Source organism: Clytia hemisphaerica, unplaced genomic scaffold (genome assembly GCF_902728285.1).
Source record: "Clytia hemisphaerica strain Z4C2 unplaced genomic scaffold, Clytia hemisphaerica genome assembly, whole genome shotgun sequence".
In the NCBI taxonomy this organism is placed as follows: domain Eukaryota; kingdom Metazoa; phylum Cnidaria; class Hydrozoa; order Leptothecata; family Clytiidae; genus Clytia; species Clytia hemisphaerica.
In genome coordinates, this window is record NW_027103728.1 from 749,733 (window position 1) to 989,616 (window position 239,884).

Genomic DNA, 239,884 nt, shown 5'->3' on the forward strand with positions numbered 1-239,884 from the left:
TGTCTCACTGCGAAGACTCGGTGAATTTGTAAACCATTTCGGGTGAAAAGAATTCCTCTGTTGGAGTTCAAAAATACACTGGGGAATTTAAAAATCATAGTATCGGGAGTATCTTCCAGTGGGAATGAAAATTTACAGCCTTGCAGGGGCTCTTTCTCCGCGGACCTTCTCGTAAGAAAGATAGTTCGTTGTTTTCTTGCATTTCTGATCTGGAACCCTGGTCTTACTTACTAAACGCCATTCCCAGCTGGCACACAACGTTGTTTCAACGTTTATCTAATGTTCATAACTTCCATGAAACGTTGGATGAACGTTGAAACAACGTGTGTCAGCTGGGTTTCTAATGTTTAATACCGATCGTAACAAAGAGATCTTAAAAAGCGTACTGAAGTGGAACAAAGGGCGGTAGAACAATGGGGTGGAACGCTAGGGTGGGACAATGGAGTGGGGTCGTGAGGACGGTATACTAGAGTGAGACAATCGTTTTTTATAAGGAACGATATGATATATGGTGATCAGTAGAATGAGCGTATCCACAAAAATGCTACCTTATTGGTATATATTTTCGCGTGTTACAAATTTTCGCGAATCGCGAAATTTTTTCGAAAAAACGTGTTTCGCGTGTATTAAATTTCGCGATTGCCGACTTCTGGAAAATTTTCGCGTGTATTAAATTTCGCGATTCACTAAACTAGGTATTTTCAGAAAGTGGGAATATAAAGCATGAAAAAGACTGATTTTGCTTGAAACAAGAAAAAGACTGATTTTGCTTGAAACACAACGTTTTTGATGTAGAAATACTAACAAAATACTAAGAAAAAGTTTTTCGCGTGTATTTAATTTCGCGATTTTGTAATTTTGAAAAATTTAAACAGTATTAAATTTCGCGAAAATTGACCAAAAAACTCGCGAAATTAAGTACCCGCGAAAATTTGTAACACGCGAAAATATATACCAATAAGGTAATTCAATACACGGTTTTTAAATAAAAACATAAACAAAATTTTTTTGAAATTTTTGGGCTTAAATGTTTTTACGATGTTCTTAATACCTTTCTTTAGTTTATTTACTTAAAAACTTAAAATGGGTTTAAGATCCATAAAAATCAGTAATTTTTAAGTAATTTCTGAAATCTGAAGTTTGTCTTTCATTTGTTCTTAGGTTTTGCCCAATTTTCAGCCTCGTGTTCTTATAAAATTGTTCTTATGAAAAAGTGAAACACATACAAACACACACCATTGTCTGTCATGTTGAGCTACTTTTAGATTAAGTTTTTTAGGATTTACGCATTCTTACAATTCGATAAAGGGGCGTCACTAATAATTACATCACAAAATCTCTTAATTAATGAATAGTGTGTAAGATTATTACATACAATACAAACATTTTTAGATAATAATTAATATCTCTCCCTTGCAGAGCCCTATTAAATAATAAAACAATTTTTTTCGTCGACAATAAAATAAATTGTACCAAAGGTAATTTTCTTTAGAAAATACAATTTTATAGGCGCAGTTTTGCTTAAAAAATACAAGATATTTATTTAGTTTGTATACTTTTTTCTTGAGAAAAATAATTTGTTATTTAAAATGATGCCCAAATTCCTCTCAAAGTCATATTATTATAATAAGTGCAAGAGTAAAATATAAAACAACACCATGCACCACCAGCTAGCTATAAAACGGCGTACTGTATAACCAGGACCCAGGACCTAGGACAAAAACACGGATTCTTCGTAGATTTTCGAGAAAACACGGATTTGTCAATTGGAAAAGTCACCGTGGTGTAACATTTTCCAGTCTGTAGTTTGTATGACCATTGATTTCAAAGCCCCGGAGGAGCTGGATCCGAAACTCCTGGATAGGAAATGAAGCCACTTATTTCCCATCCTAAACACGTGATCTGTGTGGTTTTCACACAAAACCTCTAAATACAGGGCAAACATAAGGCTTCGTTTTTCTTGCTTGAAAAAGTTGAAGATTCCTCACTAGTTCCTTTGGGGCTTCAAACGCAATGTGTATGACCTGCATCCTGTTTCATGTGTCCTGCGCCCAGCAACCTGCGCCCTGTGTCCTACGTCCTGTGTTTTGAATCAACCGGTAGATTTGTTAATGTCGTCCACTTTTCGCAAAAACCGAGGGGGGGAGGTCCGTGTGTTGTCAAAAATTTGAAGGGGTCCGTATTTTCGCAAAAATTTATAGGGATCCGTGTTTTCTCGAAAATTTACGAGGGGGTCGGGGTTTTCATAAGGCTCCAGGGTCTGGGTTTTCTGAGGGTGCAGGGTCCGGTCCGAGTCCTTATTAATATAGTACGCCCTATAAAACCAATCTAAGTTAACTATAAAGTGTCTATTGGTTTAGAAATAAAATATAAGGTATTAAAGTCTGTCTTGATATAAAATGTAGCGGTGAAAAAAACGACTGTGACTTTGACAGTTTGAAGAGATTTTCAAGAGCGCAATATTACCAAATAGAAAAAAAAGAAGAGAATTAGATAATAAAGTAAAAAAAGGGTTGGTCTAAAAAGCAGGGTAGCCAATTGGGGTAGCCAATTGGGCTAGGTTGTGGGGTACCTAAATATTTTACAGACCAGAATAGAAATACGAAAATGAATGCATAGAACCACATTTTACTGACCAGGGAGCACGAATCTGATTGATACTTAGATTGATCATGTATGATTACAAAGATAAACAAAGATATAAATTACCACGTGTTAATGCACGAGGAGTAAGAAATAGAGCTTCATTATAATAGAGCTATTTCAAAAGAATTTTTGTATCTATTATAAGCTGCCATATTAAAAAATTTTGAAAGGAATTAATTGTTTGAAACATCTAAACATGATATAAATTAAACAATAGATTCAATAACAAAGATTGTTAAGATATGACAAGATTAGAGATCATATGGCCCAAAGGCGATTTCAAAGCTATTATCATCGAATTACAGCTTCACGGAAATAACAATTAAAAACATAAATAAAATCTAAATCTAAAATATTAAAAACTGTTTTGTATATATTTTTTATTCGGGTCTGTAAATTTTCAAACGAAACCAAGAAGGAAGACAAAATGGCGCCAGGTCTCTTGAGAAGTAACAAAGTTTAGTACCTTTGGAAAAAAGGCTATTGTGGCTGAAGTTCGAAAGGAATCTTAAATTTTATTACATGGAATCATTAACAAGATGTTGTATAGTTATTTCCACATGAAAACAGGTTTCAGATTTCAAAAGTTTAGGCAAAAAGAGGTACCCCATAACCTAGCCCAATTGGCTACCCCATTGGCTACCCTGCTTTTTAGACCAACCCGTAAAAAAATGAACAAGAAAAAAAATCAACTTCTTGAAGAACTATTTTATAGTCAATCAGACAAATATTTAAGCTGCATTTTTTGGCTGAATTTTTTATAACACTTAAGATTAAAGATTTGCTAGTGTGAATAGGAAGATCATAAGACAATTCTACAATTCTTTTTATTCTTCATTTTTCAGCTTCATTTTCTAATTTTTTACAAATCTTTTCTATTTCATAATATCCTTTCAACAACTGTAGAATTCCAAGTTCATTCTAATTCTGTCAAAACTTTTTCTGTCTTTTTTTGTCTCCATGGCAGATAATATTGAGACAGACTCAAATTTGACTCACTGAAATTCTATCAACTTCTGGGTCACCCCAGTGAATTTTGAAACTCTAAAGAGGCACTGGAACAGGTGTGCCGGGGCTCTATTAAAACAGGGGTGTATTCTATCAATTCCCAATGTTCATCAGTTTTTGAATCATCATTTCAATCTCTTTATGATTTTGTTCTGCTACATCAAGTAAATCTTCCATATAATATTTGTACGCTTCTGTATCAAGCTTTAAGTCGGGAAAATTATTTATGGATGTTGCTGTTTTCATTGCATCAAACTCATCGATAATTTCAGCGATTTTCTTGGAATATTCTCCTAGATTTGTCATTTCACTTTTGACTCTTTGGAGCACGTCATTATCATCTTTAGCATTTTTGACAATGTAGCCACCTCCTGCTAGGGATGCGACCGCGACGATTGGAAAATAAACATGCGGCGCGGCAATAGCAGCCAGAACGTTTACAGCAGCACCTACCGCCTTTACCAAGTATCTTTTATCGTCATTCGAGTCAGTTGCTTTCCTTATATCTTCTCGTAGTCCATGTACTTCAGTGTATAATACATTAAACTTTGTCCTCAGCTCTTCAAACTCCTCGTGAATTTCGATGCTTCGGTCGACAGTGTTACGTAAGAATGTCAATATTTCCCTCAACGGAATTTCTTCTCCAGAATGAATTGTTGCTTTAACCGCATTTCTCAGTGTTCCATAAAATCTTCGTGATTTTTTCAATGCATTTTTCAATTCTTTGATTGCGCCATCGAATTTATTGTAAATTCCCGTTGCTTTTTTTTCTAGTTTGGAGTATTTGCGCTCAGCAAGCTGAAAAATAACATTTTCTAATTGTGGTTTTAAGGTTTGCAGCGCTTGAAAACTTTGTTGAGTGTCTTCGCGGCCTACCTTGTCGTAATTAATGCTATCGTGCAAGATATTCTTAAAAGAGTGCATGTTGTCTGTCACCCTTACCATTTGAAATATAAGAGAAAATCTTGTATCTGATTCGATATGAACTTTGCAAACTTTGGATAGCGATTCGATTTTATCTTGGATGATCTGATACTCTTTGCTGTGGCCTGATACTGTTGATACGTACAATACAATTCCAAGGATTACAAGGAATCCAAAAATTCCCGTTAAAATAAATCGAACGGCACCTAATAATCTAATCACTATAGCGATAAGAACCACGCTTCCAATAACCGTGGAAAACACGCTTACAATAATCTTTGGAAAGTATGGTTGCAGCAAGACCTCCCAAATAACATCAATAATTTTCGAAACGGATTTCACCATTACGATTTGAGATTCCTGCTGGCTTGGAATCGTATCTTGTAACATTTCTATAGTCATATTAACTGCTTCGGCAAAACCCTTTCTTTGCTCAAAATGTTGGTTCATATTTCGGATGGCTGGTGCTATTTGAACACATTGAAATTTTTCAACGCAATCTTTGAACATTTGTGTTTTACCTAAGTTTTGAGATTTTTCGACAAGGAATTTTGTTTTTCTGTAGAACTTACAGATTGCACTTTTAGCCGATGTCACTTGTTCTTTAAGTTTATCCATTGTTGCTTCATCAATATCTGGAAGATCATTTTTATCTGAGATGAACGAATCCAGTTTTTTAGCTATTTGACATGGCTCCTCAAAAGCTGTCTTCTCCAAAATTAAAGCATCCTTTACACTGTCGAAAGTGATAACATTGGCCGCTCCAGACAGAACAAATATGACAATTGTTGCCATCATCAATAGAAGAATGTTCACGATTGAGCATTTCATTATTTTCTTAAAATGATAAAACCTAAAATAAAGGAATCAATGCAATTCTATACACCTTTTCGACCGTAACCGCCAATTGCTGCGCAGACATTCTTTTGTCCGTTTTACCACCCTAAAACCGTCCCAGTCTTTTTTTCGCACCTAAAGACAATAGAAAAAAGTGTAAGAAAGGATTGGATCGAGTTTAGGTGGTAAATTAAATAATAACAAAATTGTTATAAAATCCAAATTTGGATATTCTTCCCTATGCACCCTTATGAAGGGGGGGGGGGTTTGCAGGGGTTCGAAATACCGTTTTCCGGTCAAAATTGTTGCTGAATCCCGGAATTCCGAAAATTGAAAACACGGCCAAATACCGTCACCGTCTGATTTTCAAATACCGTTTCCCGTCTTTTTTTTCGTCAAATCCCGTAATCCCGTACTAAAAAAGGGCCAATCCCGTCACACCGTAAAAGTACAAACCCCCCTTATTAGATACAGTATACGCATAGAAAACAGTATTTGTCGTCTAAAGCTGTCCAAACAGGGTAGACCAGGGTCCACAAACAAAGCCTGATTCCATTCCATTTTTTTGAATTTGAATTAGATGGCATCAACGAAAAAATTTGAGGACTTAATTAAGGTTTTGTTTTTACATAAGTGTTCTCGTTTCATTTCAGACATATATTTCATCATGCCTATTGTTATATTATGCTGATATAAGCAAAAAAATGATTTTATTTTCATCTTTCTGACCAATCTTGCTCCACATCCGTGTCAATCCAATGTGAAAAAGCTTGTGAATTAAAACTGATCACTCTTATTTAAAATCAAAACCTTTAATTAAGTTAGTTAATAAGACAATAAGATGGGGTCCCCCGCTCTTCATTAATTATTGAATTTGAAATGGTATCTGACTAAAGAAAGCCCTTTTCAAATTAGTTGTCAACAAATTCAAATGCGAAGACTTTTCGATAAAGTTTGAATTTCGATTCTTTCGCCAAATTGGTAATCGTTAGTGGACTTAATAGAATATTATCATGTGAAATAAAAAAAAAACAATTGTGTAAAATAGCTAAAAGCTGAGTCTGTAATAGCCTGGAGATCCATACTATGATTTCTTATTCTATGTACTGATGATGAAATATATAGCATGGTATGGGCTGACAGTTTGAATTTCCCAGATCCTGATAACAGTTGAAAACACAGCCAATCAGATCATGTTATTCTTTCACTTGTCACACTTTCTTAGAGAAAACGCAACTTCCGAAATTTGGTTTTTATTTTAGTAATTGAGGACAGCGGTAAATTCGAATTTCCCGTACTGTAAATCTGTATACATCAGATTATAAAAATACAGAACGGGTCTCCTGGCTAAGTCTGTAATAACAATTCCACAAAAAAATACAAACGTTTCGTATAACAGAATAGTGAGGTTAAGTAAATCGGTAAAATCACGACGACGAACGAGAAATTTAACAGGCTAGTGAGTTTCAACCAATAAAATTTAGTATTTTCACTAGTCTATTACATTTTTCGTCCGTTGTCGTGATTATCCTTGTATGCTTAAACCTCAGTAATATCACTACTATACACAACTCAACATTCAATAGTATCACAGTAGCTAGCTTACAAAACACTTTTAAAGTGGTACGATGTTTAATGACAAATTTCTCAGAAAAAAACTTAAAAACGAGATAATACCTTTTAGAAAAAAAGTTAAGAGAAAAGGGAGTGAATACACACTTTTTTATAAAAAATGAACTCTATAAGAATATTCATGATGAAATTTGCCAAAAAAATGAAAATACTCTAAGAATATCACCATTTTGGAATTTAACAACTGAACATAGAATGCCAAATTCCCCCAAAAAGTGCAGAATACAGGCTTTTTTTATAAGAATACACTTTATAAGAATGTCCATGATGGAAATGGCCAAAAAATTAAGAATATACTAAGAATATCACCATCATAGAATTTTGCTACTCAAGCTAAGAATGCCATTTTTAGAGCATTTTCAATTATAAATTGTCAATTACCCCTAAGTAAGGCTCACCCCTTTCACAAAAAAAGCAATCTTATGCTTGAGACGTATTACTAAATGTTAAATCTAGTCTGAATTAGGACCCTAACCTAAGAATATGCTGTAAGAATATTTTAGGATGATTTTCCCAAAAAAGTTAAGAATATCCATGATGAAATAGATTTACACCATTCTTATATAAAAAAAGCGTATATCCACGATGAAACGAAAAAACACCACAGTGCATATGAAAAAAAGTTTGTATTTCAAGGAACCAAAATATATTATGCCGTTGCTACGCTACATTGACTCAAACCTGTAGTTCCAAACCTCTGCTTTCTCTTCTAAAGGATACTTTAATCCTTAAGATCTTTTAAGTCAGTTTTTATTGAACAAAATAGTTACAGATAGAACATACTACCTTCGGTTTTGATTAAGAAGATACTTTGACAGTAGATCTTGGTTACCCAAATGGATCCTTAAAGTCTGCGAAAATTAAATCAAGGAACTTGAATAAAATTCTTTCATTTAAATTTCTTGATTAAATTTATCCATCCACCCAGCTAATGTTAAGAAATATATTGGCTACACGAGACTTTCTCCTGCGTAATTTTAAGTTATGCAGCGACTCTTTAGCCCAAGACATTTTACGTATTTTAGGGAACGTTAGTTATAACGAAAGACCACCAATCAGCTAACACCGCCCACCCCTCTCTGTCTCTAGCAATTAGCATCACGTTTCCCACCGAAAGCAGTAAGACAGAATTACCTTGTCAATGCACATGGTATCACTTCGTTAAGAAATTGAAAAAAATGTTCTGATCATATCGTGGTGATAGAGCCGTGTAGATTGATTTTTCACATCCAGAGTCAATGGGTTATCATAGATAATTTCTAAACATGAGTTATCATAGTAAAATCTAGTCCGAATCGCAGACCTCTATCATAAGAAGGTTAGGTAAAATCTAAAGTTAAAACAATTTTAGAAGTTAGAACTCCTAGCTCGGAAAGAGCCGATCGAAAACCAAAAGTTTAAATACAGCAAGAGAACATAACTTTCATTTAAAAATAGATAATTAATATGGGGATTGAATAAAATAGGAATAATAATATTCGGAAAATCAATATAGTGTTTGCTAAGTATCACCATTTTTCAAATGTTTATTTGTGATGAAAAATGTTTCAAGTGGAGTCAGACTTTAAAGTTTCTACTTTTAGTACAATTCAAAAAACTTTTTTACAGCTTGTCAAGCAACCCAGGTCAGTTATTTTGAAGGAAGCGCGTTTTGGAGCTCGCTTACTTGCTTAGCTCAGGTTAATTTTGAGGAAGACAAATTAGCTGAGGTTGGACGCCTTCCTCTGACGATCGTACACCAGGCTGCCCGAAAATAAAACCAAACTTTTGTTGAATAACAGATCCATCTGATTATCATTGCGAACAAGCCTGCTACAATCATCCACAGTTACAGCTGGGCTTGTATGTAACACCTCTCACAGCGGATAAGAATACACCGACATTTGATGGGAATACCTTTGTTTGTTAGAACTGGAAGTAAGTCACTGAAATTTCTTCCACCCTTACCTGACACGGGAAGTAATGGCATCAAAACAGCAACCATACACACCATTGTTACCAATCACCGAGATAAAAAAATGTTTGAACAACTTCAAGATTAGAACCATTTAGAACCATTTTACAATCTAGAAGCAATCGCTCGAATCCTAGTATCACTAGTATTGTACCCCCTTCTCACAGACCCACTGGGAACCCTTTCCTTTTGGAAAAATTAGCCAAAATATCATCTCCGGTGGAAAATTATCCTTCACCTTTTGTCCCCACTGACACCCCTGTCTCACAGCCCCGGTGAAACTTTTTCCCACAGTGGGATAAAAATTTCTATCGAAATCCCAATGGGGATAGAAATTCTATTGTTCCCGAGCTTAAATTATCCAGTGACGATGGTTTTGGATAGCAAATATTTTTATTGAATTTCGAATGGCGATGAAATCAAAGTCAATTTCCTAGTGGGGCTGAAATTTCAGGGTATTTTGTCCACCGGGGACGAAATTTTGGCCAATTTTTTTAGTGGGGCTGGGGTACCAGCGGGTCTATGACACAGTGTCCACTGACAATAATCAAATAAACCATTCCTTACTGCAAATTTACTATTTTTCCTACCCCCACTGAATTTTCTGGCTTGAGAACAAAAGAATTGAAATCCCCATTCATAGAAAATATGATAATATCAATACCCGTCAAGTTTCAATCCGTTATTTTTATCTCCACTGGCTTAAAAAATCTTACCGGGTCTGTGAGAAGGGGGTGTAGTATAAACCTTTTGCAATCACATTATTCCTCAATTTTGTGGTGGTATAGGTGGTGTGCAAATCCACAACCATAGTTTCAAGTTTATAAAGGAAGGTCTAGAAAGCCAGCTCACCAAATCAAGAATTCAATTGGTGTTTGTCCTCCTGACCTTACAATATAATTGCTGGTGTCTATTCTACTCTATTCAACTCTCTCAACCAAGCTTCCGTCAACATAGTTCATGTTGCTGCGTACTCATTCTCTGTGAATTTGCAGCTTTGGCTACAGAAACCATTAAAAAGTAAATCGAGTCTCTGTAAGGGTTCCAAAATTACTAAAATCAAAAATAGACTCCCCGAAATTTGGACTGAAATTCAAAAATTTTGAGGAAATAGTTTCTCTAAGGGTGGCAAAAACGTCAAAATGTCAAAAAATTAAATGCGGACAAAAATTTTCGAAATTCAGTCTCTGTAAGGGTCGATTTTCATACCCGGTCATATATACCCATTATCTCGCAAAACCTTCTAGCACCCACCGAGATGAAACAATAAGAAATATGACATAAATAATTTGAGCTTACATAGATAATTTTCAAGAGCTGAGACCAGGGCTGAAACTAATCCAATAATATCAAAATAAAAACGTCAAGGATGTTTGCCCTCGGATGGAGGGTGATCTATGAATACTGTTTATGTGTAAACGTTGATTTTACTTATGATTTATTTTGTGGTTCGCTAACGAGGCCAAGCCTAAATCCCAAATTGTAGAGAATTTCATGCTCTATCAGATGGTACCAATCATTTTCGTTTATTTTGACTTTTGAAAATAAGCTATTTCTCTACCCCTTATTTTCCCTTGCAGTTTTGTTTATGGCTTCACTATTTTGGTCACAAAAAATTTTCCCGGGCCTTAAAAATGTGACTCTTCTCAAAAACTTATTATATACTTATATACTTTGAAATGGAACAGGTTTTGTTTAGTGTGCTATAAAAGTTGCCACGGGACCTGAGAATTGGCCTTCTACTAACATAAACTTTTTTGAGTTTAGTAACTATTCTCTGAAACTCATCTAATAACATCCAAATAAAAACGTCGATGATGTGTATTCTTTGTATTTTTCAAGGAAACTGAAGAAAAAAACACACATTTTAATCATCATAAATAAACATGAAGTGTATTCTATGTACTTTTTAAGGAAAACGCCAATCAATGAACATATATTGCATTTTTTTTAAGGAAACTTCAGCTATTGTATATATCAAATATTTGCAAATCTGACTTGCGATTCAAGAAAGTGCTCTATACCATCGGTAGAGCGATATATCAGTCAATAATAGAGACTAGTTTATTTTCCGATACTCGGAGTTTCGTGCCGTTTCAGGCAGTAATAGTCTGAACTGAAGACTGCCTGAAACGGCACGAAACTCCGAGTATCGGGAAATAAACTAGTCTCTATTATTGACTGGTATATATCAAATAAATAGATGGTGTTTTCTTATTCGAAACTTCTCCTGCTTTATCAAGTTCTTCTTTTGTAAAAATTAAAAGAAAATAAATAAGAAAACCTAAGCCATGGTAAATAATGAATACAGCTGAGAAAACAGCGAAACCCACCTGACGAAAACAAAACGGATGGCCTGGGAATGTGGAAAGTAATATCCTTTTGCGGCCAGTTTCATGGGAAATTATTATAACACAATGATGGATGGAAGGTGATGATAAAAATATTATATTGTGATTTTGATAGCAACAGTACACTTTATTTATCCCTGAAAAAGATACTGTATTTATACCCCTGTCTCGCAGCCCCGGCCGAACTCTTTTCCTCAATCGGTATAAAAATTCTTATTGAAATCCAAATGGGGATAGAAATCCTATTATTCCAAGGTTGAAAAACCCAGTAGGGATGGTTTTAGAGTGCAATTTTTAAACATTGAATTTCGAGTGGGGATGAAATCAAAGTCAATTTTCCAGTGGGGCTGAAATTCCAGGGTATTTTCCCACCAAGGACGAAATCTTCGCTAAATTTTCCAATGGGGCTGGGGTCTGACACAGGGGTGTGTCCAAACAAAAAGGTTCTGAAACAAAAACCGCAAATAAATCGTATTGTACAAAATATTCTTATATTACAACAGAACAACACAAAATAGAAACGTAAAATTATTCGAACTTATTTACAGACAGTAAAAAAATCAACAAAAATAAATATATATGAGACATCATTATACAGTTGTGATATAAATTCTTTACGAACCTTTATGGTTCAGAAGTGACATTAAAATTTAGTTGATTTGAAAAAAAAAAGATTTCAATTGTGAAAACAGTAAGTAATACAATACTGACTCCTTTTGCACACCCCTGTTTCAATAGTTTGGGACTCACTTTTTGGAGATATTGATAATAGGGGTGCTTTGGCAATGAATTTTTACAAAACCATGGTTGACTTAATTACGTTATGAAAATAGTAGTCAAATCCCAAATAGAGTTATAAAACATATATGATAGTGCATCCATGCTTTATCCCGAAATACGATGTACTATTCCACTATTCAACAAACAAATGTGTGAATCGCTGCAAGACTTCCAGGAAGATTTCATCTGATCCTGGCAAATAAAACAGCTGCCAGTTAACTAAGTGATAAGTGAGTTGTTCGGTCCAACAACCACATTATAAGAAAGCTTCCTTTGAACACGGCTAATGACTTTTTCCCTTTCATTTCTAGGTAACGAATCTCCAGAGAAAATTGATATTCACGAGACGGGAAAGTAGTTCACGACGTCCATGGCAACCATAGAACGTTTGACGAGAGCCAACAATAAGTGCGTGTGCTACGCTGTGAAACCATTTTTTAACGACTTAAATGCATTCAATGGTCACGTGCTCCAGAATCAAGATAATCAGGTTGATTTCCTTTTCTCAAATCCAATGAACCACCGCGTGAATATTCTTCTCTACTTATCATGTGACATCTCTATCAGCAGACAATATGACAAAGGAAATTGCAACCAACAGAAGCGTAACCACGATGCCACCTCTTGATGAATGGAGATTAGAGCTTGAACTTAAAGCAGCAATGGATGGCAATCGAATGTTTGTATTGCATAAGTCTTTATCGTTGCAACATTGTTTCTGTTAAAAAAATATGAAAATTTAATTAAATGGCAAGGATTACAACTTTGGATAGAGAAGCTAACAGGTTCGAGTCCACCCCTGTGGATCATTTTGTTGAATTTTCTTTTTTTAAGTTAAATTGATAAAAAAACTTATCAGAACACAAGAATTTAACCCTTTCATTCCAATTTTCAGCTTTCTCAATTTTCAAAAATTCTCAAAAGTCAGTCATTCAGTCACTTATCTGATCCAAAAAAGAAATCTAAAATCATTGCGAGACTTTGGACGAGGGTGAATTTTGTATGCTTGACGGAATTTTCGTGATATTTTTTCTACAGACGCAGGAATGGTTATGAGTAATAGAAGACGGTCTCGTGATGGCTCCTTTCAAGATTCCATCTTTCAGGGACTGTTTTGGATGATTCATCGGGAATTTCTAATATTATAAAGCATGAATATATTCATACTTAAAGTAAAAGATGTGTTTTCCAATATTTTGATATTTACAGGGCGGCATATATTAGAATTTTCAAAAGTTAAGCGTAGGCTAGTTACTCAAAACTCAAAATGTTACCCTAGAAGCCAAAGTTATTTGTCATGAAAACGAGGCACAAACGATAAAAAGATTTCATTTCAAAACCAATCGTTTCCTTCAAATCTAATTCCATGTTCGTGTTAGGTCATGAGGGGTCAAATTATATTAAAAAATATTAAAAAAATATTAAAAACAAACGACTTTTCTAATTCCACGTAATGTTCTAGATTCTAATTACGTTAAACTCGTTCGTTATTTTTAAAAAGAATCATTTCCTAATACTAAAATTGAATTTACGTTTTTAACACGTACCTTCCAAATCGAGAGTTACTATACAATAAAAACCGTCCATGGATCTATCGAAAATGACTGGTCGTATGTAGCAAAAAAAATACCAAAATACTTTTTAATCAAATTACTAGCGGTAATTTACTATTAGAACGGCCATCTTTCCAAAAGTTTGCTCGACATTCAAGTCGTTTTTTGAATACTAATTGATAAATTTGATATAATTTCGAAAAATCATATTGACTATGGGGGGGGGGGGGGGGGTTATTCCCGATAAAATCAGCGCAAAGGATCCGGATAAAAAGCGTTACGTAAGTTACCTCAGAAATGAGAGTTAATTTTAGGCGTAAAAACTTTCGCGAGCAGAAGCTTTCGCTTCGCTTTGCCTTAAAATCGAAAAATATTCCTTGAATCCGATAAAGACGGTTGCTCTTCGACTTTAAAAAGGCATTAAAAAGTATGACGAAAATTTGATATTTATAATGACTCGAGGTTTTATAGATTTCATAAACTTTCGCGAATTGTTCTGTTAAGAATTTAGACGTTTTTTTACTTTCGCGAAAAAGGCTAAAATTCGCGAAATTCGCGAAAGTTACTGCTCGCAAAAGTTTGTATTGTACGCCTAAAGTATATTAAATTCACAACGAGAAACTTACTTTGCAATCCGTTGAGTTGACATGGTCAGCTAAAGCACAGGCGAATTCACCACCGCAATCATTCTCAAAATTGGGAGCACAATGTCTTTCAAACCAAAACTTCTTTTTCTTCGTTTTCTCTTCAATATATGAAAAGCTGACATTGAAACACTCAAAATGGAGGTATGGACAGGGTTCAATTTCTTGCTGACGTGTGCATGACGTAATGCAATCTGCCATATTGTCACATTCTTCTACCACGCTCGTACATTTGTAACAGTTGTACACCTCTGATGAATTAAAATGATATAACTTGAATTTTGAAGTGAAACCAATTTAGAGTTGAAGACCCTAAATATTCTCAGACTTTGTCTGCGACCCTTGAAATTGGTGACTGGTTTATACGACATTGTTAAGTGAAGGGACCAGTAAACTTATTCGAATTAAGGAGACATCCGAGTAACAGAGGTTCGAATTCTGTAGATTCAACTATACAAGGATTGTCGCTACCATATTTAAGTATTCCTCAAACGGAACCCCTTTTTGAGCCATGGTTTGGTTAATCACGCAAAATAGTGAAAAATAGCCAAAGTGGCGCCATAACGTAAGAAAGAAGCCCCAATTACGCTTATCCGGCACCCAGATGCAGAAATTTTCATCCGACACGCTGAAGCTCGGAAAAATTTTAAAATTGGCCCGATCCCTTCAGAGCTTTAGCGTGGGCGGCCGCCAAACCGCCATTGGAATATCAGACAACAATTGCGCTACAGTATCACGCAAACCAGTGGGCGCACACTTGTCAATAAGAATTCTCATAATATGTATATGCAACAAAAACGTGTAACTGATAGGGAGATTGAAAATTTTGAAATATCAAACAATATCACTTACCACTGGATGAAGGATATGGAAAACGCACCAATAGTAAGAAGCTGATCTTCAACAAGTGATCTAACATTTTCTTTTGATCTAAAAAAAGTATATAAAACGATAAGTTTTTCATAAAAAAAACCAAGAATATATAAAAAGTGCTGAGACATGTATTATGATGATTACGACATATTTGTATTTACTCAAAGTTGCTCTGCAGTTTAATGTTTTTCAAAGCTGTGAGGATTATGTGATAAAAAAGCTAAAGCACCTTCAGATGAGTAAATAAACAAATAAGAAGTAATCAAGATTTTTCTGTCAAGAATGTCTCCACAAAACCTCTCTTGAATTAATCCTTACAAGTGTGAACTAAGTATGCAAGAATTATCTACAAGATGATCAAGTGTATAAAATAGTTCCCTTGACTCAAAAAAATGTAAGATATGATTTATAAAAAAACACAGTTTTAGATTGAATACAAACCATCGAATACAAACCGTAGCTAATAAATAATTCGTTAAAAACATCATATTCATCAAAAATATATATTTTTAAAAGATTCAAGTCTCTGTTACTAACCCTCAAAATCAATCAGAATTAGTTAAAAACTTATATTAATAATAATAAGATGAATTATGAAAATTAATCTACATTCTAAAATATTCTTAAAAATCTTACTCTTCAACGTTTTGTAGCTTTCTCTCGCATAGCTCAGTATACCAAATATTACTAGGCCAAACACTTGGTCTAACTTTACCCCTCTCTAAACTTTATACATATAATCAAGCCATAAGTTCATATGCTTCACTGTATTTAATAAAGTAAATAGAATTTTGAAGAAATGTAGAATTTGGAGAGAGAAAGTTTTGGATAGAAAAAAAGCGCTCGTTGAAAGTTTTTGTCTTGTGTGAACAGTTGTATGTATGTTGAGAAAAACAAAACAAAAAAACTTTTTTTTTCAAAATATAATCAAATACTGAAATCTTATAAAGATTTTGTTAAGAGCCCTTTGATCGCAATTTTAAATACAAACTATTATTTCTTTTGTATAATCAAATATGCGATTTTTTATAAAGAAATCTTTGTGGAGTATTTTTTCTCTTTGTTTGTAATTTCATGCTTTGTTTACATAGCACTCATAGCTTCTCTCACTTTGTGGTACCCAAATGCCGCCTTTTGAAAACAGTCTTCAGGCTTCTATGATAAAGTTTTTGATAAAAGATAAAAAGAAGGCAAGGTTACTAAGCGAAAAGAAAGATATTAAAATAAAAACCGCTGTTAAATTTTTTGGAAAAGAAATTTTTAAAATAAAATATTTTAGCGAACAAACGGGAAAACGAGGCCAAACAGGAGTTACGAAACGTTTCCCCCGTAACACAAGAAAGGTTGAAAAGAAAAAAAAAAATGGATAAAAATAAAATAATGATTAAATCCTGTATTGTCTGGAATATTTAGTGGGGAAAATTTTGATTAAAAAAATACTAAATAATAAATCTTATGATTTTGCACTCGATTGATGCTTCAAATTTATTATTCATTTGTCATCAAGTTAGTTATTTCGTACCTTATATACATATCCCAAAATTATCTTTGCAAATACTATTTACAACCTTTAGCCCAAGAAAAAATAAACCTTGCATCTCTCATTTCTTTCCATAATAAAATAATATTTGTAAATAAGATTAAACTTTCTTAATTTATAAGAAAAATAGAATATTTGATTTAAAAAAATATCCTTATCAACAATTCTTCTCAAAATTATATGGTATAATATATTATAATATACAAATTAGTCATATTGTACAAATTACGGATATTAACAAAAAGCTTTAACCTTGTAAAGTCGTGTAAGAGAAAGTTGACCTTCTGAATGTTTTTTATCGCAAATGTCAGACAATGTCAAGTCTACCACACAGAGTTTGACATTAAATAAAACAAGATATACTGTAAGAGTTGATGATCTACATAAAAGTAAAATTTAATGATCTAAAAGGATTGATGTTTAGATATGAGCGAGCATCGTGTGTGTTTTCATCAACATCGATTTTTCTATGTGATTACATTTCTAACCAAATTATCTCTTAAAAGCCTATTGAGCCCTAATGCATCTTCTTTAAGTTTTCACTTCACCGTAGAATATTCCTACCTTACAAATACCCGACTTTCAAATACCAATAGCCTAAACTAAGACGTCGTGGAGGATTAACAATCATCCTTTCCCCTTTACATTGGCATGCAATTTATTGTCTTTTTCAAGTTTTGAGCATTTCGTGCTAAAATTTCGTGTCGTGTTCACATGGCCTTTTGGTGAGGTGACGGAAGCCAACAACTTATTTCGGTCTTTTTGTGCTCGTTGAATGTGTGGAACTGTCAAATTAAAAATCAAAGGAAATCTAATGAAGAAAATTTCTAAAGGCTTCAAACTTTATATACTAATTGATTTAAATTTTTCATCCCGTGTATCGTGTATTTGTGAACAATGACCTCTTGACCTTAAACTGTCTGTATAACTGTCAGGGTTGGATGTTATAAATGTTATAACTGTGCCTGTGAAGAGGTTGGAATGTCAGAAATTTTAAGAATAAAGTGGCGAAAATAGAGGGGTATAAAAAAATCAGTAAAAACCCCGATCTTGTTACGCCAATCAGAGGAGCTCCGGTTTAAATACGGTTTTAAATTCTGAACGGGGAAGATAGACCGTAGCCTACGCAAACTCTTTATGGTTAAAAACAGCACCGGAGAAACTCAACTAGAGGACAGAAACATGTTTGTGAGCTACGTTTTTGTCCTGTCTTGTCGTTTTACTGCAAAAAATACCTTTTTTTAGAGGAAAGCCTTGCTCCACTTCCAAAACTGCTATGATTTGATTTAGAAGTCGTCGTCGACCCTGGAAAAAAGGAACGAAAGGTTATAAAATTTACTTTACTTCTACAGCGAGTTTATATTAATATCAAATGAATGAATGAATGAATGGATAGCAATATCCTTTTAATTACCTATCTTTCTTGGTGAGATGTTGGAAGAGGTCAAGCTTGATTTTGAAGAAACTAAAAGTAGAAAAAAAAAGGAAACACTAAAAAGACAGTAATTTGAGAAACTCTGAGGTTAAGATATCCCCTGCATTAGTTATATTTTCTAAACAAGCTAAGTCTATAAAGTGCCTCTGAAGTACTTGATAGTCTTTTTGAGGCTTTTCTTGAGGTGACAAGTGGTGACAAGTGGTGACAAGAGGTGACTAATACACTTCAGACTGTAATACTGCCATGAAAAGTCTTGCTTTAAAATGACCACAAAACCGCACCAATGAAGCCGCATTCGAAAGAAACTTCACCTATTTAATAAAGCACACCAAAACTTTGAAAGCCTTAGGATGTTCTCAATTTTTTAGATTTAAAGTCGAAAAATGTTCTTAACTCGTTTGTTTTTTACGACACTATGTCTTTTCAAGAAAAGTTTCGTACTTTACTATGGAGATTCTTCTTTACAAAATGTCCCAATATGAAAATTTCGAATAACTGGAGGGGATTTAGCTCTTAGCCTCTTTGATTAATTGAGCCTGAGTTGAGTAAGCAATCCACATTTTACTTAGAATGGTCTAGTATCTCCCCCTCCTGAGGACCTCCTCTTACAGAGAGTCTTTTTCATGAAAATCATATAATTTGAAAACTTAAGGCGAAGAATAGTTGAAGCCTAGTCTGGGCTATGGATAGGAAGCACAATTTGTTGAAGGGTCATGTGTTTAACAAATTATTTGATTCAGTACCCATTACAATTGCAAAAATATTGACAGAGACGAAAAACGGATGTTTCATGTCTAACAGTTTACGAGGCTTCTCTATGGAAGTGACTTGGTGGTGATACTCTTCAAACAACATTGAAGGTTACTGAGACAGATTACAAATATTTAACTTCCTGATGCCCGCGAAGAAAGTTTGCATAGATGATTAAGTTAGTAAGATTTCTTGCTGGTTTATTAACAGAGAGCGTCCATTGATTAAAATTTATGAGCTGCACTGAGCATCAAGTATTCTAAACATGAAGTTCAATAAGGACACCAAAGATCCTTCAAGCTATCAATTACAATTTCAACTTTATTTATCTGGATTTTAACCGAAATTTAAGAGAACCCTTTAAGTTTTTCCACCATATTCTTAAGATCCCTGGATTTTTCCTTCTTTTTTAATACATACGTTTCTTAGAGGTTTCTCGGGCACTCGCACTTAATGCTCCGCTGAACGAACCAGATTTCCGATTCCTTCCTCCCTTGGTGTGATGCAAGTGATGTGGGTTGATCTTCTCAGCAGTCGCGCGTTCAGCCAGTGACATCGAGCGGCCGTGTTCCTCTTGTCGATTTTGTTGATGGAACAGCTAAAACATTTAAAAAGAGAGACAACCGTTAAAATTTCAGACGCGGATCCATCACAAACGAAAAACCTGGTCAATCGGTTAGGAATAATGCTAATCGTAAAATTAGGCAAATAACAGTCTGGCAGGCAGTTCGTCTTTTTTTGTCCTAGATAAAGCAAGGGAGCTAAGTTCACCCTTAGGCCCAAAAAGTGGCAGTCACAGTCCACAGTTCTTTATGAAATATAAGTTGTATTCGAAATATTTACAGGTTTACATAGGTCCTGAGAAAAACTTCCAAATTACATTTGAGCCAGTTTTTCCCAAGGTTGAGTGAGGCTTTTTAGATTTTCTTGAAAAGAATAGAAATTTAAAGTATAGACTGTGTAAAGACACCATGGTTTCAACAAAAAATTCCGTATTTAAACTTGGCCTATTTTTGAAGTTTTGAAAGGGAAAGAAAGTTTTGAAAGAGTAAATATAGTGAAAACTTTATGCCATCTACAACATACAGTGTGTCTGGAAAAAAAGCGAAACAGAATTTATATTAAGAAAAATCCTCACAAAATGCTAATTTTTACGACTAAATTAATTTTATCAAAAACCTATGAAATCACCTTGAGAATTGTTGGAAGAAAGAATTTCAATATTTTTGTAATTATTCCAAACTTACTGAGATAAAAAGGATATCTATGTATATAAAACCAGTTCCGTATTTCCAGACACACTGCACAATGTTATCTATCATGATTCATTTTTGTTTAAATCTTGTTCTATTCCAAAAGCATTCAATTCAACCTCAAAAAGAAGATCGTTAATCCGCTTTTCAGCAATCATTCGAGTGGCTTTATCAAACGTTGCCAGCTTTTCGCCGACATATTTCGCAAAGTTTGATACACTTTTTTCGACTGGTGCTTGAGTAGCGTTTTTGTAGCCTGAGCTAGCAGTTCTAGTTTCCTCTCAGCGATAGACTTTTTGCTGGTTGAAGATTTCATTTCTTCTTGTTTCTCATTCACTTTCATAGTATCACGACTCTTGGACTTTTCACCAATGAGTAGGATCAAATACTTCATCTCTTTGTAATGTGAGCCCATTGGCTTACGTACTACAAATCTTCGGTTTTTTGCCCAGTCGATGTAGTTCGCTCTAAGTTTACCTCGCGACCAAGTTGGGTTCGTAGAACGTTCATTTTTCGTTTTACACAATCCACGTTCGTAGAATAATGGTCAGCAATCTTTTGCCACGCTAGAGACTTCATATCTCGCTTCGAGTATGCGTCATTATTTACATCCCACAGACAGGGATTTTCCTCAAAAAATGAGATCAACTCTGAAGTTTCTTCCTCACTCCAGTCTTTCTTATCGTCCGATTTCTCCTTTTTAGCTTTCTTTAATAGAGGTGCTACAGGAGCAGATTCCACTTCTTTGTTTTCCATCTCTTCTTTTCTCCAGTTTGTACTTGTGTCTCTTCTCTTTTTGATTTTTGTAGCAATACTTTTCGAATTACGCGTTCGAAATCATATTCGATGTTCGATTAGCAATGCAATGTCTCCCTTCTAGGGAAACCCCGCGAAAATGTTTGAAAAAAATATGAACTTGTTCAAACATTGTTTCAAACATATTTTTGGATTTTTTTGTTGGAAAGCCCGGGGGGGGGGGCACTCAAGGTAAATGACCTACCAGACGTTCGGCCCTTAAGGGTAGGTTTTTCACAGTTCAGCTAGTGCACTGTAAGGGTAGGAAATTACAAAACTGCACTGAACTGCACTGTAAGGGTAGGAAATTGTGATGAAAGGCCAATTTTTTGGTAAAATTGGCACAAAATTGATCAATTTTGGAGGAAAAATTCCACATTTTCTTGGAAAATTGCAAAAATTTTCCCCCTTACGGGCGAGAAATTTTGAGCAAGTGCACTTTCAGGGTATGATTTTTCATGGAAATTCACTGCACTGTAAGGGTCCGATTTTAGAAGCCAAATTTTGGGCCGAACATACGGTCGTTTTCAGATCGAGTGCCCCCCCCCCCGGGTTGGAAAGATACAATTTTGGACTCCGCAAACCTTCAAACATCGATTTCAAACATGAAACGTCACGATGTTTGAAGAATAATGTTTGACGGTTTGCTCCCAGCTTAAGAATAGCCTGATCTAGCACCCGAAGTAAATATTTCGAAATATTGTCTACCAATACTCTGTAGGCCGGGAACTTTTAACATTTAGAGGGTTTGTATTTCGGAATCTCTCCTGACACCACAACGGATTCAGTAGAGAAAGGAACAATAGATCATCCCTTTTTTTGAGCAGATTGATCTGGTTGAAGAGTTTTTTTAGCTCGCCTTAGGGGAGGGGAAATCAGATAACAATAATGACGATTCTTACTTCAGTGATTTTTTCTTCGAGGTCTTCTTTCTCGCGGTCCTCCTCTTCTTCATCAATCTAACGGATCGGAAATAAGAATCAAAGAAAAAATTCAAGATCAATAATCCCAGCGTTCGCGACATCTGAGTATTTTACATGTACATCGAACTAATTGATTCTACAGACTTATTATTATTGGTTATAGTATAAAAAAAATTAAAAGTTCCTTACCCCATCCATTGTTAGCCGCACTGAATCCAATTCGGAAATGACCTAGAATTGAAAATTCAGTATGTAAATAAAATTTGATATAAAGCTTTCTAGTAAAATGACTCCTGAAAGTTGGGTAAAAGCCCATCATCAAAAAGAATAAAACCTGTATCTACACCTTATTACTACAGTTTTGTGACCTTCGAATTAGAGCACACTTGTCTAATCGCACTGGCTCAACTTCAGTATTTTTCAAATTATTTAGACTCAAAGGCCCCATCGTAAATTTTAGTTGTAAATTTTTGACATAAGATTAACTATTCCTCGAGCCCCGAAATATAGAATTGCAAAAACACACCAAAATATGTACGAATAATTCACCCAAGGAACAAGAGCGCGAAGCTTTAGCCAAATCCAACCCTGCCGTGATCTAACAAAAGGAAGTAATACACCGTTTAGGAGTGTCGACTGCGCACGCGTCAATCCAATTTTCCATTGTTTTGATTTTAGCGATCACGGAAAATTCACTCTCCTCCGCAAAAAAACGGTAGGTAAACATCTGGTTCTCATAAGGAAACATAGCAGAAAAACGGTAGGTAAAGAACTCCTTTTAATCATAACTTATTTTCCTCTTGATGAATTTTTGTGAAATTTTCAGGAGAGACTTATAAGATTATCATTGATATCATGTTCAAATATCTAAATCATTCTCTTTAAAGGAGAGAAAAAAATTCACAATGTTTACATTCCTCTAACCTTTCACAGTACTAAAGTGCGCATTTTTACCTACCATTTTTACCGGGCCTCTGCAATGGAGTACCGTGAAATAGCGAGACTCCTAAACGGTGTATTGCATTTTTCTTATTTTGAGATAATTGCATAAACGAGTTGACCTTATCCAAGATCAATGGTATCGTTTTAAGATAAAAACTTTTGCTGATTGTGAAAGACCAAACCCTAGAATAGTATAATATTTTAAAAGGAAGGAGTTTTAAGGAGTTAACATCTTGATTTTGGAAAAATCTACACAAGTTTTACTCTACTCAAGCTCTTTCAAGCTAAAAATTTTTAAGTTTCTTCTTTTTGTCAGAAAATAAACTGCAAAATATTGTAAGCAATTTTCATTTTTCAGGCTATAAAAAAAAGTAAGTGACTTACTTCCTTTTGTCAGAAAATAAAATGAAACTTTAGTAAAAAAAAAATTTATAAAAAGAAGTATTTTACTAGAAAGAAATGAACTACTGGAAAACGCAAGCTGGACTCTTAGGAGTTGATTTTTGCAAAAATATGAATTTTCAAAAATTGATGGTTACTTCCTTTTGTCAGATCACGGCAGAACCAGTTTTGAAGTCTCCAAAATGCCGAAAAGTTTAAGCCTCGTTTCGGAGAAGCTTATCATAGCTCGATTGTTCATAACTTAGAGCACTTTACTTTATTAAACTTCTAAAAAAGTTCGCCAAAATGTCAAGGACTTTTCCTTACATTCCTGATGGTACTGGACACTTCTCCGCTACTTTCCAGTGCCATGATACGCCTGACAGTTTGTTCCAAAAGTTGTAATAACAAGCGATCGCATGGTAATTTCAGTTGCAATTTCATGAGAGGCAGTATTTGACAGAATTTGATGCGAACATTCACCATTGGATCCTATAGAGTTAAGGAATAGAGGTAAGCGAATTCTTTGCAAATTCAGTGTATTTTAAAATAACCATAAATAAAACCCTTCACCGGCGAATGAAATCATTGGAAATTTGTGGCCTTACTTTCATTAGATATTACGATTTATCAACTCGAGGAGAGCCATAATCAGAGATATTCATCGACACAAAACAGAGTTGTATATCATTCACCAAAGCATTAACTGCTTATTCAAATCAAAATGGTAGAAAAGGGATGATAAAACATACCGCTGCAAACGTCATCAGTGTATCGTAAACATTTTCTTTGAAGAAACTCTTTGAGAACAAGTCAGCTACATCGTAACAGATCTGAATGAAAAATATCCGTGATCGACTGCAAGGTGATTGTGCGAACTCTAAACAAACAAGAGAGCAGTATGTAGACATTTTTAACTATCCAGCTGACAAACAATGTTACATCATTGCATGGCATGAACCCCCCCTGCCCGCAGGGGGGGGGGGGGCTACAACCAAAATCTTCCTGAAAAAGGCTGGGGGCTGGATTTTTTTTCAATTTCAGGGGGTACCTATGATTTCTGGGGGTATCTAAATTTTATGCAGTAAGGTCTGGGGTCTTGGGAACTATATTTTATCTTGCTTTTATCTAACTATCATTATTCTTTTTAATTGTAAAAATATACAATTTTTTTCATTTCTTGACATATACTCAAGTCACAGGGGGTACCAATCACAGGGGGTACCTACTAACGTCTCTTGTATGGGGGTACCTAAAATTCAGGGGGTACCTATTTTCTTAGGGGGTACCTAAACCCCTGGTCCATGCCATGCATTGTAACATTGAAATATTGTCATTGTATATTGTCATCATACCTTGGTATGAGTAACCCGGGAAGATTCAAAGTCGAAAAAAAATAATCATAGCGCTAGACATGATATGAATTGATAGGAATGAGTCGGTGGAGATCACCAGTTTGTGTAGGATTTGTGATATTCATGGACACAATGTTCTAGATGGAAGCACACAAAAAGACCGGGTGTTTGCCCCGAATTTTGAGCCACAAGAAACTAGTGTCAAACGCCCGAGATATTTTGGGTGCTTCCGTACTAAACATCATGTCGTGAATATCATGAACAATTGTGACGCAGTAGAGCGCAGTACGCACCTCATTTTATGTTTAGAATATATCAAAATAGCTTACAGCCAAAATCAATTTCTTACATCAACTTATTCGACATATATAATGACAAGGCATATTTAAGTATGAGAAGAATTTTCAATTTAATCAAAGAACATTTTAAGAGCTTTTATAATACCTGTCACCAATCTTTTGCACATCTCTGTCCTTTCTTCGACACTGGTGTTATACTTGATGAAAGTGAGGTAGGTGCGTGCTGCAGCAAGCCTTATGGGTAACACTTTCTAAAACCAAAGTAATAGTATCATCAATGAGCTTTTAAACAGTCTTCAATTTTGTAAGCTATTCTAAATTATAAGGTGCCTTATAAACGATCCCGACCTCGGACTATATTAGGTTGACAAACGTTTGGAGCATTAAAAGCTGTTAAAAGCAGGTTAAAAGAGCTGTCATAAGAAAAGTCCTATTTTTTCTCTAACTGGTCTTTAATTACCTTATTTTAGGGTAAGTTCCAAACCCCGGTTCAATCACCAAAAATATACTTACACTTTCACCTGTTAGTATACTGTAGATAACAGGCACCAGACGATAATAGATGTGGTCGGATGGCAGGTGCTGGTGAAGACAGGCCATAGAACTAAGTAGTTTTTCATGTATCCTCCAACGAAGAGATTTGGAAAGTTCCTGCTCACATTGCAGCATCACTGGAACTAGATCAGGTACAAGAATCTAAACATTGAAAGATAACAAATAATTTATTTGAATGGTCTGATAAAAGCAGTGATTTCCGAGCAGATTTTGAGTGCTTTACGCAAAAACAAAATGTTGTGAAAAATATACAATACGTAGAAGAAGGAGACTTACTTTAGATACTTTGTCGTGTAAGAAACATATCAAAATATCAGCTAAGTGAGTGAGAACGTTGTCCACCACCTAAGAAAAATGTGTACGAAAATATCATTCTATTATCTCATCCTTTTTAACGTGCTAGATTTGCGTATCAACATTCGTAGGAAACAAAACGGTTAGATTGCTTGGCTGACAGAATGTCGGTAGATAATAGTTTCACATAATCCTAACATGATATATATATCATATTATCATATACAAGAATAATATATATCATATATAGGGTATATAAAAAGGTAAAGGGGTAAGTATCTATTCATCTGGTGACTGTCGGCGAAGCCGGGAATGAGGGAGTCTATCCCCTTTTCTATTTGCGCTAGACCTGGAATGCTGAGGTGGAGCCCCACACCTATTCTCAGCTCCCAAGTAACTTAATGCCTAGATCAGATTACCCAATCTAAGCTACTCATCCGCTGAGTTGGCGGTGACCGGAGATCGAACCCATAACCTTTAGATCGTAAGGTGAATGCTCTACCGACTGAGTTATCCGGTCATAAAAGTATATAAGGGAGAAAAATGAGCTAAAGAATCTGTAATAATTTAAAACAAAACATGGAGTTTTGACCTTACCTCGATATCAGCATCCTTTAGAAGTATTTTCAACGAATTGAAAATAAAATGAACATCTTCTCCCAACATACTGGCTACCTAGAAACATAAAAAAATAAGGGTCGATGTTTTCCTCGACTCACTTACCTATGTGAACACACTTAAACAGGAACGGGCCAACAAGTAGAGAAGCCGAGGACAGCTAAGCAAGATCGTGAACTTTAGTGAAAGGGTCGAGGAAAGGGTGAAATTTTTCGACGAATTTAATAAACGCAGTGATAGATGCAGTGGTCAAAGCAAGTTGTTTCGCCTGAGACGGAAAATGGATTTTCCAAGGAAAACTTGCCCCCATTTTTGAAATGTTAGTAGAATATGCATTTCCTAAGACGGAAATCTGTCAAAGACGGAATAGGCGATGAATCTTACATACCACATGTAAAGAAGCGGCGACAGCTTTTCGAACGTTCGCTTGATTATCTTTGACCAGGACAACAAAACATGAATGCAGATGATCTTTGAAAGTTCCTCTCGGCAACATCTGAACCATAGCCTAAATGAAAAAAAAGTATGATGGAGAGTTCCTATTCAATGCCAGAAATGTTTTGAAAAGTAAAATGTAGAACTTATTAGATGTCTTAAATTTGCGGGCGTGTACAAAATACATGAAATAACAGGTAAAGCAGTTATAAATAGAGAAAATCCGGTAGAATCACCGCCATTCAAACTCTACGTATTTAAAACTTTCGGTAAAACAGAAAGACGACTTTCCTCTTGGATCTCTTTACTCCGAACTTCACTGATAGGATATAGTGGAAAGAAAGTTTATAAACCAACTTACTGGTAAATTATAAGCACACCAATAACGACACTCAGCAGTTGACTCGTATATCGATGATGATCCACGACTAGATTGCTAAAAGTAAAACAGAAGATTTTCTAGAGAACCGTGACCCGTCATAAAGGAAAGGTAAGCACACACGATGGCGAGATAGTCTCGCTAAATCTGTTGGCTTCCCAACGGTTCTTCTGGCTACTTTAAGAACAGAAACTTTCGCGAGGTTGCAAAATCGCGAAATTTCGCGAATTTAATTTTACTTTTGGAACGAATTCAGCGGATATAACTTTCGCGAATTTTAGAATGTTATTTCATTTTGCAGGCAAAAAAGCAAAAAAACTGAATGCACAAAAACTGAAAACTGAATATTAAATAGCAAAATAAGTGTACTTTTGGCGGAAAAAACTTTCTCGTGTAATTTCTTACTTAGCAGAAACTTTCGCGGAAAAAGGGTAAAAATCGCAAAGTTCGCAAAATCGCAAAAGTTTCTGTCCGCGAAAATTTCTGCCCTTAACAGATATATCAGAGGGAGTAAATCTACCTTCTTGCATCATGCAACATGAAAAGCTTACCTATAGTGAACAAAGTAATTAATTTGGAGAAAAAGGACTCACCAAGGAGGTACCAGAAAAGGACAAAAAATTGTCGTCGATATTAAAAGAACTTGTTGCTTCCATACTGCCATACGAACACAAAGCTTGAAACTTCTCAAGGAAAAACTCCACATTCTCATTCGATAAGTAGGCTGAAAAGGAGAAAACATGATCAAATTTATAGATTTTTTTTATCCTTTTTAGCTTTATGTATTATAAAATGTAAGTTAACTATTACTCCTTTTCAAGCGACAGAAACTATACACATCTTCACCCGTTGAAGATAACACAGAAACACACAAAAGTACTTTTCCATCACGGCCACTTTCACGAGAGGAATTTTATCGATAAAAGTGGACAGAGCCAAACAACGGCGAACACTCAGGTCAACTCAACTATAATATCCTTATAGTTTTGGGATTGAAGTCAATATCATTTCACGTACTAGCTCGTGTTTCAAATGAACTTTAGATAAACTCATACCTTTTAAGTAAAACAGAAATTTTCCGATGTATTTTGCGGCGATCACCATGTTAAATGATTGCTTTTTGATCAGTGTCCTCCGGTAGAAATTCAAAACACTCTCGACAATGTTGGAATTCTCGATAAAACCTACAGTGGCATTAAATAATGTCGAAATAATTTAAAGACATCGGAAATTTATGTACAACCTGATCAAGTTAGAATTATAGTATAAACAACCAAGTTCCGAATTGATTCCGATGTTCGTTTTCTACCCAATGCATCACTTTTTCATTGTTTTAGTGACGTTTTGACTGACAAAACAGAAAGATCATCTTTGTATTGTAAAACCTGTAAACTTAGGAATGAAAAAATCAAAATGATTATCACTGACAGACTGAAGCTTAAGCGTAGAAAAATAATTTTCACAACTAAAAGGTATATTAGATACGGTTAAAAAAATTATGATGAAAAACAGGACAAAAACATACCTGGACTAAGCTTAGGGACAATATTGATCAGAGAAGCAAAGCCAACTTCACGGACAGTTCGTTCTTCATCTTGAAACAATAACATCAACTCTGGAATGATACTTTCTTCAATTGCTGTTGTACTGAAATAAAAAACTATGCTTTCAAATATTTTATAAGTAAAATTCTTTAGTTTTCACACCCCTACTTTTCTTTTCTCAATGGGGGGGGGCAACTCAACTTAGGAAATCTACATGGAGGATGTTTGAAAAGGAAACAGGTCACGCCCAATTGTATTACACTTTTTTTTCATAAGAACATCCAAAATTTTTGAAGCCTTCGGATGTTTTTAACTTTTTGAGTTTGAAACCTAAAAATGTTCTTAACATGTTCTTAATTTCTTATTTTCTTATTTTTGAGTATTTTTGTCCATTTTCTTAAGAAATTCGGTGTTTTAAAGTCTGTGAAGCCTTAAAATGTTCTTAACTTGTTCTTAACGTTTGTGCCATCGAAGCCTTTTGTTCTTATATAGTTTGTTCTTAAAAAAAACGTATTTTATAGCGTCTCTGAGATTAATGACATGGATCTATCGGTATTGTAATGTACCAGAACCTGGAAGAGAGAGGCTATTGAAAGGCAATATTGTTTACCTTGAATGATCAACCATGAGCTCCAACTCCGAGCACATCGTTGAGCGAATGTCAAGATCGATATCCTGACATAATGCTTTCATCTTTGGCATCAAACACGTTTCAACCCTTAAAAAGATTCAGTTTCACTTTTAATCAATTTAAAATTTCACTTGTATCACTTAACAGGTTACAATTACAAACGCTTACTGAACTCTAAGCGAACAAAAAGTTCCAGACCAGAAAAGTCTAACCAATACTTATGACAATAGATGAATTTGCCATTTCAATACTGAGAAGGAAACAGATTTGAAGAGTGTTTCAAATTTTTTGAAATTGAGAAACAAAAGAGTGGCATGTTGGCAATTCAGTAGCTCTTGATGTTTAAACGTTATGTTTTTCAAATCTTACTTGTCCTGGGGCAGGTAAGGTGTAAGGTGACTGATAATTTGACAGCATGATTTTCTAGTGATGGTACAGCGACTCAGTGAAACACTGTCATCCAGAAAGTTCAGTAGCTAAAACAAAGAGAAATATATTTGAATAACGGGTCAACTCTTTTGAACTTTTTACAATTAACGATCGAAAGGTGTGAAGAGAAAATACAAAATTTATTTAAAACTTAAAATACAATACACGTCTTTTTATAACACCGTTCAAAATTTTTGAAGCATTTGGCTGTTCTCCAATTTTTGAGTTTTAACGCTAAAATGTTCTTAAAACGTCCTTATTTTCACTATTTTGTAAAACTTTTTGTATGTTTTCCTGAGAAATGGGTGTTAGAGTCCACAAAGCCTTAAAATGTTCTCAACTTATTCTTAATATTTTTGCCATCAAAGCCTATGTTCTTTTAAAGTCTTATGAAAAAAGCGTAATATACCTCATCTTTATCATCATCATTGAGATAACGTATGGCAGCAACAGCTGTACTCAACCATGCTTCATTGATTTCTTAAGAAAGAGAATGATAAGGTTAACAAAATTGTTGTTTGTAAGCTGACAATTCTAAGGACAAAACGGATACTACTTTGATATTTAGATAGTAGATATCCTAAACTTGAAATTTTTAAGATACTACTTTTTAAATTTGGTGACAAACTAGTTTTTCTTTCTTGATAACAGCCTGGTTTTGAAATGATCATTCAGCAATCTTGACACAATCCTTTGTATTCTCCAATGGTTACAACTGCTAAACAATCAATGTTTCGTTCTCAGTATTGTAAAGTACAAACCTTTGTCTTTAGTTTTCAGACTTCTAATTGTGAATTCAAAACAAGATGCTACATAGAGACTCCTGTCTATGATGCCAACATCCAACAATCTTTCAATGCATTTTCCACAAGCTATATTGACATCTTTCGGAGGATTGAAAACTAAAACATCTTTGACCAAGCTTAAAATTTCCAGTTTCTTGAGAGCTGACAGTCCAATCAGAGCTTTGTGCAGATTTTCAAATAGATACATAAGCTGAACCTCTTGTCCATTTCTAGTAAAGAAATAGAAAAAAGATCTAAATTAAATCGACCAATCAAACCCATGAATGTGGAAATTAGTTTCACCTAATTCAGCTTCGTTCACGTTCACTATTAGGGTGGGGCGTCAAATGTCAAAGTCAGAAAATTCAAGATGTAGTGTTTTTTTAAGAAAATTTAACCTATTGTGAGGCATTCTGCGCAATTTTTAAGGTCAGAAGTCCAATATCGGCCGAACCCCCCTGGGGGTACTGATTCGCACTACAGGCAAAAATTGGAAAAAATGGCATTTTCTGGCCTTTTCAGGCCTGTAAATATGTCAAAACTATTGCAAATCTTATTTTTTTCATTTGCTGTACTAAACTTTATCAAGAAGCAACAAAATAATCATATTGGGTTGAAAATTGTGCCCATTGGAGCCCTAAACGAGCCGTTTTAAGCCAATTTTGGGTAGCAAAATGCTTTTTAAGGCCAATTTTGCAAGTTCATAAACTTTAAACTGATTAAATCACATGCCTGAAATTTTCAGAGATGGAAGTCTTCAATAAAGTCTTTAAGCGAAATGAATTTCAAGTTTTTCACTTTTTTCAAATTATCATAATGGCGTCTTCAAAAATCGCTTTTTAGCAAAAAAAAATCATATTTTATCAAAAAATAGCATTTTTTAAGGCAAGCTTCTACAAACTGAGTTTAAATGCTGACTGAAATTTTTTATGCAGTGATAGTATTCTGGAGATACTCCAGGGAAATCAAAATCATTTGGGTCTGGGATGTGTCTATGTCCGCCATTATGGAAATAAAATCCCTGCTAAGAGCCATTTTTCAGGCGAGAACCCAAATTTGAACTGGAAAAATCTCTAAAATGACAATAGACATGGGCCCGAATTTTCTTGCAGTGATAGTATTCTGGAAATACTGCAAGAAAATCAAAATCATCTGGGTTTGGGATTTGGGTATATCCACCATTTTGGAATTGAAATTCCTGCTAAAACGCAATATTTCAAGCAAAAATCCCATTTTTGACTGGAAAAATCTTGAAAATGGCAATAAATATGAATCTAAAATCTTTTTGCAGTGATAGCCTTCTGGAAATACTCCAGTGAAATCAAAATCATTTGAGTCTGGGATTTGTTTACATCCACGCCCACCATTGTGGAAATGAAATACCTGCTAAAACTGGCTAAAATGCAACATCTCAAGCAAAAACCCAAATTTTGACTAAAAACCTTTCTAGAATGGCAATAGTTTTTGGCCCATAATCTTTTTGCAGTGATATTGTTCTGTAAATACTCCAGGGGTAAAAACTATTTAGGTATAAGATGTCTCTGGGACAACAATTTTTGAATTGAGGCCAGTTTTAAAATGTATATAATATTTCATGCCAAAATCCAATCTGTTTTTGACGGAACAAGTCTTGAGAATGGAAATGTATGTGGGCTATAAAGAATTGTTGAGTGGAATAGAATTTTTTCTATAATTTGTTTCAACTAGTATTTCTAAATTTAAGGATTGTAAATTCATATTCTTTGTTCAACATACAAAATATTTAGTCAATTATGACGTATTGGATGGAAATATGTAGCATTTTAACAGAGATTTCATTTCCACAATGGTGGATGTAAACAAATCCCAGACTCAAATGATTTTTTTTTCCCAGGGGAATTCACAGAATACTATCACTTCAAAGAAATTTGGGTCCATGTCTATTGTCATTTCAGAGCAGTTTTTAGTCAAAAAATGGGGTTTTTGCTTGAAATGTTGCATTTTAGCCAGTTTTAGCACATATTTCAATTCCATAATGGCGGACATACCCTTATCCTAAACCCAAAGAATTTTGATTTCCCTGGAGTATTTCCAGAAGGCTATCACTGCAAAAAGATTTTAGGTTCATGTTTATTGCCATTTTCAAGATTTTTCCAGTCAAAAATGGGATTTTTGCTTGAAATATTGCGTTTTAGCAGGAATTTCAATTCCAAAATGGTGGATATACCCAAATCCCAAACCCAGATGATTTTGATTTTCTTGCAGTATTTCCAGAATACTATCACTGCAAGAAAATTCGGGCCCATGTCTATTGTCATTTTAGAGATTTTTCCAGTTCAAATTTGGGTTCTCGCCTGAAAAATGGCTCTTAGCAGGGATTTTATTTCCATAATGGCGGACATAGACGCATCCCAGACCCAAATGATTTTGATTTCCCTGGAGTATCTCCAGAATACTATCACTGCATAAAAAATTTCAGTCAGCATTTAAACTCAGTTTGTAGAAGCTTGCCTTAAAAAATGCTATTTTTTGATAAATATGATTTTTTTTTGCTAAAAAGCGATTTTTGAAGACGCCATTATGATAATTTGAAAAAAGTGAAAAACTTGAAATTCATTTCGCTTAAAGACTTTATTGAAGACTTCCATCTCTGAAAATTTCAGGCATGTGATTTAATCAGTTTAAAGTTTATGAACTTGCAAAATTGGCCTTAAAAAGCATTTTGCTACCCAAAATTGGCTTAAAACGGCTTGCTTAGGGCTCCAATGGGCACAATTTTCAACCCAATATGATTATTTTGTTGTTTCTCATAAAGTTTAGTACATCAAATGAAAAAAATAAGATTTGCAATAGTTTTGACGTATTTACAGGCCTGAAAAGGCCAGAAAATGCCATTTTTTCCAATTTTTGCATGTAGTGCGAATCAGTACCCCCAGGGGGGTTCGGCCAATTTTGGACTTCTGGCCTTAAAAATTGCGCAGAATGCCTCACAATAGGTTAAATTTTCATAAAAAAACACTACATCTTGAATTTTTTGACTTTGCCCCAAAAATGACTGTTGACGCCCTACCCTATCACTATTTTATACGTTAAATATTTCAATATTCGAAATTACTTTTTTTGTATTTACTTGACGAAAAAAAGGTATTTTCTTGGCTTAATATAAAACGATTTTATTGATTCCCTTCAATGCTCCATAGAAAATTACCTCCAGCTTTGACGGCTAGACAAAAGCTGATTTTTAAGTCCTAAGGAGCCACATAATATAATGTGAAAATTAAAAAAAAACTACTTAAAAAAAGAAGGTGGATGCAAAAGAGGCTATTTTGTCTTTGGACTACAAGGTTGTTGTGTAATGAAGCGTGATTTTAATGTGATTTTAGAAAATAATGATTATATACTTTAGAATATACTTTGTCTTCCCAAACAAATCTAAATCCTCATCAATTGACAATTTCTGGATCTCCTCAGTTGTCTAAAAAGAAACTTTGGTTTTAAACTTTATGAGCACACACTTTTTTTATAGAAGAAGTCTTTTTGACCCCCTTAAAGGGTTAACCGGTTATTTTTCATTTTCAATATGTCACAAAGCATGTAGTTTTGAGAAGAAGCCTTGCTTGTACCATCTTAAAATTGTCACTGTTATTTTAAGCCTACTTTAAAACGAAGAGCTACAAATAGCAAATGAAAGAGTCCTATACTGTAATGAGTTTAAAATAATATTTATAAAACTTACAACTTTGGAGTGAAGAATAGACCTTTCTCGATGGAAATCTTCAAAATCTTCATTTGAAAGTGACAACTCCAACAATTGTTGAGAAAAGACATTATCGAAGGACATAACGTCTCCTCATTTAGTTTTCATATCATTTCACCATATCTCATCTCTGCATCTACATTTACCACAGCACCTCTATCTTCAGGGATTTTAAAAATAAATTTTCATTTCAATTTTTATAATCAAAACCTCTGAAAGAAAGTTCAACAATAAAATTATTTATTATTATTATATTGTAAAATGTAATAAAATATGAGTGGGACCTCTCTTCTCCCAGTTTCTGCATATTAAAAGGGAAAGAAGTCTTTAAAATAGAAGGGAGCAGATTTACATGTATGTGACTATAAAATATCCTCAAATTACAGGCTATCAGTTTTCCAATACATTTGATGATAAAGAAATACAATGGGCAAGAAAAAGACATGGTTTCATCTTTATCACTTTTTACAAGCTAATATTGATGTAAACAATTTGTAAAGTTGTAATTGAAACTTGAGCAACAACATATCATTTTACATGCTTCTCACCCACCATATACAATACATAGAATCTCACTTATTACCATGGTTACAATATATACATACACAAACAGTTTAAATGGTACATATTAAAATCTTTTAAAATAATCATTTTCTAATTGAGAAATTAAACACTTTAATGATTTTAAAGCAAATAGTTAAGGCTTAAAATATAATGAGGCAGAAATGAGAAGCTCTTCATTAATGTAAAACCTACTTCAAGTGTCCAAAAAGATATCAAGATCTACATCATTTTATAGTCTAACAATACCTAAAAAATCAACCCAATTTCAATCGGTTTCATGTTTCAACTTCAATCTAGAGGTCTGCTTGTTTCTTGTGTAAATACTAATTTTATAATATGGAAAAATATTTTTTAGTGAACTTTACAGGGATAGTACTGTGGAATAAAATTAGCTTGAAAGAAGAAAAAGAAAGAAGTGTGAGTGCAGTGAAATACACATCTACAATTTAGAGGGTATGTTACACAAGTCATGAATTTCTTTCATTAGAAAGAACTCATTTAAATTAGTCTAAAGTAAGTAAAATGTAAGTAAATTTTGCAACTGTAGCAAAAGACAATCCAAAGGACCCTATTTTGTATATAGATAGTTCTCCAAAGATAAGGTGTGCCCAGTGTATTTGATTGGTTTACTTTTGTTTGTAATCTGTTTTGCTTGAACAAACCTGTTGCCTATCAGTAGGGCTCCGTCAAATTTTGGGTACTCTGCCATTTTGCATCATTGTGCAACAATTCAGAAAAAACTAATGAGAAAAGCTGGTAAAAGATAAACGAACGAACATGGGTTGATCTAAAGAACCTCTGGGGTAGGTCAAAAATAGTTCTTTTAGGGTATTTACTGTAAAAAAGTCTAAACAGATCAGAATAAGGAGTTGGTGTCAACCTGCTAATAGTCAACCACACTTGGTACTTTGAGGTACTAAGTGTGAAAAGGGGTTGGTGTTAACCTGTCTATGGCCAAAGCACTTAGTACTTTTGGACCGTGCTAACTGGCTAAGCTGTTGTGGGTGTACTATCAAATTTGCAATTTAATAGTTTAGTTATCCTGATGTCTGGTACCAACTGCTTACCCCCCTGATTTACAAAATAGATATTGGAACCTTAAAATCTAAAGTACTCCTTTTTTATAGTTACTATCTGGCACCATAAATAGGGATATTTTGCTGTTGTTGAGGTAAAAGGTTCAGATTCAAAATTAGTGTCTGAGAAAACTGAGACTAGCTTGCTTTTTCTAACTGAAATTGTAAGATTGGCTCTTTTCTTGTAGTGGAGATAGTGTGGTCGTGTTACAAAAATACAGGCTGTTTGTAGGGAAAAAATAAGATCTAGCTGAAACTTTCTCCAACCTTCTCTATAGGATACTTATACCCCAGGAAAAAATCCCCTAAAATCCCATTGGTGGAACATCCCTTTTTTGGGTAATTTTTATTTTCCCCATGCAAAATCCTAAGGGCGAAATTTTTTGAGAATTTCAAATTTATTTCCAGACAATATAATGTATACCATTTGAAAGCTCTCGAAAAACTATATAGAAGACTTTTAAATTATTTTAAGTTATTGCTGATTTCCTTACCTTTTGCAACAACAAGGATGAGAGTTACTTGAATCAACTTCAAGATTCCAAGACAATTAATTAAAACTTGAAAACTTGAAATGAGACAAAATGACTGCAACCAGAATCAACCAACCAAATTTCATCATTCAATTCCTGAGACAGCGCTTCAATTTGCTAGGCCTTGTTCATACGCTAAAGTATAAGTAATTCTGCACATCTCCAATCATTTAAAACCCTGAGATAGTCTCACAACCTCCTCATCATCATTGCCATCTAACAACCTTAATAAGGATGATGCAATCCACCTATTATGTTTGAAGATCAAAAATTTTTTCCCAGATGTATGCCAGATTTGTCAAGAATCATATTCATGCAAACTCAATGACAAATCACTCATTAGCTGTGGTGCATGTGGGCAGGAAGTGCACCAGCTATGCTATCTTAAACTTCTGATAAGCATGAATCTTTTGAATGAACATGAGAAATTATGTAATCTCATCTTTAAAATCCCTGGATTTTGTTATCTATGCCCAGCATGTCAAGACGAAAACATAAATTTTACTCACAAAAATGAAACAGATGAAGTACAACAAGCTCAAATAACGAATTCACCTACAATTCACTGAAGCTGTTGAAGCCACTGAATTTTCTTAAGATGGAACCCAACCCACTCAAGAAGGACACTCCCTCACATTCCAATCACCCCATATATTATTATCGACAGACCCTCAAATAAGATTGTTGATGGAATATACTTGGGTAGGACTAATTTCCTAAAATCTAAATTTCAACACAATTTACAAAACGACGCAACCTTATCTTCGGATAATACTACAACCATGGACAAAGTCTCTGATGAAACTCCAGTTTGTAACTTTTATAAGAAAGGAAAATGTAAATATGACATCACAGGCAAAGATTGCCGATTCAAGCATCCAAAAATCTGTACCAAGTAACTGAGACATGGTAATAAATCCCCAAAAGGCTGTAATGCTGGCACAAAATGCAACATGTTTCATCCACGTATGCGTTCTTCATCAATCAGAAAACGTGAATGTTTTAACACAAATTGCACTTTTACTCATGTCAAGGGGACTAAAAGGGACCCAGTACTAAAGAACCATACAAACACACAACAATCATTAGATTTTCTGAAAATCTTAGACAATTTTCGGACAGAAATGATATCAATGATCACTACCAATCTGAATGTACAAAATTTTCAGCAACCGTCTCAAACTTTCCATCAGAAATACCCACACCAATTTCACCCCAGTCTTCAGGACTATCCACTCAACCAAAGCAACAACAACGAACAAAGGATACCACATCAATGAATACTTTTTCTTCTATGAATATTCAGGGTTTATGTCCCCAGACCACTCAATCATCAGTTCCTCTACTGGCATCAATTCTTCATTCTGAGAACCACATTTTTATGGGCCTAACAGAGACATGGCTAACATCTTCGCACAAGAAAGCAGAGCATGAAATTGAGGGATATGAGCTTTTTCAAAAGGATAGAAATCGCATCAAATCCAAATATGGCAGACATAGCGGAGGTGTTGCATTTTATCTTCGAAGCGACGTATCTCCAATGTTTGAGCCAATACTTGAATTTTCAAATGGAGTCATTGATGAAGCTCTACTACTTCATCCAAAAAACGTTAACCCTTTCCAATATACTGAGCCACGGAGGTAATGTTTTTAGATTAGAGGCTAATATTTTTATCTAGATCTTTATATGTACATAATAAATTGATTTTTACTATTTATTACTTATTATTTTATTATTTCTATATTTATATATTATAAATTTTGGCTACATTCTTAATATTTTTCATTTTATTAATCATATTTTTTGTTACATTGGCGAGAATAACTTTGTATAAAGTTTTTGCTAATCAAATAATAGAAATAGAAATAGAAATTCTTGGTGTCATTTATAGACAGCCAACAAACATTCTGCACAAATCAGCAGATCTGGAATTCTTGGACCTTATCTCAGCAATGCAGGACATCATCGAAACAATCGAAGGAAATACCCCAGATATTTATCCATGTGGTGATTTCAATATACCCCACACCATAAGAAATGACTCTTACATACCATCAATTAGCTGAAACAAACAACTTCTGGATGTTTTAAACAATTTTACTTCAATTTTAAACTTGAACCAGATGATCCATAAACCTACTCATTCTAATGACAATATATTAGACTTCTTACTGACTAATAACTGATTCAATCTTCAACTACCTATACATACCAACTGCTCTCACTTTATCATCGATGTTACAAGCCATCTGAACTTTTCTATGACTGAAAACAATTATACTGTAATAATAACAATAATAAAAATTTAATCAGTACTTTTGATAGTTTTAACTTGCTATTATGATCAAATTAATTGGGCTATCATCAATGAAAATTTCAAAGACACTGACTGGCACAATATTTTGAACCCACTTGATTTAGACCCTGCGTATTCATTATATCTTCAATTAATGTACCTCCAAAAATATTTTCATCCAAGAAGAAATGCAAGCCAAGAGACAGGCGGATTTTAATGCGAAAAAGAAAGAAACTGAGAAAAAGGTTTCAAAATCCTAAAACTACAGAAAAACTTGTTGAAACTGAAGTGCTACTTTGCTCAAGAGAGGGAACAGAGAAGCTCAAGCAGCTTCTAAAATCAAATCCAACCCAAAATTCTTTTACTTGTACGCTAAGCGCTTCTCGAAATTTAAACCAAAAGTTGGACCCTTAATAATCAATCCAGACACTAACAAATTGACTAATGATCTCATTTTGATGGCCAATATCCTACAAAACCAATACAAGTCTGTCTTCACCCAACCCTTTCAAAACTACGACCTTCATCCGCTTGAGTCACAAATACTGACACTTGAAGATATCAATCTGACTATCGAGGAATTTGTCAAATAAATTGGTATATACACTGTCACCAACTTCAGCAACTGGACCTGATGGTTTTCCAGCTATTCTTCTACTAAAAACTAAAGATAACATTGCTCTACCACTTTCAATCATCTGGAGAAACATACTTAATAACAAAGGAATCACTCCAAAATTTTTAAAAACTGGACATATGTGACTTCCCAAGCGATTTAAAGTACCTGAAAATCAGACCGGTCTTGGTCCGGTATTACAAGCGGTCTAGTAGCGGTCAAATTTTTGTTTTAGATCGGCCTCCAGACCTTCTAGAAATGTGATCTCTAACGGTCCTGGCCGCTTCTAGACGCTCGTGGCCGCTCGTTGGACCGGTACAGGCCGTTCATTAGACCGGTACAGGCCGCTAGTTAGTGATTTTTAATAACAATTACATCAAAAAATGTTGTATAAGGATGTCAACCGGGCGATCGGGGCCGGTCTGGGACCGGACGCTTCGCAGCGGCAGCTAAATCAACTAAACTCGTAGCTGCCTTTTGATAAATTTTTAACGGTCATTTACCGGCCCTTAAAAGACCGTCTAAAGACCGGTCCAATTTTCAGGTACTTTAAATTGCTTGGGGAGTCACATATATCCCCAGTTTACAAGAAAGGGAATCAAAGGACTTGCTGAAAACTATGGACCCGTTGCCCTCACATCCCACGTTTCAAAGGTCTTTGAAAAGATTGTATGAGCCAAGATACAGAACCATCTAGAAGAAAACAATCTGTATAACAATAATCAACATGGCTTTAGGAAAGGCCGCTCATGTCTTAGTCAATTGCTTCAACACACCGAAAGACTGATCCATTACCAAGAGAATGGAAACAACATTGATGTTATCTATTTTAAAGACTTCAGTAAAGCTTTTGATAGAGTAGACCACACCATTTTGTTACTAATCATGATTCAAGATATTGATAACAACATCCTTCATTCTATTTTGGCATCGTTTGCTGACGACACCCGTTTGATGAAAGAAATATCCAAACTGGAGGATGTTTATCATCTGCAAAATGATCTTGGACAGAAGACAACAACATGCAGCTGAATGGTCTTAAATTTGAGCACCTTACCTACGGGAAAAACCACACTGACACATCAATGTTGAGAGTCACCCTAGACACTCAATTGACTTATGAGAGACATATCCAAGAACAAATTAAAAAAGTAAAAAATATAAGTGCATGGATATACCGCACATTCAAATCAAGGAGAATTGAAACCATGTTAACTTTATGGAAAGCACTAGCCATCCCTCATTTGGACTACTGTTCTCAACTCTGGTCTCCCTGGAAACGTGGTCTTATCCAGCAAACTTGAAGAAGTTCAGAAATCATTTTTACATGGAATTTCATCCCCAGACGTCTTAATTATTGAGAAAAACTCAAATCAGTAAAACTGTATAGCCTTTGGCCTTGAAAGACGGAGAGAGCGGTATCAAATAATTCATACCTACTCATATTAAATTTCCAAAAAATATCACTCGAAAAAAAAGGAATCGCTAGCTAGATTTAATCTGTTGTCAAAAATAAGGCGCATATTTTCTAAGGCTTCACTTTTTCTTACCTAAGAAAGGTTAAAGAAATCGATTCTAGAGCTCTTCGAGCTTATACCTAATTTGTGTACGCTATCCAGAATTAAGTCTGTAGCCCCTCTGCTCTGTTGCAATTTTGCCCGAAAAGAAATTCTGGTCTCCCTAAACCTGCTCTAAAAACAACATCTAATCTCTGTAAAGGAGGATAATGGATAAATATTTCCAAATATGGTCGCACTGAAAGGGTACCTAGGTAATCAGATGGAAAAAGCATTTAAGAAAAGCAATAAACGTCCAAGATATCATCAAGCTAAAAAAAACCCATAGGAACACCAGCCACTGACAAATCAACCACCGCGATTACTCTAGCCTTGGCTATGTTACACTCACCACCGGTCGTGTGTAGATTGTAAATGACTCTCCAGGATTTTTTCTACTTTTTCTACTTCCTATCTTCCATTCTATCTCTTCGTCTTTTCTATTTTCTGACTTTCTGAGACTTGTTTTTTGATGATTTCTACTAACTGTTCTATATTTCAAACTTTCTCCAAATATCGTCCCGACCGGGATTCGAACTCACCAAATGAAAGAATCTCTGATCAGAAACCCAGCGCGCTATCCGTTGAGCCACACTCGCATAGCAGAATACAAAATTTGTAAATACTTATAGAATGATAAAAAAGACGGGGGTAATGTTATTGTAATATGGGTAAAAGTACCCCTTTTTTAACCTGACTGAAATTCGAGCCGTTACTAGCAACCCTGCGGGGCCCAAGGCGCCGAGTATGCACCCGGCACAGTGACAAGCCGTTACTAGCAACCCTGACCCTACCTAACTGATAATAACAGAACCCCCGTCTCAATGGAACCACCATACCCCCGTCTAAACGTTTCCGCAGTTTGAAAAAATTTTCGACTTGGTAGTCATTTACATTCTACTCAACACCCTCACCACCCAGCACCAAAGAAAAGCGCAACATTTTGTGTCTTCTCACATGAAATCATATGCGCGGGCAAAATTTTGAAAAAAAACTGAAGCACAGACGACGAACCAGCAGTCCCAAGGCTAGACTAGCAAGCGTCTGTCTTTCCTTGGACACAGGAACGCGGGATAGTGCTCTTAGAGTTCTTATAAAAAATAGAAATTGCCGCGGGAGAGTGGATTGGAAATTTTATTCAGTGCCCAAGGCAAGGACATACAAACTAAATCCTGTTTTATTATTATTAGTATTACACGCATTATAAACGACTCCAGTCTAAACATTTTGTGTCTTCTCACATGAAATCATATGCGCGGGCAAAATTTTGAAAAAAAACTGAAGCACAGACGACGAACCAGCAGTCCCAAGGCAAGGACATAAACTGATAAAGCAATCATTCTGACCCTGACACGTTTTAATCGGTAATTTTATCTTGTTTTGTTTTATTTTATTATAATTCTCGAATGTTTAATCTATCAACCTATTCGCTGTCAAGTGAAGTGGAACCTTGTTTTGCCTTCTCCTTTTTTTAATAGTTGTTTGACATTTGCCAGCCAGTTTTCAGAGTATGACAGAAATCATCCAGATCTCTTCCGGTGCTTCCAGAGTAAGTGATTTTTAACACGTTCTAAAAAAACGTTTAAACATGGTTAAAGATAGCAACTCCAGAAGTCAGGCAACTTTCGTTGACGTCAAACCAAATGTTTCATTTTTCCGTGAACTTTGAACCCTTCTAAAATTTTTCTCTATGTATATATACCAAAAAATACCCAAAAAAATCGTAAATATACACAATTAACAAAAATATTCTAATCTTTTTTTCGTTTTTATCAGTTTGAGTTATTTATATATCAATACTTTTCTTTTTCTAAAATGACAGATATTACATATCTTCACTATATATGCTAAAGCGTTCCAGTATTTACTAAAAGAAAGCCTGTGATCTTAGCTTTCCAGCGGTGGTACACTGTGGACGGCAAATTGGTAAAGTGACGAACGTTTTTGCAACATTTAGAAATGTTTTCAGACGGGAAAAAAATAAGGTGCAACTATATATTGATGAACAAATGTTTCTGGAAATGGAGGAAATTGTAGTCGAAGGCTGAAACTTTGTATGTTTATCAGAAAAAGGGTGAGGAATTCAAAAAATAACAATCGCTAATTTTAGTTCTTTGATTTTCATGTAGTTTTTTTCACTTTTTTGCTTTTTTAGCATTAGGCAAGTACTTTTTTATTTTCTGGTTTACGGACATTTGGAGATGATCTTTTGGAGCGGAGGATGGAAAAAAAATAAAAATAAAATTGTTGTTTTCAAACTTTAATGTTGGAGAAAATAAAATGTGTTTTGAGGAAACTTACATACACAGCAGAAAATAAAAGAAAGTTTTGTAAAAAAATCCATTTCATGGCAGATTAAACAGAATCGGAAGTGCAAAAATAAATAAAATTTCTATGAATTTCAATTTTATTTTTATTTTATTTTTGCAAAAAAAACGTCGGCGATTCCGTAAACCAGAAAATAAAAAAGTAATTGCCTTAGTCCCAAAAAAAAGTTTATATTTCTGCCGAAATGGATTTTCTTTTCATTTGGGGTTTCTCCTTTCAGAAAAACTTATTCTTTACTTTTAACCTTTTGTTCCTCGATTTCCAGAGGCCCCTTGAAAATGGGTCCTATCACCTTTTTTGACTAATTTCAACTTTTTCAAGGCAATTTTCTTCAAAAACAAAAATAAAACAATGCAATGTCCTCTTTTTTCAAAAAAAGATATATCTTTCGTTATTTTCATAAATATACTAAATATTTAAAAAATATTTTTTTATAATAATATTCTAACACCATCAAAGAATTCTCCCTCCAAATTTCAGGTCTCTAGCCCTTTAACTGTCGTTCGTATGTTTTAAGGTTCGACCTATTTGCCACGGGAAAAAAAGAAGGTTCGACCTATTTGCCAGATGTCGACATAGGCCGACATGGGCAAAAGTTAGCGTTTTTGACTTCATTTTCTGAATAATATATGAAGTATCAGCCAAGAGTTGAACATTGTTGAATAGTTATTTCTCAACATAGAAAAGCTTTTAACTATTATCTTTTTTCATTTCAAACCATCTAATACAAAATCTTTGTAGAAGTGTTAAATTTTGCAGCAAAGAAATGGAAAGTGCCCATGTCGGCAAATCTCGACATCGGCAAGGAAATTGAAAGTACCCATGTCGGCATATGCCGACCTAGCTACTTTAGAAAAAGAGATATGCCAAATTAAAGAAGCCTGACTGGGAAATATCTTTTTTTTCTTTTTTGACACATTTTTTGAATTTTTCCAAGCTATTTTCCTAACCTTTTTTTTGACATTTTTAGTCAAATTTTTGACACTAAAATTTGAATATCTTTACAACCACTTATCCTCTGGAGGCCTATGACCCATTTTCTTTCTTTTTCAAAGCTCTACAAGATAGGTTAGGTTTTGAAAACAAAATAGTTGAAAAATCTTTGGGAGTTGCTATAAAAGAAATATGCAGCTATATGTTTTAATAACATACTTACAGTCTTTATTGAGGATGATGGTTCACCCATTAATGAAATTGAATTTGTCACAATATATTCGAAAGCATAGTTGAAATTTCGAAAAAATAAGAAAAACGCGAGGTTTCACTGAGTCACATGAGTCGGCGCTATCGTAATTACATCACAGATATCTTGCTCTGGTAAGTTCCGTAGTTCCAGTGCAGACCAAATGTTGAAAATCATGCTCGGAAGTGCTCCGGAATCTTCCGGTGTTCCTGGAGCACAAAAAAAACGGCGCTTTTTGTTCCAGATGTTTCCGGAGCGCTGGGAGGGTCCTGGCAGAGCTTTGTATTGGAAATTTTCCTTTGGGGGCAACCATGACATGCTCTGAAAACTGGGTCATTTGGGAGGTGTTTGGCAATCTATCTTCTATTCTTCTGTGGGCTTGATATCAGACAAACACTCAGCGCCCTCATCAAAAGACTTGGGTCGTTATACTGTTTGTTCTTTTGTCAAATCTGTTGGTCCTATTCTTTTTATATATTTATTTTTTTACCAAACAGTTTTCTCTATCGAAATGGGGTAGTTCAGTTCCAGTTATTATAGTCTGCTACCTCCTGTGGACGACATGGATTTTCTGTAACAATTTACCTTTGAGAAACTTCAGGATTTCCGTTACATTAAAGATTTCTTAGGGAAAAATCCAGGGTTTTCCTATACCTGGCAAGAAAATAGAGCAACTTTTTATGGATTTCTGATACTGATGACAGAATAAGGAGAAAAAACCCTTAATTTTTTTTATTTTTTGATTTCGAAAAAAAATTCGAAAAATCTATGTTGTCCAAAGGGGGAGGGGGCGGGAGTTATGGTTATTTTTCTGGAACTGCCCAATAAAAGTCCAACTATGACGTTGACCCTTTTTCTTTCAAATAAAAAGAGAAATCTCAAGCATTGATTACTCAATTAATACCGTGAAGCACTTGCATCAGTGGAGGAAAACTTGCATAGCCATCATCAAAGGCCTGACCATCCAAAGCAGCAAAATTTCAAAACAAATGAACTACGGAGCTCCGCTCTCAGCTTGTCTCTCGATGGCTGCTGGATGTAACCTCAAATTTAATAAATAATAATGATATTAAACATAATTGTGCATGACATCACTTATGATTAGGAGATATACATTTTACCACCTGCAAATTTTGTAAATCAGGTTTGTTTTGATTTAACTTTGTATTTTAATGACCAGCCAGGTCTTCATTTGAGGGCTATGCATGTTTAGCCTCCACTGATGCTCGTTCTTTTTGCAATGTTTCTTATTCAATTAGACCTGTACTCTTTCAAAAAATAAGTATAAAGAAATCTTTGCCCTCTAAAGACAGACTGTTTTTATTTTAGTTGTTTTTGGAAGGTAAAAAAAATGAAGCAATGCTTTTACTTGAAAATAAGGGATTTCAAATCTGTTTTTCATGCTGGTTTCCTTTTCTTTTGATTATATTTTTCAACTCCTAGTTTTTCCATTTTTTGTCGTATGGAATTTTTGTGGTTTTCTTTCAAACTCTTTCAAACTCAAAAATTATCAAGAACAAGATGCAAAGTTAAGCCAGAAGCAAACTCTAGTCTGATTTTTGGGCAGGGGGGGGGGTCCATGTACAAAAAAGCGGCATGTATCATGGGGTGGGTGGGTGTTTTCAAAAAAATTTTGCTGTTTAGTACTTGTGTACTATACATGGGGGTGTCAGGGTCAAATTTCTGATTTTATGCTTAGTATTTGTGTACTAAAAAGTCAAAATCAAATCAAATTGTGATTTATTTTAGATTTTTGTCGAAAATTTTTTTAAATTCTCATTTGTTTTTGTCAATTTTGGAGAAAAGTTTTTGAAAATTTTTTTATGGGAAGAATAAAAAACTTGCCCCAAAGTTTCAAGTTTTTTGGCTGAAATTATTATTTTATGAAGGGGTGTTTGTAGGGGTATATTTGGTAGCTTTCTGGATAGTATATTGTACTATTTAAGGGGGGTGTTGGGGTATATTTGGCAGTTTGCTTGATAGTATATTGTATTATACAGGGGGTGTCAGGGTGTATTTGGGAGTTTACTGGATAGTACTGGATAGTATATTGTAAAATATAGGGGGTGTTGGGGTGTTTTTGGGAGTTTGCTGGATAGTATTTTGTACATTTTGTACTATAGGGGTGGGTGGGTGTTTAAAATCGAAATTTGCTACAAAGTATTGATACATGCCGCTGTTTTGTACATGGACCCCCCCCTGTTTTGGGAAGTATTTCCGAAAATTAGAAAATCAGGGTTCAACTTTTGGCCCAAAATTGGAAAATTGAAGAAATAGTTATTCTAAAAGAAAAATTTTCTGGAAAAAGCTGGAAAATTTCAGTGACTTTTTCTAAAAATTTAAAATGGATGAGAAATCAAATTGTTCAAACATTGCATCAGGGAGGCAGTGTGGAGATATGTGAAAGTTGGCATTTCTCCGTACAGCTACTTGTTTCAAATAAACGTGCAGGTCCTAGAGGAAAGGGATGGGCGTTTATTTAAGGGGTATCTATTCAAAATTAGAAGAAAACAGGAATAAATAGATCAGGAATAGATCAGTCTGAGAATCCTTTTATGTGCCTAACTTTTGAGGACTTATTCCAGACTACAGTTTTATTTGTAGTTGTTAGTATGGGTGTTTGTAAAGTTAGTTCTGTACTGCCAAAATTTTGATAACATATTTCATAATTTTGAGAAGTAAAAAGATTTATGTGGTCCGTTTATCTCCAAGAATTTGGTCTGTAGAATAGGGATCAACCATTGTCTCGTTTTTCGAAAATGGATTCAACTTCTCTTTTATGCTTGAAGTAGAAAATGTTAGTTAATCTCCTCTTGACACCTTCGTAAATATATTTTTGAAAATATGCCATTCAGTTATTCTGCATTGGTCTTCCTAGTTAAGCCAACTGCCTCATAATTGTTTAGACAGGCTTATGCTGCTAAAAAACTTTATGTCTTTAAAACTCCATTTTGTTCAGATTAAAATTAAAAAGTGTACGTCATAATAATCAGTCAATGTGAGAAGTGTCTAAAAAACAATATGCCTGGTAATAAATTGGATGATTATGATGTTGTGTGCACGATTGGAAGTGGGTCATATGGCACATGTAAAAAGATAAAAAGGAAAACTGATGGCAAGGTAAAAATTCATTTTACTCAGTTCTAGTATATTTTTACATGTAGGTATGATTTATGAATCATGTTTAGCAAAATTTTATGCCTTATAAAATGGAAACAGAAAAATTGTCAAGTAGCACTTTCTTTGTTTTTCCAAAAACCTTTATGTCAGTAAAGACAGCAGGATTATGCTGGGTCATAACCTAGGATAAGCTTTTTCTAAGGAAATTGCCAACAAAATTCAATTCAAAGCATTTAAAGAAGTGATTTTTTACCTTAAAATTATTACATTGAATTTGTGCTGCTATTAAATATTCTATTGAACTTCATTTGTAGATCAGGGTTTGGAAGGAGCTTGAGTACGGCTCCATGACAGATGAAGAGAAGAAACTACTCGTTTCTGAAGTCAATTTACTGCGAGAGCTCAAACATCCAAACATTGTTCGATACCACGACAGAATCATTGATCGAGGGTCAACTAAGATATACATTGTAATGGAGTTTTGTGAAGGTGGTGATTTAGCAGCATATATTTTGAAGTACAGGAAACAAAGGTTTGTAGATTAGATTTGCTACTTTAGTCCCCTAGCCCAGAAAAGCACGCCACTCTTTAACCCTTTCCGTGCCGATGTCGTATATATCCGACATGCAAATTTTCACTCTACTTGCCAATGTCGGATATATCCGACATCAACTTTTTTTACCTAATTGCTGAGGCCTTTAAAAGAGAGGGAGCTCTATTGCCGAGAAATCAGCTTTTAGGAAAATGGTTTTCTTATTTGCCAATGTCGTATATATCCGACATAAAAAAATCCAAATAGTAATAGTGACAGTATATATTAAGTGCTCAAAAGATTTATTTCAGGTTTATTTTAGTCTATCATAAAATATATATAAAACAAATGTCAAATACAAATGTCAAACATTGGCAAATAGGAATAAAATATCCTTGTCGTATATATCCGACATGCGGCAACACGAGTTAAAATTTGCATGTCGTATATATCTGACATCGGCAAATCAGGTTACTAAAAAAAATTACCCCTCAGCAAATGGATTGGGGTACAAAAACAAGGTAACGGCACACAAAGGGTTAATTCCTTTGGATTTTTAAGAGGATATCAATTATTTTAGAAATATACTCCTGAAAGTAAAAATACTAGGACCCCTTTAAAGGATTTTTGACACTTCTACTATAGCTGCACTAATACTTTGTATAGTTTCGAACACTTTCTGAGAATTCAAAGTTGTTGCCATCTTCTCTAAAGTAAAATCGTCTGAGCCCTTCTGTACGGTTTTAACACGTTCTGAAAGTTTCGAGTTGCTTCAATTTTTTATTTTGGAAGACCTGTCTCACAAATTAGCTTTGCTTATCATTTTGTCTTTTTTTCTTTAAGAAAATTTGTCGACGAGGCGTTCATCTGGAAAGCACTCTACCAACTATCATTGGCTCTCAGTGAGTGTCACTTGCAGTCCAGGGGTGGAAGCTCTGTTCTTCATAGAGATCTCAAGCCTGCAAATGTTTTCCTAGATTCCAATAACAATTGCAAACTTGGTGATTTTGGACTGGCACGAGTATTGAATCATGATACAAGCTTTGCTAAAACATTTGTTGGAACGCCCTATTATATGTCACCAGTAAGTTGAACCCTTCATCTTAAAACGTTCAGTTCTTCATGGAAAAGGAAATTGCTGATTTTTTGAACCCATTAACCAATAAATTTGCTCATTCGTTTACTCCGCCCACCCATTGATCCATCAATCCCTCAGTATATCCATTCATTCATTCATTTACTGGCATCTGTCCATCCATTCATTCAATTCGCCTGGTCCATTCATCAATTGATGAATGAATACATCCCCTCATTCATTCTCTCATACATACATTCATTCATCTCTTCGCTCGTCTTATACCTATTCATCATTTCATGTTTGAAATTTATCTACTTTAATTTTTTTTTTATTTGACGTTTATTTGACTTTGGTTTCCTTAAAAAATAAATGGCTCTTACCCTTTTTATAATAATATGATTCAGATCGCGAAACTGTTTTGAAAAGCTCGATTCGCGAAAGTTGATTTTTGCGAAAACTTTTTTCTTCAAAAGCTTCTTTCCCTAACTAAGGCACAACTTTTTTCACACCCAGGAATTGGTGAACAGAACGAATTACAACCAAAAATCCGACATCTGGTCATTGGGATGTTTAATTTACGAATTGACTGCGCTAATGCCTCCTTTCTTGGCTGCTAATCAAAAATTACTGGCAATGAAGATCAAGGATGGACACTACCGACCCATACCTACACATTATAGCAAAGACCTGGAAACAATTATCAAGAAAATGTTGACTGTAGTGGTGGGTTAAATTCAGTTTTTACATTATTTTTTCAGCACAAACTGTTACAAGCTGTTAAACTGTTGGGGCTCACTGGAAAAAAGTTATCGCGAATACCTATTATAGTAAAAAAAGTCAGCACATTTCTGTCTGTAAAATAAGAAAGATTCACATATATGGCACAACAGGACCAGTAAAACTCACTATCCACGAATTGGCCACTGGCAATGTAAAACTACACACATTATCATGTTTTCCGATGTTGGACATTATCAGTGTCGTGCAATGTTTCCAGATTTTTTTATTATCCTTTTTCTTTTAGGAATCGAAGAGACCGACCATCGAAGATATTTTGAATTGTCAAGGCATTCGTAATTATTTGGAACCTCCAGTTGCAAATGACAAACGAACTTCCATGCCAACATTGGAGTAAGCTATTTACGTTTTTTATTGTCTTACGTCAACCTTCAGATCCTTTACTCATACTCCGTTGAAATTGGTGCTGTAAAAATTTTCACAATTTCTCACATTGCAAATCAAATGAGAACATGAAATCTTAGATTAATTTAGTGACGATTATCGTTTATTCAGTTTACAATTTTTTGGGGAATTAATGAAGCATTCAATTCTTTTAGTGACTTGGATAATGAAAGTTTGAAAAAGAAAGAGGAACAGCTTCGAAAGTGGAGTCTTGATTTGGAAATCAAAGAAAAACAGTTAAAACGTAAGAACATCCATTCAATATTTGTTTAGCGAAACATTTTTGATGCCATCGATGTGGCTCCTTCTCTACCTTACATACTAATACCTAGATAAATGGAAATACTGGAGGTTTTATTATGGCCCTCTTTCCACTCTATCAAATTATAACTAGCGTTTTGAGAGAAATGCGTACAGTCTATTGATGTTAGTGTATCTAATCAATGTTGTTTTTTGTTTTATTTTAGAAAAGGAAAAAGACTTGGTTGAAAGAGAAAGGATACTTGACAACAGACTTCGGTAAGATTTATTCCTTTGCTATTTTGATTTTTGAAAGCACTCAGCACCCCATTACTATTCTCAATTAAGGGGGAGATGAAGAAAACAATCGTTTTCCAGAGTTATTTCCTCGTGATATTTCGGATTCTAAACAAGAAAACGGGTGTTAGCGACGTAATCCTTCCTATAATAAATATCATAGCTTCTTTAGTCCTAGTTGTCAAAGTGCTTGCCTTCCTGGATGTTTTGTCATTTTTGTTCAGAATTTAGAGTTAGGGCGAGAAAGAGTGATCATTTTCACTTATTTTTCGACATTTCGATTAGGGGTTTATTTAGTTAAAAACAATTATGAGCTTTTGGATTCTGATCCGAAGGTCATTCTCGATGTGAGTTAGAGTACTTCAAAATCATTTGAAGGAATGCCTTTTGTCTTCGGTCATCAACGATTGTCAGTTGCCAGTGGCTGATTTTATTCCTACAGTATATGGCCCCCAAAACGGAGACGGCCCCCAAAACGGAGGTTTTCATTAAAATGAAGATTCTGACTTGTAGATTTATCAGAATTAAACGATTTTTGTTTATTTTGAAAGAATGATGGTTATACTTAAAAATGAGCATGTTTTTGCTGGTTTGAGACAGATTCAAAATAACATATTTGCGTCTGTAGGAAATATTTTAACACCAAAATTAGATAAAAATTGCATATAACTCACTCTAGCTCCTTGGATATTGAAAATAAGTTATGAAAACGGGGTATAGGAAACTTTCTACACCTAATACCGTTCAGAAAATGCAAATACATCTGTGACTTTAGAGGCTGGGTAAAGGATATAGCATCTTGAAGGTCAACCAGTATTTTGGAGCCCTAGAATCAGCATTGACAAAACCGAAAATTCTAAATATGAGAAAAAGCAAAAAATCTTGGAATTCTATTCTTATCACCTTGAGTTAATAGTTTATAACAAAAAATTAACATTATATATAAAATTTTCCGCTGAATCAGCAAAAACGGCAAATTCTGTCATTTTTTTGCAAAATATAGGAGAAAAATATCTTTAAAGCTTAATATTTTCAGTTTCAGTTAAGCTTTTTTTCTAAAATTTTCACAGCTTATTCCATACATGAATGGAACTATTTTCAAAAGAGATTTGTTTTCAAAAACTTGATTAAGACGTTGTTAAATCAAAATTGTCATTTTGAAAATTTCTAAATTTTCAGTTTGGACTTTGCAATATCGAAAATCTTGAAATATTTCATAAAAATCATAAATTTTACATCCATCGGGTCGTAAATTTAAGGGGAAACACAAATATGTTCATAGTTTTTCCCCCTATTACCACTGGGCTTAATAATTTGATTTTAAGTACACCTCCGTTTTGGGGGCCCCAAACCTGCATTTTGACAACCAGGGGTATACTGTAAAAATTTTATCAAACAAATTTATGCCCAAAACCTTCTAAATCATACTTCAAAACTATGGTCAAAATTTTGTATTCATATCTTAAAGATATCTCGAGAAATCGCTAAAATTTCAAACCTCCGTTTTGGGGGCCATTAGAAAAAAGCTACCTATCTTTAAGCGATTGAAAAATATTTTTGAAATTGAAAATTTTGAAAAAGAACTTCCAGGAAATAAAGTACAGATGTTAAAGTTTTTCATGCAGCAAAAATTTTTGTAAAACCTCTTTTCCTCTAGATTTGAGAGAAATTTCAAATTTGATCGCCGTTTTGTTTTCATTATAGCTCCGACAATTTATACCCTGCTCATAAAAGATTAGCGATGCCTGACAAAGAGAACATATTCAACAAGAAGAACGAAGATCAGAGGTTAGTTGAAATGGATTGGAAAACAGGCTACCACCGTAATAAAGATTACGAGATGAAAACAGACTTTCGACCTCACGTAGGTGGCGGCGGGGGCATCGGTGATGTTTATGCAGCTGAAATCAACAAGCACAATCGTGCCTTACGACAATTGGATCACAATTTTGACGTTAATAGATACGAAACTAGACTTGCACGACCCTTCCCGTACGGTCTCAGGTAGTTTGTAACATCTAACTACATATAACTTTTATGTTAGTTCCAATCCAATCAAAGGCACTTCTTTAGATGTCTTCTTTTGTTTCGCAGTTTAGAAATTGTATTGATGCTTTATTCACGCATACATGATTTCGTCCATTTCATGCGTCAGCCACTATGATTTTATTTTACTTACTTATTTACGTTCTTGTGAACTCAAAAAAATATTTTACGTTTCTTTGACCTCCTAGTAAGATTCATGAAATATGCACGACTTATCATGGTTCGATTTTCATTGATTTTTTTTTTCACTCGCGAACAAAACTTTTAAGATGTTCTTCTTGCTTTAACCTGGATTTACTGCAAAATGATTTATTTTGTTTTTACGTTTCGTGCGTTTAGCCTTGCTATTTCTTATGTTAGCTTATCTTGATTTTATGTTTATTTATATTTTACGTTTGTTTTTAGGCTTATACATACACCCTGACCAATTTTAACCCTCCTCCTTTTACCTTACTCATCTATGTAGAAATATTTCTCTTGGCGTCCCCAGCTTCCCTTGCCGTACCCATACTCCTAATGTTTCTGACTTCATTTTTGACGTAGTTTTGGTTTTTATTCTGAATTTACACCTCAAAATCAGAGGTCCGTCCAAATGTTGTCTTCAAATTTAAGTTTCCTTGTGAAAAGTTTTATCTTTTTTTGAAAAAGAGAAATAAATATTATGTAAATATTGAACTGTATAATAGTATTATTGAAAATATATTTTGATAAAGATGTATGTAATTGTCTATCGTTTTAATGCATGTACATTGTCCTACATAACTCTTGGAATGGAGTCTTTGAAACTTGCTCTGGAATTTCTTATTCTTGGAATTAGAAGTCAAATATATATGTCTATTTCTTTGATCAAGTGACAAAGATACAGAAAATTTCAATCTGAGTGCTCCTGTCTAGCTTCTTTGTTTGTCATTGCTGCAATTAATACTCCTTTCTCAATATCAATCAAATACAATTGAACTAATCTGCTGTTGTAATTTATTTTTGTTTCTGAGCTTCCTTGATTTCGAGCTTTTATTGCCGTTGAAGAATTTTCCCAATTTATTCAAAAATTTCATACTTTTGGCTAAATTACGAAAACTTAAGGTACCTAGTAATTTTAGACCCTGTCAGAGACTGAATTGCTGTTTTATGGTTGTTGTCCCCCTGTGAGAGACTTTCGTGGGTTTAAAAAAGGACCCTTATGGACCTTATGGTTACATACCCGACATCCATTTTGTCTAACCTTTTTTGCGGGATCAAGCTATCAAGCGTGCAGCCACTTCGATTTTCTGGGAGCTCGACGCTCTTACTAGAATGTCTTTTTGCTCTGCACTCGGTGGCAGGCTGTTATAAACTCATCGCTCGAGTAAGAGGCATTAGCGGACGTCGAGCTTGCTTGGCTAAAACTTTCGCAAAAGAGGCCAAAACTCGCGAAAATAGCGAGCGAGCAAAAAAATCGGATTCAGTTTCAGTCGGTTCTAACATAGCTGAGAAGACTACTTCTGACTATAAGATCATAGTAGAAAAGATGAACCCGACTGCTTCCAGGTTCTCTTTTACTCAGAAAACAGACACGAAAAGAATGGTGTAGTTCTTTTCCAAGTTTTTTAGATTTGAACTTTAACTTCCGCTTTGGCCTGGGTACTTTTGACATATGTTTTCTGAGTACTCAATGATAAAAACAAACAAAATGGCGGATAAAGAGACCCCAAAATCTGAAGCAAAACCTGATGGAAAAACCAAGAAAGAGAAAGAATCAAGGAAGAAGATTGGACTTGGAAGGTAAGGAAACTATCAATTGTAAAAGGGGTTACGCACGATACGAAAATCTCGTGTTCGCAAGCGAAAGGTTTTTTACACTACATACCGTAGGATTGCTAAATTTCCTTATTCCCAGCGAAACGTTCCGATTGCTAGTGTACAACGGAAAAGGACCAAAACGCCACAAAAGTAGATTTAACACCGATTTTAGCCGGAGACGCCTAGAAGCAAACATATCCCGGAGACGGGGCAGGCATGTTTTCCCGGGAATGAGAAAGTTAGCCATTTTATGATACAATTTTAAAAAGTTGTACCCAGCCGTTTGGGTGAAATAATTCGAGGCATGATTTGGGCTATTTTCGCGATATTTGCATGGTGAACAAACCTTTTTTGGTAATTTTCATGATCGTCAGAGCAAGGAAAATTTCTATCAATGCATTTTAAACATGTACAAACTCTGGTGAACCAAAAGAAATTTGATTCTATTTTCAAAACAAACTGTTTTTTTTAACTCAAATATCTTAAAATTTCAACCTAAAATACTTTTTCTCTTTTCTCGTTTTCTTAAATCAGGGGGTAATGTATATCTACAAAAATTGATCTTGTTCATCAAAAATTGAGAATATTTTACAATGGGCTCTTCCAGAAAAAAAACACTCATGGGGGGTGGAGGATATATTGTCCAGGGGTATTGAAAAAACCCTGAAAAACTGCCATGTCCATGGGGTGAATCTGCGATGTCCAGGGGTAAATATTTGTGTCCAGGGGGTCAACTTGATGCTTGTCCAGGGGTAAAACACGTGTCCAGGGGTAAAACACGTGTCCAGGGGGTGAAAAATCGAAATGTCCAGGGGTAGATCACAGAAAAACTAATATATCCTCCACCCCCCATGAACGAATTTTTTCTGGAAAAGCCCAATAAGAAAGCAAAGGAAAATTTATATTTTCAAAATAGATGAAATATTTTGCAAATACTTTCATATATAAAATATTGGAAAAAAGGTTTAATATATAAAATATTGGAGAAAAGGTAAAATATATAAAATTTTGAAAAAAAGGTAAAAAATTATAGCATCCAAAAGTTATCCAAAAGTTATATTTTTTGAAATGCATGTCAAAAAGTAAAAAACTTTCAAAACAGGGAAACAATTTCATAATTTCAAACATACACTTTTTTTAATATAAGAACAATTTTATAAGAACAACGAGACTCAAAATCGCCAAAAAATAAGAACAATTTAAGAACAATGCTGAGCCTGAAACTACTCAATTTCAATCAATTTAGGGGTCAAAGTAATAAAAATTGGGTATAATAAGAACAAACATGAAGCTCAAAGTCCAAAAAAAAAAAGAACAGGTGAACGTAATGCAAAAGAAGAAAAAAAATCTCATATATACTGGGAAACATTTTCATAATCTGAAAGAACTTCGAAAGGAAAAAATTATTCCCTAGCAGAAGGCATTTTGTAATTTTCGAAAGCATGCTGCAAAAGCAAAAAATGTCACATACAGTAATTGGCAATCATAATTTCCAAAATTTCCAAAAAGAAAAAAAGTCTTCATGCCAGGATATTGCTTAAAAAAATTTTCAATTGAGGCGAAAATAAAAAAATTGTAGCGTTTCTTGAAACCAACCGGGTGAAAAATAATAATTTTCTGATCTGGCCGCAGACTATGGGTTCATCTATATAGTTCATTATAAAAAAAATCAAGTTGGAGCATTTAAGCTATAAAAGTAGTTTGGTTAGATATTCCCACTTGTAGATCAAGAATTGTTTGTTAGTTAGTAGTTGATACATTAGTATATTCAGGGCTTACTTCATACTGTTTGTACATAAAAGTTATTGTTAAAGTTCTATTTCAATGATCTTATATATTATATTACTTAACCTTAAGTCATCAAAAAAATCAAATAAAAAATTTTTTTCTGGCCGGCCGCATCAAAGCTTTTTTCCTTCACCCGCATTCCGGAAACACTACTTTTTTTTTATTTTTGCCTGACAGCAAAACTTTTCTACATTTTTTAAATCATAAATGCATGTGGAAGAAAATGTCAAGTTAACGACAAACATTTTCCACATTTTAAACGCACGGGGAAGAAAATGTCTAAGTTCACAGAAAAAATTTCCATGTTTTAAAAGCACGTGAAAGAAAATGTCCAAATTCACAGCAAAAATTTCCACGTTTTAAACGCACATGGAAGAAAATGTCCAAATTCACAGCAAAAATTTCCACGTTTCAAACGCACGTGCAAGAAAATGTCCAAATTCATAACCAAAAGTTTTCCATGTTTAAAACGCACGTAGAAGAAAATGTCCAAATTCACAGCAAAGATTTCCATGTTTTAAACGCACGTGCAAGAAAAGGTCCAAATTCACAACCAAAAGTTTTCCACGTTGCATTTTTAAAACATCAATCATCAATCAGTAAATTTTGCTCTGGGTTTAAATTTTTACATTAAAGCTAACCAGTTCATATCCAACCACAATCATTTCCTTGGGTGCCGCATCTACCATCTGACCATCATAAAAAAGTGAGTTCAAACTTTTTTGATGTCGCAAGTATTTAATTTTTCAAATATAGCATGGTCAGATTTATCCACAAATATTCAGTCAACTGCCTTGTTAGAATTTGTGTAAATATACGGGCAAAATTGAAGTTAGTTTGTTGTGAAAGTTGATAAAATATCGACCGGATAAAATATCCTGTTTTTCAGCAAGAAGAGATTGCATCAATCTCTCATGCCAAACCAAACGAAACATCAAATTCAGGAAGGAATAATAAGAAAACTTCATCATCAACCATTTCTTGTAACAATCACACAAAAATCAGGATCCAATTCAAGTCATTAAAGCATAAAAACCAAAGAAAAATAGCGAAAGAGCGGTAGCAACCAGTTGTTTATTTTTGCCGCCATGTTTGTTTTGACTGTTAAAAGGCAGTATGGTCCGATCAACAATACGCTTCCGAACCGAGCGACGTTTCCCGATCGAGAAAGATACTTATATTTTCCTTTGACGTTTCTCGAAGAAATGACGTATTCATCGTCGTAAGAAAAACATCATACTGTTTTTCACGCCGGAGCTCGATTTAAAAAGAGATTTGGAAAAAATCCATTACGTAATGCTTCCAACAGACAGTCGGGTACAGGCGATAATTCTCCATATTGGGACTTAAGACAGTTGCACACGACGACGAAAGTCTGAATGGAAACGAGGCTGAAAAAGGGTAAAAATCGATTTTATCACTCCGCATATCAGCTTTTTTTCCCGCGCTTTTGCCAAAAGAATCGCACTCGCTCGCTGCGCTCGCTCGTGCGTAACAAGCCGTATATGTATAAAAGTTGCGAAGCGTTCCAGAGCCTCCTCGATTCACAAGTTGCAAGCAAAACATTTTGATTACATACAAACACTGTCAGTCGGAACCACTACATAGAAATGGCAACTATTGCCTTTACGGGAAATATATCCCGAACGGGAAGGTGAGAAACTTCCCGAAATGGATAGAGTTTTCGAATCAGGAAGTTGACCAGTATCCCGATTGGGAATGTGACCTCTGCGCACTCCGGAAATGGTCGTGGAAGGTAAATAAGGGGTCACTCACAAATCGATTTTAAGTTCAAATAACGTCATATGACGTTTGTGGGTGGGTGGGTCAAGGTAGGATGACGCTTTGAATGGGTTATAAAAAACATCGATTTTGAGATAGAGCTTTCATCTAATATATGATCTCTTTTCTATTTTTTATGGATGAAAGAATAAAAAATATAAGTGAAATGATATAAAGTACAGAACAAACAGTCAAACCATAACCAGAGAAACCAGACCCCTCAAAAGTTATAGTCAGGCAGCTGAGGTCACATAAAAAAGTGCAGTAGCTACAAAGTTTGCAAGCAAACTTTAAACAGTTGTTTTCAATAAATATGACCTTTCTGAACACAAAATCATCAACCGGACAGTTTGAAAACATTTACCGGACGCGTCCGAAACTATTTTCATATTTGATGACGTCAAAAGCAAAATGAAAATTTTTATGAAAGAAAGCATAGACATATTATATACCAATCGATGCGTTTTTTGACGTAGATTAAGAAAAAGGTCAGTAACTATGTCTGAAAATTTGATAATAAAAAGTTAAAAGCTTCCGAAGTTTTGATGACGTCATATTTACACTTTCTTTAGGATCGATTTTCTCAAGTTAGGTTGAGAAATCATATATATCCACTAAAAAGTCTTCTATATCGATTTTTGAGAGCTTTCGAATGGCGGTCTTAGATTTCACTTTTGATAAGTTTGAATTTTTGATTTTTTTTCGTCTCGGACTGGTAAAATCGACGTTACGGACATAAAGGAAAAGCGTTCTAACTTTTTAAAGCTAAATTAACAGATATGGTTACTGACCATTTTCTTAATCTACGTTAAAAAGCGGTTCGATCGGTATATAATATGTCTATTTTGGCTCTCAAAAATTTTTCAGTTAGCCTATGGGCACGCATGACGTCATCAGGTTCTAAAATATTACCGGACACGTCCGGTAATTAATTTCAACAACTCCGGTTGATGGTTTCTAGATATTTAGGTTGTATATTTTCTATTAAAAGTGGTTTGGGATTGTTCGCACCCCATCCAATTTTTTTGTGACCTCAGCTGCCTGTCTATTAAGTTCGTATAACGACGGCTCGACTTTGATCGCTGCATTTTGTATTTTGTTGACTGTTGGAATTAGGCGAAGAGCACCTCGAAAATTATCAAATAAAAGGAAAGCTGCGGAAAAAAATACGGAAGTCTCGGAAAAGAATACGGAACTGGTGCGAAGAACAATTTTAAGGACTGACAAACCTCATTCTGTGCGTGGAGGATAAAAAAGAAAAGCAATATGTAATTTTGAAATATTCATTTATTCATGATAAAATAACTTTGAAATCCAAAATTATAACTCTCCATTATATTTATTAAATATAAAAACTATTTGTCCGCCGAAACATTTTCATTTTTTGCACGCGTCACACTCCAGCTGGAAGCAACGAGTACTTTGGGCAAGCATCGAGCTTTATCAGTCTGGGCAAGTCGGGTCTAAGAAACCAATGGTCAAAGCCGCGTTGGTTTGGTTGGTTGGTTGCAACACTCGAGTCGAAAATATTGTGATGGCGCTGAGCATGAGTTAGTGTTGGTTTTGAGGTTTTGGCTGAAGAAAAAGAATCAAAGTACCAGATTTTTTTGAGTGACGTTATGTGGGGTGGGTGTGTGTTTAGCTATCAAAACGTCATATGACGTTATTTGAACTTAAAATCAATTTGTGAGTGACCCCTAACTGATGCCTATTGTAAAAGAGGGTAAATAAATACCTTTCACCGGGTAGTTAAGAAATCCACCGGGTAATCATTTCTTAATTCTACTTTCCCCATTCCTAAATAAAAACTTCCCGATTTGGAAACTTCTTCTCGATCGGGAAACAAAAATCTGCTTTGTTTACAAAAATTCAACTTCCCGTTCGGGAACAATGAAAAGTTCTTGATCAAAACGGGAAACAGAAAAGTGATGAAATTTTCATTCTGGAAACAGTTTCCTTTTTGGGTTATTTTCACCTTCCCGTTCGGGATATATTTACCGTTAAGGCAATAGTTGCCATTTCTATGTAGTGGTTCCGACTGTCTCTGTAAAAATGACATCTGTAGATTATCTCTCATTGAGAAAAATGAAGCTTCAACCGTTCTATTTTTCATTTTCTAGAATAAATAGCAAAAAAGTTTAAAGAAACAAAAATATTAAGAAGATGAAAACACTAAACACACTCAGGGCATTTTGAACTTAGTAAATAAAAACAAACTGTACCCTTATAATTATAAAGGTTGGTGAGTCCAGTCAAAACACAGATTTGATTTGTAGCATCACGCTTCACCTTTACAAAAAGGAGGATATCATAAAATGAACCAAGGAAAATTTCATAATTTCAAAAAAGTCATTTTGCATTATCATACAGTAATATAACTAATAATGTTAAAAAAAAAAAGAAACAAAACAGGACAAAGCAATTCCAAATTCATAATTTCCAACAGATTGCAAGGAGGGAAAAATATCTTATGGGAAACATTTTTGTAATCTAAAAGAACGCCCAAAGTGGAAGAAAACTTCAAGTTGCCAACAAAAGTTTTCCATATTAGACGTCAAACATGGAAGAAAATTTCCAAATTGACAAAAAAAGCTTTCCACATTTAAAACACAAATACCAAGTTCAAGATTGAAGTTTCCACATTTGAAAAAGAATGCCAACAAAAATGAGAAAAGAGACTTTTTAATCTAATGTTTCCAGACATCTAAAAAAGAAAGAAAAATAACTATTAAAAAGCAACAAAATGAAGAACAAACCCTAACTACCGTAAGTTGGTCTAATGTCGACATCCGTCTTCTTATTTAGACATCCTTCTTTATGGATAGGAATAATAAGAAGGTCGAAATCACTGATAGACTAAAGATTTTTCCTCTCATCGCGCTAATCAAAGTCAATCAGCAATTCCGACCTTCCTCAGTTTCTATTGTTCCTATCTCTAAAGAAGGGTGTTGAAATTAGAAGATGGATTTCGATATTAGACCAACTTACTGTATCAAAGAACAACATATCACACATCGCCATCCACAACCCCGAAAGACAGTTACATCAATATGCCTTCTTACCTGTCTTTAAAAATATAAATAAAAGTAATCACAGAAAAGGACGAGAAAAAAAAAGACATAGGTGTGAGAACAGAGTAATCAAACTCGTTAGAAAAAGTACCATTAGAAGTCATAAAAAATCAACCTGAATAAATGCAATCGAAATTCCAGAGAACTTCAAAATTCCCCAAACAACATTACATTACATTACATTACTACCATCACATAAATTTTACAATTACGTCAGAGTAGACTACGCTCGCCACTGAAGAGATTTATGGACCATCTCAAGTCAAAACCCCCCAAAATCGCCTAACTTTTTCAAAAGAACTTTTTTGACTTTAACAAAGGATAAATAAATGAGGTTAACTTGTTTTTATTTGCTACTTCACATGCTAACTCAAAATTTATTCCGGTTCACAATGATATATACATTATAGAGGTTAAGTGTTGAATTTAAAGAGATATTCTTGGTCAAAGTAGGGTTAAAAATATGAGGTTAACTTGCACTGAGGTTAACCTAATGGTCCTTAAAGATAGACCAAAATTGGTATGAAATGTGAGGTTAAAGCAAAAATAAATGATTGGGTTTTACTATTTAATGATTGGGCAACAAGGTAGGCTAGAAAAATGAGGTTAATATTTCAAGTAGGGTGTAAAATTTGAGGTTATTTCACAAAAAAACCCTAATTGTGAGGTTTTAACAATGATATTTCAGTCTAATTTTGGATATCAGACAAACAGTAACCTATTATCAAAAACAACTAAACATGAAAAATTATATTTTGGTATAAAAAGTGAGGTTAACTGGTATATTAACCTGAGAGACCCAAGTACCTGAGAAATGGGTTGATTCTAAGCTCTCAGATATCCTGCATAGAAAGGCAAAGTTGTGTAATAGAAATAGTGGGATCCATTATTCAATGGTTGAGGAACAAGGTTAGATAGAAAAAAATGAGGTTAATATCTTAGTTTGGGTGGGTACCAAAAGTGAGGTTATTTGTGAATTGGGCTTATAGGGTTTTTTAATTCTTTGTTGTATACTTTAATGACTTATAAATCTGTTTTTGATATCAATACTGCGCTTAAAAGTAAAGATTAAGTCTTAATTAAGTCTGAATTAAAAATGTTTGAGGTTAACTTTTTATCGTAATATCCCTTAAACGTTTTTCGTTCAGTTGTTTTTTGACAAAAACACTTATGTTTGAAGGTATAAGCTAAAACATCCTACTTTTTCAGGTTGTTTAACCTCATTTTAAGAACCTTTTTGTTCTATTTCACATTTTTTTAGCTTAGTTACTTTATGAAAACTTTTAAAATGTAATTTTGTTCCTGTAGCTTTAATAGAACTATTTAGATCAATTAGAAAAGCAAATTTCTCACATTCCTTAACATAGAGTTTTAATTTTAACCTCAATTTTTAACCCTACGTTAGAGCAAAGATTGTCTATTTCATAAAAACCCTATCGAGCTAAGCTTCTAGTTTCATTTTACTTTTGTCCCATAACTTCATACACTGGCTAGCAGAAGATATGGTTAAGAATGTGAGGTTACTTGTTACCATTTTTTTAACCTCATGAATTGCACCTTTCTTGTGGGAAATCGCTAACCTTTTTTAGACAAGCTTGATATTTGAAGCCTTTTTGATGACTCCCTAATAACTTTTTCCCCGATAATTCAACAGGCGTCTCTATATTTTGAGGTTAACAAAAGTCTATAAATTGTCATATTAACCTCAAATAACAAACCTTTTTCAAGTTTTTTTTTCATTTTTGGGTATAAGCCATCAATTATGACCAACCCTCAAAATTTCAACCTTTAGATAAAAAATGAAGATTATAATATGGCCAATTATGTAAATTTTCCACTTTTTCCTCAAAAATATTAACTTTTTCTTAGGCGACATTGATTTGAGATTGTCCTTATTTGGAAAGGGTAATGATATTTTATTGTTTGCTTCTTCTTTAAAAGATTCGCCGGGTTTGAAAAGTATGAATTTCTTTGTGCATATTTTACCTACCCCAAATATTTAGGAGGCTGAGTTTTAAACGAATCGTCGAGTTGAAACGAACGATAAATGTATCAAGGTCTGTTTTATTTACCCCCTGGTGACTTAACAAAAGAGACTTAACTCGATGTTACAATCCAATTATTGAAAGTTTCTCTCAGCCTTTTTATAATGAGCGAGACATACGTTCTCTGATTACGCAATTTTCATATTGACATTTTCGAGGCATTTTGATGTAACTGACAGAAAGTGACTGTACCAGATTCATTATTCATCATTGTTTATCATGGGAATTTTACTACCGTTAGATTGGGTAACTTGCTAGCATCAGTGGAGGAATGAAAGACCTGGCTGGTCATTAAAATACAAATTTAAATCAAAACAAAAATTGTAGAGTAAAGATGCGCGAGCGGAGCTGCGTAGTTGTATTTTAAAGACCAGTTCAGATCATTCATTTGAGGGCTATGCATGTTAGCCTCCACTGATGCAAGTTACCCAATCTCACGGTACATGTGGTTTAAAAGAACGCAAAACTATGTATGCGTATAAGTCTCTATTAGGGTGAGCTGTAAAGATTAAATTAATTAACTCTCATATAAGCAACAAAAGTTTTTCACATTTTAAACAGATACTGTGAATGTGGAGGAAAATTTTTATAGTTGACAACAAAAAATTTTCCATGTTTTAAAGGCTTGTCAAAAGTGTGTTGACAACAAAGTTTTTCCACGTTCAAAATGCACAAAGGAAATTTCAAAGTACTGTAAGAAGTTGTGCAGAATCTGGGTTCTGGGTTCCACCTCGATTCAGCCGGTTTACCAGATGAGTTCACCTCCGTTCTTCTTGGTTCCCCTGGTTCACCTTTTTCTAATTCAATTAAGTCAATATTGCAGAAGAAGAAGATTTTGATCTAAGGTTGAGTGAAAACTGACCTAAGTAAGTCAGTGAAAATTACAAAATTGTCCTTTTTTTGCAAGAAATTGGCATCTCTCATTTTCCAACCATCAAAATGGAAACAAAACATTCGATTCAGGAAAGAATGATAAGTACACTACAACATAAGCCATTTCTTGTGACAATCATACAAAAATCTTGATCCAATTCAACTCATTAATAGCATGAGCACCAAAGACAACAAAGTAAAAGAGAATAGCTAGCAACAACCTTCCATGTTTGTTTTGATTTTTGAAAAAGCATAATGGCATCACTTTCGCTTTGCAATAAATTCAAATAATATCAATTTACTATAACGGAGGTAATTTGTTTTATCATTTCCCGGGACGTTCTTCGTGTTTGTTATCTCCTAAACATTGGCGTCACGGGTTACGGAGGGTTTACTCGTTCTTCGTATAATTCTGACGTATACGTCAAATCTGATATAACGGAGGTAATTTGAGTTACCATTTCGGTGAATATCCTTTGTAATTTATCTCCTTTATATTTTGGTATCGCGCAACTCGGAGATTCGAAACGTTTTTCCCATCTCCTGCCTTATAGAGAGTTGAAAGGAATGGATAGTTAAAGGTACGCACACACGATAGCAAAACTGCTTCGCTCATGTACATTCGCTTCGCAATAATTTATACTCAATCTTGATCATATCTTGTATTGTTACCTTTGTTTAAGGCAAGGAAAGTGTAGTAAGGTACAAACCTCCCGCATGATGCGCGCGATCCCACTTTTTTTTCTATTTTTCCTACCTCTTTTTTTTTACTTCCCTTGTCAGTAAAAGCTAGTGTATATGTATAAAAGCTGCTCAATTCACAATTTGCAAGCAAAATATTTATAGAGTCGCGCACTCGTTTCACAAATTGCAAAGCCAAAAGATGAGTAATGTAGACCTTTTTGCCACGTGTGTTTGGTTTGGGATAGCCTGGGTATCCAGACTCAAAATTTCAGAAAAAAACACTCTTATCTCAATATACAAAGTTTCTAAAATTTTAGAGTCTGGTGCAACTAAAAAAGTCTGATACAGTTTTGAATGACACAGTCTGTGAGTAAACCCTTGTTGACAGAATCTCAAAACTGTGGAAACCCAGGCAGACCACACATAATTATTACTTACCATAAAACCTCTTTTACAAACTCAATAAACTTTCAAAACTACTTTAAACTATATCCAAACGTCAGCCACATTCATAAAGGCTCCTTTCCATCAGCCATTTTGTTTAGAAATGAACGTGCGCTTTCATTTTCATTTGTTTATCTTTTTTTGCAAGGTCAGCTTTTTCCATAAATTATGCGCGCGCATCAAAAAATATCACAAACCCCGCGAAAATTCTGCTCAGTGACTGGGCGCGTACTGACCAATTAGAGACACTCGCATATGCAGGGACAGATATCCCTGTAGACGAGTTACTTCTGTTAACATTGTTCTTCTAGTTGAATAATTAAATAAAGAAGTGATCCTGTTGGTTGATGTCCAACTATTGTGAATGGTGAGTAACAACCAATTTACATGGTAGCAGCATTCGGTGGTTTTGCAGTAAAGATATTATTGGTTGGTTACTAAAGTGTGATAAAGTTTATGAACTTTGGTTGTTATAACAGTATAAACTAAAGTGGTTAATTGTTGAAAATGGCAGGTGTTGTTTCGATAGGGCAAAAGTATGGATTGCCCCCGTTCTCCGAAGATGGAGACTTTGAACATTGGTTACATGAAATTGAAATGTGGCAGTTAGTAACTGATTTAGCTAAAACAAAACAGGGACCTGTGTTGTATCTCAGTTTATCCCCGAAGGTTCGCCAAGCATGTGCAACATTAACGAAAGAACAGCTAAATGTCGAAGAGGGTTTAGATGTGCTTATAACCAAATTGAGAGAACTCTATGCAGTGTCAAAAGATCAGGCAATGTTTACTGCATACGAACAATTCGAAACGTTTCAAAGAGATACGAGTATGAATATCGCAGAATATATCAATCAGTTTGAACAACTCAATCATAAACTGAAAACTTATAAGATTGAGTTACCATCGCCAGTACTAGCTTATCAATTGTTGAAAAATGCTAATTTACCAAAAAGTAAACGTGATTTAGCCAGAGCCACTATTCCAGAACTGAAGTATGATGATATGAAACGGCAGATTAAAGCTATTTACGATTCGTGTACGACTGATGATAAAACGACTGAAGATACATCAGATATTTTAGTTGAAATGAACAAGCATATTATTCTCGTAACAATTATTCTGCTAATCGAGGACGAAATTTTCGAGTTAATCGATATCGTGGACGTGGAGGAGCTAACTATCGAGGATCCCGTCAAGAGGACAGTCGCGCTCCTCAAGCACAGTCATCGACTCGTTATAGAAACTGTCCAGATGAAAATGGTAACCCTACTCGTTGTAAAATTTGTGGTTCAATCTATCATTACTACCGTGACTGTCCGGATGCAGATAAAAAGGACTTATCATTACAACATTTGAAAATCCAATTATTTACGCAAGAAAGTGGAGTCGAGTTATGTTTTCTTGAGCAGATGGTATCAGAAACATTAAGTTGTGCAGTTATTGATCCAGGGTGCCCTTCAAATGTATGTGGAAAGAATTGGTTAAATTGCTATCTCGATTCGTTACCAAATCGCGAAGACGTAACAGAAACAAAAAGTAAGAAGTCGTATCAATTCGGTCCTAGTCAAGTTTATCAATCATTGAAGAAAGTAAACATTCCTATTAACATCGGTGGAAAACCAGGGCATATCCTTACAGATGTAGTCGACTGTGAGGTACCTCTTTTACTTTCCAAGCATAGTATAAAGGAAGCCGGTGGACAACTTGATTTTGTTAAAGACACGATAACTCTTTTCGGTACAGAGATAAAACTTCAACACACTTCAAGCGGACATTATTGTATTCCTATTTCGCCAAAGCAGATTCTTGTCAATCGTAATATCGCACCTGAAGCACCAATTGAGTTATATCTTACAATAAATGATTTAAACACAAAGTCGAAAGAGGAGAAAAAGTCTATTGCTGTTAAGCTGCATAAACAGTTTGGACATCCTGTTGATTCCACAAAACTGAAAACTATCGTAAAAGATGCAGAAATCAAAGATGACGAGTTATTGGGACTTATCGATCAAGTGACAGAGGAATGTGATGTTTGTACCCGTTACCGAAAAGCCAGAGCCAGACCTGTCGTATCGTTATCGCTTTCCAAGGAATTTAATGGTTGCCTTGCAATGGATTTAAAGTTCATCACAATTAACGATAAAAAGTACATTATTTTTCATATGATCGATTTGTTTACTCGCTACTCTGCGGCGTCCGTCATCAAATCTAAACACAAGGAGGTGATAGTTGACGAAATCTTGAAACACTGGGTTGCTATTTTCGGTTCACCACAATCAATCTTTGCTGACAATGGAGGAGAGTTTAACAATGAACTGCTTCGTGACGTAGCAGAACTTTTAGATGTATCGATAGCTTCAACAGCTGCTGAATCACCATGGTCAAATGGGGTAGTCGAGAGACATAATGCCACTCTAGGAAACATGATCCACAAAATTGTTGCTGATACTCAGTGCTCCATACAGAATGCACTTGTTTGGGCTGTAAGTGCGAAAAATGCTTTGTCCAACAACTTGGGATACAGTCCTAATCAACTTGTCTTCGGCCGTAACCCAAATCTTCCGTCCACGTTAACATCTCAGTTACCAGCCCTTCGAACGAAAACGTCAAGTGAATTTGTTGCTGAACATTTGAATGCTCTTCACTCTGCTAGAAGGGCATTTATCCAAGCTGAATCCAGTAAAAGAATCAAAACAGCGTTATCACGTCAAACACGAACAACAACGAGCAAAGAGTTTAATAATGGAGATACAGTCTATTACAAACGAAATTCAGACAAGGACTGGCATGGTCCAGGTACCATTATCGGAATTGACGGAAAAGTTGTTGTTGTGCGTCACGGAGGAAGTGTTCTACGAGTAAGTCCATGCCATTTGACGAAAGCAAATAAGGAAAAGTCGGGATCATTACCAAAGGAGATACTTATCGTACCAGATGAAGATGAACAACCACAAGTACCCATTCCAGAGCTATTAGACATCGATATTGTTAGTAATGAAACAGTTATGATTCCAGTTGAAAACCCGATCGCAGAACCTAAGCTTACTAAACCTGACAAAAAGATACCAGAGATCCAAACAGTTGAAACGACGCATCCGGTGGGAGATAAGAAAAAGACTGATCGTAGAAATAAAAGTAACTCTCAACGAATTCAGCTTCCTCGTATTGGACAACAAATTTTGTTCATTGACCCAGATACCAATAAGGAAGAAAAGTTTATCGCTGTTAATCGTGCTGGAAAAGCTAATGGCAAGAATAAACATTGGTTTAATGTTAAAATTTAGTGTCGGGTGTTATTAAGTGCGTTGATTTTGAAAATATTCAATGGCAGCCAGTTGAAGAAGAAGTCCTTTACAGTTCCAGTAACAACCCTCAAGTATTAGCAGCTAAACAAAAAGAACTAGAGAAATGGACCGAGTACAATGTCTATGAAGAGGTTGACAATGAAGGTCAAGAGACAGTATCGACCAGATGGGTTATTACCGAGAAATCTGACAAGGACACCAACACCGTGAAAGCAAGGTTAGTCGCTCGTGGTTTTGAGGAAATCAATACTGAAGTTCGTACTGATTCCCCAACTATCTGTAAGGAAAACCTTCGTCTCGTATCAACAATTGCCGTGAGCAATTCGTGGAAAATACACTCTATGGACATTAAAGCTGCTTTCTGCAAGGGTGTCCAATTAATCGCGAAGTATTCATTCAACCGCCAAGAGAAGCGAATACCTCAAAACTTTGGAAATTGAAACGTACTGTTTACGGTTTAAATGATGCCCCTCGCTCGTGGTATCTTAAAGCTGCTGAGGAACTAGTTAAAGCTGGTGCCACAAGAAGCAAATATGACCAAGCGTTATTCTTTTGGAGAAACAAAGGAAAGCTTCAAGGTGTTTTATGTTGTCATGTCGACGATTTCTTCTATGCTGGAACACGCCTGTTCCATGAGAAAATTGTATCACATGTACAGAAATCATTTGATTTAAGCAAAGAATCGTTTTCAACTTTCCAGTACCTAGGATTGGACATCAACCAGACAGGAGAGTTTGTAGCAATGCATCAAATGACTACATTAAGACACTTCAACCTATTGAATTGAAAGATACATCAAAACGTAATCTTACTCAAGAGGAAAAGTTACAACTGAAAGCTTTAATTGGACAGATACAATGGGTGTCAAAACAAACACGCCCTGATTTAGCTTTTGCGTCGTGTGATTTAAGTAATCGTGTTAAAGATGGTACAACAGATGACATACGGTTAGCGAACAAGTATCTTCGCAAGCTTCAAAATTCAACTGCTCAGATCCACTTACCTAATATTGGTGATGTTAAAAAGTCAACGTTGTATGCTTATAGTGACGCATCACACGCCAATCTTCCAGGATTTAAGTCTCAAGGAGGTTTCATTATCCTGATTAAAGGTGAAAATGGAAACTCTGCGCCTATTGTCTGGACTTCAAAGAAAGTAAAACGTGTTGTGAAAAGTCCACTTGCTGCCGAGACTCTTGCGCTACAGGAAGCAGTAGAACACGCATCATTAATTAAAGCACTACTCTGTGAGATTTATGATTCAGAACAATCAACATTTCCGACTGTTTGTATAACAGACAGTAAATCATTGAGAGACACTGCTCACACATCTACAGTTGTTGAAGATAAAGGTCTTATGATTGACCTTTGCTGTTTACGAGAAATGATTCAAGGCAAACTCATTACGATTGAATGGGTTCCTGCCTCAAAACAACTGGCAGATTGCTTAACCAAATCTACAGCATCTGCTTCCTTATTGATGAAGGTTTTGGCTGGTGAAGCTGGCCTTCCAAGTCAATAAGAAGACCCGCCAAATGTACATAGTGTAAATATTGTTGGTATTGAACATTAAACTTCTGTTGACATTGTGTTATTGATGCAGAAACACTTTTGAGATTGATTTGGTCTCAGATTCAAGACACACACACTTATGTTTCGTTACGTTATGTTACAACACGATGTACAACACTGGATCACAAATATGTCGATCAATACAAGATTCGTCCGGCCGGAATCTGTTAACATTGTTCTTCTAGTTGAATAATTAAATAAAGAAGTGATCCTGTTGGTTGATGTCCAACTATTGTGAATGGTGAGTAACAACCAATTTACAACTTCGACCAGACCGTAAACCAGAGACAAAATATTAAAAAAAACTAGACAGTGAAATAGTTTAGGGTCTGGATATCCAGGCTAGGTTTGGGAACGCGAAAACGAACGCGAACTACCCATGTCTAAACTTTTCAATATATCTCCAGAACTAACAGATTTTTTGTAATTCTATAAAAAGGTCCAAGTTCCTGAATAGTTTTACTATGTTCTGTAAAAGAATCATAACCATCAGTCAAATACTCATCCATCTATTTAAGATTGAAGACAGAAATTTACGAAGAAAAATAAACCTTGAGCACAAAAAATGCTTTTTTAAACACTTTTTTCCACCGAAAAACAAATAACTTTTATAGACTTACCCTCCCCAAACATTGAAGAAGCCTCTACTAATTAAAGTATATAAATGAGATAAGATAAGATAAAACCTTAAAATCAACCAGAATTTAAAACCTTTTGTCCAAAGCAAAAGACGTGCTTTTCTCGCCTCCATCTTGTTCTAGAATGAGAATTCCAGAGAACTCCATTCGGTTCCAGTTCCCACGGTCCTTTTTTCATCCAATCAGATTGCGCGATTTCACTTTCGCTTTATCTAGTTCAATAAGACTGCGCACGGGATTTGAGTCATGTGACATCTCTATTAAAAAACCCACGCAGAATAAAATAGAAATACAGGGGGTCACACCACTGGCTACATGAACTGAAAGCTAGCAATTAAGGCCAATATTTTTGGTTTTTCTGAAGGACAAAAGGTATAATAGGAAGCTTTACTGAAGGAGGGATAAGGATGGGACTATCTATTTTGAAGATACAGACAAAAAAAGGCACTTTTTTGGGTGGTAATTAAGATTTTACTTAGAAACTTTAATTCTCTTAGTCTTACCCCCGCCTCGGACCCCCCTGATATGAGGAAGGGAACCATGTTTGCCATCCCTACTGAAAATTTCAGATCAAAACAAACAATGAATTAATTCCTGTAACTCGAAGAAAATTGGAAAAAGCTGGTTTTTAACTGTTTCTGATCCTAAAGTGCTATTTTTTGGTAAAAGCTATGCAATTTATGTTTGGATTTCTAGAAAGCTTACCCATTCATTGTCAATATATTTTTTATTTGAAAGTAATCTCTTCATGGAATAAAAAGATATAGTCAAATCTTGTAGGATCATTTTTCAAAAAATTTTTGCCAAAATCGATTTTCGCATTTCGCCATTTTACCCTACGCAAACGCACGTGTTGCCTTTCCATTCGCCATATTGAATTGTATGCAAAAATTATGATGGCCGAATTGATGCTGTGGTGAGATTGCATTGAAAATATGCAAAACATATGCACAAAGAAAGTATTAATAATATAAAAATTACATGCATAATCGCACGATGGGTTATTTTTTCTTATTTAGCACGCCCTCAAAGAGACCAATTAAATCATTAATTGCATCCTGTAGAGAGCAATTAATCGTTAATCACACTCTTCAATGCCACGCCAATGTTGACAAAATTGATTTTGATGTTTTTTCTTACATTTTTTTTGCATCGAACGTTTTAATTGCATTCGAAATTTATTTTGTGAGGATGAAAATCAATAAACAACAATAAAAGAAAGACACAGAGAGAAGAGAAAAATATAAAACTCTCAGTGTATTTTCAGTTAATTGACTTTCCTAACTGGGAAAAAGTAGTGAAAGCCATTGTGCGATTAGCTCGTAATCACATAATAACTTGTACAATTCGAAAATTGCACTCGTGAATTTTTTGTTTCAAATTATTCGAAATTAATAACAAAAAAAACACTCGTGCAATTATATTCTAATTGCACTCGTTATCTAGCCTGGATATCCAGCCCGTAAACTTTTTTTTGATTTTGATATTTCTTATGTTTACGGTCTGGTTTACCTAGATCGTCTGCATTCTTATCTGAGGATGATTATGCGGATATTCTTATTGGTTGGTCCAAGCGAATCCGAGATCTGAATGGTGGCGCGCGTATAATATAAATTATGCGAGTACGCCTAAATATTTAGGTGGACCGCGCGGGCGATCAGCAAGGCGCATACGCTGCTTTGGTTGTTTTCTTTTCAATTACTTGCTTAGATATTCTTGTTTTAATCTTCTTAATAACTTGGTTGCATCGTGTAAAGAACTAAAAAGGTATATCTTTCATCTTTATTTTGCTTCAATTCTTCTTTTCTGTTTGGCAATTTTGTATTGCTGTTTTGGGTTGGATTTTGAAAAAAAAATTTCTCCAAAGTTCACTTTGCACTTTTTGTCTAAACAGACTTTCCACCACACTGTCTATATTTTATGGTCAAGGCTGCCATTCTAAATTGATTTATCACTGCTGGGGTACCATCTTGAAATTATGCATGTCATTATGTGCGTATATTTATTTGCAGCCATGGGATTCATGCAGAAAAATCTGTCAACAGGGGTTCACCTGATTTCTAGGTGAACCAAGCTCTATAATTTTAGAACTTTGTCTGGCTGAGGTAAAACTTATTTTTTCTAAAATTTTGAGCTTGGATATCCAGGCTACTCGTTATCATGTGATTACATATACTAATTGACATTATATTAAATTGTAATTTGTAAAGAAAGATTAAACTTGCTTGTCTTGAAAACTAAAAATAATCTTATTCGCTCATCTCTTAGAACAAGCACTTCAAAGAACCATAACATTAGACATAAACTCAAGCTGAAAAATTACCAGCTAAGGTACAAAAATAATCCATATTTGGCTGACAGTAAATTATTCTCATGGGAATAGAACTGCCCCAAATGATCAAATCAAAACATTGATCTGATTTACAGCAGCTTTTACTAACATGTTGTTGGGCTTGACCTTGTATATCAAAACAGGGGTCTTAATATTTTCTTGCACAGGAAAGAATGTGTGACGTGATAATTACTGCTTTCCAGTTTGCATGTTTTGAAAGTTTGATGTTAGTGAGAGCTACAATGTTCTTTGTTGCACAGACTTGTTAAAAGCAAAGTAACTTTTTTAAATGATCAATTAGGTCTATAAGATCACAAAAACGAGTAGTGAGAAAAATTTTGACCATTTTAATGGTCCCCATGCGACGTCATCACTTTTGCTGGGGCTTGAAAATGAAAGTGAAAATTAGAAGCTGACATATGGCTCAAATGAAAGATATTTATCCAAGAATTCCAAAAAATATCATAACATATACCTGAAAATCAATATTTGAGAAGCTATAAAGGAAAATAGCTCAAATGACGCCATCGATGACGTCATCAGCAATTAAAAAATCGTCGAAATCAAAAAATTTTTATTTCATTTGAAAGAAGACCTGCTGCTTGGGAACAAAAAATATTACTACATAAAACCTTGAATTTCACTTGATAGGAAATTATTCTGTGAAATGCGTTTGACTTGACTCTCAAGCTTTTTAAAGATTCCTAACTAAGCTAACCTTTCGCAGGCAAATTTAATGAATTACAAATTTGCTGACAGGGGCTTAAAAGGAGAAATTCAGATTTTTTTGTATTAATATTTTTTGTTCACTAGATGTTCACACTTATTTTTTATTCTGCTTGATGTATTTTGAGATCCGGCAAAATTGCCGACAAAATTTCCGGGAGATAGCCTACCGGTGGTGCACGGATCTAGGCGGGTGTCTTCTCCCTGGTACACCTTTCAGTTAGGGAAACCATCCAGGATACTGGCATTCTATAAGCCAGCAAAAACTAAATCACACTTGTAAACTTAAGTTTCTTACCATTTTCCATCGAAAATAATAAAAAGAATTATTACTTCCCGAAGCCGGAGATCAAAACAAATTATCTTCCAAGATTATGGCGCCCTTTTGTATCTATTGTTAAGGACATCTAAATTGGTGGAAAGAGTTGCGGAAAGACAAAGGCGCCCGCTGCTTCGAGGGTGGTAACGCCAAAATACCCAATATGATCTTCCAACAGAAGGCGAGTTAGTTGCCGCGCGAGTTACGTCATGCACTCCACCGCAGCGCACAACGAAGTGTGTTTCAATGAATATTATTAATTATAAGAATATCTTATGTGCTTACCTTCAGTAAACTTTGAGTGCTTCATTGAAAATAAAGAAGGTAAGAAGATAAAAAATGCGCTGGATAATTTTCATTGTAACAGTTTGGTCAATCATCGCTGAAAGTTTGAAAAAGTTTTTCCGACGCAAAAAAAAGTTACAGCTAATTAAAAGCACAGTGTGCTTATACTTACTATGTTTGCTACATCGTCTAGGCTAAAGAAAGTGCGAAAAGACACGAACGCCATTTTTCAATGAGTGATGTTATGATTTTTTTGATTGCGGCCGCGTACAGGAACTCGCCAAATGTTCCTAATGTGCCTTTTTCTAGAGAAGTTGTTCTTCAAGTTAGTCTTCAAGGTTGACTTGGTTATAAATTTTTCATCTATGACTCATAATTAAGATAATTTCTCATAGTTTTTGAAAGTGTTAATTTCATTAAAAAGATTAAGTAACAACCGAACTGAGGTCGTTGCGTTGGCAGAGGGCAATATTTCTCAGTAGAGTACAGCCAAAGAAACCGGTCATTATTGTATTTGTTAACCGTTTTCTTTAGCTTTGATTGATTTTTTTGCGCTTAATCCAGAAAAAATAGCGATCAGAAATTGTTTTAATTTTCAAGGTCAAATATGAAAAATGAGACAAATAATGTCAACGCAGTGTTCATTTACCTTTGAAAATTTACTAGTAGGGGGCCAAGCCTGGGGTTCCGTGACATCTTTTCTACAACCTAACCATTTTTAGTCCTTTCCGAAAGAACAGTATATTATAATAATATATTATATATATAAGATACATTTTTGAGCTTTGAGAACTGTCATGTTCTTTTGGATGGACTAAAAATGGTTAGGTCGTAGAAAAGATGTCACGGAACCCCAGGCTTGGCCCCCTACTATATGTCACAATGAATTTTCCTGACAATAGGTAACTCTGTGCAGTGCAGGCCCGTCGTCATGCAAAAAGAACCAATCGCATTGCGCAAAAAGCCGTGTAGCCCTCTTCGAAAAAGTAACCGGTTAACAATTCCAAATTTTGACAGTAGTAAGCATAATATGACCTCTGGAACTATCTTTAAAGACATAAACATTAAAATAGATTTTTTTTGCATTTCCACCCTCCATATCTTTGAATGTATATACCTCTTTCCTAGTCAGGATGTCATGTTGATTAATAGACCTTTTCAGAGATTTAAATCACTGTTGGTTATCCGTTATAGTAAATGTGATGTTGGTATTGAGGCATTACTCTCTTTTTACAGTCTTTGCCCAGATCGGTTAAAAATCAGACCAAAAGTACAAAATCATCAACCCAAAAATTTTCAGATTTAAAGAAATATATACACCCATTATAACTAGCGTTTTTATTAACATGATGCACATTTTTGTGTTTTGTTGGTATATATTTTATACTTTCAAACAGACTGTTGCCATTTGTATGTGATTAAATTGACCAAAATATCCAAACCCCCGTTTCTTATTTGATCCCAGCCTACATTTCCATCCCCGGCCAGTATTTTGGTAAATCTTGGTACCCCCCCCTACAAAGACCTCTAAAAAATTTGACATCCCCCTTTTTAAAAAAGAGAGAGTGCAAACTAAGCATTTTCTATCTACAATTTTCATTTGTTTTCGTACTAAAACTCTAATTTAAACATTTCAAGGCATAATTTGTAGAGAGAATGTTAGATTCGTACCTTTTTCAAAACATCTCGCTTTAAAATGCTATATTTTCACAGATGATAAAATCAAGGTTATAAAAAAAGGAACAAAAAGGATCTTTCTTCAAAGTGTGTATTTTTCTTTTCCTCTGGGCTCAACGTCCCCCAACTAACCCTGTCCGACCAGCTATTCTTCTCTAGTTTAATAATTTTTCACTCAGTGTACATCATGAAATAAAAAGTGGTCAAGATAGCTTTAGAAGACGTCAAGATCCTGGATATGAACGAAATCTTTTCCAAACACTCTTTACTCTGTTACAGTCCAGGAAAAAAATCTCTGATTGCCTTTATTTGTGAAAAAATTATATCTGTTATGTGAGGTTTTATGACTTTACTTTTTTACTTTCCAGAATAAAGAAAGAACTTGCAGAAATTTCTCTAGACCCTCCACCCAACTGCAGGTATGAATTTTGCTATTTTTAACAGAATAAAAGTTTGGCATTTGACTTTTCACAACAGTTTCTTATTAAATAAAACCATGAACATAGCAGTATGAGTCATAACATTTGAAAATAGTCTTTTGAAAAAACTGAAATAATCTAGGAACTCATAATCAATTGTTGACCTGTATTTAATACCAATTTTGAAATTCATTTTCTGCATTATCTTTTATATTAGTGCTGCGCCAAAGGGTGACAATCTACATGAATGGCTTGCAACCATCATGGGACCACAAGGTTCACCGTATTCTGGTGGTATCTTCTTCTTAGACATTACATTTCCGTCAGATTATCCTTTCAAACCACCTAAGGTACATTTATTTTCCATCTAAGTTGATCTCATTCCGACTAGTTTAATTTTCTCGTTTGTTGATACAAACTTCTACAATGCTCAGTACTGCTACTAAAGTATTTCTCAAATTGCACGAATAGGATATTTAAAGTCAGCCTCACTATATGAGCTTGCCGACGTTCTTTGCCTAAGAGGTAGGGCGGGCACTGGTGTGAAAATTTAGTCGCTTAATTTCACAATTTTTCGAATAAAATAACATCCATAAAGTGCTTTTGATTATCTAAAATAAAGAAAGTATTTTCGAAATCGAATTAGGCTATAAACTGTTTCAATCTTGTTTTAGCTGCTAACTTTATATTGAGACATAACACCCTTTAAATACCATTCTCGGTAGTTTTCATCCTCCTTATTACTTTAGGTGATCTTCAAGACACGTATTTATCATTGCAATATAAACAGTCAGGTAACATTCTTCAACAATTTCATTTCTTTTCACTCTCTGGCTGTTTTTAATCACAAATTCTGGTTTAACGTTCTCAGCAAGTAATAATATAATGTTCTTAGATATTTCTAGGACCTTGTTATAGTCTATGATTGTTCATAATTATTTTGTTGTTTGGTTTTGGGAGAAAATTATAATCACGAGCAAATCATTGGATAAGTTTTATCCAATTATATGCTTATTATTTAAAACAACATCGATCTGCTTACAAAAAACGACAACATGAATTATATACCAGTTTGATCCGATAAAAGTCAAAAATAAACGATAGACGAAACTTATTTATCAAGATTTTTCGAAATTTAGCAAAATCAAAAACATGAACGAAAAAACTGACAAAAAGCAAGAAAAACAACCATTTGAAGAAGCTAAACAAAACCAAACATGCACTCCCACCTCCTGCTCAGATGACGATGACCAAAACCGTCTAAAATGCCGAAAATGCCACCGCATGGTACACTACGAGTGCACACAATTACCGCTTTATCAGCTGCAAATTTTTGCCAACACTTATAACGAACAATATCTATGTCAGAATTGCGTGTGGATAACGCGATCTCTAATGAGTAAAATAGGTGAGAACTCGTATCATATGATGCAGAGGGAGATTGAGAAGAAGGACGACGTCATTAAAAAGCTCAAAAACCAGCTAGCCAAGAACCGCAGCCTTAAGAACGATATCGAAAACATCTTAACCAATAAGATGGCTGACTTTGAAATAAAAACCAAGCAGATTATAAAAGAAGAAATAAAGCAAACGACGAATTACATAGAGAAAACATCAGAAAAAACATACGCTGAAATAACTAAGAAACACAAGGATAATTTCAAATCAGCAGTGAGAGAACACCAACAAGAAAACAAGAATGAAGAAAGAGACATCGAATCAAGAAAACGAAATATTATTATACATGGAATGGTGGAATTAGAGGTAGACAACAAAGAGGAACAACAGGAACAGGACAAAATAGACATTGAAGGTATACTAGGTAACATTGGCGTTCAAGATATCAAACCGTCCCACCATCATCGCATTGGACAAAACCAAAAAGGGCTACATTGGCGTCCAATCAAGTTGATCTTAAAAAGTATAGAGGAAAAAGAACGGATAATGCAAAATCTGCATAAGCTGAAACGATTCAATGAAATTGGTGGCTTTAGCATCACAGACGACTTCACCATCAACGAAAGAAAAATCATTAAAGATATGTGCCAAAAGGCGAAAAAAATGAATTCAAAAAATGACGATTTCGTTTGGCATGTAAGAGGAAGCCCTAGAACAAACCTTCGCCTAGTTCGAAAATCTAGGACAAAGACCAAAACAACGTCTTCTCTTCTGTCCATATCTTCTGACGACTGGACGACAGATGAAGAATTAGACAATTTATAAATCTAAAATTATTTCGTAGAGGTCGATAGACCTGTGAAATATAATTCTATGAATATAATATAATATAATATAAGATTTATCATGAAAGATTTAATTTTCCTGGCTTTGATTTTTGAAAATTATTTTGTAGCTGTACAAAGGAAACCTTTTTTAATAGCCAAAAAGATTTATCCATATTGAGTTGTGCGGAGGTTACATATTTCTGAGCACAAAGTGTATGTCGTGTACATATGTAAATCTGAACTTCCACATACCAGACCCCTTATGCTGAGAAACATTTTCATTCCATATCATTTAATTTTCGACGACCTTTTTAAAATTTTTTGAATCCTTTTTTTTTCTTTCTTTTCATTGTATACTTCCATTTGATATTTTCTTTTCTTCAATCCAAGCTTGCATCTGCGTCGATATTTTGGAATTTCTGCAGTTGTTATTTCTGGAAAGGCATTGGATCATTAGTATTGACCTTACTGATTCGCCTTACCTTTGACCTTTGTTTTAATTCTCACTCTTTATTTTTCACAGGGTGTGATATGTTTGGACGTTTTGAAAGACAAGTGGTCACCAGCTTTCACCATTTCAAAAGTCCTCGTCTCTCTGATCGCTCTTCTATCCGATTGCAATGCAGGTACTTTGATTTTTTCCACTCTACTTCCTCCCTAGAGTATTTATTTTAGTGAGTTTCTCTTCAGTAAATTATATTAGATCACCTTGCTTAAATTGGCCCATGGATACTGCTAAGTACTCTTTTTTTGTAAGAACCTAACAGTTTTTGTTGAGGCTCGTTTGTTCTTATTTTGAGCATTTTGACCATTAAAAACCACCCCCAAACAGAGCAAATTTACGTCTCCGGACTAGACAATATATCCTCCATCTTCGGGAGTTTCTAAACATCGACCAGAAATGTCGACCACGACCAGCGACCACGACCAGCGACCAGATAAATTTGGGTTATCGAGTTTACCTGCTCTCTCCACCGTAGAGAACATCCAAATCGAGTCCTGATGTGGCTTTCAAATGAACCACTGAGCACGTGGCTGAGAATTACTCTAGCTAGAGAATACTAAAAGTGACTTTTGACGTTACCACAGGGGGGGGGGGGTCGGTAGTAAAATCTTAGACATATATGAGTAGTAAAAGGATTTTTACGAATTTTTACATACCACCACCCAGACTCTTGGAAGAGGTATTTTACTACCCTGGTAGTAAAAGCTTTTGGGACAATTTGTCATGGAGACCACCTATTTTTTGGTTGCTTTTCGGACTGATTTTGCAAAAAAAGCTAAAAAATGATTATTTCTGTGACACATTTTTCACGTAGTGCAAAAATTAATGTTTTTCCCTTACAAGTAAAGTCTTTTTATATTGACAAAAAATTTCGAGAATTTTTTGTTTGCAGCAAACAACTTTCCAACAGAAAATTTTTTCAAATTATAAAAATTTTCAGATTTTTTCAGAAAAGTCATCCAGAAAATTAAAAGAATTACAAAAAATAGCTAAAATTTGCTAATTTTACCAGTTTTAACTACCCAGGTAGTAAAATTTTTTCAACATTTAACACATAGATACCACCCATTTTAGTATTTAACTACCCTGGGTAGTAAAATTTTTTTTTGATTTTTCGTCACACCACCACCGTAGTAAACGTCATTATGTCTGAGATTTTACTACCGACCCCCCCCCCTGGTTACCAGTCATTTTCTAGACAAAGTGACACTTTTTGACAAAAATATTGACATGGCAATTAAGATTAAGTGTGATGCCTGTAAACTTTATGTATTTTAATTGTACCGAATGAGATGCCTTTAGTATGAATAGATAGAAATTGTCAGTAGGAAAAAGCTGGGAAGGCCAGTTTTAGAGATATCAATCTCATCAATTATTCTATTGTCCTTACATTGTCAAAATGACTTATTTGGACAAAATAATGATCTGATGATCAAATATAAAGCTTCCTAAATAAATTCCAGCACAAATTTTGTCACTGATTAATTTGATGCCGAAAATACAAAAGGGTAGAAATTGAAACTCTTTCAAGCTCCCAGAGCGTTGAAATGGCTGCTCTACACGTTTTGCACGTGGCTTTATAATCACTGTAGGTGAGACAGGGGTGAACTTTACTCTTCAATTCGATAAATAAATGATCATAAAAGAAAGACTCTACGGTGGAGAAAGAGGAAAAACTCGATAACCCAACTTTATCTGGTCGCCAGTCGTGGTCGCTGGTCGTGGTCGCAATTTCTGGTCGATGTTTAGAAACTCCCTCCATCTTCCCCCTATGCACGAAAATTTGCTGGAAAAGTCAATTGTAGGCTTTTGATCCGATTTATATTCTTATTTTATCTTCTAATCTTCTGGAAAATCAACCATTCCAGACTTCAAATATATGTTCTTAAAGGGATAATCAGATGGTTTGAAATATTTTTCCTATAGATAGCTTCTAGGATTTTAGGAAAAACCTCTAAATTTTTCGGTGTATTTATTTTCCTAACTCAAGTTATGCCACTTTGAAATCTCGCAAAATGGGACTTTTCAGGGACTTTTCACACTTTTTTCTATTGTTTTCAAGCAAAGGTTCAAAATTTCATTGTGGCATAACTTGAGTTAGGAAAATAAGTACACCGAAAAATTTAGAAGTTTTTCCTAAAATCCTTGAAGCTATCTATAGGCAAAATATCTCAAACCATCTGATTATCCCTTTAATTTCTTGTGTCTTTTTTATTATGAATGCTCCTACAATTTTCCTATAAAAGAAAATTAATGTTATCATTTGATATTTTTTCAGAGGATCCGTTAGTGGGAAGTATTGCACAACAGTACATCAACGATCGTGAGCAACACAACAAAATTGCCAAAGAATGGACGCGACGTTACGCTACTTGACTCTTCACGTACGACAAAAATGTTGTTGTTGAAATTATTCGCTTCGTGTGAAGCAAAGAAGAAACGATGCAAGCCTACAGGTATCAATTTTGAAAAAAAGATACGAAAGTCCAAGGTAACATTGTACATACAGTTTGCTTGTTAATTTTTTGGAAATATCCAAAAAGTTGCTGTTCCTTCGATTGTACTTCTGTCAAGAGGTAGACATTTTGGCAGTCACAAATTATATAATTTAAAAGAAGTTATAACTTATTATTAGGAAATGTTAAAATTTTAAATATTCCGTATTTTGAAAAAAAACAATGAACTTTTTTTATACTTTTTAAATTATTCCTTTGTTATTCGATTCTTGGTGCGAGAATGTGTAAATGTATTTATCGCTCTGAACTCGTTCTCAGATAAGTTATGCAAAATTGAAATTTTTTTTTCTCAATCATAAAACCTCGAATAGGAAGGACGAACCACTAGCTGATTTTCCTGGTTAACTGATCAACTCGTAATTTGTATCGATATCCTCTCCTATATATTCAACCCTTTCTAATTTGAGGAGAAATAATACATTGTATTCCTTTCTTTCTTGATTTGATGCTTGTGTACAAGGGGTAACAAATACAAATGTCAAGGGTCAAGGGGAAGTTCAATGGAAAATTAATATATCATTCATACCCGCCCCCCCCCCAATTAACGGATTTTTAGTAGAAAAAGCCCAATCACTTAATTCTTTTTATTCTCAGAATAAAGAAAGCCCTTCCAAGCGATCTAATGGGAAATATTAAGGAAAAATTTACGGTTTGAAAATTCAGTGGAGGGTTTAAATTCAGACCCCAAAAGTTTATTTTGATTTAATTTGATTTTAGTTTCATTTTCTAACATTGCAAGGTACATTTTTTAAAGACTAATGTGAACCCTCATCCCCTCAGCGCTATAGATCTTGTAAAACCCTCAAAGCCATGTTGAAAATCGCTTTAAAAATCCATTCCTCGAATTTTAGTAAAGTAAATTGAACTCTAAATGATATTATAATATTCGCCTGGAGTTTTAAAGCTGTAAAAAACATAATTTAAAATCCCCAAACATAAAAAATAATATGCTATTTCTATTCTCGATGGCTTTCAGCCCATCCATTTTATCCCGGCATGTTACAGTATAAACTTTTCGGTTGGTTGAGACAGGGATGTGACGCGTTAAAGAAATGTTCACTTCGTATGCTTTTAGATGTTTAAATATTAAAATTTATCTATTTATATATTTATATATTTTCAGAAAATATTTTTTTCTGGTGATGAATTGCGAATAAGAATTTTCATCATTTTTGTGAGTTCATGGAAATATTCTTTCAAGCATCACTTCTAATAAAATAACGCCCTCTTTAAAATGACATTGTATAAAATTTCACTATATAGGTCTGAACTTCATTTTCAATTTACGTAATGAAAATTCTAGAATTTACTCCATTCACTAGACTTAGTTCCAGACCTCTGAAGATTTATCACGATTTGAAATCGTGAAGGAAGAAAAAAATTCGAGCCAGACGGAAGAAAAAAATAAATCAATGAAAATTAAAAAATTTGATCAAAAGTTTATAAGATTTCAAAATTTCACAACTTTTAAATAGTTTTGTTACTTTTGTCTTTTGGTCTCTTAGTGATTTTGACAGGATATAGAAAAACAGAAGCCTTTATCTTTTGTATTTTGTTCAGAATGCTACTGAAAAGATGCACAACAAAAATTTCGAAATTTATATCATTTTAAATTTTCAACACTTTTTATAAGAACTAATATAAAGGTTTATAAATATCTCGATCTTAAAATTTTATATACTTTGGACAATCAAACAATGAATTCGCTGCGCTTTAAAACTATTCATGACAAACTTTATACTAAGAGCTCTTAGGGTTTTTACTTTAAATTATGTAAAGTAAAATTTAATTTCTAATAATTATTTTTAATAAAGTACCACAGGAAGAAGAAAAATTGTTCTTCATAAACGATTGACCTGGAAACCGCTTTGAAACAGGTATCAAAAAATAACCATGGTAAAAATTGCACACCTTACAAAAGTATTTCTTTTCATACTGCGTTAGTGTTTTCACAAATTTATGTTAATCTAATATCATCTAATTTTGCCACCTGAACGTCGTATAAAATCTAAACCTTGATTTTGGTGAACCATTTTTCAGACTGTTCCCCCAGCGGACAGCACACACAAGAACTGAAAAAAAAGAAGAAATTTTTATAAAAATTTCCAATATTTTCATTTGAATTTAGATTTTGAATTTTCAGTGGTTTTTATTTTGTTATGATAGCCATGACAAGGCTGAAAGAAGCCTTCTTGGCAACTATAGTCATTTTCACATTTTATTCGTATGCTGTTGAATCTACCAGGTAATTACAGTTTCTTGAATTTCTCGCTTTTTCAGAATACTTGTTGGAATGCACATTTTTTTATTAGAACCCAGTTTATAAGAACATTCCTGCTGAAATTTAGGGGGTGAAATAGGGACATGACCACCCTTAGAAGTGTAGAGATTGGCTATACTCGCTCAAAATTATTTGAAATTTTCGCATTTGCAATAATTTTTTTGCTTTTTTAATTCAAATTTGACTGACTTGTTTGACTTGAGGACCCACTTTTTATAACCCAATGTGATTTTGTACATTTGAGTGCGTTAATTTCAAGAATGGCAATAAGAACATTTTAAGCTTGAAATAGTCCAAAAAAATAAGCTGTAGAATTTTTTTACTCAGCCAAAATTAAGACATTATAATAAAAAATCGTGTAATCCACGTCTACTGATACCACTATGATGCTTTCAATCGTTTGATAGTCCTTTTCTATTTTGTGTTGTGTCAGCCCCATTGTAACATTAAATTATTTAAAATCCCGTTCAAAAGTGTTTCAAAAGAATTCCATAATTTTTCTTATTTTAGTTTGGAATTCAACCCCGCATCTTTTGAAAAACACACAGAAAGTGCGTTGCAAGGTACGTGATTTATGCACCCCTCTCTTCTTGAATGATCCTTTAAGGATTTAGGATGCTTGTGAAACCTTTTGTATTTTGTAACTATTTTTCGTTTCCCAAACAGTCGATCTTTAATGCTGGTTAGTATTAGCTCAAGTCGCCTACGATTCTGGAAACTCATCATTCCATTCAAAAAATCTTCTTATTTTCTTTACAGATGCCTTGAAAGAACGCAAGCAAAATAAACCAAATCGTATTCCTAATAAACAACGTAAGTTGTCTATCATAATAAAGTTGTATTTTTCTGTTTGGATAGATTTGAAGAACTTCGTTCACCTTATTGTTGTACTTTAATCGGGATTAAATTTTGTTAGATTAAATTTCGCGAAGCAAAAAAATCGCAAAATTTTCTGGATTAAATTCCGCGAGTCAGTGTTGATTTTATTTCATTTCATTTCGCGAATGAGCCTATAAATAGCTGAAAATGGCCATTTTTTTGCCACAAATGAAGAGTTTTGACTGGTTCCTCCACCGAAAAAGAGATTTAAGAAATTTCACGTTGATTTAATTTCGTGAGTCAACAATCTCACGCGTTTTCGCGAGACTAAATTTCGCGAAAATGGCAAAAACTCGCAAAGTCGCGAAATTTAATCTCGCGAAAGTTAATCCGATTAAAGTATGTTGAACTATCTGACACTTATCCTCTTTGTGCTCTATTCTACAGGAAAGACAATATTTTTTCCTAATTATATCATGAAGACGCCTTGATAATTCATTTTTGAGATACTTTTTTAATTACCAAAATTATTGAAAATCAAGAATATTTCCTTAAGGACCTAAGGTTCCTTTTCTGGATTTATTCATAAAATTTTCATATCTGACTTTCAGGTTGTAATCAACCGTTCCACAGCGGTGTTTGTCGAAATAACTTAGAATCAGCTCTTAATGATACCAACATCAAGAGCGGATGTAGAAATCTTTTGAAAGATACCGTTCTTAGAGATTTATGTGAATTGGGCAAACCATGCACTGCGCAAGATTTCTGCAGATTCATTTGCCCAGAAGGTAACTGATTTTTTCCTCATTTGTCTATTATTGTATTTTCAATCATATCATGAAAAATCTTTGTTCCTGAGTTTGATCAAACGGTATTGTCTATGTCTAATCCAGTGGCGTGGTGGCAGGGGGGCCAGGGGGCCAGGCCCCCCCAGCGGAGCCCTTTTGAGAAGGGGCGACCAAAAATAAGGGGCGCCAAGAAGGATTTTTTTCAGGCGCCCATATCGAAAGATTGACAAATGAAAAAACAAAAATGGCGCCCCTTATCACCACAAAAATTTTCTAGCTCGCTTCGCTCACACACTCCCTTTTTTATAGAGAGGGGCGCGCCAAAAACAAAAAAGTCTTTAAAAAGGGCGCCATATTTGCCGTGGCCACCCCAGAGAAATTTTCCCACCACGCCACTGGTCTAATCTACTCAAATGTATTTTCAATTCCATAAAATTTATGCTCGATTTTTAATTTTATCCATGTCCTCCTTCAAATTCTTTGTATCCCTTGATTTGATTTATTTTTTTATCAGAATTTACTGATTTTTGGTTTAAACTAAGTTTTAGTCAAAACTTTACTTTGATCTTTTTTGTCAAACGACTGACCTATTTAGCTATTTGGCCTCAAATTTGACCTTGTCTAATCGCCTTACCATCCGAAAAAAAGATATTGAAGAAAGGTTTTATTTGTCGTATTTTGGTCTAATTAATTCTCTTTATCTTCCTTTTCAGAACAATGTAGTAATATTTTCGATCCATCAAAATGTCCAGAAGAGATGGTCAAACATTTTCATTACGATCCAATGGACGGAGAATGTAAAATAAAAGAAGGACAACGTTCATGTGGTTCCGGTTATGAAACCAAAGAAGAATGTGAAGAAGCTTGCGGTAAGAAAACGATTTCATTTAATAATAACTTGAATCCTATTTTGGCATTCGATACTGATCTTTCCATTTTGAAATGTCAATGAACTCGGCTATCATTATGCTTGATTAGACGAACTAAGTGAATCTTTTCCCACGTAAATCTTTTGTATGCCAATTTTAGGCAATATAATGATCAAATTTTTTAAAAATTTATCAAAAAAACTATTCTTTTATCTTGTTCCCTAGCAACAGCATATCATGTTCTTTTGTTTTTCTTGTTTTCACGTTTCTATTGTTATTTTCACACCTTTTTTGTTTTCGAACGTTTTGCTTGTTACTATGACATTTATGAAACAGTTTCACAAAGAATGTTGACGCCTTATTGTTTTCTTTAGGAGAACTTTACGAAAAGCGTGAAGTCAAAAGAGAAGCTAGCGCAGGTAAGTTGGTCTTCAATCATAAGTCTTAATCAGATTTTTTTATAAGAACAATTTCATACTTTAACGGCAAGATTCTTAATAAAGTAGCAAAAATCTTAATGAAATCGAAAGTGACAATTTTAAGGTCAAATCTAGCCTGAATTTTCAAAAATGTATTCAAATCGAATGCGATTTTAAATTTTTCTGATTTGCTTGCATTTGCAGCTTGCAAATATGACTTTGACTGTCAAAATGGAGGAATGTGCTCTGATGGAAAATGTATCTGCCCATCAGGATTCACTGGTGCCAAGTGTGAAAGCGGTCAGTATATTTATTTAAAATGACTTCCAAAAGTAATGTAAAGAGTTTAGATTGGTTTTTGACTTTAAATACCTCAAGACTACTCCAAGTGAAGTTTGAACGTTCACGATTCATTTTCAGCGAATGGTACTATCTCGGGTTGAATACAATATAACAGAGCTATTATCAAATGTTCCGTTTCTATTTTTTAGTCGCTTGTAATCCACCCTGTCTCAATGACGGTCAATGCGTGGATGGCAAATGTCAATGTACTTCCAAATATACTGGTCAAACTTGTGAAACACGTAATGTTTTGATACTCTCCCTAATCTTTATATGGTTGAACATAGCAAAAAAAACGGATCTTAAAGCTAAAAAATGATCCAAAAAGGCTGAAATGATAACCTGAAAGTCACTTAACCCCTCTCAAATCGAAAAATGAAACAAAGTGGAAGTATTGAAATCGCGATTCTCGCCTAAGCTTTATATTCTGAAAAATATCAATATACCCAAAATTGTCGGAAGTGATTGGTTTGGTTACAATGATATCAATATTTTCTCTAGATCTTCTAGAATAATGCATCCTCTTCTTCTTATACAGCATTTTGCAAAGATCCATGTTTGAACAATGGAACATGTTTGGATGGTGATTCGTGCAAATGTCCTGACGGATTCATGGGAAGAACTTGCTCTAGAAGTAAGTTGTGCTTTCTCTATTATTTCATAAATAGTATTAGAAGAAATACAGTTTGATACGTCAAAAAATAATTTGGATTCTGTATCTTACTAGTTTCTATTTAAGGCTTCTTGTTGAATATGCGAGAGTTGCATAAACAGACAAACTTTAAAGTCTTCAAATATGTGTTAGCAATGTCAATTCAGCAAATAAGATGGTAAAATAAAAGTACCTTAAGGGAACTTAATTGGCGGGGACTAATTTTGGCGTTCAGCAAAAATCATAAAGACTTTTAGTTTTGGTGGGAACTAATTTTTGCGAATGACTGCGTAAATCTGTTCTATTTTGTCTTATTTTGAGCAATTTTGATGAATTTCAGGGGTTATTAATCAAGCAAGAAAACGAAAACTTAAATTTTGGCGGGAACTTATTTTGACGAGTGAGCAAAATATTTAATTTTGGCGGGAACTAATTTTAGCAAATTTTGTCTAAATTCGCCAAATCTGCCAAAATTAGTTCCCGCCCAAATAAGTTCCCTTAAGGATGTAAGTACTGGAGAAACTCCTGAACTAATCCTCAATTTCTACCTTCTCTTTAACATTCAGACTATTGTGACGATTTTTGTTTGAACGGAGGTGTCTGCGAAGAAGGCAATAAATGTAAATGTCCAATCACCTACCTTCGACAACTCGATCCTCATTGTGGAAAATGTAAGTAGTTCATTTTATCTGCTACATCACTGCGTCGCTCCATATGGTCGGATAATTTCAATTTACTTTTCATTTACGCTTCATTTTTCTGTTTTAATTTTCATTGGATATTTTGAAATACAAATACCAAGCTTCGTGTATCAAAAAAAAAGTTTCTAAATCTCTAGTAAACAAGATAGACTCGTACGAATACAGTCAAAGCTCTCTAATTTGACTTTCCATTATTCGATACGCTCCAATTTGATTAAATTTCAAGTCATTGACAATGATAAAGGACGCTCTCCTACACATTTTTTTAATAAGAACATCCAAAATCTTTGAAGCCTTCAGACGTTCTTAACATTTTGAGTTTTAAGCCTAAAAATATTTTTAACATGTTCTAATTTTCGCCATTTTTGAGCATTTTTGTCCATCTTCCTATATATAAGGAATTGGGTGTTTTAGAGTCCGTGAAGCCTCAAAAAGTTCTTAAGTTGTTCTTAATGTTTTGGCCATCGAAGCCTTATGTTCTTATATAGTTTGTTCTTATTAAAAAAAACGTGTATTCTATACGCTCCCCTTTTCAATGAAAATCAAATTAGAGAGCGTCAAATTTAACTTGAAATCAAATATTTGTCAACTTTTTTTGTTTAGCAATCTGTGAGAACTGTGGCATTGGAGGATATTGTGCTTCAGAACAAGATACCATCAAATGTGTATGTCAACCTGGATGGAAGGGAGCCAACTGTGATGAAGGTAGCGAATACATATTCTAAATTGGAAGAAATTCAAAGCTTTTTTCATAATCACATAGTTTTGATAAGAATCTGAAGTCTTTATTCTTCATCCTTAATTGGAGTAAAAAAAAGCCTTACTTCCGGACAAAACCCCGTTAAGATAATTATAAGACTTTGCTTACATTTCATGGATTTTTCACCCCTCCCAATCTGTTTCATTATAAGGCAAAACCTTCATTCTTTATAACTAATACATCACGAATTCTTGACATTCGCAATCTTCCATTTACAGAGGACAGCGCTGAAATGGTGATCAACAAGGGAGTCTGTCTTTCAACTGTTGAAGATGTCTTGAGAGATCCAGCCACACGTTTCAACGGCTTCACAACACAAAAAGAACGAGATTATTGTGTCAACTATTTGAAAGATCTGAGCAGTCATTGCAGTGAAATCAGACCATTCCACAATTACACTAAAGCCACTTGTTATCACTTTTGTAGTAAGTGAATGCATTGATTTCCTTATAAATATCGTAATACCTTTCGATCGAGAGTTAATCATTAATTTCATGCCACCTATAATTTAGGTAATGAAGAATAATATACCTTTACAACTTCACAGGCTTTATACAAATATCTGATTATGATTAAGAAGCATCAAAAATTGAACTGAAAATACTAAATTAAAAAAAAATTCCTTGTTATTAAATAAACTATTGTATTAATCCCATGAGAGCCGAAATCTCACCTTGATATTTTCTTTATTTTTTTTCTACAGACGAGCAACAGACAAACAATCTCTGTGAACAAATTTACGATTCAACAAACTGTGCACCACAAACCAAATATGGTTACGACAAATCCGTTAAGAAATGCGTCGAATTCTCATTCAGTGGTTGCCTTGGTAACAGAAATAACTATGACAGCATGGCTGATTGTGAAGCCAGACACAGTAAGGAAAAGTTACTTTACTCATCATATGCACCACTGCAACGACCTCATGAAGTTATAACTTTCTGCTTTTTGTCCTACATTAATCCATCACTTGTAACCAATCATATCTTGTGAAAGCGACGTAATATCACATACATTGCAATTATGTAACATTGTTTTCCAAATCTTGAGAAAAGCTCCTACCCATAGTTGTCGTTTAAAAAATGTTTTGCGTAGAAAAATCAGATAAGTTACATACTTTTTCGTGAAAATATTTTCAGCTTTGAAATATTCTGAATTTTTCAATCTTCTTTTGCGATCTTGTTCGCTTATTTTTGAAATTATTGAAAGTGTTGGTTTTGAAGCCAATTAAAGTAACTTTCAAAAGTCTTAATTACAATTAATGTAACCTTTCAACTACTTCAATGAAATTTTTTTCCGTCGTAAAAGCCAAAACCTTCAACATTCTTTTGTTTTCATTTTTAGATTCCATCTCTGGATTAATGAACACCACTGCATTGCTCTTACCATGTAAGTAAAAAATTAATCGAAAAACGGATCGATTTGCAAAGCCTCTCTTCAGGGTATCAAAATTAACTCAAAGTAATTGAGAATTATATATGATTATGAAAATTAAGTTTAATACAGTAGAGTCTCCATAACTCGAACACGTACGGGAAACACTATTCTGCTCGAATTATTGAAATTTCGGATTATGGAGATTTTATTGTATCGTCGTATGAATTATCTCGAGAGGTTTGTAACACTGTTACACCCAACTCGTCATCACAGATACAGATAATTGAGAAATCATTTCCTTTTTTTGCAGTGAACAAGACGTGTTACGTCCGTGGTAAAGTTCATTATAACACATTCGATGGATTAAACTACAATCTTTTGACTGGATGTTCATATTATTTGGTTCACGATAGCGATCCATCATCCAAATTCGACATCATCGTTCATAATGACCCCACCATTAACTACAATACCACCGTCAAACGAAGAGTGACCGTAGTGGCTGATGGGAAAACTGTTGAACTTGGTCAAAAGATCGGTGATATGTTTATTGTTCAGATTAAAGATGGAAACGGTGATAAAAAGATGGTGCAATTACCATATGAAGGTGTTCCAAGAATCTCCGAGGTATGTCTCTTTGGTAAAACTGTTGTTGATTCGCTTTGAAACTAAAGGTTATTTGTGCTTGTATAACTTAAAGAAATCAGGACTTGCAGTTTTGATGGTGACACCAAAAGTCAACGTAGAAAAATGCTTATTCTTAATGAATAGACAAAATAGGCAATGAATGTTCATTATCTTGATTGATTCTTCTACCAGGCTGGTCGTTACGTAATGGTGGTCACAGCTGAAGGGGCTGTCATCAAATTTGATGGAAAGGAAGATATCTCCATCACATTGCCAGAGACATTCTCACCAGACAGCAAACACAACCATGACATATCTGGTCTTTGTGGAAACATGGATGGTGACATTAGCACAGATCTCATCGATTACACACATACCAAAAGAGCAACACCGCAAAAGTTTGCCGCCCTTTATCAAACAGATGCTGGAACATGCAAAGAGAAACTCAAAATGTCTGACTTATTTTACAATCCACAAGACAATGCGGAATTGGTTTACCAATATGCTGAAACCAAGTGTGACATCATCAATACAGATGCTTTCAAACCATGCCATTCAAAGATTCCACCAGATCAGTACAAGATTATTTGCATGCAAGATATGGTGAATTGTAATTTTGACTTACGTGGTGATGAATGTTTGTGTAACGCGCTTTCGCTTTACGCACGTGTCTGTCACAACTACGGAGTAGAAGTTTCGTGGAGAAAACCTGATCTTTGTCGTAAGTAATTTTTATTTTATCGACACACTCTTCACTTTTGAAAACTTGAAGAACGAAACAGACCTTGCTAAAACGTTTTTGTTCTCAATATATTGACAAATTGCGTGCTAACAGGGCCAATTTATCAATCAATTTTAAAGACTCTTTAAAATACTTTTCAAAAGAAATGAGAAGTAGAACTCTCGGAACTTTTATTGCACTGATTTATTTTTACCAATTCTTCCAACCAAATTTAACTTCACGTCTATTCAACCTCGTTTCAGCAATCACATGTAAAAGTAACATGCAGTATTACGATTGTGGAAGTGCATGTCCAAAGACATGTGACAACATGATGTCCATGACGAAATGCCCGTCCGATTGTGTTGACGGTTGTAATTGTCCACCGGACATGTACTTCGATAAGGAGTACGAACGATGTGTGAAAAGAGAGCAATGTTCTTGTTATTGGGATGGTGTACATTATGCTCATTTGAGTTTGAGAAGAGGAGACGTCGAAGACTGGTAAGGAGTGTTTTGATTCTCATCTTAACAGTAGTTGAGTCTCTTGTGTAAAGTCAATACCTTTGATCTATATGTCATTTCTAGAAGATACCTTTTCCTTTTCAAAAATTTTGTTAAGTTTGAACTCTCTTTTATAGGTACTTTTTTATATCTCAGTAATGAAGATGATAGAGATTTTCAAAATTCAACAATTAAATAAAACTCGCCAATCATTTTCTCTCATCTTAGTACTTGTAACGGTGGTCTATGGAAATGTGAAAAGAAGGCATATGCAGCCACCTGTACTGTTTACGGGGACCCGCACATCAAGACCTTCGACGGCAAACGTTATGATATGTTCGGAAAATGTAGTTACGTATTGGTGGACCATTGTCATTACGGCAACTCACCAAAGGAATTTGAGATCATCACCAAGAATACAGATTGCAAGAATGACGACCTTGGTATCTCCTGCATCCGTAATATCTTGGTCAACTTGACGTCTATCAACACACGTGTCGCTTTGGGATCGTCACTTAAGAACGGACGCCGTTTACCTTCCGTCATTATCAACGGAGAAGACCAGAAATTCTACCTGAACAAAGACCTCTTAGTGGAATACGTAAGCGAGGAAAGCGTTTACGTTCATTACCGACGTAAGGATATGCGAATCCAATGGACCGGTGAAAACATCTACATTTCTGTCAGCTCTGATTATCAAAACCAAACGTGTGGTTTGTGTGGTACCTACAACTTCAACAAAGAGGACGACTTCCACACACGTTCAGATGCTACAGAAACCAGAGTTATTCCTTTCACCGAATCATGGATTTACAGTGATAAAGATGTCTCACAAGATCCAAGTGTGTGTCACACTACAGGATGGGATACTACTGAAGCACCCTGTAACGTTTTCCGACAATATGAGTCATATGCTGAGAGTTCATGCTCTTTGATTAAAGATCCAGAAGGTCCATTCAAAGCCTGTCATTCAGTTGTACCGCCATCAAGTCATTACAAGATCTGTAAAGATGATGGATGTAAATGCCAGAAATGTTATTGTAACATTGTAGCAGCTTACGCCAAAGCTTGTATGGATAAAGGTGTTCCCATTGACGGATGGAGGGAAAGAACTGAAGATTGTAGTAAGTATTCTTTCCTTAACATCATACATTCATTTCAATATCCACATCACATCCGTTTTCTCGAATTACCAATGATATTTTCCTTCCTTGTCTTCTGTTAATTTTCATATCAAGTTTTTCAATATTTCCAATCAACATCATCTAAAATAACATCAACTTGTGCAAATCCCTAAAGTTTAAAACAAACACATTCTTCATTTCTACCTTTTTTTCAGTGCTGCAATGTTCTGGCAACAAAGTGTTGAGACAATGTAACACCGACAAAACTGGCCACAACTTGAGATGTCCAGCTACGTGCCAAGATTTCTCGATGAACAGCACTGAAACTTGTCAAAGGTAAGGTGTATTACGTACATCCACAATATGTAAAGATGTCAAAACAAGGCCCCCATCTCCAACAAGTCACCGTTTAGAGACTGATCTTTGAAGACAATTTTCTGAAAAAGTTCGTGTTTATTGATTTACTTGTTGGGATTCTCGCTTAAAGATGTTAGGACTAGTCTCCATATTACCCCTAGAAATCGTTTGACCAGCGGAAGAGTACTTGACACATTTGTCCATAATCTCAACTCATTCTTGTTTCCAGCCGTGGTTGCATCGAAGGTTGTTATTGTCCTGATGGTTTTTATGAGAACAACAAGCATGAGTGTGTAGCCAAACAAGAATGTCCTTGCACACACAACGGCATGTTATATTCATTTGGACAAACGAGAAAGGAAGATTGTAACACGTGCACATGTATGGGTGGTGAATTCGTCTGCACCAAAGATAATTGTGAAGGTAGATACTTCTTCTTTCAGAAGTTTTACAGTAAAAGATAAAAAGCACTGAGTTCATACCTTAAGTTGATAAATTTTGGCGGGGATTAAATTTGGCGAATTTGGCGAATTTGGCCAAAATTCGCCAAATTAAATCCTTGCCAAAATTTCCAAATTCGTCAATTCGCCAAATTTAACAAAAATAGAATTATTTGAAAAATCACAACTTTTTTAGTATATTTTTGAGTAATTTTCACCCATTTCAGTGTGACAAAATTTCCAATTCGCCAAATTAAATCCTCGACAAATTTTACGAAATTGATCTATCGCAAAATTAAATCCCCGCCAAAAATCGTATTTTGGCCAATCGCCAAATTAAATCCACGTCAAAATTTATCCACTTAAGGTATGTTGAAGATGCAAATATGTACATGACTTCCTTTTTTTGCGCATGCGCCGCTCATTGTTCTCCAATACCTCGTTGTTTTCATTGAAGACTTTGTTTAACAAGAATTTTAAAATTTGGAGTGAAGGAAAAACTCAAATCTCAATCTAATGAGCCTTTTTTCAATGATCAACTCTCAACTCTTTTGTTTACAGAACAATGTGAATCACGTGGTTTAGTCTACTCAGCTTGCGGTAAAACATGTGACAACTTCATGTTGAATGATGCTGATTTACGTTGCACCTCTGGTTGTTTCTGTAAAGAAGGTAAAGTTCTCCACGAGAATGGAACTTGCGTTGATCCAACAACACAATGTCAATGTAAAGAAGCTGACCGATATTTCAACCAAGGAGAAATCTCACCTTCTGACTGTTCAAAGTATGTAATGTTGTCATCAACTCCACCCTCTTGTTCCTTCTTATTCTAGTTTCATAAAGTAATTAAGCTAATAATCCCTACAATGAAATAAGAAAGCTACTAGTTTTTTCGGGATCTATCATCTTAAGGGTATATTATATTACGGTAGTAAAATTCAAACTTACATACATATGTTTTTCTATTTGATTAAGTTTTCTACTTTTCTGTACAGACAATGTAACGGAGATCGAACATGGAAGACCATTTCCAATGAACACGCCAAACCACAATACGATTGTGCTGCATGGGGTCAAATGCATTATCGAACATTTGACGGTCGTATGTATAAATTTGATGGTGGAATGTGTGAATACCTTTTGATGTCCGATTGCCGAAGTGATCCTTCTAAAGATTATTGCGATATTAATTCAGCCAGCATTAATGTCAAAATCTCCAACAAACGTTGCCAAAACAGCTATGAAGCATACATGTGTAAACAGGTGGCCATCGATTTGCAAACACCAGAAGGTAAAGTGGAGATCGTCATGATGCAAGAAGAAGTCACCGTCAAACGTGGTATCACTGTCATGAAGTTTGAGAAAGGAAGTTATCCACAACCACAAACTGCTGTCATGAACGGTGTTGAAGTTTTCAAGGTAAGCTACCAATGTTACTCATAACGGTGTAAAGATTGATGGGAAATTATTTGAACTAGGGAGATAAATGTGATGACATATTGTGATATCTTTTAGCTGGTGAGTATTTTATTCGATTGAAAAACGATTCCTAATAACTTTCATAAAGATGAGGTTGGATCATCAATACATGATGCTTGTAGTCAAATAAATCTCTAATCCTTTTTGCCAGGTTGGTGTTTATTTGATTGTTCGTGCATATTTGTTGGATTACACCGTCAAATACGATCAACAAAACCGTGTCTACGTTGTCCCTGGTAAGAAACACGTCAGCTCTGGAATCTTCTCCGGTCTTTGTGGTGATTTCAATGGCAAAACTGAAGATGATTTCAGGCGTCTTGATAACGCAATGGCCGACAACGCACTCCAGTTTGGTAAATCATGGGCTGATTCATCCTCAGCTTGTGAATTGACCGAGACTGATACGTGTCAACAAAATCCTGACCGTCAAGCATGGGCTCAAAAAGGTAAGCCTTTTATTTTCATATAGTTTTTAGTCGGATTTTCGATCTTAACATTATCCATTACAAATTTAATAGCGAATTGTGAATTTCCTAGCTTAAAGTGAAAATTACTTGCAAGTTCCAAATAACAAAAACAACATTGATATTAAAGTGCTCTATCATGGCAGGAGTTTTGAATTCGCAATTTTCAATTAACTCTACTTGTTTTTGCACAATAGAGATTGCCTTTATGTTTTATAGCTTAAAAGTTGTTGTTTTTGAATTTTTCGTTGATTAGCATTATTGCACTATTTATTAACATTGTATATTGTTTTCTCCAACGCCAGGGTGTAACGTCATTCGAACTGGAAACTTTACTGCTTGTCACGATACTGTCGACCCCTCCACGTATATTGAATCATGTCAACAAGAAACATGTTTGTGTAAACAAGGTGGAGATTGTGCATGCTTCTGTTCGGCTCTGGCTGCTTATGTTCAAGAATGTAACCGACATGGTATCCCTATCTACTGGAGAAGAGAAGGACTTTGTCGTAAGTTAAATTGAATGCTTTCTAAGGGTTTTTAAAGAACGTAAATTTGTTTTCTTTATACAAGGACCTTTGTGACAAAAACTCTCATGTAATCAATAAGTTATTGTTTATATTGGAAGGAGTTTGAGAAATAAAACTTCTTTTGCAATTCATGAAAATCCAAATTTAATATTTAGGACTTGACTGTTGTGATCCTTGTGGTCATTCGTATGGTTATTACAAAGACAACATGATTCCCAAAACTTGTGATGACCAAAAACAAACATGTGACTCCAACCACCGATGTTGTCGTGGACCAGTGGTGGAAGGTTGTGGTTGTCCAAATGGTACCTACGATGATGGTAACAAATGTCAAGAATTTAATTCTTCCATGACAGTTCCTTGTTCCTCATCTGTTATAATTCCCAGCACCTCAATTCAACCATCAACGAGCTCACAAATCATTTCATCGACATCACCAATCGAAAGTTCATCTTCACCGATCGAATCATCATCACCAGCACCTTCCTCGTCATTATCATCATCTATCAGCCCATCTACGAGTATTCATCCTCCTCACCTTCGTCTACAGCAATAAGTTCATCAAGTGAAAGCTCATCTCAACCTATATCACAATCTTCATCAGAACTCATCTCCTCATCAAGCAGTGAATTCACATCTACTTCTTCCAGTTCCTCGGTATCTACACCTTCATCGAGCTCAGCATTCACCTCAAGTAGTGAAAGTTCAAGTGTGTCAACATCAACAAGTGTCAGCACATTCAAACCAGTCACTACTTCAGTTTCATCACCATCACCATCCACAAGCAAACCAGCTCCATCGACATCGATTGCTAGCTCATCAAGCCAAGTAAGCTCAAGCACAAGCCAAACAACTTACACTGAATCTTCATCTGAAAGTACTCAATCTCAAGTTGTTAGCACATCAAGCCCATACGTCAGCTCTTCGGTATCTACACCTTCATCGAGCTCAGCATTCACCTCAAGTAGTGAAAGTTCAAGTGTGTCAACATCAACAAGTGTCAGCACATTTAAACCAGTTACTACTTCAGTTTCATCACCATCACCATCCACAAGCAAACCAGCTCCATCGACATCGATTGCCAGCTCATCAAGTCAAACGAGTAGCACGCCATACGTCAGCTCTTCGGTATCTACACCATCATCGAGCTCAGCATTCACCTCAAGTAGTGAAAGTTCAAGTGTGTCAACATCAACAAGTGTCAGCACATTCAAACCAGTTACTACTTCAGTTTCATCACCATCACCATCCACAAGCAAACCAGCTCCATCGACATCGATTGCCAGCTCATCAAGTCAAACGAGTAGCACCATACGTCAGTATCTACACCATCATCGAGCTCAGCATTCACCTCAAGTAGTGAAAGTTCAAGTGTGTCAACATCAACAAGTGTCAGCACATTCAAACCAGTTACTACTTCAGTTTCATCACCATCACCATCCACAAGCAAACCAGCTCCATCAACATCGATTGCCAGCTCCTCAAGCCAAACGAGTAGCACGCCATACGTCAGTTCTTCAGTATCTACACCATCATCGAGCTCAGCATTCACCTCAAGTAGTGAAAGTTCAAGTGTGTCAACATCAACAAGTGTCAGCACATTCAAACCAGTTACTACTTCAGTTTCATCACCATCACCATCCACAAGCAAACCAGCTCCATCGACATCGATTGCTAGCTCATCAAGCCAAGTAAGCTCAAGCACAAGCCAAACAACTTACACTGAATCTTCATCTGAAAGTACTCAATCTCAAGTTGTTAGCACATCAAGCCCATACGTCAGCTCTTCGGTATCTACACCTTCATCGAGCTCAGCATTCACCTCAAGTAGTGAAAGTTCAAGTGTGTCAACATCAACAAGTGTCAGCACATTTAAACCAGTTACTACTTCAGTTTCATCACCATCACCATCCACAAGCAAACCAGCTCCATCAACATCGATTGCCAGTTCATCAAGTCAAACGAGTAGCACACCATACGTCAGTTCTTCAGTATCTACACCTTCATCGAGTTCACCATTCACCTCAAGTAGTGAAAGTTCAAGTGTGTCAACATCAACAAGTGTCAGCACATTCAAACCAGTTACTACTTCAGTTTCATCACCATCACCATCCACAAGCAAACCAGCTCCATCGACATCGATTGCTACCTCATCAAGCCAAGTAAGCTCAAGCACAAGCCAAACAACTTACACTGAATCTTCATATGAAAGTACTCAATCTCAAGTTGTTAGCACATCAAGCCCATACGTCAGCTCTTCGGTATCTACACCTTCATCGAGCTCAGCATTCACCTCAAGTAGTGAAAGTTCAAGTGTGTCAACATCAACAAGTGTCAGCACATTCAAACCAGTTACTACTTCAGTTTCATCACCATCACCATCCACAAGCAAACCAGCTCCATCGACATCGATTGCCAGCTCATCAAGCCAAACGAGTAGCACACCATATGTCAGTTCTTCAGTATCTACACCATCATCGAGCTCAGCATTCACCTCAAGCAGTGAAAGTTCAAGTGTGTCAACATCAACAAGTGTCAGCACATTCAAACCAGTTACTACTTCAGTTTCATCACCATCACCATCCACAAGCAAACCAGCTCCATCGACATCGATTGCCAGCTCATCCAGCCAAACGAGTAGCACACCATACGTCAGTTCTTCGGTATCTACACCTTCATCGAGCTCAGCATTCACCTCGAGTAGTGAAAGTTCAAGTGTGTCAACATCAACAAGTGTCAGCACATTCAAACCAGTTACTACTTCAGTTTCATCACCATCACCATCCACAAGCAAACCAGCTCCATCGACATCGATTGCTACCTCATCAAGCCAAGTAAGCTCAAGCACAAGCCAAACAACTTACACTGAATCTTCATATGAAAGTACTCAATCTCAAGTTGTTAGCACATCAAGCCCATACGTCAGCTCTTCGGTATCTACACCTTCATCGAGCTCAGCATTCACCTCAAGTAGTGAAAGTTCAAGTGTGTCAACATCAACAAGTGTCAGCACATTCAAACCAGTTACTACTTCAGTTTCATCACCATCACCATCCACAAGCAAACCAGCTCCATCGACATCGATTGCCAGCTCATCAAGCCAAACGAGTAGCACACCATATGTCAGTTCTTCAGTATCTACACCATCATCGAGCTCAGCATTCACCTCAAGCAGTGAAAGTTCAAGTGTGTCAACATCAACAAGTGTCAGCACATTCAAACCAGTTACTACTTCAGTTTCATCACCATCACCATCCACAAGCAAACCAGCTCCATCGACATCGATTGCCAGCTCATCCAGCCAAACGAGTAGCACACCATACGTCAGTTCTTCGGTATCTACACCTTCATCGAGCTCAGCATTCACCTCGAGTAGTGAAAGTTCAAGTGTGTCAACATCAACAAGTGTCAGCACATTTAAACCAGTTACTACTTCAGTTTCATCACCATCACCATCCACAAGCAAACCAGCTCCATCAACATCGATTGCCAGCTCTTCAAGCCAAACGAGTAGCACGCCATACGTCAGTTCTTCAGTATCTACACCTTCATCGAGCTCAGCATTCACCTCAAGCAGTGAAACTTCAAGTGTGTCAACATCAACAAATGTCAGCACATTTAAACCAGTTACTACTTCAGTTTCGTCACCATCACCATCCACAAGCAAACCAGCTCCATCGACATCAATTGCTAGCTCATCAAGCCAAGTAAGCTCAAGCACAAGCCAAACAACTTACACTGAATCTTCATCTGAAAGTACTCAATCTCAAGTTGTTAGCACATCAAGCCCATACGTCAGCTCTTTGGTATCTACACCTTCATCGAGCTCAGCATTCACCTCAAGTAGTGAAAGTTCAAGTGTGTCAACATCAACAAGTGTCAGCACATTTAAACCAGTTACTACTTCAGTTTCATCACCATCACCATCCACAAGCAAACCAGCTCCATCAACATCGATTGCCAGTTCATCAAGTCAAACGAGTAGCACACCATACGTCAGTTCTTCAATATCTACACCATCATCGAGCTCAGCATTCACCTCAAGTAGTGAAAGTTCAAGTGTGTCAACATCAACAAGTGTCAGCACATTTAAACCAGTTACTACTTCAGTTTCATCACCATCACCATCCACAAGCAAACCAGCTCCATCAACATCGATTGCTAGCTCATCAAGCCAAGTAAGCTCAAGCACAAGCCAAACAACTTACACTGAATTTTCATCTGAAAGTACTCAATCTCAAGTTGTTAGCACATCAAGCCCATACGTCAGCTCTTCGGTATCTACACCTTCATCGAGCTCAGCATTCACCTCAAGCAGTGAAAGTTCAAGTGTGTCAACATCAACAAGTGTCAGCACATTTAAACCAGTTACTACTTCAGTTTCATCACCATCACCATCCACAAGCAAACCAGCTCCATCGACATCGATTGCCAGTTCATCAAGCCAAACGAGTAGCACACCATACGTCAGTTCTTCAGTATCTACACCATCATCGAGCTCAGCATTCACCTCAAGTAGTGAAAGTTCAAGTGTGTCAACATCAACAAGTGTCAGCACATTTAAACCAGTTACTACTTCAGTTTCATCACCATCACCATCCACAAGCAAACCAGCTCCATCAACATCGATTGCCAGTTCATTAAGTCAAACGAGTAGCACACCATACGTCAGTTCTTCAGTATCTACACCATCATCGAGCTCAGCATTCACCTCAAGTAGTGAAAGTTCAAGTGTGTCAACATCAACAAGTGTCAGCACATTCAAACCAGTTACTACTTCAGTTTCATCACCATCACCATCCACAAGCAAACCAGCTCCATCAACATCGATTGCTAGCTCATCAAGCCAAGTAAGCTCAAGCACAAGCCAAACAACTTACACTGAATCTTCATATGAAAGTACTCAATCTCAAGTTGTTAGCACATCAAGCCCATACGTCAGCTCTTCGGTATCTACACCTTCATCGAGCTCAGCATTCACCTCAAGTAGTGAAAGTTCAAGTGTTTCAACATCAACAAGTGTCAGCACATTCAAACCAGTTACTACTTCAGTTTCATCACCATCACCATCCACAAGCAAACCAGCTCCATCGACATCGATTGCCAGCTCATCAAGCAAAACGAGTAGCACACCATATGTCAGTTCTTCAGTATCTACACCATCATCGAGCTCAGCATTCACCTCAAGCAGTGAAAGTTCAAGTGTGTCAACATCAACAAGTGTCAGCACATTCAAACCAGTTACTACTTCAGTTTCATCACCATCACCATCCACAAGCAAACCAGCTCCATCGACATCGATTGCCAGCTCATCCAGCCAAACGAGTAGCACACCATATGTCAGTTCTTCAGTATCTACACCATCATCGAGCTCAGCATTCACCTCAATTAGTGAAAGTTCAAGTGTGTCAACATCAACAAGTGTCAGCACATTCAAACCAGTTACTACTTCAGTTTCATCACCATCACCATCCACAAGCAAACCAGTTCCATCGACATCGATTGCCAGCTCCTCAAGCCAAGTGAGCAGCACACCATACGTCAGTTCTTCAGTATCTACACCTTCATCGAGCTCAGCATTCACCTCAATTAGTGAAAGTTCAAGTGTGTCAACATCAACAAGTGTCAGCACATTCAAACCAGTTACTACTTCAGTTTCATCACCATCGCCATCCACAAGCAAACCAGCTCCATCGACATCGATTGCCAGCTCTTCAAGCCAAACGAGTAGCACGCCATACGTCAGTTCTTCAGTATCTACACCTTCATCGAGCTCAGCATTCACCTCAAGCAGTGAAACTTCAAGTGTGTCAACATCAACAAGTGTCAGCACATTCAAACCAGTTACTACTTCAGTTTCATCACCATCACCATCCACAAGCAAACCAGCTCCATCGACATCGATTGTTAGCTCATCAAGCCAAGTAAGCTCAAGCACAAGCCAAACAACTTACACTGAATCTTCATCTGAAAGTACTCAATCTCAAGTTGTTAGCACATCAAGCCCATACGTCAGCTCTTCGGTATCTACACCTTCATCGAGTTCAGCATTCACCTCAAGCAGTGAAAGTTCAAGTGTGTCAACATCAACAAGTGTCAGCACATTTAAACCAGTTACTACTTCAGTTTCATCACCATCACCATCCACAAGCAAACCAGCTCCATCAACATCGATTGCCAGCTCCTCAAGCCAAACGAGTAGCACGCCATACGTCAGTTCTTCAGTATCTACACCATCATCGAGCTCAGCATTCACCTCAAGCAGTGAAAGTTCAAGTGTGTCAACATCAACAAGTGTCAGCACATTCAAACCAGTTACTACTTCAGTTTCATCACCATCACCATCCACAAGCAAACCAGCTCCATCGACATCGATTGCCAGCTCATCCAGCCAAACGAGTAGCACACCATACGTCAGTTCTTCAGTATCTACACCTTCATCGAGCTCAGCATTCACCTCAAGCAGTGAAAGTTCAAGTGTGTCAACATCAACAAGTGTCAGCACATTCAAACCAGTTACTACTTCAGTTTCATCACCATCGCCATCCTCTAGTTTTGTTTTGCCACCGGTTACTAGCACTCCAGTTATATTGTCTACAACTTCGGTTAGTTTTTTGCCACTACTTCCTCCTATTCTTTTTGAAAATTTTAGCTATTTTAGTTCTTTTGCTGTGTCACCCGGTTGGACCTTAGCCCGACTTGACAACTCGGCTAAAATTTTGTTCCCGGTTGAAGAAAATCCCCTGTTGTAAATTAAATTGGAAATTGACTTTGGTTTCATTTAAAGTTTAAAGGAAAAATTGTACTCCAAAATCACCCCCACTCGATTTCTTTAGCTGAGAACAGTAGGATTTATATCCCCACTGGGATGTCGAAGAAATTTTCATTTCATAGTCGAAAAAAATACGACCGGGGCCGTGAGATAGGAATGTAGTTTCATTTGCATACTTCTGTAGGTATTTTTTTGCAAGTTGCAAAAGGAAAAAAAGAAGTTCAACATGAGTCATTGATTTCAATTTATTTCAAAATATTCATTGTTTTTTTTTTACCAGGGATTTTCTGAGCTTCCAAAATCTTTGATTACACAAACCGTTGAAAGTTTTACGACGTCGGTAGTGGAAACATCTTCAGGAGTTGTATTCACGCCTTCATCAGGAACGACCTCAAAACCACCATTCGTAAGTATACATTACTAATATTCATACATCAATAAATTTGTGCATACGTAGAAATAGAAGATGTTCTTTCTTGGTCTAGCGGTTTGAAAGAATAGATGAAAGATCTTCTTTATAATTACGGTACAACCTTTAAAAATTAAGAACAATTTTTAAACCGTGCAGCAAAACGAGCTTAAGAGTCATTTTCTGTAAGAACCAGGCAGGTGGTGATAGTAGAAAAATTTGAATTCCTCCATATTGGATATGGTAAACAATAGTGAAAAACTCAGAATCCCAAAATTTCAGGTCCCCAAAATCCATAATGGCGGATTTACAGCCGATTTTTTGTCCGTTTAAGGTCACATGGGTTTTTTGGTTTTTTTGGAAGCACTAATTGGGTACTTTAAGAAAATTAATAAAAACCCATGTGATCTTAGTTGCAACTTGAAAAATTCCTCTTAAAGTTGTGACAAAGAAAACGGGCAAAAAAAGTGAAATTTTTTATTGGCTGTAAATCCGCCATTATGGATTTTGGGGACCTGAAATTTTGGGATTCTGAGTTTTTCACTATTGTTTACCATATCCAAAAATGGAGGAATTCAAGTTTTTCTGCTATCACCACCTGCCTGGTTCTTACAGAAAATGGCTCTTAATCAAGACTCTCATTTTTATGAGTGAAAGATAAAATTTCTAGTTTTTTCAGAAAGAATATTTAGTAAAAATAATGTGATTTAAGTTGATACAAACCTAATACGTCTCTTCATAACCAATCAAATCATTGTATTTTGAATACTGGGAGTGGTATTTAAGCAAAAATAGCTGCAATACGGAAAGCAAGATCGACTTTTCACTTCGCAAGTGTTGTCAACAGTTACAAGAACAGCAAAAAGTTAAGTTAGGATTGCGTTCTTTCCCTTTTTTGGTCTCTTTAAGGGCAGCAAAACCATGGAAAATCAAAACAATCTCTCTTAGTATTAAGAAATTTTTCTTTGTTGAAATGTGTTAAGCAACTTTATGACAGCAGATAAACCTTTAAACCCTAAAAGATATTTATATATATATATATAGTCAAGAAGTATAAAACCTTCAACTACTTAAAATGGAAACAATAAAGACAAAACTCACAAAACAAAAAGACAATATAAATACAACAAAAATCTAGAATGAACATTCACAGAAAATCAATCAGGTTGGAATTGAAAAGGAAAAAATGATGACATAGACATCCATCAATGCAAAACTAGTGATCTAAAGTGACTACAAGGAAGAAAGCGACTCAATATGAGTTAATATGGAAAGAAGTAACTCAATATGAGTCAAAAGATTTTTCAAGAAAACACATTATCTGTTCCTCAGTTTTCGACCTACACCTACGACCTACGACCTACCTTATATATATATATAACTTAAGTTTCTAGCGGAGGGAGGGACTTTATTAATGTTTAGTACTATTTTGTATTATATGTTCGTAATGTACCCTGTGTTTATGTTTCAATAAAGAAAAAAAAATGATATTTTTTATTGGCTGTAAATTGTATAAATACCGTCACTTCACATTGTGACCAGAGTGATAGAGTATCCTGATAGTCTTGGTCACTCCTGAATGCAGCCGTAAATAAAGATTTCTTCTTTATCTCACCATCATCATCTCGGTAAAGAAATACATCAATGTGAAGTGTCATTCACTTAAGTGGCTTAAATACCACTCCCAGTATACAAAATACAATGATTTGATTGGTTATGAAGACGTATCAGGTTTGTATCAACCTAAAACACATTATAAAGAAAATAAAACTTAGAGAATAATGATGTGGGAAAAGATCAAGAGCGATACATAAGCTGAATACATGAATTATAATGCTCTGTTTTAAAAGTCTAACTGTTGTCACACAATGTTAGTCAAACATTAAGAAGGGAAGAAAATAAAAGAAGACTCGTATCTCAAAATTTAAACTAACTGAAGCAAAAGTAACTTGAACACTTTGTTTTTTTAGCCTCCATTTACTATCCCGATTCCATCGTCAAGTACTTCATTTGCCTCATCATCGACCTCGAGTGTATCAACATCAACAAGTGTCAGCACATACAAACCAGTCACTACTTCTGTCCAATCACCATCACCATCTACAAGCAAGCCAGCTCCATCGACATCGATCGCAAGCTCATCAAGCCAAGCTACAAGCAGTACTCCATACGTTAGTTCTTCTGTATCTACACCATCTTCGAGCTCTGTATTTACCTCAAGCATTGAAAGCTCAAGTGTATCAACATCAACAAGTGTCAGCACATACAAACCAGTCACTACTTCTGTCCAATCACCATCACCATCTACAAGCAAACCAGCTCCATCTACATCGATTGCTAGCTCATCAAGCCAAGTAAGCTCAAGCACAAGCCAAACAACTTACACTGAATCTACATATGCAAGCACTCAATCTCAAGTTGTGAGCACATCAAGCCCATATGTCAGTTCCTCGGTATCTACACCTTCATCGAGCTCAGCATTTACCTCAAGCAGTGCAAGTTCAAGTGTGTCAACATCAACAAGTGTCAGCACATACAAACCAGTCACTACTTCTGTCCAATCACCATCACCATCTACAAGCAAACCAGCTCCATCGACATCAATTGCAAGCTCATCAAGCCAAGCTACAAGCAGTACTCCATACGTTAGTACTTCTGTATCTACACCATCTTCGAGCTCAGTATTCACCTCAAGCAGTCCAAGTTCAAGTGTGTCAACATCAACAAGTGTCAGCACATACAAACCAGTCACTACTTCTGTCCAATCACCATCACCATCTACAAGCAAACCAGCTCCATCGACATCGATAGCTAGCTCATCAAGCCAAGTAAGCTCAAGCACAAGCCAAACAACTTACACTGAATCTACATATGCAAGCACTCAATCTCAAGTTGTGAGCACATCAAGCCCATATGTCAGTTCCTCGGTATCTACACCTTCATCGAGCTCAGCATTTACCTCAAGCAGTGCAAGTTCAAGTGTGTCAACATCAACAAGTGTCAGCACATACAAACCGGTCACTACTTCTGTCCAATCACCATCACCATCTACAAGCAAACCAGCTCCATCGACATCGATTGCTAGCTCATCAAGTCAAGCTACAAGCAGTACTCCATACGTTAGTACTTCTGTATCTACACCATCTTCAAGCTCAGTATTCACCTCAAGCAGTGCAAGTTCAAGTGTGTCAACATCAACAAGTGTCAGCACATACAAACCAGTCACTACTTCTGTCCAATCACCATCACCATCTACAAGCAAACCAGCTCCATCGACATCGATTGGTAGCTCATCAAGCCAAGTAAGTTCAAGCACAAGCCAAACAACTTACACTGAATCTACATATGCAAGCACTCAATCTCAAGTTGTGAGCACATCAAGCCCATATGTCAGTTCCTCGGTATCTACACCTTCATCGAGCTCAGCATTTACCTCAAGCAGTGCAAGTTCAAGTGTGTCAACATCAACAAGTGTCAGCACATACAAACCAGTCACTACTTCCGTCCAATCACCATCACCATCTACAAGCAAACCAGCTCCATCGACATCAATTGCAAGCTCATCAAGCCAAGCTACAAGCAGTACTCCATACGTTAGTTCTTCTGTATCTACACCATCTTCGAGCTCAGTATTTACCTCAAGCAGTGCAAGTTCAAGTGTATCAACATCAACAAGTGTCAGCACATACAAACCAGTCACTACTTCTGTCCAATCACCATCACCATCTACAAGCAAACCAGCTCCATCGACATCAATTGCAAGCTCATCAAGCCAAGCTACAAGCAGTACTCCATACGTTAGTACTTCTGTATCTACACCATCTTCGAGCTCACTATTCACCTCAAGCAGTCCAAGTTCAAGTGTGTCAACATCAACAAGTGTCAGCACATACAAACCAGTCACTACTTCTGTCCAATCACCATCACCATCTACAAGCAAACCAGCTCCATCGACATCGATTGCTAGCTCATCAAGTCAAGCTACAAGCAGTACTCCATACGTTAGTACTTCTGTATCTACACCATCTTCAAGCTCAGTATTCACCTCGAGCAGTGCAAGTTCAAGTGTGTCAACATCAACAAGTGTCAGCACATACAAACCAGTCACTACTTCTGTCCAAACACCATCACCATCTACAAGCAAACCAGCTCCATCGACATCAATTGCAAGCTCATCAAGCCAAGCTACAAGCAGTACTCCATACGTTAGTACTTCTGTATCTACACCATCTTCGAGCTCAGTATTCACCTCAAGCAGTCCAAGTTCAAGTGTGTCAACATCAACAAGTGTCAGCACATACAAACCAGTCACTACTTCTGTCCAATCACCATCACCATCTACAAGCAAACCAGCTCCATCGACATCGATAGCTAGCTCATCAAGCCAAGTAAGCTCAAGCACAAGCCAAACAACTTACACTGAATCTACATATGCAAGCACTCAATCTCAAGTTGTGAGCACATCAAGCCCATATGTCAGTTCCTCGGTATCTACACCTTCATCGAGCTCAGCATTTACCTCAAGCAGTGCAAGTTCAAGTGTGTCAACATCAACAAGTGTCAGCACATACAAACCGGTCACTACTTCTGTCAAATCACCATATCCATCTACAAGCAAACCAGCTCCATCGACATCGATTGCTAGCTCATCAAGTCAAGCTACAAGCAGTACTCCATACGTTAGTACTTCTGTATCTACACCATCTTCAAGCTCAGTATTCACCTCAAGCAGTGCAAGTTCAAGTGTGTCAACATCAACAAGTGTCAGCACATACAAACCAGTCACTACTTCTGTCCAATCACCATCACCATCTACAAGCAAACCAGCTCCATCGACATCGATTGGTAGCTTATCAAGCCAAGTAAGTTCAAGCACAAGCCAAACAACTTACACTGAATCTACATATGCAAGCACTCAATCTCAAGTTGTGAGCACATCAAGCCCATATGTCAGTTCCTCGGTATCTACGCCTTCATCGAGCTCAGCATTTACCTCAAGCAGTGCAAGTTCAAGTGTGTCAACATCAACAAGTGTCAGCACATACAAACCAGTCACTACTTCTGTCCAATCACCATCATCATCTACAAGCAAACCAGCTCCATCGACATCGATTGCAAGCTCATCAAGCCAAGCTACAAGCAGTACTCCATACGTCAGTACTTCTGTATCTACACCATCTTCGAGCTCTGTATTTACCTCAAGCAGTGCAAGTTCAAGTGTGTCAACATCAACAAGTGTCAGCACATACAAACCAGTCACTACTTCCGTCCAATCACCATCACCATCTACAAGCAAACCAGCCCCATCGACATCAATTGCAAGCTCATCAAGCCAAGCTACAAGCAGTACTCCATACGTTAGTTCTTCTGTATCTACACCATCTTCGAGCTCAGTATTTACCTCAAGCAGTGCAAGTTCAAGTGTATCAACATCAACAAGTGTCAGCACATACAAACCAGTCACTACTTCTGTCCAATCACCATCACCATCTACAAGCAAACCAGCTCCATCGACATCAATTGCAAGCTCATCAAGCCAAGCTACAAGCAGTACTCCATACGTCAGTACTTCTGTATCTACACCATCTTCGAGCTCAGTATTCACCTCAAGCAGTCCAAGTTCAAGTGTGTCAACATCAACAAGTGTCAGCACATACAAACCAGTCACTACTTCTGTCCAATCACCATCACCATCTACAAGCAAACCAGCTCCATCGACATCGATTGCTAGCTCATCAAGTCAAGCTACAAGCAGTACTCCATACGTTAGTACTTCTGTATCTACACCATCTTCAAGCTCAGTATTCACCTCAAGCAGTGCAAGTTCAAGTGTGTCAACATCAACAAGTGTCAGCACATACAAACCAGTCACTACTTCTGTCCAATCACCATCACCATCTACAAGCAAACCAGCTCCATCGACATCAATTGCAAGCTCATCAAGCCAAGCTACAAGCAGTACTCCATATGTTAGTACTTCTGTATCTACACCATCTTCGAGCTCAGTATTCACCTCAAGCAGTCCAAGTTCAAGTGTGTCAACATCAACAAGTGTCAGCACATACAAACCAGTCACTACTTCTGTCCAATCACCATCACCATCTACAAGCAAACCAGCTCCATCGACATCGATAGCTAGCTCATCAAGCCAAGTAAGCTCAAGCACAAGCCAAACAACTTACACTGAATCTACATATGCAAGCACTCAATCTCAAGTTGTGAGCACATCAAGCCCATATGTCAGTTCCTCGGTATCTACACCTTCATCGAGCTCAGCATTTACCTCAAGCAGTGCAAGTTCAAGTGTGTCAACATCAACAAGTGTCAGCACATACAAACCGGTCACTACTTCTGTCAAATCACCATCACCATCTACAAGCAAACCAGCTCCATCGACATCGATTGCTAGCTCATCAAGTCAAGCTACAAGCAGTACTCCATACGTTAGTACTTCTGTATCTACACCATCTTCAAGCTCAGTATTCACCTCAAGCAGTGCAAGTTCAAGTGTGTCAACATCAACAAGTGTCAGCACATACAAACCAGTCACTACTTCTGTCCAATCACCATCACCATCTACAAGCAAACCAGCTCCATCGACATCGATTGCTAGCTCATCAAGCCAAGTAAGTTCAAGCACAAGCCAAACAACTTACATTGAATCTACATATGCAAGCACTCAATCTCAAGTTGTGAGCACATCAAGCCCATATGTCAGTTCCTCGGTATCTACACCTTCATTGAGCTCAGCATTTACCTCAAGCAGTGCAAGTTCAAGTGTGTCAACATCAACAAGTGTCAGCACATACAAACCAGTCACTACTTCTGTCCAATCACCATCACCATCTACAAGCAAACCAGCTCCATCGACATCGATTGCAAGCTCATCAAGCCAAGCTACAAGCAGTACTCCATACGTCAGTACTTCTGTATCTACACCATCTTCGAGCTCTGTATTTACCTCAAGCAGTGCAAGTTCAAGTGTGTCAACATCAACAAGTGTCAGCACATACAAACCAGTCACTACCTCCGTCCAATCACCATCACCATCTACAAGCAAACCAGCTCCATCGACATCAATTGCAAGCTTATCAAGCCAAGCTACAAGCAGTACTCCATACGTTAGTTCTTCTGTATCTACACCATCTTCGAGCTCAGTATTTACCTCAAGCAGTGCAAGTTCAAGTGTATCAACATCAACAAGTGTCAGCACATACAAACCAGTCACTACTTCTGTCCAATCACCATCACCATCTACAAGCAAACCAGCTCCATCGACATCAATTGCAAGCTCATCAAGCCAAGCTACAAGCAGTACTCCATACGTCAGTACTTCTGTATCTACACCATCTTCGAGCTCAGTATTCACCTCAAGCAGTCCAAGTTCAAGTGTGTCAACATCAACAAGTGTCAGCACATACAAACCAGTCACTACTTCTGTCCAATCACAATCACCATCTACAAGCAAACCAGCTCCATCGACATCGATTGCTAGCTCATCAAGCCAAGTAAGTTCAAGCACAAGCCAAACAACTTACACTGAATCTACATATGCCAGCACTCAATCTCAAGTTGTGAGCACATCAAGCCCATATGTCAGTTCCTCGGTATCTACACCTTCATCGAGCTCAGCATTTACCTCAAGCAGTGCAAGTTCAAGTGTGTCAACATCAACAAGTGTCAGCACATACAAACCGGTCACTACTTCTGTCCAATCACCATCACCATCTACAAGCAAACCAGCTCCATCGACATCGATTGCAAGCTCATCAAGCCAAGCTACAAGCAGTACTCCATACGTCAGTACTTCTGTATCTACACCATCTTCGAGCTCTGTATTTACCTCAAGCAGTGCAAGTTCAAGTGTGTCAACATCAACAAGTGTCAGCACATACAAACCAGTCACTACTTTCGTCCAATCACCATCACCATCTACAAGCAAACCAGCTCCATCGACATCAATTGCAAGCTCATCAAGCCAAGCTACAAGCAGTACTCCATACGTTAGTTCTTCTGTATCTACACCATCTTCGAGCTCAGTATTTACCTCAAGCAGTGCAAGTTCAAGTGTATCAACATCAACAAGTGTCAGCACATACAAACCAGTCACTACTTCTGTCCAATCACCATCACCATCTACAAGCAAACCAGCTCCATCGACATCAATTGCAAGCTCATCAAGCCAAGCTACAAGCAGTACTCCATACGTTAGTACTTCTGTATCTACACCATCTTCGAGCTCAGTATTCACCTCAAGCAGTCCAAGTTCAAGTGTGTCAACATCAACAAGTGTCAGCACATACAAACCAGTCACTACTTCTGTCCAATCACCATCACCATCCACAAGCAAACCAGCTCCATCGACATCGATAGCTAGCTCATCAAGCCAAGTAAGCTCAAGCACAAGCCAAACAACTTACACTGAATCTACATATGCAAGCACTCAATCTCAAGTTGTGAGCACATCAAGCCCATATGTCAGTTCCTCGGTATCTACACCTTCATCGAGCTCAGCATTTATCTCAAGCAGTGCAAGTTCAAGTGTGTCAACATCAACAAGTGTCAGCACATACAAACCGGTCACTACTTCTGTCCAATCACCATCACCATCTACAAGCAAACCAGCTCCATCGACATCGATTGCTAGCTCATCAAGCCAAGCTACAAGCAGTACTCCATACGTTAGTACTTCTGTATCTACACCATCTTCAAGCTCAGTATTCACCTCAAGCAGTGCAAGTTCAAGTGTGTCAACATCAACAAGTGTCAGCACATACAAACCAGTCACTACTTCTGTCCAATCACCATCACCATCTACAAGCAAACCAGCTCCATCGACATCGATTGCTAGCTCATCAAGCCAAGTAAGTTCAAGCACAAGCCAAACAACTTACACTGAATCTACATATGCCAGCACTCAATCTCAAGTTGTGAGCACATCAAGCCCATATGTCAGTTCCTCGGTATCTACACCTTCATCGAGCTCAGCATTTACCTCAAGCAGTGCAAGTTCAAGTGTGTCAACATCAACAAGTGTCAGCACATACAAACCGGTCACTACTTCTGTTCAATCACCATCACCATCTACAAGCAAACCAGCTCCATCGACATCGATTGCAAGCTCATCAAGCCAAGCTACAAGCAGTACTCCATACGTCAGTACTTCTGTATCTACACCATCTTCGAGCTCTGTATTTACCTCAAGCAGTGCAAGTTCAAGTGTGTCAACATCAACAAGTGTCAGCACATACAAACCAGTCACTACTTCTGTCCAATCACCATCACCATCTACAAGCAAACCAGCTCCATCGACATCAATTGCAAGCTCATCAAGCCAAGCTACAAGCAGTACTCCATACGTTAGTACTTCTGTATCTACACCATCTTCGAGCTCAGTATTCACCTCAAGCAGTCCAAGTTCAAGTGTGTCAACATCAACAAGTGTCAGCACATACAAACCAGTCACTACTTCTGTCCAATCACCATCACCATCCACAAGCAAACCAGCTCCATCGACATCGATAGCTAGCTCATCAAGCCAAGTAAGCTCAAGCACAAGCCAAACAACTTACACTGAATCTACATATGCAAGCACTCAATCTCAAGTTGTGAGCACATCAAGCCCATATGTCAGTTCCTCGGTATCTACACCTTCATCGAGCTCAGCATTTATCTCAAGCAGTGCAAGTTCAAGTGTGTCAACATCAACAAGTGTCAGCACATACAAACCGGTCACTACTTCTGTCCAATCACCATCACCATCTACAAGCAAACCAGCTCCATCGACATCGATTGCTAGCTCATCAAGCCAAGCTACAAGCAGTACTCCATACGTTAGTACTTCTGTATCTACACCATCTTCAAGCTCAGTATTCACCTCAAGCAGTGCAAGTTCAAGTGTGTCAACATCAACAAGTGTCAGCACATACAAACCAGTCACTACTTCTGTCCAATCACCATCACCATCTACAAGCAAACCAGCTCCATCGACATCGATTGCTAGCTCATCAAGCCAAGTAAGTTCAAGCACAAGCCAAACAACTTACACTGAATCTACATATGCCAGCACTCAATCTCAAGTTGTGAGCACATCAAGCCCATATGTCAGTTCCTCGGTATCTACACCTTCATCGAGCTCAGCATTTACCTCAAGCAGTGCAAGTTCAAGTGTGTCAACATCAACAAGTGTCAGCACATACAAACCGGTCACTACTTCTGTTCAATCACCATCACCATCTACAAGCAAACCAGCTCCATCGACATCGATTGCAAGCTCATCAAGCCAAGCTACAAGCAGTACTCCATACGTCAGTACTTCTGTATCTACACCATCTTCGAGCTCTGTATTTACCTCAAGCAGTGCAAGTTCAAGTGTGTCAACATCAACAAGTGTCAGCACATACAAACCAGTCACTACTTCCGTCCAATCACCATCACCATCTACAAGCAAACCAGCTCCATCGACATCAATTGCAAGCTCATCAAGCCAAGCTACAAGCAGTACTCCATACGTTAGTTCTTCTGTATCTACACCATCTTCGAGCTCAGTATTTACCTCAAGCAGTGCAAGTTCAAGTGTATCAACATCAACAAGTGTCAGCACATACAAACCAGTCACTACTTCTGTCCAATCACCATCACCATCTACAAGCAAACCAGCTCCATCGACATCAATTGCAAGCTCATCAAGCCAAGCTACAAGCAGTACTCCATACGTTAGTACTTCTGTATCTACACCATCTTCGAGCTCAGTATTCACCTCAAGCAGTCCAAGTTCAAGTGTGTCAACATCAACAAGTGTCAGCACATACAAACCAGTCACTACTTCTGTCCAATCACCATCACCATCTACAAGCAAACCAGCTCCATCGACATCGATAGCTAGCTCATCAAGCCAAGTAAGCTCAAGCACAAGCCAAACAACTTACACTGAATCTACATATGCAAGCACTCAATCTCAAGTTGTGAGCACATCAAGCCCATATGTCAGTTCCTCGGTATCTACACCTTCATCGAGCTCAGCATTTACCTCAAGCAGTGCAAGTTCAAGTGTGTCAACATCAACAAGTGTCAGCACATACAAACCGGTCACTACTTCTGTCCAATCACCATCACCATCTACAAGCAAACCAGCTCCATCGACATCGATTGCAAGCTCATCAAGCCAAGCTACAAGCAGTACTCCATACGTTAGTACTTCTGTATCTACACCATCTTCAAGCTCAGTATTCACCTCAAGCAGTGCAAGTTCAAGTGTGTCAACATCAACAAGTGTCAGCACATACAAACCAGTCACTACCTCTGTCCAATCACCATCACCATCTACAAGCAAACCAGCTCCATCGACATCAATTGGTAGCTCATCAAGCCAAGTAAGTTCAAGCACAAGCCAAACAACTTACACTGAATCTACATATGCAAGCACTCAATCTCAAGTTGTGAGCACATCAAGCCCATATGTCAGTTCCTTGGTATCTACGCCTTCATCGAGCTCAGCATTTACCTCAAGCAGTGCAAGTTCAAGTGTGTCAACATCAACAAGTGTCAGCACATACAAACCGGTCACTACTTCTGTCCAATCACCATCACCATCTACAAGCAAACCAGCTCCATCGACATCGATTGCAAGCTCATCAAGCCAAGCTACAAGCAGTACTCCATACGTCAGTACTTCTGTATCTACACCAGCTTCGAGCTCTGTATTTACCTCAAGCAGTGCAAGTTCAAGTGTGTCAACATCAACAAGTGTCAGCACATACAAACCAGTCACTACTTCCGTCCAATCACCATCACCATCTACAAGCAAACCAGCTCCATCGACATCAATTGCAAGCTCATCAAGCCAAGCTACGAGCAGTACTCCATACGTTAGTTCTTCTGTATCTACACCATCTTCGAGCTCAGTATTTACCTCGAGCAGTGTAAGTTCAAGTGTATCAACATCAACAAGTGTCAGCACATACAAACCAGTCACTACTTCTGTCCAATCACCATCACCATCTACAAGCAAACCAGCTCCATCGACATCAATTGCAAGCTCATCAAGCCAAGCTACAAGCAGTACTCCATACGTTAGTACTTCTGTATCTACACCATCTTCGAGCTCAGTATTTACCTCGAGCAGTGCAAGTTCAAGTGTATCAACATCAACAAGTGTCAGCACATACAAACCAGTCACTACTTCTGTCCAATCACCGTCACCATCTACAAGCAAACCAGCTCCATCGACATCAATTGCAAGCTCATCAAGCCAAGCTACAAGCAGTACTCCATACGTTAGTACTTCTGTATCTACACCTTCATCGAGCTCAGCATTTACCTCAAGCAGTGCAAGTTCAAGTGTGTCAACATCAACAAGTGTCAGCACATACAAACCGGTCACTACTTCTGTCCAATCACCATCACCATCTACAAGCAAGCCAGCTCCATCGACATCGATTGCTAGCTCATCAAGCCAAGTAAGTTCAAGCACAAGCCAAACAACTTACACTGAATCTACATATGCAAGCACACAATCTCAAGTTGTGAGCACATCAAGCCCATATGTCAGTTCCTCGGTATCTACACCTTCATCGAGCTCAGCATTTACCTCAAGCAGTGCAAGTTCAAGTGTGTCAACATCAACAAGTGTCAGCACATACAAACCAGTTACTACTTCTGTCCAATCACCATCACCATCTACAAGCAAACCAGCTCCATCGACATCGATTGCAAGCTCATCAAGCCAAGCTACAAGCAGTACTCCATACGTCAGTACTTCTGTATCTACACCATCTTCGAGCTCTGTATTTACCTCAAGCAGTGCAAGTTCAAGTGTATCAACATCAACAAGTGTCAGCACATACAAACCAGTCACTACTTCAATCCAATCACAATCAACCTCGATCACAAGTTTAGCACCTTCAAGCTCGGTAGGTGTTCTTTGAACATTGGTTTAGAGGACAATGCTCTTACTATTGTTTTTAGTTTATTTTCATAAGACAGACACGCATAACCAATATGAAAAAGAACTTTAAGTCAATTAGGCAATGACTTAATATTATAAAATCCACTGGCGAGGAGTAGGGTCTTTTTCTTTCAAGTTTGTTAGCAAAAACGTTGTTTTTCAAATACTATTTGCCTCAAGTGCCATGATTGCTTTTAAACGAAGGAAAGGTGTTCCGAAATTTGGTCTTCTAAATTACAATAATAATTACTTTTTTCTACCAGGGATTTTCTGAGCTTCCAAAATCTTTGATTACACAAACCGTTGAAAGCTTTACGACGTCGGTAGTGGAAACATCTTCAGGAGTTGTCTTCACGCCTTCCTCAGGAACAACATCACGCCCACCATTCGTAAGTAGTGCTTATAAAGTTTCCATTGAATATTTCTTTCATGAAACTATATATCTAAGTACTTTCAACAGGGATACGTATCCCACCAGTCCCTTCTAACATTTCCAATCATGTTTATTAGTAGACTAGAAAATACAACCGTAGCAAAGCCTTCTTATCAGAATTTAGTTTTGAGGCTAATGGTAATACTTATCTATGCACTTGAAATCTTCGACCCAATAATAGTCTTTGATTTCATATGAATTTCATTTTTCTAAAGTTTTAAAATTGCTTCTGCCATACAAAGCCGAAATTTCTACGATAAATGAAATTTTGATCTAGAAAATTATTAAGTTTGTAATCAAAGATTTTCTGCTAAAATTGCACAATGTTTTAGCATCCTAGCTTATCTTGCATGCCTAATTTTTATCAAAATCTACATATAGATGTTATTACACAAACAAAGCATTAAATTTTCCTCCAAAATAAGAAAATCACCTTTTTAAATAAGCTAACAAATCAACAAGGAATTGTTTGACCTACTTTTAGAAGGAATGGTTATTAAAAATTGAGTAAAAATTTTTTTCTTTATAGCCTCCATTTACTATCCCGATACCATCGTCAAGTACTTCATTTGCCTCATCATCGACCTCGAGTGTGTCCACATCAACAAGTGTCAGCACATACAAACCAGTCACTACTTCTGTCCAATCACCATCACCATCTACAAGCAAACCAGCTCCATCGACATCAATCGCAAGCTCATCAAGCCAAGCTACAAGCAGTACTCCATACATTAGTACTTCTGTATCTACACCATCTTCGAGCTCAGTATTCACCTCAAGCAGTCCAAGTTCAAGTGTGTCAACATCAACAAGTGTCAGCACATACAAACCAGTCACTACTTCTGTCCAATCACCATCACCATCTACAAGCAAACCAGCTCCATCGACATCGATCACAAGCTCATCAAGCCAAGTAAGCTCAAGCACAAGCCAAACAACTTACACTGAATCTACATATGCAAGCACTCAATCTCAAGTTGTGAGCACATCTAGCCCATATGTCAGTTCCTCGGTATCTACACCTTCATCGAGCTCAGCATTTACCTCAAGCAGTGCAAGTTCAAGTGTGTCAACATCAACAAGTGTCAGCACATACAAACCAGTCACTACTTCCGTCCAATCACCATCACCATCTACAAGCAAACCAGCTCCATCGACATCAATTGCAAGCTCATCAAGCCAAGCTACAAGCAGTACTCCATACGTCAGTACTTCTGTATCTACACCATCTTCGAGCTCTGTATTTACCTCAAGCAGTGCAAGTTCAAGTGTGTCAACATCAACAAGTGTCAGCACATACAAACCAGTCACTACTTCGGTCCAATCACCATCACCATCTACAAGCAAACCAGCTCCATCGACATCGATCGCAAGCTCATCAAGCCAAGCTACAAGCAGTACACCATATGTCAGTACTTCTGTATTTACACCATCTTCGAGCTCTGTATTTACCTCAAGCAGTGCAAGTTCAAGTGTATCAACATCAACAAGTGTCAGCACATACAAACCAGTCACTACTTCTGTCCAATCACCATCACCATCTACAAGCAAACCAACTCCATCGACATCAATTGCAAGCTCATCAAGCCAAGCTACAAGCAGTACTCCATACGTTAGTACTTCTGTATCTACACCATCTTCGAGCTCAGTATTCACCTCAAGCAGTCCAAGTTCAAGTGTGTCAACATCAACAAGTGTCAGCACATACAAACCAGTCACTACTTCTGTCCAATCACCATCACCATCTACAAGCAAACCAGCTCCATCGACATCGATAGCTAGCTCATCAAGCCAAGTAAGCTCAAGCACAAGCCAAACAACTTACACTGAATCTACATATGCAAGCACTCAATCTCAAGTTGTGAGCACATCAAGCCCATATGTCAGTTCCTCGGTATCTACACCTTCATCGAGCTCAGCATTTACCTCAAGCAGTGCAAGTTCAAGTGTGTCAACATCAACAAGTGTCAGCACATACAAACCGGTCACTACTTCTGTCCAATCACCATCACCATCTACAAGCAAACCAGCTCCATCGACATCGATTGCTAGCTCATCAAGTCAAGCTACAAGCAGTACTCCATACGTTAGTACTTCTGTATCTACACCATCTTCAAGCTCAGTATTCACCTCAAGCAGTGCAAGTTCAAGTGTGTCAACATCAACAAGTGTCAGCACATACAAACCAGTCACTTCTTCTGTCCAATCACCATCACCATCTACAAGCAAACCAGCTCCATCGACATCGATTGGTAGCTCATCAAGCCAAGTAAGTTCAAGCACAAGCCAAACAACTTACACTGAATCTACATATGCAAGCACTCAATCTCAAGTTGTGAGCACATCAAGCCCATATGTCAGTTCCTCGGTATCTACACCTTCATCGAGCTCAGCATTTACCTCAAGCAGTGCAAGTTCAAGTGTGTCAACATCAACAAGTGTCAGCACATACAAACCGGTCACTACTTCTGTCCAATCACCATCACCATCTACAAGCAAACCAGCTCCATCGACATCGATTGGAAGCTCATCAAGCCAAGCTACAAGCAGTACTCCATACGTTAGTTCTTCTGTATCTACACCATCTTCGAGCTCAGTATTTACATCCAGCAGTGCAAGTTCAAGTGTGTCAACTTCAACAACTGTCAGCACATACAAACCAATCACTACTTCTGTCCAATCACCTTCACCATCTACAAGCAAACCAGCTCCATCTACATCGATTGCAAGCTCATCCAGCCAAGCTACAAGCAGTACTCCATACGTCAGTTCCTCGGTATCTACACCTTCATCGAGCTCAGCATTTACCTCCAGCAGTGCAAGTTCAAGTGTGTCAACATCAACAACTGTCAGCACATACAAACCAATCACTACTTCTGTCCAATCACCTTCACCATCTACAAGCAAACCAGCTCCATCGACATCAATTGCAAGCTCATCAAGCCAAGCTACAAGCAGTACTCCATACGTTAGTACTTCTGTATCTACACCTTCATCGAGCTCAGCATTTACCTCAAGCAGTGCAAGTTCAAGTGTGTCAACATCAACAAGTGTCAGCACATACAAACCGGTCACTACTTCTGTCCAATCACCATCACCATCTACAAGCAAGCCAGCTCCATCGACATCGATTGCTAGCTCATCAAGCCAAGTAAGTTCAAGCACAAGCCAAACAACTTACACTGAATCTACATATGCAAGCACACAATCTCAAGTTGTGAGCACATCAAGCCCATATGTCAGTTCCTCGGTATCTACACCTTCATCGAGCTCAGCATTTACCTCAAGCAGTGCAAGTTCAAGTGTGTCAACATCAACAAGTGTCAGCACATTCAAACCGGTCACTACTTCTGTCCAATCACCATCACCATCTACAAGCAAACCAGCTCCATCGACATCGATTGCAAGCTCATCAAGCCAAGCTACAAGCAGTACTCCATACGTCAGTACTTCTGTATCTACACCATCTTCGAGCTCTGTATTTACCTCAAGCAGTGCAAGTTCAAGTGTATCAACATCAACAAGTGTCAGCACATACAAACCAGTCACTACTTCAATCCAATCACAATCAACCTCGATCACAAGTTTAGCACCTTCAAGCTCGGTAGGTGTTCTTTGAACATTGGTTTAGAGGACAATGCTCTTACTATTGTTTTTAGTTTATTTTCATAAGACAGACACAAATAATTGATATGAAAAAGAACTTTAAGTCAATTAGGCAATGACTTAATATTATAAAATCCACTGGCGAGGGGTAGGGTCTTTTTCTTTCAAGTTTGTTAGCAAAAACGTTGTTTTTCAAATACTATTTGCCTCAAGTGCCATGATTGCTTTTAAACGAAGGAAAGGTGTTCCGAAATTTGGTCTTCTAAATTACAATAATAATTACTTTTTTCTACCAGGGATTTTCTGAGCTTCCAAAATCTTTGATTACACAAACCGTTGAAAGCTTTACGACGTCGGTAGTGGAAACATCTTCAGGAGTTGTCTTCACGCCTTCCTCAGGAACAACATCACGCCCACCATTCGTAAGTAGTGCTTATAAAGTTTCCATTGAATATTTCTTTCATGAAACTATATATCTAAGTACTTTCAACAGGGATACGTATCCCACCAGTCCCTTCTAACATTTCCAATCATGTTTATTAGTAGACTAGAAAATACAACCGTAGCAAAGCCTTCTTATCAGAATTTAGTTTTGAGGCTAATGGTAATACTTATCTATGCACTTGAAATCTTCGACCCAATAATAGTCTTTGATTTCATATGAATTTCATTTTTCTAAAGTTTTAAAATTGCTTCTGCCATACAAAGCCGAAATTTCTACGATAAATGAAATTTTGATCTAGAAAATTATTAACTTTATAATCAAAGAGTTTCCTGCTAAAATTGCACAATGTTTTAGCATCCTAGCTTATCTTGCATGCCTAATTTTTATCAAAATCTACATATAGATGTTATTACACAAACAAAGCATTAAATTTGCCTCCAAAATAAGAAAATCACCTTTTTAAATAAGCTAACAAATCAACAAGGAATTGTTTGACCTACTTTTAGAAGGAATGGTTATTAAAAATTGAGTAAAAATTTTTTTCTTTATAGCCTCCATTTACTATCCCAATTCCATCGTCAAGTACTTCATTTGCCTCGTCATCGACCTCGAGTGTGTCCACATCAACAAGTGTCAGCACATACAAACCAGTCACTACTTCTGTCCAATCACCATCACCATCTACAAGCAAACCAGCTCCATCGACATCAATCGCAAGCTCATCAAGCCAAGCTACAAGCAGTACTCCATACATTAGTACTTCTGTATCTACACCATCTTCGAGCTCAGTATTCACCTCAAGCAGTCCAAGTTCAAGTGTGTCAACATCAACAAGTGTCAGCACATACAAACCAGTCACTACTTCTGTCCAATCACCATCACCATCTACAAGCAAACCAGCTCCATCGACATCGATCACAAGCTCATCAAGCCAAGTAAGCTCAAGCACAAGCCAAACAACTTACACTGAATCTACATATGCAAGCACTCAATCTCAAGTTGTGAGCACATCTAGCCCATATGTCAGTTCCTCGGTATCTACACCTTCATCGAGCTCAGCATTTACCTCAAGCAGTGCAAGTTCAAGTGTGTCAACATCAACAAGTGTCAGCACATACAAACCAGTCACTACTTCTGTCCAATCACCATCACCATCTACAAGCAAACCAACTCCATCGACATCGATTGCTAGCTCATCAAGCCAAGTAAGCTCAAGCACAAGCCAAACAACTTACACTGAATCTACATATGCAAGCACTCAATCTCAAGTTGTGAGCACATCTAGCCCATATGTCAGTTCCTCGGTATATACACCTTCATCGAGCTCAGCATTTACCTCAAGCAGTGCAAGTTCAAGTGTGTCAACATCAACAAGTGTCAGCACATACAAACCAGTCACTACTTCTGTCCAATCACCATCACCATCTACAAGCAAACCAGCTCCATCGACATCGATCACAAGCTCATCAAGCCAAGTAAGCTCAAGCACAAGCCAAACAACTTACACTGAATCTACATATGCAAGCACTCAATCTCAAGTTGTGAGCACATCTAGCCCATATGTCAGTTCCTCGGTATCTACACCTTCATCGAGCTCAGCATTTACCTCAAGCAGTGCAAGTTCAAGTGTGTCAACATCAACAAGTGTCAGCACATACAAACCAGTCACTACTTCCGTCCAATCACCATCACCATCTACAAGCAAACCAGCTCCATCGACATCAATTGCAAGCTCATCAAGCCAAGCTACAAGCAGTACTCCATACGTCAGTACTTCTGTATCTACACCATCTTCGAGCTCTGTATTTACCTCAAGCAGTGCAAGTTCAAGTGTGTCAACATCAACAAGTGTCAGCACATACAAACCAGTCACTACTTCTGTCCAATCACCATCACCATCTACAAGCAAACCAGCTCCATCGACATCGATCGCAAGCTCATCAAGCCAAGCTACAAGCAGTACACCATATGTCAGTACTTCTGTATTTACACCATCTTCGAGCTCTGTATTTACCTCCAGCAGTGCAAGTTCAACTGTATCAACATCAACAAGTGTCAGCACATACAAACCAGTCACTACTTCTGTCCAATCACCATCACCATCTACAAGCAAACCAACTCCATCGACATCAATTGCAAGCTCATCAAGCCAAGCTACAAGCAGTACTCCATACGTTAGTACTTCTGTATCTACACCATCTTCGAGCTCAGTATTCACCTCAAGCAGTCCAAGTTCAAGTGTGTCAACATCAACAAGTGTCAGCACATACAAACCAGTCACTACTTCTGTCCAATCACCATCACCATCTACAAGCAAACCAGCTCCATCGACATCGATAGCTAGCTCATCAAGCCAAGTAAGCTCAAGCACAAGCCAAACAACTTACACTGAATCTACATATGCAAGCACTCAATCTCAAGTTGTGAGCACATCAAGCCCATATGTCAGTTCCTCGGTATCTACACCTTCATCGAGCTCAGCATTTACCTCAAGCAGTGCAAGTTCAAGTGTGTCAACATCAACAAGTGTCAGCACATACAAACCGGTCACTACTTCTGTCCAATCACCATCACCATCTACAAGCAAACCAGCTCCATCGACATCGATTGCTAGCTCATCAAGTCAAGCTACAAGCAGTACTCCATACGTTAGTACTTCTGTATCTACACCATCTTCAAGCTCAGTATTCACCTCAAGCAGTGCAAGTTCAAGTGTGTCAACATCAACAAGTGTCAGCACATACAAACCGGTCACTACTTCTGTCCAATCACCATCACCATCTACAAGCAAACCAGCTCCATCGACATCGATTGCAAGCTCATCAAGCCAAGCTACAAGCAGTACTCCATACGTTAGTTCTTCTGTATCTACACCATCTTCGAGCTCAGTATTTACCTCCAGCAGTGCAAGTTCAAGTGTGTCAACATCAACAACTGTCAGCACATACAAACCAATCACTACTTCTGTCCAATCACCTTCACCATCTACAAGCAAACCAGCTCCATCTACATCGATTGCAAGCTCATCCAGCCAAGCTACAAGCAGTACTCCATACGCCAGTTCCTCGGTATCTACACCTTCATCGAGCTCAGCATTTACCTCCAGCAGTGCAAGTTCAAGTGTGTCAACATCAACAACTGTCAGCACATACAAACCAATCACTACTTCTGTCCAATCACCTTCACCATCTACAAGCAAACCAGCTCCATCTACATCGATTGCAAGCTCATCCAGCCAAGCTACAAGCAGTACTCCATACGTCAGTTCCTCGGTATCTACACCTTCATCGAGCTCAGCATTTACCTCAAGCAGTGCAAGTTCAAGTGTGTCAACATCAACAAGTGTCAGCACATACAAACCGGTCACTACTTCTGTCCAATCACCATCACCATCTACAAGCAAACCAGCTCCATCGACATTGATCACAAGCTCATCAAGCCAAGCTACAAGCAGTACTCCATACGTCAGTACTTCTGTATCTACACCTTCTTCGAGCTCCCTATTTACCTCAAGCAGTGCAAGTTCAAGTGTATCAACATCAACAAGTGTCAGCACATACAAACCAGTCACTACTTCTGTCCAATCACCATCACCATCTACAAGCAAACCAGTTCCATCGACATCATTGGCAACTACCACATCGACTTTGACTTCTTTCGTTACCACTGTTATCTCGTCTACCTCTTTCACACTGCCAATCTTAACTACAACTGAGATCACACAAATTGAAGGAAGCAAATCAACAATCGTCTTTTCACCATCAACAAGCATTCCATCATCATCGTCATCTTCAACCCAAAGCACATCTGCATTATCAACAACACCAAGTCTTTCCACATCCATCCAAACAACTGCATCTTCATCTTCACCATCTTCATCAAGCATCCAGCCCACCACCAGTTCCACTGTCATCCCAACAAGCTCAGTTACACCATGTAAGTTCATTTTCTTTGGTAATTATTGCGGAACGAGCGTTGAGCGCGCGAAGCGCGCGAAGCGAGTGGAGCATCCTTTCTCTAGATCTGCGCATGCGAGATGTGGGAATTTTGTTGTATATGCTTGAAAAATCAAAAAGTCAATCAGGTTACCACGTGAAATATCTCCTTTGCTAAACGAAAGCCAAAAAGATCTCTTTTGCTACTAAACGATAGCCAAAAGCTGAAGTATCAACCAAATCGTAGTAGTAGTAGTAGTTATTTTCTTATCGACTCATGATTTTATGCTGTAAAAATGATCTATTTTGGACTTTTGGTCATTTTTCATGATGATATAATTGGTGGTTGTCCCTTTTGGATTTTCAAACTTGACAATGAAACTTTCAAACACACAGCCATTGATACACAGTATTTTTTGTGGTGTTATGCATGGCTGAAATTGATCCTGTTTTGGACTTTGATTTGGTATTGTCGTATTCATCATCGGCTGGCGACCGTTCCTTTTCACTTTTCAAACCCGACACAGATTTTTTACAAACATATCACTATGAGAATTCAATATAGGATACTGAAACACAGTTCCTGTGTAAATTTTAACAAGATTGGAGAAATTTTCACAGTCAGACAGTGTTATGGCTGAAAATAATCATTTTTGGCGACCATTCCTTTTGATTTTTCAAACCCGACACAGATTTTTTACAAACATATCACTATGAGAATTCAGTAAAGGATACTAAAACACAATTCCTGTGTAAATTTGAACAAGATCGGAGAAAGTTTCACAGTATTATGGCTGAAAATGATCGTTTTGGACTTTGTCGTAATTTCGTCGCGGCTGGCGACCATTCCTTTTGATTTTTCAAACCCGACACAGATTTTTTACAAACATATCACTATGAGAATTCAGTAAAGGATACTAAAACACAATTCCTGTGTAAATTTGAACAAGATCGGAGAAATTTTCACAATATTATGGCTGAAAATGATTGTTTTGGACTTTGTCGTAATTTCGTCGCGGCTGGCGACCATTCCTTTTGATTTTTCAAACCCGACACAGATTTTTTACAAACATATCACTATGAGAATTCAGTAAAGGATACTAAAACACAATTCCTGTGTAAATTTAAACAAGATTGGAGAAATTTTCACAGTAATTATGCTGATGAAAATGATCGTTTTTTGGACTTTGTCGTAATTTCGTCGCGGCTAGCGACCGTTCCTTTTGATTTTTCAAACCCGACACAGATTTTTTACAAACATATCACTATGAGAATTCAGTAAAGGATACTAAATCACAATTCCTGCGTAAATTTGAACAAGATCGGAGAAATTTTCACAGTGTTAGTTATAACTGAAAATAATATTTTTTGGACTTTGTCGTAATTTCATTGGCTGGGGCGACCGTTCCTTTTGAACATTTTTCAAACGCGAAACAGGTTTTTTCCAAATATAACAATATTTATTACATACACACTATTGAACCATTTTATTTGGTTTATCCTACTCTTCTCTAAGTATTATCCCAGCAGAAAAAATAATGCTTAGCTAAAAACCCGTGGCTTAATGGAATAAACTTTTGCGGGGATTAAATTTTGCTGATTTCGTGGATTTGGGTGTCATCCAACTTTTCATTTCCATCAATTACAATAAATCGTTCTTTACAACCAACTTCGGAACAGATGTGATTTATCCATAGACTATCAATCATTCTTTTTATTTCTTGAAAATTGAAATGACAATAGTTTAAACATTGCAAATTCTTTCAGGGCTCAGACTTAAGCCCAGCAACCTAAATCTCTTGTGTCCTGAATTAGATTCATCTACAAACTTTCAACTTTTCAACAGGAATTGTGAGGGACCTATTTTGTGTGATATCTATGATATCGATATTTAGTAAAATGAGTTGTGTTTTATACAACTACTCTCGAGTGAAAAATTCCGAGAGTAAAGGTAGATGTTGATTTTTATCTTTTATTATATATTATTTATTATATATTTTTATTATATTTATTATGCACAGTAAAAAAAGAAATTTGTAGTTTTTAAATTATTATACTAGATAATATTCTATTAAAAATGTAAACAATATCATAACAGAAAATTTTGATATCAACAATAATTCAATACATCTCATGCCCATTGCTAAGACCTAGCCGTTTAAAACTCTGTCAAGCTTAACATAAGGGGTATAACTAATGAAGTATAAGCCCGGAGGGATAGAATTAGGCTTATACTTCATTGGGTATAACGTATTTTTTAAATGGTCCAATTTGTTACGTTGTCGAATTTGAGGACTTCTTTTTGCAAAATTGATTTGAAGAAAAGCTACCCTATTTCTATTAACCTATACTAAACATCACCCACGGTACGAGATAAAAATCCCGCTTTTTAGTGAAGTGCTCGATACCTTAGTACACTCATTTTTTTATAAGCATAACGTTTATAAGCATACTGAAGCTCAAATTTCCAGAAAAATTAAGCATATACTAAGCATACATTGAGGCTGAGCCAAAGAAATTTTTAGAACCATAATTTTCATAAATTTCTTACCTAGCATAGCGTTAAGCATAACTCGAGGCTGAAAATTGAGCTTTAGGCATAGTAAGCTTCAGCCGAAATTTATCGTATGCTTATAAAAAAAATTAGTGTATTAGAATTTTTACTTTCTGCGTCTTCGAGTTGTGAAGGAATTCTTGCGTTTTACAAACTACACGTTTTTGGTGTGGATCGAATCCGTTAGGTAATCTTTGGCAATTTTCTCATTCCTTTTCTTATGTAAATCGAAAGTATTTTTTACATTTTTGGAAGATTTGTCAATAACCTTAGCCAGGCAATCAAAAGTATGTTTTTTATCGCTTTTAGCAGCGAGCGCAGCGAGCGCTGAATTTCCTGAGTCACAAAACTTCGCTTTGCGAAAACGGAACGCTCGTTCCGCAACCCCTTTCATGTTGATTTCGACAAGTTGACTGCTCTTGATCGAAGAAATATGTATTTTGCACAATGTGTTATTTTTCATGTTTCACTAATAATGCCAATATTGATAAAATTTCCTCCTTTTTGAATTTCAGTGTGTCCCGCTTGTTTCCACAAAGGAAGTTATTACTCAGTCAATGAGACATGGCAAGATGCAAGCAAATGTATCAACTACACTTGTGTCGAAGTCAACAATCCATGTTTCCCAAGCAATGTTTCCACACAAATTGAAGTCACGACTCCAGTCTGTCCAAAATGTCCACAGGTAAGAATCTCTTCTCCGTTGTAAACAGTAAACATCAATTATTGCAAAGTTTGAAGAATTCGAGTTAAGTTTTTGTGTACATTTTAAGTTCCATCTGATACGAAAAAGTTTGCTTTGTATTGACGACTGTTTCGTTGACCACTGTTGACCAGAGAAAGCTAATGAGTTCGAAATCAAAGCTAAAAGTTATAAACTGAAATACTTATCATGAACTTTCTTTTTCTTCAAACCAGGGATACGATACCGTTGAGGATCCAACTGCATGTTGTCCAAAATGTGTACCAACCGAAAACATCCCAAGTGTTTGCAAAGTCAAGAACTTCAGAATTGTCGAAATCGAAATGGAAGACAAAGGAGTCAAATGTTGGTCCACAAAGAAATACAAACATACTGGATGCGCTGGTCTTTGTGAATCTACCGTCTCTGCCACACCAGGAAGCAGCATGTTGACGCCGTCATGTTCTTGTTGTCAACCGTCACGTGTCGTCAAACATAACGTCACAATGCAATGTACTGACGGACATAAATTCTTCGTCGATTTCCATGAATTCGAAAGCTGTCAATGTAAGATCCAGAAATGTGGTAATAATTATGACACCTCGGGTGTAGAGGTGGTCACATCGGGTGGAGGTGAAGAACGAAGCAAACGATCCTTCATTGAAGACCTCGCCGAAACTGGATTAGACCCGAAAATGAAAGAACGTCAACGACGCAATTTGTTGAACGATCTTGCAATGTTGCATGCTAACAAGAAGAAACGTTAAACTGGAAAATATTATAGTAGTTTTTTTTAAAAGAATGCTGACTGACGCTCAGCCTTTATGTTGTGTAAATGTGTAATTTATTTTGTCATTTTATTTTTCAATGGAAGAAGGAAATAGATTATTTTTTTCAAGGGAAATATATTTTAAAATTGAACATGAATGAAAAACAATACTTCTCGATTTTTTTTCTTTGAGGGGAATGTTGGCTCTTACTCAAGGCAAATAAGCAGGCTTTGTAAGTATGATAAAAATAACGCCTGTCTGCCTTTCCACTATGCTCTGGATGATGTCATCATTAAGTACTTCATTTTCAGTGTTTTCAATAAAATTGAAAACAAATTTTGCACTACAAATTTTCTTTATACAATCTGTTATGTTTTCTTTTTGACAAACCCCTTTAAAGTTTTACTGATTCAGCTAAGATATCGGGAAATGTGTTAAAACCGAAGCAGAACCAAAGGAAGCAATTAACAGCTCAGTGACTTCCTTTGTTTTAAACAATAGAAGATATGTACACGCTGAGAGATTTCATTTCGATAAAAGATCAAATAACACCCCTGTCTCACAGCCCCGGTGAAACTCAAGCGGGGATAAAAATTTATGAATCGAGATCATTTACAAAAGCATCCAGCGAGGTCCTTTTTTTAAACATCTGTTTCCCAGGCATAACCTTCCTGGAAAACTTGATCTGTTGGCCAAAAGTTTCAAAAATCTTATTCCTAGAAATGAAGATCTGTTTCTCCTCAAAACCTAAATGGGATCATTGATTGAGTTTTGAGGGGGGGCTCCTAAAAATATGCTTGAAAATATGCTGATATGTTAAAAATGTTACTTCTGAAAATAAAAAAAACACTAAAATATGCTAAAACACCCCGTATGAAAGACCTGCTGGACCACCCCTATAGAAAAATTGGGCCATCACCAGAAAATGTGGCAGATTTTTTTGGGACCATTAAATGGCGATGGGGGTCTAATTGACGAAATTTTAAAACAACGCCACTATTTCGTTATCTACTTTTCATCATTATTATTATTATAAGACGGGACAGTCGAAATTTATTTTTGAAAACTTTTTGAAAATTCTGTTTGCAGGGGTTTGTACTGAAAATTGACATCAACATAAAAAGCCCCAAAAAAGGATCCCAAACTTTTCAAATCAATTTCTTTATAATAGACGATATCGGCTTTACCGAATTCTCCCCGAATGATTACCCATGATGCATTGCGCAAAAAAAATCACGGACGATAACCCAAACCCTAACAATGCATCATGGGTAATCATTCGGGGAGAATTTAGAAAGCCGATATCGTCTATTCTTGGACCTCATAAGAAACCTCGGGAATTCCATTGTATTATTCAGGGTCCTTAAATGGTAAATTGAATAGGACAGTTGAGAGTTTCGTCAAAATGGGGTTACTGTCCAGGTTAAGTTCAAACTTCAACATTTTGTGACGACTTTCAGGGAAATTTTTTGAATGTCACTGTTCATAACCTGAGATTAGATTGTGGTTGTTTTCTGCCCATCACGCTGAAGCTCTAAAGGGATAGGAGAAAAACAAGGCAATCTGACAAATATGCAATCTCGAATTCGGAAAGGACCGCACTCGTCTTATGGGACTGGAAATGACAACAAAGTTCTGTGATTGTGTTTAAAAATAGGGCGCTGTATCAGGGAAATTTAGTTTTTGATTTTCTGGCGCACAACAGGATTCTTGTTGTAGAACTTTCCTCAAGTTAACTGTTCGAAGATAGTGCTTTTTCATTCTATGTACATTTCCATAGGATACCATTTCATGCAGATGACATGGAAATCGTTAATTTAATTCCCACGAAATTTAATCCCCTTTTAACTGCCTTTCCCGGGGATCATTCTTAGGGTTTCAAAACCAAAAGGGTTTATTAAAATCAGACCTTAAAATTTGGAAAAAAATCTCTGTTAACGTCTCACGCTAAAAGATTTTCGATTTCTGGCTCGGACATACCAGTCAGCTCACAAATCCATTAACCCCCCCCCCCTTCTCCGGGTCGCTGAGTATCCTTTACAACCTTGAGGTCTAACCCCCGGAATTTAACTTAAATTGGATGCTTTATCAAAGAATTACTTTTTTTAACTTTGGTTTGTATAAGACTCGTGAGGTCTAAATTTCAGTTAATTCTTGATTTATCAAAGGGTATCAGAACATCAAAGAGTCCACAAGGCTCGAGGGCTTAAATTTAAATGCGTGGAATTTGTAATGGAAATTTCATTTCAAAAACTTTTTTTAATGAAATTTGACATCTGTATAAAAACACTTACAACACTCTTTATAAACAAAATCCTAAAGCGTATCACATAAAATAGATTGGTTTGCGCTAAGAAAAGTTTTCAGTGGAAGACTCTTTTTACCATGAAATTTAGGTACAAAACAAAAATACAGAGAAGTATATACAAAATGAAGTACATTTCATGGGCGGCATGATATGCTATTTTATAACATCGAAAACACAAGACGCTTGGCTGATAACGCCTATGGTTGCGAAAATTTTAAAACAAGATACATATATACATAGAAAGAAGGGTTACAATTCATTGGTTTGACTGGGATTGCTAGGGATTTAATTTAAAATTGCACCTCGATGGAATCACAAATGGTGAAAAATTTCGTAAAAAAAACGATACCAGCAGCCGATACTGTCAAAAAGAGGACCAGTGCAATGTATACTTTAGTCTAGGATTCAAAACCATTTTGATAGCCAAACAGCATGAAATCCATTTTATACAATTCATACAATTTCTCCAGTAACCTTTTCGGTAAAGATTCAAATAAATTTCTCATCAAAGATGGTGTACTCGAAGCATGTCCTTTATAGCCGTCCGGAAATTTGACCAAGTCATTTACATCGAGTGTCCGTAAAAGAAAATCAGCGTCTTGTTTCAAAGTTTCAAATTTGCCAATAAAGTCATATTGTATTAAACAAGGCAGACATAATCTCTCTATTCGTTCCCAATGCTCGTTCCAGAACTCTTTATCCTCCAGAGGCGAGTCAACAATGTACTGTACAAACTCTGCAAAAGTTACTGAAGATTTCTTAGTAGTCGTCGAATTATGATGACGGTATTTGCGTCTTATAAACTGTCCAAAAATGACGCTGAAAAATTTGTTCTGTGTATTTTGATAAATGAATTTATTCCTATAAGCTGCTGTTAATCGTTCAAAAGGATGTCTTGCAAATAAAAATTTGTAATAAGTTGATAAACGTAAATTAATTTCGTCAGGTGTATAGTCGCTTAAACGTCGAAAATATCCTTGGTTGAAATCGTGAGCTAACGAAGCAGTAATATTATTCGGGTCTGTAAAATATCCATCCAGTACTAGTAGAACACGTTTCCAATTCGTGCAAGCCACTTTGGGTGTAATGCAGTACAGAAGTTGGTGTTTGTCGCTCACCTGTAATGAAATGAACACAAAACTCATAAAAGCAACGGATGACTTGAAGGATATTATTTAAGTTTTCGGATTTACATTAAACTAAGCCATTACAATTTTTTTGTCATTTTTGAGAGTATACATACTCAACGAGTTCAATTCTAGGAGTCAAGCTGTAAGTCCAATTCAACCTACTTAAATAATAAGTCTACGTTCAAATGACTAACCACGACAAAACAATAATTTCTAGAAGTATTTCAGGGTGTGATTTCGGTATCACAATATCAAGTAAATACAGTATAGAACAAAAGAGAAAAAGGAATAATGTTTGATCTTAATCCAAAGTACAATAATCTTATCAAACAGTGTGCAATTTAATTAGCTAGGATAGATAGCCATACAGACATACAGACAGACAGACAAGAAATCAATAAGATTTCCCATTACCAATATATTACGAAATGCACTTGGATTGATTCCTTTGTTGAAGTCAGTGTTGAGGGGGTAGACATCTTCTACTTTGCGTTGATGACATCCCGTTTTCAATACCTTCTTACGTAAACGTTGCACGGCCGCATACTCCACGTCCACTGAGTTTTCCGTCACTAAATATTCCTTATCAGAGAGAGAAAGGAAAATAATAAGTTTTGAGCGTTTAACTTACTCATATCATGATATTAAAAACGTTTATAATTTCGCATCCTAAAATATCATGTTATGATCAAATTTAACTTTCCTACCCATCTGCATGATGAAATCTACTCTAAAAAACTTTTCAGCCTTACGCCAAAATAGATTTCCATCGAAAAATCTCTTGACCTATTAAGTTCAATCACAAAAGAAAGTAGGAAAATCTAGAAAATTTAATGATGTGTCAAATTACTATAAAACTTTATGCACTTACATTTGTCAAAAGCTTTTCATCGAATTTGGCTGATGCTTCGAATGCTGGAACGAAAAGATTGTTTTCATAGCTGACTAAAATGACCCAATTAACTGGTACATAAACCGTGAAGTATAAATATGCGTTGCTGGCTTCGTATTGGTTTGACTCGCAGTCAAACTTTAAGTTATATCACTTACATGTGCTATGTTCAAGTTCAAATTTTACTTTAGATAAATAAAAAAAATCAACCCCTCCCCCCCGAATTGAAGAGTTAAGCTGGAGCTTAACTACTTTTTGCCTTTAATAATTCTGATGGGGGAAAAAAGTAGAGTCCTATCGTAGCACCATCATTCAAAATCAGAAAGCCAACATAGTATACGGCAGATTTTCTGACTAGAGTCAGCCACGATGATATTCAAAGAAATTGATATGATACTATAAAAACACATAAAAAGCTACAAAATTCGATGACACGTTACCAACCTTCCGTGATTCTCCGTATGGCGCGATGACGTAATTCGGTAGTAATGACAGCTTTCCATGCTTCCCAGGATAAGAGCAATATGAATGCAAGCAGGGATAAATTTCGAACCGATACGAAACGCATCACATTCGACGTTCATCGAGAACTTGATACACGACCGGGTCACCAAATCGATTGCCAATCGAGCAAGAATTTCAGTACCTAAATTTCATTTAGTTTAACCTTTTTGGGAAGATAAATAGAAAAAAAACAGAAAAGGAATTTCGAGCAGAGCTGCGGATTATAATCTTTTGTTTAACACTAACATCCGAATCATTACGCAACAGATACAGTTCTCATAAGAAACTGATTTTGATAGATATCCGATGCAAATCAAAATCTCGATCTATGTATACAAAGATTATTTTTCAAAAATAAATCCAAATTTATCCAGCAGAGCAATTTTCAGTTTTTTTTTAAACCTTGTAAACATTTTCTGACAAATAAATCTCCAACTTCAAAAGACAGCTGCTTCGTATTAAAGAAGCCCCCCTCAGACAGATAAGTGATAATTTAGAAGACGCTCTAATTAGGTTTAGCAGATTAATTATTGGACGAATTATGCTGAAGAGGTGTTTCAAAACAGGGGCATTGTTCGCATTGTTAAATTCTCTTTTGTTTTTTTCTTTGTTATTCAGAGAGTGAGTAGAAAAAGAAAATATCATTTGTTTATAATTTTCGTAAAGAAATCTTCTCTCTTTTATGAACTGAATATCGTAATTGAATTAGCGCAGAGTAATCTCCAGAAGATTGAATTTTGATTTAAATTGAGTTTCGTTTGAAAACAGTTCACTTTTCTCATAATTCGAATCCCTTTGTTTCGTGAGACTGTTCTTCAATATGAAGAAATATTGTATTGTTCCCGCGATCCCAAAACGTATCGATAGCAAAACAAGCCATCGATTCTGATCTGGATTTCGCACCAACGCAAAGCAAAAGTTGTGCAAATCAAAGCAACTGTGGTCTAACCTGATGGAAAGGAATCGATTGAACAGGGTTTATTTAACTCCCAATGAAATTAATTCCAATAAGCATACGTAAAACGTCACCCGATTTGATGGAATCAATTTTCAACATTGAAACAGACAGCATATCACATGATAATTATTGCCTGCAGGGATCAGCCCTATTGCTACCAAAACTAAAGCACGAAAACTTAATAACCTGAAGAAAAGCTATCTCTCTCTCCATGAAAGACTTGCTTTTTCACCACCATCCAGTAAGAAATGCACCTATTCAAACAAATGCTATGAAGGGGAGCTCAAATATTTCGTCCTTGTTTGAATACCATACTCCATTTTAATATCCCTCAAACAAGAAGCAATTTTGAGGGCAGGACCAAGTTTCAAGTTCATTGTTTGTACCATGTGGTCCACCCTGAGTAAGAGAAACGATTTTCCATCAATTTCTTCCATGGCGAAAGCTTCGGCCGACGATTCACATCCCGGTATACCCCTGAAAATGGAACAAATAATAAAAGTTCTCACAATACTTTAATGCTATTTAAAAATTATGTTGCCATGTTACACAGTTCAACTAAATCATTGTCGCTTAATGTTCCCGAGTTTAAAAAAATATGAAACAAGATGATACGTACTCTTAATTGCTAAATAAACGCCACCCCCACCTGTTAATCTTTCGAAAATTTTCCAGCCCCCCCCCCCCCCGGACCTTATTAGGACCCCCTCCTAATTAATTTTTAAGCAAATTTTCAGCTGTCAAAGAGAAGGTCCCTTATTTTTCTCTAAATAGCCTGATTTTAGCCTATATTTACCTTATTTTTGGGTTTTCAGAAGTACAATTTCCAACCCCCCGGTAATTAGCCCCCCCCCCGTTTATTAAAATTTTGAACATTTTCTAACCCCCCCCCCCCGTTTATTTGGCACCTAAGAGTAGGGAGAAAGTATCAGTAGTGACCTCAAACTAAACACTTTTATTAAGTTGACCATAATAAACTTACCTAACGTAATCGACAACGTCTTCGATAGACCACGTGACAACGGGAACCAACGAGAAGAGAGTAATGGGTTCTCCACCGTCATAAAGTTCATTTTCTACATCATATTCATCAAGACCAAAACCCAGCGTTTGTCGTGGTGGAAAAGTAAAATCCAAATTGATACCATCTAGAAGATGAAATAAGATCATGAGTTAAACTGCGTGACTTCAAATTCACCATAAAATTGAAAAACAGTTTACTGAAGCTTAGGGAGTTTATCAAGGCCCGGCGAACAGCGAGTTTTGCCGGTCAAAGACAAAAGATTACAATTCACCGGTCTAATAATTTACGCTAATCAATATTTGGACTTGCTAGGAATTCACCGGGGGCCTAGAATCTAGAATTCACCAGCCTATCAAAAACAAAACAAAACCCTGGCAAGCTAGAAAGTGAAGCTAAATAACACCAGAAGCCGGAGCGGCGTGAAGGTCCAGCTGACGTGGCAATAACCGAATGTCGTTCGTACCGGGTTCCTTAAGTGACGCAAAAAAATTTCCTTCCCATCCTCCACTCTGAGCTTCTATTCTTTGACACAGTATTGCTAAAGTTTGATGCTTTTGATAAACGAAACTTTTGCCGCTGATGGGATTCGAACCCACTGCACCTATGAGAACGCCTTAACCACTCGGCCATCGAGTCACAACTGCATTTAACTCTCTCCAACTCTACCCGGGGGCTAAAACCCTAACCAGGGGTTAACTCCCATCCCCAACCCTAGCCCTAACCCTACCTGAAACAACCCTTTAATCTAACCGGGAAATTTGACTCGACTCCCAATTCAATCCAAAACATAGGTCAAACATCGCGCGGGTAGGCGGGGCAAAAATTCTAGATCGGCGGTTGGTTTAGCCTGGACTTGTTAATTTATTGCGCGCACAGGCCCCGACAAAGACAAAATCTTTTCGATCAGTTGCTTTTTAAAGGTCCATTCTGCTGCGCGCTGGACCAATTAGCGTCTAAATTCTAGAAATATTTTCACGTGTATTAAATTTCGCGATTCACTAAACTAGGTATTTTCAGAAAGTGGGAATATAAAGCAAGAAAAAGACTGATTTTAGCAATAATTTTTTGTAGAAATACTAACAGTATTTCTAAAGAATGAAAAATTATCCCGTTTCAATTTCGCATTTTGTAATAAAAAAATATTATCTTGGAATCTGTAAAAAACCGCGAAATTAAGTACCCGCGAAAATTTGTAACACGCGGAAATATATACCAATAAGGTAAGAACAATAATAAGAGCAGAAGAAATTAAAAGATAAAATCAGAAGAAATTATTTGCTCACCGTAGAAATTGGGTTGTGGATAATAGATGGAAGTATCAGGGGAATGGAAAACCATTTCTGTTGGAAGTTGATCCTGACATTCGACGACCCTGGAGAAATTGAAAGAAAAAAATTATCATTGCGAACCGCATATGCTGATCCTTCTCAGCAAATTCAAAATAAAATTCCATGAAAAAAGAGACTTCATTTCATTCGAATAAAATTTAAAATTCAATTCGTTCCGTGTCTTCCGATTTGACAATTGAAGCTCAAATACCCACTCAAATAGCGTCCTAAACTTTTAGCAAAACTTTTTATACTCGAAGAAACGAGTTGAAGCAGTACTGATCTTAAAACGATGGCTTACTTTTCCTTTGCCTTGTTTAACGGGCGTGAAATCAATTTCATCATTTTTCTCTCCGCCCCCATCTACTCCGCCTCCACCATCTTTAGAAACGTTCCTTTTCCCGCCTCGTCCAACGCCACCAGATCTCCTGGTCAGATTCTTTTTAGCTCTCTTCGAGCATTGTACTTGATACCGTTTGCCACACGAAGCGTTGCAGAAGCGTTTTCCCCACATAGCACGCTGTTCGGGAAGTTCGTTGCCACAATATTTACATTTTGTTGGAAGGAGAGACATCAACTCGTCCTTGTCTTCAGGGTAAGAATTTGTAGATGCTGAAAGTTCAAGAAGCCGTTGATGATCAATATTTGAAGAAATGATATTATTGTGCAATCAATTCTCTTACAGTGGTTTCGAAGCTAATTCTTATTAACGGGAAGGACTATTTCAGACTGAGAGTCGGAACTTTTAAATTGTATGGTTACTTTCTTACAAGTCTCCGGAGTCTGAACTGGATAATTTTATGGCTTGAGAAAGAGTCTAATCTAAATCAAAAATGTTTATAATATATTTAGAAATCGTTTCATGTCTTTACAGAGGGAAATTACCAATAAATTTTTAACACAGGAGGGGTATATACATGCTTTTTTATAAGTAAGTGTCTGTCCCTATTTCAGACTCGCATTATGCTTAGCATACTTTTGTTCTCAAACAATAGAGCCATTGGTTATAGGTTACAAAAAACTGAGCCTGCATATATGCTTATTAACGTTATGCTTATAAATCACATGTAGGAAAATACGAGCTTAGAATAAATTATGGAGAAAACAATGCTGATACCGTTCACAATTTCATTTTCTTTACCACCGCCTTGCAGGTGATCATTTTGATTGGTGACATTCTCGTTACTTGTTTCGATTCCTTTTGAAGCTTCTTCATCTTGCTCTTCCTGAAAAGGGGAAAGGAGGATTTGAATAATGCATGATAATGAAGTGACGTTTGGAGAAAATCAGATCTTTATGTAGGAAATTAAGGAAAAAGACTAAAACTGTGAGCCACGAAGTTTATCAAACACACAACGATAAAATTAAATTAATATCTGCAAAACACTCGGAGTCAGAGGTGCATAGAAACCAGTAACTCGATTAGCAATTATCTAATTAAGAGATTAAGATTAATTAATAGTGAACTAACACTGTAAACAGAACAAGGAAAAATAGAGTGTGCTATGCTAATTAATACAATTAGCGTTGTTAGTGCAAAACGTAAACCTAAAAAGATACAAAAAGGATTTTCCAGCGTGACCTGGTGCGAATAGGCACCACTATAGCAGAGTGCCTCCATCTCAGCAGCAATATCGATAAAAACAAAGATTTCCGATCGGCATGTCGGCTTCATCCTACTAATTAAATTTGATTAGATAAAATTCAAATCTGGTTTGAACCACCATGTAGCCAAGATACTGATGGCTATAAAAACAGGGAACTTGAATCATGAAGGTATACTTCCGAAAAGGCTGTAAAACAATCGAAAAGGCAAAACAGGAAGAAAACAAAATCTAATGTAAGTTCTTTCATTAGGTAAGCATGATGGATAATATGTTACTTAAACTTTGACTTTATTCAAAGGTGTAGTTTGGTAGACAAAGCCCTTTTGACTTTATTTCGTTTGACGAATTTCTTTAGCTAATCACCAGTCTAACATGCCAGAGGTTTACAGATACCAAAATATTTAAAAAAATTCTTTTTCATCTTAAAAGAGAACAAGATGGACTCTTTAATCAATGTTTTCACGACCATCTTGCTCATTCTGCCTGCTACAATGTTCGTCAAAAGTGATCACTTAACGCCTATATTACCACGGAAGGGTCAAGTATCGGTGGCAAGAGGTTTGATCAATCAACTCATCAATAATAATGTGAAGAACGGAAATGAACGACCCTTCATCGCAGGTTTGGTGAGATTGACGTTCCATGATTGTGTTGGTCATGGTGGATGTGATGGTTGCATCAATCACCAGTCACCTTCCAATGGAGGTTTAGCAAGGTCAGTGGTATAATATCTCTACATTGAAAACTTCCATAATGTTAATGATAATTTTAATTAAATTCATTCTATATAGCTCTTTTGGTGATAATAGCGATGGGAACATTATTCTAAACGCTCAAACCCAATAAAATGGGCAAAAACGGATAAGGAGAAGAATATAATAAAATTGGCTGACTTTCCTTGTCATATCTACACTTTCAAGCTTTTAAACTTTATTCAACAGATATACTAGCAAACTGAACGAACAATATGAAATACTTCGCAGCTTTTTTCATGCATTGACAATGTCACGTGCTGATTTTTACGTTTTGGCTGGCTATGTGGCTTTAGAACAAGCAACCGTATCTAGTCCGAACCGATTTGTAGCAAAACCTACATTTGGAAGATTGGAATGTTCACTTTCACCAAACGAAGATCATTTAAGTGAAGAGTTTCCAAATGCCAATTGGAATTTGCCAGGTTTGAACATCAGAAATACGTAACAGTCGTGAGATCTATTTCCAAAACCAAATAGCACCACTTTGGTGTAAGTTTTCTGGTAATATACTAAACGTATATTATGCGCAGACTCAAAGGATATAAAGATTTTCAAAGAAGAAGGTTCTGTATATCATGTTAGTCTGTATTCTAAAACTGTATATTCCATGCCTTATTTGATCTTTATCTTTAAGAGCTGAAAACTTTCTTCTCAAGAGATGGCTTCATGCAAGGAGCGGGATTTGAACTTCAAGATATAGTTGCCATCCTTGGTGCACACAGTCTCGGTAGATGTTCTATGGCCAATTCAGGCTTCGAAGGAAAATGGATAGCATTTCGAAATGCGAATGGAATTTCTCAGTCAGATGTGCTTGACAATGAATATTATAAAGAAATTGCTAATACTAATTGGCAACAGGTAGGTTGTAGCAGACTACTAAAAGATGCGTTTTATACACTAACAAGTTAACATAAATATTCTAGAATCCACAAAATATTAGATAATCAAAAACCTAAAGAATTTTGTCGAGAATCCAGAGTATTTTGTTTTCAATTTATTTAAGGTTCAATTAGTCAGTGGACGTTGGCAATGGCAACAGACTCAAGAACCCAATCCCATATCACCATTAGACGGTGAAGGCTTTGCACAGAATGTATTTCAATCGAATATCTTGATTAATGTCGACATGTCTCTTAATAAAGACCTTGGAAATATCAACCCACAAACTGGAAGGGTAAGACGGAGAAACTTTTAAATATAACACAATCAGTAATAATCCAATAAGTGGAAACATTCGACCAACTACTGTACATGAGGCCAAAAACTTGTTTGCCTCAGACGGGAGTTTGATAATGACTTTTTAGAAAATTTCTATATGCGAAAACTTTTAATGACTAAGCTACTTTCCTTAACTAAGTCAAGAATAACATAATCACACAACACATTTAGGTCGAATGCACTGTTCAAAGTGGAAATGGAATATGCAGAGGATCTAACTGTTGTCAACAATCAGAAGCAAGTAATTTGTTGCTCAAATATACAAACCGAAATAACGGAAATGGCAACTTCATCAGTGATTTTACGCGAGCTTTCTACAGGATGACAACAAATAAAGAATTTGAAAGACTGGTAAATGAAGACCAATTATTGCCTTGATCAACACTTTTATAAATAAAACGATTTTAACAAATTTGAGCAGGTTACCCTATTAGCCCCAAGCTTTTTTGAGTTTTGTATCCCCAGGGGGGGGGGTAGAATCTACCACCCTCGATTATTTTTGATCTAGGAGAACCGATGACGTCATCCCAAAATTTCCACCTGTCGGCAAAAAGCCAAAATATATGGTTTACAAAAATGTCTATTACAATCGAACCAATAATGATATTTAGATTCTGTTTGAAAATTCTGAAAGATAAAAGGTTCTTCTTTAACATAATTGCCGGTTTTGCAAATTCCATGAAGATTTTATCTTAAAATCTGTGCTGAATATGAGTAAAATTTTCAAAACTTGGTGACGTCATAAATGATGACGTCATCATTTTTAGAATTTTTTTTTTTAATTAAAGAAATTTATATTGTCAATACCTATCACGTGTCAAAATTTGAAGATGATTGAATAAATAGTTCAAAAGTTATCAGCACTTTAAATTTTGAGTTTTAAGCGATTTTAGCTGGGTTTTATGTCATGTTTCACAATAAAGTCATAAAACTTGATCTGGACAAGTTATAACCCTAAAATTTTGCACAAATACTCTTAATAAGATTTTGTTAAAAGTCGGAAAGTTTCAAGTCGTTTAAAAAATTTTTCTCTGAGATATACGCAAAAGAACTCCAGCGTGGTAGATTCTACCCCCCCCCCTGGGGCTAATAGGGTTTTAACTTTTGTATATACTTTTTTTAGTTTTAAGAGACAATCATATTTTGAGTTCTTTTAAAAAATGTTTGAATTGAGTAAACATATAAAAATGTTTATAATAAAATGTAAATCAATATTTTTAAAAGTTATCTTCCATTTAAAAAAACTAAGTAAAGTACATTACTCTGAGTTTCGTGCTTTCACACTAATCATATGTACAATAATGATTGAAAAATCTGAAGTTCGACGTAAAAAGTTAAAAAGTTAAAAAACTGGATAATTGGTGCAATAAAACTAGGTAATAAAAACAATGATGAAAGCATTAAAAAAGTATTGAAAATAAAATTTATGATTTGTCCGGGGGGACCGATTCGAAGTTTTTTAGAATAAATTTGTTGTTGTGACGACATTTAGAAATAAGCTCAGATCTTTTGTTAACGAGATCGAGTTCTGACGTAATTATATGGAATTTTTCTGTGAGACAGAGGTTGCATTTTTTTGAGCCATTAACATACGGGTTGGCGTGGTCGATAATTTTCCATGACAATTTCGGCTGTATATTTTTAATTTGTAGGTCCCAAACGTGGTTGGATAACTCTGTTGACGCTCTTTTGGTTTCATATTTGAAAGTGTGTTTATGTCCGTACCATCTTTGTTTGAAGGTATTTGCTGTTAAGCCGATATAAAACTTTTCTGTGTTTGTTTCGGGCTCTTCGATTTTACATTGATAAATGACTTCTTTTTGGAGACATTTTCCGTTTAATGGACAGTCAGTTTTTCTTCTGCAGTTGCATTGTTTGTCGTTTAGTGGTTCTGGTTCTGGTTCGTTTGAGTTGAGGATCTTTTTGTTATGGGAGGAAATGATGTTTGAAACATTTGGCATACAGCTGCATATAATTACGTCAGAACTCGATCTCGTTAACAAAAGATCTGAGCTTATTTCTAAATGTCGTCACAACAACAAATTTATTCTAAAAAACTTCGAATCGGTCCCCCCGGACAAATCATAAATTTTATTTTCAATACTTTTTTAATGCTTTCATCATTGTTTTTATTACCTAGTTTTATTGCACCAATTATCCAGTTTTTTAACTTTTTAACTTTTTACGTCGAACTTCAGATTTTTCAATCATTATTGTACATATGATTAGTGTGAAAGCACGAAACTCAGAGTAATGTACTTTACTTAGTTTTTTTAAATGGAAGATAACTTTTAAAAATATTGATATATGGCTCTGGTTTTTTGAACTGATCGAGCACTCTATGACATTGATTTGCCACATTTGTTCTAATAAAATGTAAATTATAATTTTCAATTGAAATCTTTAGTTTTCATAAAACAAGACAGGGAAATGGCTGCCAGGCTCGAAGTCAATGAATTATTTTGAAAAAAAACTAAGAACTGAAATTAACATTAAAAAACTACGAAAAACATAAATTTTGAGCATTTGATGAAAATATTTGAGCCAAGCCAACCTCAAAAACTAATTTGAAGAACAACTTCCCAAGAAAAATATCTACGAGGGAGAAGACACCCACCTAGATCCACGCACTGCTGGATAGGCTTTTTCTCGGGAATTTTGCCAGACCTCAAATACTGACCCATATACATGTGCAGAATTATTTTTACTTTAGCGTGTACTCAAGGCCTAACAAGTTGAAGCGCTCTCTCGGGAGTAAAAATGCTAAATTTTGGTTGCTTGATTAGCTGGCTGCTGCACGTTTTATTTTGACTGTTTAAAGCTTTCAAGTTTAATTCAATTGTCTGGAAAACTTGATTGAGGTAACTCTCATCCTTGTTGTTGCAAATACACCCTGTAGATAACTAAACTGACAGTCTAGACTTAACCTCCAATCATCAGGATCAGAAACTAGGCTAGGCTTATCTAGCTTTTATCTTTTCCTTTGCAACAATACAATGCTGACAATCTGATACAACACATTGACAAAGTAATCCCTGTGAGAAGTTTATAATGCAAATCTGCAACAAAAACAAAAGTGGTCTCTTCTACTGATTGCCGCATTTCATACGGCCCTTTTAGAACCTGTGGCCTGTAAAATCTCACCCTTCATATATTTGTTTTAATCTGTGATCTTAGGCTTAGGCTTTTTCTCATCTTCAATTTTCGGCAGAAAGCAGGAATTTGATGCAAGAGTTAGACTGTCAACAAAGTACCGTAAAAAATCACTGAATAAAAGAAGAACTTTAAATCTTAAATATTTTCATTTTGAAGAAGTGGTGCAAAAAAGTAAAACAAGGAAAAGTGTCATTTTTCATTGGTTGAATCGAAATAGGGGTTTTGGAAAACTTTCTATGTTTGGTTTCTGGACAAACCCCTGTAATTATGGGCAAGCACCCCGCTTCTAAGATGTTGGCTTGAAATCGAATGTGAAACCACTGAAAACGAAAGTAAAATCGGCCTGCACTCCAAATCCCATAATTCTGATATAGGATTTTAGTCTATACTGACTGATGTTGTATTTTCAGAAACCTTGATTTCCTAGTAGTGTGACTAACTCACATTAGTAGACAACTTTGAATGCCCAGACCTTGGATTGCCAAAACTCTATGTCATGTCTGCTACCGTAAGTTGGTCTAATGCCGACAGCCCTCCAGTTAGTGGAAGTAACTGTTCAAAGTTCACAGTAACAATTTTCTTTTTATTATGGAAACCAAACGAGTGAGAACAAGTCATAAAACTTAAGGAATTTTATAACACTTCATGACAGATTAAAAAGACGATCAGAAAACGAAAGCTTCTTCGTTTTTCATTTTCACATTTATGGGGAAGAATGAAATTTTCAGAAGATGCTATATTCAATATGAGGATTCCCATTTCCTAGAAATCGTGATTCCCTATGGTTGCGAAATGGTGGCTATGGGTAATTCCTTTGTTCTTTTGCTATTTTCTTTTGTTCTATGTGACGTAAAGACGCTTCACAAATCGAAGTACTTCCACTAACTGCCCTCTTTTAATTTAAAGATGGGAATACAGTAAAAGGAAGGACGAAATCGCTGATGGAAACTATTTATGTTTGCTTGGCAAACAGAGTGGAAAAAAGCTTTTGTCTATCAGTGATCCTGATCTTCCTATCATTCCTATCTTTAAAGAAAGGTGTCGAAATTAGAAGAGGGATGTTGACATTAGACCACTTTACGGTATTCCAGAGGACTCCTGATTCTTGAAATTCAGAAACTTAGCAACTATGAAAAAATGGAATAGACTGATTCAGAGTGACTTTTTTTCACCCACAATCAAACATTTTTCTAAGAGTTGAATATGTACAGAATCATTTTATAGTAACTAAACTAACACCTTTTTGATAGCTCAAATTCTTCAAATACTTCCTATTCGAACTTGCACATAGTTTGACGTTTGTTTTTTATTTTGTAGGTGAAATTTATGTCAGTTATTAACTGGCAGCTTGCTTGAGATTTGGTTTTAAGATAGTCCCTCCCTAGATTTTGCAAAATTGGTCCAATTTGAAGGTAAAACTCATTACATACACTACCATCAAATCATAGACATAATAATAGCCAGTATGGAAACGATGCAAAGTCCACGTCGAATTGTTATTTGTTTAAACTGAAGTCTACGCCAAAAACAAGGTCCGCTTCACAAGTGTTACACGTAAGCCAAATCGCGTATTATGAACAACCTCTAAATTGCCGAGTACAGAAGAAATTCAAAATGGCGGCCAAGCCCACGCTGATAACTATCAAAAATCTTCGTTTTTCAATCAGCTATTGCAGCTCAATAAATCAATGAAATAATTTGAAATAAAAAGTAAACAAACCTTGAACCTTTCATGAATCCAAATAAATAAAAGTATTCATCGAAAGTGTGAAGATTACATTTCAAAATAAAACGATTTCCAAACCTAAAGTCAGTGTCTGCCAACTAAAAATTTCTCTGCAGAGTCACTGGCAAGGAGTTACGACTTCAGACTTTAGATTCCAATTCTTGTATAGGTTGCAACTACACTGGCAAATGATCTGTATTACAAATACTTCCAAATGGGTCCATAAGTTAAGAAAATGAAATTATCATCTAGCACGGGGGTTTTGTTTTTAAAAACAAACTTCAAAATAAAATTGTTAATGAACTTGTTATTTAAAATATCACTTACTTACATAATTTATTTATGATATAACACCCCTTTCTTAAATAAATGGCCTCTTAAAGTCTTTTATGTTTGCCGCAAGAAGGGAGTAAAATTTAATTTGACCCCCGGTTTTTTCTCTCTTTTTCAAGCTATTTCCCATGTGTTCATAGTTTGCAGAGGGGTATGAACCTCCCTAGGTTTATTTCATCCCCCCTATATACCCATCCCCCCCTTTTGTAATGAAATTTTATCCCCCCTTTTTTTTAACAGAAAATCCGTTTCGAAGGAAACTCGCTTTCCCACCTACCAGCAAAATTATCAACAAGAAAGAGTATGAAGTATTATAGTCACGGGCCAACAATGACAGAATATAACTAGCGTTTATCATTAATCTTGATCATTCACTGTGACAATTTGTATTTGATTTGTATTTGATTAGAAAATTGACCAAAATTTCCAAACCCCCCCCCTTTTTTATTTGATCCCCCCCTACATTCCCATCCCCCCTAGTTTTTTCGGCAGATCTCGGTACCCCCCTACAAAGGCCCTCCAGAAAGTTGGCATCCCCCCCTATTAAAAAGGGGGGGTGCAAACTATGGTGTTAGTGTAGACACAACTTTAATCCGGGGAAATTAAGCGTTTTCATTGGTCTAAAATCACGGATGGTCACGTGACCAGAATTTTTATCCAGGGAAATGCCGTGGCGGCAATGTTTTGCTTTAGTGAGATTGACCATTTTGTTGTTTTGATTTGAGCGAGCGAAATTTCTGTACAAACCAAAATATGGCTTTGTTGGAATACCGGTTGAAACACTTTTGGCTTGCGGAACAGCACCCACCGATAGGGCGGGCGAAATGGAGGCGCTCTAAGCCCCAAAAACGGGTCCAGGCCCTGGGATATTTGATCTTTTTATGCCTAAAAATTGCTATATTTTCTAGTTTTATGTTTAGAAAAATAGCTTGTATTGCTGGTACTTCTAAGGCGGTCATCGAAAAAATGCTCTGTTCGTGTCGCGGTGTTAAAAATGCATGCGGGCGAACGGGCGGTCGAAAAAAATTCCCGGGTTTTTTAATCACGCCAGTGATTCAGGGGCGGGTGGTGACGCGAGCAAAACAATTTTCCAATGGCCGTCAGAACAATTGAGAAAAAAGCTATACTTTCAAAGAACAAATTATTTTTCCCAGATATTTTTCCACATATCTCTCCGCACCGGAAAATCAGCAAAAAATATGATGCGGGCGGGTGACGCGGACAGAACAATTTTTCGATGACCGCCTAAGGTGGATGCGCTTAAACCTGGGGCGGGTAATGAATGAATGACTTACAACAATATCTTACTTTATTATATCCGCTCCTTACGTCAATACACCAAAGGTAATTACACCATTTCCAGCCTGGAATAATGTACGCTTGTTGCAGACTTTTATCCGTTTGCAGAGAGAAAATTGATAGTTTGAAAATTGATGATGCCCTAATGGTGCATAATACTAACCTTGAAAGGTAGATTGCTTTCTTCAACGACAAATCCTTCGATTTCATGGATAAGCAAAGCTAGCTTTTTGTTTTTGTGTTTTGGGCAAATCAAATCATTTCTTGACTTCCCTTTTAAAACACTAACATCAGTGCATGTTGACCAGTTTGGTGTTTTAACGAGTGACAAAACTTCAGTCTGTTTATCCTGTTTGTCTGCCATGGTTGAACTTCAGTTAAGTATTTAGTGCATAAAACCAAAAGGAAACAATAAAAAATCTGGTATATGAATGAAATTTTCCAGCATTTCGTTTTCAGCCATAATGGTTCCGTGGAGCCAAACACCAAAATTTACTTTCGATTTGACCAAGTTGGCATTCGCAACAATTTATATGATTACTTTTCATATTTCAGCTTGAAATTATTTACGAGCGAACTCTACCAGAGTAGGGTCATTTGGATTCTATGGCATTTATTGACTTCTGATTTGAAAGCAATCCGAATAACATAGACTTCAAAATCAACTTCCAGAACTTCGATTAATATTGTAGCATTTTTAGTATGCTGTCTGGATTTGGATAAAATTCCGAGAAACAGGAAAAATCGAGGGAATGGTAAAATTTTAGGGGTGCGCGGATGCCCCAATGAACCACGCCCTAATATTTCTAATTTGATCCAAGGAACTTTATAATAAAATTCATCTCAACCCTATCGTCGCGTTTTTCATGCTTTCCCCGCTCTAATTTCTTTCTGAAACAATAAACCCCAAGATTTCAACAATGAATGAATGATAAAATCTAATCCCATCATAATATCACTCATTCACTTATCAGTCAAAACTCGTGAAAAGGGGTGCCAGGGATCCTATTTAGGCCTGACGAACGGTAAAATTCGCCAGTTCCAGGCACGAAATAAAAAAGTTACAATGCATCGGTTTAAAATTTTGGTTCAAATTCATATCATATTCACGCTAACCAATACACTACATAGTATGTCACTAGGCTTGTGCTTGCTAAGAATTCATTGGCCTAGAACCTAGGATTTGCCGGAGTTAATTCTACATTCCCACCATCCTATCAAAATCAAAGCAAAACCCGTGGGGTAGGTATACAGGCACTTTTAACAAAAAATTGCTTTTACAAGTTGTTTGGAAATTTATTCTATCAATAGTAATTAAGAATCGAATTACAAAAATGACGTTATGAACTTTAAAAAGACGTTAATCAAATGTTATATTACCCTCTTATACAAAAAATGCTAAGTTTCAATGGGTAATTAACCTTTTTTTCGAATCTTTTTTAAATTGTCCGCAAAGAAATGAACTATTTGAAATTTTTCGGAAAACTTTCCTAAATTGATGTATCAAAAAGACTATTTTTTTGTACGAAAAATTGGGAATGAAGAATTTGTCAAAAACCGCTATTTTCAAGATTTTGAGACGAAGAAGCTTTTATAAAAATTTTCCGAAAATCTTTTTTTAGTTTGGTTGAAGATACACCTTCTAACGCAAAAATCTTTTCAAAATGTTTTTTCTTTGCCGATAATAAGGTCTTTAAAGTTGAAATACTGTTGTCAATCATAAGAAGGTTATATTTGTTGGGTTGGAGCTAGGACTATGCGACTTGCAACATTCTATTAAATTAGATTTATTATCAAAATGTACTGAATGTGAGTTTGAAATACAAAGAAGAAATAATTGCAGCAACTCTTTGAGAATGATCGAATACAAACCGCATGTATAATTACCAAAAATTTATCAATATCAAATTTATAAGGGTTTTGATTTAAAATCTGTGGAAAATAAAGATGTGGAGATGAATGAGTCGTGCAAATATGTCATTAGAATATGATTGGTGAAGCCGGTGTCAATATTCTTTGTAATGAATTGGTTGAGCAATGTTTACATCTTTGGCATTATTTGTGCAACATTTAATGGCTTTTCTGTGGAAGCTGGTCAAGCTAAACCCGGTTAGTAAGCTGCGTAAGCTGCTGACTCTTTAGTGAAGAATATGACAAAGGTTTTAAAATATAATTTTTAAATCTATTTGATACACATAATTTCGAAAATTTGAAAAGTGTGTTTCAATTTCTAATAGTGGAAGGTTGATTTAATGTTCAACCTCTCAATGGTTACTCTTCCCTTGAAACACCCTCCCTATTTTGGCGATTTACGAACCAATAACTGAATGTTTAAACTATGAATGTTTATTAATGTAGCAAATGTTCCAGAGAAACCAGCATACGCGAAGGAAGTTGATGATTTAGGTTTGAAGATCGAAGAAAAGGGGAAGGAGATCGATCGGCTTGGTGCGCAAATTGATCAAGGCAGTGATGATATTGAGAAATCTATCGGTATTTTTACTCTTTTGACTTGCTATATTCTAAGCAAAATAAACTATGTATTCACCTCTGATTAAGAGCAAAATTAAGATGTCATCATAGGTAGCGATTATGGTCAAATAAGGTCCTCAGCATTTTGACAGATATTATTTATAGTGTTGACAAGACTCTAAAAGTAGCATACATAAGGAAAACAAGAATATGTTATTCTTGGCCATTCACATAGTTAAGTGAAGATCTGGTAAAAATAATCTCCATTGTTTCAACATCATCATTATAGATGCACACATGAACGATGTGGACAGCCCAGTTGCTAGGCAACGAATCGAAGATCGAGGGAAAGATATTGATGCTCTCAGTGATTATATGGACCGAGTGGTGGACCAAAAAGGTATTTGAGATTGGATTCTTGTTGATACTACGTTTGTTGTCAGAAAGGTTTCACTGGAAATCGTGACCAGTTTACGTGCCATACTTTGTGCAATTCTCTAAAACTAAAGCCTAAAAGAGAAATCAATGGGGGAAACTAACCCATACTAGGTCGTTTTGTGGAGAAATATCGAAAGAAGCACCTTAGGGTCACCTTCTCGCACTCTTCAGCGCGAAACTGAAGAGTGTGTAGAAAAAGCACCCCCGAAAGAAGTGGAAATGATTCAATATCAAATTAAACATGGAAATCTCTCTTAACTTTAGAACAACCAAAATAGCATGTAAATTCCGTTTTCTTAAGGGCCAGGCTGTGTTAATGAATTTTCTGAAAGTTAATCAGCATTTTGAATCTTTTCACAGATGCAGAAATGGATGAGCAAGTAACGGGTACAAAACATTCAGTAATGGAGAACGGAACAGACGTCGTCCTTCATGTTCGAGAAACGCCAATGGATCGAATGATGCGAATGATGGATGAAAATTGTACGCTCAAAAACCCTATGTCATATCTAATATTGAGTATTGGATGGATTATAAAAAACAATATTTTTATACAGAAATTCTTGATGCTTAACTTTTGCAGTTGTTAATGTCAACTTAATTTAACACTGTTCCTTTCAACGTTTTGAACTTATATTCGACCGCTCTCGTTTACTAACAAACAATTTCTTTTCTAGCAAAACGTGTTCAGAGTATTGGCGACTCCATCGAAAAAGACACAGACAAAAGAAACACCATTCCAAAGGTACACGAAAGATTGCTGAACAGCAAAACAAATCTAAGACGTGATTCCATACAACTGGATCCCAACGACGCCGATAGTCGCATAGCGGTGCCAGTCACTCAAACGAAACTGAACAAACTCCTCATGTTTTATTATATCAAAAAGCGATATCCAAAACTTGTCAATCATTTGATTGATACTGAATCAGTTGGTAAACTACCCAGCGCTGGTGTTACGGTCAATCTCAATAAAAGCATCAATGCATTGGAAGTTCTTAGTGATAAAGAGCGTTTCAAGAATGTCACCAACATTGCAGAAGGTGAAGATCTTACAGGAAGCGCCAGACAAAAAGATCATAAAGAACCCGATCCTAACGTGTCAAAAATCAGTGAAAAACAATTTGATACTGTAAAAAGTATTGCATCAGGAACGTTGAAGGATAATGAGATCGATTCTATTATGTCCAGATTGGTGGACACGGAGGTGAACGGTGCAGATAAGCAATCACATTTTGAATCGTTAAATATTGACCTTGGTGAAGAGGGATCCTCCAATAATGGGATGGAGAAAACATCTTTAAGTAAAAAACTAGGTCAGGAAACTTCTTCGGGCAAGGAGTCAGCTCCGGTTAAATCAGATCTGGACGTTGATAAGATATCATCCAAAGATACCACAGCTGCTGTGCAAAACACTGATGTAATTGAAGATATTGCAAAGTCTCCATCGCAAGAGGCAAAAGATGTTTCTACGAAAGGCAATGTCAGAGTTGATGGCAATAAGGATGAAGATAAAACTTCTTCTTCGAAATCTGAGGTGAATATTTCGCAGAGCAAACTTTCTTTAGATAAAGAACAGAGCGGAGAAAATTCAAAAGTTACTGATGGTCCGACCAGTAAAGAGGAGAATATTTTGAGTTCTGCCAAAGGTTTATTGAAAGATGTTGAAGACTTGGAATCATCTTTGAAAAACGAAGAACCACACTCACAGAAATTCATTGAAAACACAAATGAAGGTTGTGAAGGCGTTAGTTGTATGACGAAAGAACTTGTTACTTTGTTTGATGAGAATTACTCCAAACGACAGAAGTCCCAAGCGGAGGAAAATAATATTGTCTCCAAATTCTCGAACAATGCTGGTTCACATTCAGAAGAAACAATGTTACCAAGACCTATCCCTGGTGCTGAAGAAAGTATGGGAAAAAAAGATAAAGAATCAGTCACTGGTAGGAATGCACCAGTCGCTGCAATCACTAAAAGTAAGCAAACTGATTCAAAAGGACCACCACAATCTGCTGGTGACTCAATATCTAAATTCCATGATCAATCTCAATCCAAATCATCTCCGGAAGAAGAGTTAGACTTGTTTCCAGGGTTCAAGGTCAACAGATACATTCCCGAAGAAGTGACAGGACAAACGAGAAAGGGTGGAGATCCTTATACAAGTATTGGGCATGATTCAATTCGACATGAACATGATCATTCGAGTGTTGTGGCAAATAAATACTACGATAAAAGCATAGGTAAGTTTGTACCATATATTTCCCTTTCGAAGCCGTGGTAGAATTCACTCGCTTGAATGAATAAGAACCATTTTATTCCTGATAACACTACTAGTCCAGTAGCGTGGTGGGTCGACCGATATAAGGGTGATAAACTGGGGAGGCATTTTCCAAAGCTGGTATTTTGGCGCCACTTTTATCAAGGAAAAATACACGAGCTTCAAACTGCTAAAATACTTCTGGGAAAAAGTCTACCAAACTACTATCTTAGTCTAATCCAAGGCTTCACGTTACATTAGACCAGATCGTCTTTCTCGAAAATTTCGAGAATGAAACTACTCGAGCTTAGTTAAGAAAAATATGAAGTTTAAGTCTAAATTTTGATAAGGAGGGATTAAAAGTATTCTTATGGAAGTTTTCATTATTATTTTCTTCATGCTTAAAATCACAGATTTTTGTAAAGCCCGAAGGGCTAGATGGTGTGCTTTAAACTTTTCCAAGCAAAAAAAAGTTAATATCGCAAAAGATATTGTTGATTTTGTAGCTATTGAAAAGAAGCTTCTGATTGGTCAAGCGCTGAAATCATATTATATTATCACGTGACCTAGGTAGGATTTCCTACAGAACCACGGCACTAGTTCTTCATCTTAATTTTCTCTCTTTCAAAGATTCTGAACTAGACAGTTTCCATGGCGGAAATATCGGTGAATGGATGTCATCACATTGGGGACATGGAGAAGTTGGTCACCCAGGGCAACATGAACATGGTCAAAGTGGGATGCACGATCACCGGTACATTGGTACGTCTTTCTTTGTGTCTTACAAGAATTATTTAACCTGAAATTTCGGAAGTAATTTCGATATGGGACTTGATAGATATGCAAGATCTTTCATTTTTGAACAATGATAAAGTCGTCATTGAAGGGTTAAACATCTTGGGAAAACCCGGCGAAGCTTTTTAAAAGGAATAACAGTTCTTAAAATGTAGTTGTTTTATTAATAATAGCAAGAGAAGACATATTCAAGGTTCATATTGAAGGTATCAATACCTTCATTTATGTCAATGTAAGTTACCATGAACATAACTTTTTAATCGATGTTACCGTAGGAACACACAGTGGTGAAGATGCAGGAGAACATTTACACTATGGTCGCCATCATGGAACAGATCATCATGGGAACCATGGCTACGGTGGCTACGGCGGCTATGGTAGCCATGGTTATGGAGGCTATGGGAGCCATCACGGGTCACATGGCAACGGTCATGGTCATGGATATGGTAACTATGGCAGCGGCTACTATGGTGGAAGTGGTGGCCATTATGGACATGACGGTGGATATTTGGGACATACGGGCCACCATATGGAAGGAGTAGGTCACATGGACATGCATCGGGAGTTTTCACACGAAGGAGGAGGGCATGGTCAAGACCATCACATGCAAATGGTTGGTGGGTATGCTGGTGGCATCGATGGTGCATCCTACGGACATCACCATATGGACGATGTAGTCCTGAAGAAAGGTTTGCGGTTCTATTGCAATAGCTTTACATTCGTATGATGGCATAATCGTGCAACGCAGTGATATAAGAGTTTTTAAACCGTGGCGTAAAACGAAGGAGTGGAATACCTAAATGACATGAATAATATTTCTTTGATATAAAAGCATCAAAATTAGAAATTACCAGTCAAAAAAGGTTTTCAATCTGAAATTTCAATTCTAGGTGATAAAATCAGCGAAGAGCATGACTACATGATCCATAGCATGCCAGATCTGCACGCTGTTCATTTCGGTGACAACATCATGAATGCTATCCCTCACAATTTCCAAAAGATTGCACAAGTAGAAAAGGAGCACAAACTTCACGAGAAAGAAGCAAAAGAACACGAAAAGATGTTGAAAGAGGCGTTGGAAGGTAAACAGAAAGCCATGCATAAAGAAAAAGAGAAAGGACATCATGTAGAGCACGTGGAAGAGGAACCACATGGTCATTTAACCGATGGAGGTGGCTTTCACCATCAAGCAGGTTCGTCAGTTTTCTTTAATTTCAAAAGTGAGGCTTTTAAAGATAAAGATAAATGAACTTAAGAGGTGAAGCTTAACAAACTGTAAAACGGACAACATTAAGCCCTTAAAATCTTCATCTTTGTTTACAAGGCAAAAGGCAAAAACTGTACGCTTTGACGAAAGCCAAAAGGTCTAGAAGATGGGAATACAGAAAACTTAAAAGTGTAGAGGCAGCAAATGATAAAACAAGCGAGATGAAGCGACTGCTTAGGTTGTAAAAATAATATTGATATTCTTATGAGAATGTCGACCATAATTAAAGATTGGAGTCTTTACCCAGTCAAAAAGTGCTCTCAGTGCTCCCAGCCAGAATGAACGTGACGTAACATACCCTTACCTTTGAACTGACTGAAAGGAAATCAGATTCCCCATTGAAAAAGTACTGAAAAATTCTTCCGCTTGCAGGCCATTTGTACGGTATGCATGGATACAGTTTCAACATGCACAATGACGCATCACATCTGGAGGATGAGACGTATGGTTCATCGCAAGAACAAGAACAACATCATCATGAAGACCATGATCATTTTCATCACCCTGGTTTCCATGGCAGCACTGAATTCATTGGTGATGAAGTCGACTTCGAAAGAGGTTGGTAAAGCTATTGTACAAGGAAACGGGCCTTCCCTCGCAACAATTAAATTATACAATAGAAATGAATGAACCAGCGTACGTTAGCGTTGACTAATGCACTCTATTTGAATTGCTGTGTTGTAAAGTAAATTCTACTCCGTGAAATGTGTACGGATTGTATAGTTTGAATTCGTTTTTATGATAAGTTTGATGGAATTAGAAAATAATCTACTTCACGATATTCAAAATAAGGGTAGATATTCAGTGCCGTAGACACAAATTCTATTTTAGGGGGGCCCTATATGTTTAGTATCTAAGAAGGCCCCACCATGGTTGGAATTTTTTTGGACTTTATACCTTCCAGATTGGCTAAAACTGCCTCTCCGAAAGTCAATTTCAGCAAAAGGTAAGTAGAAATCGCGTGCATATTATTAGTATATTTTATTAAGACTATTTTCTTACATAGTCAGTGCGTTAGTTAGTTATTTCGTTCTGTGGCACACGTCGGCTCAACGTAACAGTGGTAAAAAGAGGGAAGAGATTAAGCAAATAAATTAAATAAGTAAATATACAGACAACGTTGACATTTACCGTTGGAAGCATTGAAATTTAATAAATCATTTCATGTAATATATTTACAGGTCGATATAGGGAGAGTGCATTGGGCAGTAAAGTGATGGACCATCAATACATGGCACGTATGCCACATCAAGATGAGCACATGGGTGGTGAAAGCATGCATCACCATCATGAAACGAGTAGAGGAAATCACCACGTGACCAACCAAAACGAACACATGTCTTCGGAGCACGAAGGAGGTTGGTCCCCAATATATCGTGATTTTATTTTACGAGAGGTGAAAAAGAGTGTCCAGGAATGTCCACTTTTAGATTGTAACCCGATTTTATTCATCTTCAAAAACTGACGTAATTATTTAGCAGAGAAGATAAAGGGGGCTATGACAATTTTTCCAAGCCTTAGGGAGGTACGACCATTTTTGACTATCTTGGGGGTTAGGTTGTGATAGTTTTTCTAGAGGAAGGTTGAAATCTTATTGGATACCTTGACGTGTTGAGTAATGTCTTATTATAGAATAACTTTTTAAATCTTTTCTACTTTCTACCCACAGGTCATCATCATCATAGACATCATCACCATATGGGCCACCATATGGGACATATGAGTCACCACCATGGTCATCACAACCAGCAATCAGCAATGTTCAAAGGTAAACTACTTTGAAATCAAGTGCACAACATACGAAAATTGTTCAAGTTTGAGATTTTTTGTGAGAACCGTAAATTTTCAAACATGCTTCGTACTCGTATCATATTGACAAACAATTGAAAATTTTCCCATTCAGAGTCTCAGTTTTCGCTATTTAGAATTGACAGTGATTTTAAGACCTTGTTTTTTTCTTTCATTCATAAGGTCAAGAGAATCAAAGCGAGCAAGGAGAATCTGGTCTTCATGATAATCACCACCAACATCATTACCATCATCACCACAAAATACATCGTGGTCATAATTACAATCAATGTCCTGGTTGCGATCAAGATCTGATTCATCAACATCATGGTTCCAAGAAATGTTGCAATACTTCTATCCCTTATGTAAGCATTGTATGATTCAGTACTTGTAGCTTTCATCTCTATTCCACCTTTAATTTCATATAGACTATTGAATTTTGGGAATTATAACCATGATATTGAAGATAATACTATCTTTTGGCATCAACAAAAATCATTTGACGATGGAGAAGCTAGAATTGATTGATCACTATTCGTTTGACTTTTCATCGGCCATAAAAATAAGATAATTGCCAAAGTCTCGCCGAAGTTAACCATAAACTAATTTTTACTGATATACCCTTCCATTCGCTAAAATTAGTCCTCGTCAAAATTATTTTTTCCTGTCATTTATGCCCCTTGCTAGAATTAGTTCCCTCAAAGTATCTCATAGCAACAATAAAATCATGAAACCAAGGAAACTTTCTCCATACAGAACACACCATCAGAAGAAGGGTGCAGCCCATGTAACGGGACCACAACATTAACAGGTGCCAAGAGAGAAGCAGAAGGGTATGTTGAGAAGGAAGGAGGAGATGTGGATGAGCATGATGATCACGATATCGATACTGGGGACGAAGGTGAGAGCATGTTTCACGCTAGGCTACTTGCATCCCCAGAATTTATATTGATATAGGATATATCAAAGCACATCAGAGGGGATACATGCAGCCTAGTTTCACGCATTTACGTGTACACTCTTTTCTTTATAAGAGTAACGAGGCACAAAAACGCAATATGAACAATATGAACAATTAAAAGTACAAAGTCGATCTTCAAATTGCTAAATCTTCAGCAAATGTTAAAGACACCTAATGACAATTGTTGTATTTCGCTTCAACATTCAGGCGATGACGAGATGTATCACGACGATCACCAACATCACCAAGGTGAAGGAGGTCATCATGAAACAGAACCACAGTTCGGTGAAGAGCATCATAAACCGGAAGAACACCATCCTGGTGAATTACATAATGGTGAAGGACAGGAAGGTATTCATACACTTCTTTCATTTTGTTGGTGGAAATTTCTCTCAGAAACCACTCCCCCAAAGGGTAGTATAGTATAGGGAGGAGAGAGGGGTGCCTCATTAAATCACCATGAGCTCTGGGTTGGATCACATAAACATCAAATCCAGTTGGGGGAGTTATCTTTTCGAGTTTTTGAGAAAAGTGTTGACGACTTTTTCAAGACAACGTCAGCCCAAGTTCATAAGGTCCATTTTTTGAACCTCTGCAACACATCCGTCGTTTGATAAGGGGATGGAGTATACCTTCTTTTGCCTATTTTGAACTACCCAACCAATAACACAGACAATAATATTACTCATTTCATTTTCAACAGGCAAGGATTTCCATGGAGGTGACGGTGATGAGGAGAAAGACATCAAGGATGAATTTCACAAAGAGATTGCCAAAGAACAAGGACATCATCATTTCATCCACCATGAACAGAATGAACACCTTCATCACCACGAATTCCCAATCGTTCATATTGATCACGAAGAAGGCGTCCACCAAGACCCTGGTAAGTTAAAACACAAAATGGAGCTTCTTTATTTTCCTACCCTACACGAGTTGACGAGGGTTTTCGCCGTCCTTATGAAAGCAGAAAGAAATACTGAAGCAAAGTAATAACGTCAAAACTTCCAGGCGCATGCAGGCTAAATTGTAGCGTGTGTCACTTTGATGATAGAGACCCCCCCCCAGCGGTTTGCGTGATGGCGTGATTGGGACTTTATTCTTGCGTGATGGCGTGATTAGGGATTTTTTTTGGCGTGATGGCGTGATCAAGATTTTGGCGTGATGCGTGATAGGACAAAAATTTGAGGCGTGATGCGTGATTTGGGCTATTTTTCGCTATTTTTTGCGTGATGACAAATTTTAGCGATTTTCGTGATGCGTGATGGAGAAAATCTTTTTACGTGATGGCGTGATTAGGGGTGCCGCTGGGGGGCCTCATGATAGCTTTGGATCACTGGAAATAAATGTAAAAATTGCAATTGCGGACCAATCCAAATTAGTTTATTGTTTCTTCCAATAAGATAGATTCTCTGGTAGATAGATTTAAGAAGACATTCTTATTGCCAACCTAGATGTCTCATTAAAAATAAAAAAACCTTCCTTCTCGTTTCACCAGGAGAGACAGTTCACAACGAGCACGAGATGATTCAAAACCAGGGAACACATTCCCATGTGCATGAACACCCACACCAAGAAGTAGACTCTGATGATCGCATTGTTCCACCAGAGGTTGTTCATGAAGGACCCATCTCACCTCTACCTGTCTTCCAGGGAGAAGAATTCCATGGCCCTGGAATCCGAGACACACCAGATGTCCACTTCGAAGATGAAATGGACACCAGTCGTTATCGGCATGGTAGAAGTGTGGAAGAAGTCAAACAAAGTGAGACTATTGTTTCTTAGTGATTCTCGGTTTGATTAGCTACAGACTTTGGTGTAGCAGTCAGTCTTTCGACTCAAAGGTTTTTGTATTTAGAGGTAGCGGACGACGCAACTCTTTCTCACTGGTTTGATCAAGTTTGCACAACATTTCTTCATTGAAACAATGCCCACTCTTCTCAACATTAGATGCATTCAATTTAATATTGTTTTTGAAATTCCAGATTCCATGACTACCAAAAAGACAGTAGAATCACCAGGTCAGACACGCCAAATCTTCCTAATGAGCAGTGAACCATACGTTGCTAAGCGACAAGATCCATATGGTTCGATTGGTCACTACCCAGAGATGCATATGGATATCCATAAGTTGCATCACCATGAAATACATTCTGACCACGAAGGACATTTTGGTTGCAATGGATATGGTGGTGGTTACGGGTGGTGTCCTGATGGCATCGGTAAATACTCATTTATTTTATATTAGCTGATTCTTAAGAATTTTGAAGAGGAAGAATATACCTAACAGACAACAATACTGCCTTTCAAAGGAATTTAAAGGAAGAATAGACGAATTGTGGAATTATGTATGCAATTATCAAACTTACTTACGTCATAATCAAAAGACAAAACAAGAAATAACTGCAATTCATGATACACCCCTATGTCATAAATAGAGCCGAAATCTCATCACGGCGAGAAACATACACCAAAACTTCAGCCCACTTCCAAATTGACTTTGATCCCATCCCAAGTGGATAAAAAGACACATGAAAACTATCCCACTTTTTTTGAGCTGGTAAGAATAGAATTTCTAGCTCCCCACTGTGGAAAAAGATTTCACCGGGGCATTGAAACAGGTGTGTCATAATTTTTTTATAAATTGATCCTGTAAACATGGACATGATTTTGGAAAAGTTCTACTAGGAAAATGTCCAATTCTAAGTGCAGCGCCATACGTCTTTTAGTTCATATAGAAAGTTTCTCCGGGTAATACAGTCTTTAACCTTTGATACTTTTTTAAAAAGGCTTTGGAGGACATGGTCACCACCACAACCACCACCATCATCACCACCGTGATCACCATGACTACGGTGATGAAGATTACGATGACGATTATGGACATCACGATTACCACGATGAAGATGAAGGATCGGGAGATATCGAAGAAGAATATCATCATTCACCACACCATTTCCATGATGGAGAACGGAGAGGGAAAGTGGAAGGTTTGTTAGACGTTAAAGTTAAAACATTACATTACGTGAATAATGCGCCATTCCATTTTATACCAATACAGGGGGAGGGGTTGATGAACATTTCCAGGGAGTCTAAGGAAAGCTCTTTTCCAGGGTTTACATTACAAAGCAACGCCTAGCTGTATCTTCTTCTCCAGGGGTAAAAAGAAAAGTTATCCTTTTATGAGCGGAAAGTGATTAATAATTATTCTAGACTGATTTTAGCTCCACCTTAACTTTATGAAGAAGAGCTTTTCTGAGGGTTCTTTTAAAACTTTGTCATATTTCCAAGGGATTCCATTTTCAAGAATCTTTTTGGTTCGGCTCCCTCTGTACGGATAACGAGGGAAAAGCTTGATGTAATGTTTGCCGATAAACTTCAGTTTCTTAAAGGCACAACTCGCAAAACTATCGTTTCTTTGACATATTGTTAGGTCGTGATGCAACAGATGATGAGCACAGTAAGAAAAACGGGACATCAACAATACGAAGAGTATACCATGGCATACACAACGACACTAAAGGTTCGTCAACACTTCATTACACGTGTCCCTCATACAATGCTAACGTTTTATTGATATAGACCAGTTACCAAGCTGGCAAACAACGTTGTTCCAACGTTCATTTAACGTTAAATGACCGCTAAGCGCTTGGAAGAAAGGAGTCTAGGGAGTTTATTGTACTAATATTGCTAAATCAAATTTTCGTGCAAGGTTTAACCTTAAGGTGAAAAAACAACTTTCTATGAGTATAAAAACTCGTCTAAAAACTCACATAACAAAGGGATTGACGCATAAGTTACTGACATGCAGATAGCTGATGAACACTGCTTTCACTTTCCAGTGGTGCACATTCACCGTGAAATGCCCAAACAAGACGGTAGTGATGATTATATGGAGCACGACCAATTCATTGAACCCCCTTCTACTGAACTTCAATCATTCAATGGCCATATCCTAATGTCCATACCACATTTCGAAGAACAAATTGCTACTGAACCAGAGGCTAATGATCTTCATAATAAAACTTCTAAAGAAGGTACGTCATCTACTACAGTCTTTTATATATCTTTTGCAAAAGTATTTGTCACTGAATGCACACCAACCCTTTCGTCCGCTTCTAATCAAGGATACAATTCTCACAGAAAAAAGCTCCTTATCTCCTTTTTCGAGATATCCTTCGTACATAATAATTCATTATGTATACTGTACTAACAAACTGCGAACATGCTCCAAACATCCGAAATGATTCTCGTGATGATGTTGTAAATTTCATTCATCAGGAGGAAGAAACATTCTTCCAACCACTTCCTTTGTATTCGTAGACAAAGATCGTCACGGAGAAGCGAGTGAATATTATGCGAGAGACAATCGACCTGAGAATGAACAACTTGCAGAACATCTGGATGTACAAGATCAAGGAGACAATCGTGTTGTCCACATCACTCCCCATTTCCAAAAGAAAAGCCAAGGTACGTTTTAAAGATTTGATTTAAAATGGCAGCTAGTTTGAAAGTAATGACAAAGATGATGTTATTTGTGTCTTCGTGCCATTCGAAGTCTTTTTTTGGAGCTGGTAAATAATTATTTTTTGAATATGGTTATGCATGTACATACCATAAGTTATCATTTCATAATCTCTTCTCAGTGGAGCCGCAAAAGGACGATGTCGATTCACCCAAAGGAACCATCGACAGCCAACCACTCCAAACATTCAACCCATTTTGTCGAGATGAGAATGGGAAGATGAAATTGGATATTGATGGAAAGAAAAGACAAGTTATCAGTCATGATAATCATCCACAACCATGTTCTTCCCAAGGTAATTGCTAACTTTTGTGAATTAATGTTAGGTTTGATAGTTGAAAGTTTGACAATATTTTGTTGAGGAAAGTTTGGTTTGAAAAGTTGTTTTGTCCGACTAGATATAATACCGCATGATCCTTCCTTCTAAGATGGAGAAACCGCTCAAGACGCAACAGTCAGTAAATTACTGAATGATGATGACATCCTACCTGAAGAATTACAACATGAAAAGGAAGAGAACGCACGAAGAGAAGAAGAGTGGAAAAATGAAGAAGGAGCACCTTATATTCCACAATCAGTAAATGAAAGTGATGATGTTCCCAGTCCTCCTCAAGGTAATGCATTTTCTGGTTTCAGACGTGAGAATTGAAATGATTCTTCTAAGACCATTTTATGACCGTTAACAGGGAATTGTTCCTCCAAAATTGTAACTAAAGCTAAACGCACTGAGAGATGAAACCACTTAAAAAAAAAAATCTTTACATTTTTGACATATGACATATTCTATTTATAGGTGAAAATGTAGAAGCAGAGATGAGCGATGTTTTGACACCACAAGAAAAAGACAACCTCGCTCTTAACAATGACATCGAACATATTCATGAAGAAGAAATCGCATTGACAGATCGAATGATGAGACCAAACATCCAAAGATCACCAGAAGTTTCACCAATCAAGACTCGTCAACATCGTCAAGGTCTGTTGAAAAAGCTTTAAGGGAAAGGGTAAACCAAAATACAGTGAAATTTTCAATCTCTTAAAGGTAGACGGTATTTCGGTGTTTAGAGTTATTAAAAGGCGGACACTTATCCATTTCCCCGATGGTATCCACAAATTAGAGGTTCCACCACTATATAGACAAAAAAACAAAACGTGGTCAGTCAAAGCATTTAAAACTTATTTAAAATCTAAAACGAGTTTCCTTTCTTTCATAGTTGTTCTACCAGCATCATATTCACACCATGCAGCTCTAGAAGGTATGATACGTCACCGCCCACGAGTACATCATTTACCACGCCCGCTATTTGGTGCCACCGCCATCCACACGCCTCAACCACATCACCCTGACAACAATGTTCATCTTCATCCAGCACTCCCTTATCCTCATCAACAACTTTACGATGCACCATGCGCCAAAGACCAATGCACTCATCCGAAGGTGACGATAATAGTATTTTTTCAGTGATTACCATTCTGATATATTTCTAAAGCGACTTCCCAATTTTATAACCAAGTCAGCAATTTTTCAAACTCCACGCACTTACATAAACTACGTCGTCTGTCATGGAGAAAGTGATATAGTATAATCACTCAAAAAGATTTGTTGAGCCTGCAGAGTCAGTCCATGATAACTTAATTTAACTCACGTAACTTGAATCACGTAACTTACAACAGGAAATGAACCAATAAAAAAACATCGATTTTTTCTTAAACTTTTTCCTAATTCAGGTCATCTCACCGGTACACCCAGCACACGAGGGTTTACCGATAGCACTCCGCCCACATGTAAACCATTTACCACGCCCGCTATTTGGTGCCACCGCCATCCACACGCCTCAACCACATCACCCTGACAACAATGTTCACCTTCATCCAGCACTCCCTTATCCTAATCAACAACTTTACGATCATCCATGCGTTAAAGACCAATGTGCCCATCCTTTACAAGTGAGTATAAATGGATTTTTCACTGATTACGATTCTAATATCATTCTAAAGTGACTTCCCAAGCCCACAGTTTTCCAGCTCAACACACTTACACAAGCCACGTTTGTTTGTCAGAGATAAAGTGACAGTGTAGTCACTCCAAAATATTTGTTTAACCTGCTTAGTCAGTCCATGATAGATTTACATAAGTTTCAACAGAAGTGAGAACCAATAGAAAAACGTCTTTTTTTCCTAATTCAGGTCATCTCACCGGTACACCCAGCACACGAGGGTTTACCGATAGCACTCCGCCCACATATACACCATTTACCACGCCCACTATTTGATGCCACCGCCATCCACACACCTCAACCACATCACCCTGACAACAATATTCATCTTCATCCAGCACTTCCTTATCCTCATCAACAACTTTACGATCATCCATGCGTTAAAGATCAATGTGGCCATCCTCTGAAGGTAAAATATCGAATGATTATATAAGTTGTACAATCGACTTTTCTATTACATTCAAGGCAATAATTCTCTGACAACCATCGAAAGTAGAACACCCTTCATAAACTCATAAAAGGAAAATATTATATTACATAACTGAAATCCTTTATTGGCCTTCCGCAAATTCCTCAAATAATATATTTCTCTTGAATAGGTTATCACGCGAGCCAAATCTGCGCAACAACACAGTTTGAAAAACAATGTTGGCAAAATAGTGCAAAAGAATGGTCTGATCAATCGAGGTCAACCAACGTCACTGAATGCTGGTACATCAAAAATGGGAGTGACCATCTCAACAAGAAAAGAAGATAATCCTGCTTCTACGATGATGAATTTCTCAAAGAAAGGTATCAAAATGCGATATCCATAAAAACATTGCGTTTAATTGCCTTTACAACAGCTTACTGTAAATGGTGAATACGAAAAGTCTCCATCTTCATTAGTTTCATAAGGCTTTCAATTGAAAATTTGGGCTTTGAGTACGCTAAATTGTGATTTACTGTGCCTATGTTTATCACATATGACTCAATCTCATTTCATAGCAAAAATCACAAATAGAATGAGAAGAAAAAATCGCCACAAAATGAAACGTAAGAAGAACACGAGAAAAAAGGGAAAGAAGAAGGCAGTGAAAATCAGAAAGGAAAGCAAACAGAGGAAAAATAAGCTACATCAGGTCATAACAGGTGGAAAAAGACAACACACTAAACCTCTAGTTAACACAAACCAAAAAGCGAGGGAAGATCGTTTATTCAACAATTTGATGAACGATGAGGATATTTTACCGAACATCGAAGAAGAGAATGAACGAAATGCTCAACCTCCTCCCCTCAATGAAAGACAACCTGATGAAGGTGACCAAGAAGTGCCTTATGATTTGTCCATTATACAAAATAATGCACAGGGAAGAAATCGACAGAGTAAGTAGCTTGTTAATTGTGTGCTTTTTTTAAAGGATTATATCCTCTTCCTTTACAAAAATGCGTTGTCTGTAGCATAAGAATTGTATTTTTTGGCTTTGTATTTATTGAATCACCTTGTTGCTATGATACGCCTTCCCAACTGGTTAAAGATATATAAGTTATTTCAGTCATTTTTATAAAAGCCTTTCTACTTGATTAAGACGGTGTTTCCTTTTCAGCTCAAAATGTTCCCATCGCAAAGAAAACCAATCTGCATATTGCAAAGAGCATTAAAAGAAGTAAGAAAATTACCAAAAAGGAAGCCACAGGAAAAAGACAACAAACTAAACCTCTAGTCAACACGAACCAAAAAGAGAGGGAAGATCGTTTATTCAACAATTTAATGAACGATGAGGATATTTTACCGAACAGCGAAGAAGAGAATGAACGAAATGCTCAACCTCCTCCTCTTAATGAAAGGCAACCTGATGAAGGTGAGCAAGAAGTGCCTTATGATCTGTCCATCATACAAAATAATGCACAGGGGAGAAATCGACAGAGTAAGACTGTCAAGCTTTGCAATTGTTTGCTTTTTTTAGGTTTTGGCGGATTATACCGTCTCCCTTTGCAAAAATGCGTTGTCTGCATTATGAGAATTGCATTGTTTGGCTTTGTATTTATTGAATCACCTTGTCTGCTATAATACGCCTTCTCCAACTGGTTAAAGATATAAGAAATTACCCTAAGTCAATTTTAGAAAAGCCTTTCTACTAGACAAAGATGGTGTTTTCTTTTCAGCTCAAAACGTTCCCATCGCAAAGAAAGCCACTTTGCAAAGATCAAAAGGCAACAAGCGAAGTAAGAAATTCGCCAGAAAGAAAGCTGCAGGAAAAAGAGAGCAGACAAAGGCTTTAGTCAACACGAACCAAAAAGAGAGGGAAGATCGTTTACTTAACAATTTGATGAACGATGAGGATATTTTACCGAACAGTGAAGAAGAGAATGAACGAAATACTCAACCTCCTCCTCTCAATGAAAGACAACCTGATGAAGGTGACCAAGAAGTGCCTTATGATTTTTCCATCATTCAAAATGAAGCACAGGGGAGAAATGAACAGAGTAAGACTGTCAAGCTTTGTTATTGTGTACTTTGTTAAGAGGATTCGACACACTCCCTTTGCAAAAATGCGTTGTCTGCATTATGAGAATTGTATTGTTTGGCTTTGTATTTATTGAATCACCTTGTCTGCTATAATACGCCTTCCCCAACTGGTTAAAGATATAAGAAATTATTTAAGTCAATTTTAGAAAAGCCTTTCTACAGGGTGATTAAAAAAAACCGCACCCCTAGATTTTTTAACGTAACTTAATTTTTATTTATCCTATAGCTTTGAAATCTCAAACCCTTTTTCCTTAGTAAATTTAAAGTCTATGTGTGAAATTTGAATACTATAGCTTACATATCTTATGAAGAATAAGAAGTTTGAAGATAAAGTACCAGTTTCACAAGTGAACAGGGAATTTTATTTTGACGTCAAAAATGGAGAAGTTTTTCAGTTGAATGTGAAATACCGTTGATCATGTTTTTTAAACCAATAAGTGAATGGAAATGAATGGAAAATGAATGAAAGTGAGCCATAACATCAAATCAAAAAGCTAAAGAAGGTTTGGTCCGTTTTGACGATTTTTCTCACACGTATCCTCTTCTAACATCTGCAATGCATTGAGATTCATTTTTTCACGATGTCACGTCAATCCTCTCTTCAAACCAATCGATTGCATTGACGACGATTATATAAAGGAGTTCATTAAATTCCTATAAAGGAATTCATTCCATTCCTCTTTAACTTCTTGATTTTTCCTGGACTTGCTTAAATATATAGGCTTACAGTACCTCTCTGTCATTGTGCGTTCTTTGAGGGCATCCCTGGGGACTATAAACGCTGTATTATGCTCCGATCACAAGAATAGTATTTTCTTTTTTGACGTCAGAAAAGAAAGGGTTTGTTCATTTATGGAAACTGTACTTTTTCTTCAAACTATCATATTTTAATAAATATCTATAAACCTCAAATCCCACATGCAGGCTTCAAATCTACTAGGGTGTGAGTGTTGAAGATTTCATGGCGATAAGATAGACAGAAAAAAAGTTACGTCAAAAATTCTAGGGGTGCAGTTTTTTTTAATTACCCTGTACTAGACAAAGATGGTGTTTTCTTTTCAGCTCAAAGCGTTACCATCGCAAAGAAAGCCACTTTGCAAAGATCAAAAGCCAACAAGCGAAGTAAGAAATTCGCCAGAAGGAAAGCTACAGGAAAAAGAGAGCATACAAAGGCTCTAGTCAACACAAAACAAAAAGAGAGGGAAGATCGTTTACTTAACAATTTGATGAACGATGAGGATATTTTACCGAACAGTGAAGAAGAGAATGAACGAAATGCTCAACCTCCTCCCCTCAATGAAAGACAACCTGATGAAGGTGACCAAGAAGTGCCTTATGATTTGTCCATCATACAAAATGAAGCACGAGGGAGAACTGATGACCAAAGTAAGAGTATTTAATGACGTAGATAAAAAAACGATTTGTAACTTTTTATTTCATTCGCTTTCTGGAGCTTAGTACGTTCATCTGTTATGACGGGACAGTATTGTTAACAGAGACTGGAAATCAAGTTTACTATGCTCTTTTCGTTTCACTCCTGAGCTTAATTCAAATAATTCTTTTACGTTTATCAAGGTCGACCGTCTGCTAAGCGAACTAGCACCAATAAAAAGAACGTTGTGACTAGCAAAAGCAAGAACAAAGAAACAAATCCCAACAAGATCAAAAGGAAATCAAAACTTCATCACGTCATTGCTGGCAAAAGACACCAAACAACAAAAACACAGAAATCTTCAAAACAAGCGGAGAAATCAGAGAAGGATAAAGAGGACAATGTTTTTGGTAGTTTAATAAATGACCAAGATATCATGCCCATGACGTATAATGAAGCAAATGCTCATACTGGTGAGTACTGCCACCAATTTACTATTAGCCCGGGGGGGGCACTTATAGCTTTTTGATAGACTGGATGGCATTGATAGGTGACCTGGTGTAATTTGGCAGACTCCATTTTTTGGCTATGTTTGAGTTGGTAGAAATACATGCCACTAGATCCAGTCCCTTTTTGGCGAAAAACAAACAGAAAACTATGACCAAGGGATTGATTTTTTTCAAAGTTTGGAGGTATTTTTGAGTTTTTATTATCGTTTCGTAAACTTCGATGGTATTTGACAGGTTTCGAAGATTAAGATTCAATCACAGAAATAGTTGATCTAGGTGTTCATCAAATTGAACCGAAAAACTTATTATCTTCTTTCAAGGGGAGGAGAAGTATGCAGCGGATGCAGATGCACCACCACCATCCAATGAAGTCGAACATGAAGCTGTTGAGGGCGGCGAGGGCGGTGAAGGTGTTACTTTTGATATGCCATCACACGATCATAGACATGATGTTGTAGAACAGGATCATTTTCATCACCTTAACGAAAGTATGAATTCGATTAATTGTATCAGATGGAGTGTTTTGAAACAGTGTCAGTTTGATAAATAAGTATTCGTAATATTAGAAAGATTTCCACTTTGTGACTTAGACTTTAAACAACGATATCTTGATTTTATTACTGATACGGTTTTTTCTACTGTGTAAATTAGGTGTACAGTCTCATGCCTGCTAAACAAATGAATGTTCCATTATGAGAAAAACAACATTTTGCAGATGATTCTTTCAATCACATGCATTGTACGGTACCAGCAAGAAAAGAACATGAAGGGGGAAATATTATCATATTATTGGCCCAGCGCTAGCGATAGGGCCTTTCATTTGCAACTTTCCGTCCTCATCATCCCTTCCGCTGTCTGTCCGTCCGTTTTGGTAGAAACGGCGCTTAAAACCAGTAACACACTTTTTAATTTTGCCGTCTGGAGAGGGAAAAGCTTGCTAAAGTCGGATACTGGCTATAAAAGATATATTTTCTGATTCCGCGCTCCTTCAAAACAATTTTCAAAACAAAACAAGATGGCAGTCGACAGTCAGGGACAGTCACCTTATTAGGAGACGCCTCCTGATTAGGAGACGTCTCCTGATTAGGAGACATGTAGGTCGCTTGGGGTCGCTTGATCAGGAGACCCGTCTCCTAATTAGGAGACATAAAACTTTGATCTCAATTTTAAGGGCTTTAGGCTTTTCCGCGCATTTTGAAACTAGTTTTAATGGAAAGAGCAGCCTCGAATTGGTAAAGTTTTAAAAAAATTATCAAAATTTCTCGGTGCAATCGATCACAATCCTAATATAAAGCACTACAAGGAAGCCCCTCTTGATTTTTTTCATGTCCGCCATTTTTCTTTTTGAGACGCTTTTGTTCAGAAGACAGATTCTTACTTCTGATTGGTTCTTATGGATTATTAGAATTGTGATTGATTCCACCGGTGGATTTTTCTAAAAATCACCATATGGAATCAATTTTTTGTGCTCTTTCCATTGGGAGCAATCAAATCATGCGCAGTTTGCTCGTTCACGAGATAATTACACCCGTCTCCTGATTAGGAGACGTGAACCTCCGAAACCTCCTGATTAGGAGACGGGTCTCCTAATCAGGAGGCGTCTCCTAATAAGGAGACTGTCCCTGACTGGTCGAAGCGAGGAGGTTGATTCATACTTTCTTGTACATTTTCTTTGCTTTAGTGGTCAAGAGACTTTCAAACCAAAGAAATTTTGTAATGATTTTTCTTTATAAACCTTTTTCAACATTCTGTCTTATCTTATAGTCTTTGCTCAAGTTTTAATAAAGTTTTATGAGTGAAAATTCTACCTAAAAATCACCTTCATTTTTTAGCTTCTTGTTTTCAAAAAGATTTTATTTTTAGGAAATAATGGCTTCCGATATAGAAATAAATAAACTGAAATGCAGCTGATGTGTAAAATTGAATAAGATTGGAACTTTTTTCTTGATGCGACACAAGAAAACAGTCACTTCTGGATATGTCGCTGTTTTACCAAAACAACAAACAGTCAGTGGTGGGAACGACCCTGGACACCGCCGTACATTGTACGGTGTTGTACGGTGGGTGTACGGTGGGTACGGTGGGGTGTACGGTGGATTTCGAGTTAACCTATTTCACCACCGTACCTACCAAATTGATTTCAGTTTCAGAAAGCATGCAAATTTTTAGATATTCAACCATGGTCGGACTTACTGAAAAACTTCTAAGTCGGAAAAACTTTCTTTGGTACATTAAGTTTGACCACGGAACTTGTCTTTCAGGATCGCATTCCCACCGTACTATTGTACGGTGGGAAATTTAATGTGCAGTGGGAAAATGCACGGTGTTTTCAAAGTTAACCTTTAATTCCCACCGGACATTTAAATCAAGCCCCACCGTACAACACCGTACAATGTACGGCGGTGTCCAGGGTCGTTGGTGGGACGTGTGCGTGGTATGATTTTCAAACTCAACACATAATTATTACAAGTTAACTGATTCTGGAATTTGGTAATGGACACTAAAATGGAGCTCGTGTGTAAATTCGAACAAGATTGGAACTTTTCCCATGATGTTACGCGTGAAAATGGTTATTTCTGGTTCTGTCTCGTTTGACGATTGGTGGCTTGATTTTTCAAACTCGACACAGAATTATTTCAAGTAAGCTGATTATGGAATTAAGTTATTGGAGACTAAAATGCAGCTCAATGTGTAAATTTGAACAAGATTGGGACTTTTTTCATGATTCTACGTATATTAAATAAAATGGTCTTTTCAAAAATGGTCTCGACTGCGGTCGAGCAATGATGATGATGATGAAATAAAATGGCCATTTCTGTTCTGGATCTGTCGCATAGACCTTTTTTCAAAGAGGACGTCCTGTTGAATAATTATGTAGTCCAGCAGAAAAACAATGATAAAACCATGCATAATTATTACAATATGCATGATACAGTAATTATGCATGGCTTTATCATTGTTTTTATGGCTGGAGTACATAATTATTCAACATGACGTCCTCTTTGAAAAAAGGTCTATTAAACGATCGGTGGCTTGATTTTTCAAACTCGACTCACATAATTATTTATTGTTTAAAAAGTATAAACTGATTCTGGAATTTGTTAATGGACACGAAAATGCAGCTCATGGGTAAATTTGAACTAAGACCTTTTTTCAAAGAGGCTACCCTGTTAAATAATTATGTAGTCCAGCAGAAGAACAATGATACAACCATGCATTAATTATTACAATATGCATGATACAGTAATTATGCATGGCTGTATCATTGTTTTTCTGCTGGACTACATAATTATTCAACAGGGTGGTCTCTTTGAAAAAAGGTCTATTGAAACATTTTTCATGGTTGCAAACGCATGAACAGTGAAAATGATCATTTCTGGATCTGTCACATTAAACTGTTAACTCACATTAACCACATGAATTTTATTGGCCTGGATATGCAGACTATAAACTATTTCACCGTCTAGTTTTTTAAAGATTATTTTTCTGGTTTACAGTCTGGTCCAACTAACATGCCTGCATGGATATTTCTCCCTGCATATGTGAGTGCACCTAATTGGTTAAAAAGCGCCCACTCACTATATATTTGCGGGTATTTTTTATATTTTTCTATGGGCGCGCATAATTTATGGAAATTTTCCACCTAGGACATTTTTATTCCAACCCCCCGCCGCTTATTAAGTTTTGAGATTTTTTCCAACCTCTCCCCCCCGCTTATTCCAAACCCCCCCCCCCCCGCTATTAGGTACCCGAGAGTATTCAACCGTGAACCTGCGCCTGTAGACCCGGTTGGAATGGAGACCATTCAATAAAGTTTCAAGCGTCTAACTATTGAGAAGTACCGCGGTGACTTTGAAAATATTTTTCCTGTCTTTGATCAACATGGTCATACATTTGCTGTTTTGCACGCTCGTTTTCAACACGTTACTTTTCGCTGGGCCTTCACGCCCAACGGGCTTCTTGTTTTGATATTACTTTTCAGGATTACCTCAGGTCGGCTTAAACCAGCAGTTTGGTAATTTCCATGATTTCCACGATGCAATTGGTTTCTATGACGATCGTAACACAAACATTCATCCATCAATCCCTTTCCCAATGGAACAACTGGCTCCTGACAGTCCCATTGTGCAAACACCCTGCACCAAGAAAGATTGTCTACCTACTGTTAAAACTGCTAACAAACTGGAGTTAAGTCTTGATAACAGTACTGTACCCTTGAATAAAACATTAAATGTCAGTCAGAAGAATCAAACATCGAAAGCAAAAGAGAAGAACGTTACAAAATCTGTTTTTCAAGAGCCGAAGTATGGTTGGAAAAAAGATGCCATTGATTTGGTACAGCTTGTTATGAAGAAGGGTATGCTTTCGAACACGTGTAGTCATAAAATTAATAATTAATACATGTAAATGACTTGATTAAAAGAACCCTTTTCTCAGCTTCACCTAGTTCTAGGCTTCATCCTAATATAACTATTACCGTAGTTCCGAAATCAAACAATTTCGAATCAGCAGGCCAAAATCATAAAAAGGCGATTCTATTGGTTAGAAATGATGTCTCGCAATGAAAATCCAATACAACAAACACTTAACAAAATGCCGAGCAGCAGAAACATACCAACATTCTCGGACTTTTATCATAAAATAAGCAATCTTTAATCTTTAAGGCTCCTTAAAATCATACCGATTAAAGTAAACAAAATATGACACTTCTTTACAGATCAAGAGGTATGGGAGAAAGACCACCACCATCGATATGAGCATGAACCTTCTGAACCGTATGAAGGAGAGAATGGATCGGAAGACTTTGCGGAGCACGATAGTCACATACTCATACCAGACATCAATGTGGATCGTTTCAATCAACACGTTCATCCAGCTATTCCACATATCCAACAACAGCTTGAAGAAGATGTAAGATATTCTTCAGTTTTAACGCGACAGGAGGATTGGATCGGGGCTTTCCTAGGTTAGATAACGTCAGAATTTTGTACCTATGAACGCACCGATACAAGAACTCAAACATTAGATGTCATTAGACCTTGTTAAACTCGACCAAAGTCCCCTTCAGGCAAGAGTTGATTAGTGCAGCTATAAGATGGTTCAGGGTGGTTCTATTTTAGTATAAGTGAATCTTCATATTAATCAAGAATTAAGTGTTCTACAGTGAAACCCTTTAAAATGCATACGTGCAAATGCTGAATCATAAACACAGAGAACAAGCATAAAAAAATCTTTCATTTTGTTCAAACGTTCAGTACCACCATTACCACTGGCCACATCACCACCACCATTATCACAACAACCACGATCACCATGGTGATGGAAAGGAAGGTGATAAAAAGAAAGAACACAAAGGTATGATCGTGTTTTCCTTGATTGATGAAGATGTATTTAGGTGATGAAAAATGGTCTTAGACAATTCTTAAAGCCAATTTGTCAATCAGAAGTGTACAATCAACATGGTAGTAAGAAAATAAAGATCCCTAAGGAGAAACCGTCACTAAGACTTAACTATGAGCCAGTCAGCCATATAATTAACGAAATCTTTTCGTTCCATTGGACAGAACACAAAGAGCCACACGAGGAGCACATGGAACATCATCATCATGATCTTCAACATCCAGAACCTCAACATCCACAAGATCATGATGAACATCGCATGGTTCATGTTCATCCTCCAAGTCCCTGGTTCATCAAACCTAAAGGTGAATGATAGATTCTGTCTTTAGCGAAAAAACACCAAGTTAAGTTTGACTGAAGTCTAGTTTGATAGTAGCGACGTGACACGTAGTAGTAGAAGAAAAATTAAGGACATTAATATATTTATCATTATTTTCCTAACTGACACGCAATGCTACTCCAGCCTCTCATTTAATCTTATTTGGATGTTACGGATATCAGACTTTTGCTTTGTTTGTTTGTTTGGTTGTCCGTTATTCTTCTATGAACAGTAGAATGTAGATCCGTAGAGATCTTGCATCAGATTTTTCATGATTTTATTCTATTGGGATTCTAGCATTGATTTCGATAGTTTCTCTTCAATCTGCAATTTATTTACAGTTACAGTTGAAAGGTATATCTTATTTTTACGATCAATCATTGACAGATCAAGCGATAGGTGAACTGATCAAACGTCATCACCATGGACACGGTCATGGACACCACAACAGGCATCATTGTGATTGCGATGAAGAAGATGACGAGGAAGATGAAGATGAGTGTTGCGAACAAAGAGATCACTATTATGGATTCGAAGGTGACTGATTAAAAGATAAAGTTGATTAACCGAACACTTTTAAGGACTGATGAATTAGCGAAAAGTTTTGACCTGCTATTGTTGTCAATATATTTCCGAACAGCAGGTTTAACCAGCCTCAACTAAAGAACTATAACATCGTATATTCACGTATAATTGTTTTTTTACACGAGAACAACCGTCTTGACTTTGAATACTTCAAAACATTTCATTTCCCTACTTATATGGAAAGTCGTTTATAATCCGTGTAATAAAGTAAAAAGGGTGTTATGATATGATAATACGATAACTATTACGGGATAATATATACCAGTTTGTATAAACTAAAATTTGTCCCTTCCACCATTTCTGCTTATTTTACACTACGTCTGAACTAGTCTTCTAGCATGCTAAAATGAACGTATTGCAACTTAAGGTGAAGACGGATCGAATGATTTCTCCAACCATCACATTCACATCCACGAACCTGACCCAAACCTACACCGTTTCAACCAACACATCCACCCGGCCATTCCGCATTTGTACGAACAACTTGAACATGATCCATATCAACCACATTATCACATTTCTCACCGACATCATTGGGCTTTCCAACCTGACCACTACAACAAGAAAGATGGTACGTTTAACCTTTCATTTCAGATACTTGTTATACAATTTCAGAAAAAAAACCACAATTTAGTTTACAGAAATAAAAGTTGACTTTTGAGATCAGAGTTTGGCAAAAAAGACAACCAAAATTTCTCTTTCTGTCGATTCTTGTAACTGCCCATGTCCACAACGAGTCTCACTATCAAATAAAACAAAATAAATGTCCTTTCTTGGTGAGGTACACGCTTTTTTCTTTATAAGAATAGTGTAAATCCGCTTTCATCATGGATATTCTTAACTTTTTTGGGAAAATCATCCTAAAATATTCTTACAGCATTCTTAGGTTAGGATCCTAATTGACAATTTATAATTTAAAATGGTCTAAAAATGGCAGTCTTAGCTTGAGTAGAAAAATTCTATGATGGTTATATTCTTAGCATATTCTTAATTTTTTGGCCATTTTCATCATGGATTTTCATCATTTAGTTATAACAATGAACCCATATTACACTTAGCTCCATCATTCCCAGTAATTTTTCATCCACAACTATTCTTCCAGGTAACGCCGGTGGCGAAGGTCAAGGCCATGAATACATGGGTCATTTAAAAGAACATCAACATTCGCAAGATCACGACGAAGATCGATTGGTCTACATCAACCCTCACCTACATCATTATGGTAAGAAGTTCAAAGTTGGAAGTTTATTGATATTTCCCGAATCGTCAATTTATCTGAACAATGATTTTGAACAAGCATTTCAATAAAACTTCTTTCAGCTGAAACGGTGTTTTTTTTCAGAGGTCGACGGATACCGACATCACCATGACGACGACGACGATGACGACGAGGAGGACGATGATGAAGGTCAGTAAAATTTCTCTTTGTAGACCTCGTTCCAGAGGGAAGGCTTCATTACGACAAACTTATTCAGTGAGTAGGGAACCCCGCATCCATTGGTAGTAAAGAGGCAGTTTCTTTAGAACCACCGAAAAAAGAAGAGGTTTTGAATTTAAGATCGCGTATAACTTTTGTGGATGGATGCAATCTCTATGTCTTCAATTTTTTAGATGATGAAGGTGATGGACGAGATAAAAAGAAAAATGGAATTCAAAGACAAAAACCCGATACCAGAGGTGAATAATACTTATAGTTTAAACAATTAGCGACAAGAAATTTACAATAAAGCACTTAGTTCTTGACAATTTATTGAGATGAAACATCATTCTGAGACAAAATTATATAATGGGTGAGTTAGATATCCTGGACTTCCAAATCTTAGTACCTGGATATCAAGTTCAAAAACCGAATATTGATTTCCTTTTCCAGATTTGAAGACATTCAACCACCATCGTCAGAAACGACACGTGCATCACCACGGCTTTCGACACCATTATTGTCATTCCTACGATGGTTGTCACCATGGTGACGGTGATGATGACGACGAAGGTGATGAAGAAGACGGGTATCGACGGACGACAGGTCGTGATGTGTCGCATTTGAGTTATGAAACTGAACAATATGGAAGAGATATGCAACATGATATAGCAGAAGAAACACACCATGTGGAAGATGTGGGAGATGCTATTGAAAACACAAGTAAGCAAACAAAGTTTGTATTCGGATTTTGTATACTTTTGGATAAGAAGATTTTCCACCATTTTTGCATGTTAAGACTCGATTTAAAGACGTTTATTAACTACGTCTTTCGGAGGCATCTAGAAAACAACAAGTCAAAAGAGATCGAAAAACAATTAACAATTCTTGCAAATACAGACCATATGAAAACAAACAATTGTATATGAAAATGGAATCAGAAAGTCAGTGCGACTGTATAAAGCTCACTTTAACTTTGTTTTACTTTAACCATATTTAACAATGACAAACTTTTTAACTTTCCAGTCAACGCAGGCATAGCACGTGTTAAACACCTTGGTCACGACATTGAAGCACCTGATTATGATCGGCGAGGACATTTCTATCCGAACGTTCACGAAGAGGACATCGTGGAGGAAGTGGAGGAGCGTTTCCCGCATGTCTCGCAACGTGATCTGATCAACGCCGTCATCGAGGATCACTATCATCGGCGACAGGATCACCGACCGTTGGGAAGACCGGTGCACATTCACCGACATGAAGATGAAGATGATGATGACGATGATGATTAAGGAAGTTTGGCGTAATGAAGAGTGACAAATGATATTAGACTCAAAATTATCTGTTTGATAATTATCTCAGAAGGCTTGTAATCTTATTTAAACTTAAGCAAGGATCGTAACTTCTTAGTTTTATTCCTTGATCCACAACCACCAAGTGATTGCATCGGACATTAGTTCGAACCACAATGCAATGCAATATGGATGATTGTCGACGATGATGGCCGGTTTTAAATGAGCAGTTAATTTATGGCTTTTGATCGAAAAATAATTAATACTTTGATGGGTTCAGCTCACAAAAAAACTTTACAGTTTACCGTACAGAGAATTTACATTCTAGGATGATGTTGTTTTCATTTAAACGCTTAATGATATACCCATAAAAAATTTGTTGTAAAATAGATGGATATAATATTTTAATTTTCTAAAAATACACTATTTCTAAATAATACAAAATTTACCAAAATATTCTATATATACGTTGACTATTCACAATTCATATAAATTAGTTCTAATTAATTAAAAAATAATATGAAATATGAAATATTAAGAATCACAGCTTCTAGGATAGGTTTGCTGTAAAACTTTCGATTGGATGATTTTATAATTAAATTATGTATTGTTAATTACCACGACGAATAAAGGGAAGAAAATTCTTGACATTTTTAAATGCTCAGAAAATTGAGCATAATGAAATTTATCATAGTACGTCGTGTTTTGCGCAACAAACGAAACGAAATTATAACCTGAAGTAAAATAATTATCAAAATTTAAAAAATAAAAGCGTTTTAGTGATTTCAAATCAAATAAAACTTTCAACGATAATTTACAAAAAATGCTACAAAAAACTTAAAAATACTGAACAGAAAACCACCGATTTATAATCGTTCAAAACGTTAAAAAAAATCTTACTGAGATTTTTGGGTCATTTTCCTATCATAGAGTAAGTTTTTTTCCTTTGGATGCCGATTAACCTAAAAATTTAGACTGTTTTCGATCTTTCTTTCCGCCAAGGCGCCGAAGGTATGTCGATAGAGGGGTGTAGAAATGATTTACTTACCCTTATCCGCGCAGCAATCCCTCCATGAGAACAAACAAAGAATATCAATGTAACTGTTTTACTTCGTTGCTGAAAAATGTTGAAGATGCTCTGTGTGGATTTTCTGATGAGATAGAAAGTGATTTATTGGTCATTTGTCGCGATGATCTGGTCATGAATCTTACCAAGGAGAAGGTGAACAAAACAACCATGAATAGAGCAATCATCAAACTGGTAGAATCCACACTGTTCAAAAATGTTGATCCCTTCTCACTGGTATCACTTGACGCACTCGAGGTTTCTTGTTCTTGTTTTATTGCTGACGATTCAGAATTGACGGTATGATTGCCACTGTTCAATCGAGTGTAAAAGTAAGGGTGCTCATTGGTTGGACAATGGAATTTCTCAGTTGGCCTCCATCTAAGGGAAAAATACTCAATAAAATAAAAGTTGATTAAAATCGATTCAAACTGAAGCACCATATAAGAAATTTTTCGTAAAATTATATTTCTATATTTCCAGCGGTAAGTGTACAAGGGAGTGAGATATATGATGTCGTCTACAAATGTTGAAAGTGGTTCCATAGGAAGAAAAAAGTAAAATTTGGCAAAGCATCGCTTACGTTCGGACTTTCTTTCCAACTGGTTCCAACATTGCATTCCAAAGAGCTAAGGCGGACGCAGCGTGTGCTTTGCCGGAGAAGTGAAAGCAATCAGGTGCGAAGAAGGAGCGATCTACGGAGCCATCAGGTTTTCGTGGGATGATAGTGTGGTCGAAGAAAGGTTGGAGAACAACCGTGAAATCGTCACGTGTATCGTATCTGAGGAAGTACATATAACAAATATTTAAACACAAATGAATCTCTCAGAACCCTGTGAGTGACCATATATGGACAAAGGCGTTTGTTTCCTTACGGTTTTGAACACTTCAAGTTTATGGACAAAGGCGTTTGTTTCCTTAAGGTTTTGAACACTTCAAGTTTATTTGTTCATATAAGGCAATTCTGATTTTTCTGTTAGAAACTAATAAAACAAGTGCAGCTTCTTGACTGTAGCATATTACCTTCCAGAGCTGACCAATTTATCATATCCTTCTTGGTACTTCTCCAATACACCACTGGTGAATCGACGGGCTTTCTCGCCATACACCGATCCACACTTGCACTCCAACAAGTGAGTGAAATCGCACCATGGTGAAGCTAAGTCTTCAAGGATGGTCACATTTGGTGGTGAGACCAAGTTGACGAACAGCTTTGGTACACGTTGGTGAAGATAGTCGAGAGTTTCGGTGACCTCTGTTAACAAAAGATTAATACAAAAATGATCCCAATCATATATTGTAGTTTTTATTTATTCTCGGGTACCTATGAAGCGTCCCCCCGCTAATTAATTTTTTGAAAATTTTCCACCCAGGACATTCTTATCCCAACCCCCTCCCGCTTATTAATTTTTGGGAAAATCTTTTTAAAATTTCCCTCTTTTGCCCTACTGTATAACTGCAATATTAGCCTCCTTTTCAAAAATTTTCCACCCAGGACATTTTTATTAACCCCCCCCCCCCCCGCTTATTAAGTTTTGAGATTTTTTTTGAACATGACCTTCTTTTTTTATCACGTTTTCGGTTGCGTAACATTTGCTTTCAACCTGCTTGATAAACTCTCGATATAGGATTGTGTGAAGTGACCTTGAAATTTAATATTCCTAAGACAATGAGAAATGTGACTGGAATGTAATGTATACCCTTCTTCACTGCAATACTGTTGCATGGAGAGAAATCTCGAATTTCACGAGTTTTGAACCAGTGATATTAGTGAGGTTAAGCAAATCGGTGTAATCACGACGACGGACGAAAATGTAACATGCTGGTGAGTTTCAACCAATCAAATTTCGTATTTTCACTAGCCTGTTACATTTTTCGTCCGTCGTCGTGATTATCCCGGTATACTTAACCTCACTATTGAGTCGAAACCGATGTGGGTTTTAAAAAGTAAAGTGTTGAAATATGAGAAAAAGGGAAGGATTATATGCGAGAATCTTTTTGTTCGACATAAAGCACTATGTTTTACCGAAAAATTAGATTTGCTCACCATTGATGAAATTTGGTGGTGAATACTTCTCCTTATAATTCTTCCACCAACGACAACAAGAACACAAATCATTTCCACCAATGAACAATGTCAACACTTTCCATGAACCGAAGAAATCATACTCCGGATTCTCCAACATCTTCTTCACAAAACGTTTGGCTTGCTTCAATAAACCATACGCTGTATTGCCTGCAAATGGGAAGAAGTTATGGAAATGAAAAATAGCACTTAGATATTCGAAGAACTTTCAATAAACTCTTGATGATGGAATGCTTATTAACTAAGGCATATTTTCTATTCATACAAAAGAGTGGTTTGACAGACATTTTCACGAAAGATGAAATTCGCTCGGTTGCGAAAAAGACATTGGAAGTTCACTTTGTCTTTGTGATAGACAATATCATAATACCACTCCTTTTCTCTTAGATACAAACATTTGATTTTCGATTGTGAATGTGGATGTTTCATCTACTGTATACTGAGTAAAAACTGTTGATAGCTTAAAAAGAGGTAGTCGACTCTCAAGAAACTCAACCTCTACAACTCGAATGTTTTTCTCGTCCATTCAGTTAACAATTCCTTATTAAACCTTACTCCATAATTTGAATTTTTCTTACTCAAACAAATCTGTGTTCCCCGTGCGGGTTCAACTGTATATGATTTTTCAAAAATAATCAATTCTTACCAGAGACAGCCACATCAAGATTTTCGTTTGGTATAGCAATCAAAGGAGGGCTAATACCCTTCGAATATCCTTTCAAATTCGGATTGTATTCTCTTAAAATGTTAGGTAAGGTGATGACAGAACGAACAGTCTCGTCTCCGCCGATAGACCATGAAACGCCATGATACTCGATGAAGAGATCGATAGGTGTGTACGCATTTGCACCGAAAGCAGCTGTCAACGAGTCGCCAAAAGCAGCTACAATATCGATATCATAAGGTGTCAACTCGTGTACTGTTTTAGCTTTGATGTGAGTGTTGTTCTCAAGAATGCAATTGAATTGTGGGATCACATGAGGATCATAGTCTGGCCTGTGATGACCTTCTTTCTGTAGGTGATGAAAAGTATAGTAAAGGATTTAAAAACAGATGTTTTGTAAACAAGAAGAACTGCTCTTTGACTTTCATTTGAGGTCAATTCAGATTCAACACAAAAAAACATTCACTATGCTATCTGGTTCATTCTTGAATAAACAGTGTGAGACGAAAATACAAAGATAGCCTTCAGAGTTTTTACAACATCCTTGAAAATGAAGCCTCGGTACCAATGGAAAAGTGATGTAAAGAGATACCTCAAGAATAGCGTGTGCTTCGACAGACAGATTAAACATTTTGCCATGCGTCATTCGATTGATGAACTCATAAATATTTTCATCTCCAGCTTTCGGTGTTGACGTCACTTGGGTCCAGATCTCCCTGATCTTCTGTAATCGTTTTTGGTCATCGCTGCTTAGTGAATTGATGGTTTTCGAAAGAACGCACACCAGTAATACGCCATGCAACAAATTCATAATTATTTCCATCTAATTTTATTGTCACTGATTAATTTATATCTATTCATGAAATAGAATGATCGAATTAATCAAATACAATAAATGACTGTGATCGTTCTGAACCTTCTGTGAGGCTTTTAGTTAATGCAACAAAATATCGAAACTGTAAAATGTCTGTTCTTGCAGAAATCTTTACTACACCCCCTCCTCTATCGCTATCCAAATCGATATGAAAATTAAAAAAAATGCGATCAACGTTAAATACTAATTCTCAAAATCAGATTTAAGAAGTGTGAAAAAGTTAGTTTCACAGTGAAAAGTAGATAAGGTTAAATACGTTAAGAGAAATCCTTAGATTCGATCGTTTTCTATTCAACAGTAACTGTTCTTAACCTAAACAACAAAACGTTACGTGACTAACGAACGACGAACCTTTCTCATACCTCTGTACACTTTATCTAAACAACTAAACAAGCACTTCAAAAAAATACAAAAACACAAGAAAGCTCCTTATACCACACATGAAAAAAACGTTTTAGATCAAATAAAAGTGTGAGGTAACTTTATTCCTTTGGATACGTTTTATTGTCATGTGACAGTTAAAGGATTAAGCAAGATGTATATATATGATACTGTTCGAAACTTTACACTTGACCTGCTATTGTATAAAACTTTGAGCTATAATGCTAAGCAACCCCAGGACTGACCCGAAAATTGGAGTTGCTTATAAAGAAATGTGTAAAGGAGCTATAGTGTAATCTCTACATTTGTTCTTGAATTCTCTTTTATTTTAAAAATATTCCACTTAAAAATAGTAGTTAATAAGCAGGTAGTTAAACAAAAAACTTGAAAAGACTCTAAAGATCTGGAGATTTAATTTATTAACAGGGGACCTGATTGCTAGGGGGTTTAAAACTTGAAATTAATTTAATGAAGGTCGTCATAATAGATTGGGCTTTTCCAGAAAAATTTTTTACCCCCACTGTTTAGGATATTGATTTTTCGAAGTATGAAACCCCCTGGATACCTACTTTATTAGTAAAGACCCCCTGGATATCCACTCTTAAAAATATGCTCAACTTCCTGGATATCCTCTCTTATAAAGATGCTTACCCCTGGATGTCGTATTTTTTACTCGAAAAGACACTTTACCCAGCTTTACCCCCTAGATATCGGCTATCCTCAACAGGGGGAGGGGGCACGGACTATTTCTGGAAAATCCCATTTCACACCAAATATGTTAGGGATTCTAATTAGTACTTTGTAACTGAAAGACCCCCGCAAGGAATGCTTTGTAAGATTTTTTGCTGTTAGTGTCAGCTTAGTGAAAATCTTTGAATCCTAGAATGTAGAGGTATAGTTCCCGAGAAATTCAAAATATCGATGATGAAATGTAACGTCCCAGTCAAAATAGTGTTCACATTACGTAAAGTGAAACATTTCATGCCACCATTGAAAGAGCAAATTGAAAAAAGCCTTAAAAGCGGTGTAGTTTATAAAATTACTTGTCCATGCTGTCAGGCATGCTATGTCGGACAAACGAACCGGTACATGCTACAACGTTTAAAAGAGCATCAACGCACATCTAGTCCAGTGGGGAGTCATCTTAAAACTTGCAATGTAAACATCACAATTGACGACATAATGATTCTCGCATCAACAACAAAATCAGAGGACTATCTAATGACATTAGAGGCATTATCTATTCATGAAATACACCCGGGACTTAATAAAAAGGATGAGTACAAAAGCAGAATGCTAACAATAAAAATATAATTGTTTAACTATTCCCAGGTGAATAGTTGCCTGGGAATCGTTTCTCAATTTGTTTTGAAAAATGATTCAATTTTACTTTTTGTTAGAGTTGTAGATGTAGGATAGATGTATGGATGTAATTTTTAGAGAGTATGTATAAATGTTGACGATTGATTTTAACTGTTTTTAATGCTTTTATATCTATCTATTTTACTTTTAGACCTGATGATGGATAATAATCCCAAATATATTGTCAAAAATAAAATAACAAAATAGTTGGTACCAATCTTATGAAAATCTTTGGTAAGTACATTTGGCACGATTTACATTTAGTACCGGGTGTGCCACAAAGAAGTTACCCTTTTTGATTTAATATTGCAGGCGAAGGAAAATAAAAAAAATATATATTTTTTGAATTGTTTAAAGGAAAGCCTAACTTAAAATTTGGTGTATTATTTTTGAAATTTGCTTTATTAGTTAAGAAGTTATGGACAAAAAACGAAAACATCAATTTTAAAAAATGTCAAAAAGGCAAAAAATGAGGGTATCAATTTATCAAAAATAACTTTTCCCTCCCTCCTCCTATGTTTTATGTATTCATTTATCGATCTCTTTGTGTAATTTAACGAGCTCCCAGGTATCATCAAGGCACAATATGAAAAAACCTTGAAAACTTTCATCAAGCCTCACCAAGAGTTTCTAAAGCTGTTGGTCGGTTTGCGTAAAAGTGGACATGGAGACGGTTTGACCCACAGGGATTATAAGAGTGCTTCAATTTGTTGGTTTTTTGTTTTTATATGTTGCTGTTAATATACAAAATCTCACTGTAAAATTTTTTCACCAGAATTTGCACCAATCTGGAAATATCGCGTTACGTACGGGACATTTTGCGTTACGTACGGGACGGTTTTGAGAAAATTCTAATTTTAAAGCTTTAATTGTAACATAATCCTTGTGTTGTGTGGCATCTTTCGTTGGATCATCCAATGAAGGATAGGTTGAAGTAAAATTTTTTGCCTTGTTTTTATTTATAAGTGCTAGTGGGAGAAATGGGTAGAGATTTTACTTCACGGTTGAGCTTTTATGTCCCGTACGTAACAGTTTGGTTGAATGAACTGGTATAATCTTTTGTGAAACCATTATGACAAATAATTTACATAGATTTCTTAATTGATATCTGAGGATCATAACTAAAATTTGAAATTTGCTGTAAAAACCATAGAAAAAAAGATATTTTAACTGATTTGAGCCTAATTGGAGATGGTTCTACGTGAATGTCCCGTACGTAACACCTATAAAATTGGGCATATCTCGCGGAAAGTTTGGTTTAAAATTTGTTTTTTTTTCAGTTTTTTGTAAGTTTTCCAGATCCCTCTCTAAAAATGATTGCTAAATTCTCTGGGTCTACATCGTTTTTCCAAAAAACTGCTTAGAAATAAAATTTGTCCCGTACCCAACTTTGTCCTGTACGTAACAACAAATTTCTATTAAATACACAGCTGTTTCTTAAACTATATTTTAGTGTTTACTTCCAATTTTATTGAACATATGATGGCTGTTATCAATCACCTACCTTCAAGACAACTTTTTTCAGTCAGTTGAGTGATTGAGAGGGTCATTGATAGCTGTGAGGGAGTAATACAATTCAAAAGGTTGCAATACAGAGTCCAATCTTTATCTATAGTGTGACCCACTAAACGTAACCTGAGATTTCACTGAAACCCTTTAAGTTTTTTCTCTAGCTGTTTCTCTAAACTTATAAGTTATTGGTTTGAAATTTTAGCTGACCCTTTTTCATGATATAGAGCCTAGAGATGTGAGAGAGTGTATGTAGTATTTTGAAAGTTTGTCCCGTACGTAACAACAAAGAACTTATGATTATCAGCAATAGTAACATATTCATTTGAGGCTAGATTGCTAACATAAACAAATTATGATAAATCTTATGTTTGTTTTTTAAAGTAGAATAAAACAAGATATAGATAATAATGAAACCAGTCAATCAACGAGTAAGAGAGCATCGCCAGCGTATGAAAGATTCATTGGGAGGTGAAGTATTCAAAGAGATGAAAAGAGGAAGGATAGAGAAGATCAGGAAAAAGCAGAAAAAAACAACTACTTAAAAAATGATGAGGCAAAAGAGGAGTATTGCAAGAAGGGAAGAGCGAGTAAGAGATTACAACAGGCCAGAAAAAGATAAAGTGAGGGACAAACATCTGAGTTATCAATTTTACAAAGAAATAAACTAATTGGCAAAAAAAAGAGAAAGCGAAATTCTGAAAACATGAGAAAAGAACAGGACACTTTAAAAATTAAAGTTAAGCTTACATACAACAAGAACAGAAGGCTTAGAAGACAGTAGGCAAGCAATGAGAATGAAACCAGTCAGTCTGCAACCCCAGAATCTGTAAACCTTGATACATTAGTCATAAACAGTGTATCACCTCATGGAAAAAGACGCACCCTACAAAGATTAGCCTTGAGCAATCCTCCATTAGAAGTCCGTCCACTTTATGTCTCGATAAGGTGGAAAGTAGGCTCAAAGCCAAAGAAGATACCCGATCTTTTCTTCACGAGAAGGTCATAAATTTCATGAATCAGGACATTAATTCTGTTGTTGTTCCCGAGGAAAAGAAAAGTCATAAAAATCTGCGATGGCATAAAAACTCTATGGCATAAGTTTGAAGCGGAAAATTATGACAAGGAAATTTCATATGCTCAATTCTGGCGCTATGTTTCAGAAAATATTATTAAGCCGAAGCCAGAGGACTGGGGTGCATGCTTATAGTCGGGGAGCAGAATTCAATATCTCGAGTTAGAAGCGTTTTTGCTTAACCCTAAAAAAGAATGGGGTTGTTATATACCGTTGGAACGGAAATTTTATGCTGATTATGGAAACCCAGGTCTTAAAAAGCCTATCCTGGACGATTTTGAAAACGAGGCTGGAGTTTGCACTCCTCCGTGGTGTTTTTTCGGTTTTACTTGTTTTAGAAAAATACTGACTGTCATCAAAGTAAAGGTTTTTAGAATTTAATTTTTTTTGAAAATTGCTACCAATAGAATTGCCTTTTAGCAAAAAATTCAAAATTTTTGAAAAAAACATTTTTTGCACTCCTTCTTGGAGGTTTTTTGCAAAAATCAGCGTTTTTACAAAAATATACTGCTAAAACAAGTCTGCTGGCAACTGAAATCCGGTTCAAATGACCCCTTTAATGGTTTTGACGGAAGAACTATATCTTACCATGACAAAAAACCGAAAACTGCTGTCAAAAAACAATTATTTGGCCTTTTGCTCTCCTTCTTTGGTGTTTTTTGACAAAAATCGATTTTAGCCGTTTTTAACCAAAATTCGACTTTTACAAACTATTCCCTTAATTTTGGAAACTGAATGCCTTCGTATCTCTAAAAGTTATTCTCCATTATGTAAAATGATGAAAAAAATCAAAAGCTTTTTGACCAAAAAGTTATGTTTTTGAACGAATTTCTGCCTAATGGTCCAGGGGAATTTCAGGTTAATTTAGGGAACCCAAAATTTGCGTACACGTGAACTTTTTTGATTGAAATGTGTTCATTAGGTAATTAGGAGTGAAAAACCATCGAGTGACACTTTTCACACCTTGGGCATTTTCCATAATGGTGGAAATTTCAAAATGGCGGATTTTGTATTTTTTTGAAATTTTGATGTCTCTGAACATGAACATATTATATACCGTTGGAAAGGGTTTTTCATGCTGAACAACTTTTTTGCTTACAAAAAAGGCATAAAATGTACTCAATGTGAGTAAAAGGGGACAGAAGGTGTTAAAATGATGTCATCATCACCACCAAAAATTTGACATTTGCTTCAAATTATTGAAAAGGATTTTTCATTACTCACGAAAAAGTCTGAAAATCTAATAAGTAATGTGCAATGTACGAGTAAAAAGTGATAGAAGGTATCAAAATAACGTCATCACTGTCCAAAGCATTGACATTTGATCCATTATATTGATGAATGTCTATATACCATTGAAAAGTATTTTCATGCTGATGTTGGTGCACCATAAAAAAGCACTGATTACAAGAGTATATCCATGTATTCGATCTTTTTTGAGCTAACATGTAGAACTATGACAGGAGAAACTTTGATAGTGTGGAAGAGTTTTTCTGCATCTTCGGAATTGCCCAGATTGTATTTGTAAAGTAGTACCTGCTTCTTGATCTTTGGGGAATAACACAGTGGCATATCTACGGGGGGATGGGCGGTGCTCCCAAAAAAAAATAAAAATTGACCAAAAAGGTCAAAGTTTTCCCAATAGAATGTGAAGGGGTCTGTAGTTTTTGTAACCTTTTTCTGGCTACATTTGACCTTTTTAAGGTATCCTTTAAGCTGCTTGACATTTCTTAGAAGTTTTTTTTTACGTTTTTTACTCTTTTTATGACCTTATTCTCACTAACTTTGAGATTTCCAATGCCATTTGTTAAGCTATTTGAACTTGCTTACAGCAAAAATTTACGCCTGCGGCGCATAAATTTCCTCTAAAAAAGGTGAAAATTTTTCCAATCTCGCCCCCCGAAACGAAAACTCGTGGCTACGCCTCTATTACACCGTATGTTTGTGGCGGTTGAGTGAAGTCTTCAATACATAGTCTAGTGATTTTATCGAAGGCATCTGTATCATTTAAAGGCGATTTAACGATGGTATTTGTTCTGTAATTGAATTGATGATTGGATTACAAAGAATCGGAATCCCAAGTCTGAAATATAGGCTTGCGTTATGATATAGTTGAGATCTTCAAACTTTTGAATCACTATGATAACAAATCATGTGTTTCTAAAAAATTTAACCAACAAATACATAAGACCTGAGAACACAGCTCTGAACTGGTAAAAGTTTTCGAAAATTATGGTGATCGTGGACCCTATAGTAACTCTCTTTACTATCGAGGCATCAAACAGTGGAATAGCCTCTCTGAAAAAGTAGTTAAATCTTCAATCATCCAAGATACAAGAGTTTAAAGAAGATCTTGGAAAGAGGAAATGTCCCCGATTTCCCAAAAAATTGGGTTTGCATGAATTTGAGAAAAACTTGCGTGAATGCGTGTATTTTTGGTCCGCTGGGGGCCTCTTAGTTTGACCTGGTAATCAAACCTTTTAACCTAATCATCGTCAAATAGGAGATCTACCTAAAGCGTTTAAGCGCCAGTTCTACAGACAGGATGTGATGTGATGTACCACAGATGCAAGGTATTGTAAAAACACACAAACGTATAACCCCAGAACTCATATCAATTGAAAAAAGTGGACTAAAAAACCATCTCTATGATAAAAAAAGAGATTTGCCATTCCCGTTAGCACTTAGCCCCTTCAAGCTCCCCACCTGCTAAGAAGTTCTCAACGGTTTATTGATGCTACAGGGGTGTAAAAATAAAAATGACGATTATTTAGTTTTGCTTGATGACACCGATGGTTTCTTTGTAGCTGCCTGCTACGTAAGCGAACTAGATGAAGCGAATCTGTAATGAACTAGATTACCCTTGTGGGTCAAGCGAATGTATTTCAGAGCATGACTTCTAGCCTTCGGCTTATATTTCATTGCTATTGCTTTATACTCTACATTACATCCTACATAACACATTACTCAGTAAAATTTCAGACTTTTAGTATTAAGCGAAAAGAATGTTCAGCTCGAAAAATCCTTTTCCGGGGTGTCTACAGAATTGTTCTCATTAGTTGCAAGGTTTTAAGTTTTGTAGGGTCAAATTTTAGGCATTTTTCACGGTTTTCGGTTCATTTATTGAGTATCTTTAAGGTTTCTCGGGGCTCCATTTGATTTTGACTGGTAGTACAATACTCTTGAACGAGGTGTGTATAAAAGATTATTTCGTAGTATTTTCGAGATTACGAGAGAAACGAGGGAAGCAAGCACGCAATTTTTTTGGAAATATTGCTTGTATAGAAAGAGACTTCGGGAAAACACAAATCGAACCACAAGACAAAAAATGCTCTTTTTCAAGGTTTTCAAGGAATTCCTTTAGATCATGTACACTTTTCAAGGTTGTTTGGTCTATTTTAAAGTTTCTTCATAAGCTTTTCAAGGTTTTCAAGGTCCTGTAGTCACTCTCTTTTCAATAATTTGAAGCAAATGTCAAATTTTTGGTGGTGATGATGACATCATTTTAACACCTTTTGTACTTTTACTCACATTGAGTACATTTTATGCCTTTTTTGTAAGCAAAAAAGTTGTTCAGCATCAAAAACCCTTTCCAACGGTATATAATATGTTCATGTTCAGAGACATCAAAATTTCAAAAAAATACAAAATCCGCCATTTTGAAATTTCCACCATTATGGAAAATGCCCAAGGTGTGAAAAGTGTCACTCGATGGTTTTTCACTCCTAAGGACCTAATGAACACATTTCAATCAGAAAATTTCATGTGTACGCAAATTTTGGGTTCCCTAAATTAACCTGAAATTCCCCTGGACCATCATTAGGCAGAAATTCGTTCAAAAACATAACTTTTTGGTCAAAAAGCATCAACGGAGGAGATCAACTTTTCATTTTTTTCATCATTTTACATAATGGAGAATAACTTTTAGAGATACGAAGGCATTCAGTTTCCAAACTAAAGGGAATAGTTTGTAAAAGTCAAATTTTGGTTAAAAACGGCTAAAATCAATTTTTGTCAAAAAACACCAAAGAAGGAGAGCAAAAAGCCAAATAATTGTTTTTTGACTGCTGTTTTCGGTTTTTTGTCGTGGTAAGATATAGTTCTTCCGTCAGAACCATTAAAGGGGTCATTTGTACCGGATTTCAGTTGCCAGCAGACTTGTTTTAGCAGTATATTTTTGTAAAAACGCTGATTTTTGCAAAAAACCTCCAAGAAGGAGTGCAAAAAATTTTTTTTTCAAAAATTTTGAATTTTTTGCTAAAAGACAATTCTATTGGTAGCAATTTTCAAAAAAAATTAAATTCTAAAAACCTTTACTTTGCTGACAGTCAGCATTTTTCTAAAACAGGTAAAATCGAAAAAACACCACGGAGGAGTGCAAACTCCAGCCTCGTTTTCAAAATCGTCCAGGATAGACTTTTTAAGACCTGGGTTTCCATAATCAGCATAAAATTTCCGTTCCAACGGTATATAACAACCTCATTCTTTTTTAGGGTTAAGCAAAAATGCCATTTTTGGATTCTGCTCCCCGACTATTATGCATGACCTGCATGAACCCTGAGTTTAAACTATCATGTATAAAAAAAGCTTTACCCAATATTAATTTAACAATCAAAGATCTTTCAGAGGAGACAGTCCAGATAGTCAAAACAAATTGGAAGAATTGCATGCCAAAATTAAAGCATGTAAAAAAGAGTTTAAGTACTTGGAGTGGGCAAAAGAAAAAACATCTGGGACAAAGCTTACACTTTACCACACCAACAAAAATTCTTGTTCTGTGAAACTGCTTGTTTTCTTGGAAAAGTTTCAGACTTCCAAGCAATTTTTAAAAATTTTGTTACGTACGGGACATTTTTTGTCACCCCCAGTGGCTTTAAAGATGCTATTTTATACTGAGGATTACTTGACCTTACAGTGTTTTATTGTTTTTTTCTCCTCGTATATAGCTGTAACTATAATTTAATCAGTTTAGGTGTTTCATGTACTTCTATTTTAGAGTTTATCATAGTTAATATGGGGTAGAATAGGATTTTCCGTTAAAAAATTCATAAATATGTTGAAAATTTTTTGCTTATGATTCTTTCTATGTGTAACATTTTATTGAAAATTGATGGCAACCATGTAGTAGGAGTGGAAAATATCAATTAAGGGTATTCCAGGCTTTTTAGAAAAAAATTATAGTAAATTTTAATGATTGTTACGTACGGGACAATTTTTTGGGTGCCTTCAACATTGAAGTAGCCGCCATTTTCTTTCAGATCAGAATCACGTAGGACTGCTTCGGAATATGAAACTTAAATCCATAAGGTAAAGAAAAAACGTCATTACAATAAAAAATTCAAACAACAGAAAAAAATTTTTTAACCCTTTTTCATGTCCACTTTTACGCAAACCGACCTGTTTGTGTGGATCTTTGAGGAAGATAAAAAGTGAGTTGAAAAAAATGCCTCGTATGACAATTCCTCAAAGAACATGGGTGTGTATCGAATATGTTTTACAGGGATCGTTAACCGATAAAATTTTTAAAAGAATCTTATTTCTATGGCTTGTCATATTAAATCGAAAAGGGTAACTTCTTTGTGGCACACACGGTATATTTGAAGTATAGTATGTCAAAGTAAAATGTTAGAATTGATATTCCCAATGAAATAACGACAACTAGTTTGCAAGCAAATGATGATGCATATAAACGTTACAACTCGCAATCACCAAAAGCCACCAAGTGACACATTTCTGAAGGCTTGTTAGCCTGGTTTAAATATATCAAATCCAAACCGGACCAGAGATTCCCGCAATTTGACATTTTTTGATAAATTTTATCCTGCTATTTCCGAAACATTACGCCAAAAATCACTGGTAATTGCACAACAATATATAGATATTCCTGAAGAAGACGACAATATCATCATACATACTCGCAAATTGCTTTTATTCGCCAATCGCAGCACCTTGATTAAGTCAAAGGTCAATCCTGACTTTGATGTTACGATTTAGACTTAGAGTTATGATTGCGTGGAGCTGTGTGAATTGGTTGACTTAATATATAGATTAAAATAAACTTCAGGATCTATATGGCATTGACACATGTGGTCTTTACAGGTCTTTTCTCTCAATCAAAAATAATAGCTTAAAAGTCACAGCCGATACAAACTTTAGAAATCGTAAACTTCTTAGATATAACATTCAACCTAAAAATATAACTATATAAACCCTATTATAAACACAAGAGTGAACCGATTAATAATTAAGTACATCCCTAGCATTATATCATCTCGAGAATTCCATTCAGCAAAAAAGCTTTCGATCAAGCAGCACCCTAATAACTAATGCCCTAAAAGCAAGTAGCTACAAAGAAATTCAATGAACAAGAAAGATACTGTAAAGAAAAGTCAGAAACATCAAATCATCTGGTTAAACCCTCCTTTTAGCTTGAATGGGAAAACGAATATTTGACAAAAATTCTTAATCTTATCTATTATTGAAATTCTAAACCAAATTATACACTGGTATTGTTCCTGCATACGACAAACGATTTTAAAACAGACAAGCTCACAAAGTTTCTCTTTTTAAAACTTATTTTCTTAAACACTTTTTTTCAGGACCACCACCCTTTGCAGTTACTACACCTTGGTAGTAACTGTTTTCAGAAAAGATTTCCAGGTACCACCCCTGTTTTTGAGTGATATCATAATAAATGCTCGAAATTACCCTAAATTGCGATTATTTTTCAACCTAAAGCCATTTTTGTGCTAGATTTCGTCATAAATCGTAAATTAGCTCTAACTCTTTAAGTACATGTCAAATCTTTGTCAAATTAGGACCAAAGACGCATCTACAAAAAAAGTGTTTTGAAACCTTTTTTCCATCTTGCTCTAGCAGTGATTTTCTGTTTACGTCCATTTTTACACCGAAATGTGTCCCGTCCAAAATCATTGCACATTGCCCCTATTTTAAGAGTGTTTATTGAAGGTTTTTTAAGTTTGAGAGTAAGCTCAATCTGTATGTGTTTGAAAACCTGTCAAAAAGTATGATTTTACCATTAGGTTACCATTCAATAGGTCCCAGTGCATTGGTGATTGGAAGTGACACCAAAAAATGTCCCGTCCAAAATCACAATAAGATTGACAATATTTCTGAAATTCTGCAGGGTAGAAAGATTTGAATGGCTGAATATTGAAATCTAGGATAGAGCATATTTTAATTGAGTAAATCTAAGATTCAAAGCTCTTCAGATTTGATTCCAGGGGTACTAGAAAAAATGTCCCGTCCGAAATTATTTGTCCTGTCCGAAATCATAACTTTTCAAATATGTTTCAATTTGTAATAAAATGAATGTTTAACATTCAGGAAGTTATTAGCAAGACCTAGTGGTAAGAAAAATGTTCAAACAGGCCAATTGAAGTAAGTTTTTATACCTTTATTTGAACCTTGAAAATAGGAATTGATTTCGGACGGGACAATTTTCCTGTAAAAATAGGTATTGTATTAAAACCACTACTGGAACAAAAAGAGTGGAAGATTCTCAAGTATTTTCTATTTGGAATAGTAGTATATTTACTTGTATACTTACTGATAAGTTTAGCAAAACTTGAAATAAAACAGATTTTTATGAAAATGATTTCGGACGGGACAGGAAAAATTTAGTGCAAATCACCCTGAAAAAAGATGAAAAAGGTGATACAGATTTTTAAGATCTATTCTAATTTGAGGAAGGCCTTTATACGAACAATTTCAGGCTGTTCTACAGCTTCCTTACTTCCTCAATACATTTTTCTGATGTATTCTAGCCTTTAGTTTGCAAATTTTGTCCGTCTGAAATCATTTTCGATATCTACATGCCAATCAAAAGAATGCAACATACTCTCTCCAGTGCAAGTTAGTTTTGATTTTTTTACCACAAATTTACCATTTTCATACATTCTAACAGCTCCATGAGCCCCTATATCTTTATTATTAGGCCTTAAAAGGTGGTGTCAAGGTACATTTCCATGAAATATAGGCTATAGACTGTCATAGAAAAGTAGAGTTATGTTTAAAAAATGAACTTTATTTTTCATGATTTCGGACGGGACACGGTACAGATTTAGCGCAAATCGCCCATAACTTTTGATGACCCATCCAAATTTAAGTTCATCTTTCTTCTGGTTCTTTCAAAATTTTTAGATAAAGCCTGTGAGCTCGACCAACTTCGCTTGAGAAGTATGATTGACAGATTAAATTCTTCACCCGCGCTGTCGTTCTGCGAGCATTCTCGGCTAAATCCTCGGACCGTGTTAAAAATGGTAGACTCAGCTGTGACAGATCATTTCCATGGAAGTTGTTGGAATGTTTACAAGAAAAAGACTCTTGACAGAAAATCCTTTGTTTTATTGTCAATGGATGACAGTGTCGTTATTAATTTAGTTAGATCTGACATATTGATGTTTGTAAGTGCACTTTATAGTTTTGATTCCCATCAAAGAATCATTTTCTGGTTTTCATCATGTTATTAGATACTGTTTTAGAGCTTTAGAGCTAGCCTGCGAGTGGCTGTCTCTGTCTTCCCACCCGTCCTATACTACAATTAGCATGAAGTTTTATTGCGGCAGGCAAATTAATTTGCTTAGGTGTACGGTCCAAGGTATTGCCCGAACTTTTTCATGCCATTTAGGTAGCAATCATTTAGTGATTAGGAACTTGAAAAAGTCCCGAAACAAACAGCATGACCCAAAAATACAAGCACAAACATCAATTTTTGAAAAATTGATGTTAATTGCGCTTGTTTGGGCCAGACGTCCGCGCTCGATAGGATTGATCATCGGAACGGCTCGATGACGGATCGATATGTGATCGATGGATTACTTAACGATCCGGATAGGAGATCGATACTCAAGATTTTTTTAAGCTTATGATTAGTTATCGATTATTTGTCAATCTATCATCGATCTTTTATCAATATCGGTTACGATCGATAACAAATCGATTAAGGATCGATGACGAATTGATATACCTTTTTTCAAAGAGGACGTCCTGTTGAATAATTATGTAGTCCAGCCATAGAAACAATGATAGTGTACTGTATCATGCATATTGTAATAATTACGCATGGTTTTATCATTGTTTTTCTGCTGGACTACATAAGTAGTCTACATACAGTCAGGCGCATCCTGGCAAATGAACGGGGTATTTTTCACTTGCGATTGGTGGCAAATGCAAGGGGTCGAAAACAAAAGTGATGTAATAGCACTGAATACCCCACGCAATTGAACCGGGTTGGAAATATTGTGCTTCATTTTGAAGAACTACATAGATGAAAATTTTTTTCCATGGGTCAATTTTGTCTTCGAAGATTGAAGAAACTTTTAAAGAAAAAATAAAGTTCCCGGTTTTCTTCCTTTTTTCCCGTTTTCTGTTTGAAGTTCATTTTTATTCATATTCACGCTTTTAGCCTGAGACGTCCTATCTCATTTGCACTGGGTGACGAATACCCCATGCAAATGCTCACCCCGTTCATTTGCCAGGATGTGCCTTACTGACATACATATTGAACAGGGTGGCCTATTAACGATCGATGACGAATCGGTATACTCGATTGAAATACTAGCTCGATAATGGATCAACGAAGGATCTGGATCGATACTCAAGACTTTTTAATGGCTGAATCTTCCATCGATCTCCTATCCGGATCGTTAAGTAATCCATCGATCACATATCGATCCGTCATCGAGCCGTTCTGATGATAGATCCTATCGAGCGCGGGACACCTTTCAGCCTTAAATCTTTTTTTAATCTCTTGATATCGAAAAAATCAATAAAACATACAGTCAACGTAACGTATACAGTAGACCTCATCCCCATATGATACAATGATGATAAACCATGATATGACCAAGAAAACAGCTCAGTACACACAGACCGCCACAGACCACCACCACAGCTTCTAAATATTTTTCATGTGACTCCGCCATGATGTTAGAAATGTTGTGATTATCTCGATTATTAAGCAGTATTTTTGTTGAAAAAGATTAGATTTTTTAAATAAGCGAGACAAAAATATTAAATTCCCGTCAATCAAACTAAAATAATCAGATCCACGAATTCTCTGAACGAATGTTTTTGGTATTACTGCTAACTTGGAACATGTATTAATGACTTTTTAGAAACTCGCAAATTTCAGTCGCTGGTTTTCCTCAAAACGTTCGAGGTGCCTGAATCCAGTCAAAACCTTTAAACTTTTAGGAAGCTTCCTGTCGGAAAAACTACTTCATATATGTGAAAAGAAGGTATGTAACATTATGTTTAACTCAAAGAAGTGTGGCTTGTATCATTAGGGAGATTTAGTGATTTTTGTACGATTTCTAGGGGCTCTGGGCGTTGCAGTTGTTTTCAGTTTTAATATGACGACGTCATGGTCTGAGATGGAGAGACCTAATTCGTTCTCCATCGTGGCGTTCTCACAATTTTGATGTTGATTGTTCATTTACATTTACCTAGTACCCCTCTAGCATCTAGGCCTCAAGAGTTCATCGAAAAGCATCCCTTTACAGCTGCTTTTGTTTTGTTTTTTAGTTATCGTAAGAGTTTGTGTGTAAGAAAAAGGTCTAAAAAAGAGTGGGCGTTGGAACCTACCTGCGGACCCTGGCTAGAGGGGGGAGGAGGGCGAGTAAATTGGCTGAAAGTTGGGTATGTGCAGCACTCACGCAAGGGGGGTTTCAGGGGATACTCGATTCCGCAATTCTGCTAATTTTTTCTCCAATTTCCGTCAAACTGTTTAGAATTGAACCTAAATTCTGCCACCAAAAATTCCTTTGAAATTCGAGATTATTGTCAAAAATTCCGCGAATTTTGAATATTTTTTGCCAATTCCAAAATACTGCAAAAGCTCCACCAACCATGAACCCCCCCCACACAAGTCAAAGTGTTCAAACTTCTCCTGTCTCTGGCAGATTTCCGTCTACGTGAAGTAAATAAAGATTTTGTTTCTTTTAGGGAGCCGTACATATTCATTTGACAACGCATAGCGTCAAATTGACGTTATGAGGGGGTGGGGGGTTTTCAAAAGTTGGGTTTGACGTTATAAGAAATCAAAGGTATACCTTTTTGTCAAAATCGCGAATATTTGTTTTACCACCAACCACACTATACTTTTTAAGTTGTCGAAAATATATTTGTGTATGAATTACATGAAAATTTGCTTGCATAATCCCATTGGTTCGCGCTATGATGTCATTATTACGTATCATATTTTCATTGTTTGCGCAATCAAGCGACGGCACGGACCTAGCGCCAAGTGGAGCTTTTGATTTCTTCCTAAATAAAGGTCATTAGTTAAAAGAACACATACACGCACGGGTACAACCAAGTACGGACTTTGCGATGGGAAAACTTTGATGAAAAAATGGCAACAACTTTTGGTATACAAACTTTCAAAAGTTTCAAACTTGCCAAAATTTAAATATTGTTAAATTATTATTGTTTAATATTGTTTAATTTTATTAAATTAAATATTTAAATTCTTTTTGGTCAAGAAAATGAAGAAAATTATGAAACTTAATCACCTATTTTCAGTTTCATTTCACACTTTTTGAAAAGGGGTTTTTTACTTCAAATGACAATAACCTGCAATAACTTTTAAAATAATTATGCAAATTCAAAACGTAATACATCAAGTTTAAGCTAACCCATCCTCTAACTGAATTAAGTTAAATCAAGATCATGGGACAATTTGTTTAAGTCCAAGGCATAGTTCAATTCAGGATCACTCCCCCCCCCCTAGTCCAGGTTCTACCCCCTTTCAAAATTAGATAGAACCCCCTCAAAGTTGGTGTCATCAGGATTTTTTCCCCACTTTGAAGATATTAGGCGAGACCAATTTAATTTGTTGTTCTACGGGCCCGACTGACCCTGTTTTTGCTAAAATCAAAAAAATAATAATATTGAATTTCCACTACAATATATTTTACACACTAGTTATTTGTAAGAATCAAATTTGAATAAAGCTGAAAATTAATTCAAGAAATTGAAAAATTTAGAAAATCAAGCATTCCATACACTAAGATTTTATCATGATCTTCATCAAAGGTAAAAAAAGTGAATTTTTGAACCAGATATTTTTTGGAAAACATTTTCGGTACAAAACAACCCTGATATTTTACTAACCGGCCGACCCATATTTTGCTAACGATCTGCCCGTAGAACAAATTAAATTGGTCTCACCTTATGCACCACTCATATTAAAACTAAAATTATAGCATATTCACTCTTGGAAAGAGGTGCTTTTGAGTCTTTTCGTAATATCCCTACTGAAAATTAGTTAAAATAGATTGCAAGGGAAGCAAGCAAGAAAATTTTAAAGATTTTTACCCAGTCCAAGACTGCAAAACTATATATTTAGAAAGAACCCCCTTTCTGAGATATTTTGAACATCTCTACCCCCTCCTTTGTAAAGGCGGTGCAAACTAAGCAAGGAAGCCATCAAACATCTGAGTTTTTTTAACCTACCACCCAGTGTTTAATAGTTATGTATTTTAAAATCTTTTCTAGATGGAGCCAACCATTCATGCCAAGTCACCCCTTGCAAGCCCTGACCCATTCAAAGTGTACACAAAACGGAGTGTGAAAATTGATTACAAGAAAAATCCAACAATGTCAAAATGTCAAGGTAGGCTATAGCGATTTCTTTAATTTGCCCATTGTGATGTATTTCCTTTCAGCAATGATATTTGTTTTTCAACAAGGTATTCTAAAGCCTGTGGTCAAGTAAAACATACAATATAGTCCATAATTATTTGCTCACATTCACTAAGTTCTCTTACACAGCAAAGCAATTTAAATTATATTAAAATTGTATTTAACTTCATGCCTTTATTCATTTAGGACAAGCAAGGATATTTCAAAGACGCTCAAGTGAGAAGCCAAAAGTTCCAGTGTTGCAACCTTTAAAGATGATGATGTTCGATACAGACCCTCTGTCTTTGTTGACAGTGTCACAAAGTTCAGGCATTGACTCTCCAGAACTTGTTTCTACTCCAAAGGATCAAAATAAATCACAATCAAATATACCTATTGAAGCTTTAAATAGCACAGATCCCCTGAATTTATTTCCAGAAGATGATAATTCAATCACCAGGTCAGCTCGCAAACGTAAGAAAAAACGTCATCGAACATCGTCAATAGTTTGTGGTGAAGACGAGGAATCATACAATACTTCAGAATTAATTTCCCCAACTGAAGAAACCCCATCAAAGCAACTTAAATATATCCAAGACATTCGTTCTCCTATAGTCGAAAAGAATAATGAAAAGACAAAAGTATCTTTAAAAAGATCCAAATTTAAGTATGGGAATTTCATTAGTTACAATAACACCAATGTCGAATCAAGTTCAGTTGACAATATTAAACCTTGGCAAATAAATAGGGACCAACGTTTACATAATTTCAAAAAAGAATGGTTTTCAGGGAAGAAGTGTTTATCAATCGGATGCGGGGATGGTCAAATTGTGTATTGGATTACCAAGAATTGCCATCCTTTGTTGATTACTGGCTTAGACATAGATGAAGGATTGATAAATATTGCTAAAAATAGGAGTAGAGAGTTTCAAGATAATCATATAACAGACAAAGTAGATTTCCCGGTATCCATCCCAATGAGTTGTGGTCCTATTTCTACTGGCTTTAAAATCACACCTAGAAATATAACCAGGAATAATAGTACCTCATTCATCCATGTAAGTCTTTTAATATGTTAATTTACTTGTACTGTGATTAAAAACGTCTTTATATTCTCTTCGGCTAAGTGAAAGCTTTGATTTTATTTTTTTGAGCTCTATATTTTGTTGGTAACATATTTATTTAGGGTGATGATCCATGAACCATCTTGACACGCACCTTCATTTCACAAGATGCAATTCTGGAAGGTGGTGACTCCTACAAAAATGGTTTCTTTGGCATGTATGGAAGAGAACAAAATATCCCCCATTTTCTGATCCTCTTCGTGCAAAGTGTCTCTTTCTATCATTACATCGCCATCATTTTACGATAAAGGTTAGACCCAAAAGAGATGCCTTTTGAATTGAGATTCAAGCCTGCACTAAATGGCACTAGAAAAGATTAATTTGAAGGGATATTGCCATAATCATGTAACTGTCTTGTGGTATTTGCACCTAAAGATTTGGATGACAAATTTGTGATTTTAATACTAATGAATTGTTCAAACTTCATTTCTCAGGGCGATTATGTACCAGCATCTCAACAAAGTTTGCAATCCGTTCAACAGGAATATGAGACCATTGTCTTCTTGAGTACCAGTAAATGGATCCATCTCAATTATGGCGATGAAGGACTTAAACGCACTTTCAAGAAGATTTTCTTTCAACTTCGTCCAGGTGGTCGGTTGTTGTTTGAACCACATACTATTAGCTGTTACAAAAAGTCAAGAAATCTAACGGTAATTGTCTTTTTAAATGGAACTGATTTATAGTGAGTCCCACCTAAATTCTGTCATTTTTAATGCATGTACGCTGTAGCCAAATGCATTGGTTTTATCCGTTTTGCTCTAATCTCTAACAAGGATCCATTTTCTTTTGACCTGATTGCTTACAGCGAGTTCAAACTGACATGCCCTTTTTTGGTTACGAAATTTATGCTATCGTAAATCTTATATATAATGAAAGTCTCAAAACCCTTTGTCGTTTACTGTATGTAAAAGTATGATACGACTCTTAACCTAACCGATGTAAATCATATAATGTCTCTTTTTATTGGAATTTAGACTGGTATCCGGCAGACATACGATAAGATGCGATTTCAACCGTCCGACTTTATCACTTATTTACTTTCATCTGAAGTTGGCTTCAAACAATCTGTTTGCTTGGCACATACACGAAAACGAAAAACAAGTAAGAAATTCTCCTCTAAGACTTCGTAATGTCTCCCTTCTTCTGTTATCTTTGTTGGATTGTTTCCATGATAAAAAGTTGTGTTGATTTCATTTTTTTTTCGCACTGAAGTCTTATATCATTTTGAGCGGTAGCTCGTAACGAATCTCTAGTAAAGCGAACGTAATTAAAATTTCTAGTTCAATTATTTTGTACTTATACATTATTACTTCTGTTTTTTTTTTCAGATAACCTTCGACCGTTGTACTTACTTACAAAAGGTGATGGGTGAAGCACAAATTTTAGCATACTTAATTTTTTATTTCTTGTACATTATATTTCAACCTGTACATAGTAACCAAAAACTAAATCATCAAACATACCTAAGTCCTATCAGATCATTTCTGTCTTATTTTTTTCTTGCCACTACTTCCCGAAGATCCATTCAGCTAAGTGTCATTTTAAGATTAATTAGTTAAAAAAGGTGAACATAGTGTCCTCCCCCCCCCCCTTTATAAAGGGGGGGGGGAACCAATTTTCCAATTTTGAATGGGTGAGGGGGTAAAATGAAAATTTGAATAGTAAAGGGGGGAAAAAAAAGAGGGGGAAAAACATCGATAGTTGGCAAATTTGGTGGGGGGAAGTGTGAAATCACTTCAATTTTATCTCAGCAACCAAGGTCAGTCCACATTATATCATGTGATTAGATCATGATTGAAAAATTAACCAATTTTCGTTCTATTTTGTCTAGTATTCCTTTTGCAGCAAAATTTTACGTTTGTGTCAGGTTGAAATTTGAGAAATCTATACGGGTATATGGGGGGAAAATGATATTTTCAGAATTTTTTGGGGGGAAAGCAAAAAAGAGGGGGGAAACTAAGAAACTGAAAAGTCATAGGGGGAAAAAAAAGAGGGGGGAGATTTGAAAAAATCAAGAATTTGGTGGGGGGAACAGACCCTGGAGGACACTATGGTGAAATCTAACACACTTGCTCCTTGGCGGTGTTTTTCAACTGGCGGCTTCTATTTTTCTCCGTTGCTTATTATGCAGACTATTTTGGTTGATTCGCTCCAGTCCAGGATTTCGTATTCGGTATTAGGCTTTTCCAGAAAAAAATTGAATATGAAGGGTGGAGGATGTAATAATTTTCAGTGATTTACTCCCGGACAACGAGCTTTACCCCCGGACAGAGCAAATTTACCGCCCCCCCCCCCAGACAAGGCAGATTTCGATGATTTTTCGCTACCCTCCAGCACCCCCCATATGTACGAACATTTTCTGGAAGAACAAAAACAATTTTTCAAAAGAGCGTGGTCTTGACGCTGATAGGGGAAATTCCCCTTTTCGGGATTCAAATCACTGGAATAGCAAAGATAGTCTAGTTCCGAGTCCTCTCAACATGCCTATCATGAAAAATCCTGGTTTTTGGTGAGGTGCTATTAATACATGTTTAGGTCATCGAATTTACCTGGAGTCTAATTACAAAAACTATAAGTATAACTAATTTTGTAATTAAATCTTGACAATTCTCGAAAGCTCGGAATAGTAGTAGTTGGTTTGAATAGTTGGAGGGAGGAGATTGAAAATTTTGTTAAATATAATATCCTATTCTTTTCCATACTTATTTTGGAAATTAGACCCTTAGAAAGAGAAAAATTTGAAATTTTTGAGAGACTTTTTTCCCAAAGTCGATTATCCCCAAATTCTGGAATTTGTGACCCTTTGATAGGGAATCTTTTATTTTCGTGATTTTGGGACCCTTTCAAAGACTAACTTACGAATTTATTCCCCTTTGAGAGACTTGTGAGGTATGAGAAAAGGTACATATATGACTCACACATACCTGTCACCTTTTTTGCCCACGTGCACCTCCAGAGTAAAGTCTAGCGTGACATATTGCGAGTATACATGATTTCTCTACCTAACTCAAGATATTGAGCTTATCAAAAAGGGCAAAAAGTGGACAAAATAGCTGTTTCTGGCTGAAAAACACTACCTTGTCGGCCCTTTTTACGCCGGCCCTTATTGGCATTATTTTTAGGCTCTTGGCGTAATAAGGGCCGGTGTTAAAAAGGCCGGTATAAAAGGGGTCAAAATTTTGCAAATTTTACTTAAAAGTGGCGTTAATTTTGACCATTTTTCTCTATTTAAAGGATTTTGGGTATATGATTCGAAGAAAAAAATCATCCATTGTTTTACTCCATCATATCTAAAACTTCGCAAAAATCAGTGATTTTCAATGGAACTTCAACAACTTACTACTGAAAAATGATATTTTAATGTAAATGGAAGCATAGATAGCCATTCTAACAAATTTTGGCCTTATTTACGGCCCTAATTGGCGTAAGCGCAAAATCAGGTTGTGGCGTAATAAGGGCCGGCGTAAAAGAGGCTGGTAATAAATTAGGGCCGGCGTGAAAAGGGCCGATAAGTTATTTTAAGAGTCAATATCTTGAGTAAGGTACAGAAATCACCTATACTCGCAATATATTTTTAATCTTAATTTTTTGAGAACTTTCCAAAAATATACAACAGGTCTCTCTTTTCTCAAAATTAAATTTTGACCCTGATTTTTGCCTGAGACCGTTATATTTGTCCGAAAAACACACACCAAAGTGTCCGAAAAAAAATTGGCACCTATTATTTTGATTCCCCTACCCCTTAGCATTCCTAAAATGTATAACAAGTGCTTTGACTAAAAAAGACGAGCGACCTCGAAAAATCCAAAATATTTCCCCCCTACTAAATTTCTTTGATGGTTTAAATTTGCATGATAAACTTTGGCATTTCTCTAATATCTCTGTTTGTTCAGGAGTAAGTGCTTTGAAACTAAAAAATGGGGGAATTCCCCAAGAGTCAAGGCCACGCCCTTGAGATTCTAGTTCTAGTTCTAGTTCTAGTTCTAGTTTTATATTTGCATAAGACAAAAAATGCCTAATCTCGCAAATTCTACGTAAAAATACAAAAATGAAAAGGTTTTAAATAGCTAAGATCTTAAGATTCAGTGTTTAGAAATTGATCTCAAGTACAACGAGGGGACTGAGAACTAGCCAAACTTTGCCATTTAAAGCGTTTAAAACATTAAAATTGGGGAATTTCCCAAATTAGTATTAAGGCCACGCCCATTTTGTCAATAAATTTTGTCTGCAATTAATCATTGATTTGTCAGCTCTTAACATTAGGTGTTTAGAAAATGATCCAAATACAACGATGGGACAAGGAACCAGTCAAACTTTGCTATTTCAGTGATTTGAATCCTAAAAAAGGGAATTTCCATAATTAGCGTCAAGACCACGCCCTGTTGAAAAATTCTTTTTGTTCGGGATTGTGCCTTGACATGTCAGCTGGCATGATTAGCTATTTAAAAATCATGATAGCCATGTTGGACTGAGAACTAGTCAGAAAACTGTTATATAGAGATTTTGAATCCCGAAAAGGGGGATTTCCCTAATTAGCGTCAAGACTACGCCCTTTTGAAAAATCATTTTTGTTCAGAATTGTTATCCTTGAATCGTCAGCTGGTATGATTAGCTATTTAAAAATCATGATAGGCATGTTGAGAGGGCTGGGAAAAACTAGCCAAACTTTGCTTTTTAAGTGATCTGAATCCCGAAAAGGGGAATTTCCCTAATTAGCGTCAAGACCAAGCCCTGTTGAAAAATTGTTCCTTGACATTGCTTCCTTGCCTGATTTTTTTTATTTCAAGTCAATATCTATTGTATACTCTTTTTACAAAGCTTTTTCAAATCCCGAATTTGAGTCCCGAACACCGAATACCGAATCCTGGACTGGAGTAAATGTACCAGCATGATTATAGAATAAATAATAACCTTTTCTGAAATTTTTCGAATTTTGTTTTGGAAGCTGGACTTTTATCTCTTCGGTTTTCTTAGTACAGAACGTGATGATGGGATATTTCGTTATCAGTATTGCTGGCACGGAAAGTCGTTAAAGATTTTGACTTGATTTTACACAGATAATTGCATATTCCTTTGCTTATAATAGCACCAGCTGACATTGACCAATATACCAACCGATCTATGAGGGGTTTACTATCGGGTATATAATAGTCGTCCTCCCTCGCTTATTAATTTTTGGTAAAATCTTTTTGAAAGTTCTCTCTTTTGTCCTAATTCTGCGATATTAGCCTCCTTTTCAAAAATTTTCCACCCAGGACATTTTTATTCCAACCCCTCCCCCCGGCTATTAGGTACCCGAGAGTAGTTGTTTCTAGGTTATAAACTAAGCCTTATTGGAACAATTTTTAGCTCTTTTGATCCTGTACATCCCAAAAATGTTATCCCTGCCCTAAGATGTAAAAAACCTACCCGAAGATGTGACCCGAAAAGCTGCCCCAAGATGTAACCCAAATTGCTCTAAGATGTACCCACTTGCCCCAAGATGTGACATCAGAATAAATCAGTTGGATGATTTCTGGTGAATTTGCTGGTGGAGTTGATGGTTCTGGTGAATGTGCTGGTGGAGTTGATGGTTCTGGTGAATGTGCTGGTGGAGTTGATGGTTCTGGTGAATGTGCTGGTGGAGTTGATGGTTCTGGTAAATGTGCTGGTGGAGTTGATGGTTCTGGTGAATGTGCGGGTGGAGTTGATGGTTCTGGTGAATGTGCTGGTGGAGGTGATAGCTATGGTGAATATAGTCTAGAAGTATAAAACCTTCAACTACTCAAAATGGAAACATTAAAGACAAAACCCACAAAACAAAGAGACAATGCAAATTACAGCAAAAATCTAGAATGAACAAAACGCGCACAATAATATGAAATAAACCAGAGGAATGTAAAGAGATGGAAAAACAGCTTTTCTGATTACTCAAAGTTCAACGATGACTTCTATTGTTTAGGTCATTAAATGAAAGTAAAGAAAAGACGGCTCGCCATACAAATCGGACGGTTTCTACATGGTTTGACGATAAAAATGAAAATTAGTTTTTCCTTTTTTGCCGATTACTAGTTCAATTTTTTAAGAATAAGGAGCAATATTTTTACAAATGTATAGCAAAGGAAATTTTTAATTTCTTGTAAAACTGTCAGAAGTCGAGTAAAATCAAGATGAAGTTATAATTTTCTCGAGCTCTAGCTTTCCATATTACGGTGCGGTCATGATGCAGTTATATCAGAGCAAGAAGATATAGGTATACCTTTACGTATAGGAGAGGTATAGGTATACCTTTACGTATAGGAGAGGTGTACCCAAAATATAAGCCCTAAAAGTTTGCGCATAATCAGGCTTGAAACAAAAGAATTTTGTCACAACACGCTAATTATGCAGATTTTTTATAGCGACAACAAAAGAAACCTATTTACTCAACATGTTTTCCCATTGTTTTCAAGAAGCTGCTTTTCCATCTCTTTACATTCCTCTGAATAAACTAAAACGTAAAAACCACGGAACCAGCCGAAGAAACTAAAATAACAATGAGAAAAGAAGTAAACTTTCTACTAGACAAAGTTGCCCACGTTTCTCCCATAACGTTGGAGAAAGTATACTAGAAGAGAAGGAACTGGGATTGGATCGCCACTATCCAACCTTGTGGCTCTCACACACATTTTACAGTTCAAAGAATAAGATGGAAAGAGTTTGAAAAGAATGGAACTAGAAATCGGAAAAAGAAATCGGACTAGAACCCGGTTCGAAGCCCCGTATACCCGTGACCGCTCACCGCAAGAGCTGGTGAAAAGTATCGTAGTATCCTCGAAAAGTATCGTAGAACGAGCAATACTGAGAAGTTCACCAACAAAAGAGGAATAAAAAATAAATTCTGGCAAGTTGCTATTATCTTTATGTGGCATTCGGAATACGTGGAACTGTTTTCACGCTTGGGAGAAACCTCTGAAGATATGCATGAAGATATCCAAAAGTTTATCTGCAACATGTCCTCAAAGGAATGTAGTAACAAAACAAAGGATAAAAGACATTTAACTACTTACGTACAATAAATGAATTGATTAGATAAAAGTATTCTCTTGATATTTACAAATAACTGAGGATAGTAGCACTGATCAAATCCAGTACAAGCTCTACACTCAATCCGTGCCATAATATATTTGCACTTTTGTCGGCTAATTTACCTTTTTTCGAAAATTGAAGTTCGAGCGAGAATGTCAATTTCAGGCCCTCAACTTGATTTCATCGATTATTTCGATCTGGGAGGGATTTATTGGTTTCTAGGCTATATTTCAAGTCCTACTGGACCATTTTTGAACTTTTGGATCCTCAGATCCTATGGTCGTCTTAAGTCTAGCGTTAAAACTCAGAGTTAAAACTCTACCCTTCGAACCTACTTTAGAGCACTTACAAATCGATTGTGGTTTCAAAACACCCCGGTGAATTTCCCTTTTGTGCCAAGTATTTTGTCCCTGATTGCAGCAAAACAAGGCCGAGCTAAGGTAAAATCCTTAATCCCCATCCCCTGCTCCGGTAGTTTGAGGTTTCCCACGATGAGAACAGCTTATCAAATCTACGTTTGGAGATCGTGTTTTAAGAATCGTCAAAATTTACCACATCCTGCTAACTTTGATTGAAAAAAAGATGACGAGGGTTATCTTGAGACAAGATGGAATATATGGCCTTCCAGTCCTATCCTAGCCTGGATATCCAGACCGTAAACTATTTCACCGTCTAGTTTTTTATAATCTTTTCTCTGGTTTACGGTCTGGTCCAAGTAACTGAGCAGAATTTTCGCGGGGTTTACGATATTTTTCTATGCGCACGCATAATTTATGGAAAAAAGCTGACATTGCAAAATAATATAAACAAATGAAAATGACAACACAGGTTCATTTCTAAACAAAATGGCCGCTGGAAAGCCGGAAAGGAGCCTTTATAAATGTGGCTGATGTTTTGAGGTAGCTTAAAGTAGGTTTGAAAGTTTTTTTGAGTTTGTAAAGACGTTTTATAGTAAGTCAATTATGTGTGTCTGCCTGGGTTTACAAAGTTTTGAGATTCTGTCAACAAGAGTTCACTCACAGGCAGTATCAAACAAACTTAGTTGCACCAGACTCTAAGATTTTAGAAACTTTGTATGTTGAGGTAAGAGTTTTTTTTCTGAAATTTTGAGTCTGGATACCCAGGCTATTCCAGTCCCTGGAGATATTTTAGAACTAATTTTTTGTAGTTGCACAAAGCAATCCATCGTTATGGAAAGCGTTCATGCATTGATGTCGTCGATTTTAATGAGTACGTAAGTGATGATGAGGACGTGGGTGAGAATAGAGTGGATACTTTGAATTCTTCTGGGCCACTTTTGAGGTATTGGTCGAGGGTATCATGAACTGATTTGATGAATCACTGTTGTACAATATTGAGATATTTTATTGTTTTTGATTGACGAATTTAATACATCAGTGAAGAGGTTAAAGCAATATAGAGCTGAATATGGTCATTTCCCCCTTTTTTGAATGGCAGGATGCAACATGAAATGGACCCAAATTATCCATTCGCTTTTTTCTTATAGACCGCATGGATAAAGAGTTTCAAAAAAGTCTTATTAGTCATATTTCAGGGATTAAATTTGAAAGAATTGGAGAACCAGTGAAGCCTTCATCCGTTTCTCACAAAGATGACATCGTTGGAGAACAGACAGGTATGATATTGTTCTTGTTTACACAAAGGCATTTTTTGATGGACTTACATAAAATGTATCGCTGAAGAAATAGTTTCTGAAAAACAGCACTTAATAATCTTATACTCGATACATGATTCTGTAATGTTTCCATATTTTATCTCATATCTAAATTATAGAAAAAGCACAGTTACATTTCTTTCATGGTACAGCTACATTTCTTTCATGTGTACTTAGGAGTGTAAATTCTTTCTCCGCAGAAATGAAGAACGAAGTTTTCAAAATTTTTGAAGATCAATGCATTTGTTTGGAGTTAGCAGATGAAGGCGTGGAGTATAGCCATTGTCATCAAGTGTTTTGCCAGAAATGTATCGTTGGGTTGGATTGCCCGAGTTGCCGTCAAAATCAAAATCAAAATGTTAACAAATTGCACGAATGAGGGGTGTAAAGAACGACCAACTCGCTCAAATCAATTGTATACAATACAATTGAATGTCCAAACGATGGATGCGATCAAAAGTATCAGAAATTTGCTTCAAAGCAACACAAAAGGCAATGCGTGTATCGTTTGGAGGTTGGTATCGGATGTGGTCATTAATACAAGATGCTGGATCTGGCAAAACACCAGGATCAATGCTTATTTGTCGAACTTCCTTGTATGAATTCCAATTGTAATGATCGTTATCTTACGGAAAGATGAGAGCTAGTGTTTGCAAACAGCAGATAATACGATGTTCGTTCTGTTTCTTTTCCGATACCAGGATCCAAGTATTGCATCATATACAATCGACATCCATTACCAAGAAGCTGTCGGCCCAATGTCCTCTTTGGCTCCCAGTTCGTTTGGTACAAGTAGTCATCAACCGTGACGCGTGGCATGGCTAAAACAGATAAATGTAAAGATGGCACTTGAACCGAATATAAATTGGTATCTTCGGTGAGAATTTTGGTATCATTTATGACGTTATTACCACCTGATGACGTCATCATTATGACATCTCTATTATGTTCTTTTTATCTGACCCGGTAAGATCTTTTGGACTCGCCGATATATGTACAACCATGGTCGTGATATTTGAGAAAAAAGGGGAATCCAAAGGGAAGTTTTGAAACCACAATCGATTTGTAAGTGCTCTAAAGTAGGTTGGAAGGGTAGAGTTTTAACTCTGAGTTTTAAAATGAGACTTAAGACGTAGGACCTTAGGATCTGAGGATCCAAAAGTTCAAAAATGGTCCAATAAGGCTCATTAATATAGCCTGGAGGTCTATAAACCCGTGCCAAACTGAAATATCCAATTAGATTTAAGAGATGGCCCAAAATCGACTTTCTCGCCCGAACTCCAAATTTCGAAAAACGAGGAAATAAGCTTAATTCTCAATAGACCATGATGGTAGTATTACAGCCTTTATTTTTGGACATGTCGGGGGGGGGGGGGTGCGAAATTTTTTCCCGTTTTCTGGAAAATCCTCCACCCCCTCTAGTAGATACTTTATAACCACTGCCTTAGGTTTCGATAATTGTTTTCTCAGAGTGTTTTTCCATTGGCGGCTTAAGCTAACACATGACTAACGAAACGCCTATTAAAACGGATGTTGATGAAAAGAGATGGTTACACGTTTATGTTTTCTTTGAAAAAAAATAGTTTGTGCATTAGAAAATGCGTGCAAAATACAAAAGATTTAACGGTTTTCTCCCGTGTTGCAATTACTTTGGGAAATGGAATATTTTTTTGACAAGAAAAAATTTCCGAAAAATTAACGTGCAACGATCTCTTTTCATCCAAAAATTATATGAATAGTTTATGCTATTCATGGTTTTGTAAAAAGTGACATTAATCCTGTTAGCTTAAGCCGTCAGTGGAAAAACAACCCCTATGATATGTCTCAGTGGAATAGAAAGTACACTTTATGTTATGAGGAGCAAGCATTAACTTCCAAGCCCAAAGGGCTAGACTCAAGACTCTTGGATGGGAAATGAAGCAACGTCTTTCCCATCCAGAACACCTGCACGTGGTTTTTACACAAACGCTGGGTTGAAAGTAAAATCTATCCCTAGATTTCAAAAACAAAAGAAACGCTAGATACAATCCGTCGTCATGATTGCAGCGCGTTCTGAATGGGAAATACTCTTGTCTCCCGAATAGACGCCCCCCGCTAATTGTTAAGAGACAAAAAAACCCATCCCCCCCACTCTTATTAAGACCCCCCGGTAATTAAATTCGAATAATTCAATATTTTATTACAGTGTAGATAGACCTTAAACTTGTTAAAATTTTCCTTTTTGTTAGTATTGCTTATTTTACGTGTTCATTTGTTAGTTTTTTGTTGTTGAAATTGAGACCAGTTAGAAAAAGTTCAGTCTTCAAATTACCCCCCCCCCTATTATTCCATCCCCCCGCTTATTAGAATTTAGAAAATTTTCCTACCCCCCTGCTTATTCGGAACCCCCCCCCCACCGTCTATTCGGGAGACAAGTGGCTTCATTTTTTTGCCTGAGAAAGGTTAGAGATTCTACTACCCAATGGGTGCAGATGTTCTTTTGATCATTTTACTTGTTCCTACAATATAAGGTAATTATTAAATCTAGTCAGCTCGTTTTCTTCTGCATATTTTTCTCTATTTTGTTTACCTCTTTCTAGTTTCTTTTTAATCCTCAACATTGTTCTTTTATCCTAATGATTGTCCATCAATACTCTCGGGTACCTAAAAGCCGGGGGTTGAAATAAGCGGGAGGGGGGGGATGTCCTCGATGGAAAATCTTTGAAAAGGAGGCTGACATAGCAGAATTAGGACAAAAGAGGGTACTTTCAAAAACAATTTCCCAAAAATTAATACCTTAAGGGAACTTTTTTTGGCGGGAACTAGTTTTGACGGTCAGCAAATATCCTAAAATAATTTTAATTTTGGCGGGAACTTATTTTGGCGAATAGTGATTTTTTTTAATTTTGGCGGGAACTAATTTTGGTGGGAACTAATTTTGGCGAATGACAGCGTAAATCAAATCTCTTCCATTTTGAACAATTTGATGAATTTCAATGGTTATTTAGGCAAGGAAACAAAAAATTTATTTTTGGAGGGAACTTATTTTGGCGAGTGAGCAAAATATTTAATTTTGGCGAAGTTCGTCTAAATTCGACAAATCCGCCAAAATAAGTTCCCTTAAAGGGGGGTGTTGTGCGCAGATATGTAATTTCTGCGCATATATGTAATTATTTTGCGCAACTATGTAATTTCTGCGCAAATATGTAATTTCGAGCTGCGCAGATATGTAATTAAATTTCTGCGCAGATATGTAAAGCACGATCTTTAAAATCAATGGTACCCCCCTTGATAGATTTTACCATTACTTTTACCTTTTTAAGACTTAGGTATTTTAGCTAATATCTATCAAATACAAGAAGTAATATCTTCTAAGCATCAACTTTATAAGAAAAATATCCATAACTTTTGAATGAAATAGAATAGGGCCTTAAATGAATATAATTATTTTTCTTGTAAGCATCATCTTTATAAGAAAATGATCTATAACTTTTCAACCACTAAGTTTTAACTTTCGGTGATTGGTTCTTTCAAAGAAAACATGGAATAGCGCCTAAAATGGATATGACTATTTTTCTTGTAAGCATCATCTTTATAAGAATCAAAGCAATAACTCTTGATACACGGCCATATACCTTTTGGTAATTAGTTTTTAAAAAGTAAACAAGGAACGGCACATAATATAAGCATATTCATTTTTCTAATAAGCATGTACTTTATAAGAATCAAATCAATAACTCTTGATAGACTGTGATATACCCTTCGGTTGTTAGTTTTCACAAAGTAAATAAGGGATGGCGCATAATATGTGCATATATTTATTTTTCTTATAAGCAACTACTTTATAAGAATCAAAGCAATAACTCTTGATAGACGGCCATATACCTTTCGGTAATTAGTTCTTACAAGGTAAACAAGGGACGGCACATAATATGACCATATTTATTTTTCTTATAAGCATATACTTTATAAGAATCAAATCATTAACTCTTGATAGACTGTGATATACCCTTCGTGTAGGGTGAACTGCACCCTAATTCAATTAGATTTAATTACTTTTAACAAAACATTCAAAATACAAAAAGAACTTATACTTAGGACAATTATATTTTTTATTGCATCGCAAATGACTTGTATTTATATTCCCTAGGCAATTATCGTAGGCAATTATCGCTAGATATTATATCAATTTTTTACAATTTCAATTCAACTCAATCATTCAATTCTGAAACTTACACAAGAAGGATGTATGTGGAAGATGTTGAGATGCGTTTTTAGATACAAGTTTTAGAGTTCAATATTTCAAGTTCAATCTTTTATCAATCATTTCATGTACCTGTATTCACTTGCCTTCAAATTTGGCATGTGGCTATCCGGTACGTTTGCCTCTTTGTTTGCCTTTCTTGGTTTGCCTCTGTGCCTTTCTTGTTTGCCTCTTGTGCCTCTTTTGTTTGCCTTTGTGTCTTTCTTGTTTGCTTTTTGTGCCTCCTTTTCATGCACATTTAGGTTGGGTCCGGTTTAGGTCTGGACGTTAGGCTAGGTCATTTTTAGGCATGTTTTTTGTTAGTCAAATTTAAATTCATTTATTGCATTCAATTATTGTCAATAATCAATTTCTCTAGTTTATTTTCTAATTGTAATTTTTCAATCAATTTTTCAGTTTGAACATAATCAACCAGTTACAAACGGAAGCTGACTCCGATCTTTGCTCAAATTCCCCAACATTCAAACGGAGTCCTACGTCATTCAACGGGAACCCGCCCATTCAATTTCAAACACACGGAATCGTTCATCAATCCAAGCGAACATCCGTCTTATCAATCGGTGATCCATTCAGTCAATTTGGTGATCCACTCAACAACGTCCACTCAACAGGAGACCTATCAATTTGGAATCCACTCAACCGGACACACCCAATAATTCACATAACGGGGATTCAACATGGCAATGAACCTGTGAAGAACAAAGATGAGTTATATAACTATAAGTAGTCACGGGTCACGTGATTAGCACGTGACCCGCTCTTTTATTTTTTACAGTCCTCTTTTGTATTTATATTTTAGTTGCTCGGAAAGACTCATCGGAGACGGTCATAAAGACCTATACTATCTCAAATTATTAGTCTGAACATTTTGGTACACACGAACCGGATATTAAAAACAAACAAGAATCGCAAAATTGCGACTAAATATTTCCTTAAAAATGAAGGTCATTATTGACATATATAAAAAAGCACACATAATAAAGTATACATATATATTTGTCCAGAAAGAACTGGCATGTTGTTTGCTTTGTTTTGGTGTTTAAAAATATGTACTTATCAGTCCTAAAAAAATTTGAATATAATCAGGGCAATAAGTCTGGTTAAATGTTACTTTATTCACAAGATTTAAGGATTACTGAAAAAATACTACTGCAAATGAACTAAACTCAAAAACTAAAACTTTACAATAAATTTACATTACGACAAAGTAAAAATCTATCTTTAATAGCAACAAAGAAAAAAATGTGGCTCAAAGTTTTAAAGCATTTAAATAGCTTGTAAACAGTAGAACTTTTTTTAAAGAGGCAGCCATATTGAATAATTATATGTACTCCAGCATAAAAACAATGATACAGCCATGCATTACTGTATCATGCATATTTTAAAAATTATGCATGGCTGTATCATTGTTTTTATGCTGGAGTACATAATTATTCAACATGGCTGCCTCTTTAAAAAAAGGTCTATTTAGTTCAGTAGGTATAGAGAATTCAAGATTTGAAAACAGACACTGCATTGGTTTACAAGACTAGACTAGAGAAAGATGTCAACCATCCACACGGTTCATGAAAAAAATAAAGTATTTATCAAAAAAGGTTCTCTTTTTTTTGGTAATCAATACACCGTTTAACAGGTGTCGGTTGCGCACGCGTATGAACAATTTTCTATTGTTTTGATTTTGGCAACCACAAGAAACTTCACTCTCCCCCGTGAAAAATGGTAGGTAAACATCCACGGTTCTCATAAGAAAACCCAGCAGAGAAATGGTAGGTAAAGAGCTCCTTTTAATCATAACTTCTTTTCCTCTTGATGAATTTTTGTGAAATTTTCAGGAGAGATACATAAAATTGTCATTAATATCATGTTCAAACATCTAAAACATTCTCTTTAAAGGAAGGAAAAAAATGGCAATGTTTACATTTCTCTAACCTTCCAGCCACAGTACTAAAGTGAGCATTTTTACCTACCGCCTCTACGGTGGAGATGGCGAGACTGTGAAACGGTGTATTCCAACAGACAACAATCAATATACCGTAACAGGATCCCACGGTGTAAACATTATCAACCAACAAAACCCACACCACCAAAATTGTAAAAATAAGTCAATATAATTTCTATCAACAATTTCTCTTAAAATGTTTTTTTTCCAACATTCTGACTGTCTGATACCAATCATGGCTGGAGTCATCATGTGTAAGAGTGACTGTGTATAACAACAAAAGTTTATTGAAAATCATCCCACGGTCATGGTGAAGCTAAAGATTTATTCAACCAAACAAAACTGACGCCAAGTCAAATCTGTCGCTTAAAAATTTCCATGAAAATTACAGGTGTTCAAAGTTAGAGGTATCATATGTAGAGCCAGCAATACATGAAAAGTCATTTGCTATCCCATTTGCCATGAGATATACAAGTCAAGAAATCAAACAATAACCAACAAATCATGTCTCTTCACTTTCATGTCACATCATTGTGTTTATATGGGGTAACCAGAAAGTCAATCCACAAGAACAGCCATCTTTCTTTATTATGGAGTGTTCCAAAACTATTAGTATGTTGTTTGAAAGTAAAGAAACCCACACAGTTTGATTTATTTTAAAGATTTAACTTGGTGAAAACAAACTGCATCTTTCTAGCAAAAACTCATGTTTCAACCTGCTACATAACAATTGCCAGTCGGGTCTGCTACTAACATGTAATAGTTTTATTATAACCGGGCTTGAGAATCCGTAAGGAACTTGTAACGTATATTATATATATAGTTTATCAGTCGACTCGAATCATGATACATTACTTATACTTCACTGGGTGCATTTTTCGCTGTGAAATTAAAAACGGGCGTCAGTCAGGGCGTACGGAAGGCGTTTTGACACGGGAAATTATGGAGAAAGCCCGTTTTAACAAATATTTCCCTTTTGGAAAACGGGAAATATTTAAAAATAAAAGTAGAGAAATTATAAAGTATAAGAAATTTATTTTATGGTTTGGCTTGTTACTTTATGGTTTTGGTTTGTTTTGATTTCATGGTTTTGTTTTCTGGATGTAAATATCGAATGTATATAGTTTCACGAAGAACATTTTGGTCCAGAGTTTCGTTGTAAAAAGTTGTACATAATGTCGCTTACCACTAAAAAGAGAACACGTACCGGCTGTTTAAATTTCATGAAAAATTATTTCGAAGAGCTTGAGGCTTCGATCATTGCTTTAAAAACTGTTGATGAAGATACTTTGATTGATTGGAAAATAAACAAACTTTATTGCAAAACAAATATAAGAAATATTTGGACCTTAGTGAACAAATTGGAGAAATGCTTGAAGAAGACGCTGACTATATTGCCGATCGGAACAGTGTCGACCAAGAAGAGGTGAAATACAGTAAGAAACTTTTGGTGTTGAAAAACTTTATTGCAAAACATAAGAAAAAGCCAGAGGCTAGTGTAAAAGACAGTGACTCAGTTACAACAGATTCAGAGAGCAAAAGAGTACCGGTGAAACTGCCACGTTTCGTCATTAAAGGGTTCAGCGGTGAACCTACAGAATATGAAAGTTTTAAACAATCTTTCACGGAGGCGATAGACAAACATCCTGATCTATCTGCCATTGAAAAAATGAACTATTTGATTAGTTATCTCTCTGATGAGGCCCTAAGATGTGTGAAAGGCCTGCAGTTATCTCACCAAAATTATGAAACTGCAAAAGAAATGCTCGAAAAACGTTTTGGTAATAAACAACTTGTTATTAGCTCTCATGTCAAAAAACTGTTAGACTTAGAGTTTATTGATTCGAAAAATGTGAGTCTGCTTAATGACGTGCCCTACGTGCCCACGTGCCCTCATTTTTTTGACGTGCCTTCGTGCCTTACGTGCCTTCGTGCTCGCGTGCCTTACGTGCTCAACGTGCCTACGTGCTCGCGTGCCCTCCGAAATTTTACGTGCCTGACGTGCCTACGTGCTTACGTGTTTGCGTGCCCAAAGTTTTGACGTGCCCTCGAATTTTGACGTGCCCTCAAATTTTGACGTGCCCTCAAATTTTGACGTGCCCTCGAATTTTGACGTGCCCTCGAATTTTGACGTGCCCTCAAGTTTTAACGTGCCCTCAAATTTTGACGTGCCCTCAAATTTTGACGTGCCCTCAAGTCTTGACGTGCCCTCGAATTTCGACGTGCCCTCGAATTTCGACGTGCCTTCGAATTTTGACGTGCCCTACCTTGATGATTCATTATCAGAAGACATTTCGTCCCTCTCCTATGAATTCTTCTGTGAAGTTAAACTGTTCCTCGTTTTGCACACAAAAACCGCAAAAAGTCGACACAAAAGAGTAAAAATCAAAAATCACTGTATTTACTTATCATCATATTGAGTACACCACACGCTTCACAGCTTTTAATAAGATTGTCCTTGAATATATTCGCGAAAGCCATCGTTTTCGAATGTCGCTTATTTACACATAAGAATATCGTTGATTTACTATTTTCTTTTTAATTAAAAGTGCAGACACAGACAATTTGTATAAGAAAATGTGGTGTTTAAAGAAACACAAACTTTTCTTTTTGGTCAGCGGATTTAAGGTTTTCAGCGTCACTGACTTTATGATAAAGTGGAGACAACATACACCATTTTTTAATACAAATTTCCAAAAAATTGAAATCTTAAAAAATTCCTTCCTATTTCAGAAAGTTCTTATATTATAATTAACACTATATCCCCTAACTTGAAATAAAAAGAGAGCCAGCTGATAAAAAGTAAATAGCATGCGTCTCACGAGTCTGCTAAATTACGTGGGTTACGTGCGTGTCGTGGGTTCGTGGGTCCGTGCCTTCGTGGGTGTTCGTGGGTTAAAATGTCTCGTGGGTTCGTGGGTTCGTGGGTCAAAATCGCTCGTGGGTCCAAATTTTCCCGTGGGTCCAAAATTTTCCGTTGGTCCGAAATGTTCCAAAAATCCCAATACTGTAAGATCGTGTAAGATATGATATTTTAAGCAGCGAGAGCTGTAAACATTGTTTACATTTCGCTGTTTCATATCTATTCTTAAATCCATCATCTTCTAAGAACAAACTATATAAGAACATAAGGCTTCGAGGCCCAAAAATTTAAGAACATTCTAAGAACATACTAAGGCTTTGGAGACTTAAAAACATTCAATTTCTTAAGAAATTACATCAAAATGCTCATAAAATGCTGAAATTAAGAACATTTTAAGAACATTTTTAGGCTTCAAATCCGAAAAACTAAGAACATCCGAAGGCTTCCAAAATTTTTGATGTTCTTATAAAAAAAAAAACGTGTAGTGACAATACTGTTGTTAATTTTGACAATACGTTAAAATTTGAGGGCACGTCGAAATTTTAGGGCACGCCGAAATTTTAGGGCACGTCGAAATTGGAGGGCACGTCAAAATTCGAGGGCACGTCAAAATTTGAGGGCACGTCAAAATTTGAGAGCACGTCGAAATTTGAGAGCACGTCGAAATTCGAGGGCACGTCAAAACTTGAGGGCACGTCAAAATTTGAGGGCACGTCAAAACTTGAGGGCACGTCAAAACTTTGGGCACGCAAGCACGTAAGCACGTAGGCACGTCGGGCACGTAAAATTTCGGAGGGCACGCGAGCACGTAGTCACGTTGGGCACGTAAGGCACGCGAGCACGAAGGCACGTAAGGCACGTAGGGCACGAAGGCACGTCAAAAAAATGAGGGCACTTGGGCACGTAGGGCACGTCATTTAGCAGACTCGAAAAATGTTAAAGGTTTGCGGAATCTTTTTGACAAAATTGAAACTGAGATAAGAAGTTTGGACTCTTTAGGTTGCGACAGTACAACTTATGGGACAATGCTTATCCCAATTATTATGGAGAAACTCCCTCAAGATATAAAACTCGTTTTATCCAGAAAATTTGAAGATGTCTGGAAATTGACAGACATTATGAACGAACTTGAAAAAGAATTGTGTGCTAGAGAAAAAGTTTCTTCTGAAGAAAATTTGCGTGATTCAGGTTATACTGCTCAATCTCTCTTCGTCGGGAGGGGAGGAAACAGAAATAGATATAAAAATTCGGGAAATTCTGGTAACTCTGATCAAAAGGAAAAGAGAAAACTGATTTATTATGCATATTCTGTCGGCGGGATCACTACTCAAAAAACTGTGATATTATTACGAAACCCGAAGTGAGAAAGTCAATTTTAATGAAAGAGTCTAGGTGCTTTGTTTGTATGAAAACTGGACATTCAGCAGGCAAGTGCAGGAAAAATTGGAAGTGTCAAAAATGTCAAGGTAGACACAATACGTCAATTTGTTGTTATCAGCCCAGTCAGGATCAAGAGAAACCTCAGGAGGATAAGGACAGTAAGGACTCTGAGACGAAGGAACCCAAGAAAGTAACTGCTAACATCAGCTATACGAAAACAGCCAATCCAGTTTTGCTTCAAACAGCTAGAGCCCAAGTCAGCTCAACGGATGAAAAGAAATCAGAGAATTTGAGACTCATGTTCGACACCGGCAGTCAACAAAGTTACATTAGCAAGGAAGCCAGAGAACGATTAAAGTTACGTACAGTGGGCAAGAAATCGGTTAACATTATGTCATTCGGAAACAAAACGGAAAATCTTGAACTTGATGAAGTTGATTTAGCTGTTAAAAACCAGAAAGGAACTTTGAATATTTACGTACGTGCTCTCGTATCAGACATCTGTTTACCGTTAGAGGATCAAGTTATCAATTTAGCCCAAAGTAAATACAAACATTTACAAGATTTGAAATTAGCAGACCAGAATCCCGACAATCTACCGTTACAGATAGACGTGTTGATCGGCTCAGCAGATTATTGGAACTTTATTGGTCAGAAACAGATACGTAGTCCAAATGGCCCTACTGCTATATCGTCAGAACTCGGTTATGTTTTGAGCGGTCCAGTTGAAGGAGGGGGAAAGATTAAAAGCTCCACCGCAAACGTTGTTAGTACTCATTTTATGCGAGCAGTGCAAACAGATCGAACTGAGGATAAACTTAATGATCTAAATAAAGCTTATGATACTGATTGGAGAAAAACTTTAACAGAGGAGGATATAACTGTTTTACAAGATTTTGAAAAATCGACTGTTTTCGAGGAAGGAAGATATCATGTTTCACTTCCTTTCAAAGAAAATTCTGAACCTTTGGGAGATAATTACAGAACCGCTAAAAAACGTTTACAACACCTGCATGAACAGTTTTCGAAAGATAAACAACTTTTTGCAGATTATGAGCAATTTATAAATGAACAAAGAAACTTGAAAGTTATTGAAGAATGTGAGAAATATTCTATTGGCACCTCCCATTATTTAAGTCATCGTGGGGTTATAAGAACTGATAAACAAACAACACCCCTTCGTATTGTTTTCGACGCTAGTTGCAAAAGTCGAGTGGGCGGACCCTCTTTAAATGATGTTTTGTATACTGGTCCAACAATAACCGCTCCTCTGTTGGACGTTTTGATTAAATTGAGAGCACATAATTTCGTTATTTCCGGTGATCTTGAAAAAGCATTTTGGCAAATCGCATTGTTTGAAGAAGATAAAAACTTTGTGAGATTTCTTTGGTTCAAAGACACCGAAAATTTTGACTTCGAAAACTTTGAGAACAATGAACTTATTGAATTACGATTTACACGTGTTATTTTTGGTTTGAATTCCTCGCCCTTTTTATTGCAAGCGACACTTCAAAAACATATCGAAACCCATTGTGAGGATGATTTGAAAGAAACTTTGAAAGGAGCTCTTCATGTTGATGATCTCAATAGTGGTGCAAAAACAATCAAACAAGCTGAATCTCTTTACCTCACCGCGAAGGAGTGTCTTGAGAAGGGAGGATTTAATTTAAGAAAATTTCGTTCAAACAGTCATTGTGGTCACACTAGAGATTTTAATTTTTATAAAACCGGATAACAATAGGTAGAAGCAAAATTCTTTTCAGTTACGATCTCAAATCAATTCCGGTCTGAAAAGTTTTGAGTTTTTTCTTCTCTTGCCCAAGCCAGACACAAAAGACTTTATTGTTTAAATTTTAAAAAATTTTCGAGGTGCCCCCGAGCTCCTCTTTTCTGTTTTGAATTTTAAAACAATGGACCTCTCAGAAAAATGCAAAATGCTATCTGGTTGATTTCATTGTTTCCATAAAAGAAGTAGTGTATCATTCATACAGAATATAATGGGGTGGGTGTGGTGATATAAATAAACGTGAGAAGATTTCTCTCACACAAATCATTTCAAAGAAAGCTGTGCACTGTTTCTGTGTGCAAAGTGTTGAGTTTGTGAAGCGAAGCAAAATGAATTATAACAATTATTGTGGTCCAGGTTACAAACCTGCGTATTATCCTGTACCAAGTCACCTTAACGAAATGCCACCAATGGCATCACAACAAATGGTATTTTCACAAATACCGCCGATGCAACCCTTTCCACCTCAGCAAATGGTACCTCCAATGTTTCCACAACAAGTCGTTCCACACCAAGCTCCTCAAACACAACCTCAACCAAAGAAAATTCGTTTCACCAAAACAAAAACATATACTAATCACGCAATGGTGCGAAAATTTCAACGAAATTCAATCAAGTCGCTGTAACCAGGTTTGGCCGGACATCGTGAAAAAAGTTTCAAAGCATGGACAACCGAAAAATCTAAATCAATGCAAGTAAAAGATATGGGGAATGAAAGACAAATATCATAAATGCAAAAAGCTCATGAACGAATCAACTGGTGGAGCCGCTGTTAAAAAGTGTGAATATTTTGATGATATTGACAAAGTGTTATCCGACAGAGATGTTGAAAATCTACCTGAATTTTTTGAAGTCGGCGCAGGAAACGAGTCAGAGCCTTCTGAGAACTTTGATGTAACCACACCACCAGCAGTTGAGAAAGATGATGCGTCGGGCATTGAACCTTGCAGTGCAAGTTCAGCTATCAAAGAAAACTTATCGAAGAAAACGAGACACAAGATGACTTAGATAGTTCACTAGAATATGTGAAACAGTTAGAAACTGACGTGCGTAAACATTCCGCCAAGAAAGTTCCAAAGAAAGAAAAACCGAAAACATTCCAGGAACAGCTTATCGAAATGCAAAAGGAGCAAATTAAAGTTTTTGAGAGAAGTGAAGAAAACTTTCAAAAATTTCAACTATCAATGCACCAAAAACAGCTTGAGGCTGAAGCCAAAGACAAAGAAAAAGAAAGAGAGTTTTTCTTAAAATTGGACAGATATTTGCCGGTAATAAAGACAATAACAACAACAACAAATAACTTTTTTAAGTTCAGAAAAATTCTTTTGTTAAGAACGGTATTATTACAGTAGTACGCAGTAGTATCTTTTGAAATTTTACATTGACACGAATTGGCACTTGTCACTTCGATCACTTGTCACGGACAGTATTCTGGGAGCCCAGATTAGGATTTTTATCATAGTTTTTCTTTTGATATGTCGTTTATTGATTTAAATAGTTGGTTAATGAGATACGAGAAGTATTTCCATTAGGATTTCGATCATAATTCTGCCGTCTTCTTTGTCTTGACTGTCTCTCTTGTCTCAAAATATTTTCGAGAACACCATCCTCGTCTGTATAAGTTTCATTGTTCATTTGACAAAAATTGTGTAGAGTGACGCAGGCGATTGTCACAGCAGCGACATTTTCAATCCTATTATCAAGTCGTTTGAGTAAGATTCTCCATCGAGCTTTTAAGATCCCAAATGCTCTCTCGACATGAACCCGACCACTCGATAATTTTCGGTTAAAAACACGTTGATCTCTTGTTAGCCCTGGTGGAGCACTGTTTCCTACTGTAGTAGTCAGCTTTCGATTCAACACTGGGAGCAGATATTGGGATGTGAGTTCCATCCAAAGCGCCAACTACCTGGGGAAATTCGGTTTGGTAGTTCATCTTAAATTCTTCTATCGCCTTAGCAGTATCTCTTCTTGTTTGAGGAAATTTGATAAACCTTTGGGAGAGTCTCGTAAGTTCTAAACAAAATTCCTTTGTTATTTGTACTGCCGTTGAGCTTCCGACGGCAAATGTTTTTGCGACAGTCCTAAAGGAGTTTCCAGTTGCCAGCCTCCATAAAGCAATCGCTACTCTTTTTTCTATGGGTATTGCTCTGCGTAACTGTGTGTCACGTTTTTCTAATCTTGGCCGAACAAGTGCTACTAACGACAGAAAGGTCTCCCGTGACATTCGAAAATCGTTACGCCAAAAATGATTAAAAATCTGATCTGCCTGCATACGCGAAAACCAAAACTCTTGTCTGGGGTAAGCCCATAACGAACGTGCTCTACGAAGAGAAGGAGCAGAAGTAGTGCTTTTGATTCGGTGTCCATAATGTAAAAGGTCAAAAAGTTTGAATGAGTTTGTTTATTAATTTCCTGGTAAGAGAAAAACAAACTGAAAAGCACTATTGAGAAGCTCTATTGTTAAAAACCATTTTAAAATTTTTAAAATTTCATAGTGTGACTACGATGAGTGATGAACTTGAGAGAAAGATTTTTGAACGTTTCCCTGACGACAAACGATATAACGGGGAAGAGAAAATTTTAGGGATTAAATGGGATAAAAATTCCGACAAGATTATTTTTAACTTTGCTGAAATGAGATCAAAGTTTACACAAAATGCAACTCGAAGGTCGCTTTTAGCTTCGATTGCTTCTATTTATGATCCCTTGGGACTGATAAGCCCAATCACAGTCAAAATGAGAATTTTGCATCAGAAAGTTTGTAATGCAAAATGTAAGTGGGATGAACTGTTACCCCTGACCTCATGAAAGAGTGGAAGTCCATTTTGAATGAATTTAAGGAGATAGACTCCATTGAAATTGATCGAAATTATTGCTTCGACGACCCCAACGACCCTATTACGAATGTACAGATCCACAGCTTCAGTGACGCCTCCGAAAATATGATTGCTGCTACAATTTATGGCCGGTTTAAGCTTAAATCCGGGGAGGTCAAAACTGCTATTATTTTAAGTCGACACCGCATCATATCTTCTCAAGTGAAAAAGTCGAAAAAGAATAGCGTCCCTCGAGGTGAATTAAACGGGTTATTGCTTCTGTCAGAATTAAGCCCTATTGTGGAGAATAATTTGAAAAAGGTGTACGACGTTCAAAAAACTATTTATTGGGTCGATTCTACATCTGCTTATTCGTGGGCTCAAAACGAAAGTGTAGATTATGACAAATATATACAAGAACGGGTTGAAAGTATTAGAAACAGTATTGATATTGACAGTTTGAAATTGGTGCCATCTAAACTTAATCCAGCAGATATAGGGACTCGCGGTTATAGCCCCTCAACTTTGATTAACTCTGAACTTTGGTTTCACGGCCCAGATTTTCTTAAGCAGAACGAAGAATACTGGCCTAATCTCAGGTGTGGTGACAAGTTTTCTGATTATAAGCCCGGGAGCTGTCCTCCTGACGGGCCACCTGATGATTATTGCTGATTTGCTAAAGCCCGAGGCTGAGACTAACTCTACCTGTCTCAGTTCTCCTAGGCACCCTGTTACTGAAAAGTTATTAGTTACACAAATTCAAGAAATTCAAGAAAAAGAAGATTTAGTTTCAACGAGTACCATCGGTGCTTTAATCCAAACAGAGAGGTTCTCCTCTCTGTCCAAGTTGGTCCGCGTGACCGCTTGGGTCCTTAGATATATAAGGAAACTAAGAACAAAAGCAAGAAACAAGAAACAAAAAGTAAATAATACAAATAAAACAAAAATCAATGGTGGTATCAATGATATCAATGGTGGTATCAATGGCATCAATGGTGGTATCAATGGCATCAATGGTGGTATCAATGGCATCAATGGTGGTATCACTGGAGAAGAAATGTTGGAAGCCAAGCTGTTATGGTTGAAGGATGCACAAAGCTCCTTACAAAGCAAAAAGAACTTTACAAATTTACAGAGACAGTTGAATTTATTTGTTGATGATAATGGCTTGTTTCGTTGTAGAGGGAGAATAGACAATGCTGAACTCCCGTATGATTCAAAGTATCCAATTTTACTGTCAAAAACGAAATTTACCGAACTCGTCGTCTTGAAATCACACAAAGACGTTATGCACCGAGGGGTGAAAGAAACCCTCAATCACATCAGACAAGAGTATTGGATAACGCAGCCGAGAAACTTTATTAAACGAATTTTGAGTAAATGTCCTACTTGTAGATATTATGAAGGACAGAATTACGATTACCCAGAGGCAGGTCCGCTGCCAAAAGAACGAGTATCTTACGATAACGCATTTTCACACGTTGGAATAGATTACGCCGGTCCAGTACATGTAACAAACATTTACGATTCAGATGGCTCGACTTACAAAGCATGGATAGCGATCATCACTTGTGCCAGCTCCAGAGCAGTTTATTTGGACTTAGCTACTGACTGCTCTGGTCCAGCGTGCGTAAACATACTCAAACGTTACACGAACATTTTTGGATGTCCGAAAACTGTTATTTCAGACAATGGTACGAACTTCATTTCGTCAGACGTACAAGACTTCATGACAAGTAAAGGTGTTATTTGGAAATTCAATATTGAGAGTTCACCGTGGACAGGTGGATTTTTTGAAAGAGTCGTAAAGATGGTCAAACGATGCTTACGAAAGGTTTTACGTAAAGCGATATTGAACTTTAACGACGTAGTTACTCTATTGAAAGAGATACAATGTATATTGAACAATCGACCCTTAACTTACCTCTATTCGGACGAGGTTAATGAAATTCTAACACCCAACAAACTGTTGTACGGTAGAAATATTGTGAATGAAGTGCAATTACCAGATTCAGAAACCGAAAATATAACCTTCCGACACAGTTATCACGGGTTCGAGAACTTGTTGATCATTTTGGACTTTATGGCCAAACGAATACCTTCTTGAACTACGAGAACATCAAAGACGTAAAAAGTCGAACAGTAGTTTACACGCAAACAAAGGCGATGTAGTATTGATTAAAGATGAACGATTGAAACGTAGTCAATGGAGACTCGGTCGAGTTAAGAAACTTATTCGCAGTAAAGACTTTAAAATTCGTGCTGCAGAAGTAAACGTTATTACCAACGGTAAACTACAAACTTTGAAAAGACCGGTAAGTAAACTCTATCCGGTAGAATTTGAAGAACAAAGAGACCAAAAGGACAAAAGCCAAATTAAATTCACAAGTGACGAAGACACAATCACTTTCCTTTGTTTTGGGGGAGTGTGAAGAACAAAGATGAGTTATATAACTATAAGTAGTCACGGGTCACGTGATTAGCACGTGACCCGCTCTTTTATTTTTTACAGTCCTCTTTTGTATTTATATTTTAGTTGCTCGGAAAGACTCATCGGAGACGGTCATAAAGACCTATACTATCTCAAATTATTAGTCTGAACAGAACCTAAGACCACTCGAACGTATAGACTACACTGAACCAAAGGAGAAACGAGACGTTCGACCAAAAAACCAGTATAAACCACATCCAAATTTTTACAGTCCTCTTTTGTATTTATATTTTAGTTGCTCGGAAAGACTCATCGGAGACGGTCATAAAGACCTATACTATCTCAAATTATTAGTCTGAACATTTTGGTACACACGAACCGGATATTAAAAACAAAAAATAAAAGTAGAGAAATTATAAAGTATAAGAAATTTATTTTATGGTTTGGCTTGTTACTTTATGGTTTTGGTTTGTTTTGATTTCATGGTTTTGTTTTCTGGATGTAAATATTGAATGTATATAGTTTCACGAAGAACATTTTGGTCCAGAGTTTCGTTGTAAAAAGTTGTACATAATGTCGCTTACCACTAAAAAGAGAACACGTACCGGCTGTTTAAATTTCATGAAAAATTATTTCGAAGAGCTTGAGGCTTCGATCATTGCTTTAAAAACTGTTGATGAAGATACTTTGATTGATTTGGAAAATAAACAAACTTTATTGCAAAACAAATATAAGAAATATTTGGACCTTAGTGAACACAATTGGAGAAATGCTTGAAGAAGACGCTGACTATATTGCCGATCGGAACAGTGTCGACCAAGAAGAGGTGAAATACAGTAAGAAACTTTTGGTGTTGAAAAACTTTATTGCAAAACATAAGAAAAAGCCAGAGGCTAGTGTAAAAGACAGTGACTCAGTTACAACAGATTCAGAGAGCAAAAGAGTACCGGTGAAACTGCCACGTTTCGTCATTAAAGGGTTCAGCGGTGAACCTACAGAATATGAAAGTTTTAAACAATCTTTCACGGAGGCGATAGACAAACATCCTGATCTATCTGCCATTGAAAAAATGAACTATTTGATTAGTTATCTCTCTGATGAGGCCCTAAGATGTGTGAAAGGCCTGCAGTTATCTCACCAAAATTATGAAACTGCAAAAGAAATGCTCGAAAAACGTTTTGGTAATAAACAACTTGTTATTAGCTCTCATGTCAAAAAACTGTTAGACTTAGAGTTTATTGATTCGAAAAATGTTAAAGGTTTGCGGAATCTTTTTGACAAAATTGAAACTGAGATAAGAAGTTTGGACTCTTTAGGTTGCGACAGTACAACTTATGGGACAATGCTTATCCCAATTATTATGGAGAAACTCCCTCAAGATATAAAACTCGTTTTATCCAGAAAATTTGAAGATGTCTGGAAATTGACAGACATTATGAACGAACTTGAAAAAGAATTGTGTGCTAGAGAAAAAGTTTCTTCTGAAGAAAATTTGCGTGATTCAGGTTATACTGCTCAATCTCTCTTCGTCGGGAGGGGAGGAAACAGAAATAGATATAAAAATTCGGGAAATTCTGGTAACTCTGATCAAAAAGGAAAAGAGAAAACTGATTTTATTATGCATATTCTGTCGGCGGGATCACTACTCAAAAAACTGTGATATTATTACGAAACCCGAAGTGAGAAAGTCAATTTTAATGAAAGAGTCTAGGTGCTTTGTTTGTATGAAAACTGGACATTCAGCAGGCAAGTGCAGGAAAAATTGGAAGTGTCAAAAATGTCAAGGTAGACACAATACGTCAATTTGTTGTTATCAGCCCAGTCAGGATCAAGAGAAACCTCAGGAGGATAAGGACAGTAAGGACTCTGAGACGAAGGAACCCAAGAAAGTAACTGCTAACATCAGCTATACGAAAAACAGCCAATCCAGTTTTGCTTCAAACAGCTAGAGCCCAAGTCAGCTCAACGGATGAAAAGAAATCAGAGAATTTGAGACTTATGTTCGACACCGGCAGTCAACAAAGTTACATTAGCAAGGAAGCCAGAGAACGATTAAAGTTACGTACAGTGGGCAAGAAATCGGTTAACATTATGTCATTCGGAAACAAAACGGAAAATCTTGAACTTGATGAAGTTGATTTAGCTGTTAAAAACCAGAAAGGAACTTTGAATATTTACGTACGTGCTCTCGTATCAGACATCTGTTTACCGTTAGAGGATCAAGTTATCAATTTAGCCCAAAGTAAATACAAACATTTACAAGATTTGAAATTAGCAGACCAGAATCCCGACAATCTACCGTTACAGATAGACGTGTTGATCGGCTCAGCAGATTATTGGAACTTTATTGGTCAGAAACAGATACGTAGTCCAAATGGCCCTACTGCTATATCGTCAGAACTCGGTTATGTTTTGAGCGGTCCAGTTGAAGGAGGGGGAAAGATTAAAAGCTCCACCGCAAACGTTGTTAGTACTCATTTTTATGCGTGCAGTGCAAACAGATCGAACTGAGGATAAACTTACAGATCTAAATAAAGCTTATGATACTGATTGGAGAAAAAACTTTAACAGAGGAGGATATAACTGTTTTACAAGATTTTGAAAAATCGACTGTTTTCGAGGAAGGAAGATATCATGTTTCACTTCCTTTCAAAGAAAATTCTGAACCTTTGGGAGATAATTACAGAACCGCTAAAAAACGTTTACAACACCTGCATGAACAGTTTTCGAAAGATAAACAACTTTTTGCAGATTATGAGCAAATTATAAATGAACAAAGAAACTTGAAAGTTATTGAAGAATGTGAGAAATATTCTATTGGCACCTCCCATTATTTAAGTCATCGTGGGGTTATAAGAACTGATAAACAAACAACACCCCTTCGTATTGTTTTCGACGCTAGTTGCAAAAGTCGAGTGGGCGGACCCTCTTTAAATGATGTTTTGTATACTGGTCCAACAATAACCGCTCCTCTGTTGGACGTTTTGATTAAATTGAGAGCACATAATTTCGTTATTTCCGGTGATCTTGAAAAAGCATTTTGGCAAATCGCATTGTTTGAAGAAGATAAAAACTTTGTGAGATTTCTTTGGTTCAAAGACACCGAAAATTTTGACTTCGAAAACTTTGAGAACAATGAACTTATTGAATTACGATTTACACGTGTTATTTTGGTTTGAATTCCTCGCCCTTTTTATTGCAAGCGACACTTCAAAAACACATCGAAACCCATTGTGAGGATGATTTGAAAGAAACTTTGAAAGGAGCTCTTCATGTTGATGATCTCAATAGTGGTGCAAAAACAATCAAACAAGCTGAATCTCTTTACCTCACCGCGAAGGAGTGTCTTGAGAAGGGAGGATTTAATTTAAGAAAATTTCGTTCAAACAGTGATGAACTTGAGAGAAAGATTTTTGAACGTTTCCCTGACGACAAACGATATAACGGGGAAGAGAAAATTTTAGGGATTAAATGGGATAAAAATTCCGACAAGATTATTTTTAACTTTGCTGAAATGAGATCAAAGTTTACACAAAATGCAACTCGAAGGTCGCTTTTAGCTTCGATTGCTTCTATTTATGATCCCTTGGGACTGATAAGCCCAATCACAGTCAAAATGAGAATTTTGCATCAGAAAGTTTGTAATGCAAAATGTAAGTGGGATGAACTGTTACCCCCTGACCTCATGAAAGAGTGGAAGTCCATTTTGAATGAATTTAAGGAGATAGACTCCATTGAAATTGATCGAAATTATTGCTTCGACGACCCCAACGACCCTATTACGAATGTACAGATCCACAGCTTCAGTGACGCCTCCGAAAATATGATTGCTGCTACAATTTATGGCCGGTTTAAGCTTAAATCCGGGGAGGTCAAAACTGCTATTATTTTAAGTCGACACCGCATCATATCTTCTCAAGTGAAAAAGTCGAAAAAGAATAGCGTCCCTCGAGGTGAATTAAACGGGTTATTGCTTCTGTCAGAATTAAGCCCTATTGTGGAGAATAATTTGAAAAAGGTGTACGACGTTCAAAAAACTATTTATTGGGTCGATTCTACATCTGCTTATTCGTGGGCTCAAAACGAAAGTGTAGATTATGACAAATATATACAAGAACGGGTTGAAAGTATTAGAAACAGTATTGATATTGACAGTTTGAAATTGGTGCCATCTAAACTTAATCCAGCAGATATAGGGACTCGCGGTTATAGCCCCTCAACTTTGATTAACTCTGAACTTTGGTTTCATGGCCCAGATTTTCTTAAGCTGAATGAAGAATACTGGCCTAATCTCAGGTGTGGTGACAAGTTTTCTGATTATAAGCCCGGGAGCTGTCCTCCTGACGGGCCACCTGATGATTTATTTGCTGATTTAAAGCCCGAGGCTGAGACTAACTCTACCTGTCTCAGTTCTCCTAGGCACCCTGTTACTGAAAAGTTATTAGTTACACAAATTCAAGAAAAAGAAGAAAAAGAAGATTTAGTTTCAACGAGTACCATCGGTGCTTTAATCCAAACAGAGAGGTTCTCCTCTCTGTCCAAGTTGGTCCGCGTGACCGCTTGGGTCCTTAGATATATAAGGAAACTAAGAACAAAAGCAAGAAACAAGAAACAAAAAGTAAATAATACAAATAAAACAAAAATCAATGGTGGTATCAATGGGTATCAATGGCATCAATGGTGGTATCACTGGAGAAGAAATGTTGGAAGCCAAGCTGTTATGGTTGAAGGATGCACAAAGCTCCTTACAAAGCAAAAAGAACTTTACAAATTTACAGAGACAGTTGAATTTATTTGTTGATGATAATGGCTTGTTTCGTTGTAGAGGGAGAATAGACAATGCTGAACTCCCGTATGATTCAAAGTATCCAATTTTTACTGTCAAAAACGAAATTTTACCGAACTCGTCGTCTTGAAATCACACAAAGACGTTATGCACCGAGGGGTGAAAGAAACCCTCAATCACATCAGACAAGAGTATTGGATAACGCAGCCGAGAAACTTTATTAAACGAATTTTGAGTAAATGTCCTACTTGTAGATATTATGAAGGACAGAATTACGATTACCCAGAGGCAGGTCCGCTGCCAAAAGAACGAGTATCTTACGATAACGCATTTTCACACGTTGGAATAGATTACGCCGGCCCAGTACATGTAACAAACATTTACGATTCAGATGGGTCGACTTACAAAGCATGGATAGCGATCATCACTTGTGCCAGCTCCAGAGCAGTTTATTTGGACTTAGCTACTGACTGCTCTGGTCCAGCGTGCGTAAACATACTCAAACGTTACACGAACATTTTTGGATGTCCGAAAACTGTTATTTCAGACAATGGTACGAACTTCATTTCGTCAGACGTACAAGACTTCATGACAAGTAAAGGTGTTATTTGGAAATTCAATATTGAGAGTTCACCGTGGACAGGTGGATTTTTTGAAAGAGTCGTAAAGATGGTCAAACGATGCTTACGAAAAGTGTTACGTAAAGCGATATTGAACTTTAACGACGTAGTTACTCTATTGAAAGAGATACAATGTATATTGAACAATCGACCCTTAACTTACCTTTATTCGGACGAGGTTAATGAAATTCTAACACCCAACAAACTGTTGTACGGTAGAAACATTGTGAATGAAGTGCAATTACCAGATTCAGAAACCGAAAATCTCGAACCTTCCGAACAGTTATCACGGGTTCGAGAACTTGTTGATCATTTTTGGACTTTATGGCAAAACGAATACCTTCTTGAACTACGAGAACATCAAAGACGTAAAAAGTCGAACAGTAGTTTACACGCAAACAAAGGCGATGTAGTATTGATTAAAGATGAACGATTGAAACGTAGTCAATGGAGACTCGGTCGAGTTAAGAAACTTATTCACAGTAAAGACTTTAAAATTCGTGCTGCAGAAGTAAATGTTATTACCAACGGTAAACTACAAACTTTGAAAAGACCGGTAAGTAAACTCTATCCGGTAGAATTTGAAGAACAAAGAGACCAAAAGGACAAAAGCCAAATTAAATTCACAAGTGACGAAGACACAATTATTTTCCTTTGTTTTGGGGGAGTGTGAAGAACAAAGATGAGTTATATAACTATAAGTAGTCACGGGTCACGTGATTAGCACGTGACCCGCTCTTTTATTTTTTACAGTCCTCTTTTGTATTTATATTTTAGTTGCTCGGAAAGACTCATCGGAGACGGTCATAAAGACCTATACTATCTCAAATTATTAGTCTGAACAGCTTTCAATGTCTGAATCATATGGAATTTAAAAGTAAAGATTTTCTTTGCATATACAATATTTAAATATAACAGGAGTAATATCAGAGATTAAAAAGGCGCAACCATGGTTTGCGACGACAGGAGAAAAATCTAAATTTTCAACCACTTTGTTCGCTAAAAGCACTGTATTTTCATCTCTTCTTAAAAAGACTATGCTGACATATGAAATTGTATGAGGGGGGGGGGGTATTTATATTGATTTATATCGATGATATTTTTTGAATACAGAATTAGCAATAATACGAAATACGAAAAGATTTCAAATCTTCAAATGTGAAACCATGAAATTTGACCTGCTGAGATATCACTTGAAATGCCCAAAAATATTTCACACCCCCCTTTTCCATTGAAAATATTTTAGAAACCCCCTCTAAACCTGCAACAAAAATTTCGAACGCCCCCCCCCCCCCCTGAAATCCTCCACTCCCCCCTAGTAGATCCTTTCTGACTACTCCCTAAGACTTAAAATCCTCTTAAAATCTTATGAGGAGTTTAGCTTTCTTACTACCTTAAGTGGATAAATTTTCGCGTGGATTAATTTTCGCGATTTTCGCGTATTTTGGCCATTTTCGCGAAATTTTGTCCACGCGAAAATTTTCGATTTTCTATTCGCGAAAAAAAGTCCACGCGAAAATTTATCCACTTTTTTTAAGAGTTTTAAGAAATGATTTTTTGCAAAAGCCCAATGATCTTAACATGGTAATATTTTCACTATTTTGTGAGTATTTTTGTCCCTTATCCTAAGAAATTGACTGTTTTTGAGTCTAGAAAGTCTTAAGATGAACTTAACTTGTTCTTAATATTTTGGCCATCGAAGCCTTATCTTCTTATGTAGTTTTTTATACATATGACAAAAACGTGTATAAAGATTTTAAACAGACAAGTTTTTGAGATTTTAAGTTTGTTTGGTTCCCAGATAAAATTTTAATAAAAATTGTTCCCTTACGTTCTTGATAAAGTTTCTATAAAAACATAAGAACATGTTAAGAATATTTTAAAGCTTTATGGACCAATTTCTTGAAATTTGACAAAAATACTTACAAAATGGTGAAAATAAGAACATTTTAAGGCTAAAAAATCAAAAAGTTCAAACTTTTCAAAGATTTTAAATAATTTTGGATGTACTTATAAAAAAAAGCGTGTTTAAAAAAATGAAACACGCAGTTTCTGAATTTTCCTCTTTCAAAGTAATTCCGTGACAAATTTGCGTTGAGCTAAGAACGTCATCAAAAATCAAATATGAAAATTTACGTTTCAAAATTTCACAATAGCAGGGAAAACAAGTCAAAATTACAGAGCTTTACTGGTTTACGTGTATCAACAAAGGAAAAAACCCAGTAGCAAACATGCAACACGTTCTTTATTAGAACCAAGGTTACGAGAAATTTTGTGAAATTCAGGAAGATTCAGGGGGGGGGGTACTTAGGCAAAAAAGGATGCTGGGCATATGCAGACGGTAAGGGTCAGTTTTTTCACCTTTCAAGCCACTCTAAGGGTTGGAAAATCAGAAATTTAAAATTAGTCTCTCTAAGGGTCGGAAAATTCACGATTTTTAGTGAATTTATATGATTTCGAGAGAAAAAGTTGTAAAAAACGTCTCTCTAAAGGTAAGACTTTTTTCAAAAATTGAAGAACATTTTTCAAAAGGGTCTCTTTAAGGGTCGGCTTTTGGAGGTCCCATCCGCACATATCCCCAATACCGCCCCCGGGCACAATTTACTCAAATTAATCTGAATTCATACGAAATAACAGTAAATAAATTTGAAGTCACAGTTTGTTTGACTCGAGGGGAATTTTTCTAACCCAAAATTATGTTTAAATAAGTGGATATATTACAAGAACGCCAATAAGAAAGTTTTAGGCTTAGAGTAGATTCTCAAAAAAGAATAAGCACATCCAGGCTCATCAGCCCAAATTAAGACGTTCTAATAAAACAAATCAACTTAAACCCAAGGAACCGACCAGGTCTTTCAATCTTTAAAAAGGGGAAAATTTGCTTAAATATCCCCCATTTTCCAATTTGTCAATTTTCCATTTTTTTTTCTATATAAAAACAGTATATAAGAACAGGGGGCTTTAAAGAAAAAAAATAAGTAAACTTTTTTTTAGATAAGAACAAATTTTCACATCTTCGGATGCTCTTAACTTTTTGATACTCAAGCCTTAAAATGTTCTTATTTTTTCCATTTTATGCATTTTCCTAAGAAAATAGGTGGTTAAGAGCCCACAAAGCCTTAAAATGGCCATCGAAGCCTTATGTTCTTATATAGTTTGTTCTTATAAAAAACGTGTACATTATAAGAACAATTAAAAGTTTTACAGACTCTGCGATTTCTTAGGAAATTAGACCAAAGCTTTGAAGCTTTGAAGAAATACACATTTTTTATCAGAACAAACTATATAAGAACATAGAGCTTCGATCGTTAAAATATCAAGAACAAGAGCAAGAACTTCCTAAGGCTTTGCAGACTGATATCCTGATTTCTTAGGAAATCGAAAAAATGGTAACAAAATTGTGAAAGTAAGAACATTTTAAGAACATTTTTAGTCTTACAATTTACAAAGTCATAAGAACATCCGAATAATCTGATAAAAAAATGTGTAGTTTATTTTACCCTTGAACAAGCAACATGCTGAATGGACCTACCTGATGATGAAAGCTAGATAATAAGGCAATAAGGAGAACAATTAAAACAATCAGTCAGACGATATACCGTTTTGCGAAAATGCATAAAACATTAAATTTTATCATTGATTGTTGATGGGGGAAGAGGGAAGGAAAGTAAAATCAATTTTATTGAAAATTGAAACATGCTTGATGGTGGGCGTTGCTATTAATAATGTTTTGAATGAAAAAACAACCAATTATGAGGAAAAAGTCCAATGAAAATCTAGAAAAACGGCGATTTCAGGCACATTTCAGGCATTTTCCGCCGGAAAAATTTTTTCTCAAAAATCGGACTCGGCCATGTTTTGAGCATTGTTAATACGCATCTTTGAGCAAAAAATCAGAAAAAACTAATGATAAAATCTCGAGAAAATGCCAAAAAAACAGTTTTTCCGGCATATTTTCAGCATTTTCGGCCGGAAATGAATTTTTTTCAAAAATCGGGCTCCCTCACAATTTAGGTATTGACATTTTGCATCAGTGTGCAAAATTTCATGAAAAAATATAAAGTACAGCTCAAGAAATTCAAGAAATACCGTTTCTCCGGCGAAAATCGGCTGTTCCGGCGATTTTTAGAAAGTTCCGGCTTCAAAATTCAATTTTATTGGAAATTGAAACATGCTTGATGGTGGGCATTGCTATTAATAATGTTTTTGAATGAAAAAACAACCAAATTATATGGAAAAAGTCCAATGAAAATCCAGAAAACGGCGATTTCCGGCATATTTCCGGCATTTTCGGCCGGAAAAAATTTTTTCTCAAAAATCAGACTAGGCCTGTTTGGGCATTGTTAATACGCATCTTTGAGCAAAAAATCAGAAAAAACTAATGATGAAATCTCGAGAAAATGCCGAAAAACCAGTTTTTCCGGCATATTTCCGCCATTTTCGGCCGGAAAATTTTTTTTTTCGAAAATCGGGCTCCGTCACATTTTGGGCATTGCCATTTCGCATCATTGTGCAAAAAATTAGAAAAAACTAATGAGCCGATCCCGAGAAAAGCTGGCAACAGACGAACGAACGAACGAACGGACGAACGAACGGACAAGGGTTAATTTAAAGGACTACCTTAGGTAGGTCCAAAAAGAGAGAAATGAGTTGTAATGAAATCTGATGCCCGCCAAAATCAACAAATCAGGCATGGTGAGATGAGATGACTTGGAGATAGAGAGTCAACAAATAAAAACCCCCTACACTCTTTTTTATAAGAACATTCAAAGTCTCTCCTGCCTATTTTTGGAAAAATCTTTGAAAAGTGTATCTTTGACTCCGTCTACACCTATTTCGAAAACAACAATCTTTTCACAAATTCCCAGTCTGGGTTCCGCAAGGGTGACTCCTGTGTGTCTCAGCTGTTATCTATAACACACGACATTCTGAATGGTTTTGATGTTGATCCACCTCTAGACACTCGTGGAGTATTCCTTGATATTTCCAAAGCTTTTGACAGAGTTTGGCACGATGGTTTGTTATTCAAACTCAAGTCATATGGTGTTTCTGGCCCCCTTCTTTCATTAATCCAGAATTTTCTTCATGGGAGATCGCAGCGGGTGGTTCTTGATGGTCAGGCTTCTGATTGGACAGAAATCTTGGCCGGTGTACCCCAGGGATCTATTCTCGGACCCCTCTTTTTTTTGATTTACATAACGGACCTCCCTGAGGCAATCCTTTCCATAATCAAAATTTTTGCTGATGACTCGTCCCTGTTTTTCACTCATCCTAGATCATATTCGCTGTTCTCAAGAGTTGAACAGTGACATGCAGAAGATAAGTGAGTGGGCTCATCAATGGAAAATGTCCTTCAACCCTGATCCTTCTAAACAGGCAGTTGAAGTGTACTTTACCAGGAGGCTAAATCCACCTGACCCCCCAGAAATTACATTCAATAATGCAGCCATTGCAGTTCAGGATCATCAAAAACATCTTGGTCTCATACTCGATCAAAAGCTGGCCTTTGACCGTCACCTTGATGAAAAAATAAAAAAGGCTAATCAAGGTATTGGTCTTATTCGCAGACTTCGCAAGTTTCTACCCAGGGATTCTCTTGTCACTATATACAAAACCTATGTTAGACCACACTTAGATTATGGAGATATCGTATATGATCGTCCTGGTAATTCCTCATTCTCTGAAAAACTCGAGTCTGTTCAATATGATGCTTGTCTTGCAATAACCGGATGCTTCAGAGGAACATCCAGAGAAAAAATCTACCTTGAGCTAGGATTTGAAAGCCTGGCAAACAGGCGGTTAACTAGAAGACTCGTATTTTTTTATAAAATAATCAATGGCTTGCTCCTGCTTATCTTACGAATATTCTTCCTCCCCAGAGAGGAGAGGAAGAGCGCAATGCAGGGCGAAGGATAAAACCACCACTCGAGGCACCTTTCTGTAGAACCGAGCGCTATCGTGCCTCTTTCTTTCCTTTTTGCATAAATGAATGGAATAACCTCGGAGATCATATACGGAATCTTCCAACTATTAAGTCCTTTAAGCAAGCAATTCTCCAATTCCTCAGACCCAGTGCTAACTCAGTTTTCAAAGCTAGTGACAACAAGGGCGTGGTTCTCCTTAACCGATTAAGGGTTGGTTTCAGTCATCTTCGTGAGCATAAGTTCAGGCACAATTTTGCTGACACAGTCGACCCTTTTTGCAACTGTCGACAAAATTCAGTCGAAACAACACAGCATTTTTTGGTGCATTGCTCTGATTACTCTAACGACAGACTTGTTATGTTTGACAGCCTTCTTCAACTTGACATAACTTTGTTTCCATTTAATCCCAGAACATTGTGTAGAATACTTCTTTATGGTGACCCCGAATTTAGCGTTGTCCAAAATCATGATATATTGAGCATAACGATAAAATTCATCTGCGATACTGGACGTTTTGGGGGACCGTTATTCTAGTCTTATGCTCCAAGTGCTCTCCTAGCTCTTTCTGTTTATTTTTATTTTTGTTATCAATTATTTTCTGTAGTTAGTTTTTGTTGTTTTTTTCTTTTTATATATATTTTCATTTCTTAGTTATTATTGCTCATCTTGTAAGCTCATTTGGGGTTCCTTCCTCCTGGCGGTATGATCTGGTGGTCCTTTTGCGGGAGGATAGGAACCTTTAGATTTGTACTATTTGTTCGTGGGACTATACTATAGATAAAAAAAAAAAAAAAAAAAAAAAAAAAAAAAAAAAAACATCCAAAATTTTTGAAGCTTTCAGATGTTTCTAACTTGTTGAATTTTAAGCCTCGAAATGTTCTTGTTTACACCATGTTTTAAATTTTGTTGTCCATTTTCCAACTTGTTCTTAATATCTAGACCATTGAAGCCATATGTTCTTATATAGTTTGCTCTTATTAAAAACGTGTAACCTCTATATCACTTGACCTATAAATACATTTGACAATTAAATGGAGTGCGAAACGTGTGAAATATGAAGTGCTGAGGTTGTCTTACACAGAGAATTGATACATTTTGTCAAAAGTTTTGTCTGCAATAGTAGTAGTAGTTTTATTGTATAGCATCGATCATTTTGAATTTTCTTTTTTTTTTCAAAGATGACTGTTGCCTGATGACTGACTGTTGTTGAATTTTCTTGAATTTTTGTCTTGCGGTATACAGGGTGTCCCGAAAAAAAGTACTGTCTTAGAACACAACTACAGGTGGAAGAAATTTTGTGTGTGGATGTCAAAAATTACAGTAATAACTTGTTTTAATATAATGCGTTCGGTAATGTCTTTTTACTTTGTTTGAAAGAGACGTTTCAGTGTAATTTAATTACTGTGCTGAGTTTAACCCTATTCGTAAGGGGAGGCTGTTTCTGTTCGGGGGTGGAACTATTGTTAATAGCTATGGAATAATAGAGCTTTTGGGATGAAATTTTCTGTAAATTCCTAATTTTTATTTAGCCCCTCCCCTAGTTTTGAAAGGCCCCTAAAAGCCTAGTGTGAATAGGGTTAAAGAGAAAAACTATACATACACACAAAAGTGTTTCTACTTGTAGTCGTGTTCTGACTCAGGACTTTTTTCGGGACACCTTGTAGTGCGTTATGGATGGAAAATCACCTATTTCATACGCTGAATTATAACAAT

The 239,884-nt window shown here is 36.3% G+C and overlaps 13 protein-coding genes and 2 long non-coding RNA genes across 17 annotated transcripts; 9 read left to right on the forward strand and 6 right to left on the reverse strand.

Moving 5' to 3' along the window:
- Positions 1-11,426: 11,426 nt before the first annotated feature.
- On the reverse strand, positions 11,427-15,571 carry LOC136804937 (uncharacterized). The gene is made up of 3 exons (XR_010846315.1): positions 15,182-15,571; positions 14,312-14,580; positions 11,427-12,850 (listed from the first exon to the last, which is right to left on the reverse strand). It is a non-coding gene; the product is annotated as an uncharacterized lncRNA (long non-coding RNA).
- A 1,084-nt stretch (positions 15,572-16,655) lies between these two features.
- LOC136804934 (zinc finger Ran-binding domain-containing protein 2-like) lies at positions 16,656-22,129 on the reverse strand. 2 transcript variants are annotated; one of them, XM_067061465.1, is made up of 6 exons: positions 22,091-22,129; positions 21,881-21,937; positions 19,351-19,528; positions 18,157-18,207; positions 17,978-18,047; positions 16,656-17,527 (listed from the first exon to the last, which is right to left on the reverse strand). In XM_067061465.1, the coding sequence occupies exons 1-6, from the start codon at positions 22,097-22,099 to the stop codon at positions 17,491-17,493; spliced, it is 402 nt and encodes a 133-aa protein (XP_066917566.1). In that variant the 5' UTR covers positions 22,100-22,129; the 3' UTR covers positions 16,656-17,490. The 2 variants fall into 2 exon arrangements, with proteins under 2 accessions (XP_066917566.1, XP_066917565.1); XM_067061464.1 differs by lacking the exons at positions 21,881-21,937; positions 22,091-22,129 and adding an exon at positions 20,178-20,984 and having other exon boundaries at positions 17,204-17,527.
- Positions 22,130-23,533: 1,404 nt separating this feature from the next.
- LOC136804881 (serine/threonine-protein phosphatase 4 regulatory subunit 4-like) lies at positions 23,534-34,501 on the reverse strand. Its single transcript, XM_067061392.1, has 17 exons — positions 34,264-34,501; positions 33,929-34,002; positions 30,525-30,778; positions 30,173-30,243; positions 29,704-29,810; positions 29,314-29,421; positions 28,685-28,806; positions 28,215-28,343; positions 27,753-27,883; positions 27,142-27,216; positions 26,734-26,853; positions 26,325-26,402; positions 25,710-25,778; positions 25,392-25,574; positions 25,024-25,129; positions 23,977-24,104; positions 23,534-23,716 (listed from the first exon to the last, which is right to left on the reverse strand). Exons 1-17 carry the CDS (start codon positions 34,366-34,368, stop codon positions 23,534-23,536), a joined length of 2,043 nt encoding a protein of 680 aa, XP_066917493.1. The 5' UTR covers positions 34,369-34,501.
- Positions 34,502-47,397: 12,896 nt separating this feature from the next.
- On the forward strand, positions 47,398-52,985 carry LOC136804923 (serine/threonine-protein kinase Nek2-like). Its single transcript, XM_067061452.1, has 8 exons — positions 47,398-47,557; positions 47,872-48,089; positions 48,933-49,173; positions 49,681-49,890; positions 50,192-50,298; positions 50,505-50,593; positions 50,817-50,868; positions 52,591-52,985. The coding sequence occupies exons 1-8, from the start codon at positions 47,459-47,461 to the stop codon at positions 52,892-52,894; spliced, it is 1,320 nt and encodes a 439-aa protein (XP_066917553.1). The 5' UTR covers positions 47,398-47,458; the 3' UTR covers positions 52,895-52,985.
- A 1,468-nt stretch (positions 52,986-54,453) lies between these two features.
- LOC136804933 (ubiquitin-conjugating enzyme E2 E3-like) lies at positions 54,454-82,103 on the forward strand. The gene is made up of 6 exons (XM_067061463.1): positions 54,454-54,693; positions 76,620-76,670; positions 76,888-77,020; positions 77,420-77,464; positions 79,419-79,521; positions 81,679-82,103. Exons 1-6 carry the CDS (start codon positions 54,566-54,568, stop codon positions 81,774-81,776), a joined length of 558 nt encoding a protein of 185 aa, XP_066917564.1. The 5' UTR covers positions 54,454-54,565; the 3' UTR covers positions 81,777-82,103.
- A 1,862-nt stretch (positions 82,104-83,965) lies between these two features.
- On the forward strand, positions 83,966-129,891 carry LOC136804935 (mucin-19-like). Its single transcript, XM_067061467.1, is given in 35 exon segments — positions 83,966-84,161; positions 84,708-84,760; positions 84,957-85,010; positions 85,628-85,804; positions 86,518-86,673; positions 87,048-87,091; positions 87,293-87,392; positions 87,584-87,676; positions 87,973-88,068; positions 88,653-88,757; positions 89,391-89,492; positions 89,766-89,972; positions 90,251-90,424; positions 90,892-90,936; positions 91,235-91,551; positions 91,744-92,272; positions 92,536-92,776; positions 93,005-93,900; positions 94,116-94,236; positions 94,487-94,680; positions 95,259-95,481; positions 95,693-96,116; positions 96,328-96,622; positions 96,946-97,149; positions 97,326-97,576; positions 97,579-98,491; positions 98,494-103,775; positions 104,223-104,348; positions 106,322-117,262; positions 117,561-117,686; positions 118,260-121,334; positions 121,633-121,758; positions 122,333-125,717; positions 128,786-128,955; positions 129,189-129,891. Coding segments are annotated over 35 exon segments (29,853 nt in total). The 5' UTR covers positions 83,966-84,084; the 3' UTR covers positions 129,720-129,891.
- Positions 129,892-132,293: 2,402 nt separating this feature from the next.
- On the reverse strand, positions 132,294-135,479 carry LOC136804925 (carbohydrate sulfotransferase 13-like). Its single transcript, XM_067061454.1, has 4 exons — positions 134,497-135,479; positions 134,032-134,075; positions 133,575-133,742; positions 132,294-133,148 (listed from the first exon to the last, which is right to left on the reverse strand). The coding sequence occupies exons 1-4, from the start codon at positions 134,618-134,620 to the stop codon at positions 132,429-132,431; spliced, it is 1,056 nt and encodes a 351-aa protein (XP_066917555.1). The 5' UTR covers positions 134,621-135,479; the 3' UTR covers positions 132,294-132,428.
- Positions 135,480-135,574: 95 nt separating this feature from the next.
- Positions 135,575-148,581, reverse strand: LOC136804930 (polyhomeotic-like protein 1). Its single transcript, XM_067061461.1, has 6 exons — positions 148,124-148,581; positions 138,984-139,092; positions 138,168-138,478; positions 137,822-137,910; positions 136,497-136,662; positions 135,575-135,991 (listed from the first exon to the last, which is right to left on the reverse strand). The coding sequence occupies exons 1-4, from the start codon at positions 148,322-148,324 to the stop codon at positions 137,857-137,859; spliced, it is 675 nt and encodes a 224-aa protein (XP_066917562.1). The 5' UTR covers positions 148,325-148,581; the 3' UTR covers positions 135,575-135,991; positions 136,497-136,662; positions 137,822-137,856.
- LOC136804988 (putative ascorbate peroxidase) lies at positions 139,905-141,532 on the forward strand. The gene is made up of 4 exons (XM_067061524.1): positions 139,905-140,188; positions 140,415-140,650; positions 140,863-141,086; positions 141,232-141,532. The coding sequence occupies exons 1-4, from the start codon at positions 139,911-139,913 to the stop codon at positions 141,421-141,423; spliced, it is 930 nt and encodes a 309-aa protein (XP_066917625.1). The 5' UTR covers positions 139,905-139,910; the 3' UTR covers positions 141,424-141,532.
- A 1,223-nt stretch (positions 148,582-149,804) lies between the features above and the next one.
- Positions 149,805-178,112, forward strand: LOC136804938 (uncharacterized). Its single transcript, XM_067061469.1, has 45 exons — positions 149,805-150,069; positions 150,319-150,453; positions 150,722-150,832; positions 151,231-151,353; positions 151,548-153,113; positions 153,761-153,892; positions 154,201-154,614; positions 154,816-155,118; positions 155,565-155,750; positions 156,374-156,550; positions 156,862-156,960; positions 157,164-157,345; positions 157,737-157,881; positions 158,149-158,292; positions 158,645-158,827; positions 159,440-159,706; positions 159,927-160,163; positions 160,731-160,931; positions 161,375-161,464; positions 161,784-161,978; positions 162,265-162,411; positions 162,588-162,761; positions 162,895-163,080; positions 163,260-163,442; positions 163,681-163,904; positions 164,195-164,413; positions 164,654-164,872; positions 165,063-165,255; positions 165,451-165,828; positions 166,050-166,304; positions 166,609-166,929; positions 168,035-168,358; positions 168,548-168,817; positions 169,174-169,341; positions 172,836-173,210; positions 173,571-173,764; positions 174,109-174,208; positions 174,418-174,558; positions 174,960-175,109; positions 175,525-175,728; positions 176,260-176,379; positions 176,500-176,565; positions 176,769-176,834; positions 177,028-177,297; positions 177,601-178,112. Exons 1-45 carry the CDS (start codon positions 149,982-149,984, stop codon positions 177,864-177,866), a joined length of 10,191 nt encoding a protein of 3,396 aa, XP_066917570.1. The 5' UTR covers positions 149,805-149,981; the 3' UTR covers positions 177,867-178,112.
- A 70-nt stretch (positions 178,113-178,182) lies between these two features.
- LOC136804940 (phospholipase B1, membrane-associated-like) lies at positions 178,183-182,534 on the reverse strand. Its single transcript, XM_067061470.1, has 6 exons — positions 182,275-182,534; positions 181,665-182,031; positions 180,980-181,168; positions 179,956-180,187; positions 179,516-179,713; positions 178,183-179,313 (listed from the first exon to the last, which is right to left on the reverse strand). The coding sequence occupies exons 1-6, from the start codon at positions 182,503-182,505 to the stop codon at positions 178,959-178,961; spliced, it is 1,572 nt and encodes a 523-aa protein (XP_066917571.1). The 5' UTR covers positions 182,506-182,534; the 3' UTR covers positions 178,183-178,958.
- Positions 182,535-184,443: 1,909 nt separating this feature from the next.
- LOC136804941 (probable RNA methyltransferase CG1239) lies at positions 184,444-202,134 on the forward strand. Of its 2 annotated transcripts, none has more exons than XM_067061472.1 (6): positions 184,444-184,533; positions 199,406-199,523; positions 199,739-200,589; positions 201,090-201,308; positions 201,633-201,759; positions 201,987-202,134. In XM_067061472.1, exons 2-6 carry the CDS (start codon positions 199,406-199,408, stop codon positions 202,028-202,030), a joined length of 1,359 nt encoding a protein of 452 aa, XP_066917573.1. In that variant the 5' UTR covers positions 184,444-184,533; the 3' UTR covers positions 202,031-202,134. The 2 variants fall into 2 exon arrangements, with proteins under 2 accessions (XP_066917573.1, XP_066917572.1); XM_067061471.1 differs by lacking the exon at positions 184,444-184,533 and adding an exon at positions 197,018-197,145.
- An 11,330-nt stretch (positions 202,135-213,464) lies between these two features.
- Positions 213,465-214,458, forward strand: LOC136804989 (uncharacterized). The gene is made up of 2 exons (XR_010846323.1): positions 213,465-213,735; positions 214,020-214,458. It is a non-coding gene; the product is annotated as an uncharacterized lncRNA (long non-coding RNA).
- A 2,473-nt stretch (positions 214,459-216,931) lies between these two features.
- LOC136804882 (uncharacterized) lies at positions 216,932-221,540 on the forward strand. The gene is made up of 2 exons (XM_067061393.1): positions 216,932-217,414; positions 219,924-221,540. Exons 1-2 carry the CDS (start codon positions 216,932-216,934, stop codon positions 221,538-221,540), a joined length of 2,100 nt encoding a protein of 699 aa, XP_066917494.1.
- A 6,070-nt stretch (positions 221,541-227,610) lies between these two features.
- Positions 227,611-228,501, forward strand: LOC136804884 (uncharacterized). The gene has a single exon (XM_067061395.1). The coding sequence runs from the start codon at positions 227,611-227,613 to the stop codon at positions 228,499-228,501; it is 891 nt and encodes a 296-aa protein (XP_066917496.1).
- The last annotated feature ends 11,383 nt before the right edge of the window (positions 228,502-239,884 follow it).

Bases quoted from the DNA above. Each gene is read 5' to 3' on its own strand.
- LOC136804934 (XM_067061464.1), bottom strand. From the start codon at position 20,252: ATGATAGATAACATTGTGCAGTGTGTCTGGAAATACGGAACTGGTTTT. The intron at 18,208-19,350 runs GTATGTATTAAA...TTCTACTTTTAG, and splicing joins CCGAGAAACCTCTAAGAAAC to TTTCTTCAAAATCAAGCTTG. The intron at 17,528-17,977 runs GTATTTTTTGCA...TTAATTTGACAG, and splicing joins AGGCTTTCCTCTAAAAAAAG to TTCCACACATTCAACGAGCA.
- LOC136804881 (XM_067061392.1), bottom strand. From the start codon at position 34,368: ATGTCCTTCGATAATGTCTTTTCTCAACAATTGTTGGAGTTGTCACTT. The intron at 27,217-27,752 runs GTGAGTCCTTTT...TTTTACTTTTAG, and splicing joins CCTTTTCTGGTACCTCCTTG to CAATCTAGTCGTGGATCATC. The intron at 26,403-26,733 runs GTATGTAAGATT...TTATGTTTCTAG, and splicing joins TCGCCGCTTCTTTACATGTG to GTAGCCAGTATGTTGGGAGA.
- LOC136804923 (XM_067061452.1), top strand. From the start codon at position 47,459: ATGCCTGGTAATAAATTGGATGATTATGATGTTGTGTGCACGATTGGA. The intron at 48,090-48,932 runs GTTTGTAGATTA...TTTTTCTTTAAG, and splicing joins TTGAAGTACAGGAAACAAAG to AAAATTTGTCGACGAGGCGT. The intron at 49,174-49,680 runs GTAAGTTGAACC...TTTCACACCCAG, and splicing joins CGCCCTATTATATGTCACCA to GAATTGGTGAACAGAACGAA.
- LOC136804933 (XM_067061463.1), top strand. From the start codon at position 54,566: ATGTTTTCTGAGTACTCAATGATAAAAACAAACAAAATGGCGGATAAA. The intron at 76,671-76,887 runs GTATGAATTTTG...CTTTTATATTAG, and splicing joins GACCCTCCACCCAACTGCAG to TGCTGCGCCAAAGGGTGACA. The intron at 79,522-81,678 runs GTACTTTGATTT...ATATTTTTTCAG, and splicing joins TCTATCCGATTGCAATGCAG to AGGATCCGTTAGTGGGAAGT.
- LOC136804925 (XM_067061454.1), bottom strand. From the start codon at position 134,620: ATGCGTTTCGTATCGGTTCGAAATTTATCCCTGCTTGCATTCATATTG. The intron at 134,076-134,496 runs GTTGGTAACGTG...TTTTCGTTCCAG, and splicing joins CATACGGAGAATCACGGAAG to CATTCGAAGCATCAGCCAAA. The intron at 133,149-133,574 runs GTAATGGGAAAT...ATTTCATTACAG, and splicing joins GTGCATTTCGTAATATATTG to GTGAGCGACAAACACCAACT.
- LOC136804988 (XM_067061524.1), top strand. From the start codon at position 139,911: ATGGACTCTTTAATCAATGTTTTCACGACCATCTTGCTCATTCTGCCT. The intron at 140,651-140,862 runs GTTTGAACATCA...TTTATCTTTAAG, and splicing joins TGCCAATTGGAATTTGCCAG to AGCTGAAAACTTTCTTCTCA. The intron at 141,087-141,231 runs GTAGGTTGTAGC...AATTTATTTAAG, and splicing joins CTAATACTAATTGGCAACAG to GTTCAATTAGTCAGTGGACG.
- LOC136804930 (XM_067061461.1), bottom strand. From the start codon at position 148,324: ATGGCAGACAAACAGGATAAACAGACTGAAGTTTTGTCACTCGTTAAA. The intron at 138,479-138,983 runs GTATCAGCATTG...TTGAACTTTCAG, and splicing joins AGAAAATGAAATTGTGAACG to CATCTACAAATTCTTACCCT. The intron at 137,911-138,167 runs GTAAGCCATCGT...CAATTTCTCCAG, and splicing joins TTAAACAAGGCAAAGGAAAA to GGTCGTCGAATGTCAGGATC.
- LOC136804938 (XM_067061469.1), top strand. From the start codon at position 149,982: ATGAATTGGTTGAGCAATGTTTACATCTTTGGCATTATTTGTGCAACA. The intron at 158,293-158,644 runs GTATTCATACAC...CATTTTCAACAG, and splicing joins TAATGGTGAAGGACAGGAAG to GCAAGGATTTCCATGGAGGT. The intron at 166,305-166,608 runs GTGAGCAAGAAG...TTTTCTTTTCAG, and splicing joins TGAAAGGCAACCTGATGAAG to CTCAAAACGTTCCCATCGCA.
- LOC136804940 (XM_067061470.1), bottom strand. From the start codon at position 182,505: ATGGAAATAATTATGAATTTGTTGCATGGCGTATTACTGGTGTGCGTT. The intron at 181,169-181,664 runs GTAAGAATTGAT...TCCCATTTGCAG, and splicing joins TCTTGATGTGGCTGTCTCTG to GCAATACAGCGTATGGTTTA. The intron at 180,188-180,979 runs GTGAGCAAATCT...TTTTGTTAACAG, and splicing joins ACCACCAAATTTCATCAATG to AGGTCACCGAAACTCTCGAC.
- LOC136804941 (XM_067061472.1), top strand. From the start codon at position 199,406: ATGGAGCCAACCATTCATGCCAAGTCACCCCTTGCAAGCCCTGACCCA. The intron at 199,524-199,738 runs GTAGGCTATAGC...TTATTCATTTAG, and splicing joins AACAATGTCAAAATGTCAAG to GACAAGCAAGGATATTTCAA. The intron at 201,309-201,632 runs GTAATTGTCTTT...ATTGGAATTTAG, and splicing joins AAAAGTCAAGAAATCTAACG to ACTGGTATCCGGCAGACATA.
- LOC136804882 (XM_067061393.1), top strand. From the start codon at position 216,932: ATGCTTGAAGAAGACGCTGACTATATTGCCGATCGGAACAGTGTCGAC. The intron at 217,415-219,923 runs GTGAGTCTGCTT...TGTTGTTATCAG, and splicing joins AGTTTATTGATTCGAAAAAT to CCCAGTCAGGATCAAGAGAA.
- LOC136804884 (XM_067061395.1), top strand. From the start codon at position 227,611: ATGCTTGAAGAAGACGCTGACTATATTGCCGATCGGAACAGTGTCGAC.